The 261,803-nt window shown below is 42.7% G+C and overlaps 2 protein-coding genes across 2 annotated transcripts; one reads left to right on the top strand and one right to left on the bottom strand.

Annotated features, from left to right (window-relative positions):
- The first annotated feature begins 69,733 nt into the window (after positions 1–69,733).
- Positions 69,734–118,984, top strand: LOC117521396 (dual specificity protein phosphatase CDC14AB-like). Its single transcript, XM_034182692.1, has 13 exons — positions 69,734–69,912; positions 76,730–76,820; positions 87,232–87,307; positions 87,406–87,498; positions 87,581–87,660; positions 91,825–91,891; positions 96,355–96,417; positions 97,239–97,326; positions 97,989–98,219; positions 103,961–104,099; positions 114,569–114,782; positions 115,003–115,091; positions 118,663–118,984. The coding sequence occupies exons 1-13, from the start codon at positions 69,867–69,869 to the stop codon at positions 118,802–118,804; spliced, it is 1,419 nt and encodes a 472-aa protein (XP_034038583.1). The 5' UTR covers positions 69,734–69,866; the 3' UTR covers positions 118,805–118,984.
- Positions 118,985–126,328: 7,344 nt separating this feature from the next.
- On the bottom strand, positions 126,329–243,273 carry wdr78 (WD repeat domain 78). The gene is made up of 17 exons (XM_034182684.1): positions 243,217–243,273; positions 231,908–232,058; positions 208,996–209,159; positions 198,124–198,239; positions 197,594–197,750; positions 195,277–195,416; positions 193,248–193,409; positions 191,399–191,575; positions 188,992–189,134; positions 181,134–181,217; positions 169,110–169,261; positions 148,812–148,972; positions 145,594–145,715; positions 145,337–145,438; positions 132,746–132,972; positions 132,486–132,639; positions 126,329–126,965 (listed from the first exon to the last, which is right to left on the bottom strand). Exons 1-17 carry the CDS (start codon positions 243,270–243,272, stop codon positions 126,915–126,917), a joined length of 2,319 nt encoding a protein of 772 aa, XP_034038575.1. The 5' UTR covers position 243,273; the 3' UTR covers positions 126,329–126,914.
- Positions 243,274–261,803: the final 18,530 nt, after the last annotated feature.

Raw genomic sequence — 261,803 nt, forward strand, 5'->3', positions numbered from 1 at the left:
CACACAGCACAATGCCACAGATGTCACAAGATTTGAGGTAGCGTGCAATTGGCATGCTGACAGCAGGAATGTCAACCAGAGCTGTTGCTTGTGTATTGAATGTTCATTTCTCTACCATAAGCTGTCTCCAAAGGCGTTTCAGAGAATTTGGCAGTACATCCAACCAGCTTCACAACTGCAGACCACGTGTAACCACACCAGCCCAGGACCTCCACATCCAGCATGTTCACCTCCAAGATCGTCTGAGACCAGCCACTCGGACAGCTGCTGAAACAATCGGTTTGCATAACCAAAGAATTTCCGCACAAACTGTCAGAAACCGTCTCAGGGAAGCTCATCTGCATGCTCATCGTCCTCATTGGGGTCTCGACCTGACTCCAGTTCGTCGTCGCAACTTCGCACAGCCATTGAAGAGGAGTGGACCAACATTCCACAGGCCACAATTGACAACCTGATTAACTCTAGAAGGAGATGTGTTGCACTGCATGAGGCAAATGGTGGTCACACCAGATACTGACTGGTATCCCCCCCAATAAAACAAAACTGCACCTTTCAGAGTGGCCTTTTATTGTGGACAGTCTAAGGCACACCTGTGCACTAATCATGGTGTCTAATCAGCATCTTGATATGGCACACCTGTGAGGTGGGATGGATTATCTCAGCAAAGGAGAAGTGCTCACTATCACAAATTTAGACTGGTTTGTGAAAAATATTTGAGGGAAATGATGATATTGTGTATGTGGAAAAAGTTTTAGATCTTTGAGTTCATCTCATACAAAATGGGAGCAAAACCAAAAGTGTTGCGTTTATATTTTTGTTGAGTATATATAGTGGTGTTCAGAATAATAGTAGTGCTGTGTGACTAAAAAAATGAATCCAGGTTTTGAGTATATTTCTTATTGTTACATGGGAAACAAGGTACCAGTAGATTCAATAGATTCTCACAAATCCAACAAGACCAAGCATTCATAATATGCACACTCTTAAGGCTATGAAATTGGGCTATTAGTTAAAAAAAAGTAGAAAAGGGGGTGTTCACAATAATAGTAGCATCTGCTGTTGACACTACAAACTCAAAACTATTATGTTCAAACTGCTTTTTTAGCAATCCTGTGAATCACTAAACTAGTATTTAGTTGTATAACCACAGTTTTTCATGATTTCTTCACATCTGCAAGGCATTAATTTTGTATGTCGGGTGTACATGGTGCCGGTGCAATGGTTCATGCACGCGGGCGAGTGCGAACAGTAGTGCGATGTGTAACCACACTGCACAGCTCCTGTGAAAATTAAAAAAATTAAAAATACATGTCACTCATGGGATTCAAACCCGCGCTTTCCAAAAGTTCTGATTGCCAGTCAGAAACTTTACCACCGAGCTACCATCACTGTCCTGTCAAAGGTGCAGGAAAATGCCTGATATCAGGAAGGACATGGGCGTGTTTAAAAAAAATAAAGCCACATAGCATATAAAAATACTGCATTATGTTGAATCCATCTTATGACGCGGACAATACAAATATGATCCGTCTGTTCCTCTGTAGATGACCCATGGTCACAGACATACAGTCATGAAATCTTCACGTGCCTTAACTAAAGCACTCCCTCTGCTGAATCACCTCTAAATTATTTACACATTATTCACTTTGTGTGTTTTTAGGAATCCGCTAGCTTAGCGCAGCTACTAGCTCTTAGCCGGTTTAGCATGGCGGCTTCTCCTGTCTCTCCTGCACTTTTCTGCTCTGGGTGTGAAATGTTTAGTTATTCCTCGGCCTCCTTTAGCAGTAATGGTACTTGTAATAAGTGTAGCTTATTCGTAGCTTTGGAGGCCAGGCTGGGCGAATTGGAGACTCGGCTCCGCACCGTGGAAAATTCTACAACTAGCCAGGCCCCTGTAGTCGGTGCGGACCAAGGTAGCTTAGCCGCCATTAGTTTCCCTCTGGCAGATCCCGAGCAGCCGGGAAAGCAGGCCGACTGGGTGACTGTGAGGAGGAAGCGTAGTCCTAAACAGAAGCCCCGTGTACACCGCCAACTTGTTCACATTTCTAACTGTTTTTCCCCACTTGACGACACACCCGCCGAGGAACAAACTCTGGTTATTGGCGACTCTGTTTTGAGAAATGTGAAGTTAGCGACACCAGCAACCATAGTCAATTGTCTTCCGGGGGCCAGAGCAGGCGACATTGAAGGAAATTTGAAATTTGCTGGCTAAGGCTAAGCGTAAATTTGGTAAGATTGTAATTCACGTCGGCAGTAATGACACCCGGTTACGCCAATCGGAGGTCACTAAAATTAACATTGAATCGGTGTGTAACTTTGCAAAAACAATGTTGGACTCTGTAGTTTTCTCTGGGCCCCTCCCCAATCGGACCGGGAGTGACATGTTTAGCCGCATGTTCTCCCTGAATTGCTGGCTGTCGGAGTGGTGTCCAAAAAATGAGGTGGGCTTCATAGATAATTGGCAAAGCTTCTGGGGAAAACCTGGTCTTGTTAGGAGAGATGGCATCCATCCCACTTTGGATGGAGCAGCTCTCATTTCTAGAAATCTGGCCAATTTTCTTAAATCCTCCAAACCGTGACTATCCAGGGTTGGGACCAGGAAGCAGAGTTGTAGTCTTACACACCTCTCTGCAGCTTCTCTCCCCCTGCCATCCCCTCATTACCCCATCCCCGTAGAGACAGTGCCTGCTCCCAGACCACCAATAACCAGCAAAAATCTATTTAAGCATAAAAATTCAAAAAGAAAAAATAATATAGCACCTTCAACTGCACCTCAGACTAAAACAGTTAAATGTGGTCTATTAAACATTAGGTCTATCTCTTCTAAGTCCCTGTTAGTAAATTATATAATAATTGATCAACATATTTGTTATTATCTATCGTCCACCTGGTCGTTACTGTGAATTTCTCTGTGAATTTTCAGACCTTTTGTCTGACTTAGTGCTTAGCTCAGATAAGATAATTATAGTGGGCGATTTTAAGATCCACACAGATGCTGAGAATGACAGCCTCAACACTGCATTTAATCTATTATTAGACTCAATTGGCTTTGCTCAAAATGTAAATGAGTCCACCCACCACTTTAATCATATCTTAGATCTTGTTCTGACTTATGGTATGGAAATTGAAGACTTAACAGTATTCCCTGAAAACTCCCTTCTGTCTGATCATTTCTTAATAACATTTACATTTACTCTGATGGACTACCCAGCAGTGGGGAATAAGTTTCATTACACTAGAAGTCTTTCAGAAAGCGCTGTAACTAGGTTTAAGGATATGATTCCTTCTTTATGTTCTCTAATGCCATATACCAACACAGTGCAGAGTAGCTACCTAAACTCTGTAAGTGAGATAGAGTATCTCGTCAATAGTTTTACATACTCACTGAAGACAACTTTGGATGCTGTAGCTCCTCTGAAAAAGAGAGCTTTAAATCAGAAGTGCCTGACTCCGTGGTATAACTCACAAACTCGCAGCTTAAAGCAACAACAACAACAACAACAACTTTTTTTATATATAGCGCCAAATCACAACAAACAGTTGCCCCAAGGCGCTTCACATTGTAAGGCAAGGCCATACAAAGCAGATAACCCGTAAGTTGGAGAGGAAATGGCATCTCACTAATTTAGAAGACCTTCACTTAGCCTGGAAAAAGAGTCTGTTGCTCTATAAAAAAGCCCCCCGTAAAGCTAGGACATCTTACTACTCATCACTAATTGAAGAAAATAAGAACAACCCCAGGTTTCTTTTCAGCACTGTAGCCAGGCTGACAAAGAGTCAGAGCTCTATTGAGCCGAGTATTCCTTTAACTTTAACTAGTAATGACGTCATGACTTTCTTTGCTAATAAAATTTTAACTATTAGAGAAAAAATTACTCATAACCATCCCAAAGACGTATCGTTATCTTTGGCTGCTTTCAGTGATGCCGGTATTTGGTTAGACTCTTTCTCTCAGATTGTTCTGTCTGAGTTATTTTCATTAGTTACTTCATCCAAACCATCAACATGTCTATTAGACCCCATTCCTACCAGGCTGCTCAAGGAAGCCCTACCATTATTTAATGCTTCGATCTTAAATATGATCAATCTATCTTTATTAGTTGGCTATGTACCACAGGCTTTTAAGCTGGCAGTAATTAAACCATTACTTAAAAAGCCATCACTTGACCCAGCTATCTTAGCTAATTATAGGCCAATCTCCAACCTTCCTTTTCTCTAACAAATTCTTGAAAGGGTAGTTGTAAAACAGCTAACTGATCATCTGCAGAGGAATGGTCTATTTGAAGAGTTTCAGTCAGGTTTTAGAATTCATCATAGTACAGAAACAGCATTAATGAAGGTTACAAATGATCTTCTTATGGCCTCAGACAGTGGACTCATCTCTGTGCTTGTTCTGTTAGACCTCAGTGCTGCTTTTGATACTGTTGACCATAACATTTTATTACAGAGTTTAGAGCATGCCATAGGTATTAAAGGCACTGCGCTGCGGTGGTTTGAATCATATTTATCTAATAGATTACAATTTGTTCATGTAAATGGGGAATCTTCTTCACAGACTAAGGTTAATTATGGAGTTCCACAAGGTTCTGTGCTAGGACCAATTTTATTCACTTTATACATGCTTCCCTTAGGCAGTATTATTAGACGGCATTGCTTAAATTTTCATTGTTACGCAGATGATACCCAGCTTTATCTATCCATGAAGCCAGAGGACACACCAATTAGCTAAACTGCAAAATTGTCTTACAGACATAAAGACATGGATGACCTCTAATTTCCTGCTTTTAAACTCAGATAAAACTGAAGTTATTGTACTTGGCCCCACAAATCTTAGAAACATGGTGTCTAACCAGATCCTTACTCTGGATGGCATTACCCTGACCTCTAGTAATACTGTGAGAAATCTTGGAGTCATTTTTGATCAGGATATGTCATTCAAAGCACATATTAAACAAATATGTAGGACTGCTTTTTTGCATTTACGCAATATCTCTAAATTAGAAAGGTCTTGTCTCAGAGTGATGCTGAAAAACTAATTCATGCATTTATTTCCTCTAGGCTGGACTATTGTAATTCATTATTATCAGGTTGTCCTAAACGTTCCCTGAAAAGCCTTCAGTTAATTCAAAATGCTGCAGCTAGAGTACTAACGGGGACTAGAAGGAGAGAGCATATCTCACCCATATTGGCCTCTCTTCATTGGCTTCCTGTTAATTCGAGAATAGAATTTAAAATTCTTCTTCTTACTTATAAGGTTTTGAATAATCAGGTCCCATCTTATCTTAGGGACCTCATAGTACCATATCACCCCAATAGAGCGCTTCGCTCTCAGACTGCAGGCTTACTTGTAGTTCCTAGGGTTTGTAAGAGTAGAATGGGAGGCAGAACCTTCAGCTAACTAGGACTGCAAGCAGTCATATACGGGCCCTCTCCTGTGGAACCAGCTCCCAATTGAGATCAGGGAGACAGACACCCTCTCTACTTTTAAGATTAGGCTTAAAACTTTCCTTTTTGCTAAAGCTTATAGTTAGGGCTGGATCAGGTGACCCTGAACCATCCCTTAGTTATGCTGCTATAGACTTAGACTGCTGGGGGGGTTCCCATGATGCACTGAGTGTTTCTTTCTCTTTTTGCTCTGTATGCACCACTCTGCATTTAATCATTAGTGATTGATCTCTGCTCCCCTCCACAGCATGTCTTTTTCCTGGTTCTCTCCCTCAGCCCCAACCAGTCCCAGCAGAAGACTGCCTCTCCCTGAGCCTGGTTCTGCTGGAGGTTTCTTCCTGTTAAAAGGGAGTTTTCCTTCCCACTGTCGCCAAGTGCTTGCTCACAGGGGGTTGTTTTGGCCGTTGGGGTTTTTACGTAATTATTGTATGGCCTTGCCTTACAATATAAAGCGCCTTGGGGCAACTGTTTGTTGTGATTTGGCGCTATATAAATAAAATTGATTGAATTGATTGATTGATATTGATTTATTCTGCCTTACAGAAACCTGGTTACAGCAGGATGAATATGTTAGTTTAAATGAGTCAACACCAGTGAGTCACACTAACTGCCAGAATGCTCGTAGCACGGGCCGAGGCGGAGGATTAGCAGCAATCTTCCATTCCAGCTTATTAATTAATCAAAAACCCAGACAGAGCTTTAATTCATTTGAAAGCTTGACTCTTAGTCTTGTCCATCCAAATTGGAAGTCCCAAAAACCAGTTTTATTTGTTATTATCTATCGTCCACCTGGTCGTTACTGTGAGTTTCTCTGTGAATTTTCAGACCTTTTGTCTGACTTAGTGCTTAGCTCAGATAAGATAATTATAGTGGGCGATTTTAACATCCACACAGATGCTGAGAATGACAGCCTCAACACTGCATTTAATCTATTATTAGACTCAATTGGCTTTGCTCAAAATGTAAATGAGTCCACCCACCACTTTAATCATATCTTAGATCTTGTTCTGACTTATGGTATGGAAATTGAAGACTTAACAGTATTCCCTGAAAACTCCCTTCTGTCTGATCATTTCTTAATAACATTTACATTTACTCTGATGGACTACCCAGCAGTGGGGAATAAGTTTCATTACACTAGAAGTCTTTCAGAAAGCGCTGTAACTAGGTTTAAGGATATGATTCCTTCTTTATGTTCTCTAATGCCACATACCAACACAGTGCAGAGTAGCTACCTAAACTCTGTAAGTGAGATAGAGTATCTCGTCAATAGTTTTACATCCTCATTGAAGACAACTTTGGATGCTGTTGCTCCTCTGAAAAAGAGAGCTTTAAATCAGAAGTGCCTGACTCCGTGGTATACCTCACAATCTCGCAGCTTAAAGCAGATAACCCATAAGTTGGAGAGGAAATGGCGTCTCACTAATTTAGAAGATCTTCACTTAGCCTGGAAAAAGAGTCTGTTGCTCTATAAAAAAGCCCTCCGTAAAGCTAGGACATCTTACTACTCATCACTAATTGAAGAAAATAAGAACAACCCCAGGTTTCTTTTCAGCACTGTAGCCAGGCTGACAAAGAGTCAGAGCTCTATTGAGCCAAGTATTCCTTTAACTTTAACTAGTAATGACTTCATGACTTTCTTTGCTAATAAAATTTTAACTATTAGAGAAAAAATTACTCATAACCATCCCAAAGACGTATTGTTATCTTTGGCTGCTTTCAGTGATGCCGGTATTTGGTTAGACTCTTTCTCTCAGATTGTTCTGTCTGAGTTATTTTCATTAGTTACTTCATCCAAACCATCAACATGTCTATTAGACCCCATTCCTACCAGGCTGCTCAAGGAAGCCCTACCATTATTTAATGCTTCGATCTTAAATATGATCAATCTATCTTTATTAGTTGGCTATGTACCACAGGCTTTTAAGGTGGCAGTAATTAAACCATCACTTAAAAAGCCATCACTTGACCCAGCTATCTTAGCTAATTATAGGCCAATCTCCAACCTTCCTTTTCTCTCAAAAATTCTTGAAAGGGTAGTTGTAAAACAGCTAACTGATCATCTGCAGAGGAATGGTCTATTTGAAGAGTTTCAGTCAGGTTTTAGAATTCATCATAGTACAGAAACAGCATTAGTGAAGGTTACAAATGATCTTCTTATGGCCTCGGACAGTGGATTCATCTCTGTGCTTGTTCTGTTAGACCTCAGTGCTGCTTTTGATACTGTTGACCATAACATTTTATTACAGAGTTTAGAGCATGCCATAGGTATTAAAGGCACTGCGCTGTGGTGGTTTGAATCATATTTATCTAATAGAGTACAATTTGTTCATGTAAATGGGGAATCTTCTTCACAGACTAAGGTTAATTATGGAGTTCCACAAGGTTCTGTGCTAGGACCAATTTTATTCACTTTATACATGCTTCCCTTAGGCAGTATTATTAGACGGCATTGCTTAAATTTTCATTGTTACGCAGATGATACCCAGCTTTATCTATCCATGAAGCCAGAGGACACACACCAATTAGCTAAACTGCAGGATTGTCTTACAGACATAAAGACATGGATGACCTCTAATTTCCTGCTTTTAAACTCAGATAAAACTGAAGTTATTGTACTTGGCCCCACAAATCTTAGAAACATGGTGTCTAACCAGATCCTTACTCTGGATGGCATTACCCTGACCTCTAGTAATACTGTGAGAAATCTTGGAGTCATTTTTGATATGGATATGTCATTCAATGCACATATTAAACAAATATGTAGGACTGCTTTTTTTGCATTTACGCAATATCTCTAAAATTAGAAAGGTCTTGTCTCAGAGTGATGCTGAAAAACTAATTCATGCATTTATTTCCTCTAGGCTGGACTATTGTAATTCATTATTATCAGGTTGTCCTAAAAGTTCCCTGAAAAGCCTTCAGTTAATTCAAAATGCTGCAGCTAGAGTACTAACGGGGACTAGAAGGAGAGAGCATATCTCACCCATATTGGCCTCTCTTCATTGGCTTCCTGTTAATTCTAGAATAGAATTTAAAATTCTTCTTCTTACTTATAAGGTTTTGAATAATCAGGTCCCATCTTATCTTAGGGACCTCATAGTACCATATCACCCCAATAGAGCGCTTCGCTCTCAGACTGCAGGCTTACTTGTAGTTCCTAGGGTTTGTAAGAGTAGAATGGGAGGCAGAGCCTTCAGCTTTCAGGCTCCTCTCCTGTGGAACCAGCTCCCAATTCGGATCAGGGAGACAGACACCCTCTCTACTTTTAAGATTAGGCTTAAAACTTTCCTTTTTGCTAAAGCTTATAGTTAGGGCTGGATCAGGTGACCCTGAACCATCCCTTAGTTATGCTGCTATAGACTTAGACTGCTGGGGGGGTTCCCATGATGCACTGAGTGTTTCTTTCTCTTTTTGCTCTGTATGCACCACTCTGCATTTAATCATTAGTGATTGATCTCTGCTCCCCTCCACAGCATGTCTTTTTCCTGATTCTCTCCCTCAGCCCCAACCAGTCCTAGCAGAAGACTGCCCCTCCCTGAGCCTGGTTCTGCTGGAGGTTTCTTCCTGTTAAAAGGGAGTTTTTCCTTCCCACTGTCACCAAGTGCTTGCTCACAGGGGGTCGTTTTGACCGTTGGGGTTTTTACGTAATTATTGTATGGTCTTGCCTTACAATATAAAGCGCCTTGGGGAAACTGTTTGTTGTGATTTGGCGTTATATAAATAAAATTGATTGATTGATTGATTGATTGATTTTACCATAAAATTTTAGAAAAGGTATTTGCAAAGAGGCTAAAATCATATACTCAGTGAACAACAATATGGACTCAGAAATAATCAAACTCCCGCATTGGCTTTAATAGATTTTGCTGTATAAATAACAGATTCAATTGAGAATAAGCAATACACAGTAAGTTTTTTTTTTTTTTTTTTAAAGAAAGCTTTTAATACCATCGACCATACCTTACTATTGGATAAATTGCAAAAGTATAGTGTCAGGGGACTGGCACATGATTGGATAGGCAGCTATTGGCTAAACAGATATCAGTGTGTCCATGTCGGTGGGATAAAGTAAGAATTTTTGAAGATTACATGTGGGGTGCCTCAGGTTTCAGTCCTTGGTCGATTGATTTTTCTTTTATATGTTAACATTATATGTTTGGTTTTTAAGTCCTTGAATTGTGTTTTATTTGCTGATGACACGCTGGTGATCTGTAGTGGGGATCATGTGGGGCAGCTTTTGGACATTAAATTAAATTCTGTCAAATCCAAAATGTCAAAAGCCATTTTAATTCTGTATAAAGCCCAAGATTTCCACCCTAAGTATTCTGTAATCACTTTATATTATTCATGAATAGCTCCATATATGACATATGGTATTGAGGTTCGGGGAAACACAAATAAAACAAACACTAATTCAAAATTTTTATTGGAAAAAAAAAAGCCATAGGAATTATCAGTATTAAATCTCATGCCCCCGTCACACATAGCAAGAATTTGCCAAAAGCATGCCCAACACGGCAAATATTGCCATACTCTGATGCAGTTAGGAAGAAAAGAGGCATGGTGTGCAGTGTCGGAGCGCAGAGAGACTGCCTCGTCCACACCTGTCAGATCGCATCCAGAGTATGTTGATGACACAGACTGCTGTCAGATGGCCATAAAATGCGCTGCAGACTGCCCGTTCTGTAAATGTCTGGATGGCAAACGCACACCGGAGTGCTGTGTTCCTCATGCGCACTTGCGCACAAGTGCGCAGTGTGCATGTGTGCACATGGATGGGGCTGCAACTATCAGTCAGCCACGCGCGTGTGTGTGTATGCATAATGCTGCATGGGCCACTAAGTGTGCGCGCGGGGTGCACATGTGCACGCCTGCCACTGGACAGCTTCGCTCAAAGTTTGCTGGCATTGCGCCATGCAGTCCCTTAGCCTTTCCGGGGAACTTTCTTTTTTCTTGTTTGCCAACTTCATGAGTTCAATGCAGCTCTGTACACTGCCATGGTTGGACTATCACATGGAATTAATGTTTTTCTTTTGGGTGAGGGGATTTTCACCACAAGCTGCATCCGGGCTTCATGTCCACCTGTGCGCTGTGAAACACTCCTGGACTGCTGTTGGAGGTGAGATTCATGTTTATTAATGGTGTAATGGCCTGGCACAAGTTCCATTTTATATCTCCTACAGAGTTAGAAGGTAATCATTTATTACAGCGTGAGATCTGTTCAGTTCCGAGCCTGACGCTTGCCATGATGCGTTACTAAGAGAGAGATGCAGCTGCCTGTGTTTAGATGGAGACAATAGTTCACATTATTTACATTGCCCATGGGAAGGAATGGACAAATATCTGTACTGTCAGGTCTATTGTGGATATAACAGGCTGCTCTGTTTTGACAAACTGTGGACTTCTGCAGATGGATGTCAGAACATTTTAGAACTGAAATCTGACACTTTTCAGATGTGCGCCAATTCATAAGTTCGACACCATGCTGCATGATTCTGGCTATGTGTGAGGGGGGTCTTACCATGAGCCAACTAACTCATTATTTATTTGTTTAAATATTCTGAAATTCAAGGACTGAGTTGATTATATTACAAAACAAACCATGTATAAAGGAAATGATAAATTAAAGGCCCCACTACTGTTAAAAAAAAAAAAAAATCACTGTGTTTATGTAAAATGTGTAAATATTTGGAACATTTGTTCCTGAACATATTAAATTATGTGTTACTCTAATCTGGTTTAAAAGACTTTATGAAATTAATATAATCTCTTGATACAGTATGGGCAATTAAGTATATTGGTTTGGTATTATTTCTTTAGGATTGTGCATTGTGCACTATTACTTATTTTATTGTGATGAGAAATTTCAGTTAATTGATTAATCTCAAATGTCTGCTTTGTTCCTTTTACCAACAACTTTTCAGCCACATGTGCTAACATGTGCTAACTGTAAAATATTTTTTTGTGTGTGTGACAAGGAGTTCATTCATTATGTAACAGTTAGTATTTCCAGTCCATTTAAATGGCAGGAAAAGTCACATTTCACAATGAAAATAATGTACTGAAACAATGTTACAGGAATAGCAATATCACGTACAGTTGTATGCAAAAGTCTGGGTTCCCCTGATAATTTTCATGATTTTCCTTAAATCCATAAATCATTGGTTGTCTGGATCAGAAATTTCAGTTAAGTTAAATAGTTAAATATATCATATAGCAGACGAACACACTGGTATTTGAGAAGTGAAATGAAGTTTCTAGTATTTAAAGAAAGTGTGCAATAATTATTTAAACAAAAATAGGCAGTTCCATCAATTTGGGCACGCTTGTCATTTTATTGATTTGAATACATTTCACACTAATTACTGGAGCACAAAATTGGTTTGGTAAACTCATTGATCCTTGACCTCCTTACACAGGTGAATTCAGTCATGAGAAAGGATATTTAAGGTGGCCATTTGTGAAAGTTTCCCCTCTTTGCATCTCTTCTAATGAGTGGCAACATGGGAGCCTCTAAACAACTCTCAAATGACCTGAAAACAAAGATTGTTCAACATCATGGTTTAGGGGAAGGATACAAAAAGCTATATTAGAGATTAGATTAGAGATTTCAGCTGTCAGTTTGCACTGTGAAGAACATAGTGAGGAAATGGAAGACCAAGGGCACAGTACTAGTTAAAGCCCGAAGTGGCAGGCCAGGAAAAATCTCAGATAAACTGAAGCAAATGATGGTGAGAACAGTCATAGTCAACCAACAGACTTGCTCCAAAGACCTATATCATGATCTTGCTGCAGATAGTGTCTCTGTGCATCGTTCAACTATACAGCGCACTTTGCATGTAGAGATGCTGTATGATGCTGTAATGCAAAAGAAGCCTTTTCTGCATACACGCCACAATCAGAGTTACTTGAGGTATGCTAAAGCACATTTAGACAAGCCAGCTTCATTTTGGAATAAGGTGCTGTGGACTGATGAAACTAAAATTGAGTTATTTGGACATAACAGGGGGTGTGTATGCATGTCTGAAAAGGAACACAGCATTCCAGGAAAAAACACTTACTACCAACAGTAAAATTTGGAGGTGGTTCCATCACGCTGTGTGGCTGTGTGGCCAGTGCAGGTACTGGGAATCTTCTTAAAGTTGAGGGTCACATGGATTCAAGTCAGTATCAAAAATATTCATGAATTCGTGACAAAGCTGAAGTTGTGGATCTTTCAACAAGACAACCCTAAACACTGCTCAAAATCTACTAAGGCATTCATGCAGAGGATGTTGTAGTTTGCACTGGTCTGCTGGTTTTGTCTTTGTGTTTTCAGGTGAAGCTGAGGTGGGGCTGCTGGATGAAGTGGCTGGGTGCATCTGCTGCCAAGCTGCACGTGGGCCCCACCCCTTCTGTCAGGACAGCGCAAGGGATTGACAGAGCGGCATCTCACAGCTGATCTGCATTTCCCTTGAGTGAGGGCTCACAGCTGACAATCATCACCATCCCAGATTTAACCCAGAACCTGTTATGGATTCGTGGCCAGAATCTTCCACTGCAACAACAGCTGACATCTGCTGCAGTCCGTCCCAAGAACCTCCGTGTCCTCTGGGTTGGAACCGGGTTGCCACGGGTTTTCAGCTGTGCTCTCCATCGCACCCAGCCGGTAACCCAAATTTATGTGTTCTTTATTTGACGTTCCGTCGTCACGCTGGGAGCTAATGTCACTCATCTGTTTTTCCTGTCGTGAGCCTCTGAGCTGATTAACGTTCTGTTTGAGTTTTTTTCCAGAGTGAAGTCTCTGTGCTTCTGTCGCAACTCCTCCACTGTGGGCTCCAATGTCCACGAAGGTTTCTAATGTGGAAGTTATTATCATGTTTTTCCCTGTAGTACGAGCGCCTGCTCTTAATGTATTACATCAGTTATGTAGAGTGAATCACACGGGGTTTTTCACATCACGCTTTTCTGTTTCTCACTTTAACCTTGACGTTTTTCTGTCTGATGCGCAATCACACGCAGTGTTTCACTCAGCCGTTACTTATCAGAGTCTGTTCATTTCCACGCTACTCAGTGTTCAGCAGGTATTTTGCTCTCAGTCCGTTCCTCACGGAGTTCTGTAGACATCAATGGTTATCTGTAGTTTGGGTTTGTGTGCTTCTGCGCTGTTCAGGAATAGTTTGCAGTCACCTGGTTAATTATGATCAATTCTGCTGACAGTCTGGAGTGATTAAAACACAGCAGCTAAGTTCTGAGTTAATGTAACTGAAGTTCTGAGTATGAGCAGCTAAATTGCTGCATGCATCTAAGCCTGGAGCTATCATCTGACTCTGCCAGTCTTCCACATGTGCCCACCTTTTGGGTGTGTCCTGTAGAACTAAAATCCTGAATGAACAGAGACTTTGAACTGAACTGCACTCCTGAATGAACTGCATCTTTTATCTGAACTCCAATCTGAAATGAACTGAGACTTTTACTTCTGAACTGAAAACCTGAAAGAACTGCACCTCTGAACTATTTAGTTTAGCTTAGACTCATTTTTAGTTCCAGACATGTGCCCAAATGCACCTTTATTATTCTCACCTGCCCTCTCCTTTTCCCCTGCAGTCCCAGCAGCGCCGCAGGCTCACTTCCCTAATTCCAGTCCCTGTCTTGTGGCCCTGTCAGTCCAGTCCTCGTGGTCCATCCTCCGTTGTCCCTCCACTGTGCAGTCCTTGTTTAATAAACTCTTGTTTAAACCTCTCTGTTTGCCTTACTGCTTCTGCACTTGGGTCAACCACCAAACCCGGTTCCCCAACCGTGACACAGGAACAAGTACAACATTCTGGAATGGCTACCTCAGTCCCCAGACCTGAATATTATTGAAAATCTTTGGTGTGATTTTAAGCGGGCTATCCATGCTCAGAACAACAAACCTGAGATGTTTTGCAAAGAAGAATGGTTCAAAGTACCTTCAACCAGAATCCAGACTCTCATTGGAAGCTATAGGATGAGTTTATTTCTCTAATAGGAGGATGTACTAAGTATTGATGTATTTTTTTTTCTGTTGTGTGTGGCAACACTTCTGTCTGCTACTCAGCAGTCCTCTGAGAATAAAATGTTTCTTCAGCCTTTATCTCCTCATCAGCCTGTTGATTAACTGAGAAGTTGAACCCTGGAAAATTAAAAGCACAATTTTGCAACATGTAATGCATACGTGTGTGTGTGTGTGTGTGTGCGTACGTGCATTGGAGAAATTGTGCTTTGTGCAAGTTTTGAATTTTGTATCACCAGTTATACAGCTTCATGATGAAGTGACGTTGGAGATCTCCCCAGAGCGGCTCAGTGATTGAGGTCATTAGACTGAGATGTCCACTCCAGAACCTTCACTTTATTCTGCTGTAGCCAATGGCATGTTGACTTGGCCTTGTTTTTTGGAATGTTCATATGTATCATATTGGAGCATCCAAGTACATTCCACACGTAGGTTCCGGGCTAATGAGTGCAACTTTTTCTCCAATATTTTCTGATAACATGATGCATTCATCCTGCCATCAATTTTCAAAGTTTCCTGTGCCTTTGTAGTGCATGCATCCCCAAAACACCAACAATCCACCTCTGTGCTTCATAGTGGGAAGGGTGTACCTTACAACCCCAATTCCAATGAAGTTGGGATGTTGTGTGAAATGTAAATTTAAAACAGAATACAATGATTTGCAAATCCTCTTCAACATATATTCAATTGAATTCACCACAAAGACAAGATAGTTAATGTTCAAACTGATAAGCCTTTTTGTTTTTTGTGCAAACATTTGCTCATTTTGAAATGGATGCCTGCAACACATTTCAAAAAAGCAGGGACAGTGGTGTGTTTACCAATGTGTTACATCACCTTTACTTCTAACAACACTCAATAAGCATTTGGGAACTTACACATACACTCATTGCCTGCAACACATTTCAAAAAAGCTGGTACGGGGCAATAAAAGATTGGGAAAGTTGATGAATACTCAAAGAACACCTGTTTGGAACATTCCACAGGTTAATTGGAAACAGGTGAGTGCTGTGATTGGCTATAAAAGGAGCATCCCCAAAAGGCTCAGCTGTTCACAAGCAAAGATGAGCCAATGATCATCACTTTGCGAACAACTGCTTGAAAAAAAAAGTCCAACAGTTTCAGAACAATGTTTCTCAACGTTCAATTGCAAGGAATTTAGGGATTCCATCATCTATAGTCCATAATATAATCAGAAGATTCAGAGAATCTGGAGAACTTTCTTTATGTAAGCAGCAAGACTGAAAATCAACACTGAATGCCTGTGACCTTCAATCCCTCAGGCGGCACTGCATTAAAATCAGCATCATTGTGTAAAGGCTCTTACCGCGTGGGCTCAGGAACACTTCAGAAAACCACTGTCAGTTTACACAGTTCGTCGCTACATCTGCAAATGCAAGTTAAATCTCTACCATACAAAGCAAAAGCCATACATCAACAACTTCTCTGGGCCTGAGCTCATTTGAAATGGACAGACGCAAAGTGGAAAAGTGTGCTGTGGTCTGCTGAATCCACATTTAAAATTGTTTTTGGAAATCATGGACGTTGTGTCCTCCAGAGAAAAAGGAAAAAGACCATCCAGATTGTTACCAGCGCAAAGTTCAAAAGCCAGCATCTGTGATGGCATGGGGTTGTGTCAGTGCCCATGTCATGAGCAACTTACACATCTGTGATGGCACCATCAATGCAGAAAGGTACATCCAGGTTTTGGAGCAACACATGCTGCCATCCAAGCAACATCTTTTTTCAGGGACGTCCCTGCTTATTTCAGTAAAACAATGCCAAGCCACATTCTGCACGTGTTACAACAGTGTATGTGGATTTGTAGTAAAAGAATGCAGGTACAAGACTGGCCTGCCTGCAGTCCAGACCTGTCACCCATTGAAAATGTGTGGCACATTTTGAAGAGCAAAATACAACAACGGAGACCCCGGACTGTTGAACAACTGAAGTCGTAAATCAAGCAAGAATGGGAAAGATTTCCACCTACAAAGCTTAAACAATTAGTGTCCTCAGTTCCTAAACATGGGCAGCATGGTGGCTTAGTGGTTAGCACTGTTGCCTCACAGCGAGAAGGTCATGGGTTCAATTCCCACCTGTGGCCTTTCTGTGTGGAGTTTTCATGTTCTCCCCGTGTTTGTGTGGGTTTCCTCCAGGTGCTCCAGTTTCCTCCCACATCCAAAGACATGCGGGTTCCGTGGATTGGAATCTTTAAATTGTCCGTATGTGTGCAAGTGGGTGTGAATGTGTTTGATTGTCTGTGTGTGGCCCTGTGACAGACTGGCGTGCTGTCCTGGATGTACCCTGCCTTGCGCTCTATGACTGCTGGGATTGGCTCCAGCCTCCCGCAACCCTTAATTGGACTAAGTGGTTGAAGATGAGTGTGTGTGTGAGTTCCCAAATGCTTATTGAGTATTGTTAGAAGGAAAGGTGATGTAACACATTAGTCGCTTTTTTGAAATGTGTTGCAGGCATCCATTTCAAAATGAGAAAATATTTGCACAAAAACATTAAAGATGATCAGTTTGAACATTAAATATGTTGTCTTTGTGGTGTATTCAATTGCATAAGTTGAAGAAGATTTGCAAATCATTGTATTCTGTTTTATTTACATTTTACACAATGTCCCAACTTCATTGGAATTAGGGTTGTACATCATAGGCTTTGTTGACTGCTCTCCAAATGTAACATTTTTAGTTGCGGCTAAAAAGTTCAATTTTGTTCTCACCACTCCACATTACTTTGTTCTCTGTGCTGTTTGGCACATTCTAAGTGGGATACTTTGTTCTATTTGCATAGTAATGCTTTCTGCTGGTGACTTGACCATGCAGCCCATTTTCCTTCAAGTTCCTCTTTGTTGTGAAACTTGAAACAGCGACACCATTTTTTTTTTCAGAGAGTCCCATGTTTCAGTTGAAGTTATTTGTGGGTTTTCTTTTGTATCCCCAACAAGAAACATCAGTACAGCACTGGATGACAAAAGCAAGGGTCTGTCAGGAGCCCTGAAACTCACTGACCTTTTATACACACACACACACACACACACACACACACACACACACACACACACACACACACACACACACACACACACACACACTGATTACAAGAAAACAGATTACAGATGAGGATGGTTACCTTTTGTAGCCATTCTAACCCATTTCTGTCAACTTGTTTGCATGTTATCAGGCCAAAATCACCAGGGTATGTAAACTTTTGATCAAGGTCATTTGGTCTGTTTCTGTTGTCATTATGTTTAAGAAAGAGTAAACACAGTTGTTTGATAATAAATATCTTCACCCAAACACTAACCATGAATGAAAAAAAGTCTTTGTGTTATCATTCATATTCTCTGAAAAATGGCCAAAAATAAATTAATTAATTAATTAATAAATTCTACCAGGGTATTTAAACTTTTAGAGCACAACTGTATATTAGTGCTGTCAGGTGATTAAAAAAAATGTATCTAATTAATTACAATGTTTGTCATTAATTAAAGTAAATTAACTACATGTGTATTTTTTTAAATACCACCCCTCAAATTGCAAAATGCATACAAACGCTGTCAGATATCAGCTTTGGTTCTGACGGTCTGACTGTTTGTTCCTGTCCATTCAGAAATCAATTTCTGACCGTCTCTTTGGTATGTTGGGTCACATCAGTGGAGGTCTTTATGTCTAGTTCTTGTTCAGTGAAGCAACTTTCTTCACTGAACTCAATCCAGGTAACAAAATTTAACCTCTAAAATGTAATGCTCTTTAAACATACACACACACACATACATACACACACAAACTATTAAATATTTCAAATTACCACATTTTTGTATGGATGTACTCGAAAATTCAATGATTACTGTCCAGAAAAGACTCTGAAGTTATGTCTATAAGAAGTTTCATATTGGGTGTTTGATTTAAGTTTGCAGCAAGGCAAATTTAGGGGAGGTGATGATCTAGAGGGGAGGTGATGGTCGAGGGGTTAAGTACTGGGCTTGAGACCAGAGCATCCTCAGTTCAAATCCCAGCCTGATCTGAAAATCACTAAGGGCCCTTGGGCAAGGTCCTTCATCCCCTAGTTGCTCCCGGTGTGTAGTGAGTACCTCGTATGGCAGCACCCTCACATCGGGGTGAATGTGAGGCATTAGTGTGTGAAGCGCTTTGAGCATCTGATGCAGATAGAAACGCGCTAAATAAATACAGTCCATTTACCATTTTAGGGCAAAAGAACAAATGAGTTGAAAACCTCAAAAGCTAATTCAACTCCAGAATCTGGATTTGCTTAAATCATTATTGTTTCGATTTTTTTTTTTCATTCTTAAAAAAATAATTATAATCTGACCGGGCACTGATGTTGAAAAACTACCATGCACAGAAATCTGACCTGCCCCTTTCTATGTGGCGTTTGCATGTTCTCCTTGTGTTTTCGTGGGTTCCCTCCAGGTGCTCTGGTGTCCTCCCACTTGTAAAGACATGTAGGTTTGGCAAAATGGTAACCCTACATTGACTGCAAGTAAAAGCGTGATTGTGACACTCTGTTGGAATAATTGGGAATAGAAAATGAACGAGTGTGTTGCCCATGGGGCTCTAGATGGGGTAGTGCTTATAACATAGGTAGCTGATATTTTTCAAGGTTGGTGATAAATTAAGAAAAGTTTGTATATTGAGTTGGGATGATATGTGAGTCCAGAATGTTTTTAGAAAATTTGTCCTGAACAATTTTTAGAATAAGAACTCAACCCTTTTATTTCCTGCAAATTATGTAATGGTAATTTACTGTCTGTATGTATTTATAAATCATTTAGGTACTTGTTATCATATACACACTATTATTAATATCATTATTATTATTTTCAGTTTTATTCATTTTATGTTATTTTATTATTACTTCTACGAGGGCTGTCAATAAAGTATAGGTCCTTTTTATTTTTTTCAAAAACTATATCGATTTCATTCATATGTTTTTACATCAGCCGTTAAAATTTTCACCGAAAACCAGCTTAATTTTTCGAACCGTGTCCACTTCAATGTGTCTCACAGGTTTAGAAAAAATTTTGATCAAACAAAGCGCCAGTCTCTCAGCAACTTCTCAGACAAAGGAATTCCGACGAGGGGCTGGACGACTCCTCCCACAAGGAGTGCTCACAGGCGAATGACATCACCGACAGGCGTAGAAAAACTCACGCATGCGCACGAGGGTTCAAGCATGTCTGACATAAAACATATGAATGAAATCCATATAGTTTTTGAAAAAAATAAAAAGGACCTATACTTTATTGACAGCCCTCGTATTTTGTAATTTGATTTTTAAATGGCCCACAGTGGAAATAAGTGTTTTCACTTTCTTGTGTCTTCCATGTATTTTTAACATATTTGTAATTATATTATGTACTTACATTGAACTTAATAAATAAAATCACACACACACACACTCATACTTTTAATATAAAGATGATTTACCGCCCCCTGCTTGAATCGCATGTGAGTCCAGAATATAGTGAGCAACATCCATTTGCTCAGTGTTGTTATCTAATATCTGTAGCTTGTCCAAAAATATTAGTCCGAGCAACGTTTTGCATAATTCATTCTTGACCCAAAATATATAAGTGTACCAAACTGTAAATGTCAGCTCTCCCCAGTTTGTCTGTGAAAGTTACACGCATGCACGCACGCACCTTTTTGGGGTTTGTTCACACAGCTTTTGTTAAAAGCCAGTGGCCTCACAGAGTATATTCAAACAACAAAGGAACACAGGAAGAAAAAATGTAAATCTCTCAAAGATTTAACTGTTTAAACACAGTAATAGAGCAAACAAAATAGAATGATCTCATTGAAGTTCTCCTCCTTTATTTTTTTAACATTATAAAGAGTTACTTTTACACAGTTGACACAGGAGTTTTATAAATTCAATTTTAGTTTGAACAATAAAGCCACTTTTTCACTTTTGTGTTGAAAGTTCTCAATCTGGGTCACAAATACTCCAATTATTATTATTAGTAGTAGTATTATTATTAACATTAGTATTATTATTATTATCATTATTATTAATAATAATAATAATAATAACAATAATAATAATAATAATAACAATAATAATAATAATAATAATACTTTTTTTTTTTTTACTGTGTACAAATTGTTCAAAAATAATGAAATAATTGGAACCACCATATATTTACTTCTAAAGTAAGTTTTAAATTTCTTATATCTTGTAAAATTTAATGATAACTATTGCATAACTCACCACCACACTGCATGATAATTCTTTGATTACTTTCATGCATTCCAGGAATAAACTTACAATTTAAATTCAAACAACTCTTTGGTTGAGGTAGTTAGGACTTGATGTTTAAAAAAAAATTTTTTTTTACAGTGTATTTTGTAGCTTTCATGTGTTTAAAACCAGAATCCTACCTGAGTTCCACAGAAACACCAGCAGCATCAGTGTGTGACCCATGTCCAGGACGACTGTGTGCTGCTCAGCAGTCCTCTGAAAACATCTCTTCATCCCTTATCTCCTCATCAGTCTGTTGATGAACTTACTGAGAAGAAGCTGAACCCCAGAAAAAGTAAAAGCACAATTGCGCAACATGAAATGCATACATACATTCTTCTTTACAAAACATCTCCAGTTTAGTCAGGTTTGTTGGTTTCTGAGCATGGACAGCTGCTTAAAATCACACCACAGATTTTCAGTAATATTCAGATCTGGGGACTGAGATGGCCATGTTGTGTGTTGGGGGGTTTGGCTGGATGTTTTTGTGTTGTTTTCTTTTCTTTGCTCTCCAGGTGGTATGCAAACTGTTTTTTGTCTGTGGAGAAGGTGCTGGCAGAAGAGTCCTTCACCCTCATCAGCATTATTAGCTGCACCTGTGGAGGATGCTCACGTGTAAACTTAAAGACTTTCAGCTGAAGCAGATAATGAGATGGCGTTCTGCATTTAAGCCATGAGTGGTTCAAGCAGAATTGCCGGGAACTCGACCTTGTGACGTTCGTTTGTGAGACGCTGAGGACCGCGCCAGGGTTTGACACATCGTGCCTGTGAAGGAGGACGGGTGAGGGACACATGCTGTCAGCACACATCAGAGGTGATTATTGTCTGAAAGATCGTTAATAGTAATTTGGCATTTTGTTACGCAGTATATTTGAACATTGATGAGAATTGTGCAGTTTGCTTCTCACTGCCGTGGCGTACGGACTGATGATCCTCCACTTGTTGTGAGAAGCTGCTCATTTACATAAAGCTTAAATTCAGACCTGAATGTGTTGCTGATAGTGTGTGCCTCTGAAAGATATTTGCTGTAGCTCTGTTGACTTACCTCACCTTTTCCATCCTTCACAGAGTCAGTTTGTCGTGTCCACCTGGCGGGTGTTTGGCGGTGAATCTGAGTCCAGAAGCGCCGAGGCTTCGATCCTTTTGGGCGCTGGAGAGCGCGCCGTCCTTCACTCCGCCAGACAAACCACATATTTATGTTGTACACTAATTATTGCACTGGAGGGGAAATAAAATCGTTTTGTTTGTGGAACCGCTTTCTGGTTATTTAGCGCTGGGTTCGGTCAGACGTTGGTCCACTCCTCAACCTGCATCTGCACATAACAGTAGTTCCCGGCCATTCCAAAATGGACCCAGCGGCAGAAGCAGTTCCGTTTGCCGAAAGAGTTCAAGAACACTTGGAGAAAATATGGGAGCAATTACAGTATCTCCCAAACCAAATTAAACAAACAGATGCCCGCGCTATGGAGCTTGCAGCGCAAGCCGTTCCGCTTTCTGCTGCTCCAGCTGCGGCACCATCGATACCGGTGCAGATACCTCCGTCACCGAGATTCGGCTTCCGAACCAATCATTTGTCATCCGGAGCCTTATGCGGGAAACGTTGAAGCCTGTGCTTCGTTTTTGATGCAATGTTCTCTGGTTTTTGCTCAGCGACCGGCTTCCTTCTCTTCTGATGGTAGTCGTGTCTCATATGTGACAAATTTGCTCCGAGGTGACGCGTTAGCTTGGGTCACTGCGTTGTGGAGTAATAACTCTCCATTGTTAGGATCCTTTAAGGATTTCTCTCGGGAGTTCCGCTTGGTTTTTGACCATCCGGTGAAAACAAATACCGTTGCCCAACGGTTGCTGAATCTCAGGCAGGGGAAGCGGAGTGCGGCGGATTATTTCGTGGATCTCCGAATTTTTTCTGCTCAGTCCGTTTGGAATGCCGCAGCTTTAAGAGGAGTGTTTGTAGATGGTTTGAACGATCCATTAAAAGACGAGCTAGCAGTTCGTGACGAACCAAAAGATTTAGATGAACTAATATCTTTGGTTATTCATCTAGATGATCGGATAAAGGAGCATGGACGCGAGAGAGGACGGACATCAGAGAGGGTTTTTTTCGTCTCGGGGCTTTCCCCGACACAGATCTGGGCTGCCTCTTCTTCGCCCCACTGAGACTCCTCCGACGGGACCTCTGGCTCCTCTTGCGGATGAGCCCATGCAGCTCGGACGAGCTGAAGCCACCATATTGCCCCGGTCACATAAGTGTCAAGAAAGATAGTGATGACGTATCTCCAGGTGTTCTGGGACAGGCATAAAAATGGACACATAAAAAAAAAAAAAACTTTTGGTTGTTTAGTTATTTGGGCTATTTTTGTTTTTTTTGTAAGGGGTTATAAATTGTTTGGGGATTTAGAGGCGGTTCCAGAGGAGTGAACGACTGGCAGTTCGGAGCTCGGCTGGACTCAGGTAATCGTTTGTTTTCATTATTTGGACTTAGGTATTTTCTGTTTGAGGATTGGGTCGTTTTGTTTTGTTGTTTTTTATTTCCCTGCTTCCCTAACCCCAACCTCACATTGCTCTGAGACCGTTTTGTCTTTTGGGTTGTGGGGTGGTGCAGGTTGGTCATGCTAAGCGTTTCTCAGAAGACCTCTGCACCTGGGGGGGGGATTGTCAGGGGCGTTTTTTTTTTGGGTTTGGTTAGGGCCCGGTTCCTCTCCAGCCCCGGTGGGCCTTTGACCATTCGTCATTGGTGTTACCGGGGTGTGGTGCAGCGGGAACATACCTCAGTCGGAGTGGTGGGCCGATCTGTTGCCGTTCGCCATTTCGGTAGTTCCACCCCTCCCGATAGGCTGGTGGTATGGTCAGGTTGGGGCACCGGATGTCATTCCGGTTTTCCGCTGCGCTTCGGGGATGGGACCGGGTTAGTTTTTCCTGTTTCCTTCCCCAGCTTAGCAGTTTTGTGCCGTTCGCCAAAATTGTGCTAACGATAGGCTCTGGGAGTGATCTGGGTCTTTCGGGGTGCTGGGGGGGGGGTAAGAGGGTTTGACAGTTGTTTTATTTTGCCCCCGGGGTGTTTTAATGAAGTCTGCCGGGGGTTGGATTTTTGTGTTGTTATGTTTCCTTCCAGGTTCCACCTCCAGGGTCGATGAGACGGTCCTCTGGGGGGGAATTGATTGTGGGGCCAATTAACCAAGTGTGGCCGGGTCTGGGGTTCCTGGGTTGTGGGGAGGGTACCTCCTGGGGTTGATGGTATGGTCCTCTGGGGGGCGCTGTTCCTCTGTGTAAACCTGGGGAACTCTGTAAGATTCCGGTTTTGGTTGTTCTCTCCTGGAAGTGGCGGTAAAGGTCTTCGGGGGGGCTCTGCATATCGTTCTGGGGGGGGTTGTTTGTTATTTTTCTTTGTGAATTTATGTTTGTCTTGTGTTGTTGGGGCTGTGTTGGGTTATTGCATTTGGGAGTTTTTCTTTTCTTCCCGGGGTTGGATGGGACGGTCCCCTGGGGAGGGTTTGGGTGGGTTTTGTGTTTTTCTTCTATGTTGGGTTGTATATGGGACTTGTTTGGGGTTTTTGTTGATGCCAGCCGGCCTTCCAGACGCGGTGCCCTGTCCTGCCGTCTGCTTTCTGTCATGGACCCCGGAGGGAGGTGTTGTTCTCAGGCCTGGTCTGTTCGGTCGCCGGGAGGCTTCCCGTTGATGGGGGGGTACTGTTGTGTGTTGGGGGGTTTGGCTGGATGTTTTTGTGTTGTTTTCTTTTCTTTGCTCTCCAGGTGGTATGCAAACTGGTTTTTGTCTGTGGAGAAGGTGCTAGCAGAAGAGTCCTTCACCCTCATCAGCATTATTAGCTGCACCTGTGGAGGATGCTCACGTGTAAACTTAAAGACTTTCAGCTGAAGCAGATAATAAGATGGCGTTCTGCATTTAAGCCATGAGTGGTTCAAGCAGAATTGCCGGGAACTCGACCTTGTGACGTTCGTTTATGAGATGCTGAGGACCGCGCCAGGGTTTGACACATCGTGCCTGTGAAGGAGGACGGGTGAGGGACACATGCTGTCAGCACACATCAGAGGTGATTATTGTCTGAATGATCGTTAATAGTAATTTGGCATTTTGTTACGCAGTATATTTGAACATTGATGAGAATTGTGCAGTTTGCTTCTCACTGCTGTGACGTACGGACTGATGATCCTCCACTTTTTGTGAGAAGCTGCTCATTTACATAAAGCTTAAATTCAGAACTGAATGTGTTGCTGATAGTGTGTGCCTCTGAAAGATATTTGCTGTAGCTCTGTTGACTTACCTCACCTTTTCCATCCTTCACAGAGTCAGTTTATCGTGTCCACCTAGGGGGTGTTTGGCAGTGAATCTGAGTCCAGAAGCGCCGAGGCTTCGATCCTTTTGGGCACTGGAGAGCGCGCCGTCCTTCACTCCGCCAGACAAACCACATATTTATGTTGTACACTAATTATTGCACTGGAGGGGAAATAAAATCGTTTTGTTTGTGGAACCGCTTTCTGGTTATTTAGCGCTGGGTTCGGTCAGACGTTGGTCCGCTCCTCAACCTGCGTCTGCACATAACAGGCCATTCCAGAACATTGTACTTGTTCCTCTGCATGAATGCCTTAGCAGATTTAGCAGTGTTTAGGGTCGTTGTCTTGTTAAAAAAATACAGCTCCGGCAGAACTTCAACTTTGTCACTGATTCATGAACGTTGTTCTCAAGAATCTGCTGATATTGACTGGAATCCATGTGATCCTCAACTTTAACAAGATTCCCAGTACCTGCACACAGCCACACAGCATGACTGAACCACCTCCAAATTTTACTGTAGGAAACAAGTGTTTTTCTTGGAATGCTGTGTTCTTTTTCGGACATGCATACCACCCCTTGTTATTTCCAAATAACTAAATTTTAGTTTCATCAGTCCACAGCACCTTATTCCAAAATGAAGGTAGCTTGTCCAAATGTGCTTTAGCATACCTCAACCAACTCTGTTCGTGGCATGTACACAGAAAAGGCTTCCTCTGCATTATTCTCCCATACAGCATCTCCTTGTGCAAAGTGTGCTGTATAGCTGACCGATGCACCGAGACACTATCTGCAGCAAGATCATGTTGTAGGTCTTTAGAGCAGGTCTGTGGGTTGACTATGACTGTTTTCACCATCCTTCGCTTCAGCTTATCTTAGATTTCTCTTGGCCTGCCACTTTGGGCCTTAACTTGTACTGTGCCTGCGGTCTTCCATCTCCTCACTATGTTCCTCACAGTGGAAACCGACAGCTGAAATCTCTGAGATAGCTTTTTGTATCCTTCCCCTAAACCAGTGGTGTCCAAACTATTCCAGAAAGGGCCAAGATGGTGCAGGTTTTCCTTGCAGCCACTGATTCCAGCAGGTGATTTCACTGATGAACTCATTCCACCTGTTCAAAGGGATGTTAATCAGTGAAATCACCTGATGAAGTCAGTGGCTGCAAGGAAAGACTGCACCCTCTCGGCCCTTTCTGGAATAGTTTGGACACCACTGCCCTAAACCATGATGTTGAACAGTCTTTGTTTTCAGGTCATTTGAGAGTTGTTTAGAGGCTGCCATGTTGCCACTCATTAGAAGAGAGGCAAAGAGGGGAAACATTTGTAAATGTCCACCTTAAATACCCTTTCTCATGATTGGATTCACCTGTGTAACGAGGTCAAGTGTCAATGAGCTTACCAAACCAATTTTGTGTTCCAATATTTATTGCTAAATGTATTCAAATCCCAAAAAAATTACCTCTCCATTCTTTGTAGGTAGGAAAACTTGCAAAATTGACTATGGATGAAATACTTATTTCAATCATTTTATTAGATTTCAGTTGAAGTCAGACAGATCTGGGTCCTTAACAGACAGAGCTCATGCAGGAACACATATTATGGTAATGTTTTGTAGACAGTTGGAGACTGCTCTCATTACAATGGGTGGACCCAGATTTCGATTGGTTCACAGCAACTGAGTGGCAGTGCTTTCATGTTGTGTACTTAGCACATGATCAAAAGCAAAGGGTTATGTTAGGCCATGAAGCCAAATATATCAAAAATGGAAGGATGTAAAAACAAGAACTTGGGTTAGTGACTCAACTGGTGAACCACTGCCTGTTATCATGTCTCTCACTTGATAGCAAGATAAGAAAAGACACTAGCTTTTACAAGATGTACTTTCTGTGCAGATAAAAATATTTCAGCAGGAGCACAGTGAGTGCAGAGAATGCAGTGACCCCACAAAACTCATCTTGACATAACCTTATTGTGAATGCAGGCCTGAAACTTGGTCTGTGTGTGGTCTTCCAGTAAAAATATGTTACAGTATTTCTTCAAAACAAAGTGTGCTTTTTGTTTGTTTTTTTTGTTTGTTTTTTTTTTTTTTTTTTTTTTTTGCTTGTTTTTCTTTCATGATTGTATTCTTTTGGTGCTGAGGTCCCCTACCTGAAGCAAGGCATTTTGGGACAAATTAACACCACACCGTAACTGTAGGCGAGAAGCGGGGCTAATAAGCTTGCTCACAGCAGCATTAATCCATTTCCTGTTCACGTTGCAGTGGAAATTAACATATTGTTTGCACCACAACAACAACACACACACAGACATGTACATCTGTTCGTTTGTGCTGTAAAAGTGCAACATACACACATGAATGTCTGTTCGTTTGCACTGTAACAGCACACCATACAAGCACACACAGACATGAATGTCTGCGTATTTCCGGTGCAGTTTTTAGACACTCTTTTGTAGTTGAGTAAGACATTTATTCATATATATTTGCTTGAAGTGAGCATGGCTGCTAATTGTATTTTAACTGTAACCGACATGAGGCAAAGTTTAAAATAGTCACACCAAGCCAATCGCTACTTTAAAGAATGCTTTAAGTGTGATGTGACTCGATTTTAAATATATGCTGAAAGTAATCAAGCCCTGTTAGGAAGTTTCTACCTCTCTCATTTTTTTTTAAATCAAAACACAGTTTAATGGTGTTTCTCATTGCAGGTGTGTTAAGCAAATTTGTGGTAGTGAAGCGTGATTTTTTTCTTTATATAATTTTCACCGGATTATAACTTGCAAGACCTCTCAAACTTAAAAAAACAAACAAACAAACAAACAAAAAAAAACACAACTTATACTCTGGAAAATACAGTAATGTGCATACTTACACCAGTCTGAGACTAAGTCAAGACAGAGTACAACTGCTCTCCACCCAGAGACAAGACTGAATCAGTGAAAAGGACGACAAAATGAAAATCAAGATGTGACACAATGGGATCTTGACACACACACACACACACACACACACACACACACACACACACACACACACACACACACACACACACACACACACACACACACACACACACACACACACACACACACACACACACACGTGTCACTGGTGGTGTGTTTCAGGCCTTGTCCTTGTTGATGATTTTGTTTTTGTTGTCATTTGTTGTTTGTCCCTGTTATTATGACTGTTATTGTCATGGTTACTGCATATATTAATGAGAGAAAAAGACACAGTAATGTCATGGTTCCCCCTGACCCATGGTTTTTAGTCTGTTTTTAACATTGTTGTCATATGTGAGTTTTTCCCCCAGATGTTGCCCTCGGGTTAGTTCCGCACCTGATACACCTCATCACTCATCTCAGCCGCACACCTGCTGGGAATAAGCGACTGATGAGTGGCAGACTATTTAAACTCAGACTTTCAGATCAGTGGTTGCCAGATTCTTCTTCCCAGAGATTCCAGGTGCTTCCATGATCCTGTGGACCAAGTCCAATTCCTCTCGGTGACCTTCACCGCGTCTTCCTACTGCTCTCATGCATCTAAAACGTCAGAGCTTCCCGCAGCTAAACTCAAGGTAACCTGGCCAACTCTCCAATTCCCTTATTAGAGTGAACTGTCTTTCCTGGTGTTCCAGACACCTTCCTGAGTGGCTCCCATGCTACCCAGGTTCCTGGCTCCATGCTACCTGCACAGCAATGTAACTTTGGAACTTTACAGCTCTCAGCTCAGAGAGTGGCTCTGCTTCACGCCAGTTAAGTTCCCTCTCATCTCACTGGGATTCTGTTTTCACTTGTCCCTGTCTGTGACTGTGCTATGATAAAGAACTGTTCCAAGAACTCTTCCTAAGAACTGTATGAACTCTGACATTGAATCATAAAGAGCCCAGCTGTCCAAGTCCTGCTTAATTGGAACTGCGTCACAAACATGCAGTACTTGACCTCTGACCTCTGGAGTCAATTTATGAACTGTGAACTCTTTCTGAACAGTAAACCTTATTTTGTAAGAGGAGAACATTATTTCCAGAACTGTGAACAATTCTATTTTAAGCCTTCTGAGAGCTGTGAATCATTTAATGTTTCCAGTGTTACGAGTGCAGTCACTCACCATCTGTGTCTTCGTTCCCCCAGTTCCTGGTCTTGGATCTGAGCATCCCACCTGGTCCTGGTCCCTGAATCCCAGCCCTCAGTTCTCCTTCAAGACTGGCTTGGGAAAATACAGCTTCTTATTTTCACAACATGGAGGAGGCTAACTCCCCATTCTACAGGCATTCCCAGGGCACCACTTTTATTTGTCCTTATAAATAAATATCTTTTCTTTTGCAAACCACTCTGTGTCTTGCTACTTAGCATTTGGGTCCATTGCCTGAATCGGTCCGGTCCCATCCGGAACTCTAACTTTAACAAGTGAATTGCTACTGTAATATTATGATCAGGGTTTGCATTAGAATTTTTGGTGACAATACCTGCTGCAAGTTGTTCAGTGGCATTAACGTCAGTTCCTGGAGGCAAAGAAAATTGTAACCAAATGCCACTCCCCATGACTGTTTGTAGTCACCAAATAGGTGGACAGTGACATGTAAAACTTTTTATCTCACTTGTATGATCAGTTAAAAGAGAAAGGATTGTTGTTTCAATTTGTATTTCATTTGTGAACAGGTACATTACTGGTTTGCATTAATATGCTCAAGCGTTGCAATTTCACCATGCATGCAGTAGTGGTTAGAGTAGATGTATCAAAATGAAATTTTGCACAAAACAATTTCTTATCAAGATGAACAATTTTGTCAGGAAGCACCTTAAGAAAGTAACTTTTTTTTTGCATACTGTAGAGGACCACCCTAATGTTACAGCCTTATTCCAAATGGATAATTTTTTTTCTTCAAAATTCTACACACAATATATCATAGTGACAATGTGGAAAAAAACATTTTTTAATATATTTTTGCAAATTTAATGAAAATAAAACAACTAAGACATCACATGTACATAAGTATTCAGAGCCTTTTCCATATAGTGCAAAACTGAGCTCAGGTGCATCCTGTTTCCACTCATCATACTTGAGCTGTTTCAACAGCTTAGCTGGAGACCACCTGTGGTAAATTCAGCTGATTGGACATGATTTGGAAAGACACATGCCTGTTTACATATAAGGCCTGACAGTACATGTCAGAGCACAAACCAAGTATGAAGTCAAAGGAATTGTCTGTAGATCTGAGACAGGATTGTCTCAAGGCACAAATCCGGGGAAGGATACAAAAACATTTCTGCTGCTTCGAAGATCCCAGTGAGCACAGTGGCCACCATCATCTGTAAATGGATGAAATTTGGATCCACCAAGACTCCTCCTACAGCTGGCCGCCTGTCTAAACTTAGCGATTGGGGAAGTAGAGACTTAGTCAGGGAGGTGTCAAGAACTCAATGGTCACTCTGTCAGAGCGCAGCATTCCTCTGTGAATAGAAGAGAACCTTCCAGAAGGACACTCATCTCTGTAGCAATCCACCAATCAGGCCTGTATGGTAGAGTGGCCAGACGGAAGCCACTGCTTCATAAATGGCACATGGCAGCCCGCCTGGAATTGGCCAAAAGGCAGCTGAAGGACTCTGTCCATGAGAAACAAAATCCTCTCATCTGATGAAACAAAGATTGATCTCGTGAATGCCAGGCATCATGTTTGGAGGAAAACAGACACAATCCCTATAGTGAAGCGCGGTGTTGGCAGCATCATGCTGTGGGGATGTTTTTCAGTGGCAAGAACTGGAAGACTAGTCAGGACTGAGTGAAAGATCAATGCAGAAATGTACAGAGACATCCTGGATGAAAACCTGCTCCAGAGCATCCTTGACCTCAGATTGGAGCAAATAAAAGGTTCAGCTTTCAGCAGGACAATGACTCTGTGCACACAGCAAAGATATTAAAGGAGTGGCTTCAGCAGAACTCTGTGAATGTCCTTGGGTGGCCCAGCCAGAGTCCAGACCTGAATCTGATTGAACATCTCTGGAGAGTGGCTGTGCACCGACACTCCCCATCCAAGCTGAAGGAGCTTGAGAGGTGCTGCAAAGAGGAATGGGCAAAACTACCTGAAGGTAGGTGCACCAAGCTTGTGTCAGGGTTTGAGGTTTTGGTTGTTTATCTGTTTTATTTTTTGTTTTGTTTTTTGTTTTATTTTTGTCTGGTCTGTTATTATTGTCATTGGTTCATTGGTTTTCTGTGTGTTATTCTCTTGCTGGGTTTTTCTGCTTGGGTCCATCGGTCTCTATTTCTCTTGTCTGTCCCTGGGTTCTTGGTGGTGGGCGTTTCTCTCTCTCTGGCACACTTTTGTTCTGGTGCATTCCACGCACACCTGTTCCTGATTTGCAGCTCATCACCTGGGGTTATATAAGCTCACTGCGTGTGTTTGCTCCTCACCAGATTGATGAGCCTGGTGCCTTCTCCCCAGCTCTTGTTCTCATGTTCCATAGTCCTGCTTGCCTCAGTGTGTTTTTTGACCTCCTGCCTGTTCTTTTGACCTCACCTCAGCCTGATTATTCTTGTACTTCTGCTGTGTATTTTGGACTGCCTTTCTGTGTACCGACCATTGCTATCCACCTCACTAAAGTCTTTTACTAACCAGAGCTGTTTGTGTGAGCCTTGGAATTGTGTCCTAACATCTTTGACAAACCTGCCTGTCAGCTTGTGGCATCATATTCAAAAAGACTTGAGGCTAGAATTGCTGCCAAAGATGCATCAACCGAGTATTGAGCAAAAGGTCGGAGGTTTCTTCCTCAGAGGGAGTTTTTCCTTACCACTGTCTTCTGTGTGCTTGCTCTGGGGGTTGGTAAGGTTAGACCTTACTTACGATTACTTATGAGATTACGAGATCCTGATCTCGTAATCAGTGGTCTTTTTTTTTTTAATCCAGTGAATGCAATACGCTTCTGTATAAACGTGCTGTGACTCAGAGTGACATACACAGACACGGGAATTATTGAAGTGGACTTACATGTCACTGTTACTCTTGACAATTGATGTTTGGAGTTGTCTTAAATGCGTCATTTGGTCTTTGATCAGAATTCAAAGATACTTGGAGCACAGTGACTGGACAGATGTGAAGCTGCAGCTTGGATGAAGAAAAGTTTGAGAGTCATCAGCAGATAACTAACCATCACACCTGGACTAAAAGAAGCTCTGGGTCCACAACCACCATGAATGATGGACAGTTCACAGCAGCTCAGAACCCTCCATTCCTGTTCAAGCTTTAGTCTTAAAAGGTCAAAGTCAAACCACATGGAGCTGATGACCAGATAACGCAAGGAAACATCAGAACACAGCTTGGGTCTTAGAAGGTCAAAAACAAACCACATGAAGCTGATGACCAGATAACAGAAGGAATCATGAGAACATGGATGAGTCACACAACACTTCCTGAACTGACACGAAAGCCAGATTAAGTTTTTGATAAACTGTGACACCACAGTTTCCTGTTGAATGTAACTGACATTAATGTTTAAATAAAGCCACAGTTTCTAAAAAATTATTGATTGCAACTTACATTAAAATAAATAAATGAATAAAATCAGTTTCTAATTATCTGTTTTAATTACAGATACACTGTCAGGCTGTTCATGTTATATACCGAAAAAAAAAAGTTGTGAGAGACTTCGGGCCACATGTTGTTTTTTGTTCCACTTGGGGGTTTATAGGTACAAACCAAATTTGAACTCAATCAGATAAGATTTAGAGGTCCCCCAGAGTGACACGTTTCGGGGACTTTTTGCTTGGTTGGGTGAAAATTGTTGCTTTGTGGGGGGGCCCTAAACAACGTCTGATTACAATAAAATTTGGCACAAATGTTTTTTTTTTATTAGTGAAACAAGAACAACATGTGACCCAAAAGATTTTGTAACGTTTTCAACAGGTCTATTATAAATAAAATTCCTAAATTCCTAGGCAGCTGAAATGTTTTTTATTACACAGTTCTTAAAATTATTTTTAATAATATTCAGCAAAAATATAGTTTATAAAAAAACAGGAACTAAATAGGAATAAAAGTGATTGTGTATGTGTGGGGGGGGGGGGGGGGGGGGCAGTGCACCTGTCAATCGCTGTCAGGTGATCAAATGCCTGAGAGAACCACTAACATGTTGGTTTATTTACAACATTTCCAGTCGGTTGTACTGAAGTGCTCAATAGAAAACTTTAACAAATTATAACAGTCACTGGAGCAGCAGACAGTAGGATATAAATCTCCTTAGGATTGGTCATTTACTCAGACAGAGGTGAGGAACATGTGAGATCAGTTCAACAGGCAACCATGCCTTTAAAGGAAGCAGCAGAAGATTTGTCCAAAAACACGTCGTGGTTATATGAACAGAGATCTGTCATAACAGGTAACTAAATCTGGAATTGCCAGGCAAGGCTCAGGAAACACAGAATGTCAGCGTGACAATGAGTCAAACACAAGAAAACAAGGCGGCAGTCTGGACAATCTGATGGGGAGGTAACACATTGTGAGAGTTTATGAAGGCTAAGAGACAATTAACTGTGTAACTGCAGAGTCACCAACCATAGACTATATGAATACTGGACAATGTCTGCATGACGTCATAAAAATGCAGAACAGCCGAAATCACACCTGTGTCTGGGCGTCTCTATTCTGAGAGCCCCACCCACACTGATTCACGATTGTGTGGTGGTTCTAAAGATTTACTTTGGTGTGGACATTAAAAATTATGAGCTCCTTATTTTCTCAGTAATTGTGCATAAAGTGGACTGAACGGATCAGGCTACTGACAGCTGCTAACAGTGCTAACATCGTTAGCATACAACATTAAATGAGAGTTTCGCTCTGTGCGAATTTTGTCACAGAGGCGTCTTAAATGATCTGTTGGGACGTTTCACCACACAAGACAGATTATTCCAGGTGTTTGTAATTATGTACTCCAAACTAAACAGAGTCTCCACAACATCGAGTGGTCGCTGCTAGCGGACTCTGAGTTACACACAGAGATGATGCTATGAGAGGAGTCGTCAGTGGGCTGAGCTGAGCCACTGTCACTCAAAGCAACCATGATCACAATTACACAGAAGTTTTGGGCTTAAAAAGTTTTAAACTAAGAAGTAGAGCTGTCATGGAGGAGGAAACTATGGAGACCAAAACCATTTCTTGGAAAAGGCTTTGAACATCTTTATTTGTGGCCTAAAGTTGGACATTTTAACTTTGAGTCCTATGAGAATGTGCTGTGTTTTGGAGCCAGACCCAAGCAGCCAGTAAAGACACTATAATAAGTCTGACTTCCAGGAAGGTGTCTAAATACAGCAGTGAAGTTTAATCCTTGAGAGACACGTGAACCCAGAGAACAATACATGGAAGAGACGTCAGAGAAAAACACAGGAGATAATTTAACACGTAGGAGATTATCACAAGAGAATATGGAGATAATGAACAGGTTGGAGAATCAAAATCAATCATGAGATCTAATTCGTCGGAGAAAATGACGAGGCAGTAGTGCAACCACATGGAATCATCTACATGGGATTGAACCATGAGAATGAAGTTTATAACACGAGACAATCAGATGTTTTATTTTTAAAAAACCTGAGCTGCTGGGAAGATACCCACAAACACTGAATAAAAAGATACAGACAAAAATATGACGTCAACGATTGCAGTTTGATATTGGAGTGCACATTTCTGTTCAAGCACAAAATATCTGACGTTACAAATTAAAAAGACCCAAAAGACACGTGTCACATATACTCATGTCGATTGTGTCAGATAAACCAACCTGGTCTCATGGCAAGTCATGATTCAGCAGCACAAACTATACATTAATCTATTGGTTCGTGATATTGTGATGAAAAGCACCTCATTTTCGTCATGGCAGCACAAATTTATTTTAATTCATTCCATGATGGCTGCACGAAATTAAAAGTGAAGCAGGGGGCTGGGATGGTTATAGTGGCGGGAAAGAGTAAGATTTGGTTATGGTTAAGGTTAGGGTTGGGGGTAGGAGTAGGTTTAGTAATAGTGAGTTAAAAAACACCCCATCACGAAAATTTGACTCATTTTGTCACGGGAGCAAGGAAAAAAAATGTGAGACTGGGCTGGATAAGCATATGATTACAGGTTTAGAAAATGGTTGGATGACATCCTCTGTTCTGCATTTTTCATCTCATCAAGGGATTTTAATTTTCTGGCTTCAGACTTCAGACTTCTTCAGACTTCAGGCAACTTTACTGATCCCAAAAGTGAGCTCACGCGATCCTCGTTTACACTCCAATTACCTCAGACAAGATACAGCAATTAATCCACAATTATTACTTGTTTACCGTAATAATGGCACACATCAAAATTAAGGACAACACATATAAATTTGACATTGTTTATGTGCACTGAGCTTGAAGTAGTCCGTCGTCCGAGTTGAGGCAAAGTGGGTGAAGGCCGCAGCAGGAGGGGCCTGCGCCGCCCAGCCTGAGGGTTGAAGGCTGCAGCAGTAAAGACCGCGCTGCCTTCGAGGTGGCAAGGAGGAAGCCAGGCTGAGGGGAGTGGAGAGACATGGGGGGGGGGGGGGGTAATAAGGATGGAGGGAGGGAGACATGCATCATGCAGATGAGTTAAATTTCTGTCAATTTCTGTCCGTGTGTGTGTAAAGTCTGACAGTTTCTGTCCTTGTGTGTGTAAAGTCTGCTGTTGCTAGGCAACAGCAGGCTGGGGGGGGAATAGATGAGAAGGGGGAGCCAAATTCCTTCACCAAGGCCATAGATCCTTCTGGGGGAAGAGCAGGGAATTTGGCCTTCAGGAGCCGGTAAGACTGCCATGTTGATGTTTGGCGGAGAGATACAGAATTCTATTTACTGCACCCCTGAGTGTCAAGTGTCCAAATTTATGAAGAATATTCTCTGGTCCTCGGCAGTACAATCCTTTGCAATGCAGTGATTTGCTCCGAGATTGAATCCATTTTGCGTTTGAGTTCAAGAGTTCACGCAGTCTGAGATTACACAGCATTGCCCAACTCATTAATCATGACGGACTGATGAGGGGACAAAATTCTGGAAGCAGCCAACTTGCTAATATTCCTGTGGGTCAGGGCAGCGCACAAACCAATCAGCACCAAACCTCCCACCATAAAAGCGAATACGAATGAATCCTCAACGTCTTCCACAGAGAGTGGAGCCACATGTCACACTCCATTCTCTCAGGCGTCGAGAGCATAACCCGCTGGGTAGGTTCCATCAGGGCACGCAGGGTCCCCCAACCCTGATCTCCTTGTCAAAAACAAATGTGTCAATGGCGTTGAAAGACCAGCTGATCAATTCCATAGTTAATCCAAATCATAATTTGAAGAATTCACAGTCTGGTGAAGCTGGGACTTTGAAGGTCGGAGCAGAGATAGAGAGCAGAAAGGAGGAGAGGCGAGGAATGCGACCATCCTTGCCGGAGTCCCAAGCTGAACCTCTCTCAAGATTCTTTTGACATCCAGCAATTTTCAGACAATCACATTGTGAAATCTTAAAAATCAAGATAACATTTTGGTGCATATGGCTGGCACAGTGACTTTGTGGTGAGCACTTTTGCCTCTCAGCAACAAGGTCCTGGGGCCACTTCCTACCAGGTCCTTTCTGTGTGGAGTTTACATGTTCTTTCTGTGTTTGCGTGGGTTCCCTCTGGGTGTTCCAGTTTCCTCCCACCTCAAAGGCATGCAGGTTAATTGAATTGGTATCGATTTGTCACCCGTTCAATGTTCTATATCTTATGATTGGTGTTTTATCCTTTAGTTGGCCTTATGATCTCCGTCTGTGAGTTTATTATTTATCATGCGGTGGTATTTTCATATCTTTTCATACAAACAAAAGCAGGGAGCAGAGAAAGGTACGTTAGAAAATGGATTTAATAACAAGGAGCTTAAGTAGAGAAGATAAAATGAGCAAATATGTGTGGATATCTAGCTGTGTGGAGACTGGCCCGCTCAGCAGTGGAACCATGGGAACCGCAGCCCAGATGTCTTCAGTTCAGGTGGCTGCCTGCAAGCTGTCGACGTGGCTGGGGAGGAGAGATAGATGGGTGAGTGCTGAGCCGGTCACTTCCAGAAGTGATTATTCACAGTCAATCAGTAGTTAATTATCTCAGCTGGGTCCAGAAATGCTGACAGTTATTTCAGAATGAATCAGCTTGGGTTCTCCGGCAGTTCAGTTTAAGAATGCTCAAATTCAACTACATTTAGATTATTCCAGGCTGTGTTCTGTGAGAGGAAGCTCACAGGAGCAAAAGATGAGCAGCACACTTAGCTGGTAGATGCAGAGCGTGAGAGCTCCGTGCACAGGCTGTGGGTGAAGCTGGTCTTGGTGCGGAAGCAATTAGGAAGATATCGGCTCTGAGCAGAGGCTCAGACAGAAAGGTGTGTGGAAACACCAAAAAGTCAACAATATTCTATTTTAGAAAATAGAGAGGCCAAGCTTACCATGGAAGATTAGCTGAATTTCTGGCGAAGATGGAATGAGGAGCTGGGGTTCATATGCAGGTGCTGATTAGATGGAGATCAGGTGTGTCGATCAGCTTGAGGCATGCCACCTGTGCAGAAGAGAGAGCAGGAGGAACAGAGCAGGCAGCCCACAACAGCACCCCCTCCATCAATGGGAGCCCCCAGGGCGACCTACCAGGACGACCAGGGCAATCAGGATGGTCCCGGTAGAAGTCCCGGATGAGGGAAGGGTCCAGGATAAGCCCCCACCTGACCCAGGAGTGTTCTTCAGGGCCACAGCCCTCCCAGTCCACCAGGAACTGGAAGCCCCGCACCCGACGGTGCACGTCCAAGATCTTCAGGATGGTCCAGGCGGATCACCGTCCACCATCCAGGCAGGGGGTGGTGGAGGAGCCGGAGGACACAGAGGACTAGAATGGACCGGCTTCAATCTGGAAACATGGAAGACTGGGTGGATCCACAGGGAGCGAGGAAGACGGAGCCGGATGGCTACCAGATTAACCCCTTAACGCCCGAATTTATATAGCTGTATATAAAAAAATGTTTTGTGTGTGTTTTTGGCTTTAAGTAGATGGTAAATAATGTTGAGATTATTAATTTCACTTTTGCACAAAAACTAGATAGTAATATTGGGTATTCTGGTAATGACTTTATGTGATAATGTTATAATAATAATGATGGTATGTTGCAAATTTGCGACAACGTTGCGATATTTGCGACAACGACAAAGTTGCATATTTGAGTCAGAGATTGTAGCATGTATGCGACGATGGGCGTTAAGGGGTTAACCATCCGGTCCACAACAAAAGGTCCGATGTAATGGGGAGCCATCTTTGGGGAGTCCGTCGCAAAGGGTATGTCCCGAGATGAGAGCCACACCTCAGACGTCACTAGAAATACACGCACGGATGTACCCGATTGTCCTTTTCTGATCTTTGGGATAACACTGCTCCTAACTCAGAGTCCGAGGCGTCTACCTCTACGATGTGCTGATGATCTGGGTCTGGCTGTGTGAGAATTGGTACGGTGGCGAATCATTCTTTTAAGAAGGAAAAAGCGGCGTCAGCCTGAGGTGTCCACTGAAAAATGTTTTTAGAAGACATGACTGCGGACAGGGGGGCTGTGATCTGACTAAAACCGCGAATGAAGCATCGGTACAAATTTGCGAATCCCAGGAATTACTGCAACTGCTTTACACAAGACGGAACTGGCCAATCCATGACTGCTTTGACCTTGGCCGGGTCAGGTTTGACCTGATTGTGGGAAATAGTGAAGCCCAAAAAAGACACCGTGTCGAGGTTAAACTCGCATTTTTCTGCCTTGACGAATAATTGATTCTCTAACAGCTGCTGGAGAACGAGACAAACGTGTTTATTGTGGGCTCGAAGGTTCGGTGTATATATCATCATATATCAGTATATCGTCTAGGTAGACAAAAACAAACTGGTTCAGAAACTCACACACAACGTCGTTGACTAGTGCTTGGAAAGTGGCTGGCACATTGGTAAGGCCGAAGGGCATGACCAGGTACTCATAATGTCCTAATGGTGTATTAAAGGCTGTTTTCCACTCGTCCCCCTCTCTGACATGCACCAGGTGGTAAGCATTGCGGAGGTCCAATTTGGTAAATATAGTCACCCCATGCAAGGAACTAAACGCCGAATCAAGAAGTGGTAGTGGGTACCGGTTGCGGACCGTGATGGTGTTTAACCCCCGGAAATCGATGCAGGGGTGAAGGGAACCATCCTTCTTACCAACAAAAAAGAAGCCTGCTCCTAGGGGGGAGGAAGAAGGCCGGATCAGCCCAGCGGCCAAGGAGTCCTGGATGTTGGTCCCCATTGACTCATGTTCCAAGCGGGAGCGATTATACAGCCTACCCGAACATAGCAGAGCACAAGGAAGCAAGTCAATGGTGCAGTCATGTGATCGGTGAGGAAGAAGTGAGAGAGCATGATCCTTACTGAAAACTTCACCAAGGTCGTGGTACTCAGGGGGAACTAATGACAATTCAGGAGGTGAATGGACCTTGTCCTTGACATCAATGCTGGGGGGAACCGAGGAACTAAGACACCGCTTGTAGCAGGCTTCGCTCCATCGAGTGATAACCCCAGACTGCCAATCTATCCCGGGATTGTGTTTGAAAAGCTTACCGTGGAAGATTATTTGAGTTTCTGGTGAAGATGGAATGAGGAGCCGGGGTTCAGATGGAGATCAGGTGTGTTGATCAGCTTGAGGGGCATCACCTGTGCAGAAGAGAGAGAGGAGCAGCAGCAGGAGGAACAGAGCAGGCAGCCCACAACAATATCTCATGTTTATTCAGTCCTCACATGTTCTGGCCACTTCTGTTCTGTTGTTAGCCTGCAGTTGTGTCTCATTTAGATTTGTGTATTTAAGCCACTCCTGTTTTGTTTGTCACAGCTGATCGATTACATTCACTACCTGATTCCTGTCACATGTTCCATTCATATCCACCCATTAGTCTGAGTCGTAAGTGTTACTCATTGCTGTGATTTTTTTTGACAGTTGTTTTTTGTCATCTCATTGTTTGTTGTTCACCCTATCAGTTGTGATTTGTTTGGGTTAATATCAAAGGGGTTTGCCATGTCACCTCAGTCATTCACTGTCACACTGGATTAATAAACACCTTGGTTTTTGCCCTCACCTCTGTGTCCTAGCTGTCCTGCATCTTGGGTCCCAATCTTGAGTCTGGTGGGGGGATTGGAATTGACTCCAGATTGAAATCAGACAAAAGTACCAGAAGGGCACAAGTGGGCAGTGTTGTCCAAATGATCAGGTCATCACAGTCCTTCATAGGTACAATCAGAAAAATCATATCAGATCAAAACCATGTAAAACAAAGTCCATGTGGAACATAAGATAGTTAAGGAAGGCAAGAGAAAAAAGTAATCTACAACTGCTGTAAATTCACAACAGGGAATATCAGATTAATGACACTGAGTGCAAAACTAAATGACAGAGCTGAGTGGAGGCGAGGCACAGACAGAGGCTTGACACAAATGCAGACTCACAACAGGACGTATGATTAAAGGATGGTTTAATTCAGTCCTGGGTTCGGTAACAGGAAGGCAGTCCACGGAGCAAAAGTACCGGGCAGGTACAAGACAGAGGACATGGTCAGAAACAAGCAGAGTCAGTACACAAGCAAATAGAGTTATCAGGGCTGAGGCAAAAAGCAGGATACACAGAGCAGAGTAAAAAACACGGCTTGGCAAAATCAGGACGAGACAAAGTGCTGGTAAGTGAATGAATCAACAAACAAGCAGGGAGGAAGTGAACTGAAGCAGTTTAAATAAGAACAGGTGGTAATAGGATAATGAGATGCACGTGGTGGGGGAAGGGCCTGGAAGGGGGCGTGGTCAGGTGAAAACTAAGAGGCAAAAGAGATGCAGAAAGGCAGTGACAAATGGGCAAGTAAACGACAGATGAATGGGGCGTGGCCAACAGTGATGAGAAAGTGCAGGTGCGGAAAGAGAGTGCCATGATCAGAAAAAAGACTGATAAAAATGAAGCTGGGTGTGAACACGTGAGACTGAGATGAGTGCAGACAGAGCGGATGAGGACAGGTTGAGACAGACAGGTGAGCAGTGAAGAGAATTACACACAAGACAACTAAAGATCATACAAAGAAAACATGAACAGGAATCTAAACTTGAACAGGACTTAAAAGCAAACCAGAAGATGATATACAGAATAATAGGAAATTAAACACTGACAAAACTAAGCCGGAACAGACAGACAAAACTATAAGAAAAACAGAAACTAAGTGATAACAAAACCTGGCATAACAGAACTACATAACAGAAATAAGAACAGCAAAAATAGGCAAACATTAACTAAATGATAAACCATGAAAACACAGACTGATAGAACAAAACAAGAACGGAACTGAGACATGGCCAAAGTATAAAAGTAACAAAGAAAGAAAGTGACAAAGCAAAAATAGAACATAGAATAAACACATGATGAAAGTAACAATTAATAAAACAAGGCTGGGGCAGAAGGAGCAGAACCAAATCAAGGGAGAAAATAAGGATTGAAGCCTGGAACTGTACTAAAGTACAAGTAACAAAGGAAGGCGCATAGGACATAAACAGACTCGCCAATGAATGCAGAGGAGTGAACTAAAGATCTAAAGCTAAAACAGTGCATCCAGGAAGTATTTGCAGCACTTCACTTTTTCCACATTTTCTTATGTTACAGCCTTATACCAAAATGTATGAAAATCATTTTTTTCTACACAGAATATTCCATAAAGACTATGCTTTTTTTTTCAAATTTATTTAAAAAAAACAACAAACAAACTAAAAACTAAGAAACCACATGTACATACGTTTTCACAGCCTGTGCCATGAAGCTCAAAATTGAGCTCAGATGCATCCTGTTTCCACTGATAATCCTTGAGATGTTGCTACAGCTTCATTGGAGTCCACCTGGCATAAATTCAGTTGATTGGACAAGATTTGGAAAGACACACACAGTCTACAGATAAGGCTCCACTGTTGACAGTGCATGTCAGAGCACAAACCAAGCATGAAGTCAAAGGAATTGTCTATAGACCTCCGAGACAGGATTGCTTTCAAGGCACAAATCTGGAGAAGGGTACATAAACATTTCTGCTGTTTTGAAGGTCCCAATGAGCACAGTGGCCTCCATCATCCATAAATTGAAGAAGTTTGGATCCACCAGGACTCTTCCTAGAGCTGGCCACCCGTCTAAACTGAGTCATTGGTGGAGAAGGGCCATAGTCAGGGACATGACCAAGAACCCGATGGTCACCCTTTCAGAGCTCCAGCATTCCTCTGTGGAGAGAGGAGAACCTTCCAGAAGGACAACCATCTCTGCAGCAATCCACCAATCAAGCCTATATGGTAGAGTGGCCAAATGGAAGCCACTCCTTAGTAAAAGACACATGGCAGCCTGTCTGGAGTTTGCCAAAAGGCACCTGAAGGACTCTCAGACCATGAGAAAGAAAATCCTCTTGTCTGATGAGACAAAGATTGAATTCACTGGCATGAATGCCAGGCATCATGTTTTTTCATATTGTCATTAATGGGGTGTTAAGAGTAGACGTTTGAGGGAAAAAAATGAATTTACTCCATTTTGGAATAAGGCTGTAAAAAACAAAATATGGAAAAAGTGAAGTTCTATGAATACTTTCCGGATACACGACACAAGTGAAGGGACACCCCAAAGGTTAACAAACACAATATGGTCACTGGGATAAAGTATAATTAAGACCAATTAAAGACAACTGCAAAAACATAAGCATAGAAGCCATTAAAGGTTGTGCTTAGGAGCTATTAGACATAATCAAGACAAACCTGTTGGGAAAGTGTAGTGACACGGACCCACAACAGGGGGCGTAAATGAGCGGACAATAGATGAGCCAAAAATACAACACTTTACTGTTGTGAAAAATGCACAACGAGAATACAGACAAATGCAGAATTTGGATCACAATCAAACTATACAAGGTGATGTGTGGGTAGGCTCGAGGATAGAAGACGTCCGTCCCGAGAAGAACCGGATCCCACACGATTTCCACTGCCACCGAACCCGAAGGATACTGGAGCCGCCAAGTTCCGAGTCCCCAGGTGATCACCGTCTCCGACTGTCGGATCTGGTACTGCTGGCAGAAGAACAGATGTGATGAGTGTGTGACAATACACTCAGTAAACAGTCAGCAAGTCGTTATTCCAGGTGGGAAACAACACCTCCACCTTTAACACAGAACACTGTTAAGCAGAGCCAAAGAGCTACTTAGCGTTTTGGCGTGAGGGTGAAGAACGTCACTCTGTCACGGAACCACAAAACGCCGCACCCAGCTGACAGCAGCTACAGCAACCCCTGCAAACACTCAGAAAAGGAATCACGTGCGTAACGGCACAGTCAAACGGCTGAGAGTTTACCGTATAGGTAGATGATATCTCGGCGATGAGGTGGAGATGTCGTCCGGCTTTTGTATGTGTGTTGAAGACCTGGTGATTGGTGACAGCTGTCATAGTTGATGAGTGACAGCTGTCACCCTGGCTGTTCCTGTGAGGCGGCAGCGCCCTCTCGTGCCTGAAGCCCTCACTTCAGGCAGGGCGCTCTTTGGTAGTGGGCCAGCAGTACCTCCTCTTCAGCGGCCCACACAACAAAACCTAAGAATTATTCATGACACTATCAATGAAAGTAAGATCAACTAAGGGCAAGCAGAGATCATAGCCAGACACAGCTGATTACTCGGAATTAAATGTGTTGGTAAGGCTTATTTGAACACAGGTATACTCAATGATAAACTGATGAGTTGGTAAGGCTTATTTGAACACAGGTATACTCAATGATAAACTGATTATGAGACTATCACACACTAGGAATTTGGACGTACACACTCAGGAACGCAGAATCTTTGTGAGGGCAGGGTATTAAGGACCGGTGTTCTGTTGAGATGAGCTCCCCCTGCTGAGTTGATATCCCCATAGCGCAAATCGACAGTTACAGTTGTATGTAAAAGTTTGGGCATGCCTGATGATTTCCAAGATTTTCCTTTATAAATCACTGGTTGTTTGGGTCAGCAATTTCAGTTAAATATATCATATAGCAGATAAACACAGTGATATTTGAGAAGTGAAATTAAGTTTATAGGATTTACAGAAAGTGTGCAATAATTCTTTAAACAAAATTAGGCAGGTGCATAAATTTGGGCACCCCAACAGAAAAAATACATCAATATTTAGTAGATCGTCTTTTTGCAGAAATAACAGCCTCTAAACACTTCCTATAGCTTCCGATGAGAGTCTGGATTCTGGTTGAAGGTATTTTGGACCATTCTTCTTTACAAAATATCTCAGGTTTGTTGGTTTCTGAGTATGGACAGTCCGCTTAAAATCACACCACAGATTTTCAATAATATTCAGGTCTGGGGACTGAGATGGCCATTCCAGAACACTGTACTTGTTCCTCTGCATAAATACCTTAGTAGATTTTGAGCAGTGTTTAGGGTCGTTGTCTTGTTGAAAGATCCAGCCCCGGCACAACTTCAACTTTGTCACTGATTCTTGAACATTGTTCTCAAGAATCTGCTGATACTGACTGGAATCCATGTGACCCTCAACTTTAACAAGTTGAGGGTACCTGAACTGGCCACACTGCCCCACAGCATGATGTAATCACCTCCATCATGCTGGAGGTGGAGGTGGAGATTTTTTTTTGGAATGCTGTGTTCTTTGTCTGCCATGCATACCCCCCCTCCCCCCCGTTATGTCCAAATAACTCGATTTTAGTTTCATCAGTCCACAGCACCTTATTCCAAAATGAAGCTGGCTTGTCCAAATGTGCTTTAGCATACATCAAGTGACACTGTTTGTAGCATGTACGCAGAAAAGGCTTCCTCTGCATTTACAGCATCAGCATTATCAGCTCTTTGTGCAAAGTGCGCTGTATAGTTGACCGATGCACAGACACACTATCTGTAGCAAGATCATGTTGTAGGTCTTTGGAGCAGGTCTGTGGGTTGACTATGACTGTTCTCACCATCCTTCGCTTCAGCTTATCTGAGATGTTTCTTGGCCTGTCACTTTGGGCCTTAAGTAGTACTGTGTCTGTGTCTGTGTCAAGTGACAGCTGAAATCTCTGAGATACCTCTTGGTATCCTTCCCCTAAACTATGATGTTGAACAATCTTTGTTTTCAGGCCATTTGAGAGTTGTTTAGAGGCTCCCATGTTGCCACTTATTAGAAGAGATGCAAAGAGGGGAATCATTTAAAAAATGGACACCTTAAATACCCTTTCTCATGATTGGATTCACCTATGTAAGGAGGTCAAGGGTCAATGAGCTTACTAAACCAATTTTGTGTTCCAATAATTAGTGCTAAATGTATTCAAATCAATAAAATGACAAGGGTGCCCAAATTGATGGAACTGCCTAATTTTGTTTAAATAATTATTGCACACTTTCTACAAATACTCGAAACTTCATTTCACTTCTCAAATATCAGTGTGTTCGTCTGCTATATGATATATTTAACTGAAATTTCTGCTCCAGACAAGCAGTGATTTATAAAGGAAAATCATGAAAATTATCAGGGGTGCCCAAACTTTTACATACAACTGTAGATAAACTCAAACAGGGGAGGTGTTAAAGTCCAGGATAGAGAAAACTGCGCATGCGCAGTTACCGGTGGAAATCCTCTCGACAGGTACATCGTCTCATTGGGACACCGGTCAGAATCAGCTTGTTCTCTGGCAGTGAATGCTGATAAATAAGCCTCTTTTAAGGATGTGTTTTGCCAGACAGAATACATTCACACTGTCATTCAAGTTCACCTAATCTGCATATCTATGGAAGTGGGAGGAAGCCAGAGCACAAAGAGGGACTGAACAAACAAGGAGAACATGCAAATCCCTCAAAGGACCAGCAGTAGGTAGGGCACACATAAATAACTAAAGCCTACCAAAACTGACTCATTAAAGTTTTAATGTAGGTCAAACAGATCTGTAGATGATGCTGTCTCACTGGTTTTACATACTGCGTTAAAGGATCTGGAGTGCAAAAACACGTTAGAATGTTATTTGTTAATTGCAGAAGTGTTTTTAATTTAATCAGACGATTCTGATATCTAAACTGACGAACTTTGGCCTCTGTTTTTCCATCTGCAGGTTGTGACAGGATTTTCTGACAGGCTGACCCCAAGACACTAATGGCACTTTTCCACTTCACAAACGTAGCACTACTCGGCACTACTTGGCTCGACTCTACTTGTTTTTTTTGCTTTTCCATTAGGGTATTATCTGATACCGGGTCCTTTTTTTTAGTACCTGCTCGGGAGCGGTTCCAAGCGAGCCGAGCCGATACTAAAATGTGACGTCAACAGGCTGCCGGCCACTGATTGGTCAGAGAACGTCGTCACTGGATGAGTCATGAGTGCGCCGTCCGAGAGGAAAATCAAAACCCGCCATTTTTAAATAGTCACAGCGGCGTTACAGCGACCGTTGTTTTCTTTCGTTTCACGGCGTTTTTTTTTTTACTCGCACAAAACCACACCATGTTATGTGGATGAGCTGCGGACGTTTATGTTTGGTGGCGGAGGAGAGAATACGGAGAGGTGGATGAAGCGATCCGAAATGAGGCCGCACTCGGCTCACCAGACATTACAGCAACTCAGAACAGCTGAAAAAGCTCAAAAGTGATTAAAGGACCACAATGACCGGAGTAGGTCAGACCGCAAGGGCTGGAAACTGTTCGACCACAGGAATGCTATTTACGGACACCGACCGGCGAGCAACGGGAGGCAGGATGACCGCGACTGGGCCACGGCTTTGTTGGAAGCAACGGATGGTAAGTGTTTTTGTGACTGTAGTCTGCTTGAAAGCACCGTTTAACGTTCCTTATCCCATTGGTGGGAAGCACACTTTAACAAACGAAGATTGTGAGTCTGAACTTGTGTTAAAGTAACATCGTTGTCTCATGTACGCGGACACAGTGAGCTAGCTGACTGCTAACTTGTGAGCTAGCTAACTCCGTGCTCCGCTTTAAAGTATTAACTTCTGACAGAAAAACACCTCAAGTCAGCAAGACAACAAACGTGTACATTTGACTCATTTAGTGCCATTACGGTTTTTTTTTTTTTTTTTTTACATGTCGCCATTTTGTGTTTTTGTTGAAGAATCCAGTTCCATAAGCGAGGAGGGTTCGAACACCAGCTTCAACATCTGTATCCACGTCCAGCACCACACAGGAACGTGTCATCACAGGTAAGAATAACGTGTCTCACATCACCTTAACTTTCCCAAATACGATATATATACAGGGTGACCCCCCCCCCCCCCCCCATTCACCAAAAAACAAAAATCCAGAACCCATAAATATTGTCATAAATCCCTCAAAGGTCCAGCAGTTTCAGTTATCTTGATCGCTTTGCATAAAAGTCATGTTCTTTCAAAATGATGCTCCAAATGATCTGAATTGTTGGAGGATAATTTTGAAAGAACATAATTTTTATGCAAAGTGACCAAGATAACTGAAACTCTGGGGAATGATCATACAGAGACTGAAGTTTTTCATTTTTTATTTTTAACTTTCTTTCCCATTTCTACCTTCATTATTGTCCAGGCAAGAGATAAAGGGAGCCTGTTCCAGCAGGAGAATCTCACCATCTTGAGTGACCTTGAGGCTGAAGCTGAACTGGGTTCAGTGTGATCGACACATCCGGCTGATCCTTGAGGAAGCAACGGTGGTGGAAGCTGTATTTAATCAGGCATATCTTGGCATGCTGGGTGACCTTGTGCACGTGATGCATGACCGGGGCATGTGACCTGTGCCCCCAACCCAGACTACAGACACATGAAACTTTTGTGTAGTTTGTGTTGCTTTTTTTATGTGTGTGTATTTGCTCTTTTTTGTTGCAGTAAACAATTTGGCTCATGTGACTGTATCATAATTTGTCATTTCATTCTGAGTCAACAGTAAAAAAACATTTTGGTTCATTTCTAAGAATTTTTAATTTGGGTTTTTGCTGCTCCAGAAGACACTGCACACTACACCTGGCTGAATCTTTACACAGATGCTGGAATAATCATGTCTAAACTGAGATTTTACCAAATGGTATTTAACATAAACAAAAAGGTTTAGTCACTTCAGTGAAGGCACCATTACATCAAGGAATTTTGAACAACCCGTTTTACGGTCTGTTACATTTACATTTATGACCCCATTAAATGTAAAACTTATTTTACTACTGGATTATGCTTAAACAGCTTTTCAAACTGTTAGCCTTTAAATCAGTAAACCTTGGTAACTTTTACAAATCAAAATGTTACACAAAAGTGGAGACATTTTAGCAAAAAGTACAAAAATGTATTAAAAATTTACAGTGAAACATAACTGGTGTATAACATGATGATAAAGGTGTCCCATTCCGTGGCATGAACCTCCGCAGCGGTGACTGAGAAAACCATCTGAAACACACACATACAGCATACATATTTTAATTAGTGCTGTCAGGTTATTAAAAAATAATGTAAGTGATCACAGGGTTTGTGATTAGTTAATCTAAATGAATCATTTAATTGCGGGTATATTAAAAAAACTCAGATCTGTGTGTGTTTGGGGCATTTAATAATCAGGTAAAAAAGGATCAGGGTTATTTTTGTTACATATCAAGGAGGTATTAAGCTGTAAATTGGTCTTAAATTGGGAGAACTGTCTAAGTGTAATTTGGATGGGTTAAATGCAGGCAAATTTCATTGTATTTATGTGTACAATGACAATAAAAGGATATAAAGAATGTCTATAAAAACAGAATTGTGGGAGTTTGGAGGCTGATTCTTTCTGCACAATATGACTCCTTTAATAATTAGATTATTAGATTTCATATTTTAAATTTGTCCATTGAACATTAAAATCTGGATGAAAAACGTTTTTAATGTTTTAAGCCTGTTCGAGTTCAGTGACGACGTTAATTAACGGTCATTAAACCGAATCAACATTTTGTGCGTGAACGTCATTAAATGCACAAACTCCCACATTTGAGATTTAACAATAAGTTATTAAAGCAAGTTACGTTGGTAAAAAAAAAAAAAAGTATTGACATTAACACGTTTATTGCTCAGAAACGCGTCTTTATTTACAGACCAATAAGTCACTGACGTCAAAACAAAATGGAACAAAGTGTGACTGAAGGCCTGATAGGTATTGTAATTAATTTAAATTAAAGCTTTATTTTGACAGCCACAATTTTAATAGTTAATAGCGACAGCCTGCAGTTATTAATTATTTACGAGCTTAGGAAGCTAACGATTAGCTTACCGTCATGCTTTGCCTCTTCATCTCTAGCAGCTTGTATCTTCTCGTCTTCATATGAATTCCCAAAGTCTTCTGTAGGCCTCAAGCGTGTTTTTCTCACCGCCAGCAACTTTCTCTTAAAAACTCACAGCAGTAAACACACGGAGTTCGCCATAGTTTATGTTTGTGTCGCGTATAAAACTACGTCACTGCAGTTTGCTCTGCTGACCCCGCCCACGTTGAAGAGGTACTATTTGCAGTAGAAAAGCTCGCGCTTGGAACCAAACCGAGTAGAGCCGAGTAGTGCTGGAGCTTTGTAGTGGAAAAGTGGCTTAATAACCCTGTCACACATTGGAAGAATGCGCAGGAACCAGGCCAACATGGCAAAAACAGCTATAATGCGGATGCAGTTGGGAGGGAAAGAGGTGTGTAGACTGTGGGCAGATCTCATCCAGACTGCCTCATTCACATCTGCATGATCGCATCCAAAGCGTATTTAGACAACAGGTAGATAACACAGACTGCTGTCAGACGGCCATAAAAAGCGCTGAAGACTGCCCAAAGTCCAAACATCTGGATGGCAAACACGGGACAGGAGTGGGAACCAGCGCTGTGTCCTCCCTCTGCACAGGACCTGCCGGTACTGGACATCAGAGTACATCCAACGTATGGACCGGACTCACACCACATGTGTCAAAAGCCAGCACTGGTGCTGGCACTCACTCACTCCCATGCAATCACATCTTTGCTCATCCTCTCTTTTCCAGCTCTCACTGACCTCACAGCAGGAGACGGCACATGCATGTGCATGTATAGAACAGGTGATAAAATGATCGCTCAGCTGTGTGTGTGTGTGTATATCTGTGTGTTCATAACGGCTGAACAAGCCTCTATGTGTGCACACGTGTGTGCTGCTTTCAGTGCTGTCAGCCCCTGGACACCTTTTGCTGCTAAACATTGCTGCCAGTGGGTCAAGCTTCCCCATGTGCACAACATTCATCAGACGCAGCCATTCCAGCAAACTTTAATTTATTTTTTTTTCCACTCCAGCATAAGCAGCACAATGCAACTCCGTACACCGCAATGTCCAGTTGGATTATCAGTACGTGGAATGTCACATGGGATTTATTTATGCCGTAGTTGTTTGCAGCGCACAGCTGGGTGTGAGGGTTTCGCAGGCTGTGTCCTTGGCTCCTGTCCGTCCTGCACTGTGAAACCTCCTGGGGCCATGCTGGAGGTGAGATTCATATTTAATAATGTTGTCTTTGGCTTGTGAAACAGTTCCACATACCTCCTACAGAGTTAGATGGTGATCAAGTAATAATATGTATATTATAGTGGTGAGATCCGTTCAGCTGCGAGCCTCTGACGCATGCAGTGATGCATTTATGCGCATTAGGCAGCGGTGGGACACGCCTGCCTGTGGTGTCACAGAAATGATGGACACAATATTTCACATTATTTATGTCACCCATGAGAAGGAATGGAAATGTAACTGTACTGCAAGATCTATTATGATATAACAGCCTGTTCAGATCTGCAGCAGCGTGCGCTACATGTGAGCACTGACATGTAGTGGCACACGATGCTTTCGGTTTGATTGGGCGCTGTTCACTTCCACTGCACATGATGAATGCATGCCACATACATGTTATTATATATCAGCATTTCCTTGCCTTCTCTGGCCGGGGTCCAGTGGAGGTGGACATACGTGGCACAAAGGAGACAACATATAGAGATGAAGTGAGGAACAAGTCTATATGATGTCAAAATCTGCCTCTAAACAATAAAATAATTGACTTTAGGATGAATGAATCAGGTTGTTCTTCTGTTTGCATACAACACCCTTATTGTAATTGTTCACAGCCTCAACTTCTTTGGACATCCATATTATGTAGCAGCTTGTACTATTTTCTGCATTGTGTTGTGTTTGACTTCCCACTTGCTCTCCTCAGGAAACAAGCCCACAATGGTGTGTGCTATTGCACACAGTGAATTTTGAAACGTTCAAAAAAATCTTTCACGCACAAATGTTGTGTTATGTGGTGCAATCTAATCTCCAACAATATGTGCAGCTCGTCAAGTGGAGTAAACAAGAAGTGAACAGAGCGAGTGGCGATGTCAGCAGATCACATCAGAGCACAGCTCGTCTGAAGGATAATAACAAGTTAAATCTGATATAAACATACTTTAACAGCTGCATGCAAGAAGGAAAGAACACACAACTGTTTTATCAAGCCATGACAATGTAAACAAGATGAATAATGACCTTTTTAGACAGCTCAAAATGCTTTCTGCAGCCTCCTCTGTGATTCAGGAAGTGATTAGAGCCATTTTCAATGGCCAATTTGCAGAAAAAAATTATTCATCTGCCACAAAATAATTATTTTATATATGCAGCATCCAGTGCAGAGCACATGGCAGCCGGTAGAACAAAGAACGGCGTCCAGCTGTGAACACAGCGGGTGGGATCGTCACAAAGACATTCGTGCTATTGCGTGAAGCAAAGGCATGCTCGTGTCAGTGCACCTTTAGACTATAAGCATGCATTACTGGCTACAAACCGGACTTATTACTCTGATTTGATGAACAAAAACAAGCATAACTCAAAGTTCTTGTTCGACATGGTGGCAACACTTATACATGGACAACCACCTGTAGTTTGCTTTCCTTTTACAGCACAAGATTTCCTGGATTACTTTGAAAATAAAATAAAAGGCATTAGGTTAAACATATCCCAGCATGCCTTAATCCAGCCACTACACCCTACTATTGAGGTGGGTACCATTACTGAGGTATTACCTAGATTTACAGAATTTGAGAGTATCTCTCCCCTCAGTCCCAACCAGTCTCAGCAGAAGACTACCCCTCTCTGAGGCTGGTTCTGCTGGAGGTTTCTTCCTGTTAAAAGGGAGTTTTCCTTCCCACTGTCGCCAAGTGCTTGCTCATAGGGGGTCGTTTTGACCATTGGGGTTTTTCTGTAATTATTGTATGGCTTACAATATAAAGCGCCTTGGGGCGACTGTTTGTTGTGATTTGGCGCTATATAAATAAAATTGATTTGATTTGATCTCTCTGGGCATGCTGATGAGATTCATAACATCAATAAAAAGCACAACCTGTTTATTTGATCCTATACCAAAAAAAAAAAAACTTTAAGGATCTGTGGCCCACTCTTGGGCCAACTGTGCTGGAAATTATTAATCTTTCTTAACTTCTGGAACTGTTCATAAATATTTCAAATCTGCAGTGATTAAACCATTGCTTAAGAAAACTAATCTTGACCCTAGTTTATTAAAAAACTATCAGCCAATATCAAATATATCATTTGCTCTAAAAATCTGGAAAAAGTGGTTTTATGGTAGCTTGTGGACTATCTTACTGAGAATAATCTCTTTGAGCTACTGCAGTCTGCTTTTAAAAAATATCATTCCACAGAGACGGCTCTCACTGAAGTGGTGAATGATCTTCTGCTTACAATGGATTGAGACACCACTACGGTTCTTGTGCTGTTAGATCTCAGTGTGGTATTTGATACCGTGGATCATCATATTCTACTAGATAGGTTGTAAAATCATTTTGGGATTACTGGGAGTGCCCTTGCATGGTTGACGTCATACTTGACCAGTCATTCTCACTGTGTTTTGTATGGTAACACTACGAGGACTGCTTTCTTCCACCTGCGAAATATTGCAAAGATTCGTCTCATCCTGTCTATGGCTGATGCTGAGAACCTGATCCATACATTTATCTCTTCTAGAATGGACTACTGCAGTGTTCTATTTTCTGGTTTACCGCAGTCCAACATTAGGGCCTCCAATTGGTTCAAAATGCTGCAGCCAGACTTTTGACATGAAGCAGAAAGTTCGACCACATTACACCCATTTTGGCATCTCTTCACTGGCTTCCTGTCCCAATGAGATCAGATTTTAAGGTTCTGCTACTTGCCTATAAAATTGTTCACGGACTGGCACCTCCTTACCAAGCTGACCTAATTAAACCTTACGTACCGACCCGGGCTTTGCGTTCTCAGGCTGCAGGACTACTTTGTGTCCCTAGGGTGAATAAAAAGTCTGCGGGTCACAGAGCTTTCTCTTATCATGCCCCTGTTCTGTGGAATGATCTCCCTGCGTCAATAAAACAGTCAGATTCTGTGGAGACTTTCAAGTCCAGACTTAAGATGTACTTATTTTCCTTTTCGTATGCTAGCATACTGGCATAGTATGTTACTACGCTTTTTACTCTTTTAATTCATTTTATTCAGACAAAAAGTTCTCGCACACTGCAAGATATTACATTCTAAATGGATATTTTTTTTTACCGCTGTGGGGGTGCTGGAAAAAAGTAGTTTCATCAGTATTATTACACTGTGCACAATTCCCACACTGGCAATTTCCATTGGGAATAGGCGCCAGTAAAGTCTGAAAAGATGTGATCTTGTTCGTGCCAATGTTACCCCCAAAGTCATATTTGTCCAACACCTTCCAGGCGAGCTGCAATCAAAAGCTAGGCAGTCGAATTGTTCCACGCCACAGAGGGTTTTCAAAGAAGTGGTGAAGAAAGGCAACACCAAGGAGCTGCACTTGTTGCTGCAGAACATGACTAACTGAAGCAAATTCAAAGGTGAGTCAAAGCCTTTACATGGTGTGCCACTTACGCCCATAATGTGCATGATATCACAGATCCATTGTCAGTCCACCTAATATGTCCGAGGATGTATCTGTTTTATCATATTATCATATTTGTCATATTATCAGCTGTTAGACCCCGTCCAGGCAGCCGCAGTGCGCGTAACGGAGATGCGCTGTCTCGCTGTGACACAAGGTGTATTCTGTGTGATTACACAATGTTCATATCTTGTGCACATGATGATTGCGTGCCACAGACTTTGCACATTACAATATTTCCTTTGAACACCCCAAACAGGATGTGGTGGGGGGAGGGGCTGGCTCATCCGGGGAACAATCGGATGTGCTGAAGTGATCAGACTGCTCCGAATGCTGGTGGGTTGCCATTTCAGATGCCAGTTCATAAGTCAGTTCCAATGCCATTCAAGCTAGCAGTCACACATCAGTACAACCTCCGTATGATTATTCCCCCAGTTTGAATGCAGCACAACAGTTGTGTGCCTGTTCTCTACATTCTTGCATGTCAGTTAGGGAATAGCCCTGTTGTGTCTGATGATTTGCGGATGTTCATGCTGGTTATATGGTCGCAAATTGAGCTTTACCGGAGACCTGTAAGCGAAGCTGGTAAAAAGGAGTTTTAAGGCAACGCATCCCGACAATACTAATCGCCAGTTCCGCATCCTGACAATACTCCGCATGCGTGCACAGTTGCGTGGAGGACACATGATATTCGAGAGGAATAACATCTCATCAGAACTCCGGACAGGGCACGGAGTAATACATCCAAATGTGAAATCGTCGAATATTCTGACACTGTTACCCCAATATTATACGGTCTGAAATCTCCCATGATTAACCAATCAGATTTGCGGAAAAAATGTAACTGGATTAGAATTTGATGTATTTTCCTTTGTTCCACATTAATGTTGTCCGAGGAATTTGAATGCAGCTCAAATGCAGTTTGACTGCAGGTCAAATTGCAAGAATTATGTTCGAATGTCCATTCCTATGGCAGTATGTATGCGATATGACTGCAGCTCATCCGCTATTCATATGTTTTCCAGCATGAGTGACTCACGGATGTGCAAAGTGCTGTAGGAATGCTATACGAGGCGTTCAAATGCAGTTCGAATGCAGCATGAATTGGATGATTGTTGTTCGAATGTCAGTTCGCACGGCATTTGTGCAGTTTGTGTTGTAGTGTGATGGGGGTATGACTTTGATATTCGTAATTGTATGAATGTTATAGAATTTACATGCAATTTACATTTTTCCCATAGTCAGGTATCGCAATGTTGTGATGACCTTTATCTCAGGCATTATTACGTTACTACGCTGGGTGGGAAAAGTAAGATCATTCCTGATGAGGTCAGCCACAAACATAATCCCTGTAACATCAAGCCAGTAGCGTGTTACTGAATCACTGCCATTTAACATACTGTTGTGGACTTGCCCTGTTAGTCCCGGTTTCAGTTTTTGTCCCCTGCGTGTTTGTGTGTCTTGTAAGTCACCTCCGTTCAGTCTGTCTCTGTTGATCTGTTGTTGTCATTTCTGTAGGATTTGGGATTTTGATTATGATCTTGGTTTTGTTGGTGATCATTTTGCATTATTGATTTCTTTGATGTTTTGTTCTTTGTGTCTTATTTATTCACCTCCGGGTTTGTCTCTTATTTCCGTTTCTTATTTCTGTGCATCCAACACATACAGCGAATATCTCTCCTTCCTCTCTGTCTTTCTGCCATCTTGTCTGATTAAGACACTCAGACTTCTTAAAAGTCTTCCTCCCTACTCTTAACAGTGTTGCATCTTAGGAGCTCTCTTAAAGCTTAAGATGCTTTAAGATTTAAGATTTTTCTTAGAATGATGTCACTAAGAGCTACTTTTAGCCATGGGATGCTTCATGGATACGGGCCCTGGTCTTCAACAATCCTAACACCTCAGTGCTGTTTTCAGTGGACAGACGAGAAGGGCTCATCTTAGCAAGGATTCCATTTTTGGCCTTTACATTATTAAGCCCTTCCCTGATAAACTGATGCAGGATCAGTTTTTGGCTGCTAAAAGGAGACATCATGTGAATATAGACAAGCTTGACAGATAATTGACGGCCACGGACAATTCACCGAAACCACAAAACAAACAAATGAGGAAAACCTCCCTTCTCAGAGCATGATGGTGGTTTAAAGGGGTCGGGTTTTTATTCTTCATTGTTTCAAATGCTCATACAACTGTAAGATATCAGTGTAGTATTAGAGTATGGTGTTTGTGTGTGTGTGTGTGGTGTGTGTGTGTGTGTGTGTGTGTGTGTGTGTGTGTGTGTGTGTGTGTGTGTGTGTGTGTGTGTGTGTGTGTGTGTGTGTGTGTGGACAATCCAGAGCTCAGATATGTGGCACCCAGAGCACGTCCTGGTTCCACACCCTGAGGTGGCAGCATCGTGTCACATTCCTCAAGAATAACCAGTCTGCAATTTTTGAATTGTGACAAGCTACAGAGTGAATGAGAAATGAAACTCAGACAATAACTAGCAGCATGAGATTACATGGATACGTGATATATATATATATATATATATATATATATATATATATATATATATATATATATATATATATATATATATATATATATAGATAGATAGATAGATAGATAGATAGATAGATAGATAGATAGATAGATAGATAGATAGATAGATATAGATACTTGTGTCCATAACCTTATTCTTTTGGTCATTACCCAAAGTTCATGACCACAGGTGAGGAATCAACTGGTAAATTGAGAGTCTCGCATTCTGGCTCAGCTCCTTTTTTACCATGACAGTCTGGTACATCAGACGCTGGCCCAATCCAGCTATTAGTCTTCTGTTCGAACTTACCCCAATTCATGAGATACGAGGTCTGTTAGAACAGTATCCGACCTTTTATTTTTTTCAAAAACCATATGGATTTGAATCACGTGTGATTGCATCAGCCAAGCTTGAACCTTCGTGCGCATGCGTGAGTTTTTTCACGCCTGTCGGTTGCGTCATTCGCTGTGAACAGGCTTTGTGTGAGCAGTGGTCCACCCCTCTCATCGGATTTTTATTGCGAATAAATGTCTGAATGATTTGGAGCTTTGCTGCATGAATTTTTTCCAGAAACTGTGAGAGACCTCCAGGTGGACACCATTCGGAAAATTCAGATGGCTTTCAGGGACGATTTTATGGGAATTACACAGATTAAGGAGTGCTCCAGCCGGTTTAAAGACCGCCCACAGCTGCTGAGAGCGCGCCGCGCTCCGAGCGCTGATCGACAGGCTGAATCAACCAGATCATTTCCAACGTGAAGGCTTTGTTGATCCGGGACGTCGTCTGACTTACACAAAAATAGCAGGAGACGTGGACATTAGTACTTTTTCGGCACATTCCACTGTTACAGGAGTTTTTTTCATGGAAAGAGAAGCGGAGGGATGCGCCACGGAACCGTTCATGGCGCGGCACAAAACCACCTCCGTGTTGGTCTCACAGGACGGCTTTGAGATGGCTTTCAGTGGATTTTCAGTCGTGTGACTATCTGAGAAATTGTGGATGAGCCTGGACATGCCAGAACATGTCCTGTGAGGCTTCATCACGGCGTTGCTTTGCGCCATGCGGCACCGCCTCGACACGCGGAATTCCTCCGCACGTCTGTCTCAATGTGCCGAAAAAGTGCTGATGTCCACGTCTTCTGCAATTCCTGTGCTAGTAAGACGACGTCCCAGATAAACACAGCGTCCAGTTGGAAATGAACGGCACATTCCACTGTTACAGGAGTTTTTGTCATGGAAAGAGGAGTGACGAATTCCGCGCATCGCGGCGGTACCGCATGGCGCAAAGCACGCCATGATGAGCCTCACATGCATGTTCTGGCATGTCCAGGCTCATCGACAATTTCTCAGATAGTCACACGACTGAAAAACCACCGAAAGCCGTCTGAAAGCCATCTCAAAGCCGTCCTGTGAGACCAACACGGAAGTGGTTTTGTGCCGCGCCATGAACGGTTCCGTGGCGCATCCCTCCACTTCTCTTTCCATGAAAAAAACTCCTGTAACAGTGGAATGTGGCAAAAAAGTACTGATGTACATGCCTCCTGCCATTTTTGTGTAAGTCAGATGGCGTCCCAGATCAACAAAGCCTTCACGTTGGAAATGATCTGGTTGATTCAGCCTCTCGATCGGCGCTCAGAGCACGGCGCGCTCTCAGCAGCTGTGGGCGGTCTTTAAACCGGCTGGAGCACTCCTTAATCTGTGTAATGCCCATAAAATCATCCCTGAAAGCCATCTGAATTTTCCGAATGGTGTCCACCTGGAGGTCTCTCACAGTTTCTGGAAAAAAATTGATGCAGCAAAGCTCCAAATCGTTCAGACATTTATTCGCAATAAAAATCCAACAAGAGGGGTAGACCACTGCTCACACAAAGCCTGCTCACAGGTGAATGACGCAACCGACAGGCGTGAAAAAACTCACGCATGCGCACAAAGGTTCAAGCTTGGCTGATGCAATCACACGTGATTCAAATCCATATGGTTTTTGAAAAAAAATAAAAAGGTCGGATACTTTTCTAACAGACCGCGTACTTAAACTCCTCCACTTGGAGCAATAACTCTCTCCTGACACAGAGTGGACAATCCACCGTTTTCTGACAGAGGACCATGGTCTCAGAACTGGAGGTGTTGATTCTCATCACAAAGACTGGATCGTATGTTGCAGTGGTTCTATTAACCCATACTCTTGCAGCGCCCCACAGGACATAATAATATTAATTAATAATTAAGTTGCTAAAGTAGGTTTTACAGTCATAACACAAAGGTTCAATCATTATTCAACAAAGTCATTCTTTTAGAAGTGCTGCATGATTGTGCTATCAAACTTGCTGATTCCTAATAGTGTTGAGGTATTTTGTTATGTTTTAATAATTTTTCATTTTAATGTTTTATGTTCTGCATTGTATTGACTGAATAAATAATGCCATGATTCCATAAACTCCTCTAAAGCTGGTTTACGATCCACCGATAAGAACAAGATGAAGTTTAATTTTTACCCGAAGCCATCAAATATGGCCATGGGGTATTGCGAAGCCTTTTCGTCCATCTGTCTGTGCTCAGTATAAGTGTAGTCCTGTTACTGCCAGAGTCTTCAACTTTACAAGAAACCTTCTTGGGACACAGACGTTGGACAAGTTCAAAGATGGCTAACCTTGACCTATTTTAAGAGGTATTTTAAGAGGTTAAAATGTTACATTCTGTTTCAATCTGTTCAGTTCTGTGTTCTGTGGCTGGTCTCTCCAAAATCGCTTTGCTTTGTGTCTTTATATACATGTTTCTCATATATTTTGTAAAAGCATGTAATAAACACTTCTAAAACTGAAAATGCTGCTTTTAGAACCTAATAACAGCTCTGGACTTATTTACAAGCTATTTTGTGGATCTTAGCATGGTGACAGCATAGGCTGGTAGCTAGCAGCAAAACTCTGTTTTGTTTTTGTGTAAATATAACCTCTGTATCATATATTATGTAAAAGCTAGCAAGAAATAAACACTTCTAAAGTTGAAATGGCTGTTTATGTACAACCCCAATTCCAATGAAGTTGGGACGTTGTGTGAAATATAAATAAAAACAGAATACAATGATTTGCAAATCCTCTTCAACCTATATTCAACTGAATACACCATAAACACAAGATATTTAATGTTCAAACTGATAGCCTTGTTTGTTTAGTGTAAATATTTGCTCATTTTGAAATGGATGCCTGCAACACATTTCAAAAAAGCTGGGACGGGGCAACAAAAGACTGGGAAAGTTGATGAATGCTCAGAGAACACCTGTTTGGAACATTCTACAGGTGAACAGGTTAATTGGAAACAGGTGAGTGTTGTGATTGGGTATAAAAGGAACATCTCTAAAAGGCTCAGCCATTCACAAGCAAAGATGGGGCAAGGATCACCACTTAGTGAACAACTGTGTGAAAAAATAGTCCAACAGTTTAAGAACAATGTTTAGCTGTTCAATTGCAAGGAATTTGGGGATTCCATCATCTACAGCCCATAATATAATTAGAGGATTCAGAGAATCTGGAGAACTTTCTACATGTAAGCGGCAAGGCCTGAGCTCATTTGAAATGGATGGACACAAAGTAGAAAAGTGTGCTGTGGTATGATGAGTCCACATTTCAAATTGTTTTTGGAAGTCATGGGCGTCGTGTCCTCCGGACAAAAGAGGAACAGTCCAGATTGTTACCAGCGCAAAGTTCAAAAGCCAGCATCTGTGATGGTATGGGTTGTGTTAGTGCCCATGGTATGGCAACTTACACATCTGCAATGGCACCATCAATGCTTAAAGGTACATCCAGGTCTTGGAGCAGCACATGCTGCCATCCAAGCAAAGTCTTTTTTCAGGTACGTCCCTGCTTATTTCAGCAAGACAATACCAAGCCACATTCTGCACGTGTTACAACAGTGTGGCTTCATAGTAAAAGAGTGCGGGTACTCGACTGGCCTGCCTGCAGTCCAGACATGTCTCCCACTGAAAATGTGTAGTGCATTATGAAGCACAAAATATGACAACGGAGACACTGGACTGTTGAACAACTGAAGTCATACATCAAGCAAGAATGGGAAAGAATTCCACCTACAAAGCTTCAAGAATTAGTGTCCTCAGTTCCCAAATGCTTATTGAGTGTTGTTAGAAGGAAAGGTGATGTAACACAGTGGTAAACATACCACTGTCCCAGCTTTTTTGAAACACGTTGCAGGCATCCATTTTAAAATGAGCAAATATTTGCAAAAAAACAAATAAAGTTTATCAGTTTTTAACATTAAATATCTTGTCTTTGTGGGCATTCAATTGAATATAGGTTGAAGAGGATTTGCAAATCATTGTATTCTGTTTTTATTTACATTTTAAACTTCATTGAAACTTCATTGGAATTGGGGTTGTATCTGATAACACCTCTGGAGTGATTTACAAGACATTTTGCAGACGTGAGTGTGCATACTAACTCAAAGCTAACTTTCTGTGGAGTTATATTTGTCTCATTAATACATGCAGATGTACAGAGTGTGATCCAGAAATATTCCTTGATTTGCACAACTTCCCCTCTTAAAACGTAAATATTATTATTGATTGATTGAGAGCAGGGCTTTGATGAACATGTACAAACTGTATGTAAGACAATAGGATCCTCATAATTAATTAAACAATTGCAAATTCTAAAGAACACAATGTTCATACGGCCAAGGGTATTTTAGCATTGTTTATTTAGAAATTTTATGTCCAGACTGTGGCTGATGACCTGAGTGCAGGACAGTGTTGTATAAAGTACTGGAAAATCACACTTAAGTAAAAGTACAAGTAAAAGTACCCATTGAAAAAATGACTTTGGTAGAAGTTCAAGTCACCGATTGAAATGCTACTCAAGTAAAAGTCTTAAAGTATGTAGTATTTATTGTACTTAAGTATGACAAGTAATGTACAACTAAATGTACTCAAGTATTGAAAGTAAAAGTACAAGTAATGTTAATAATCAAAAACAGACTGATTTTATTTATATCACAAAGTTTATCTAGGCTAGAAATTGGTAGTATTCATCAAAATACTAAAAATTGTGCACATCACACAAAAACAATTCAGAAACAAGGTTTCAAAAGCTAAACGAGAGTAGGCTACACACTACGTGTTCGCAGGAAACAGTTATTTTATTTCTATATGTATTTACTTTATCTTTTCTGTTGTGTTTTGTTTCATTAGGTTCTTTTTGTCTCGTTCTCTAAAACTACATTGTAAAATTATTAGTCTATTATTATTGACTATTATTGTCTATTATGTAGATTATTATTGTTGTTGCTATTATTAATATATGAATAAAAATAAATTTAAAAAAATTACAATTTGACTCTTTTACGACAACAAAGGCTGAGCCATTAATTATACAGAAAACAAATCAACACAAACATGCTGAGATGCGAACAGCTTAATCAATCAATCAATCAATTTTATTTATATAGCGCCAAATCACAACAAACAGTTGCCCCAAGGTGCTTTATATTGTAAGGCAAGGCCATACAAGAATTACGTAAAAACCCCAACAGTCAAAACGACCCCCTGTGAGCAAGCACTTGGCGACAGTGGAAAGGAAAAACTCCCTTTTAACAGGAAGAAACCTCCAGCAGAACCAGGCTCAGGGAGGGCAGTCTTCTGCTGGGACTGGTTTGGGGCTGAGGGAGAGAACCAGGAAAAAGACATGCTGTGGAGGGAGCAGAGATCAATCACTAATGATTAAACTGCAGAGTGGTGCATACAGAGCAAAAGAGAGAAGAAACACTCAGTGCATCATGGGAACCCCCCAGCAGTCTAAGTCTATAGCAGCATATCTAAGGGATGGTTCAGGGTCACCTGATCCAGCCCTAACTATAAGCTTTAGCAAAAAGGAAAGTTTTAAGCCTAATCTTAAAAGTAGAGAGGGTGTCTGTCTCCCTGATCTGAATTGGGAGCTGGTTCCACAGGAGAGGAGCCTGAAAGCTGAAGGCTCTGCCTCCCATTCTACTCTTACAAACCCTAGTAACTACAAGTAAGCCTGCACTGTGAGAGCGAAGCGCTCTATTGGGGTGATATGGTACTATGAGGTCCCTAAGATAAGATGGGACCTGATTATTCAAAACCTTATAAGTAAGAAGAAGAATTTTAAATTCTATTCTAGATTAACAGGAAGCCAATGAAGAGAGGCCAATATGGGGTGAATATGCTCTCTCCTTCTAGTCCCGTCATACTCTAGCTGCAGCATTTTGATTAACTGAAGGCTTTCAGGGAACTTTAGGACAACCTGATAATAATGATTACAATAGTCAGCCTAGAGGAAATAAATGCATGAATTAGTTTTTCAGCATCACTCTGAGACAAGAACTTTATAGTTTTAGAGATATTGCGTAAATGCAAAAAAGCAGTCCTACAAATTTGTTTAATATGCACATTGAATGACATATCCTGATCAAAAATGACTCCAAGATTTCTCACAGTATTAATAGAGGTCAGGGTAATGCCATCCAGAGTAAGGATCTGGTTAGACACCATGTTTCTAAGATTTGTGGGGCCAAGTACAATAACTTCAGTTTTATCTGAGTTTAAAAGCAGGAAATTAGAGGTCATCTAAATTAGAGGTCTTTATGTCTGTAAGACAATCCTGCAGTTTAGCTAATTGGTGTGTGTCCTCTGGGTTCATGGATAGATAAAGCTGGGTATCATCTGCGTAACAATGAAAATTTAAGCAATGCCGTCTAATAATACTGCCTAAGGGAAGCATGTATAAAGTGAATAAAATTGGTCCTAGCACAGAACCTTGTGGAACTCCATAATTAACCTTAGTCTGTGAAGAAGATTCCCCATTTACATGAACAAATTGTAATCTATTAGGTAAATATGATTCAAACCACCACAGCGCAGTGCCTTTAATACCTATGGCATACTCTAATCTCTGTAATAAAATTTTATGGTCAACAGTATCAAAAGCAGCACTGAGGTCTAACAGAACTATGATGAATACTAAAACCTGACTGAAACTCTCAAATAGACCATTCCTCTGCAGATGATCAGTTAGCTGTTTTACAACTACCCTTTCAAGAATTTTTGATAGAAAAGGAAGGTTGGAGATTGGCCTATAATTAGCTAAGATAGCTGGGTCAAGTGATGGCTTTTTAAGTAATGGTTTAATTACTGCCACCTTAAAAGCCTGTGGTACATAGCCAACTAATAAAGATAGATTGATCATATTTAAGATCGAAGCATTAAATAATGGTAGGGCTTCCTTGAGCAGCCTGGTAGGAATGGGGTCTAATAGACATGTTGATGGTTTGGATGAAGTAACTAATGAAAATAACTCAGACAGAACAATCTGAGAGAAAGAGTCTAACCAAATACCAGCATCACTGAAAGCAGCCAAAGATAACGATACATCTTTGGGATGGTTATGAGTAATTTTTTCTCTAATAGTTAAAATTTTATTAGCAAAGAAAGTCATGAAGTCATTACTAGTTAAAGTTAAAGGAATACTCGGCTCAATAGAGCTCTGACTCTTTGTCAGCCTGGCTACAGTGAAAAGAAACCTGGGGTTGTTCTTATTTTCTTCAATTAGTGATGAGTAGAAAGATGTCCTAGCTTTACGGAGGGCTTTTTTATAGAGCAACAGACTCTTTTTCCAGGCTAAGTGAATATCTTCTAAATTAGTGAGACGCCATTTCCTCTCCAACTTACGGGTTATCTGCTTTAAGCTGCGAGTTTGTGAGTTATGCCACGGAGTCAGGCACTTCTCATTTAAAGCTCTCTTTTTCAGAGGAGCTACAGCATCCAAAGTTGTCTTCAATGAGGATGTAAAACTATTGACGAGATACTCTATCTCACTTACAGAGTTTAGGTAGCTACTCTGCACTGTGTTGGTATATGGCATTAGAGAACATAAAGAAAGAATCATATCCTTAAACCTAGTTACAGTGCTTTCTGAAAGACTTTTAGTGTAATGAAACTTATTCCCTACTGCTGGGTAGTCCATCAGAGTAAATGTAAATGTTATTAAGAAATGATCAGACAGAAGGGAGTTTTCAGGGAATACTGTTAAGTCTTCAATTTCCATACCATAAGTCAGAACAAGAATCTAAGATATGATTAAAGTGGTGGGTGGACTCATTTACATTTTGAGCAAAGCCAGTTGAGTCTAATAATAGATTAAATGCAGTGTTGAGGCTGTCATTCTCAGCATCTGTGTGGATGTTAAAATCGCGCACTATAATTATCTTATCGGAGCTAAGCACTAAGTCAGACAAAAGGTCTGAAAATTCACAGAGAAACTCACAGTAACGACCAGGTGGACGGTAGATAATAACAAATAAAACTGGTTTTTGGGACTTCCAATTTGGATGGACAAGACTACGAGTCAAGCTTTCAAATGAATTAAAGCTCTGTCTGGGTTTTGATTAATTAATAAGCTGGAATGGAAAATTGCTGCTAATCCTCCGCCTCAGGCCGTGCTACGAGCATTCTGGCAGTTAGTGTGACTCGGGGGTGTTGACTCATTTAAACTAACATATTCATCCTGCTGTAACCAGGTTTCTGTAAGGCAGAATAAATCAATATGTTGATCAATTATTATATCATTTACTAACAGGGACTTAGAAGAGAGAGACCTAATGTTTAATAGACCACATTTAACTGTTTTAGTCTGTGGTGCAGTTGAAGGTGCTATATTATTTTCTTTTTTAATTTTTATGCTTAAATAGATTTTTGCTGGTTATTGGTGGTCTGGGAGCAGGCACCGTCTCTACGGGGATGGGGTAATGAGGGGATGGCAGGGAGAGAGAAGCTGCAGAGAGGTGTGTAAGACTACAACTCTGCTTCCTGGTCCCAACCCTGGATAGTCACGGTTTGGAGGATTTAAGAAAATTGGCCAGATTTCTAGAAATGAGAGCTGCTCCATCCAAAGTGGGATGGATGCCGTCTCTCCTAACAAGACCAGGTTTTCCCCAGAAGCTTTGCCAATTATCTATGAAGCCCACCTCATTTTTTGGACACCACTCAGACAGCCAGCAATTCAAGGAGAACATGCGGCTAAACTGTCACTCCCGGTCTGATTGGGGAGGGGCCCAGAGAAAACTACAGAGTCCGACATTGTTTTTGCAAAGTTACACACCGATTCAATGTTAATTTTAGTGACCTCCGATTGGCGTAACCGGGTGTCATTACTGCCGACGTGAATTACAATCTTACCAAATTTACGCTTAGCCTTAGCCAGCAGTTTCAAATTTCCTTCAATGTCGCCTGCTCTGGCCCCCGGAAGACAATTGACTATGGTTGCCGGTGTCGCTAACTTCACATTTCTCAAAACAGAGTCGCCAATAACCAGAGTTTGATCCTCAGCGGGTGTGTCATCGAGTGGGGAAAAACGGTTAGAAATGTGAACGGGTTGGCGGTGTACACAGGGCTTCTGTTTAGGACTACGCTTCCTCCTCACAGTCACCCAGTCGGCCTGCTTTCCTGGCTGCTTGGGATCTGCCAGAGGGAAACTAACGGCGGCTAAGCTACCTTTGTCCGCACCGACTACAGGGGCCTGGCTAGCTGTAGAATTTTCCACGGTGCTTAGCCGAGTCTCCAATTCACCCAGCCTGGCCTCCAAAGCTATGAATAAGCTACACTTATTACAAGTACCATTACTGCTAAAGGAGGCCGAGGAATAACTAAACATTTCACACCCAGAGCAGAAAAGTGCGGGAGAGACAGGAGAAGCCGCCATGCTAAACCGGCTAAGAGCTAGTAGCTGCGCTAAGCTAGCGGATTCCTAAAAACACACAAAGTGAATAATGTGTAAATAATTTAGAGGTGATTCAGCAGAGGGAGTGCTTTAGTTAAGGGACGTAAAGATTACACTGGGAAACAAATCGTTATCTAGTTAACTAGATCAATCTAACTGCGCAGATTAAACAGCTAACAGATACAGCAAAACACCGCTGTGCTCCGGAACAGGAAGTGATACAATACCACAATGAGAGCCAACCACCAGTAATGCTACCTTTAACATTGAAAATGCCATAGACATGCTAACGCATTAGCATCGGTCCCGTTTTTAAGTTATAAAATACATCTATCAACTGTTTCAGAAGACCATAACAGGTCGGTTTAACATAAAAATATTAAACATTACTCACAGACATATGCTCTTCAGGGTTTTAGCGGGGAAAAATTAGGATAAAGCGACAATGAATCCACGAATTGTAGATCGAAGCACTGCTTCGCTCTGCGAATCACTGCTTCGAATGGTTCAAGGTTCAAAGCAAAGCCGCGCTGCAGAAAAGTTGATTACAAACCCACTGCAGGTCTGTAATCAATGTAGAGAAATGATCATTTTCCTGACAAACAAGTGCGCAACTGCAAAAAAGCCTATCAGACATGCCTCATGACAAATCGGCCTGACTTTGTTGCAGTCACTAGTAATCAGTGGTGTCTCTGGCTGAAAACACGACTTTTTTCGTGTGTGTGTGTGTGTTTTGTAACGAGTAAAGGCATGGCGCATAGAAAATGTATCGGAGTAGAAGTATGCAATTAAGGTCGCAAATGTAGTGAAGTAAAAGTGAAAGTAAGCTGAATTTAAAAAACTCAAGTAAAGTACAAAGTCTCCCAAAACATACTTAAGTACAGTAGTGAAGTATTTTTACTTCGTTACAATACAACACTGGTGCAGGACCCACTATAAAGCAGTGATTCTGGATTGAGTTAATTATTCACGCATCTTGAAAATAACATCATCTTTTAGAAGTTGCTACCATTGCATGTGATGCTAAGCTAAGGTTTGCATGAACAAGTGTGTGCATTTCAGTTGAGTGAAATTTTCTTATGTTATTGATGTAAACGTGTTAGCAGGTGTAATAGCTGAGCTGATCTTAGCTACACTCCATAATAACCAGACAATTCACCATTACAGAGGCAATAATCTGGTCCTAATTTTTAATAAACCACAGAGGCACCCCTATCAAATAAAACCACCAGTCAAAAATACACTTTAAAACCGAACCAGCGCTATGTTGGCCATTGAGCTGTTTATAAAGGCAGCAGGCTGCTGAAAAATCAACAGTGCAAAAGAACAAATGTGAATATTCTGTTAAATGTGCAATAAACCAGATTTTAAATATGGCCACAAGAGGCCCATGCAGTGACCCAAGATATTAGCACACCCAACGTAGTGTAGATACTGTTGTATGCAAAAGTTTGGGCACCCCTGATAATTTTCATGATTTTCATTTATAAATCATTGGTTGTCTGGATCAGAAATTTCAGTTAAATATATCATATAACAGACAAACACACTGATATTTGAAAAGTGATATGAAGTTTCTAGTATTTACAGAAAGTGTGCAATAAGTATTTCAACAAAATTGAGCAGGTGCATAAATTTGGGCAACCTTGTAATTTTATTGATTTGAATACATTTAGAACTAATTATTGGAACACAAAATTGGTTTGGTAAGCTCATTGACCCTTGACCTTCTTACACAGGTGAATCCAATCATGAGAAAGGGTATTTAAGATGGCCATTTGCAAATGTTTCCCCTCTTTGCATTTCTTCTGATGAGTGGCAACATGGGAGCCTCTAAACAACTCTCAAATTACCTGAAAACAAAGATTGTTCAACATCATGGTTTAGGGGAAGGATACAAAAAGCTATCTCAGAGATTTCAGCTGTCAGTTTCCACTGTGAGGAACATAGTGAGGAAATTGAAGACCACAGGCACAGTACAAGTTAAGGCCCAAAGTGGCAGGCCAAGAAAAATCTCAGATAAGCTGAAGTGAAGGATAGTGAGTTCCGCGCGTCACGGTGGAGCTGCATGGCGCAAAGCAACGCTGTGATGAAGCCTCACAGGACATGTTGGGGCATGTCCAGCTCATGCTCAATTTCTCGGATAATCACACGACTGAAAAGTAACCGACAGCCGTCTGAAATCCACCTGAAAGCCGTCCTGTGAGACCAACACGGAGGTGGTTTTGTGCCACGTAATGAATGGCTCCGTGGCGCGTTCCTCCGCTTTTCTTTCCATGAAAAAAACTCCTGTAACAGTGGAATGTGCCGAAAAAGTGCTGATGTCCATGCCTTCTGCCTTTTTGTGAAAGTCAGATGACGTCCCAGATCAACAAAGCCTTCACATTGGAAATGATCTGGTTGTTTCAGCGGGGTTTGAGCCTGTTGATCGGCACTCGGAGCGCGCTCTCAGCAGTTGTGGGTGGTCTTTAAACCGTCTGGATCACTCCTTAATCTGTGTAATCCCCATAAAATCATCCCTGAAAGCCATATTAATTTTCCGAACGGTGTCCACCTGGAGGTCTCTCACAGTTTCTGGAAAAAAATTGATGCAGCAAAGCTCCAAATCGTTCAGACATTTATTCGCAATAAAAATCCAACGAGAGGGGTGGACCACTGCTCACACAAAGCCTGCTCACAGGCGAATGACACAACCGACAGGCGTGAAAAAACTCACGCATGCGCACGAAGGTTCAAGCTTGGCTGATGCAATCACACGTGATTCAAATCCATATGGTTTTTGAAAAAAATAAAAAGGTCGGATACTGTTCTAACAGACCTCGTATCTCATGAATTGGGGTAAGTTCGAACAGAAGACTAATAGCTGGATTGGGCCAGCGTCTGATGTAGGTTGGATACTTTTCTAACAGACCTCGTATTTAACTGAAATTGCTGATCTAAACAACCAATGATTTATAAAGGAAAATCGTGGAAATCATCGGGGTGACGAAATCTTTACATACAACTGTCGGATCAAATGGTAGATTTCCACAAGCATCTCACACATAAACACACACACACACATTTTAAAAATTAAAAAACAAAAACAGTTCTGATCACCTACACTCTGTAGGTCAACAAAAATACAGGCATAGAAAAGCTGTGCAAATAGTTTAAGGTCAGAAAATGTGTGTGTGTGTGTGTGTGTGTGTGTGTGTGTGTGTGTGTGTGTGTGTGTGTGTGTGTGTGTGTGTGTGTGTGTGTGTGTGTGTGTGTGTGTGTGTGTGTGTGTGTGTGAGCAGTAGAGATTATGTTTCCCTCAGACTGCAGCTTCCGTCACTCACAGTGTCTCTGGCTGTTGACGGATTATTGCAAGAAAAGTAGCGACACAGTGAATAGGTCTGAAGGAGATCAGCTGACTTTGTCAGATTTTAATTGACTTGCTAAACTGTTGCTGAGCAGTTTACCAACGTGAACGATGGGACCTTAAGATTTGCATTTTTGATGCTTTAGTGTGTGTGGAGGGTCACCAAAGATACAAAGGACTTCTTGCTTCATTCACACAGATTCTGGATTTATGACTTGACAGGAAACTTATTCTCTTCTTACCCTTTTTTTTTTTTAAGTATACCTCAGTTTTCTACCTGGAAAAATTCTTTTTTTTCCCCCAAAGAAATCCAGAGAGTGTCTGTGAGACAATGGCAGAGGACTACACACACACCGGCATGTCAGAGTTTATCAAAGGTACGTTTATTAATGAATTCTATAGCACCTGATTGACGTATTGACTATATGTCAATCAGGTGCTGCTTTTTTAAGTTGTTTGTCACGGAATGTTGAGAAAATACTTCGGACACATGTAAATACAGTCCAACATGAGAACACAGAAGTAAAAATAAAATAATGGAACACTCTAACTGAATATACCCTTACTAATTATAATGCATGTGGGTGTGAATGAGTTTGTTTGTCTCCATGTGGCCCTGCAATAGACTGGCATCCTGTCCAGGGTGTACCCCCCCACACACACACACAAACACCCTATGAGTGAAACGATAGGCTCTAGCTGCACCCCCCCATTACCTTTGTGTGGAGTAAGTGGGTATGGCAAATGAATGAATGAATACATCATATATACATATCATTTATACATATGATATATACAACCTACCATCCCTGGTTCTCAAGACCAGGCACCTAAGTGGCTCTACTGTACTCTTTTCTACTCTTCTGTTTTACTCTTCCTTTTAGATATTTAGATATACCTTAGTATACTAGCATAGTTCCACCTTAGAAATGAAATATAATATATAAGATATACCTTAATGAATTTTCTTATATATATAGCTGTCCTGTGAGACCAAAACGGAGGTGTTCCTTTGTCTCGCTCCATCAGCAAATCGGTTGTGATGCGCGAAGCCTCCGCTCGGCTTTCCATGACAAAATCTCTTGTTAAAAGTGAAATCTGCCGGAAAATGGCTGATGTCCAGCTCTTGTGATAACCAGAGAAAGTGCACACGGCGGTCTTGTATCCACAGAGCCATCCGTTTAGAAATGATCTGGTGGTTTGTGGCTCTCGATGGCGGCACGGAGCACGGCACGCCGAGCGTCCTTAAAGCTGTAGTAACACTCCTTATTCTCTGTGAAGCCTGTAAATTTTTCACTGAAAGCCAGATAAATTTTTCTAATGGTTTCCAGCTGCCAGTCTCTAACAGTTTCTGAAAAAATTCTGATGGAAAAAAAGCCCAAATCATTCCGCCATTTCCTGACAATGAAAATCCGCCGAGGGGCTGGACCACTCCTCACTCAAAGCCTGCTCACAGGCGAATGATGCAACCGACAGGCGTGGAAAAACTCACGCATGCGCACGAGGGTTCAAGCTTGTCTGACGCAATCACACGTGATTCAAATCCATATGGGTTTTGAAAAAAATAATAAGGTCGGATACTTTTCTAATAGACCTCGTATATTCAGATGTACATTTTCTTCACATACAGACACACTTCTGCTGGCCAACTCCAGGAATTCACTGATCTTACAACTACTCCAGGACCATCGCAAACACAGACACACAGATTCCTCACTCTGCTCCTCAAGGTGCAATCAGGGTATCCACTGATTCCGCAGAGATCACCATCATCAACAAAGTGAAGGTCCATCAACTTTTCACACCAACAAAGGTGGCTAAGCCTTGAATAGTGAAGGAGCTAGAATTAACATCCCTAAACATCATTATTTCTTGGTAAAAACTTATACCCCTGTCACAATAGAAGCTGAATGAGCCAGAATGCTATCCGAATGAAAATTAGACGTACATTCCGGAGCAGTCGAGGTGCATTCTAAAACTCCAGCTGCATTCTGAGTGCATTCCAAACAGTCAGACCCATTCCTGTGGCCAGCACAAATGTTTGGGTCATGTTCAAAACATTTGAGGTGTAGTTGAGGTGGAAAAATATTGAACAGCAGTTGAGGTGGACTCTGATTGCATTCTGACTGCGTTCTAAATACTCTCACTGCATCTAAACAGCATTTGAAACAATTTGATTACATTCGAGGGGATGTCAAAATGTTCAGGGCACATCAAATCCTGCCGGCATGTACGGAATGTGGCACAGAGCTGTCAAACAGCACCTCCAGTGTGATCTGATTGGGGTGCAAGGACTTGCCCAAACTGAGTCAGATTGACCCACACTGTCTCTGGTTATGTGTACTGTATCTTAAGTATGTATATATGTCATGGTGGTGTTTTGTGGCATCCTGGACAATATGGACATGTGCACTCCCCAGAATGGCACATGAAAAGCAAATTGCACTGTGGGGCTGTGATGTCACATTGCACCACTGCCCTGTGGGGCTGTGATGTGAGATCGCACCGCTGCCCTGTGAGGCTGTGATGTCCGATCACACCACTGCCCTGTGAGGCTGTGATGTCAGATCGCAACCGCTGCCCTTGATGCTGTGATGTCAGACTCGCACCGCTGCCCTATGAGGCTGTGATGTCCGATCACACCACTGCCCTATGAGGCTGTGATGTCAGATCGCACCGCTGCCCTATGAGGCTGTGATGTCTGATCACACCACTGCCCTGTGAGGCTGTGATGTCAGATCGCACCGCTGCCCTATGAGGCCTGTGATGTCCCGATCGCACCACTGCCCTATGAGGCTATGATGTCCGATCACAACCACTGCCCTGTGGGCTGTGATGTCAGATCAACACCGCTGCCCTATGAGGATCTGATGTCAGATCGCACCGCTGCCCTATGAGGCTGTGATGTCAGATCGCACCGCTGCCCTATGAGGCTGTGATGTCAGATCACACCGCTGCCCTATGAGGCTGTGATGTCCGATCACACCACTGCCCTGTGAGGCTGTGATGTCAGATCGCACCGCTGCCCTATGAGGCTGTGATGTCAGATCGCACCATTGTCCTGTGAGGCTGTGATGTCAGATCGCACCTCTGCCCTGTGAGGCTGCGATGTCAGATCGCACCGCTGCCCTGTAGACATGTGCGTGCACTGGAAATGACAGCTGCACATGGAGGTGATCTGATGACTGTGACAAACTGATCTCTCGCCTTCACATGCACCACAATGATGCAGACATCAGGGGAACCTGCATTACATGATTACAGTCATACGTTGGATGTCTTTCAAAATCCACTAGAGAGACACGTCAGATCTTGGAGGGGCAGACGACAATGCTGCTCTTCCCCTCCTCTACCCATGTTGCATTTCAGACCTTCAGACTTCAGGCAATCAGACCGTACACATACGGCATTCAAAGTGCATTCTTCATATTCTTACTGTATTCGAACAGCATTCTAGGTATTCCTACTGTGTTCCAACCACATTTGGACTACATTCAGAGGCTTACACATTTTTGAGGAGGGTTTCGCCACATTCTAATACCCCCATCACACATACGTCGGTTGAGGCCGAATTGCATCAGAATGACACATCAGGCCACAATCGGGAAATACTGAATTTCAGACTGAAGACAAATGGACGGCAGTCTGTGAGCATCTACATATTTGGTCCCATTCCGCTCGGACTGTAACGAGTGTTTGGCGCCATCGAGGATGGAATGTACATCTGACTGCGGTCTATATGCAGATTTTGCATCATCTGATCACAGTCTACATATTCTCATGGCATCAAATCAACATCTGAAATGATCTGATCACGGCTGATTGAGCTCTGAGATCGATCGTTCACAGCAAGCCTGTCGGCATGTTGTGGGATGTCCCCTCCACTGGACCCTGCAGGCATTCATCATATACAGTGAATGTGAACAGCGCACAATCAACCCGAAAGTACCGTGTGCCACTGCGCCTCTCCGTGGTCTCATGTGCAGTAATGCATCATAGCGCACGTCAGGCACGGAGCTGAACGGATCTCACCCTTAATAATACGCATGTTATTACCTGATCACCATCTAAACTCTGTCGGAGATGTGATGTGGAACTGTATCCCAGGCCGTGACAATGTTATTAAACATGAAACTCACTGCACAGAACCAGGACAGCGCAGAGTGCATAGGAACCAAACCACAGCCTATGGTGAAAAGCCTCTCACCAGGCGCTGTGTGCTGCAAATAACCACACAAAAATTAAATTCCATGTGATAATCCAACCGACATCATGGTGTACAGACTTGCGTTGTGCTCCTGAAGTGAGCAAAAAAGAAAAAAGAAATTAAAGTCCGCTGGAAAGGCTGCATCTGATGCATGGTGTGACTGCTTGGCCCACTACCAGCAAACTTTTAGCAAAGGTGTCCAGTGCGCCCTGCGTGCATGCACATTTAGTGGCTCATGCAGCCCTTATGAACACACACACATACACACACACATACACACAGACACACAGCTGAGTGATAATTTCAGCCCCACGCATGTCACAATAATTTATAAACATTGTAGTGGTGATCAGTGTAGTTCTGATGGTGATCATGTAATAACATGCATATTATTAAGGGTGAGATCCGTTCAGCCGTTCACTAGTTTAAAAGGGCTTTAAAATTGCTGGAATCACAACAGTGCATTTTATTGGTTAAATATGCTTATCTTTTACGAGCGAGTACATTTTACACGTTACTGTGTTCGGATAAAAAATTTATACACTTATTTCCTAAGCTAACTTGGTCAAGAATCATTCATTGAATAAAACTGAAAGTGAAGTGCAACAGGGCTCACAACTTGGCGGGGTTAAGTCATCCCCACCCACGGAACTGTCGCTTTATGTGACGAGGCTCACAATTAAACAAGACCGCACATCTCGACAGAGCACCGGCATTCTTACACAGCTGTTGGAATATCTGTCACTCCCAAATGTGTCTTGAATTTTGGCTTTTTTGTTTCCATGCTGGCTGATTCTGCTTGATTCCTGCTCATTCCTACTAAGTGATTCTGCCTCCACTCAAGACAGCGTTCCATATCGTTACATAAGCTGGCTTTGATATCCAGCAACTTGTTGGGGAGCCAGCAAATTCTCTTTTTCCGGTGAAGTGAATCAAATGCTTTATGAAAATCAACATACGTAAGAAGCATTGGTAATATTTGTGCTTGTGTTAAAATTAAATTTAAAGAGCTATGATCCAGTTGATGTCTGACCTGTTACTTACTTATGGTTGCTGAGTGGCAAGTAATTGAGACTGAATCCTGTTAAGAATAATCCTCACAAACACCTTTCCCGTCACAGAGGGCAGCGTAATACCCCTATAAATATTCCAATCCATGGGATCACCTTTTCCTTTTCAGACTTGGACAACAACTGCTTTCTTCCAGTCCACAGAGATTCATCTGTCTCCCAGATTGAAACAAGGATTGTTTGCAATGGCAAGAGAACAGCATCACCACCTGCCAATATCACACATCCTTGGATCTTTCCCACCCACAGCTGCTTCACAATTTTTGGAATTTTACTAACATTTGGTGGTTTACAGCACACTGGAATATTTGCCAGAGGAACACTTGAAAGGGAGGGAGGTGTCAAAAAATAAAAAAATATATAAAGGAGGATCAGCCTTATACAGCTGTTCAAAGTATCTACCCAACATGACAGCACACCAGAGGCATCTCTCAGGACTGAACCGTCACCCACCATGACTGGTGGGATGAGCTACAGGTTTGTGTGGAAAAAAAAGTCCTTTGATTCCTCTGTATGCAGGCCAAGGGTCACTAGACCAAACCAAAGAGGGTGAGTCACCTGAATACAGATACCTCCAACAGGCATCTCCTTATCTGATCTTGGGGCCATCGCAGTCCACGTTTTCAGCCTCCGGTACTGCCTGGAATTTCCATGAAGACACAACCAGCCTGTCAGCAGACATTTTCACATTATGCAAAATGAAAAAAAATTCCCAAGAGAAGGAGAAAGAGAGAGAGAGACAGAGAGAGGGAGGGAGAGAGAGAGAATTCAGCGTATAAAATACAGTATGAAACAATGATCTTAAAAAATACATTAAAAATGTATCCCAAATGTGTGATGACATCACCCCCCATGTTCTTAAATTCTTAAATGGTAAATGGACTGCATTTATATAGAGCTTTTCCATCTGCACCAGAAGCTCAAAGGGCTTTACAATTATGCCTCACATTCACCCAAACACACTCACACATAGGGATGGGTATTGATAAGATTTTATTGATATCGTTACTATTATCAATTCTGCTTTATCAATGCAATTCCTTCTCGATTCCCTTATCGATACCTCTCGTGAATTTTTTTGTGTACTAAAACTAGGCTTTACAGGTTTTCTATGTCAACAAGATTTTATTGATTCTTAAAGTAAATAAATGTGAAATTGGTCACTGGATCCTTAAACTCTGGACATAATAAACTCTACATGGTGGATCCTTGATCTGTGGACATAAATAAAAATCTGTAGTTTTTGTCAAAAGCATTTCCTTTCAGACATTATTGGCATGAATGTCTTTCCATACATCTGAGTTAAGCTTTTTCAGCTGGCTGTGCTGCATGGATGTAATTCATAAAGAATGCAGGACGTCTCATTTTGCAAGGAAAAAACGTTTTAGCTGATTGTAGTTTATTGTCATTATTACAGCATTTGGAAAGAGGTGTCATTTTATTTAAAGCGGCAGTTCACTTTGAATCTATTAATTTCGCCTGGACTCTGTCTTGGCAGAGAGCCACACAGGGTCTGCAATCAACATAGAGAAATGATCATTTTCCTGACAAACACCTCAAAAACAATGGCTGCTCTCAAGGAACGATAAGGGAATTGTTAAGTAAAAACACTATTGATATCGGTGTATCAAATCATTTCTTAACAATATACCCGAAAAGAACCGGTTCTCGATACCGAACCTTACTCACACACCAAGGTGCTGCCATGCAAGGCGCCCACTACACACCAGGAGCAACTCAGGGGGCACCTCCACCAGACTCTTCATGACTGCCACTTTGCACGAGCCACGTGTGCACCATGTTGAGTTCAAAAATTTTTTAGAGAGTGTTTGTGACACCTGGCTTAAAAAAAATGTCTCTGATTAACTCCTCAACCTGAAAATGGATAATTAATGTGCGTGCGTGTGTGTGTTACAGACCGGCTGTACTTTGTCACTCTCCAAGTCAAACCAAAGAACACCAGTGACACAAGCTACTTCAGCACAGACGATGAGTTCATATACGAGAGGTAAGTTTGTGTCATCAAACACAAACACGACTTCTCTAAGAAGGAGAAATGTGAGCCATAAGAAATAAAATCACTTTTGTGTGTGTGTGTGTTCAGCTGAAAGCAGCTGGTTCACCAGCTCACAGTAAACCAGTGTTTGTGATCCGACACTGAGAAATGGGTCAAGATGAGCTCAGTGGATTCATGATGCACAGGGATTTAGGTCAAACATTGGATAATGTCAATCTAGGGAACACGTCATTGTCTCAGCCCACCAATAGACACTCAGTAAAGCCCAAACAAAATCACATTCTACAAAATTATGCAATGTAATTTGTAATAAACACACATATGTTCACAACAACTGGCTTTTCAATTTAGGTGCAACTCCAAAAATAAAAAATAAAACGCAATGCTAAAATCCCCTCGGCCGTATGAGTCTAATTTGGAATTTGCAGTTGCTTAATTGGTATCACAGTGCAATATATATATATACACTCAACAAAAATATAAACGCAACACTTTTGGTTTTGCTCCCATTTTGTATGAGATGAACTCAAAGATCTAAAACTTTTTCCACATACACAATATCACCATTTCCCTCAAATATTGTTCACAAACCAGTCTAAATCTGTGATAGTGAGCACTTCTCCTTTGCTGAGATAATCCATCCCACCTCACAGGTGTGCCATATCAAGATGCTGATTAGACACCATGATTAGTGCACAGGTGTGCCTTAGACTGCCCACAATAAAAGGCCACTCTGAAAGTTGCAGTTTTATCACACAGCACAATGCCACAGATGTTGCAAGATTTGAGGGAGCGTGCAATTGGCATGCTGACAGCAGGAATGTCAACCAGAGCTGTTGCTCGTGTATTGAATGTTCATTTCTCTACCATAAGCCATCTCCAAAGGTGTTTCAGAGAATTTGGCAGTACATCCAACCAGCCTCACAACTGCAGACCACGTGTAACCACACCAGCCCAGGACCTCGACATCCAGCATGTTCACCTCCAAGATCGTCTGAGACCAGCCACTCGGACAGCTGCTGAAACAATCGGTTTGCATAACCAAAGAATTTCTGCACAAACTGTCAGAAACCGTCTCAGGGAAGCTCATCTGCATGCTCGTCGTCCTCATCGGGGTTTCGACCTGACGCCAGTTCGTCGTCGTAACCGACTTGAGTGGGCAAATGCTCACATTCGCTGGCATTTGACACGTTGGAGAGGTGTTCTCTTCACGGATGATGCGAAGGAGATGTGTTGCACTGCATGAGGCAAATGGTGGTCACACCAGATACTGACTGGTATCCCCCCAATAAAACAAAACTGCACCTTTCAGAGTGGCCTTTTATTGTGGGCAGTCTAAGGCACACCTGTGCACTAATCATGGTGTCTAATCAGCATCTTGGTATGGCACACCTGTGAGGTGGGTTGGATTATCTCAGCAAAGGAGAAGTGCTCACTATCACAGATTTAGACTGGTTTGTGAACAATATTTGAGGGAAATGGTGATATTGTGTATGTGGAAAAAGTTTTAGATCTTTGAGTTCATCTCATACAAAATGGGAGCAAAACCAAAAGTGTTGCGTTTATATTTTTGTTGAGTATATATATATATATATATAAATACTCAACAAAAAAAACGCAACACTTTTGGTTTTGCTCCCATTTTGTATGAGATGAACTCAAAGATCTAAAACTTTTTCCACATACACAATATCAACATTTCCCTCAAATATTGTTCACAAACCAGTCTAAATCTGTGATAGTGAGCACTTCTCCTTTGCTGAGATAATTCATCCCACCTCACAGGTGTGCCATATAAAGATGCTGATTAGACACCATGATTAGTGCACAGGTGTGCTTTAGACTGCCCACAATAAAAGGCCACTCTGAAAGGTGCAGTTTTGTTTTATTGGGGGGGGATACCAGTCAGTATCTGGTGTGACCACCATTTGCCTCATGCAGTGCAACACATCTCCTTCGCATAGAGTTGATCAGGTTGTCAATCGTGGCCTGTGGAATGTTGGTCCACTCCTCTTCAATGGCTGTGCAAAGTTACTGGATATTGGCAGGAACTGGTACACGCTGTCGTATACGCCGGTCCAGAGCATCCCAAACATGTTCAATGGGTGACATGTCCGATGAGTATGCCGGCCATGCAAGAACTGGGACATTTTCAGCTTCCAAGAATTGTGTACAGATCCTTGCAACATGGGGCCGTGCATTATCCTGCTGCAACATAAGGTGATGTTCTTGGATGTATGGCACAACAATGGGCCTCAGGATCTCATCATGGTATCTTTGTGCATTCAAAACGCCATCAATAAAATGCACCTGTGTTCTTCGTCCATAACAGACGCCTGCCCATACCATAACCCCACCGCCACCATGGGCCACTTGATCCACAACATTGACATCAGAAAACCGCTCACCCACACAACGCCACACACGCTGTCTGCCATCTGCCCTGGACAGTGTGAACCGGGATTCATCCGTGAAGAGAACACCTCTCCAACATGCCAAACGCCAGCGAATGTGAGCATGTACCCACTCAAGTCGGTTACGACGACGAACTGGAGTCAGGTTGAGACCCCGATGAGGATGACGAGCATGCAGATGAGCTTCCCTGAGACGGTTTCTGACAGTTTGTGCAGAAATTCTTTGGTTATGCAAACCGATTGTTTCAGCAGCTGTCTGAGTGGCTGGTCTCAGACGATCTTGGAGGTGAACATGCTGGATGTGGAGGTCCTGGGCTGGTGTGGTTACACGTGGTCTGCGGTTGTGAGGCTTGTTGGATGTACTGCCAAATTCTCTGAAACGCCTTTGGAGACGGCTTATGGTAGAGAAATGAACATTCAATACATGAGCAACAGCTCTGGTTGACATTCCTGCTGTCAGCATGCCAATTGCACGCTCCCTCAAATCTTGCGACATCTGTGGCATTGTGCTGTGTGATAAAACTGCACCTTTCAGAGTGGCCTTTTATTGTGGGCAGTCTAAGGCACACCTGTGCACTAATCATGGTGTCTAATCAGCATCTTGATATGGCACACCTGTGAGGTGGGATGGATTATCTCAGCAAAGGAGAAGTGCTCACTATCACAGATTTAGACTGGTTTGTGAACAATATTTGAGGGAAATGGTGATATTGTGTATGTGGAAAAAGTTTTAGATCGTTGAGTTCATCTCATACGAGGTCTGTCCGTAAAGTATCGTACCTTTTTATTTCTTTCAAAAACTATATGGATTTCATTCATATGTTTTTACGTCAGACATGCTTGAACCCTCGTGCGCATGCGTGAGTTTTTCCATGCCTGTCGGTGACGTCATTCGCCTGTGAGCACGCCTTGTGGAAGGAGTGGTCCCGCCCCCTCGTCGGATTTTCATTGTCTGGAAATGGCGGAATGAAAAGGACTTTTTTTCCATCAGAATTTTTTCAGAAGCTGTTAGAGACTGGCACCTGGAAACCATTCGAAAAATTTATCTGGCTTTCAGTGAAAATTTTACGGGCTTCACAGAGAATAAGGACTTTAACTACAGGTTTAAGGACCCCTTTAAAGGACGGTCGGTGCGCCGCGACTGTGGGCTGCGACGATAGCGGCACAAACCACTGATCATTTCTAAGCTGATGGCTCGGTGGATACGAGACCGTCGTGTGCTCTTTCTCTGGTTATCACAAGACCTGGACATCAGCCATTTTCCGGCAGATTTCACTTTTAACAAGAGATTTGTCAGGGAAAGCCGCGCGGAGGCTTCGCGCGTCACGACCGATTCGCTGATGAAACGAGACAAAGGAACACCTCCGTTTCGGAGTGTTAGAGGACAAGTTGGGACATGTCCAGCTCTCCACAAGTTCTTTTATACTCACTGGGCTGGTAAGCACTGAAAGCCGAGATAGACATGTCCCAACTTGTTCTCTAACACTCCGAAACGGAGGTGTTCCTTTGATGGAAAAAAAGTCCTTTTCATTCCGCCATTTCCAGACAATGAAAATCCGACGAGGGGGCGGGACCACTCCTTCCACAAGGCGTGCTCACAGGCGAATGACGTCACCGACAGGCGTGGAAAAACTCACGCATGCGCACGAGGGTTCAAGCATGTCTGACGTAAAAACATATGAATGAAATCCATATAGTTTTTGAAAAAAATAAAAAGGCACGATACTTTACGGACAGACCTCGTACAAAATGGGAGCAAAACCAAAAGTGTTGCGTTTATATTTTTGTTGAGTGAATTCAATAATTTTTTATTTCAAATATCAAGGCACAAAATAAATAATAATAATAATAATAATATACAATAATATACACTATAAAGAAAACATAAACAAATGAATATTTGAAAAGGAGTGAGAAGTAAAAGTTATTTACTCCCACCCCTTGTCCCTAAGTAAATAACATAATCAACTTCCTTCCATCTCTTACATACATAGATACATACATGCCTGCATACAAGGTTTATAATATTAACTGTAAATACTGGGAGATGGTTACTAATGTCGTTCATTAATAATTCATTAATTGCCTTATTATCAATGTCATTTGTGAATATGATGTTAATGAGAGTAGCAGAAATAGATGTAATCCAACTGGGTCTGGTGATTCTGGGAAAAAAGCACATACTGTACATTGTATTGATAAATTCATTTGTAGGTTTATGGTTGCTGGCATTTACATATACAGTGTATTTGTACAGTGTAAGTATTTGATCCACTGTCGGTTTTACAGGTTTCCCCATCTACAAAGAATGGAGAGGTCTATAATTTTTATCGTAGGTACACTTCAACTGTGACAGACAGAATAAAAAAAATAATAAAAATAAATAAATAAAAATAAAATCCAGAAAATCACATTGTATCATTTTTAAATAATTAATTTGCATTTATTACTACAATGTTTCTTCTGACTTTACACTGTATATGTTTGATATGTGGTTTCCAGCTACTTTTGTCATCTATAATTATCCCCAAAATTTAATTTCATGAACTCTCTCAATTTCTACCCACTCTACTTTTATCTTTACCTGTGCATTCATTCTACAATTTCCAAATAACATTTTTTGTCTTACCTAAATTAATGATAATCTATTACTCTCAAACCATATTTTTAATTTGTTCATCTCTGTAGTTATTTCCTCCTGTAATTGTACTATGTTATCCCAAGTGAAAAATATTAGTATAATTGACAAATACCACGAAATACAGTAGCTTAGAGACCTTATACATATCATTGATATACAAACTAAAGTATTTGGGGCCCAATACTGACCCCTGGGGGATACCACAAACAATGTCCAGGCATGATGAGGAACAATTACCCAACTTTACAAACTGCTGTCTCCCACTTAAATAGCTTTTGACTCAATCAAGCACAATTCCCGTAATACCACTTCTTTCTAGTTTACTGATTAATATGTCATAGTTGCGTGTGTCAAATGCTTTCAAGTCTATAAACACCCCTGCAGCATATTTCTTGTGGTCTACAGCATTTGTGATTAGTTCTATTGCTTCTGTTATTGCCAGTGTTGTTGATCTATTTGACCTAAATCCATACTGATTCTCTGCAAGTATGTTGTTTTTTTTTTCTAAGAATGAGTCCAAACTGTTGATAAAAAGTTTTTTCCAATATTTTTGAGAATTGTGTTAATAATGAGACCAGTCTATAGTTAGTGAAATTATGCTTGTTCCCAGTTTTGTATAGAGGTATGGCCTTGGCTATTTTCATTTTATTTAGAAATGAACCAGTTTGAAATGAAACATTACATATGTATGTTAATGGCTTGGAGATGCCATCAATTATCTTTTTCACTAGTGACGTATCAATTTCATTACAATCTGTAGATTTTTTTATTCTTGCTTTTTCTAACAATATCCAATATTCCTGTTCTGTCACAGCTTTAACAAATAAAGAACAAGGATTTCTCTCTGGTATATACTCTCTATATTTCCCAGTATCAGGGATTTGTTTTGCTAATTCAGGCCCAACTTTTACAAAGAATTCATTAAATCTATTAGCTACTTCATCCATGTTATAATTTTCTATATCCTTATCAATAAAATACTTAGGCAAACTATTGTGCATATTGCTGTTCCTTATAATATTATATAGTATCTTCCATGTTCCTTTAATGTTATTTTTATTATCCTCTAATATACTCTTATAATAATCTTTCTTACTTGCTCTTATAATATGAGTTAACTTATTTTTATATTTTTTATATTTATGTTCTGCCTCTTTAGTTCTCTGTCTAATGAAATCTCTGTAAAGTGTATTCTTCTTTTTACATGCATTTCATAACCCTATTGTCATCCATGGATAAATATTATATGCTTTTTTTTGTATTTCTTAACTGGACTGTGGTTATCATATAATAAAGCATGAACAACATTGTTATCATTATATACTGTATCCCAATTCTGTTCCAACAGTTCTTTTCTTAATGCATTTATGGATTCCTCTGTCTTTAATCGTCTGTATTCAGGTTTTACTGTCAATTTTTTTTTCCAAGGTTAATATTATTAACTGTAAATACTGTGAGATGGTTACTAATGTTGTTCATTAATAATCCACTAATTGCCTTATTATCAATGTCATTTGTGAATATGTTGTCAATGAGAGTAGCAGAAATAGATGTAATCCAACTGGGTCTGGTTATTCTGGGAAAAAAGCACATACTGTACATTGTATTGATAAATTCATTTGTCGGTTTATGGTTGTTGGCATTTACATATACAGTGCGGAAAATAAGTATTTGATCCACTGTCGGTTTTGCAAGTTTTCCCACTTACAAAGAATGGAGAGGTCTATAATGTTTATTGTACGTACACTTCAACTGTGACTGACAGATTTAAAATAATTAACTTGCATTTTATTGCTTGAAATAAGTAGTTGATACAACAGAAAAACAGAACTTAAAGAGTAGGTGGCACCAAAAAATGTGCACAAATAATCACCAAAAATGAGGAAATGTTGATCATTTTAAAAATCCTGAAAATTAAAAGTCGATGATAAGTGCGCAGGTGAAGGATAAACAAGAGCTGTCTGAAGCCTGCACTGTATTTCAGCCCTCAGCCGTGGCCATATTGTTGTGACATCATCGGGAGAACAGGACCTGCTGATTCAAGCCCAAATTAATTGCAAACATGGCTGAGGTCGAGCTGTTTTAGGACATTTTTTTTCTCATGAGGAGTGAGAAAATGACGGAGAACCGACCAGCGTTTGAAGGACCCAGTATAAAATAAGCAGAGCACGGTACAAAGGATAACTAAATTTAATGACATAACAGTGATGTGAAAAAAGACAACAAATGAGTGCGCGGTCTGGCGTGGTGGATTACGGTGCGCTCCTAGCAGCACAAACGGTCCGGAGCCAGAAACTGTTCGGACCCAAGGACCCCGCCGACACCCCCCAGGTGGCCGTGACAAACCGAGTCTGTGAAAGAAGAAATCATTATGTGAGTCCACACTCCACACACAGAGAGACCACTCAAAGGTGTACATAAACAGCAAACACTTCCTGGCTTAATCACTAATCAGCTTCCCTCCCTGCAGGCATGGAACAGTCAGTTCACATAACTCAACTGCAGTGGAAGCTGATTAAACAACTAACATAACAGCTCAATATAATAAGGTGTGAGGGACACCACATCTACTGACTGTTAGTCACAAAACCTAACGTACCTCAGGAAGTGTGCTGACGAGCGTGAGACCTCACCCCCTCCTCTTTCACAGACCATGCATCAAACCTGGACGTTCTCTGCATCCACTGATGATGAGATGGCTCTCGAGACGACGATCTCACCCGTCTGGTCACAAGGTCGAGTCTCTGGCAAATACACACTGTGTACTCCAGACTTAAATGCCACCATGTTCCAATCCGTGTAGATGCACCACAGCTGTGAGTCCTGACGAGCCGCACCTGATCAGCCTCAGGTGATCAGGGTGAGGTCCTGGTAACTCAGCCACATAGCCACTCAGTCCCAAATGCGCACCACCTGGAAGGAAAACCAAAAGACAGAAACAGAAGACAAACAAAAGCCAGCCAGGCACGCCAGCCACAACAAGGAGCTTTTTTTAAGTCCAGTCTGAAGGTGATTCTGAAGAAGCTGTGGGGGATACAGCTTTATGATTTTGAGCCTTATTTAGATGGCAATGAGGGAGACAAAACCTTGGAGGGAGACCTTCAGTCTGACAACAGTGATGATATTATCAGAATTCAGAACACAGAATGGTGATTATAAAAAAAAAAAGAAATAATGCAGGTGATTTCAGCATGTGGGCGGAGATGATAAACTGTTTTATTATTTTTTTCCCCAGCTCTGTGATCATAATCGGCTGATAAAAATTTCAAAAATTGACTGTCCTTGACATCAGAAAAAAGTGATGAGGAAGTGTAGATATTTTTTATTTGTTTTTGTTTTTTTCTTAGAAACAGGTACATACATTTCAAATCTGGAAAATGATACGAGGGACTGAAAATATCGGGCAAATAAGTATTTGATCCACTGTCGATTTTTTTGCAAGTATTCCCACTTACATAGAAAGGACAGGTATGTAATTTTTATCATAGGTAATCTTCAACTGTGAGAGACAGAATCGAAGAAAAAAAATCAGAAAATCACACTGTATGATTTTTAATTAATTAATTAGCATTTTATTGCATGAAGTATTTGATACAATAGAAAAACAGACCTTAATATTTGGTACAGAAACCTTTGTTTGCAGATACAGAGGTCAGATGTTTCCTGTAGTTCTTGACCAGCTTTGCACACACTGCAACAGGGATTTTGGTCCACACTTCCATAAAGATCTTCTCCAGATCTTTCAGGTTTAAAGTTTCAGCTCCCTCCAAAGATTTTCTATTGAGTTCAGGTCTGGAGACTGGCTCAGCCACTCCAGAACCTTGAAATGCTTCTTACGGAGCCCCTCCTTAGTTGCCCTGGCTGTGTGTTTGGGGTCATTGTCATGCTGGAAGACCCAGCCATGACCCATCTTCAATGCTCTTACTGAGGGAAGGAGGTTGTTTGCCAAAATCTCACAATACATGACCCCATCCATCCTCCCTTCAATACGGTGCAGTCATCCTGAAGCACCCCAAAAGTGATGTTTCCACCCCCATTCTTCACAGTTGGAATGGTGTCCTTGGGTTTGTTTTCATCCTTCAAACATGGCAAGTGGAGATGATGCCAAAAAGCTCTATTTTGGTCTCATCTGACCACATGACCTTCTCCTTTGCCTCCTCTGGATCATCCATATGGTCACTGGTGAACTTCAAACAGGCCTGGACATGTGCTGGCTTGAGCAGGGGGCCTTGCTGCCCTGCAGGATTTTAAACCATGACGGCATTGTGTGTTACTTAATGTAATCTATGTGACTGTGGTCCCAGCTCTCTTCAGGTCATTGACCAGGTCCCCCTGTGTTGTTCTGGACTTTCTCAGAATCATCCTTACCCCACGAGGTGAGATCTTGCATGGAGCCCAAAACCAGGGAAGATTGACAGTCATCATGTGTTGTTTCCTTCTCACCAAGCTACTTGCCTGTTCTCCTGTAGTCCATCTCAGCCTTGTGCAGGTCTACAGTTTTGTCCCTGGTGTGGTGTCCTTAGACAACACTTTGGTCTTGGCCATGGTGGACAGGTTGGCATGTGATTGATTGACTGTGTGGACAGGTGTCTTCTATACAGGTAACAAGTTCAAACAGGTGCAATTAGTACAGGTAAAGAGTGCAGAATAGGAGAGCTTCTTAAAGAAGAACTAACACATCTATGACAGCCAGAATTCTTGCTGGTTGGTAGGTGATAAAACATTTATTTCATGCAATAAAATGCAAACGAATTATTTAAAATCAAACAATGTAATTTTTCTGATTTTTCTTCTTTTTTCTTTTCTTTTGATTTTTGTCTCTCACAGTTGAAGTGTACCTATGATAAAAATTACAGACCTCTCCATTCTTTGTTGGTGGGAAAACTTGCATAATCGACAGTGGATCAAATACTTATTTTCCCCACTGTACGCATCATATTTTACCCCTTTAGCGCCTGCCTACAAACGAGACTGTGGTGCCCAATACTGACATTTGGAACCCCCACAGCTTAAACTTCATACCCAATCCAAACAAAACCTATGGATGATGTCATCGAGGGTTTGTCCAGGATATATGTGATCTTTGCACCAGACCTGACCTTTGCCTCATTTCTGCACTGATATAACCAAACACACTCAGTCCGTCCATCCAGTTTCTAATCTGTTTTTCATGTTAGGTGTCGCTGGGATTTGGATCATTGTTTAACTGGGGGGTGACGTACACCCCGCGGTCTGGCACAGTGTATCACTCACTGCTGTGCAGTGATTTGTGTTTCCAGAATGCACGCTGTTCTTTCACAGTGACGATGATGCTATGTCGCTGACTATAAGTGTCTTTGTGTTTCAGTTTCTATACAGACTTTGGTCCGCTCAGCTTGGCCGTGTTGTACAGGTACTGCTCCAAAGTCAACAGAAAGCTCAGGGTAAAAACTATACCTTCATACCTCATACACACATCTAAACATTAACATGTCTTATTAATCTCATAAAGTTACTGATTATTATTTCATTCTCACTTAAGTCCACCATGATGTCCAAAAAGAAATTGGTCCACTACACCAGTTACGACCAGAGGAAGAGGGCCAACGCTGCTGTTCTCATCGGTGCCTACGCTGTAAATATCAGCCAATCATTCACGCATTCATTCATTCATGCGCATGATCAGATTGTCATTCACGTATCTTCCTTCCTGCCAGGTAATCTATTTGCAAAGGAGTCCAGAAGATGCTTACAGGACTTTGATCTCAGAAAACAAAGCTGCTTACCTGTCCTTCAGGTACATCGTGCACAGACTGGCTGGTTTTGTCTTTTCAAGAGAGTCAGCTTTGACTAAACCACTCCTATGTTAACACCCACAAGGTATAAAAAGTGTTGTATGACTCATTTTAGGGGCCTTTTCACAAGATGGACACTGTCTGTGAGGGTCCCAGGCCTGGTTTCTAACGTGACCTTGAATAAACTCAAAATGAAGAATACAATGGTTTGGTTTTTGGTAAGGGGCAGAATTTTACATAAAAAGAACCAGGTAGAAATAACACTTAGCATTAATACGCACCGTCAGGCACTGGATTAAATAGAAATCAATGATTCGCTGACTTAAACTTGAGTTAAAGTGATCTGAAAATGCTGTTTTGTGCAGCATTCAGGTGCTGTGACAAGCTGACAAACGATTGGCAGCTTGTTAAATAAATAATAATAAATTGTGGCGTGAGCTTTCATAAATGTGTATTTTATGTAATATTAAAGCTGTGGGGAAAATTACTAAAATTGCTGAATAAAGGTGAGAAAATTATTTATTTTTTTGTGTCTCTGTATTCTGTAAAGAGTGACTTCAGTTTTACTGCCCGCTTTGTCGTGATAAATATCGCACCATTTAGCGATTCAGTTAGAAGTCTCACTTTCATAAGTCTTAATTTATCCTTTTTAATTAGCCTCAAGTTTTTTCTTCAAATCAGGTTTTCCATCCTGAGATATTCTGTCAGAGCAAATTCATAGAATGGAAATGTTTTTTCTCTCAATTTGGTGGGTCACATGACAGTCGCTTTGACATTGTATATTCTACTAATATAAGAATATATACTTATGAGATTAATTTATATATGATAGACTCCATATTCCAGTGTAGTGTTTTCAGATTTCTTTCAACTTGTTCCAGAAATTATTGAATAATCTTACTTTCACCCTGGACAATGTGGCTGTTTCATGTTATGTATTTTACAGTATTTGAAATTTTCGCAGAGAAGCCCTGTGTAAAAGCGATGCTGCAGCTGGGTTAAGAGCAGTCTTTAATGTTAATATCTTTAATAATATGCAAGCGTGCAAAGCTCTTACTTTTACCCCTGATTATTTCCAATCTTTAACTTAACTTCATCATGAAATTAATTAAGGATCAGACTAGTATCTTGTGTGTTGTGGCAGACATAGTGTGTTTGACAAACTGATGGTATTATTTTCTATCTTGCTTTATAACATCTAGACTGGGACCAACAAATTCATTCAAGTCTATGATATAAGTAGTCTGATCTTCTTCTGTATTTGTTTTGACAAATAGTGGCTGTACAAATGTGGGACAGAGTTTGAATAAATGTAACAGCACAGTAACAGCATGGAAAATGCAGATTTGATGAAACTCTCTTGAAAACATTGATCATGCCCATTGATTTCTATTTATGTCTGGTTGTTAGACGCCAACCAAGATGGCAGCCCTCTGGCAACAGCCAGCCAATGAGCGGATCCCCGTGGTCCTCCATCTAGTGATTCTAGTGATCAATGGCTTTCAAGAAAAGTGACTTGCCCCTAACCTGAACCTTTACCAGAAACTACCACATCTAATCCTTCAGACTAAGACAGTCACTGCTCCACTAGTGCTGGGAAACACCAACCTTAAAAAAAAAAACAAGGGTGATGAGAGCAAGTAAACTTGGAAAGATGTTGGACAGGTGTTCTCCAGGAACAGGGCTGGATAACACTGCATAAATGTAACCTACACCTAACCACATACCACAAGCAGTGACTGGTCAGGGCAAGCCTGTTAGCATGCGCTGGTGCTGGGCATCACCACATCCAACACACGATGGAACTATCCTGGGTTCTGGATGCTCCAAAGCAGGCTGTCAAGCAATCAACACCATTTTACAAAGTAACCATCTATCTACCAGAGTCAGGTGATACACAGGTGTCCCCGAGGCCTTTTACAGCTGCTGGGGTCCTGAATAATGAAGCACCAGTGATCTGGTGGGGCAAATAAAATATCACTACAAATCTGCAATTTTATTGTAAAAGATATCATGACAAGCTCAAATATTTTTTTAATCATGTATTTGTGGTTAGAATAAATTCAGCATGTAACAAAACACAGAAAGTGACACTGTGTGACATATAGTGGAGCAGAGATGTGTATAAATCACTATGATTGTGCAGTTTATGGTAAAATAATTAATTTATTTTTGCACACACATTGTTTGGTATTTAATAATAGCAATAATTTTAATAATAATAATTCCACCTTAGATTTTTCTCCCCAGGATAATAAACAACAATTCAAAACAGCCAAGTCATCCCATAGTACCATCAAAATGCTTTATTACAATATGTGACAGTGCATACACATGTGAAGCGATGTTTTCTATGTTTTCTCTATGTTCTCCATGTTTTCTCGATTCCAACCATAATTACATTGATAAACCAAGCAGCTCATCCCATACTTCCCTTTCCTCGGCCAAGTCCTCTAACTCTTCCTGGGGGATCTGGAGGCCTTGCCAAGACAGCTGGGAAACACAATCCCTCCAGCGTGTCCTGGGTCATCACTTGGGCCTCCTCCCTGGAAGGCCTCCCTAGGGAGATGACCAGGAGAAGGGTTCTAGCCATAGTTGGCGGCACCGGGCAGCCCGACCCGGTACTGCAAATTTCCACTCAGCTCTCGGGTTCAAATTGGCTGTGCAACCCAGCACAGAATATCTGAAAAATGAACTGAAATGTTGCTGAAAATGTACCAATTCAATCATATTTCAAGCTTATAGAGTCATAGTTTTACCAATTTAAACCAATAATTAAAGTAATATGAAATATATTTCTCATTTTCTTCATATCAAATCGCAAACAGCAGAGATCAGAGAGTCAGCGCGTTTTGTGGCCACAGAGCTGTGAAGGGCAGCAGCTGAAAACAGCATCTCTGCTCCACTCTGAACTGAAAAAAGCTATGAAAATCCTAAATTAAATAATCCAGAGGTCCTTCTGTATCTAATGATACATCCAGAAAGTTTATTTTACAGTTGAAAGGCGTTGTGCTTCCAACAAGCTCTGCATTTCAAAAACAACAGATGCATGAGTGATCAGAGAGAGGTGAGGAGAGGGAGGGAGAGAGACACAGATAGAGAGAGAGAAAGAGAGAGAGAGAGGAGGAGGAGGGGTGGAGAGGAGGAGGGGCACAGCATCAGTGAAAGAGATGGAAAACTGATTCATAAAATTTTTCATTTAAAAGAGCAGGTTTGACAAATCACTCCAGGTTCAGCTCTTGTTCAAACAAGGCAGGTGTTATAGTGTTTAAAAAGAAAAAGTAATGCAATCCAACTCAAATTGTTGGGAAAAAACTGTCAGGATGATAGAAAAACTGTCTGCTTCACTGGATTAAAAGCTACTGTCTGTCATTTTTGAAGAAGACAGAAAATGCTATGTCCATTAACTTAGACTTTGACAGAAACATGCAAAAAACAACTTTCATCTTGCTAATATTACAACATAAATGTATTTTTTTCTTTATTAATCTTGCTTTCAATGTGTCTAAAACCACCCAAAATTAGCTAAAATAGGGCTTGCCAATAATGTTTTAGTGGGCCCACAGGCTACGGCCCCTCGAAGCTATGAGCTGCGATCACATGATTTAACCGGCACCAAAATCATCCTAGCTAGAACTCTGACCAGGAGGCATCCTCACCAGATGCCCAAACCACCTTGGCTGCCTCCTTATGATACGAAGAAGCAGTGGCTCTCCTTCCTCTTGGAACAGAGCCACTGCTCTACTGCAATCACAAAATTTTGTGATTTTACAATAAAATGCACAGTTGCTTCACATATTCGCCCTGCTATGTGAATCATACCCACAGAAGTGTATGACACAGGCAAAATGTCATAGATGATGTGCCTTCACAGTGCAACTGATACTCCTCTACCTGAGTAACGGTTCATTTTACTCAAAGTCATTTTTTCCCCATTCTGAAACACCCTGACAACAATCTCATGTCAGAGTTTAAAATTTCCACCACACGCTGTCTAGCAGCTATGTGACAAGTCATGTGACGGTTGACGGGACAGCGACATCACTCTGATTTACAGACGACGTGCTCCTCATGTGTTTATCCCATTAAACTTTTTTTGTCTTGTTCCCAGCTCCAAGAACTAAATTGTGTATCTTATGCACCTTGTTTCTGTGTTTGTCCTGCAGAGATGCCGCAGTCGGAGATTCCTTCTTCAACCTCACTGTATTCAACTGTTTACAGGGTATATATAAGGTAAGATTAGCTAATATAAGAGGAGAAGTACCTCATCAATCCCCTGTCAGGGAAATTCAACTCACTTTGTCACAGCAGTACAGAAGAGTATACAATCAGAAAAAGAATTCAAATAATTGCCCCACGTGTATTAAAGTTAAAGGGGAGCTCTGGAATGTTCCACCCTGGGCTCCTTTCTTTTGATGATTTTTGATTTAAGATTACATTCCATACAAAAATGATGATAATCAGTTCTGAATTGAGTTCAAAAAGAAACACCATCATGGGTTAAACACCTATACAACATAAGCCTGTGTGGCAAGTTGTAAGCCTTACAATAAACTGCTTCTTGTTGCTGCTGAAGAGGGGAAAAATATCATTTTGTTACATTACAGCCTTATTCCAAAATGGATGAAATTCATTTTTTTTCCTCGAAATTCGACACACAATACCCCATAATGACAATGTGAAAAGATTTTTTTTTTAATTTTTGCCAATTTATTTAAAAACATAACAACTAAGAAATCACATGTAATAAGTATTCACAGCCTTTGCCATGAAGCTCAAAATTAAGCTCAGGTGCATCTTGTTTCCACTGATTATCCTTAAGATGAGTCCACCTGGGGTAAATTCAGTTGATTTGGAAAGGTACACACCTGTCAACATATAAGGTCACACAGTTGATAGTAGATGTCAGAGCACAAACCAAACATGAAGTAAAAGGATTTGTCTGTAGATCTCTGAGACAGGACTGTCTTGAGGCATAAATCTTGGGAAGGGCACAGAAACATTTCTGCTGCTTTGAAGGTCCCAATGAGCACGGTGGCCTCCATCATCCATAAATGGAAAAAGTTCAGATCCACCAGGACTCTTCCTAGAGCTAGTCGCCCTTCCAAACTGAGTGATCTGGGAGAAGGGCCTTAGACAGGGAGGTGACCAAGAACCCGATAGTCACTCTGTCAGAGCTCCAGCAGTCCTCTGTGGAGAGACTCACTTCAGAAGGATAATCATCTGTGTAGCAATCCACCAGTCAGGCCTTTATGGTAGAGTGACCAGATGGAAGCTATTCCTTAGTAAAAGGCACCTGAATGACTCTCAGACCATGAGAAACAAAAAGATTGAACTCTTTGGCGTGAAGATTGAACTCTTTGATGTGAATGCCAGGCCTCACGTTTGAAGAAAACCAGGTACCATCTCTACAGTGAAGCATGGTGGTGGCAGCATCATGCTGTGGGGATGTTTTTCAATGTCAGGAACTGGGAGACTAATCAGGATTGAGGGAAAGATTAATGTAGCAATGTACAGAGACATCCTGGATGAAAATCTGCTCCAGAGCGCTCTTGACCTCAGAATGGGTTGATGGTTCATCTTTCAACAGTACAATGACCTTAGGCGCACAGCCAAGCTATCAATGGAGTAGCTTCAGGACAACTCTGCGAATGTCCTTGAGTGGCCCAGCCACAGCCCAGACCTGAATCTGATTGAACATCTCTGGAGACATCTGAAAATGTCTGTGCACCGACGCTCCCCATCTAATCTGATGGAGCTTGAAAGGTGCTGCAAAGAGGAATGGACAAAACTGCCCAAAGATATGCGCACCAAGCTTGTGGCATCATATTCAAGAAGTCTTGAGGCTGTAATTGCTGCCAAAGTTGCATCAACAAAGTACTGAGCAAAGGGTGTGAATGTGATTTCTAAGTTTATTTTATTTTTTTATAAATTTGCGAAAATTAAAAAAAAATGTTTTCATATTGTCATTATGGGGTGTTGTGAGTAGAATTTTGAGGGGAAAAAAACAAAACATATTTACTCCATTTTGGAATAAGGCTGGAGCATAACAAAATGGAAAAAGTGAAGCGCTGTGGATACTTTGTGGATGCACCGTACGTAACAACTCACAGCAAGTAAAGCTCAGTGGCAGCAACCTGAAAATTTCAGAGTGAGTTCATATCAGGGGGAAAATAAAACCCAACATGAAAAACCAGATGCTTTGATCAGGAGCTGGCTGTTGTGTGTTGGGGGGTTTGGCTGGACATTTTGGTGTTGTTTTCTTTTCTTTGCTCTCCAGGTGGTATGCAAACTGGTTTTTGTCTGTGGAGAAGGTGCTGGCAGAAGAGTCCTTCACCCTCATCAGCATTATTGGCTGCACTTGTGGAGGATGTTCACGTGCAGGCCTACTGACTCGCAGCACCTGTGGATGATGCTCACGTGCAAACTTAAAGACTTTCAGCTGAAGCAGATAATGAGATGGCGTTCTGCATTTAAGCCATGAGTGATTCGAGCAGAATTGCCGGGAACTCGACCTTGTGACGTTCGTTTGTGAGACGCTGTGTCAGGACTGGACGAGGGCAGGACACAAATGCAGGCTCGACAAAAGGAAATATACTTAAAGGGTGGTTTATTCAGGCTTGGGATCGATAACAGCAAGGCAGTCCACGGAGCAAAAATACTTGACAAGGATTAAGCTGAAGACGTGGTCCAAAGAACAAGCAAGGTCAAAACATGAGCAAACAGGTATGTCAGAGCAGAGGCAAAAAACAGGATCCAGAACACAAAACAGAGTCCAAAAACAAGGCTTGGCAAAACAAGAACGAAACAAGAGGCTGATACGTGAGTGAATCAACGAACGAGCGGGGAAGAAGTGAACAGACGCAGGTTAAATAGGGACAGGTGTTAATCAGGAAATGAGGTGCACATGGAGGAGGAAAGGCCTGGAAAGGGGGGTGTGGTCAGGTGACAGCTAAGAGGCCAATGATGCAGAAGGGCGGTGACAAATGGGCAAGAGAATGACAGATGAAGGGGCGTGGCTGACTGAGAGGACAAAGTGCAGGTGCGGAACTGAGAGTGCAGTGATCCGGAAAAGACTGTGGAAACAATGAGAGACTGACAAGCAGGAGCAAGAGAAAGGTGATCAGATACAAACATGACAATAAGAGATAGTACAAAGAAAACCATGAACACCACCCTAACTTGATCAAAACTGAAAAGCATACAAGAACGTGATAAGTAGAATCATGGGAAATAATACAATAAACCTACTAAGAACAGACAGAAGAAACTACAAGAAAACAAAACTGAAAACCAAAACCAGAAATACCCAAATACTCAACAGAAGAGAGAACAGTAACATAAGCAAACAAACACTAAATGCTGAAACATAAAAACAGACTGTGAATAAACTAGAATGGAACTAAAACATAGCTGTAAAGTAACAAAGAAAGAAAGTGACAAAGCAATATGAGAACATTGAATAAACGTGAAGAAAGAGGCAATAACAAAACAAGACTAAAACATAACTGAGGTGAAAAGTAACAAAGGAAGAAAGTGACAAAGCAAAAATCAGAACATGGAAAAAAAACCCCACATGAAGAAAAAGGTAATTAACAAAACGAGGCTGATGCCAAAGGAACAGAACTAAATGAAGAAGGGACATACGGGCTGAAGCCTGGAAACGGCCGGGACATGACACGCTGAGGACCGCGCCTGGGTTTGACACATCGTGCCTGTGAAGGAGGACGGGTGAGGGACACATGCTGTCAGCACACATCAGAGGTGATGATTGTCTGAATAAGTGTTAACAGTAATTTGGTATTTTGTTACGCAGTATATTTGAACATTGATGAGAATTGTGCAGCTCGCTTCTCACTGCCGTGGCGTACGGAATGATGATCCTCCACCTGTTGTGAGAAGCTGCTCATTTACATAAAGCTTAAATTCAGACCTGAATGTGTTGCTGATAGTGTATGCCTTTGAAGGATATTTGTTGTAGCTGTTGACTTACCTCACCTTTTCCATCCTTCACAGAGTCAGTTTGTCGTGTCCACCTGGGGGGTGTTCGGTGGTGAGTCTGGGTCCAGAAGCGTCGGGCTTCGATCCATTTGGGCGCTGGAGAGCGCGCCGTCCTTCACCTCGCCAGACAACCGCATATTTATGTTGTACACAATTATTGCACTGAAGGGAAATAAATTTGTTTTGTTTTTGGAACCGCTTTCTGGTTATTTAGCGCTGGGTTCAGTCAGACGCTGCTCCGCTCCTCAACTCGCGTCTGCACATAACACTGGCAGTTTGAAATCTTTTTCTGATGGAGTTTCATGGTTTGCACAACAGCGCCATCAAAGGTCTCTGTGGTGCACTGCAGACTTTGTGTATGGTGTTGAAGGAACATAGGACCTGAGGGTTCCAGGAAAGTTCCTGTGTGAAATAAATCCCAAGCCACGCTAAATGTTTGGAACGTGTGAGGTTGGTCCTTTATCTCACCCGTTGTGACAGTTTAGCAGTAATCAGGTGGCATCTGAAGGAAAACATTTATCAAGCCATCAGATTGTGATTGGCATTATGTGGGTAGCAGTCAAAAGGTTTTGAATCATTCTTAAATACCAGCATTTGTTCCCATTTGAGGTCAGAGTTCCTCTATTATTTTGTACATCACATGATTTTTTGTTAATGTTTACTTTAACAAGCCGTTGTCTCTTCTTGCTGTCTAGGCCTTACAGCACGGTTTCTTTGACTTTGACCGCTTTAACGTCGATGAATACGAACATTATGAGGTGAGGACACCTACACTAACAATTACCACTTGTTTGTGTAACCACAAAAAGTTTGGGTCAATAAACGAGGGCAGTCTGAACTTAGAACATCACTAAAGTCCTAAAGTACTTAAAAACTATAACTGTACACAAACTAATGCTACAAAATAGTTAATGTGATATTTTTGTTCAACCCTTTGAATTAAAAGTAATAGTCTATGGGCCACATGCAAACCCAACTCCTCCCACCCCACCACAATGTGACCTCACTGTGTTTTTTTGAGCCCTTAACGTGTCTGGAACATGAATCATAGGGGTAACGGTGAATTAACTGTGATAAACAGGGTGTTCTGACTCTATCGCTCTCAACCGATAGCAGCCCGATTTTTCACAATATGCCAATATTACTTATTTAATTGCCAACTTATATCGGTGGTCAGTCCTGACAAGTAAGGTGTCATCTGAAAGTGAATTTATTGTACAATACTGAAAACATTTAGAGACATTTACGTATAGGTGTTGTATGGCAAGGGTTCAGAAATATATGGTGAAATCAAGTTGTTGGGGGGGACAGACACGTGGCCCCTTTCTAGCCCAAAAACAAGAACAATCGACACTAAAAGCACCATATCATTAAAACTCCTTGGTGATAGTGTACAGAGGCAACATCATAGAAGTATATGTCACTGTGCAAATACTTATGGATTTGAATAACGCAGAACAAAATTATAAAGCTACCAAAGAAAATACACCCCCACCCTTTTTTTTCTTGGTTTCTGAAATAAGGTATAAAATGGTTGATCTGGATTGTTGATCAGTTTTGGGTTTTTCTGTGTTTTCAGCGTGTAGAAAATGGAGATATGACCTGGATCATTCCAGGGAAAGTTCTGGCATTCAGCAGCCCTCACTCTCGCAGTAAGACAGAAAATGGTACGTCCACTTTCACCAAATCAATAAATGATACATCACCAGGGCTTCCAGAAGGCCTGCAACATGTTAGTAGGATCACAGATATATGGCTGCACCAGGCATCTTCTCATATCTTAACGTAGCCATTGATGAGAACAAACACATAGTCCCTCGTAAAGAAACAGAAATGAATTATATCCACTTCTGATCAGCTTCAAGTGGCATAAACTGACTCAGTGTCACCAGAAACTGTTGACATTAACTTTAAATCCTGAAAAATTAACCATGATTAGATGTAAACACAATATTGATTATTATTGTACAGAAAATAAAATAAAAAACTTGAGAACATCTACTCCTGGTCCCTTCGAACGTGCCATAAATGGACACAGCATAATCAAAAACCATTATTCATTGTTAGCAGAAATATGCACAAGAACAGTTTTGTTTTTCGGTTTGGGGTTTTTTTTTGGTGGGGGGGGGGGGGGGGGTGAACTTTGGTATAAAAGGGGGTCTCTAAAGGAGGGTTTAGGCCTTGAAAAATTTGCACCTCATTATATTTCACTGGTTTGACTTGAAATGACACCAATGAAACAAAAAAAAAATTATTTTAGTAAACAAATCCTATGGGATTACTTCATACCATAGTATAAAAACTCAGAGTGCTGATTTGTTGTCTTCAGGTTATCCTGTCCATGCCCCCGAGGTTTACTTTTCATACTTCCGTGAAAATAATGTGAAGGTAGTGGTTCGTCTGAACAGGAAGTTATACGACAGCAAGCGGTTCCAGGATGCTGGGTTTGAGCATCACGAGCTTTTCTTCCTGGACGGGACCACGCCCTCTGACCTCATCATCAGGCGCTTCCTGCATATCTGTGAAAGTACAGACAGAGCCGTCGCCGTACACTGTAAAGGTACAGCACGTAAACCTCTGTATACTTTGACTGACCATTCACAAGACTGATGACATCATAAACAAAACGATACAACATGATTTTAGAAAAGTAACATTAATGGCTACGCACCTGTCTCCTTACTAAGATCTCTTATCACTTAACTGTGTGGGCTGTTCAAACCCATGTTCATCAATGCAAACTCATATGTAAAGCATGAAATATATTAATTTATATAAATAAATATTAATATTTTCAGAACATGAACTTTGCCTGAGTTCAAAGAAAGACTTTTTTTCTTGACCAAAACAGACATGTGACAGTAGTCCTGCACTGAGTTGGGGTATATAACCTGAGAATAAACATAAGTTGTGTGTTGCTGGTAATCATCTGCATCACCGTGAAGTTAGACAAGATGCAGCATTCTCACTGAGACTTGCAAATGTTCAAAAAATGGTAATAAACTGAAAACTAGGTGGTATATTGAGGGCTTGCCTCTACTGGTGGTTGGCTCTCACTGCGGTATTGTATCACTTCCTGTTCCGGAGCACAGCGGTGTTTTTCTGTATCTGTTAGCTGTTTAATCTGCGCAGTTAGATTGATCTAGTTACCTAGATAACGATTTGCTTCACAGTGTAATCTTCACGTGCCTTAACTAAAGCACTCCCTCTGCTGAATCACCTCTAAATTATTTACACATTATTCCCTCTGTGTTTTTAGGAATTCGCTAGCTTAGCGCAGCTACTAGCTCTTAGCCAGTTTAGCATGGCAGCTTCTCCTGTCTCTCCTGCACTTTTCTGCTCTGGGTGTGAAATGTTTAGTTATTCCTCGGCCTCATTTAGCGGTAATGGTACTTGTAATAAGTGTAGCTTATTCGTAGCTTTGGAGGCCAGGCTGGGCGAATTGGAGACTCGGCTCCGCACCGTTGAAAATTCTACAGCTAGCCAGGCCCCTTTAGTCAGTGCGGACCAATGTAGCTTAGCCGCTGTTAGTTTCCCTCTTGCAGATCCCGAGCAGCCGGGAAAGCAGGCCGACTGGGTGACTGTGAGGAGGAAGCGTAGCCCTAAACAGAAGCCCCGTGTACACCGCCAGCCCGTTCACATTTCTAACCGTTTTTCCCCACTCGGCGACACACCCGCCAAGGATCAAACTCTGGTTATTGGCTACTCTGTTTTGAGAAATGTGACACCAGCAACCATAGTCAATTGTCTTCCGGGGGCCAGAGCAGGCGACATTGAAGGAAATTTGAAACTGCTGACTAAGGCTAAGCGTAAATTTGGTAAGATTGTAATTCACGTCGGCAGTAATGACACCCGGTTACGCCAATCGGAGGTCACTAAAATTAACATTGAATCAGTGTGTAACTTTGCAAAAACAATGTCGGACTCTGTAGTTTTCTCTGGGCCCCTCCCCAATCGGACCGGGAGTGACATGACATGTTTAGCCGCATGTTCTCCTTGAATTGCTGGCTGTCTGAGTGGTGTCCAAAAAATGAGGTGGGCTTCATAGATAATTGGCAAAGCTTCTGGGGAAAACCTGGTGTTGTTAGGAGAGACGGCATCCATCCCACTTTGGATGGAGCAGCTCTCATTTCTAGAAATCTGGCCAATTTTCTTAAATCCTCCAAACCATGACTATCCAGGGTTGGGACCAGGAAGCAGAGTTGTAGTCTTACACACCTCTCTGCAGCTTCTCTCCCCCTGCCATCCCCTCATTACCCCATCCCCGTAGAGACGGTGTCTGCTCCCAGACCACCAATAACCAGCAAAAATCTATTTAAGCATAAAAATTCAAAAAGAAAAAATAATATAGCACCTTCAACTGCACCACAGACTAAAACAGTTAAATGTGGTCTATTAAACATTAGGTCTCTCTCTTCTAAGTCCCTGTTAGTAAATGATATAATAATTGATCAACATATTGATTTATTCTGCCTTACAGAAACCTGGTTACAGCAGGATGAATATGTTAGTTTAAATGAGTCAACACCCCCGAGTCACACTAACTGCCAGAACGCTCATAGCACGGGCCGAGGCGGAGGATTAGCAGCAATCTTCCATTCCAGCTAATTAATTAATCAAAAACCCAGACAGAGCTTTAATTCATTTGAAAGCTTGACTCTTAGTCTTGTCCATCTAAACTGGAAGTCCCAAAAAACAGTTTTATTTGTTGTTATCTATCGTCCTCCTGGTCATTACTGTGAGTTTCTCTGTGAATTTTCAGACCTTTTGTCTGACTTAGTGCTTAGCTCAGATAAGATAATTATAATGGGCAATTTTAACATCCACACAGATGCTGAGAATGACAGCCTCAACACTGCATTTAATCTATTATTAGACTCAATTGGCTTTGCTCAAAATGTAAATGAGTCCACCCACCACTTTAATCATATCTTAGATCTTGTTCTGACTTATGATTCCTTCTTTATGTTCTCTAATGCCATATACCAACACAGTGCAGAGTAGCTACCTAAACTCTGTAAGTGAGATAGAGTATCTCGTCAATAGTTTTACATCCTCATTGAAGACAACTTTGGATGCTGTAGCTCCTCTGAAAAAGAGAGCTTTAAATCAGAGGTGCCTGACTCCGTGGTATAACTCACAAACTCGCAGCTTAAAGCAGATAACCCGTAAGTTGGAGAGGAAATGGCATCTCACTAATTTAGAAGAGCTTCACTTAGCCTGGAAAAAGAGTCTGTTGCTCTATAAAAAAGCCCTCCGTAAAGCTAGGACATCTTACTACTCATCACTAATTGAAGAAAATAAGAACAACCCCAGGTTTCTTTTCAGCACTGTAGCCAGGCTGACAAAGAGTCAGAGCTCTATTGAGCTGAGTATTCCTTTAACTTTAACTAGTAATGACTTCATGACTTTCTTTGCTAATAAAATTTTAACTATTAGAGGAAAAAATTACTCATAACCATCCCAAAGACGTATCGTTATCTTTGGCTGCTTTCAGTGATGCCGGTATTTGGTTAGACTCTTTCTCTCAGATTGTTCTGTCTGAGTTATTTTCATTAGTTACTTCATCCAAACCATCAACATGTCTATTAGACCCCATTCCTACCAGGCTGCTCAAGGAAGCCCTACCATTATTTAATGCTTCGATCTTAAATATGATCAATCTATCTTTATTAGTTGGCTATGTACCACAGGCTTTTAAGGTGGCAGTAATTAAACCATTACTTAAAAAGCCATCACTTGACCCAGCTATCTTAGCTAATTATAGGCCAATCTCCAACCTTCCTTTTCTCTCAAAAATTCTTGAAAGGGTAGTTGTAAAACAGCTAACTGATCATCTGCAGAGGAATGGTCTATTTGAAGAGTTTCAGTCAGGTTTTAGAATTCATCATAGTACAGAAACAGCATTACTGAAGGTTACAAATGATCTTCTTATGGCCTCAGACAGTGGACTAATCTCTGTGCTTGTTCTGTTAGACCTCAGTGCTGCTTTTGATACTGTTGACCATAACATTTTATTACAGAGTTTAGAGCATGCCATAGGTATTAAAGGCACTGCGCTGCGGTGGTTTGAATCATATTTATCTAATAGATTACAATTTGTTCATGTAAATCAGGAATCTTCTTCACAGACTAAGGTTAATTATGGAGTTCCACAAGGTTCTGTGCTAGGACCAATTTTATTCACTTTATACATGCTTCCCTTAGGCAGTATTATTAGACGACATTGCTTAAATTTTCATTGTTACGCAGATGATACCCAGCTTTATCTATCCATGAAGCCAGAGGACACACACCAATTAGCTAAACTGCAGAATTGTCTTACAGACATAAAGACATGGATGACCTCTAATTTCCTGCTTTTAAACTCAGATAAAACTGAAGTTATTGTACTTGGCCCCACAAATCTTAGAAACATGGTGTCTAACCAGATCCTTACTCTGGATGGCATTACCCTGACCTCTAGTAATACTGTGAGAAATCTTGGAGTCATTTTCCCTGAAAAGCCTTCAGTTAATTCAAAATGCTGCAGCTAGAGTACTAGCGGGGACTAGAAGGAGAGAGCATATCTCACCCATATTGGCCTCTCTTCATTGGCTTCCTATTAATTCTAGAATAGAATATAAATTCTTCTTCTTACTTATAAGGTTTTAAATAATCAGGTCCCATCTTATCTTAGGGACCTCATAGTACCATATCACCCCAATAGAGCGCTTCGCTCTCAGACTGCAGGCTTACTTGTAGTTCCTAGGGTTTGTAAGAGTAGAATGGGACGCAGAGCCTTCAGCTTTCAGGCTCCTCTCCTGTGGAACCAGCTCCCAGTTCGGATCAGGGAGACAGACACCCTCTCTACTTTTAAGATTAGGCTTAAAACTTTCCTTTTTGCTAAAGCTTATAGTTAGGGCTGGATCAGGCGACCCTGAACCATCCCTTAGTTATGCTGCTATAGACTTAGACTGCTGGGGGGTTCCCATGATGCACTGAGTGTTTCTTTCTCTTTTTGCTCTGTATGCACCACTCTGCATTTAATCATTAGTGATTGATCTCTGCTCCCCTCCACAGCATGTCTTTTTCCTGGTTCTCTCCCTCAGCCCCAACCAGTCCCAGCAGAAGACTGCCCCTCCCTGAGCCTGGTTCTGCTGGAGGTTTCTTCCTGTTAAAAGGGAGTTTTCCTTCCCACTGTCGCCAAGTGCTTGCTCACAGGGGGTCGTTTTGACCGTTGGGGTTTTTACGTAATTATTGTATGGCCTTGCCTTACAATATAAAGTGCCTTGGGGCAACTGTTTGTTGTGATTTGGCGCTATATAAATAAAATTGATTGATTGATTGATATTGGCTTAGTGGTTAGCACTGTTGCCTCATAGTGATATCTCAGCTTCACGTCCAACCAGGTCCTACCTGCATGGAGTTTGTGGGTGATTCTTTAACTACGGGCACTATTGGCCTTGTAAATGTAATTTCCACCACACCATTGCCTTACAATATAAAGCGCCTTGGGGCAACTGTTTGTTGTGATTTGGCGCTATATACATGTGCTCTGATGCCACTGTTTATCTCCATAGAAACTACCCAAACAATCTTTCATACAAACTGTTTAAAGGGACATTACAGTGTTGTGGTGGAAATTACGGCAATAGTGTGGGACAACTACATTTTGTTTAAAAAAAATCACAACAGTTGTATGACATTGAATACCCCAATTATGTTTTGATTATTTTACTGATATTTTATTCAGAGATATTTTAAAAGATTAGAAAAAACGTTTCTTTACCATTCATTTTTATCATTGAAGATCAAAAGTCTGGGTGTGGGACAAGCACAAAATGGCAATATTTGCATATAATGATGCTGAAAAAAGGTGAAAAGTCATCATAGACTACTAGAACAAATTTCTTAACACACTTTCATTGTAAAGATAACTATAAAAGTGTGAAATTTCCCCTTTTTTCTGTTTCTCATACAATATGATCAAAGGACATAATAAGTGCCCGTAGTCTAAGAATCACCCTTGTATCTTCTCCCCGTTTGTTCTCTTCCACTTCCAGAGACATAGAAGTTAGGTGAGTCGGTGACGACCTTACCTCCGTTTACTTAAGAGTTTCTCCTGATAGAGTTTGTCAAACTGATGAAACAGTTACACGAAGGCCATCTGCATGTCAGGTTTCTCTGGGAAATCTCCAAAACTGTCTTCACTGTCACATACTGGATCTAATTCAGTTAGCAAAGTAGTAGTAGAGAAATCAGGGGAACGAGGACTCATCTTCTCTCTCTGTCTCTCTCTAACATTACCTCCAATCACAGCCGGCCTGGGTCGAACTGGCACGCTGATTGGCTGCTACTTGATGAAGCACTTTTGGTTCACTGCGGCTGAGGCCATCGCTTGGATCCGGATCTGCCGGCCTGGATCCATCATCGGGCCCCAGCAGAACTTCTTGGTGGAGTAAGTCTGAGTTTCACACTTGGTTGCTCTTTTCTGCAGTGTGACAACTTTAGCGATCAAACTAACACTGAAGCTTCATGGAAAACATGGAATAATCCTGCACAAGTGTAGAAACAACCTTTTGGAATATAAAATAAAATTGGCATTTTGTATGAATTTAAATTAATGTGTGTAATTAATTTCAACAACTAGAATAAAAAGATCAGAAGTTTTTCCAAACTTTCTTTTTTATGTGACTGAATTAAATGTTTTTACTGTGAGATGATTTTTTTTTTTTCTTCATGTCATTAAACTCAAACTGAAGCACTGAGCAAAATATTCAGGTGATTTACATTTCAATATTGTCCAGTAGATGGCAGTAATTGTCATTCATCCATCCATTTTCAATACCTGCTTACTCCAATTAAAGGTCACGGGGTGTTGGAGCCTATCCCAGCAGTCACAGGGCGAGGTGTGGTGCACCCTGAACAGGAAACCAGTCTGTCACAGGGCCACATACAGACAAACAAACACATTCACGCTCAGTAATTGTAATTTCATTTGAAAAAGTACTGAAACATCATGTGATTATTTTCCACTAAAGCTAACATGTAGGTGACACGATATGTTTGAATTTTTTTGAGTATTTAAGACTAAAATTAAACAATAGTTTGAAATTTATCCTTTCCTGGTGCTCAGTTACTGAAGAGATAAATAATCTGATATTGAACTGCGCACTACTAAATATCAGGAACTTCAAGTCCCGACAATGGAGAAGGAGGAGGAAATGGCATCAGCATCAGAACCATTATCCATTATCTTAATAGCCCCATTAATTTATGTATTAATTTATGGATTTTTACAGGCTACTGACAGCCCCATTTCCACTGAGTGGTTCGGGTTGGTGCTGCTCAGTATTATAAGTGTCAGAACTGTTAAGTCTGGCCGGCAGATCATTTTTGATTGGCAGATGGAACACGTATATTGATGAGCGCGCATGCATGGTGTGGTGCAGCTTCTCCACTCGACACGGAGGCAAATCTGAGTATTTACACATTATTTTATTTTATTGTTTTGTGGATCATGGGATAATGAGCAGATTAGGGGATGTGAGTCTTTGAACATGTGGCGCAAAGCGGTCCGCGGTGAAAGAAGTGGAGGCTCCGTTCACAACAGAGACTCGAAACATCAGCCGTAGACACAATTAATGGATTACAGCTGTGCTGGCACTGTAACTTGGCACCAAACTGCCAGTGTAACAAAGGAACTTTTCTTCAGCCAGGACAAGGAATTAAACTATTTTCAGACGTCATTTTGCAAAGGTGGATAACTTTTCCTCAGACTGATGATGATCTCACTGAAATGGACAGGTAAGACTATATTTACTCCTTGTGAGAATGGTTTTAATATTTAATAATAACATGTTGCACTACTAATGTTAGTACACTAACTGTATTCAAGAAGGAAACAAGATTTATTTTAAAAATGATATTTTCAATCGCCGGTGTCATTTTTCAGATTTGAAATGTATGTACCTCTTTCTAAGAAAAAAAAAATCAAATAAAAAATCCATGCATCCTCATCACTTTTTTTCTGATGTCACAGATAGTAAAACAAACTTTTTTTAATCAGTTGATTATGACCAAAGAGCTTACAAAAAAAAGAAAAAAACAAAACAACAATTTGTCATGTCTACCTGCATGCCGAAATTGTCTGCATTATTTATTTTGTAATCACCATTCTGCATTCTGAACTCTGCCAATTTTATCACTGTTGTCAGACTGAAGGTTTTCCTCAAAGGTTTCTTCTCCCTCATTGTGGTCTAAATAAGGCTCAAAACCATAAGGCTGTCCCCCCCACAGCTTCTTCATTATCACCTCCAGACTGGACTTAAAAAAAGCTCCACACTAGAAAATAAAGCGTCCGAAAACAGCTCAACCTCCGCTGTGTTTACACTTGATTTTGGCTTGAACCGTTCTTGTGATGATGTCACAACAATATGGCTGAAGCTGAGGGCTGAAACAGAGCACAGGCTTTAGACAGCTGTTGTCTATTCTTCACCCACGCACTTATAGTAGACTTTTATTGTTCAGGATATTTTAAAATATCAATATTTCATCATTTTTAGTGATTATTTGTGCACATTTTTTGGTGTCACCTACACTAAATTTCATGTGTGACTTTAACGTCTGGACACCAGAAAGTGGGACAGACTTGATTCCACATTGTGATGAACTGTTGCGTTACCATCATTTAAGTTCTGAGTCAAACTCCCAGAGTTGTCTGTAATTAGCAAATCTAAAAGTTTACTTTGGAGGAAGTGGACTTGTCGTTGATCTTCAGTGCATTTTGCAGCTCATTAAGCAGCTTTATTATTTCAACATGCTGCACCTGGACAAACTCATACTGTCATCACCAGAGCATCTGTGTCCGTGGAGGTGACAGCTCCGTCCTCACTGAGAGGAGGCTGAGGCAGACAGGCTTCTGCTTTTCATCCTTTTGTTTCCTTTTGGGACTGTTTCAAGTGATGAATGAGACCTCCAGGTGCTTCTCTCACGACACTGGTTCTCATCTGCTGCTGCTTTTGAATGTTGCTTTAACCCTGCTTTAACCCTGAATGTTGCAGGGAGTGCTGTTAACAGCAATAATAAAACATTTATGCCAGGCAAGTGAACTGTCCAAAAAATGCCCTCGGACCCCAGAGGGTTAAGGATGTTTTCCTGCAGCGCCATCTTCAGAAAATATGATAATGATCCTCACACAATATCAGTGAAGGAATCTTTAATTAGACAATCAAATTCCAACTGACATGCATAATCCCTAATAAATCAAACATCATAGTTTTGAACATTTACAACTACTACATTCCATTTTTGAATTATAGCCTTGAAGAGACACTGGAATGCAAATGTCAAGATTCTAGGTGCCCAGAAAAATCTTGCCTAAACAACTTTAAAACTGAATTTTCTCCTGATGCTGATGTTCCATTTTATGAAATAATAGTGAGTTTGTAACGATTCCGTTCAGAGACCCCAGTGCAGAAAACACACAGCTGGTAAAGTTATTTTGCTCACTTTCAGGGACAATCAGAGGTCACAACCAAGTATCAGTGTATATTTATCAAAAGTGTCCATAGCAAAGACAGTTAAAATAATCAAGCCACAGGTCAGCACAGCGGCAGCAATGAAGAGAGCAAGAAGAGGCAAAAATCCAAAGAAGAACACAAAGTTCAAGCAAGGTTAGACTATTAAACACTGGAAGAATAAGTCCAAGGCAGTGGCAGTCAGGCACAAGAGAGGTGAATAAAGTTATGGCCAGTAACTAAGAATTGCAAGGACATTAATAATAATGTCCGCAATCTCTGTAAAATGGATGGCAAACTACTGCAGAAAGTGTGGAACTTACCTTTTTGTACTTCTACTTCGGAATGTGTGTAAATACACACTCTGCTCGACCAAGCATACACACTGCATCTAGTGGTAGTATCTCAAGTTACAAACAGATGTTTAGCCTCATTGGTATAAAAACCTACAAGACACCTGTGTGAACTAAACAGCTGCTTTTGACCTCAGCAACAGTGCCTCAGTCTGTGCAGGTTACATGGATGCTTAGGATGAGAAAAAAAAAGACAGCAATCCAAAGTCTTGGTAAATTAAAAGACAGCAACTATTTGCGGGGAAATTTTAAGAATTTAAGTGCCCTGTGGTGCATTTTGGTGCATTATTTGGATTAAATTTGGACTTGAAACAGCTGTTAAATTTCTCTTGTGATCTCATGCAGTATGGCATGTTGTACCATCCTGTAGGAGTATATACAGAATATAACAACACAATAGTTTACAAATATAGCTAACTAATGCAAAAAACTTTATTTAGTTTGAAATTTAGTTTCAAAGACTAGGCAATTAAAATCTCAACATTCAAAGAACTATTTAGCTTCATAATGCTTTCAGACTAGAGACTAGATAATTGCTTTCAGACTAGATAAAGATACATAATACTGATGAGATTCTGCTTAGGATCAATTCACTTTTGTATGCCATCACAGATGACATTACCATGTATACATACTATTATAGTAAATACATATACAGTCGGCCTATTTGTCTGCTCTGAACACTGACATGGCATCTAATCAGTCATTCTATACATAGAGTGTCACATTTTCTTCTTACAGAACGACATAAACACAGTATAAACACATCAACCAATGTTCCACATCCTGGTTTCTCTCGTGTAAAATCATATTTGAATATCACACTGACTAAATTAATATGGATGTACAAAACATGAATATCAATTTAAAATATCTACTATACTTTAAGTCAAGCCTTAAAGCCTATTTTTATTCTCTTTCTTATGAATAGTTTTTATTTTTTATCTGTTTTACTCTTTTACTTTTGTTTTTAATTATGTATTAGACTTTTTTATTTATTTATTTTAATTTTTTTATGTTGAACTGTTCTGTGTGAGGCACATTGAGGCTTTTATAAGCTGATTAAATTGAAACTGAACAACATTTTATTGAGTCTTAAAGTAAATAAATATGAAATTGGTTACTGGATCCTTAAACTCTGGACATAATAAACTCTACATGGTGGATCCTTGATCTCTGGACATAAACAGAAATAACATCTGTTAGTTTTTGTCAAAAACATTTCCTTTCAGACATTATTATTGGCATGAATGTCTTTCCATACCTATGAGCTGCAGCTCTTGCAGCTGTGCTGCAGGTCAGGTTTATAAAGAATGCAAGACGTCTCATTTTGGGAGGAAAAAACGTTTTAGTTGATTGTAGTTTATTGTATGTATTGCAACGTTTGTAAGAGGTGTCATTTTATTTATAGCGGCGATTCGTTTTGAAGTTATTAATTCCGAGCTGAGTCAGAGAGCCGCCCAGCGTTTGAAGCTCGTACTGCAACAAGAGTCCCAGTTAGTGACTTTAATCCACACAAAAATGACTCATGATATTTTAATGGCTTTCAGAGGGGTTAAGAAGCAGACTTACCGCTTCTGAAGAGCAGGGAATCAAAGAGCCACGAGCCATTGACTCGAAGCATTGCTTCGATTCACGCTTCAAACTGGAGTCGCGCTGCAGAAACGGTTAGCTAGCTAGAACCCTGAACACACCACTATTTTATGATAAATTTCTCAGCGATTTGGAGTTTTTCTGCTAAAATGCCATTTCAAGGATTTGAGGAAATAAAAATGAATGTTTTGCTAGTTCTTTTAGACGGCGAGATTTTGCAAAAAGACAGAAATCCAAAGACGATGAATAAGCATCCATGATGTTTCTACAAGACATGAATCAAATAGTTTCCCTCCTGGAATTTTATATTAAAAATGCCCTCACATTATTTTCACTGTTTAAAATTCATGAGGAAAGATTTCATCTTAATAAAGAAAGCAACACAGTGAAGGTCACAGGGTTATGCAAGATTCTGGGACAACTAACAATAAATAATTGTTTATTCTGTTAAGTGAATTGTTTTACGCTGGTTCTTGTGGTGAGTTTGTTAAAGCTTCTTAAAATCATGCCCATAAGTGACTGTGATGTCTCAATTAAGAAGCAACATGTGACACCATAAGTGAAAGGATGTCATGAATTGTTGTGTTCAAAATTATTTGTGGATTTATTGTTGCCTCCTGAGGGTGTTTCTGAGTGCAAATGCCAATGAACATGCACAGGCATGTGGTTTAGAGCATGTGCAATTCATCAGCAGCTGGTACTTAGTGATGTGCAAATGACAGGCATGAATCTGTTTGATGAATACAGATTGTTTTTTGTACTTACACACTTAAACATAATAAATTTTGTTCATATGTCAGAATTCAGAACTTTACTACGTGCAGTTTGATTGACAAGGAGCACAGATTATGAGAGGGTGAAGTCAGTTAAATGTAAGCGTGAATATCAGCATTGCTTCATTGGCAGCCTCATAGTTTTGCAAAGCATTTGAATCAATTCTTCAGGCTTCCCAGGAAATTAAAGGATTCCGAATATGTTGCCGGACACCATAGCCAGACCAGACACAGGTAGTGTGAGTGGAATCACAGTCTCTGACTCCTTCACTGGCTCTTACTCTGTGGAGTACTTAGATGAACTGGGTGTGGGGTTGTTTGGAGTCCAGCAGCACAGGTATCTTTGTCAGCTAGTAACATTTTACTGACCTTGACTTCATGGATGATGCTGTGAGCTTTTGTGGAATCACAAACATCTTGATTGCAGCATTGTGAAGGTGAGTTAAGTGTTGGGAATTTTTTTACAAACAAGGGTTTTTGTAAAAGTCCTGAATCAAGACCAAGATCCCGTTTTCACTGACTTCCTGGACCCAACCATCACAGAATATCTGCAGGCAGTGAAAGTGTCAAACCTGTTTCGAGATTCACTTATTTCTGTGGGACCTCAGCCCTTGAGATCAGGAAGCTGCTGGGGACCTTGTACAGTGTTGGCAACTTTCTCTCTAAATCTGGCAAATTTCCAAACCCTCGAGTTATTTTCTGAAAAGCGACTAACGACAGATCTAGCTAGTTTTCCTGGCGTCACTGGAGACTTTTCTGGTATTTGGGAACTCAAAAGTGAAAGTCTCTGTTGTCACCGAGCTGCAGCGCCCCCCTGCTGCAGCTGACTTTAAAGCGCTGAGCGCAGGAATATCTACAATCCCCCGCATTCAAACACTCACACGCGATGCCTCCGTGGCTGTTCCTGCAGTGAATGTCGAACCTCACTCGGACTGAGTCAGCCTACTTACCTCCTTTGCTGCGCTGTGACTAATTAGTCCCCAGACTTTGAAAAGCCCTGTCCTTGAGTATTTATTTTATTTTAAGAAGTGATGGCCAATTTTAATGGCAAAATACATAAACAAACCAAGAATCAGGTTCATTTGTAGTTGTAAATATTTTAAGGTGGTTTTACTCACTTTTTTGTCTCTTCCACATTTTTTTCAAAACTTGTATTTCCACAAGTGCATTAACAAACAGTAAACAAACAATTAAGGCCACAATAACATTCACAGTATTATCATTATAAATAGACAGAGATAGAAAATAAAATAAATTGTACAGTAACAAAAGTAAAGGGATTATTTAACATTAATTCTCTTTAATAAGTTCCTAATAGAGCGTGACAGTTTTGTGACATTTGGGAGAGTCTACTTATATATTGTTCAAATTCAGCCAGACATCTGTGTTCATTCTGCTGGAGGTTTCTTCCTGTTAAAAGGGAGTTTTTCCTTCCCACTGTAGCCAAGTGCTTGCTCACAGGGGGTCGTTTTGACCGTTGGGGTTTTACATAATTATTGTATGGCCTTGCCTTACAATATAAAGCGCCTTGGGGCAGCTGTTTGTTGTGATTTGGCGCTATATAAAAAAATTGATTGATTGATTCCTTTCAATGCTCTTCATTTATGAATGTGGTATTTACCAAACAATATTAAAATGTTGATAATGTATTCAATGGTCTCTCCCATGTTTTGTTTTCCCTACAGCATCTGTTATCACATCATACTCTGCAAATTAGATGATGGCGTCATTTAGCGACTTCTAGCGACTTTTTGGACAGCCAATAACTACTTTTCTTACTGAGGAGTTGGGAACACTGACCTTGTGGAGTGATGTGGTTGCCTGGGAAGAGGTGTTTGTTAATGCTGATACATGTGATGTGCTCACAGAACTGACCTGACCTGGGTAGCTCTCTGATTTTTTACATTACTGCTACACTCAGACTTAGTCCACATGTACATGGGCATTTTTAAATACAGAGATTTTCTTAGTTCGTTTTTGAAAATAACTCTTCTTACAAGATTAAAACAAAAAAAATCCTCGTCCACATGTATCTTAACGAACAGTCGAGTGCTGTCGTGACCACACCAAACCAATAGGCGGTAATGTAACTGAATAGCCATGCCAGCAAATCAGAATCCTCATCGCTGGAGTTGAAGTTGGAGTGAAAATTTCACTGACCACCTATAAGACTCTCGTTCACCACCGCTCCTCTAAATGGTGTGTGACATGTGTAAGTGCAAGCAGTCAAAAAGTTTCTGTAAGAACGTGAAAAAGCACTGACAGCATCCATCGTCACAAATTAAACAAAGGTCAGAAACCTGTCATCAAGCAATGCATTTCCTGTTGCTTCACTGTGACATTGCAAAACCCAAAACTCTGGTTTCTCTGTTCAAAGGCTTCTGCTTGGCCAAAGATTTACAAAAGCTCCATTTTTGGTGAGCTAAAAATTTAGTTTTGGTGTAATGTTAAAATGCATGAAAAAAAAAAACTGTACAGTATTTGGAAATACCCCTGTATGTTTGGATTAGGCATCAGCAGCTGGGCTTCCATTACAGATCTAGGTAAAAGTTCAATATTTTGAGAATGTCAACAAAACTCTAAAGCGAAATGACAGTACTGACTGATGAAATGGGGCTGTCGGGTTTTGTCCTCTGGCAATAACTATCATTTGAGAGAGGATCTCACAAATACTTAATTCCAACAGTCATTGTGACAGAGGCCCCCTTTACATAAGACAACAGCAGTTGTGAGTCTGTCATTCATGTGACCGCAGGACTTTTGTGGCCGGTCACGGCGATGGGATCGAACCCAGACGGCTCGCGCTAAAGACCATTCCTCTACCAGGTCAGCCAAAGGGGAATTCCCCGTTAGTCAAGCTAGCGGGAACGTCTTTTGAATCAAGACCCAGGACATTCATCCCACTACATATCTTCCCACCATTTTTGACTTCGTCCTGAAGTCACAGGTGCATTTAAGCATGTACTGTGACTACCCACATCCTGTTCGTGACGCCAAATTGTGACCGCAGGACTTTTGTGGCCGGCCAAAAGGGAATTCCCCGTTAGCCAAGCTAGCGGGAATGTCTTTTGAATCAGGACCCCGGACCTTCATCCCGCTACATTCAGCTTAAAACACACCCGATCCCCAGAGGTGATGTAAAAACACCTTTCTGTGTCACTGCTTCAGCGGTATTTGTGCGTGTTGGTGTCTCACGTGGAGTTTGTGCACTACAGATGACGTCACATTTTCACAGAGATCTGCCACTTTTTTGACATGTAAGCTGTGTTTTGAGCAGTTTGCCATCATATTTCCTCACTGTGCATACACGCTCCAAAAAAGAGACTGAGAAAGAGAGAGTGCACAAAAATATTAAATGGTTAATTTTTCACACTCGTCAGTTTGGATTTATGTTGTGTGCATGTGAAACATGTTAGCGTATTCTTTTCTCCGAAATTCAGGGGCATGTCAGCTAAATCTGCAGAAAAATGACATTATTGGATAATTAACACTTTTCACTGGACATTTTATAGCTGAAAAACAACTGAGCCATGGAAAAACATAAACAGATATTTTAAAAACCATTGCAAGAATTGAAAAAAGTCACGTGACTGTTGTCCTGTACTTTTACAGGACAACTCTGGAGTAACACTGGAATATACAATTCATGGAAAAAAAGACAAAACTGTAGTGAGTCCACAATGAACCTAATGTACCTACTTATATATTAAAAGGTGGGGCCACACACACACACACACACACACATGCACATATAATCCAAACTGAATGTGCACGTACAGAAACATGGAAGGGGGATTCATTTAATATTTATCTTCCATGGTGACAGGTTTTTAGCTAGTTAGTGCTGCAGGTTGTCAACAGTAATCGGGACACAGATTACTTGTCTGATGTGATGCATGCTTTCGGTGACAGTCGAGCTGCAGGTCCGCTTGTGCTGAATTGTGCAAACAGTGCTCAAGGAAAAAGACTGCATCATTCAAGAAGGCCATGATTTTTATTCAGGACAATGCTCCATCACATGCATCCAAGTACTGCACTGTGTGGCTAGCCAGCAAAGGCCTCAGAGATGACACGGCCCCTTCCTCACCAAACTTAAACCCTACTGAGGACTTGTGGGTCCTTCTTAAACTTGAGATTTACACTGAGGAAAACACCTCTTTAAACAGCATGTGGAAGACTGTGGTTGCTGTTGCGCGAAAAGTTGATCAACAAATCAAGAAGTTGAGACTACAAGGATGGAAGACGTATGACAGTTATTGAAAAAAGAGTTTCTATATTGGTCACTGAATATTTCTGCAATGCTAAAAGTGTTTGTTAATTTTAAGTTTATTTCTTTTTGGGGTTTTTTTTTTTTTTTGAAAAATGTAGTATTTCTTTTAGTTGCTTAATAATTTTGGATACATACATTCCCGAGAAAGCCAAAACTGACCTTTGCTTTGTTAAACATTAAGTCTGAAGTTTATTCATATTTTGGATTGACTGAGGGCTCTGTATGTGTTCCACTGTATAATTAATCCTCAGAAAAACAACTTACCTAGTAATAATGCGGGCGTGTAGGAGGTGGGTAATTTTGGAGATCAGTGATATCCGGAAGACAGCATAAGAAGAGATGTAGGTCACGCAGCAGTTAGAGAGATCTGATAATGTTAGCACACAGGACCCCTCACTCATTATTTGATCTGTTTTCAGGAAACAGCACAGTTTGTGGGTCCAGGGCGATGTCCATCGCACCAAACACAAACTGCTTCAGCAGCGACTGAGTCACGCCCAGAAGCAACGCCAACAACAGCGTGACGGCTCGATGCCTGCCGGCAGCAAACATGACGATATGTCACGTCTGCTTTCCAGTATGTGCGACCTGTCAGTCAACACCACCCTCTACAAGTCATGCAGCTCCGACGAGGTGAGGCTTCAGTGTCTGATTCCACCTTTGACCACAGTTTCCTTTACTTTCACTGATTTAATTACTTTAGTTCATGTTTAAAAAGTCAGTCTGCCAGTGCCGAATGTCACATCTTCTTTGTCATTTTGTGAATGACAGAGGACGTTATATAGATGGTGATGTGAACTCCGTGAAGGTCAACACAACCTCATGAAAGTATTTGTTAAATGTGTTTGTTTAGAACGACTGGAGAGAAACAACTCAGGGAGACAATCTGAGAGCTCTAAAGGGAAACAGGAGACTGAGATCAGCGTCACCTTCCTCCCCAAGGTACACAGCTGTGTTTTTGCCCTTTCTTTACGCCATCAAAAGTTTCATTTTTAAGACAGTGTTTGCTGTGAAACAGTTGAAATAGTCCTTTTTGTTTACTACACAGAAGCTGTATTTTACACCCTTGTGTATGCTGTTTAGTTAAAAAAAATCATTTAACCTAATTTCAAATACCTTTTCCAGAATTTTGGAAAATTGTGGTAAGAGGGAGATTGGCCTATAATTGCAAAAGACATGCTTGTCACCAGATTTGAACAATGGGATCACTTTAGCTATTTTCATTTTGAAAGGAAATTTCCCAGTCATTAATGACAAATTACAGATATATGTTAAAGGCTTAACAATGCAATCAATAATATTTTTTAACCAAAAACATATCAAAACGGTCACTATCAGTTGATTTTTTTTTCCCTTTAAGTTTGTGAACTATATCAGTAATTTCTTTTTCATCCGTTCCTCTAACAAACATTGAATCACGAACTGTTTCTATTGTTTTGCTGTGATTCGAGGAGCACGTTTTGGAAGGAACAATTGAATTTGCTAAGTTTTTACCCACGTTAACAATATAATCATTAAAATGATCTGCAATAGCTTTGTTTTCTTTAACAATTGTGTCAGTATTTGTATAAAAATAGGCAGGACATTCTTTGACATCTTTTTTCTTATTTATGATTTCATTTAAGAACCTCCAAGTACCCTTTATATTCGTTTTATTTTTTTCCAAGAAATCACTATAATACTGCCTTTTACATGATCGCATAATGTGTTAGTTTGTTTTTATATGACTTATATCTTATCTCAGCTTCAATTGTTCTAGATTTTAAAAACTGCTTATACTAAAAAATTTTCTTTTTACATGCATTCTGAAGTCCCTTAGTGATCTAAGGTTTATCTTTGCTTAGCTTTTTTCCATTTTTTTAACACATAAGGGCAATGTCTATCATATAAACTGGAACTAATAGAAATGAATAATTCTTAAGATTGATCAACATCTTCAATGTAAATGTCACTCCAATTTTGCTGTCTTAAATCCGTCCTAAGCTTTTCCATTGTTTCCTTTGTTATTTTCCTTGTGAAGTTTGTAATATTAATATGGTCAATTTTATCAACTAATGAATTGAAAACAACAAAAACAGGCAGATGGTCACTGATATCACTAATGAGGAGTCCACCCATTATGTTTCCCATAGTAATGTTTGTCAATATATGGTCAATAAGTGTTGATGAATTCCTAGTTATCCTAGTTGGATGAGTAATTAAATGCAAACCAAGCCAGACGTAACCGTTCCGACATGTATCAAACCATGCAGTACCGTCCCAAACCACTCGGTGGAAATGGGGCAGTCAGCATGCACTGGCTAAATCGATAAGGTGCGACAGCTGCAAAATTTATTAGACGTACGCCCGTGTATGCCAGTGATTTTATTATGGTCGGCACACGCTGGCTAATGCTGCATTTACACATAGGCAGGACGTGTTACGAATGTCATATTTCTGTCATTTGTGGCACATTCCTGACATTGTTAACGTGACTTAGCGCATCTGAATGTCAAAAAAATCTTCCCCGAATATCACGCACCAGTCTCGTTTCACCTCATGTCGTGGAGTTCGCAACTGAGCGTGTTGATACGTCTTGAATAGTGGTGATCCTAATAGAACGTGACAGTATTCATAGTTTTTCCTGTGATGGTTCTTGGAGCTCACACTGTCACGCATTGTTACAAATTGACACGGAAACTATCCAGTTTTGACGCGAATTGTAACGCGGTGTCACATTTCACTGCGTGCCACTATGTATCACTTCTCTCATGTGCTCACAATTAAATCCTGCTGCACCGTGTTCAGTTTTCGTTGCTGCAGTATACTGAAGAAGGACAGTGACACCAAGTCGGCTAAGTCTCGTTCCAATGCTTCTCAGCGCACTCCTGCAGGTGTTCCACCTGCTGTTGTGCTTAATGTTCGGGAGAATAAGTCTGAGCCAGAGGACAGCAACGTGCTGACAGACATCTGTCTCTCTCCGTCTCCTCCTCCTCCTTTCTGTGCAGTCCACGGCACAGAGCCCCACTAAGCATGCAATCACAAAGTTCTTCTTCTGCTGTGAATTTATTCATCTGGATGTTGAGGAGCAATCTGGAATGATGTGAACTGTTCAGCAGCTGATGGTAGGATGAATACTGGGGGTGTATGGAGGCAAGTCACCTGATTCACAACATTCCCGACATTGCGCGTAACAGTGCACAACATTATTATTGACCGTGCGTAATGGTTTGTGATAATTCGCCAGTGACACATGCCATTAATCGTAATACGTGGTAACAGGCTGCAAGCGTTCCTGAGGACTCCTGATGCCTCTGCCCCAAATCATCACATTCGTGATCAGCAGCCAAGAATGTATACTTCGTGTCATTTGTGAATTGTCATCGCTATGTGGAAACGCAGCTTAAATCCTCAAGGTGTGACATGTCCCTTAGTTGGAACTACAATACAGATGACATATCTGTGGGCCATGACTTTTTGAGTGTGTCAATGATTCACCAGTGGTTTAAAGAAGACAGTTTCTCAAACTCTTAGGTCAAGGCAATTATTTCTTTGCCTCCTTTTCTTTTCCCACTTCATAACTTAACAATGTACAATCAACAAATACTCAAAACTTGTCAACACAACCAATGTAAGTTTAAATTTCTAAAAGTTCAACAATTGAGTTCAAAATCCAAAACTTGTCACAGCTCTTTGAGTCAGAGAAGTGGGGCTGTGAAGTTTTACACTGTATCTACGATTTACATGAATGCCATGAATGAAGACGTAACATAAATGAAGTACACATGAAGAGTATCACTTGCATAGTGGGAGAATGTTAACATTTGAGCCAAGTGGTCCAGGACACAGGTGCATCAGTGCTGGTGACCCTAACAAGTGGAACAAACCTAGCTGCAACAGATAGCTGGTGTTTTGACTGGTGGGGATGGACTGGTTCTGGAGGAGGTTCCATAGTGTGGTGCAGGGGTCGCCAACCCTGTTCCTGGAGGGCACCTGCCCTGCATGTTTTCCACGTCTACCTACTCCATCACACCTGATTTTTTAAAAGTGGTGTTTTCCAGCTCTTGATTGGCTGAGCACACCTGATAAAGTTAATTGCCTGGAAGCAGAACAGGGAGAGTTAGAAAACATGCAGGGCAGGTACCCTCCAGGAACAGGGTTGGTGATCCCTGACGTGGTGGATGCAGCGAGGTGTGACACCAACACATGTTCCCAGACATGACCTAATCTAAAGACTGCCCAACATCAGTAAAACACACCATGTCAACTTTCCATTAATTAGTATCATCGGTGGTTAACTCTATACCCAGAAATACAGGCATTTCAGGTAAACTTTGTGGATGAGAAAATTGTTGCATTCAAGAAAATAAACAGAATTTATTACTTAGAATGGAATTTGATTCAGAGGGTGTGAACTGATGTTGTAGCTCAACCGCCTTCTCATTCTCTGGTTACTACACATTATTTTTAAGTAAAAACAGCCTATCTAACCCTTTCAAACACTTCTGATGACTTGTTTATGTGTCTCGTTCAGAATACAGCTGTCCAAGGCATCACGTGGCACCATCCTTCCACCTCACAAATCAGCAAAAGCTGCCCTCTCCTTGTCATCGTCCTCCTCTTCAGAGGACCTGGAAATAAAATCTGCTTCATCCACCATATGCAAAAAGAGGTAGATGTTTCCATTTTGTAAGCAATTTTCAAATGTTACAATGCTAACAAACAGAAAAGGCTCAACAACAAATACTAACATTCTGAAGACATTAACAGAATTATTGATACTGAAGAATAAATTTGCAGTAGATGGATTAGTAAAATTCATTCATTCATTCATTCATTCATTTTCAACCACTTATCTGGGTCTGGATCGCTGTGACAGCAGAGCAAGCAGCTCATCCCACACTTCCCTATCCTTGGCCAAGTCCTGTAACTCTTCCCAGGGGATCCCAAGGCATTCCCAAGCCAGCTGGAAAATATAATCTCTACAGCGTATCCTAAGTCTTCCCAGGGACCTCCTCCCAGTTGGACGTGCCTGGAAGACGAACAGGGGGCATCCACAGCAGGTGCACGAACCATCTAAAGTAGCTCCTTTTGATGCAAAGAAGCAGCTGCTCTACTCTGAGTCCCTTCTGGATAGTCAAGCTTCTCACCCTGTCCTGGGAGTGTAAGCCTAGATACCCAACAGAGGAATCTAATTTCTGCCACTTGTATCTGCATATTCTTCCAGTTATTACCCAACACTCATGATCATTGCCAACACGGTGGGGTAGTGGTTAGCACTGTTGCCTCACAGCAAGAAGGTCATGGGTTAGATTCCCACCTGTGGCTTTTCTTTGTGGAGTTTGCATGTTCTCCCCATATTTGTGTGGGTTTCCTCTGGTGCTCTGGTTTTCTCCCACATTTAAAGACATACAGGTTTGGTGAATTGGAAACTTTATAAATGTCCAAGTCTCCCTTGCAAAAAAGGTCTCGATCTCAATGGGACTAACATGGTTAAATTAAAATGGCCCATTTAACTAGGTTATAATCAACACTGCTTAATCATAGGTGAGAATAGGAGCATAAATCAACTGGTAAATTGAGAGCATTGCCTTTTGGCTCAGCTCCTTTTTTACCATGATAGCCCAGAACAGCATCCACAAGATTTCAGACGCTTTCTCAGTCTATCTATTGATCTCACGCTCCAACTTACCCCCACTCATGAACAAGACCAGGAGATATGTAAGCTCCTCCACTTGGGGCAGTAACTCTCCTATAACCGGGGGGACAATCCACCATTGTCAGACCGAGGACCATGGTCTAAGATTTGGAGGTGCTGATTCTCATCCCATTCGCTTCACACTCTGTCTGACCTGCTCAGTGTACACCAGAGGTCGTCGTCTGATGAAGCCAACAGAATCACATCATCTGCAAAAAGAAGAGATGCAACTCTGAGGTCAGCAAGCTAGACACCCTCCGATCCCCGACTGTGCTTTGAAATCCCATCCATGAATATCACAAACAGGATTGGTTACAAGGGGCAGCCCTGGCGGAGTCCAACACCCACCGGAAACAGATCTAATGTAATGCAGGGAATGCAGACACAGCTCTTACGTTGATCATATAGAAGCTGGATCACACGTTGCAGTGAATCCGGTACCCCATATTCCTGCAGCACCCCCCACAGGATACCCAAATGCGCCTTTTTCCATGTGCACAAAACACACGTAGACTAGTTAGTCATATTCTCTTTGACTAATGGTATAAGTCTCCTCTCTAGTACCCTGGCATAGGCTTTCCCAGGGAGGCCGAGAAGTGTGATTCCCCTATAATTGGAACACATGTACTTATATCAAGATCAATCAACTTCAATCAATCAACTTTTTTTTTATATAGCGCCAAATCACAACAAACAGTTGCCCCAAGGCGCTTTATATTGTAAGGCAAGGCCATACAATAATTATGAAAAACCCCAACGGTCAAAACGACCCCCTGTGAGCAAGCACTTGGCAACAGTGGGAAGGAAAAACTCCCTCTTAACAGGAAGAAACCTCCAGCAGAACCAGGCTCAGGGAGGGGCAGTCTTCTGCTGAGACTGGTTGGGGCTGAGGGAAAGAACCAGGAAAAAGACATGCTGTGGAGGGGGGCAGAGATCGATCACCAATGATTAAATGCGGAGTGATGCATACAGAGCAAAAAGAGAAAGAAACAGTGCATCATGGGAACCCCCCCACAGTCTACGTCTAAAGCAGCATAACCAAGGGATAGTCCAGGGTCACCCGATCCAGCCCTAACTATAAGCCTTAGCGAAAAGGAAAGTTTTAAGCCTAATCTTAAAAGTAGAGAGGGTATCTGTCTCCCTGATCTGAATTGGGAGCTGGTTCCACAGGAGAGGAGCCTGAAAGCTGAAGGCTCTGCCTCCCATTCTACTCTTACAAACCCTAGGAACTACAAGTAAGCCTGCAGTCTGAGAGCGAAGCGCTCTATTAGGGTGATATGGTACTACGAGGTCCCTAAGATAAGATGGGACCTGATTATTCAAAACCTTATAAGTAAGAAGAAGAATTTTAAATTCTATTCTAGAATTAACAGGAAGCCAATGAAGAGAGGCCAACACGGGTGAGATATGCTCTCTCCTGCTAGTCCCCGTCAGTACTCTAGCTGCAGCATTTTGAATTAACTGAAGGCTTTTTAGGGAACTTTTAGGACAACCTGATAATAAAGAATTACAATAGTCCAGCCTAGAGGAAATAAATGCATGAATTAGTTTTTCAGCATCACTCTGAGACAAGACCTTTCTGATTTTAGAGATATTGCGTAAATGCAAAAAGGCAGTCCTACATATTTGTTTAATATGCGCTTTGAATGACATATCCTGATCAAAAATGACTCCAAGATTTCTCACAGTATTACTAGAGGTCAGGGAAATGCCATCCAGAGTAAAGATCTGGTTAGACACCATGCTTCTAAGATTTGTGGGGCCAAGTACAATAACTTCAGTTTTATCTGAGTTTAAAAGCAGGAAATTAGAGGTCATCCATGTCTTTATGTCTGTAAGACAATCCTGCAGTTTAGCTAATTGGTGTGTGTCCTCTGGCTTCATGGATAGATAAAGCTGGGTATCATCTGCGTAACAATGAAAATTTAAGCAATACTGTCTAATAATACTGCCTAAGGGAAGCATGTATAAAGTGAATAAAATTGGTCCTAGCACAGAACCTTGTGGAACTCCATAATTAACTTTAGTCTGTGAAGAAGATTCCCCATTTACATGAACAAACAAGATGGCGACCACCACCCCAGTTTCCCAATCCAGAGGCATTGTCCCTGACTTCCATGCAACGCTGCATAATCGTGTCAGCCATGACAGCCCAACAGCATCCAGAGACTTCAGAAACTCAGGATGAATCTCATCCGGCCCCAGCGACTTCCCACCGAGGCGTTTCTGACTACTTCTGTGACTTCTGCTCGGATAATGGCACCAGATTCACCTGAGTCTTCCATCCCTGCCTCGTCGATGGGGGGTATGTCAGTAGGGTTAAGGAGAGCCTCAAAGTGCTCTCTCCACTCTCTGATGATATCCTCAGTCCAGTTTAGCAGCTCTCCTCCCCTGCTGAACACAGCCTGGGCTAAGAATTGCCTCCCTTTCCTGAGGCACCTGACAGTTTGCCAGATTCACTTTGAGGCTGACTGAAAGTCATTTTCCATGGCCTCTCCAAACTCCTTCCATGCCCACGTTTTTGCCTCAGCAACCACTGAGACTGTAGTCTTTCTGTTCTTCCAGTACCTATCCGTTGATTCTGGAGACCTTTGTATTAACCAAGCATGAAAAGCCTCCTTCTTCAGCCTTACAGCTTCCCTTGCCGCTGGAGTCCACCATTGGTTTTCTTTGGTTGCTGCAACAAGCACCTACAACCTTATGCCCACAGCTCAAAGCAGCCGCTTCAGCAATGGAGGCCTTGAACATGGACAACTCTGCTTCCATGTCCCCAACCTCCCACGGGATCTGGGAGAAGGTTCTTTGGAGTTTAGGTCTTCCAGGACACCTAGGTGACTTATGCCACCATCTGAGCCTACTCTTAACCAGATGGTGATCAGTTGACAGCTCCGCTCCTCTCTTCACCTGAGTGTCCAAGACACATGGTCGTAGCTCTGATGACATGACTACAAAATCCATCATCGATCTTTGACCTAGGGTGCTGTGGTACCACATGTACTTATGAACACCCTTGTGCTCAAATAAGGTGTTTGTTAAGCACAATACCAGCACAAAAGTCCAATAACAAAACACCACTCAGATTCATATCAGGGGAGCATTCCTCCCAATCACTCCCCTCCAAGTTTTTCCATTGTTGCCCACGTGAACATTGAATTCACCCAGTAGAGCTAAGGAGTCTCCAGCAGGAACCTTTTCCAGGATCCCACTCAGAATCTTCAAGAAGGCTGCATATTCTGAACTGCTGTTTGGTGCATATGCACAAACAACAGTCAGATTCCTCTCTGCAAAACAAAGTTGCATAGATGTAGCCTTTTTGTTCACTGGGGAAAGTTCCAAAAGAATGACACTCAGCCAGGGACCTGTGAGTATCCCCACACCCACCTGGTGCCTCTTACTCAGGAAACTCCGGAAAAACAGAGAGTCCAGCCCCTCTACAGGTGTATGGTTCCAGAACCCGTGCTATGTGTGGAGGTGGGCCCAGCTATTTCTAGTTGGTATCTCTTGACCTCCCACACAAGCTCATACTCTTTCCCCACCCGAGAGGTAATTTTCCATGTTCCAAGCGTTAAGTTCCATAACTGAGTGTCAGTCTGTGTGGGCATTTGCCCCTGTCCACTGCAAGAAAAGAAGCAGTGCACCAGACCTTCTCCAGACTCCCTGCAGGTGGTGAGCCCGCATGGAGATGACACCATATCATTTCTTTGAGCTGAGCCCAATTGAATCCCACTACCCAGCCACCAGTCCTGTCACCAGGAAGAGGCCCTGGCCTTCCTAATCCAGGCGGGGTGACTCCATCCCTAACTGTGACAATCATAAAGCGTCATAAAGATTGCCTTTTATCTGTCTCCTCACCTGGGACCAATTTGTTAAAGGTACGTAGCTGTAACAGGAGCTACTGCTCCAGGGAGGGGCAGTAAAATTCTACTATTACAAAGCAATGATCTTGTTAATGCTTATACACAAATAATTACTGTTGTCAGGCAGGCAGTACTGCAGGCTGGTACTTTTTACCTTCAAAAGTACCAGTGACAACCTCTGCTGGCAACAGCACCAATACTGACTTTAACCAATGCCCCTCTGAACACTTCCTGCTAGCACTGTCACACAGAGCTGCCTGGGACCAATTTGGTGCCCTAAACTACATTTTTATCTGGTGCCCTGACATCGCAGCTAATCAACCAACAATTATTGTGTCCATACACTTGCACAGAAACAGCATAGCTTGTGTTGTTTCCATTATTTTAGAAACAAAGCCTGAAAAGAGCAATAAAATGGCCATACAGTAACACAAAGTATAGATACAATAATTGTTTTTATAATTTGTACAATGACATATTTACACGAAGATTTTACAGTTGTTAAAGGTTAAGTTTTTAAAAAATCAAATGTACGTATACTTTTTTGTTACTGTGTTGTTAAACTATGTGTCATTGTCTTTTGTCATCAGTCACCATGTCATTATTTCTATATTTTTCCATTTTTCTTCCTCTTCAATTCTTTTTCTATCCTGTGTGTCAGAGTGTTTTGGTTTTATTGATATCATGGCATATAACCTATTACAGTACAGGACCATGTATAAGATGGCCATGAAATACTTTTTTCTTTTTTTAATCTGTAGCTTGGTGACAAAAAAAAAAAAAAATTACATGCCACCCACAGGAATCGAACCCACACTTTCTAAAAGCTCTGACTGCCAGTCAGAAACCACTGAGCTACCATCGCTGTCCTGTGAGAAGTGTGGGAAACTGTCTGATATCAGGAAGGGCATGGACATATTAAAAAAAAAAACACACACACACCATATAAAAACATCACATTGTATTGAATCCTTCTTATCAAGGATACAAGTATGATCCGTCTGTTTCCCTGTAGATGACCCATGGTCACAGACCATGGATCATCTGTTTTGGTATTTATTTATTTATGAATCCATACTCCATCTGGTGCCCTTTTACTTGTCATGTTATTTTATACTCAGGACAAATTATTGTAGTCTTCGCTCCCAGGACTTTATTTCTTTTAATGTCCCTGCAGTGCACACAGAGCTGGGGAAAAAGGCTTGGCCCCCTCTTGGACAACAGCACCATGAAGCATACTTTTTTATTTTTCTCACTAGTGTATTGATTTAATATCCATACAGAATGAATAATTTAACAATGAACCAAACTCAGTTATAAACTAAAAAGTAATGTGCCTGTTACTGTGTGCTTTCACCCAGTCTTCACTTTAATTAGTGAAGAGATTGTAAAGTGTTTATTGTTCAACAGGAGTTTCACACTAATGCTCTCTCTCTCCCCCGCAGACCCTTCAGACTGAACCTGTCATTTACTGACGTGACAGTGACATTCGGACATCTATAGTCTGCTGCCACTTCAAACAAACATTTAAACAAACAAAATGATGCAACACTCAGAACTCTGATGTTGTGCTTTTCTATACAGTGCAGGAATCAGACATTAATTAGACATTTTTTAGTCAGACTGAAGTTAAATTTGGCAAAAGGAATTGCGCACACACTTCACGCACGTGTGCGCTTTTCCTCAGCAAGTCAGACAGTGAACACATTAATCTGACAAATACGCTGCATCTAGAAAATATTCACAGCACTTCAATATCTCCACATTTTATGTTTTAGCCTTTTTCCAAAATGGATGAAATTCACTTTTTTCCCCTCAAAATTGTACACACAATACCCCATAATGACAATGTAAAAAATGTGGGTTTTTTTGGTGTTTTTTTTTTTTTTTTTTTAGATTTTTGCAAATTTATTAAAAATAAAAACCAAGAAATCACATGTACACAAGTATGCACAGCCTTTGCCATGAAGCTCAAAACTGAGCTCAGGTGCATCCTGTTTCCACTGATCATCCTTGAGATGTTTCTACAGCTTAACTGGAGTCCCCCTGGGATAAATTCAGTTGATTGGGCATGATTTGAAAAGGCACTCTTGACCTCAGACTGGGGCGACAGTTCATCTTTCAGCAGGACAATGAACCTAAACACACAGCCAAGATATCAAGGGATTATCTTCAGGACAACTCTGAATGACCTTGAGTGGTCCAGCCAGAGCCCAGACCTGAATCCAATTGAATGTCTCTGGAGAGACCTGAAAATGGCTGTACACCAACGCTCCCCATCCAACCTGATGAAGCTTGAGAGGTGCTGCAAAGAGGAATGGGCAAAACCTCCCAAAGATAGGTGTGCCAAGGTTGTGGCATCATATTCAAGAAGACTTGAGGCTGTAATTGTTGCAAAAGGTGCATCAGCAAAGTACTGACCAAAGGGTGTGAATATTTATGTGATTTCTTAGTTAGTTAGTTTTTTTTTTTCATAAATTTGCAAAAAAGTTTTTCAAGTTGTCATTATGGGTTGCTGTGAGAAGAATTTTAAGGGAAAAAATGAACTTACTCCATTTTGTAATAAGGCTGTAACATAACAAAATGTGGAAAAATTGAGCACTGTGAATACTTTTCAGATGCACTGTATTTGGTGATGTGATGTGACAACTCCCCGTGTCAATACAGATAGGTCGACAGTGACAGAGGTTGTTTTTTTCTCATTTATCTATCGATCACAGCACTAAAAGGAAAGAATGAACACGAGCTCATAGTGCAGACCTCAGCTTTAATTGGGAGATATCGACTGATCCACACAGTGAACAATGCATAAATGAGGACTCTTGTGTGCAGTCCTCCATTTTAAGAGACCACAAGTTACTGCACAGCTGGCTCCTGAGCTTCTTCATGGCCAGCTGTGTTTTATTTTCTTCTTATTTCACAGACAAATCAGGCAATTAAAAGTTTGAGAGCTGATTTCAAGTGTATATTACAAATAACTGACTCCAAACAGTCTAGATGTGGAAGCTGACCACTCACTTACTGGCACAGTTATGTGCATACTTCTCTTAACAAAGGACTAAATGCCTTCTTTGGACATTTACTAATGATTGTGCGAACTTCAGCGAACAGGAACAATTAAAATCACAACTATGAAATAAACCAAAAATATACTACACTTGCATTGAAGGTATTAGTCATCATCCAAGACAAAAGCATACCACATTGTATCTCTGTCAGGCCATGTGGGCTCTAAAGCTGTCTGGAAACTGCAGATTGGATTATTCCCTCCAGAATATCCACCTGAAAAGAAAATGTTCAGTGACACACTGAGCTGTTTGTGGGCCAGTTTTCAGCATCGTACAGAACAGTACAGTGCAGCAGCATTTCTTTTGGCCAATGCAAGAAAAACAATGCTAAAACTCAAAATGCATGCAGACACACAACCGCCAGCGTTCCAGGATGAGAGGATGACAGTCTGTCGCACGGCCACGAATAGACAAACACATTCACACCCGCATGCACACCCATGCACAATTTAAAGTTTTAAATCCCCTTAACCTACATGTCTTTGAATATGGGAGGAAGCCTTGGTTTCAAAGGCAATGTGGTTCAAACTACATCACTTTATTCTTAAAGTGGATATCACTAGGAAATAAAATGTCAAATGAGCTGACTATTCTAAATAAATAAAGAATTATGAAAATATCAATGTATTTTGTTTTATTTTTGGTGCTATATGCCAAGAGATATTAACTCATAAATGGGGAAATTGGCATGATTGCACTGCCTCTGATAAACACTCAGAAACCTCAAGCTGTATAAATTTTGGTGACATCAACTCAAGTCGTGCCCATAAAATGAATGGGGGAAAGCTTATGCTGTGTGAAATTAGTGTTTTTTGCAGATTTTGACTGTAAATACTGACATAAAATATGCATTTTGCAAGGATGTAGTCACATGATGAGTATTGCTTATTAGGTGGACAGACTTTCCAAAGATAATGTTTTGAGAAGGAAAGTGAGAGGTCTTTTTATGGTGCATCTTGTACAAACAGCAGCAGACGTATGTGATGTTGTTGTTTTGTTTTTTCTGAATACAGTGCAGGTTACAAAGATACGAGACAGGTACCTTTTGATCACAAAATAAAATAATTTGATACGAAAGCTAAATTAAAACCATATTAAAGCCATATTACATTTGGAGACAAAAAACAGATTAGACTGAAGTGTGTACTGGAGTGAGTCATGATGTGGACTGCAGCTGAACACAGGTGGAGCGACCTTCAGACAGGTAATTGTTAACTTAGGTTACATCACTTTTATGGCTAAAATAGCTCTGAATCTGTTTGCATTTTTCAGATGGTGTATGGCTAATTTTATTTTTATTAGCAACATCAGGACTTATACAAGTTAAAAAGTTGGAAATAATGATTCACTCACTGACTCATCTTCAACCGCTTATCTGGGATCAGGTCGCGGGGGCAACAGCTCCAGCATGGGACCTCAGACGTCCCTTTCGCGTGCCACATTAATGACCTCTGACTGGGGGATACTGAGGCGTTCCCAGGCCAGTGTGGAGATATAATCTCTTCACATAGTCCTGGGTCTTCCACGGGGTCTCCTACCAAGTGGATGCGCTTGGAACACCTCCTTAGGGAGGTGCCCAGGGGGCATCCTTACCAGATGCCCAAACCACCTCAGCTGGCTCCTTTCAACATGAAGGAGCAGTGGCAGTACTTCAAGCTCCTCACAGATGACTGAGCTTCTCACCCTATCTCTAAGGGACACACCAGCCACCCTCCTAATGAAACCCATTTTGGCCGCTTGTACCTGCGATCTAGTTCTTTCGGCCATGGCCCAACCCTCATGATCATAGGTGAGAGCAGGAGAGAAGACTGACCAGTTAGGGGTGCTGGAAAAAAATCGATTCATGTCCGAATCGCGATTCTTATTTATTAAGATTCTGAAATTGTCCAAAATGTCCAAGAATAGATTTTTAAAAAGCATTTTTTTAAACATTTTTTTGCTTACTCGCTGTGTGTACTGTTTGTCAGGCAATGGCTTCTGTATTGCAGCGTGCCCGCGAGGGGAGGGTCCGATGTGCTTCAAACATTCGTGAGCTGCAGCTTAGCATGGCAGACGAAGAGCTAATTCAGCCAGCACCATCTTTGCTGAAGGCAAATGTTTGGGTGCATTTTGGATTTTATTATTTGCTGCGTTAAGAAGCTTGACATGACATATGCAGTGTGCAAAATCTGCAAAATGAAAGTTAAGTACTTTGGAAACACTTCAAATCCTCGAGCCCACATGCGACGCCATCACCCGGAGCTACAAGAAGCGGAGCAGCGGTCTCTGCCGACTACTGACCAGCGCACACTCCATCACTTCACTAAACTGCCAGCCAACTCTGAACGAGTAAAGCAGATAAGTAAATTTACATCTTTAGAATCACTTGATTAACCTTGTAATTGCATTTTCTTAAACATAAACATTTTTTGAGTAATATAACTATTTCTCAGAGCTCTTTCAATCGAAAATTCATTCTGAGTAGAATCGTCACCCCAAGAATCGGAATCGAATTGAATCGTGAGTTGTTGTAAGATTCACATCCCTATGACCAGTAGATCGAGAGCTTTGCCTTTTGGCTCAGCTCCATTTTTGTCACAACAGTACAGCAGAGCAAATGCCATACTGCCCTGCTGTGCCTATTTTCGGCCAATCTTACACTCCATTGTCCCCTCACTTGTGAACAGTAATGATTCATAATCTGGTATATACGAGGTCTGTGATAAAACTAACGTACTTTTTTATTTTTTTCAAAAAATATATGGATTTCAATCACGTGCGATTACATCAGACAACCTTGAACCCTCGTGTGCATGCGTGAGTTTTTTCACACCTGTCGGTTACGTCATTCGCCTGTGGGCTGGCTTTGAGTGAGGAATGGTCCACCCCTCCCGTCGGAATCTCTTTGTCTGAGAACTTCCTGAGAGACTGACGCTTTGCTTGATCAAACTTTTTTCCAAAACTGTGAGGCACATCGAAGTGGACATCATTCGAGAAATTCAGCTGGTTTTCTGTGAAAATTTTAACGGCTGATGAGAGATTATGGACTGTTGCTGTCGCTTTAAGGACTGCCCACGGAGTGGGACGTCGCGACGCGCCTTGAGCCACCGCTGTCTGCCTGTTTCGAGCTGAAAGCTTCCAAATTTAAGCCTCTGTTGACCCAGGACGTCGTGAGAGAACAGAGAACTTTCAGAAGAGGTCGGGATCAGCAGTTTATCCGGACATTCCACTGTTAAAGGAGATTTTATTAATGAAAGGCACCTCCGTGTTGATAACCATTTGTAAAAACCAGGCGGCTTTTGATGGCTTTCAGTTGAGTGAGTTATCTGAGAAATTGTTTAACAGCTGGACATGTTCCAACTGGTCCTTAAGGCTTCCAACGGAGGTGTTTTTAATGTGGCTGCGTCCCAACGCGCGGACCCGTCCGCACTTTCTTTCATTACAAAATCTCCTTTAACAGTGGAATGTCCGGAAAAACTGCTGATCCCGACCTCTTCTGAAAGTTCTCTGTTCTCTCACGACGTCCTGGGTCAACAGAGGCTTAAATTTGGAAGCTTTCTGTTGTGTGGGCCGCCAGAAGAGGAGGTACTGCTGGCCCACCACCAGAGGGCGCCCTGCCTGAAGTGAGGGCTTCAAGCACGAGAGGGCGCTGCCGCCACGGACACAGCCGGGGGTGACAGCTGTCACTCATTATCTCTTGACAGCTGTCACCCATCTACACTTCATCATCTCACTCCATAAAGACCGGACGTCATCTCCACCTCGTTGCCGAGATATCATCTACCTGTGAAGGTAATTTCTCTGCTGACTTAAAACTGAGTAATAGTCTGAACCCTTTTGCAGCCGTTTTCCTGTGGTGTGCCTTATCTGCTGGACTGGCGTTTGGTGCGAACAGCGACGGCTTCGCTTCACACCCAAACCAGATAAGTGGTTTAACAGGAGCTGCACGAGTGTGTGATTAGAGGTGGAGGTGACTTTCCACCTTCTGACTGTTTTTGTTACTGGGTGTGCACACACCCACATCTCACTGTTTGTGCTCCTCGCCAGCAGTACCAGATCCGACAGTCGGGGACGGTGATCACCTGGGAATTTGGGACTTGGCGGCTCCAGTATTCACCGGGTTCTGTGGCGGTGGAAATCGTGTGGTCCCGGCTCTTCTCAGGACAAATGGCTTCTATCCTCGAGCCTGCCCACACGTCACCTTGGTGTATTGACTGCTATCAGATTCTGTGATTGTCTGTATTATCGTTGTGCACATTCACAACATTAAATTGTTACCTTTTGGCTCATCTATTGACCGTTCATTTGCGCCCCCTGTTGTGGGTCCGTGTCACTACACTTTCCCCAACACTTTCAGCTCGAAACAAGCAGACAGCGGCCGCTCAGGGCGCATCGCGACGTCCCGCTCCGTGGGCAGTCCTTAAAGCGACAGCAACAGTCCATAATCTCTCATCAGCCGTTAAAATTTTCACAGAAAACCAGCTGAATTTCTCGAATGATGTCCACTTCGATGTGCCTCACAGTTTTTGAAAAAATTTTGATCAAGCAAAGCATCAGTCTCTCAGGAAGTTCTCAAAGAGATTCCGACGGGAGGGGACTACTCCTCATTCAAAGCCAGCCCACAGGCGAATGACGTAACCGACAGGCGTGAAAAAACTCTTGCATGCCCACGAGGGTTCAAGCTTGTCTGATGTAAACGCACGTGATTCAAATCCATATAGTTTTTGAAAAAAATAAAAAGGTCCGATACTTTTCTAACAGACCTCGTATATATATATATATATTTTTTTTTTTTTTAAGACAGAATACGACTTGCAAATCCTCTTCAACCTATATTCAATTGAATACACCACAAAGACAAGATATTTAATGTTCAAACTGATAAACTTTATTGTTTTGTGCAAAATAAGCAAATATTTGCAGAAAAACAATAAAGTTTATCAGTCTGAACATTAAATATCTTGTCTTTGTGGTGTATTCAATTGAATATAGGTTGAAGAGGATTTGCAAATCATTGTATTCTGTTTTTATTTACATTGTACACAACGCCCCAACTTCACTGGAATTGGGGCTGGAGCAAGGCACCCACAATATCCACTATGACAGCATTCTACACCTTTGAAAACATGTTTATTTATTTATTTCTTGAAGAAATGACTTTTAAAATGTTTTCAAAAGTGAACCTCTACTGTGAGGGGTCTGGAGGCATTCACACCCCTCGCACCTCTGGCTATGCACCTGCATAGTCTGTATGAACAGCAGGAAAGTGGGTTCACTGGCTGTTGCAGTTGGCATGCTATGCATCTCGCTGTGCTTTGACAAATCAACTTATTTGTGTTTAAGGTGCAGGAGTGTGTTAATGTACTTTTAAATGTTTTTTAATTTAATGCATTGCACACTGTCAGCATCAGCACAGACTGGCTGCTCACTTTACTGATTAACACCACACATATGAAAAGAAGCGAGAAGAAATGTGCAGTGATTTAGTGAGTCTGATTTCATTTATCCCATACTGACCAATCAAAAATGCATTTATTGAGCCAATTCTAATCAGATTTGATCAGAACAGGACATGCCTAGTTTAATTTTATGGTCATTTCTGATCTACATGTCCACGGGGCTCATAGCGGATTTATCGATATGTCTTTTGAGGAAAAACCACACTTCACACTCACTGGAATATCACTGCATCTGTTTAGTATAAAGCTGTTTTACAATAATGGTTATTTTAAAGAAAAATAGCACTGCAGTGTACCTGGCTGTTCTCTCCAACATTGAGGTTCTTCAGATGGTACACAGTCACTTGTCCTTCACTGTCTCCAATCAGGACACATTCTGTCGCTGTGGCAAACAATAGGGTCTTCAGTGCCACACCAGGGTCAGCAATGTGCACAATGGCTGGATCCAAACTGGAGGACAGAACACAGGATTACTGCTGACTTCAGCATAGCAAATGAGGAGAAATTGAGGGAAGCACAGCCCAATACAGACATGTTCTCCACCATACTGACTCACACACTGGAATTCAGGTCCCAGATTTCCACGTGTCCTCCATTAACAGCCCCAAACACTGTTGCACACTTAGGGGACCACTGGACACTGTACACAGCCTTCTGGTTGGAGGTAAATTCTAATATGGGCCTGTGGTGGTCCTGGTTCCACAGCTGGATGGTCCAGTCAGAGGAGCAGGTCAGAAACACATCAGGATTCAGTGGACACCATGCAATCTGGTTTACACAGCACTGCAAACAAGCAGAACATCAATGTCATATCATGAAACTGTTGATTTATATAAATCTTTGAAATGAGATTGTAATCATTGCTTTCATTTGATATAACTGCCAATCATAAAAATAAATGTGACACTATCAGGGCAAGTAGGAAACCAGTGAGATGTCCTTAAAAAGAAGATGATTTCACTTCTGTTTAAAAAGAAAGTCTGAAATTTTAGCTGCAGTTTGCCAAAATGCACGCTGGAATATTAAGCCCCCTGTTTTCATGTATTGAGATCCTTCTCTTTTCCACTCCACTTACCTCAGTGACACAAGAGGCCAAATTTGCACTAAAGACAGTTTCTCCATTCACATCCACAGAAGCCTATATAACTCATTCAGAGCAGTCATGGGTGCTGTGGTGGCCTCCTTCACAAGCTTCCTTCTTGCACAGTCATATGTTTTTTGAGAACTATCTACTCCAGGCAGAGTTACGCTACAGTACCACATGTTTCTGAATGATTCTGGTAAATTAAGTCCAAGACAGGTTCACTGGCTAGGAAATGTTCATGTTTTCATTTCAATTATAATTTCAATTTCAAGACCTTTGAGCTGAATTTACACTACTGAGACAGTTCTAATTTAAGTTTGCAGATGACACCACCATAACTGGACTCATCCAGGATGGTGATGAGACTGCATACAGACAGGAGGAGGAACAGTTGGTCCTCTGGTGTGGTCAGAACAACCTGGAGCTGAACCCGCTCAAAACTATAGCGATGATAGTAGACTTCAGGAGGAACCCACCATCACTACCCCCCTCTCCATCCTCAATAACATTGTGCCTACTGTGGACACTTTCCAGTTCCTGGGATCCACCATCTCCCAAGATCTGAAGTGGACCTCCCACATAGACTCAGGAAAAATGGGCAGCAGAGGATTTACTTCCTCAGACAGCTCAGGAAGTTCAACCTGCCCCAGGAACTGCTCATTATCATCTACACATCTGTCATCCAGTCTGTCCTGTGCAACTCTGTCTCTGGTTTCCCTATGCCTCTAAACATAACAGGCACAGACTTCAACGAACTGTCAGGTCTGCAGAAAAAAATAATCAGAGCCAGCCTGCCCTCCATCCAGGACATATACCGGTAGAGGACCAGGAAGCAAGCTGGTAACCCCTCTGCAGACCCCTCACACCCTGGACACACACTATCTAAACTCCTCCCCTCTGGTCAATGTTACAGAGCTCTGTACATCAAAACAACCAGACACAGGAACAGTTTCTTTCCACAGGCCATCACACTGATGAACAATTTAACCTGCCAAAAAAACTCACTAATTCATCTACTTCATGTACAACTTCAATCTGTTTGTCTGTTTCACACGTGTTTCTCTTATTGCACACTTTATAGTTGCACATTTCATTTGCACATTTTTTTTACTGTGAATTATTCAGTGTTTGGTGTATAATTATACATGCCGTACAGAGAGTGTGCAGCTCAAACCAAAGCCACATTCCTTGTATCTTTGTGGATACTTGGCGAATAAAGGCTGGTCTGATTCTGAGTCTGAGAGTAACACATGGCCATGAAGTGATGACTGACATTCCCTCACAATGGAAGTACTGCATCTCATCTACACTCAACAAAAATATAAATGCAACAATTTTGGTTTTGCTCCCATTTTGTATGAGATGAACTCAAAGATCTAAAACTTTTTCCACATACACAATATCACCATTTCCCTCAAATATTGTTCACAAACCAGTCTAAATCTGTGATAGTGAGCACTTCTCCTTTGCTGAGATAATCCATCCCACCTCACAGGTGTGCCATATCAAGATGCTGATTAGACACCATGATTAGTGCACAGGTGTGCCTTAGACTGCCCACAATAAAAGGCCACTCTGAAAGGTGCAGTTTTATTACACAGCACAATACCACAGATGTCGCAAGATTTGAGGGAGCGTGCAATTGGCATGCTGACAGCAGGAATGTCAACCAGAGCTTCATAGTAAAAGAGAGTGGGTACTCGACTGGCCTGCCTGCAGTCCAGACCTGTCGTCCATTGAAAATGTGTGGCGCATTATGAAGTGCAAAATACGACAACGGAGACCCCGGAGTGTTGAACAACTGAAGTTGTACATCAAGGAAGAATGGGAAAGAATTCCACCTACAAAGCTTCAACAATTAGTGTCCTCAGTTCCCAAACTCTTATTGAGTGTTGTTAGAAGGAAAGGTGATGTCACACCGTGGTAAACATACTACTGTCCCAGCTTTTTCGAAATGTGTTGCAGGCATCCATTTCAAAATGAGAAAATATTTGCACAAAAACAATAAAGTTTATCAGTTTGAACATTAAACATCTTGTCTTTGTGGTGTATTCAATTGAATATAGGTTGAAGAGGATTTGCAAATCATTGTATTCTGTTTTATTTACATTTTACACAATGTTCCAATTTCACTGGAATTGGAGTTGTATGTAGAAAGCAAAAAACGTCTGTGTGAGTGTGAGTATGTGGCTCGCATAGGGGAAGCCTGAGCACAGTGGATCAGAAATGTTTTATGACAGCATAAACACATTATGCAAAGGTTTAGGTCATTCTATTGTGGATTTAATACAGCAAGTTATTGATTATAAGGCTGTGTTATTTATGTTACCCCAAGTGTAATTTACAGGTGTTTAAAATCGATTTAAAAATTTTTGATTCACTGTGGCCCGGACACTAATTCACGGGGCACAGTGAATCAACCACAAGTTGGTTGACTCCATGTCTCGCAGATGTGAAGAAATCATGACAAATTGTGGTTATACAACTAAATAATAGTTTAGTGATTCACAGGATTGCTAAAAAAGCAGTTTGAACATAACAGTTTTGAGTTTTTAGCGTCAACAGCAGATGCTACTATTATTGTGAACACCCCCTTTTCTACTTTTTTTTACTAATAGCCCAATTTCATAGCCTTAAGAGTGTGCATATCATGAATGCTTTGTCTTGTTGGATTTGTGAGAATCTACTGAATCTACTGGTACCTTGTTTCCCATGTAACAATAAGAAATATACTCAAAACCTGGATTAATCTTATTAGTTACATAGCACTACTATTATTCTGAACACTACTGTATGCTGATGCATATACTAATTATAATCCAGCAAGCCAGCTATGTAATGTGAGTGTCTTATATAGTGATATAAATCCTTTAGAAACTATTTTTTTCTGTTCAAATGTGCAAACAGTTGTTTATATACACAAATTATAGAAATAATTCATGGAAAAATAAATGTATAAGCTTCAACAAGTACTATTTGTCATCCACTTGACACTTTCTAGACTGATTCACTGTGCATTCACAATATACTATGTATATTGTGTTCACTGTGCCCCAGGTGCATGTGACACATGAGTAAAAGTCCCTTCGGCTGCTCCCTTGTTTGCACTTGGGGTCGCCACAGCAAATCCGAGGTGGATCTGCATGTTGAATTGGCATAGGTTTTACACCGGATGCCCTTCCTGATGCAACTCCACATTACATGGAGAAATGTGCCAGGGGTAGGATTCGAACCCGGAACCTTCTGCATTGAAACCAAGCGCATTAACCACTGGCCCTGCTATGTGACACACAAGTCATGCTGTCAAATAGCTGATAGTCTGGAGAAGACATAACACATGCTCATCAGTTGGATGGGGTAGTCTTCTAACTAATGACAATTTTCTGGGCCACCTTAACTCTGTTGTGAGAAATAAATACAAAGACACTGATATCCACAAAATCTACTTTTGACAAGAAAAAAATGACTTCACTTCCCACTTAGTTTTACACTTAATGTATCCAAAAATAAAACACTAATTTATAAGGAGGATGTCTTTATGCATATAAATATTGCATAAGTGCTGCAATTAAATATACGAGGTCTGTCAATAAAGTATAGGTCCTTTTTATTTTTTTCAAAAACTATATGGATTTCATTCATATGTTTTTACGTCAGACATGCTTGAACCCTCGTGCGCATGCGTGAGTTTTCCACGCCTGTCGGTGACGTCATTCGCCTGTGAGCACTCCTTGTGGGAGGAGTCGTCCAGCCCCTCGTCGGAATTCCTTTGTCTGAGAAGTTGCTGAGAGACTGGCGCTTTGTTTGATCAAAATTTTTTCTAAACCTGTGAGACACATCGAAGTGGACACGGTTCGAAAAATTAAGCTGGTTTTCAGTGAAAATTTTAACGGCTGATGAGAGATTTTGAGGTGATACTGTCGCTTTAAGGACTTCCCACGGTGCGAGACGTCGTGCAGCGCTATCAGGCGCCGTCGTCAGCCTGTTTCAAGCTGAAAACCTCCACATTTCAGGCTCTATTGATCCAGGACGTCGTGAGAGAACAGAGAAGTTTCAGAAGAAGTCGGTTTCAGCATTTTATCCGGATATTCCACTGTTAAAGGAGATTTTTTTAATGAAAGACGTGCGGGCGGATTGCAACGTCGGCTCGCAGCCGCCGCGACGCTCCGCCACAGGAAAAACACCTCCGTTGGAAGCCTTAAGGACAAGTTGGAACATGTCCAGCTGTTAAACAATTTCTCATATACTCACTCCACTGAAAGCCATCAAAAGTCGCCTGGATTTTACAAATAGTTATCAACACGGAGGTGTTTTTCCTGTGCCGCCGCACCACGCCAACTGCGTCCCGACGCGCGGACCCGTCCGCACATCTTTCATTTAAAAAATCTCCTTTAACAGTGGAATATCCGGATAAAATGCTGAAACCGACTTCTTCTGAAACCTCTCTGTTCTCTCACGACGTCCTGGATCAATAGAGCCTGAAATGTGGAGGTTCTCAGCTTGAAACAGGCTGACGACGGCGCCTGGGAGCGCTGCACGACGTCTCGCTCCATGGGAAGTCCTTAAAGCGACAGTATCACCTCAAAATCTCTCATCTGCCGTTAAAATTTTCACCGAAAACCAGCTTAATTTTTCGAACTGTGTCCACTTTGATGTGTCTCACAGGTTTAGAAAAAATTTTGATCAAACAAAGCGCCAGTCTCTTAGCAACTTCTCAGACAAAGGAATTCCGACGAGGGGCTGGATGACTCCTCCCACAAGGAGTGCTCACAGGCGAATGACGTTACGGACAGGCGTGGAAAAACACGCATGCGCACGAGGGTTCAAGCATGTCTGACGTAAAAACATATGAATGAATTCCATATAGTTTTTGAAAAAAATAAAAAGGACCTATACTTTATTGACAGCCCTCGTATTTTGACCTTCATTCTCCTACAAAGATATCAGCATCACAACACACCTCTATCCAGCAACTCCATGACTCCATAAGCTCTTCCGAGACATCTCTCAACCTCATACACCAACCTCCTGGAGATGTGAATGTCACTGCTGAGAAAAGTATATCTATGACATGTTTGACCCTTTACCCACATACACACTATATATATATATATAATCACATATTATTATTATTAAGACATCACATGTACCATGTATACACACACACACATACATATATATATATATATATATATACGAGGTCTCTTAGAAAACTATCCTACCTTTTTATTTAAAAAAAAAACTATATGGATTTGAATGACGTGCGATTACACCAATCATGCTTGAACCCTCGTGCGCATGTGTGAGTTTTTTCACGCATGTCGGTGACGTCATTTCCCTGTGGGCAGGCCTTGAGTGAGATGTGGTTCAGCCCTCTCGGCTGAATTCCTTTGTTTCACATGCTGCTCGAGACGGCGCGCGTTGCGTTATCAACATTTTTTCTGGACCTGTGAGGAATATCCGAGTGGACACTATTCGAGAAATTAAGCTGGTTTTCGGTGAAAAGTTTAACGGCTGATGAGAGATTATGGGGTGTTTCTGTTGCTGTAAGGACTTCCCACGGAGCAGGACGTCCTGCAGCGCTTCCAGGCGCCGTCGTCGGCCTGTTTCGACCTGAAAACATCCCAATTTAAGGCTTAATTCACCCAGGACGTCGGTAGAGAACAGAGAAGATTCAGAAGAGGCCGGCATGAGGACTTTATGCGGACATTCCACTGTTTAAGGACATTTTTTAATGAAAGACGTGCGTCACGGAAACGACGTGGCGAATGTGTGTGCGCCGCGACAGGAAGAACACCTCCGTGTTGAAAACCATTTGTAAAATTCAGGCAGCTTTTGATGGCTTTCAACAAGTGAGTAACTGAGAAATTGTTTAACAGCTTGGGCATGTTCCAACTTGCCCGTTAAGGTTTCCAACTGAGGTGTTTTTCCTGTCGCGACCCCCCGTGGTCGGGTCCGGCCCGACATGTGACTCTGCCCGCACGTTCTTTCATTACAAAATGTTCGTTAACAATGGAATGTCCGAATAAACTCCTCATGCCAACTTCTTCTGAAAGTTCTCTGTTCTCTGAGGACTTACTGGGTCAACAGAGCCTGAAATGTGGAAGTTTTCCACTTGAAACGGCGAGACGCTGCCGCCTTGAAGAGTAGATCGCCGTCAGGCGCCGTGGGCCGTCCTTAAAGTGACACTTACAGACCAAAATCTCTCATCAGCCGTTAAAATTTTTACAGAAAACCAGCTGAATTTATCGAATGGTGTCCACTCAGTTGTGCCTTATAAGGGAGGAGAAGAAAATACCCCCCTCAAACACCACCAGCAGGAGCCTCCTGCAGGCAGCTAATTTGTGGGAGATCAGGGTGGACCTGGAAAGAATGCTCCACTTCTTCCAGGTTGTCCAAATGTCCCTGAGGCCTGATATGATCACATGGTCTGAGGAGGAGAAGATCGTCCTAAATGAGGTGATGGTCCCGTGTGAAGCTGCATGTGAAGAGGCCTCAGAGATGAAGAATCTTAAGTACCTTAACCTAGTCCAAGAAAGTAGGGATAAAAGGTGGCAGTCCTGGTTAGTCCCAGCGGAGGTTGGCTACAGGGGTTTTCCAATCCAGTCTGTGTGGAAGACTCTTACAGCTCTGCAAATGTTAGGGAGGGAGAGGAAGTCAGCGAGTCTTAGGTTGTGGGATGCTGCAGAGACAGCCTCTTACTCCAGAACACGCAAGAAGAGTTGAGCTGTAAGCCAGGGAAAGATGGATAGTGACTGGCCATCACTGTTGACCCACCAACTGGAGGATATTGTGTAGTAGCTGGGCTGCATCTGAACATTTGCTCATCTCCATTTTACTGTATTGATGTTTTTATTGTAAATTCGGCAGATGATTTAAAATTATGATACTGATACTTTTTGGTGTCTGGTGGTACTATTGGTAGGGAGCTTACCTCTGACAACCCACTTGTGTCCTGATTTCCATATACATATTGCGTTGTGTCAGGAAGGGTATCCGGTATGAAACCTGTGCCAAATTAAAATGCAAAAGAAAACCAAGATCTGACAGAATTTAGCATCAGCCAACCAAGACGCTATCATACATTCATTATATGTTAACGATGGCTCTTTGCAGTGGCCTGAGCGAGTCTTCCATTGTGACAGTCCTGTGACTTCGCTGGATTTCTTAGCCAACAACCCCAGCCAGCTGGCTGTGGGGATGCATGAGAGCACCATCGCTGTCTTCAATGTGCAGAGTCAAGACAACGCATTTGTCATCAGCAGCAAGTAAGGACTGTGCGTGTTGTTGCATCACACTTCAAGAAGAGAATAAAATAATCACATAAACAGCAGTCAGAGATTTCTGATGTCCACCAATCTGAATCTGAATCACCTCCAAAATTCGAGTCTTCCATTGCTTAATATGTATCTGTGGTGAAAATTTGGTGAGAATTGGTGAAGTAGTTTTTATGTAATCCTTCAAAGCCTATATAAAGTGAAACTTAATCAAGAAGCTGGATCCGGATCACCTCCAACATGCAGTGGAGTGTTCCATGCCCTAATATCTATCTGTGGTGCAAATTTGGTGAGAATCCATGAAGTAGTTTTGACGTAATCCTTCAAAGCGTATATAAAGTGAAATCTTGATCCAGAATTTGGATTCGGATCTGGATCACCTTCACAATTTAATGGAGTCTTCCATGGCCTAATATGTATCTGTGGTGAAACATTCGTCAAAATCTGTGCAGTAGTTTTGACATAATACTGCTAGGACACAGAGAGACATACAGACAAATAAATAAATGCAGATGATTTAATTACATCCTTGGTGGATGTAATTAAAACAACCCCCATTTGCCAAATTCTTAAAATTAAAATTGGAAATACAAATTAGAATTATTTTAGACAACATCACTCTGGTCTCAGTGACAGTCCATAACATACAAATAATGATGAGTGCAATGTAAGAATATTTTCATTTATTAAAAGATCAACTCAAATCAATTTTATTTATATAGCGCCAAATCACAACAAACAGTTGCCCCAAGGTGCTTTATATTGTAAGGCAAAGCCATACAATAATTACGGAAAAACCCCAACGGTCAAAACGACCCCCTGTGAGCAAGCATTTGGCGACAGTGGGAAGGAAAAACTCCCTTTTAACAGGAAGAAACCTCCAGCAGAACCAGGCTCAGGGAGGGGCAGTCTTCTGCTGGGACTGGTTGGGGCTGAGGGAGAGAACCAGGAAAAAGACATGCTGTGGAGGGGAGCAGAGATCAATCACTAATGATTAAATGCAGAGTGGTGCATACAGAGCAAAAAGAGAAAGAAACACTCAGTGCATCATGGGAACCCCCCAGCAGTCTAAGTCTATAGCAGCATAACTAAGGGATGGTTCAGGGTCACCTGATCCAGCCCTAACTATAAGCTTTAGCAATTGGATGGAAAAGATGGAATGTTTCATTCAGTGAGCGAAACCTTCAATTGCACGAATGGAAAACATTCATATTTTGTTCTTTATGACATCTAAACAGATCATTGTCATTTGATATTTGACCTAAAATTAGACAGGTGTTTCTTCTCAGAGCAGCAAGCTGAAAGCAGCAGGGCAGAGGCAGCCCTGTCTTTATACAGTAATTCACTCCGACTCGCAGACGAGCCGCCGACACACTGAGCTCAGCGAGAGCTGCTGAAGACCAGAGCAGACTGTGGAAACATGTCTGCTTTCCTCAGACATGCTTGAACCCTCGTGCGCATGCATGAGTTTTTCCACGCCTGTCGGTGACGTCATTCGCCTGTGAGCACTCCTTGTGGGAGGAGTCGTCCAGCCCCTCGACAGAATTCCTTTGTCTGAGAAGCTGCTGAGAGACTGGTGCTTTGTTTGATCAAAATTTTTTCTAAACCTGTGAGACACATCGAAGTGGACACGGTTCGAAAAATTAAGGTGGTTTTCGGTGAAAATTTTAACGGCTGATGAGAGATTTTGAGGTGATACTGTCGCTTTAAGGACTTCCCACGGTGCGAGACGTCGCGCAGCGCTCTCAGGTGCCATCGTCAGCCTGTTTCAAGCTGAAAACCTCCACATTTCAGGCTCTATTGATCCAGGACGTCGCGATAGAACAGAGAAGTTTCAGAAGAAGTCGGTTTCAGCATTTTATCCGGATATTCCACTGTTAAAGGAGATTTTTTAATGAAAGACGTGCGGACGGATTGCAGTGTCGGCTCGCAGCCGCTGCGACGCTCCGCCACAGGAGAAACACCTCTGTTGGAAGCCTTAAGGACAAGTTGGAACATGTCCAGCTGTTAAACAATTTCTCATATACTCACTCCACTGAAAGCCATCAAAAGCCGCCTGGATTTTACAAATGGTTATCAACACGGAGGTGTTTTTCCTGTGCCGCCGCACCACGCCGGCTGCGTCCCGACGCGCGGACCCGTCCGCACATCTTTCATTTAAAAAAATCTCCTTTAACAGTGGAATATCCGGATCTCAGCAACTTCTCAGACAAAGGAATTCTGACGAGGGGCTGGACAACTCCTCCCACAAGGAGTGCTCACAGGTGAATGACGTCACCGACAGGCGTGGAAAAACTCACGCATGCGCATGAGGGTTCAAGCATGTCTGACGTAAAAACATATGAATGAACACCACATGTCTTCACACAAAGGCTGCTTACCAAAAAATTATGCAATACACACGCGTGAAAAAGTTCACACATGCGCACGAAGGTTCAAGGTTTGCTCATGCAAGCACACGTGATTCAAATCCATCAGGTTTTTGCAAAAAATAAAAAGGTCCGATACTCTTCTAACAGACCTCATATCTATCTATCTATCTATGTGTATATGTGTGTATACATGGTACATGTGATGTTTTAGTTTTTATCTTTAAAAATTTTTCAAAAAATACTTTTTTCATGTTGTCATTATGGGGTGCTGTGAGTAGAATTTTGAGGGAAAAAATTAATTTATCACCATCTCCCATCACCACCACTGCTGAGGATGTGAGAAGAGAATTTCATCGCCTGTGTCCAGGAAAGGCTGCGAGTCCTGATAGCCTCAGCCCCAGAGTGCTGAATGGAAGTGCTATCCAGCTGTGTGGGATTTTCCAGCACATCTTCAACTTGAACCTAAGCCTGAGCCTGACTGTTCCTGAGTGGTGGAAAACCTTATGCCTGGTCCCTGTGCCCAGGAAGAAGAACCCCAACACACTTAATGACGACAGAATACCAAACATGTTATGAAGTCACTTGAGAGGCTGGTCCTGAGGCCCCTCTGCACAGACGTCGAATCACTGCTGGACCCCTTGCAGTTCGCATACCAGCCCAACAGGGGAGTGAGGGATGCCATCATCTTCATGCTACACAGAGCTTATTCTCACCTGGAGGAGGCAGGCAGCACTGTGAGAGTCACGTTCTTTGACTTCTCCAGTGCATTTAACACCAAGCTATGTGATATGAAGGTGGAGGCTCCACTGGTGGCCTGGATTACCAACTACCTCACGGGCCGCTCACAGTATGTGACGCTTCGGGCCATTACATCCGACACCATCAAGAGCAGTACAGGGGCACTAGAGGGGATGGTCATGTCTGCCTTTCTGTTCACACTCTACACCTCAGACTTCAGGTTCTGGTCACAGTCCTGCCACCTGCTGAGGTTTTTGGATGACTGCAAATGTGGGCTGCATCAGCAGTGACCAGGAGGCTGAGTGTGGTGGACAGGTTTGTAGAGTGATGTAGACTCAATCACCTGCAGCTCAACGTATCTAAGACGAAGGAGCTGGTGGTGGACTTCAGAAGATGAAAGATCTGTCCAAACCCAGTTACCATCAACGGAACTGAGGTGGACATTGTGTACTACTACAAGTATCTGGGTGTCCACATTGACAACAAACTGGACTGGACTGTAAGCACATGCGCTGTGTATCAGAAGGGTCAGAGCCGACCGTACTTCTTCAGGAGGCTGAGCTCTTTCAATGTATGCAGAAATATGTTGCAGATGTTTTATTACTCAGTGGTGTCCAGCATCATCTTCTATGCTGTAGTGTGCTGAGCCAGCAGGCTGAAGTCAGCTGACATGAACAGACTCAAACTCATCAGGAGAGCTGGCTCTGTCCTGGGGGTTGAGCTGGAGTCCGTGGCGGAGGTGTCAGAGAGGAGGATGCTGAGGAAGCTGCTCCTCAGCAGCTTCCTCAGCATCCTGGACAACCCTCCCACCACCTGCATGCCACACTGACGTCCTGTCAGAGCACCTTCAGCCATAAACTGAGAACACAGAGGTGCACCACAGAACACCACATGAGGTCTTTCCTACCTCTGGCAATCAGACTGTAATTCCTCCCCCTTCTGCAGGATGAATACACAATGAGCAGAGCTATTCAGAGTAAATTTGTTGTAGCTATTGTAAAAAAAAAAAAAAAAAAACCACACAGTTCACTGTTTCGCTACTGTGGTGAAATAATTTCCTTGGGGATAAATAAAGTTAATCTTATTTTATCTTATATTAACATGGCTAAGGTCAAAGTTTACCACCCCCCTGAGCAAGCACACAGGCGACAGTGGTAAGGAAAAATTCCCTCTGGCATTTACAAGGAAGAAACCTCAAGAAAGACCAGACACAGGGGGTGAGCCACTGCTTGGGCCATTCTAACAGTTGCAAGGTTTTTACAAACAATGTAGGAAAAAAAAAAACAGTAGAAACAGAAAAAAACAGAGAAGCAACAAAAACAGAGTCTGCGAAGGATCTATGCCTGCTGACTTTTGTTTAACATTAGGAACAGGAAAGTAGTCCTGCTTCCTCAGAATGCAGGTCAGGGGCCAGTACACAGGGTGTAATTAGGTCAGCAAGGTAGGGAGGTGCTAGTCCATGAATAATCTTATAAATTAGCAACAGAACCTTAAAATGAGACCTCACAGAGACAGAAAGTCAATGAAGTGAGGCCAAAATCAGTGTAATGTGGTCAATTTTTTTGCTTCTTGTCAAAATTCTGGCAGCATGATGTATGAGTCAAGGTTAAGCATTAGCTGGTCAAACTGATGCTGATGTCTCTTTGAACCAAGGATCTTATTCAGAAATTACTTACAAAGTGTTTCATAAAAGTCTCCAGATACTGCTCAGTGTTGCACTGAATTGAACATTTGTAGATGAGACCCTCCCATGTGCCCACCAAGTAGATGCTGGTATCCTATGGGAACGAGACATGTGAGCTGTTATAAGCCATATGAAAATCAGACTCACAAGAAAACACTTTTCTTAAAAAGAAAAAAAAAACAGAGGAAGATGCTGTCACTTAGACCAGTTAAAGCCAATATATGATGAACATTTCTTGGTTCAACCCACCTTTGGATGGAAATCAAAACAAAGGCCAGGTGATAATGATGATAGAAAAGAATCTGTGTTTTCTTTGTTGGTTTCAGCAGCCTTCTTCAGAGATTTAGGCATCTTCTTGAGCTTCAACAGGTCTGAGCCAAAAGACAGGCAAAAGATTTGAAAAGTACAGAAGTATAGTATTCAATTGAGGGGGGAAACCCTTTTTTCTTTATCTTGGTAATTCAGAAAAAAGACATCAGAAAAACTGTCATTTTGAATTTCTGAATTAACAAAACACTCACTAAGTCCAAAAACTACCTTTTTTCAAGTGAATGCATCACATTTCTGTAGAAAGATGCTTCATAGATAAAAAATAATTACAATAACAACAACAACTCAATAAATTTGAGCAAATCTATCACTGTTGGGAAGATGTCGTAGCACGGACCCACAACAGGGGGCGCAAATGAACGTACAATGAGTAAGCCAAAAGGTAACAATTTAATGTTGTGATAATACACAACGAAACGTGCAGTAATCTTCACAGTCAATAAACACCAGGGGACGTGTGGGCAGGCTCGAAGATAGAAGACCCCTGAGGAGAGAGAAGTCGCGCTCCACACGGCCTCCACCCCCAACGGCCTGAAGATCACCAGAGCCGCCAAGTCCCGAGTCCCCAGGTGGCCTCTGTCTTCGGCTGTCGACCCTGGTACTGCTGGCAGAAAGCAGAGATATGATGTGTGAGTGTGAGTCTGCACACTCAGTAATTCACAGTCTAAACACAGTTAGGAGGGAGCACCTCCACCTCCAAATCACACACACTCGTGCAGCTCCTGGTCAACCACTTATCTGAGATGGGGTTTGAGGCGAAGCCGTCGCTGTCACACCAAACGCCAATCCTCCAGATATAAGGCAACACTCCAGGAAAACGGCTGCAATAGAAGTTCAAGTTATTACACACACAGTGTTAGTCAGCAGAGAAATTACCTTGGTACTGGTAGTCGATTTCTCGGCGAGGAGGTGGAGTTGCAGTCCGGCTTTTATGGTGGTGATGATGATGAACGAGTGACAGCTGGTGCAGGGGATGAGTGACAGCTGTCACTTCTTCTAGGTCTGGCGCCCTCTCCTGCTTGGAGCCCGCACTCCAAGCAGGGCGCCCTCTGGTGGTGGTAGGCCAGCAGTACCTCCTCTTCAGCGGCCCACACAACAATCACACTGTATGTGTAATTGACTTTCTGAAAAGTCAGTTTGAACTTTAAGTAACAGATCAATAGTTGTAATAGTTGTACTGTATGTATTTGTTCATACTACAGCATTAAATATGAACATTTAAGTCCTTGAACAGGATACAGCATTGAATCAGATCTGTTAATAGACATACACATGACAGCATCATCTCCAAGCATTGATTTTTAATTATATTTTTACAAGGAGGAGGGTTTGAGTGTAGAGCACCTGATTAAGAGGCAGTGTTTCGCAAGTGTTTGATCTCTGTTACGCTCACTCAGTTATTCTCTGTGTTCTCCAGTTATCTTTCCCATGTTAGATTATCGCTGATGCTCTTGTCTTCTGGGTTCTCCCGTCTCCACACTTCCACATTTGATTGTTTGCTGCCTTTATAAGCACTGTCAGAATGTTGCCTTATTATCGGATTACCTCGGCTCATACCTGCACTCTTGTGTTATAATTTCCAGGGCATTCTCCTGTTTGCCTCCCTGTTACAGACCCAAACTGAGATCCCATGCTAGTTGCGTTTTGCCTGCGAATTCTGGATTTGATTGCCTGGTAAGTTTGAACTTACCTGGTAAGTTTGAACTTGCATTGACCTTCTGCTTGTATTTTGAATAAGTCTTCTGCTGCTTCCTCTGGAAGACTGTTGCCTGTTGGACTGATCTCCTGTGTGCCTGACCTCAGCCTGTGTAGCAACAAAGCATTATGCCTACTGTTTACTAACTGTTGCCTTGACATGCATGTGCATCAATAAACCAGCTTTCACCTACCAGCATTGTTGTTCTCTACTTTGAGGTCCTCTGTATAGCTGCTGCATCACTTGTGCTACACCATATATAATGATATCCAAAATGGATGACTCCAAAGTTTTGTTCTTATTTTTGAAAATGACACCATACCCATTTCCACATAAGAATGATTGCACTGACTAAGTATGATCAGCAATCTTTGTCAGTTTGATCTGTTAAAATGTTACTGGTCGATTCCTCTGAAGGTTCTTCTGACTGTATTGATGATGTGATCATCTTTAGTGGTGACAGGGAGGTCCAAAGATGCATTTGAATTCACCTTTTAAACAGTTGGCTGCTGCACATCTCACAAACCAATCTGGTAAAATGTGAGTTAGCCAGAGTGACTGTGACTGATCTTGTACACACTACTGGGACAGGAATGACTGAAGTGTCCAAAAAATAAAAAAAAAACAAAAGTATTCGCTACCTACCACTAACAGAGAACGCATGCGCTTCTTGGCTCCGATGGGTACATAGGCGCAATTTGGTGAGGGATAGGGGGGACATGTCCCCCCCACCTTTTCAACCAGGGGGGACAGAATATGGTATGCCCCCCCCACCTTCTGACATATATGTGTGTACTTGAAACATGCCAGTCTTATGTGCAAACCATGTCAGTCTAATGTGCAAAACCACATCAGAATAGTATCTTTGTTTCTGCAAGTTTGTATTTTTAGCAGCATTGACTTGTTTGCATCTTGTCTTTGTGGTGTGTTCAATTGAATATAGGTTGAAGAGGATTTGCAAATTCTTATTCTGTTTTTATTGACATTTTACACAACATCCCAACTTCACTGAAATTGGGGTTGTATGTATATTATGCCATCATGCCAACATCCAGAATGACACTTTTTAGCTTCCAAATAGCTCTTCGCAGTCACTTCACAAAACCTATGGGTAACATGAGAGAAGATTTGTCCAGTATATACTGTATGTAGTTTATGTTTCAGCTACAGAGGATGAGCTGCTGCCTGTGAGAATCTGAGAATCTCCATTGCTCACTCTTTGTTTTAATTTTGCATTTTAGGTTCAAGTAAATGTTTTGTTAAATGCTTTAGCTTGCTTTTTTTTTACTTGTCATTTCTAGCTGGACCTAACAATATTTGACCACAATAACATCAGTGTGCCTTTGTGATGAATGGAATGAAATGGAATTTGGGTTACTTGTGAATCTGTGCATGATCTAAAATGACAATGACAGCACAGCCTGTTGCAGAGTTCAGTTACCTGTGCATGTCAGACCACTGTTGCAGACAATCCATTTGCAAACTCTGCCATCTGCACCCACAGAAAATAGAGCTTCTTCCTTGTCATCTCCATTTAAGCTTACACCTTCTTGAGTCCATCTGACTTGCCACACAGGACCAAAGTGCTTGTCGGGACATTCACTGAAGAAGAAAAGTTACATGACAATCATAATTGATGTGAGTGCAGAGCAGAGGCCTCAAACTGGCTCAGAGGGTGCACATTTTCATGCCAGTTTCAAGAATCCCATGCATGACTGTGATACTGTGCAACACTAAGTCAAGAAAAAACATTTATCAGCGACATTGCCTGCAGACAGCAGAAATCAAAACCTGCACTGGCTCTTCCCTTTCTGTGCATTGTTTGACATCAGTGCTGTTATGTAGAGAGTTGACAACTAAGGGCCCTGTCCCACTGGCGTTTAGGAGGATTTGCGCATGAAATGAGGAGACAAAAGCTGAGCGTCCGCAACAAAGGTGGGCGGAAATGACAAATGTCCCGGGGTGGATCAGCGAATACATGAGGAAGAAAAGCGGATATAACAGGGAACAGAAGCGAAGGCGCCCCCATGAGGGGCACAGCCGTGATGCACTCGCTTCATCCGTGCCCACTCTGTCTGCATGCGCGACATACCATTTGCGACCGTGATGTGGCCGTGCTGGGCACGCGTCATATCTGTTATGCACGCTGTTCTGGTCTGCCGCCAAGCCGCGCCAACCCGTCGGTTGCGGATATCAGCGGATGACAAGGGATATGCGGTGCGTTGGTTGTGTATGTCCTGCAGTGATGCGGATCTCATCGGCAGCAGGATTTTTAAGCCGCTCAAAAATCCTGTCTGCGGACATGCGTGCCTCTGCGGATGATCACGGACGTGTTCGGATGGCGGCCGACTCATACAGGAATGTTACACGGTTATTGCGGTTGTTTGGCGGATGTGGGCCACTTTTGTGCACATTCCATCCGCAAATCCTCCTAAACGCCAGTGGGACAGGGCCCTAACACTGGGCCAACTACTTTGAGAAGATAAATAGATAGAGATTTTACTTGCCATTTGTACTCGCACACAAGGTTTGAGAACACTAGAATTCTTGGGCAGAGCTCTTGAGTAAATAAATACAAAGGTATAACAGTATAAAAAGGATACCTGGTGCACCTAATAAAAGCGGTATAAAGCTGTTCTTTCTGATGGGATATTAACCATATCCAGTGCCAATGTTCTTGTGGCTGATTCTCCACTGAACTGCAAAACCAGCAAATACTTTTGACCTCACAAAGGTTGTGAAACAGGTGAGAGTAAGGAAAGTTTCAGGATTCTATTGCATTGAAGCTGAGCTCCTCAAGGCGGGTGGAGAAGCTGTCCTCCTGGCATTGTAAACAATCATTGTTTCACTCTGGGAGATGTCTATCACCTGTATGAACTGGAAGAAAGGGCTTGTCCCACTCTGTAAAGGTGATGGCTGTATGCCCTTGGTATAAGAATCCTTGGGTACCTTTGGAATGACTGTGACAAATGATTAGTTATATAAATGAGACCCAGACTCTTGCATTGTGATGGAACATCATACATCCATGCATCCTCAATCCTCTTATCCGGGATTAGATCACAGAGGAAACAGCTCCAGCAGGGGACCCCAAACTTTCCTTTCCTGGGCCACATTAACCACCTCTGACTGGGGAATACAGAAGTGTTCCCAGGCCAGTGTGGAGATATAATCTCTTCACCTAGTCCTAGGTCTTCCCCGGGGTCTCTTCCCAGCTGGATGTGCCTAGAACACCTCCCTAGACAGGTGCCCAGGGGGCATCCTTACCAGATGCCCAAACCATCTCATCTTGATACACTCAATGCGAAGGAAGCTCCACATGATTGGCCGAGCTTCTCACCCTATCTCTAAGGGAGACACCAGCCACTCTCCTGAGTAAACCCATTTTGTCCGCTTATACCCACAATCTAGTTCTTTAGTCATAACCCAACCCTCAAGCCCATAGGTGAGAGTAGGAACAAAGACTGACCTGTAGATTGAGGGCAAATGCAATACTGGCCCTGCTGCGCCAATTTTCTAGTCAATCTCATGCACCATTGTCCCCTCACTCGTGAACAAGACCTCGGGGTATTTGAAATACTTCAGTTGGCGCAAGAGTTAATTCCCTACCTGGAGTAGGCAATCCATCATTTTCCTGCTGAGAACCATGTCCTCAGATTTAGTGGCGCTGATACTCATCCCAGCTGCTTCAGACTCGGCTGCAAATTGAGAGGTCACAGACAGGAATATCACAAACAAGACTGGTGACCAGGCACAGCCCTGGCGGAGGCACAGCCCTGGCGGAGGCCAACCCACACCGGAAATGAGTCAGACTTACTGCCAAGATACCGAACATAGCTCTAGCTTTGTGAGGACAAAGATTTGATAGCCCTGAGAAGGGACCCCCTCATGCCATACTCCTGCAGCACTTCCAACAGTATCTCCCAGGGTACCTAATTATACACCAAGTCCACAAAACACATGTAGAGTGGACGGGCATACTCCCAGGCCCCCTCCAGGATCCTTGTGAGAGGAAAGGATCCACCAGAAGCACCATGGTGCCGACAGAAAGTCCTTCTCCATGGTTGCCCTGAACTCCTCCCACACCCGTTGCTTTGCCTCCACAGCAGAGGCTGCCACCCTTTTGGCCTGTCGGTACCTTGCAACTGTCTCTGTAGTCCTCCAAGATAACATACCCCAGAGGGACATCTTCTTCAGTCAGACAGCTTCCCTGACCACAGGGGTCCACCACTGTGTTCGAGGGTTGCTACCCCTTGAGTCACCTAAGACCTTCAGGCCATAGCTCCCTCCTGCAGTTTCAGCAATGGAAGCTTTGAACATTGCCCATTCTGGTTCATTGCCCCCAATCTCCACAGGGATGCCAGAAGAGCTCCACTACAGGTGTAAGTTGAAGATCTTTCAGACAGTGGGCTCCACCAGACATTCCCTGTTCACCTGTACTATCTGTGTGGACTTACCAGCTCTGTCCAAAATCTTCCCTCACCCTCTGATCCAACTCAGCACCAGATGGTGATCAGTTCACAACTCTGCTCCTCTCTTCACCCGAGTGTCCAGGACATGTGGCCTCAGATCAGATGATATAATCACAAAATCAATCATCATCAATCATCTAGGGTGCTCTGGTATCATGCACACTTATGAGCATCCTTATGTTCAAACATGGTGTTTTTTATGGACAACCCATGACAAGCACAGAAGTCCATTGACAAATGACCGCTCTTGTTTAGATCAGCGAAGCCGTTCCTCCCATTCACGCCTCTCCAGGTGTCTTTGTCATTGCCTACGTGTGTATTCAAGTCCCCCAGCAGAACAATGGAGTCCTCCACCGAAGGCCCATGTAGTACTCCAATCAGCAACTCCAATAAGCAGGAATGCTCCAAACTGCTGTTTAGTGCATAGCCCAAACACCAGTCACAGCTTAAGTCTCCTCTATAGTACCCTTGTACAGGCTTTCCCAGTGAGGCTGGGAAGTGTGATTCCTCTATAACTGGAACACACACTCCAGTCCCCTTTTGTAATGATGGGGGCTGCCACCTCCGTCTGCCAATCTACAGATATTGTCCCCGACTTCCATGCAACATTATGTAGGCATGATGTTTGTTTGTTTGTACTGTTTGTATTTACTGTACTGTTTGAAATACTGTTTGTATTTCTTCATAATTGATCTAAATAAAGTCCAAGACATAGTCAGTGGCAGCTTTACCATCAGAGAGCCTCTGCTACAACTACAACCCCTGGCAAAAATTATGGAATCACCGGCCTCGGAGGATGTTCATTCAGTTGTTTAATTTTGTAGAAAAAAAGCAGATCACAGACATGACACAAAACTAAAGTAATTTCAAATGGCAACTTTCTGGCTTTAAGAAACACTATAAGAAATCAAGAAAAAAGATTGTGGCAGTCAGTAATGGTTACTTTTTTAGACCAAGCAGAGGAAAAAAATATGGAATCACTCAATTCTGAGGAAAAAATTATGTCATCACCCTGTAAATTTTCATCCCCAAAACTAACACCTGCATCAAATCAGATCTGCTCGTTAGTCTGCATCTAAAAAGGAGTGAACACACCTTGGAGAGCTGTTGCACCAAGTGGACTGACATGAATCATGGCTCCAACACGAGATATGTCAATTGAAACAAAGGAGAGGATTATCAAACTCTTAAAAGAGAGTAAATCATCATGCAATGCTGCAAAAGATGTTGGTTGTTCACAGTCAGCTGTGTCTAAACTCTGGACCAAATACAAACAACATGAGAAGGTTGTTAAAGGCAAACATACTGGTAGACCAAGGAAGACATCAAAGCCTCAAGACAGAAAACTTAAAGCAATATGTCTCAAAAATCGAAAAATGCACAACAAAACAAATGAGGAACGAATGGGAGGAAACTGGAGTCAACGTCTGTGACCGAACTGTAAGAAACTGTCTAATGGAAATGGGATTTACATACAGAAAAGCTAAACGAAAGGCATCATTAACACCTAAACAGAAAAAAAACAAGGTTACAATGGGCTAAGGAAAAGCAATCGTGGACTGTGGATGACTGGATGAAAGTCATATTCAGTGATGAATCTCGAATCTGCACTGGGCAAGGTGATGATGCTGGAACTTTTGTTTGGTGCCGTTCCAATGAGATTTATAAAGATGACTGCCTGAAGAGAACATGTAAATTTCCACAGTCATTGATGATATGGGGTTGCATGTCAGGTAAAGGCACTGGGGAGATGGCTGTCATTACATCATCAATAAATGCACAAGTTTACGTTGATATTTTGGACAATTGAAAGGATGTTTGGGGATGATGAAATCATTTTTCAAGATGATAATGCATCTTGCCATAGAGCAAAAACTGCGAAAACATTCCTTGCAAGAAGACACGTAGGGTCAATGTCATGGCACAGGGTCAATGTCAACGAGCAGATCTGATTTGATGCAGGTGTTAGTTTTGAGGATGAAAATTTACAGGGTGATTCCATAATTTTTTCCTCAGAATTGAGTGATTCCATATTTTTTTCCTCTGCTTGGTCTAAAAAAGTAACTGTTACTGACTGCCATAATATTTTTTTCTTGATTTCTTACAGTGTTTCTTAAAGCCAGAAAGTTGCCATTTAAAATGACTTTAGTTTTGTGTCATGTCTGTGATCTGCTTTTTTTCTACAAAATTAAACAACTGAATGAACATCCTCTGAGGCCGGTGATTCCATAATTTTTGCCAGGGGTTGTACCACAAAAGACTCCAAGCTGTCATTGCTGTTAAACGTGGCAATACACTCATTATCTACAACTCCAATTCCAATGAAGTTGTTGTGAAAGTGTAGGAACACAGACCCACAACAGGGGGCGCAATGAACGGACAATGGAGGAAGGTGAATAATAAGGCAGAGCGGGTGGCACGCCACACCCGACGGCACTTCCGTAGGTGGGCCTGGACCGAGGGCACACCGACCTCTCCCTCAACCACCGGAAACAAGGGGGGCTGGTACCCCAAGCACACCTCAAACGGGGAGAGGCCGGTGGCAGATGACACTTGGCTGTTATGGGCGTACTCGATCCAGGCCAGGTGGGTACTCCAGGCCGTCGGGTGCGCGGCTGTCACACAGCGAAGTGTCTGCTCCAGTTCCTGATTCACCCGCTCTGCCTGCCCGTTGGTCTGGGGGTGGTACCCAGACGAGAGGCTGACCGTGGCCCCCAGTTCCCGGCAGAAGCTCCTCCAGACGTGCGAGGTGAACTGGGGACCGCGATCGGAGACGATGTCTGATGGTATGCCATGCAGACGGACGACGTGGTGGACCAGGAGGTCCGCTGTCTCCTGGGCCGTTGGGAGCTTCGGGAGGGCCACGAAGTGGGCCGCCTTGGAGAAACGGTCCACTATCGTGAAGTGGGACGGCGGGAGACCCGTGACAAAAGTCCAGGCCGATGTGGGACCAGGGGCGATGAGGCACGGGCAGTGGCTGTAGCTGCCCTGAGGTCTTTCTATGGTCGGCCTTGCCCCTGGCGCAGGTGGTACAGGCCTGGACGTAGTCCCGGACGTCGGCCTCCAGGGATGCCCACCAGAAGCGTTGCCGGACGACTGTCACGGTCCTTCGCACCCCAGGGTGACAGGAGAGTTTAGAACCGTGACAGAAGTCCAGGACTGCAGCCCTAGCCTCTGGTGGGACGTATAGTCTGTCCTTTGGTCCGTTTCCGGGGTCCGGGTCACGGGTCAGGGCCTCCCGGACGGTCTTCTCTACGTCCCAGGTGAGGGCGGCCACGATAGCGGACTCCGGGATGATGGGATCCGGGGGATCCGACGGTTCCGTTTTGACTTCGTCTTCGTGCACCCGGGACAATGCATCCGATCTTTGATTCTTGGTCCCGGGACGGTAGGTGATCCGGAAGTCAAAACGGCCAAAGAACAGTGACCAGCGGGCTTGCCTGGGGTTCAGCCGCTTGGCGGTCCTGATGTACTCCAGGTTCCGATGGTCAGTGAAAACCGTGAATGGCACGGCTGTTCCCTCCAACAGATGTCTCCACTCTTCGAGGGCCTCTTTCACAGCAAGGAGTTCCCGATTGCCGACGTCATAGTTCCGTTCAGCGGGGGTCAACCTGCGGGAAAAATAGGCACACGGGTGAAGGACCTTATCGGTCTTCCCGCTCTGGGAGAGCACCGCTCCTATCCCTGAGTCCGAGGCATCCACTTCAACCACTAACTGGCGGCTAGGATCGGGCTGCACCAGAACTGGTGCAGACGAGAAGCGCCGTTTCAACTCCTTGAACGCGGCTTCGCACCGATCCGACCAGGTGAAGGGGACTTTTGGGGAGGTCAGGGCTGTCAGGGGGCTAACTACCTGACTGTAGCCCTTAATAAACCTCCTGTAGAAATTAGCAAAGCCGAGGAACTGTTGCAGCTTCCTACGGCTTGTTGGTTGGGGCCAGTCTCTCACCGCCGCAACCTTGGCCGGATCAGGGGCGACGGAGTTGGAGGAGATGATGAACCCCAGGAAGGACAAAGAAGTGCGGTGGAATTCACACTTCTCGCCCTTCACAAACAGGCGGTTCTCCAACAACCGCTGCAGGACCTGACGGACATGCCGGACATGTGTCTCAGGATCCGGGGAAAAGATGAGTATATCGTCTAGATATACGAAGACGAACCGGTGCAGGAAGTCCCGCAAGACATCGTTTACCAATGCTTGGAAAGTCGCGGGAGCATTAGTGAGACCGAACGGCATGACCAGGTACTCAAAATGACCTAAGGGGGTGTTGAATGCCGTCTTCCATTCGTCTCCCTTCCGGACCCGAACCAAATGATACGCATTCCTAAGATCCAGCTTGGTGAAAATTTTGGCTCCATGCAAGGGGGTGAACACCGAATCCAACAAGGGCAACGGGTATCGGTTGCGAACCGTGATTTCGTTCAACCCCCTGTAATCAATGCATGGACGAAGCCCGCCGTCTTTTTTACCCACAAAAAAGAAACCAGCACCCATCGGAGAGGTGGAATTCCGGATCAACCCGGCAGCTAATGAGTCCCGGATGTAGGTCTCCATTGATTCACGCTCCGGCCGTGAGAGGTTGTACAGCCTACTGGACGGGTACTCACAGCCTGGAACCAAATCAATGGCACAATCATAAGGACGGTGGGGAGGAAGCGTGAGAGCCAGATCCTTGCTGAACACGTCAGCGAGGTCATGGTACTCCGCCGGCACCGCCTTCAGATTGGGCGGGACTCGGACCTCCTCCTTAGCTTGGGAGCCGGGAGGAACCGAGGAACCTAGACACTCCCGATGGCAGGTTTCGCTCCACTGAACCACTACCCCGGACGGCCAATCGATCCGGGGATTGTGCTTTAGCATCCAGGGAAAACCCAAAACCACACGGGAGGTGGCCTGAGTCACAAAGAACTCGATCACCTCCCGGTGGTTACCTGACACCACCAGAGTTACTGGAGGTGTCTTATGCGTGATTGGTGGGAGTAGGGAGCCATCTAGCGCCCGAACCTGCACAGGCGAGGTAAGAGCCACCAGAGGGAGCCCTATCTCCCTGGCCCATCTACTGTCAAGCAGATTCCCCTCAGAGCCCGTGTCCACCAGTGCTGGGGCCTTCAGGGTTGAATCCTCAAACAGGATCGTGACTGGGAGTCGTGTAGCAATGTGGGTGTGTCCCACGTGAATGTTTTGGCCCACCCCTGGCCCAGTCACTAGGGGCGGGCGTTTGGCGTTTGGCCGCTCGGGGCAGTCTCTCACATGGTGCTCTATGGAACCACAAACAAGACACGCTCCGTGGGTCCATCTCCTCTGTGCATCTGGTGCCCTAAATGTTGCCCTACTCGTGTCCCTAGCTTCGTCAGTAGGGGGAGCTGTGACCCCACGGAGCGCAGGGGCTGTGGAGCGTGGGGAAGGCGGAGCTCGATCGGAACCGGAAGGGAGAGGGACGACGCGTGCCTGGCCACGCCCTTCGCCTCGTTCCCGACGGCGTTCTTCTAACCGGTTGTCGAGTCGTATGACCAGATCGATGAGCCCGTCTAAGTCCCGCGGTTCGTCCTTCGCCACCAGGTGCTCTTTTAGGACCAATGACAGTCCGTTTACAAAGGCGGCGCGGAGGGCAGTGCTATTCCAGCCGGATCTCGCCGCCGCGATGCGGAAGGCGACTGCATAGGCAGCTGCGCTCCGACGCCCCTGTCTGATTGACAGTAGCGCGGTTGAAGCGGACTCTCCTCTGTTGGGATGGTCGAACACCGTTCTGAGCTCCCGTACAAACCCAACGTATGTATGAAGGAGCCGTGAGTTCTGCTCCCAGAGCGCTGTAGCCCAAGCGCGTGCCTCCCCGCGAAGCAGATTTATTACATAAGCTACTTTGCTAGCATCAGTCGCGTACATCACGGGACGCTGTGCGAAGACGAGCGAACACTGCATCAGAAAATCCGCGCACGTCTCCACACAGCCTGCGTACGGTTCTGGAGGGCTTATGTATGCTTCTGGGGACGGAGGAAGGGACCGTTGAACGACCAGTGGAACGTCACTTTCACGCGCAGGGTCCTCGGGAGGTAGAGCCGCAGCGGCGCCCGAAGGGCGCGCCTCCACTTGTGCGGCGAAAGCCTCCACCCTGCGGTTTAGGAGAACGTGCTGCTCGGTCATTAAATCGATCCGAGAGGTGAAAGCGGTGAGGATCCGCTGCAACTCACCGATTACCCCTCCCGAAGTCGCCGACGCGCCTTGGTCTTCCATTGGCCGTTCAACAGCCGGTTGACGCCCCTCGGGGTCCATGACGCTGGCCGAGATATCCTGTTGTGAAAGTGTAGGAACACGGACCCACAACAGGGGGCGCAATGAACGGACAATGGAGGAAGGTAAATAACAAGGTTTACTATTGTGAAACGAGCACAATGAATACAACAATCACAATTTGGGGTCGAATCCGCTGGTGTCGTGTGGGCAGGCTCGAAGGTAGGAGACGTCCGTCTCAGTCGAACCGAAACCACCCAGATCTCCTCTGCCACCGAACCCTGGAAATACTGGAACCGCCAAGTCCCGAATTCCCAGGTGGCCACTGCCTCCGCTCGTCGGATCCGGTACTGCTGGCGGGAGAGAGCAACAACACAGGCGTGGATGCGACAGCACCCAGCAACGGAGAGGGGAGAAGCCGCCTCCACCTCCAGTTACAGTATGACAGGCAGGTGAGTACTTATCTAAGCAATTCAGCTGTCCTGAAAAGGTTTAACAAATCTGTTAGCTATGTAGTCAGAATATAAATGCAGAGAACGTTACCTTCGTCTAAAGGCGATATCTCGGCACTGAGGTGGAGACGCCGTCCTCCTGATATACCTCTGTGCTGAGTGGAACAGCTGTGTCCGGTGATGGGTGACAGCTGTCACCCAGGCTGCTCCCATAAGGCGGCAGCGCCCTCTGGTGCCTGGAGCCCGCACTCCAGGCAGGGCGCCCTCTGATGGTGGTGGGCCAGCAGTACCTCCTCTTCAGCGGCCCACACAACAGAAGTTGGGACATTGTGTGAAATGTAAATAAAAACAGAATACAATGATTTGCAAATCCTCGTCAACCTATATTCAACTGAATACACCACAAAGACAAGATATGAAGAGTTCAGATGCAAAACCCAGTATCTCCAAAACCATAAATTTTTAGTTGAGTCCAACATGTACTTGGCTGTCGAGGGGACCATTTCCACATATGGTTTCCTTTAAATCTCCATTTTCAGCTGCATTTTTCTCTATTAAAAAAAAAAGTACTTACTGGGTTTTGCATCTGAACTCTTCATATTTAATGTTCAAACTGATAGAGGTTTTTGTTTGTTTTTGTGCAAATATTTGCTCATTCTGAAATGGATTCCTGCAACACACTTAAAAAAAAGCTTGGACAGGGCAACAAAAGACTGGGAAAGTTGATGAATGCTCAAAGAACACCTTTTTGGAACACTCCACAGGTGAACAGGTTAACTGGAAACAGGTGAGTGTCATGACTGGGTATAAAAGGCGCATCCCCAAAAGGCTCAGCCATTCACAAGCAAAAAGGATCACCACTTTGTGAACAACTGCATGAAAAAAATAGTCAACAACATACCGCGTGCGCTCAGGAACACTTCAGAAAACCATTGTCAGTTAACACAGTTCGTTGCTACATCTACAAAAGCAAGTTAAAACTGTACCATGCAAAGCAAAAGCCATACATCAACAACATCCAGAAAGTCTGCCGCCTTCTCTGGGCCCAAGCTCATTTGAAATGGACAGACGCAAAGTGGAAAAGTGTGCTGTGGTCTGATGAGTCCACATTTCAAATTGTTTTTGGAAATCATGGACGTCATGTCCTACGAACAAAAGAGGAAAAAGACCATCCAGATTGTTACCAGCGCAAAGTTCAAAAGCCAGCATCTGTGATGGTATGGGGGTGTGTTAGTGCCCATGGCATGGGCAACTTACACATCTGTGATGGCACCATCAATGCTGAAAGGTCCATCCAGGTTTTTGGAGCAACACATGCTGCCATCCTGTCTTTTTCAGGGACGTCCCTGCTTATTTCAGCAAGACAATGCCAAGCCACATTCTGCACGTGTTACAACAGCATGGCTTCATAGTAAAAGAGTGCAGGTACTCGACTGGCCTGCCTGCAGTCCAGACCTGGCGTCCATTGAAAATGTGTGGCGCATTATGAAGTGCAAAATACGACAACGGAGACCCCGGAGTGTTGAACAACTGAAGTTGTACATCAAGGAAGAATGGGAAAGAATTCCACCTACAAAGCTTCAACAATTAGTGTCCTCAGTTCCCAAACTCTTATTGAGTGTTGTTAGAAGGAAAGGTGATGTCACACCGTGGTAAACATACTACTGTCCCAGCTTTTTCGAAATGTGTTGCAGGCATCCATTTCAAAATGAGAAAATATTTGCACAAAAACAATAAAGTTTATCAGTTTGAACATTAAACATCTTGTCTTTGTGGTGTATTCAATTGAATATAGGTTGAAGAGGATTTGCAAATCATTGTATTCTGTTTTATTTACATTTTACACAATGTTCCAATTTCACTGGAATTGGAGTTGTATGTAGAAAGCAAAAAAAGTCTGTGTGAGTGTGAGTATGTGGCTCGCATAGGGGAAGCCTGAGCACAGCGGATCAGAAATGTTTTATGACAGCATAAACACATTATGCAAAGGTTTAGGTCATTCTATTGTGGATTTAATACAGCAAGTTATTGATTATAAGGCTGTGTTATTTATGTTACCCCAAGTGTAATTTACAGGTGTTTAAAATCGATTTAAAAATTTTTGATTCACTGTGGCCCGGACACTAATTCACGGGGCACAGTGAATCAACCACAAGTTGGTTGACTCCATGTCTCGCAGATGTGAAGAAATCATGACAAATTGTGGTTATACAACTAAATAATAGTTTAGTGATTCACAGGATTGCTAAAAAAGCAGTTTGAACATAACAGTTTTGAGTTTTTAGCGTCAACAGCAGATGCTACTATTATTGTGAACACCCCCTTTTCTACTTTTTTTTACTAATAGCCCAATTTCATAGCCTTAAGAGTGTGCATATCATGAATGCTTTGTCTTGTTGGATTTGTGAGAATCTACTGAATCTACTGGTACCTTGTTTCCCATGTAACAATAAGAAATATACTCAAAACCTGGATTAATCTTATTAGTTACATAGCACTACTATTATTCTGAACACTACTGTATGCTGATGCATATACTAATTATAATCCAGCAAGCCAGCTATGTAATGTGAGTGTCTTATATAGTGATATAAATCCTTTAGAAACTATTTTTTTTCTGTTCAAATGTGCAAACAGTTGTTTATATACACAAATTATAGAAATAATTCATGGAAAAATAAATGTATAAGCTTCAACAAGTACTATTTGTCATCCACTTGACACTTTCTAGACTGATTCACTGTGCATTCACAATATACTATGTATATTGTGTTCACTGTGCCCCAGGTGCATGTGACACATGAGTAAAAGTCCCTTCGGCTGCTCCCTTGTTTGCACTTGGGGTCGCCACAGCAAATCCGAGGTGGATCTGCATGTTGAATTGGCATAGGTTTTACACCGGATGCCCTTCCCGATGCAACTCCACATTACATGGAGAAATGTGCCAGGGGTGGGATTTGAACCCGGAACCTTCTGCATTGAAACCAAGCGCATTAACCACTGGCCCTGCTATGTGACACACAAGTCATGCTGTCAAATAGCTGATAGTCTGGAGAAGACATAACACATGCTCATCAGTTGGATGGGGTAGTCTTCTAACTAATGACAATTTTCTGGGCCACCTTAACTCTGTTGTGAGAAATAAATACAAAGACACTGATATCCACAAAATCTACTTTTGACAAGAGAAAACTGACTTCACTTCCCACTTAGTTTTACCCTTAATGTATCCAAAAACAAAACACTAATTTATAAGGAGGATGTCTTTATGCATATAAATATTGCATAAGTGCTGCAATTAAATATACGAGGTCTGTCAATAAAGTATAGGTCCTTTTTATTTTTTTCAAAAACTATATGGATTTCATTCATATGTTTTTACGTCAGACATGCTTGAACCCTCGTGCGCATGCGTGAGTTTTTCCACGCCTGTCGGTGACGTCATTCGCCTGTGAGCACTCCTTGTGGGAGGAGTCGTCCAGCCCCTCGTCGGAATTCCTTTGTCTGAGAAGTTGCTGAGAGACTGGCGCTTTGTTTGATCAAAATTTTTTCTAAACCTGTGAGACACATCGAAGTGGACACGGTTCGAAAAATTAAGCTGGTTTTCAGTGAAAATTTTAACGGCTGATGAGAGATTTTGAGGTGATACTGTCGCTTTAAGGACTTCCCACGGTGCGAGACGTCGTGCAGCGCTATCAGGCGCCGTCGTCAGCCTGTTTCAAGCTGAAAACCTCCACATTTCAGGCTCTATTGATCCAGGACGTCGTGAGAGAACAGAGAAGTTTCAGAAGAAGTCGGTTTCAGCATTTTATCCGGATATTCCACTGTTAAAGGAGATTTTTTTAATGAAAAACGTGCGGACGGGTCCGCGCGTCGGGACGCAGCCGGCGCGGTGCGGCGGCACAGGAAAAACACCTCCGTGTTGATAACCATTTGTAAAATCCAGGCGGCTTTTGATGGCTTTCAGTGGAGTGAGTATATGAGAAATTGTTTAACAGCTGGACATGTTCCAACTTGTCCTTAAGGCTTCCAACAGAGGTGTTTTTCCTGTGGCGGAGAGTCGCGGCGGCTGCGAGCCGATGCTGCAATCCGTCCGCACATCTTTCATTAAAAAAATCTCCTTTAACAGTGGAATATCAATCAATCAATCAATTTTTTTATATAGCGCCAAATCACAACAAACAGTTGCCCCAAGGCGCTTTATATTGTAAGGCAAGGCCATACAATAATTATGTAAAACCCCAACGGTCAAAACGACCCCCTGTGAGCAAGCACTTGGCTACAGTGGGAAGGAAAAACTCCCTTTTAACAGGAAGAAACCTCCAGCAGAACCAGGCTCAGGGAGGGGCAGTCTTCTGCTGGGACTGGTTGGGGCTGAGGGAGAGAACCAGGAAAAAGACATGCTGTGGAGGGGAGCAGAGATCGATCACTAATGATTAAATGCAGAGTGGTGCATACAGAGCAAAAAGAGAAAGAAACAGTGCATCATGGGAACCCCCCAGCAGTCTACGTCTATAGCAGCATAACTAAGGGATGGTTCAGGGTCACCTGATCCAGCCCTAACTATAAGCTTTAGCAAAAAGGAAAGTTTTAAGCCTAATCTTAAAAGTAGAGAGGGTGTCTGTCTCCCTGATCTGAATTGGGAGCTGGTTCCACAGGAGAGGAGCCTGAAAGCTGAAGGCTCTGCCTCCCATTCTACTCTTACAAACCCTAGGAACTACAAGTAAGCCTGCAGTCTGAGAGCGAAGCGCTCTATTGGGGTGATATGGTACTACGAGGTCCCTAAGATAAGATGGGACCTGATTATTCAAAACCTTATAAGTAAGAAGAAGAATTTTAAATTCTATTCTAGAATTAACAGGAAGCCAATGAAGAGAGGCCAATATGGGTGAGATATGCTCTCTCCTTCTAGTCCCCGTCAGTACTCTAGCTGCAGCATTTTGAATTAACTGAAGGCTTTTTAGGGAACTTTTAGGACAACCTGATAATAATGAATTACAATAGTCCAGCCTAGAGGAAATAAGTGCATGAATTAGTTTTTCAGCATCACTCTGAGACAAGACCTTTCTGATTTTAGAGATATTGCATAAATGCAAAAAAGCAGTCCTACATATTTGTTTAATATGCGCTTTGAATGACATATCCTGATCAAAAATGACTCCAAGATTTCTCACAGTATTACTAGAGGTCAGGGTAATGCCATCCAGAGTAAGGATCTGGTTAGACACCATGTTTCTAAGATTTGTGGGGCCAAGTACAATAACTTCAGTTTTATCTGAGTTTAAAAGCAGGAAATTAGAGGTCATCCATGTCTTTATGTCTGTAAGACAATCCTGCAGTTTAGCTAATTGGTGTGTGTCCTCTGGCTTCATGGATAGATAAAGCTGGGTATCATCTGCGTAACAATGAAAATTTAAGCAATACCATCTAATAATACTACCTAAGGGAAGCATGTATAAAGTGAATAAAATTGGTCCTAGCACAGAACCTTGTGGAACTCCATAATTAACTTTAGTCTGTGAAGAAGATTCCCCATTTACATGAACAAATTGTAATCTATTAGACAAATATGATTCAAACCACCGCAGCGCAGTGCCTTTAATACCTATGGCATGCTCTAATCTCTGTAATAAAATTTTATGGTCAACAGTATCAAAAGCAGCACTGAGGTCTAACAGAACAAGCACAGAGATGAGTCCACTGTCCGAGGCCATAAGAAGATCATTTGTAACCTTCACTAATGCTGTTTCTGTACTATGATGAATTCTAAAACCTGACTGAAACTCTTCAAATAGACCATTCCTCTGCAGATATCAGTTAGCTGTTTTACAACTACCCTTTCAAGAATTTTTGAGAGAAAAGGAAGGTTGGAGATTGGCCTATAATTAGCTAAGATAGCTGGGTCAAGTGATGGCTTTTTAAGTAATAGTTTAATTACTGCCACCTTAAAAGTCTGTGGTACATAGCCAACTAACAAAGATAGATTGATGATATTTAAGATCGAAGCATTAAATAATGGCAGGGCTTCCTTGAGCAGCCTGGTAGGAATGGGGTCTAATAAACATGTTGATGGTTTGGATGAAGTAACTAATGAAAATAACTCAGACAGAACAATTGGAGAGAAAGAGTCTAACCAAATACCGGCATCACTGAAAGCAGCCAAAGATAACAATACGTCTTTGGGATGGTTATGAGTAATTTTTCTCTAATAGTTAAAATTTTGTTAGCAAAGAAAGTCATGAAGTCATTACTAGTTAAAGTTAATGGAATACTCAGCTCAATAGAGCTCTGACTCTTTGTCAGCCTGGCTACAGTGCTGAAAAGAAACCTGGGGTTGTTCTTATTTTCTTCAATTAGTGATGAGTAGAAAGATGTCCTAGCTTTACGGAGGGCTTTTTTATAGAGCAACAGACTCTTTTTCCAGGCTAAGTGAAGATCTTCTAAATTAGTGAGACGCCATTTCCTCTCCAACTTACGGGTTATCTGCTTTAAGCTACGAGTTTGTGAGTTATACCACGGAGTCAGGCACTTCTGATTTAAAGCTCTCTTTTTCAGAGGAGCTACAGCATCCAAAGTTGTCTTCAATGAGGATGTAAAACTATTGACAAGATACTCTATCTCACTTACAGAGTTTAGGTAGCTACTCTGCACTGTGTTGGTATATGGCATTAGAGAACATAAAGAAGGAATCATATCCTTAAACCTAGTTACAGCGCTTTCTGAAAGACTTCTAGTGTAATGAAACTTATTCCCCACTGCTGGGTAGTCCATCAGAGTAAATGTAAATGTTATTAAGAAATGATCAGACAGAAGGGAGTTTTCAGGGAATACTGTTAAGTCTTCTATTTCCATACCATAAGTCAGAACAAGATCTAAGATATGATTAAAGTGGTGGGTGGACTCATTTACTTTTTGAGCAAAGCCAATAGAGTCTAATAATAGATTAAATGCAGTGTTGAGGCTGTCATTCTCAGCATCTGTGTGGATGTTAAAATCGCCCAATATCCGGATAAAATGCTGAAACCGACTTCTTCTGAAACTTCTGTTCTCTCACGACGTCCTGGATCAATAGAGCCTGAAATGTGGAGGTTTTCAGCTTGAAACAGGCTGATGACGGCACCTGAGAGCGCTGCGCGAAGTCTCGCACCGTGGGAAGTCCTTAAAGCGACAGTATCACCTCAAAATCTCTCATCAGCCGTTAAAATTTTCACTGAAAACCAGCTTAATTTTTCGAACTGTGTCCACTTCGATGTGTCTCACAGGTTTAGAAAAAATTTTGATCAAACAAAGCGCCAGTCTCTCAGCAACTTCTCAGACAAAGGAATTCCGACAAGGGGCTGGACGACTCCTCCCACAAGGAGTGCTCACAGGCGAATGACGTCACCGACAGGCGTGGAAAAACTCACGCATGCGCACGAGGGTTCAAGCATGTCTGACGTAAAAACATATGAATGAAATCCATATAGTTTTTGAAAAAAATAAAAAGGACCTACACTTTATTGACACTCCTCGTATAGTTTTGCAGATATAGCTACTGATTCACTGTGCCCCGTGATTCACAGTGCCCTGGTTTCCCCTACATGTTATTACATAACAACATTTCCTTCGCCCTCCCTGACCAGGGTCCAGTGGAGGTGGACATACGTGGCAAAACATGTCAGCAGTGACTGTGACTGTTTGAGCTCAGAGCTCAATCAATCGTGATCAGAGCATTTCAGATGCTGTTTTGATGCCGTCAGAATATGTAAATTGTGGTCAGATGGTCCTCGAATTACACATGGACCGCCATCAGATAGGTATCCCATCTTGACGGTGCTCGGAGGGTTTTGAACATGTGCATCACACTTGGGGCCGCTGGCCGATTTTGACCAACTCTGCACCCATTCATAATTCTGACACCATTCTGTGTGGTTCCAGGTATGTGTGATGGGGGTATAAATGTCCCTGACTCACATTATCAATAACTACTGTATTCACATCCATATTTGTGCTTCATGTACACTAACTGTTTATGTCTTCCTATATCTCTATGTGTGTATATATGTCTGACCATGTTGGATGAATGCCGATCTTTTTCTTAAAATAACTGTATTTGCATGTCTTTTTGTATCTCAATGGCAACCATGTCTTAATTAACCCCTTAACGCCCATCGTCGCATATCTGCTACAATCTCTGACTCAAATATGCAACTTACCAAATTGACCTGTATGCCTGTTGTTGCAAATTTGCAACATACCATCATTATTATTATAACATAAAGTCATTACCAGAATACCCAATATTACTATCTAGTTTTTGTGCAAAAGTGAAATTAATAATCTCAACATTATTTACCATCTACTTAAAGGCAAAAACACACACAAAACATTTTTTTTATATACAGCTATATAAATTCGGGCATTAAGGGGTTAACATACACTTTGTCTGTTAAAACTATATAAGAGCAAGTACACCTCCTTGTACATCCCACCTTCAAGCATAGCCTCATACGACCATCCATGAAAAATCTACTTAAGCTCCCAATTTTCTATAGGAATACAAATTTCCCATGGGGACTGCACTAGGGATTTAATAAGCAACTCACTTGTTTGTCAATAAATAGCTTCACACGACCACTAACCATGAGTGAAAAAAAGGTTTTGTGTTGTCATTCATATTCTCTGAAAAATGACCAAAAAAGAGAGAAACAAAATCTGCCAGGGTATGTAAACATTTGAGCACAACTGTATGTCATTGTCCTCTTGTATATAGCAATAGTGCACTGTATGACTGATGTAATTTACTGTGCATTTCTGTCCGATAAATTTCACTTTACTGAACGACTCATCTACTTTTTCGTAAAAATGCACCCATGATTCAATGAAGCTAAAGTTAGTACACCATAAGCCGGTTACAGGCTTACGCAGTGTTCACAGGGACATCTTTAGTGGGCACTGAAGTACTGTTACATGAAGAACTTAACAAGTTCCTATCATGATTTTTAAGTGCCTTGAGGAAAGCAGACATGTTTCCACAGTCTGCTCTGGTCTTCAGCAGCTCTCGCTGAGCTCAGTGTGTCGGCGGCTCGTCTGCGAGTCGGAGTGAATTACTGTATAAAAACAGGGCTGCCTCTGCCCTGCTGCTTTCAGCTTGCTGCTCTGAGAAGAAACACCTGTCTAATTTTAGGTCAAATATCAAATGACAATGATCTGTTTAGATGTCATAAAGAACAAAATATGAATGTTTTCCATTCGTGCAATTGAAGGTTTCGCTCACTGAATGAAACATTCCATCTTTTCCATCCAATTGCTAAAGCTTATAGTTAGGGCTGGATCAGGTGACCCTGAACCATCCCTTAGTTATGCTGCTATAGACTTAGACTGCTGGGGGGTTCCCATGATGCACTGAGTGTTTCTTTCTCTTTTTGCTCTGTATGCACCACTCTGCATTTAATCATTAGTGATTGATCTCTGCTCCCCTCCACAGCATGTCTTTTTCCTGGTTCTCTCCCTCAGCCCCAACCAGTCCCAGCAGAAGACTGCCCCTCCCTGAGCCTGGTTCTGCTGGAGGTTTTTTCCTGTTAAAAGGGAGTTTTTCCTTCCCACTGTCGCCAAATGCTTGCTCACAGGGGGTCGTTTTGACCGTTGGGGTTTTTCCGTAATTATTGTATTGCTTTGCCTTACAATATAAAGCACCTTGGGGCAACTGTTTGTTGTGATTTGGCGCTATATAAATAAAATTGATTTGAGTTGATCTTTTAATAAATGAAAATATTCTTACATTGCACTCATCATTATTTGTATATTATGGACTGTCACTGAGACCAGAGTGATGTTGTCTAAAATAATTCTAATTTGTATTTCCAATTTTAATTTTAAGAATTTGGCAAATGGGGGTTGTTTTAATTACATCCACCAAGGATGTAATTAAATCATCTGCATTTATTTATTTGTCTGTATGTCTCTCTGTCTCTTAGCAGTATTATGTCAAAACTACCGCACAGATTTTGACGAACGTTTCACCACAGATACATATTAGGCCATGGATGAACCCATTAAATTTTGGAGGTGATCTCGATCTGGATCCGAATTCTGGATCAAGTTTCACTTTATATAGGCTTAGAAGGATTGCATCAAAAATACTTCATGGATTCTCACCAAATTTTCAACATAGATACATATTAGGCCATGGAAGACTCCATTAAATTGTGAAGGTGATCCAGATCCGAATCCAAATTCTGGATCAAGATTTCACTTTATATACGCTTTGAAGGATTACGTCAAAACTACTTCATGGATTCTCACCAAATTTGCACCACAGATAGATATTAGGGCATGGAACACTCCACTGCATGTTGGAGGTGATCCGGATCCAGCTTCTTGATTAAGTTTCACTTTATATAGGCTTTGAAGGATTACATAAAAACTACTTCACCAATTCTCATCAAATTTTCACCACAGATACATATTAAGCAATGGAAGACTCTAATGAATTTTGGAGGTGATTCAGATTCGGATTGGTGGACATCAGAAATCTCTGACTGCTGTTTATGTGATTATTTTGTTCTCTTCTTGAAGTGTGATGCAACAACACGCACAGTCCTTACTTGCTGCTGATGACAAATGCGTTGTCTTGACTCTGCACACTGAAGACAGTGATGGTGCCCTCATGCATCCCCACAGCCAGCTGGCTGGGGTTGTTGGCTGAGAAATCCAGCGAAGACACAGGACTGGCACAATGGAAGACTCGCTCAGGCCACTGCAAAGAGCCATCGTTAACATATAATGAATGTATGATAGCGTCTTGGTTGGCTGATGCTAAATTCTGTCAGATCTTGGTTTTCTTTTGCATTTTAATTTGGCACAGGTTTCATACCGGATACCCTTCCTGACACAACGCAATATGTATATGGAAATCAGGACACAAGTGGGTTGTCAGAGGTAAGCTCCCTACCAATAGTACCACCAGACACCAAAAAGTATCAGTATCATAATTTTAAATCATCTGCCGAATTTACAATAAAAACATCAATACAGTAAAATGGAGATGAGCAAATGTTCAGATGCAGTCCAGCTACTACACAATATCCTCCAGTTGGTGGGTCGACAGTGATGGCCAGTCACTATCCATCTTTCCCTGGCTTACAGCTCAACTCTTCTTGCGTGTTCTGGAGTAAGAGGCTGTCTCTGCAGCATCCCACAACCTAAGACTCGCTGACTTCCTCTCCCTCCCTAACATTTGCAGAGCTGTAAGAGTCTTCCACACAGACTGGATTGGAAAACCCCTGTAGCCAACCTCCGCTGGGACTAACCAGGACTGCCACCTTTTATCCCTACTTTCTTGGACTAGGTTAAGGTACTTAAGATTCTTCATCTCTGAGGCCTCTTCACATGCAGCTTCACACGGGACCATCACCTCATTTAGGACGATCTTCTCCTCCTCAGACCATGTGATCATATCAGGCCTCAGGGACATTTGGACAACCTGGAAGAAGTGGAGCATTCTTTCCAGGTCCACCCTGATCTCCCACAAATTAGCTGCCTGCAGGAGGCTCCTGCTGGTGGTGTTTGAGGGGGGTATTTTCTTCTCCTCCCTTATAAACTGAATAAATGGAACTGGTTTCTCATGGGTTTGACATGTTTTTAGTCTCTCCTACTCCAACATGCAAGCCAATGCCCTGAGGACCTCATCATGATGCCATCTGTAACTCCCCTGGCCAAGTGCAATCCTGCACCCAGGCAGTATGTGTGCCATTGTGCCTCTCTACATAATTTGCACACTGCAAAAACAGAAACCAAAAAACTAACTAACCAAAAAACAATGGTTGCTGTGCTGCAGTGCACCATGGGATTTCGGGGTTTGGAGGTTTTAAATGTTATGTTAGTTTAACAGTGTTAGTGTTATTGATTTAATGTGTTTTATAGCTCCACTGGGTTAGTCAGTTTAGATAAGTCTCATTTTGCTATTACCATGAGTGACTTGTTTCATGTTGGTACCATGAGTGAAATGTTTAGTGGTTTTAATGCCACAAAGCCACTGTCTTTGTTTGTCGATTTAAAACCAACTGCTTAAAGCAGCTGTGCGTGCGTGACTGCAACTTCGATCAGGGACAGAGCACAGCTGACATTTGCTGTGTGGCATGCTTAGGGCCCTGTCCCACTGGCGTTTAGGAGGATTTGCATATGGATTGCGCACAAAATTGGCCCATATTCGCCAAACATCCGCAATATCTGTGTAACATGCCTGTATGAGTCGGTCGTCATCCGAACACGCCCGTGATCATCCGCAGAGGCACGCATGTCCGCAGCCAGGATTTTTGAGCTGTTCAAAAATCTGAATGCGGATGACATCCGCCTTACATACTCCATACATACTCAATTCATACACAATATATACTCACTCTATGTATACCTGCCATTAACCGCTGATATCCGCAACTGACAGGGATTTGCGGCTTGGCAGCGGACTGGGACAGTGTGTAAAACAGATACGAGGTCTGTTAGAAAAGTATCGGACCTTTTTATTTTTTCAAAAACCTGATGGATTTGAATCACGTGTGCTTGCATGAGCAAACCTTGAACCTTTGTGCGCATGCGTGAACCTTTTCACGCCTGTCAATTGCATCATTTCTTGGTAAGCAGCCTTTGTGTGAGGTGTGTGTCATGCGCTCGGCGTTTTTTCATTCCAAGGAAAAAGACGGAACGACTGGAGCAGCGCCGCATCAAATTTTGCCAGAAAGTGGACGACAGCCAGGTGGAAACCTTTCGGATGATTCAGATGGCTTTCGGTGACGATCCTATGAGCATCACACAGATTAAGGAGCGGTACAACCAGTTTAAAGACGTCCACACAACGACAGCCGCACTCCGGTCAGCCATCAACATGCTGAAATGACCAGATCATTTCCAAAGTGAACACTGTGGTGATGCGGGACCGTCATGTGACTATCCGAAAATTGCGGAAGAGGGGGACATCAGCACTTTTTCGGTACATTCCACTGTGAAAGAAGATTTTGCCATGAAAAGAGTGGCGGCGAAATTCTTTCCTGAAGCTTCTGATGGCGGAGCAGAAGCGCCTCCATGTTGAAGTCTCACAGGACATGCTGTGACATGCTCACCTCTTCCACAATTTCTCAGATAGTCACACAACTGAAAAGTCACCGAAAGCTGTCCGAATCATCCGAATGGTTTCCACCTGGCTGTCGCCCAGTTTCTGGCAAAATTTGATGCGGCACTGCTCCAGTCGTTCCGTCTTTTTCCTTGGAATGAAAAAACTGTGTAAATCCACAAAGACGTAGCTGCTGCAATCCAGGACTTTTATTTAACACCAACAAAAGTAAGAGTTGCTGTTTAGCCACAACTCACATCTGTTTTCTATGACACTCTCAAAAAAAAAAAAAAAAACACCGTCTCACACCCCGAGCAGCTTCCCCCCTCCCGCTCCCCAAACTCATGAACCCTCATTAACCCTCGCATGACAACTTGTCCAAGTCCAGCAAATGCTCCAGAGGCTGTATTGTTGGTGTGAAAAGTGATGCCGAAAGGAGCGAGTGTGCTTATTTTATGACCGCAATGCAGATGCCGTGTACGCGCAACACGTGCGCGATGCATTCATAATATACCCGGAATACTGCCGTGATAATCTCAATGTGTCAGATCAGTTTCCTCACTACATGCGTTATATAACCGTGATTGTTCATCATATATTCGCTATATATTATTAATATATCTGTAATTAATACTGGGACATTTGTCATTTTTGGCCAATTTTTTTGCGGATGACAACGAATGCCTGCAATTTGTTTACTCAGTTCATGCGCAATTAATCCTCTCCCCAGTGGGACAGGGCCCTTATGTATTTTGTGTCAAGGATGAACAGCACCAAAACAGAACACTGATAGGAGTAATAGTTTTGGAGAAGCTATGAATATTAGCTAACAATGCTAATTACATTTTGGACTCACGCCTTTCCAGCAGGGGGCAATAAATCATCTTTATATTAAAAGCGTAAGTGTAAGTTCATATAATTGTAAATACATTAGAGTAGACCTGCACTGAAATAAATGTGGTCAGATCTCAGAAAGAAATAGCTGATATGTATTTATAAGACCCTTATGAATGCAGTAAAGTAAATCTGCAAGCCCAAATTTGTAATTCAGCGGAGAAATCTTCATTTAAAAATGACAAATTTGCAGCTAAAACTTGGCCCTCAGCAAAAACTGTTTGTACATCTGGGACATTGCAGTGACGTCCCGCCTTCAGTCCGATCCCGCATTGAAATTGATTTTATCTGTTAGTAATGTTACTGTTATACACATCCTGGTTTCAGCATCCAAAAGTTAGCTCAATGAATGTGAGATACAGCTCTGCATGCTCAGATCAGCGGCGACATCGACAGCGGGCGACGTTCTTCCCCGACGCCTCGCTCTCTGCACTTACTGAGTCTGCGTGCTCGGTCAACACCAAAGCGGGCCACTCAAATCACCTCCGTGTCTGCTGTGCAGCTGGCACCACGTCCCTGTCTACTGAATGGAGGTGCAGCCAACTTGGCAAAAGTCCAGAGACTACGCTCGCTGTTTTGATGCGGAGCGGCCGGTGACACCTGTTGCTGCAAGGACAGACTTTCCGCAGCGCCGCACGTCTCGGTAATCGGAGCCGCAGAGCTCCGTGGCCACTGAGAGAGGTTTATATCTTTTAATGACTTGGATTCTTTGCGGGTCCCGCCTCCGTACCCCACGATGGTAACACCGAAGGCGAAAGACAGTAGATTTTCAATGCGACACCACTCAATCAAACAGGCGTATGAAAAAGTCCCACAAAATAATTTTCAAGCACAAATAAAAGAAATGTGTACTCACCAAACGTGCCGCAAGACAATATGAAGTTTTAAAAAAAGTACATCCTTCCGTATAAGACAAGAAAAAGGTGCAGATGCAAACTGACATAAATCCACAAATTACAGTTGGCGCGCGCAATGCATGCTGGGATAGGGTCTTTTCCCTGATGTCTCGGCAGCGTCCCGGATGTGATGACAGTTTTGCAGAGGGCTAAATTTTAGCTGTAAATTTGTCATTTTTAAATGAAGATTTCTCCGTTGAATGACAGATCTGGGCTTGCAGATTTACTTTACTACATTCAGAAGGATCTTATGTGTAAATATAAGTCATTTTTTGGTCTAAAGATCTGACTGCATTTATTTCAGTGCAGGTCTACTTTAAAAATACATGGATGACACAAGAAAGTGAAAACACTTATTTCCATTGTGTTCAATTTAAAATTCAAATGACAAAACAGAGATAATAATAAAATATAATAATAATAATAATAACAGTATATATATGATAGCAAAAACCTAAACATTTTATAAATACATTAAGACAGTACATTAACATTAACATGAAATAAAAGTGTTGACTTCCTCTTCTATAAATTGTTGAGGTCTAAGGTTCTAAAAACATTCTGGCCTCACTTGCCATTCCAACTCATTGCTTAATTCATTGCACCCTTGAAAAATGTTAGCTACCTATTTCATAAACACCCAATCCAAAGCCTGTGGATCCCCACGGGCAACATGCTAGAACATCTTTAGTATGGAAAGGTATTGATTACCGTTATTAATGACATAAACTGGAGATGAGCTTTATTTGTCTTCAAAACAAAGGTTGTTTATACTGATGTACAGCTTAATTTTAAAGAAACTGTACCTCATTCAAGGTTATTTACATCTTTAAAGTAGACCTGCATTGAAATAAATGTGGTCAGATTTCAGAAAGAAATAGTTGATATGTATTTATAAGACCCTTGTGAATGCAGTAAAGTAAATGTTGTGTGGGCCGCTGAAGAGGAGGTACTGCTGGCCCACCACCACCAGATGGCACCCTGCTTGGAGTGCGGGCTCCAAGCACGAGAGGGCGTCGGAGCCGCTGGAGGTGACAGCTGTCATCTATCAACACCAGCTGTCACCCATCACCACCACTACAAAGACCGGACTGCAACTCCACCTCCTCGCCGAGAAATCAGCTACCATTCAGGTAACTTTCTCTGCTGACTCAAAACATTGAGTAGTAATCTGTGCTTCTTTGCAGCCATTTTCCTGTGGTGTGTCCTTGTCTGTGGGATTGGCGTTTGGTGTGGTCGGCGACGGCTTCGCTTCACACTCCAACCCGATGAGTGGTTAGACAGGAGCTGCACGGGTGTGTGATTGGAGGTGGAGGTGCTCCCTCCTAGCTAAACACTGACTGTGGGATTACTGAGTGTGCAAACTCCCACTCATCAGGACTGTCTCTGTTTTCTGCCAGCAGTACCAGGTCTGACTGCTGAAGACAGCGGCCACCTGGGGCGCAGGGCTTGGCAGCTCCAGTGTTCTTCAGCTCCGTTGGTGGTGAAAGCTGTGTGGGGATCCGGCTCTTCTCTCGCCAGGCATCTTCTTTCGTCGAGCCTGCCCACACGTCACCTGGTGTATGATTGACAGTCCACCATATTGTTATTGTCTGTACGTCGTTGTGCGATTCACAACATTAAATTGTTACTTTTGGCTTATCCATTGTCCGTTCATTAACGCCCCCTGTTGTGGGTCCGTGTCACGACACTTTCACAACAGGATTTCTCGGCCAGCGTCATGGATCCCGAGGGGCGTCAACCATCGCTTGAACAGCCAATGGAAGAGCGAGGTGCACAGGCGCCAGCAGGAGGCGTGTTGGGTGAGCTGCAGCACATCTTAACCGCCTTTACCGCTCGGTTGGACTTAGTTACCGAGCAGAGCAGTGTTCTCAATCGTAGGATGGAGGCTCTCACCGCCCAGGTGGAAGCGCGTGCTCAGGGCGCTGCTGCAGCACCTCCTCCTGCTGACCGTGTGCCAGAAACAGACATTCCGCTGGTCGTTCAACGAACCCCCCCACCTTCCCCTGAAGCATACATAAGCCCTCCGGAGCCGTACGGAGGCTGTGTGGAGACGTGCGCGGACTTCTTGATGCAGTGCTCGCTCGTCTTTTCACAGCGTCCCGTCATGTACGCAGCAGACGCCAGCTGGGTGGCTTATGTAATCAATTTGCTTCGAGGAGAGGCACGCGCCTGGGCTACGGCGCTTTGGGAGCAGAATTCACGGCTCCTAACGGTTTATACTGAGTTTGTGAGGGAGTTCCGACAGGTGTTCGACCACCCTCATAGAGGCGAGACCGCTTCAAGTGTGCTGCTGTCGATACGGCAGGGGCGTTGGAGTGCAGCGAAGTATGCAGTCGACTTCCGCATCGCGGCAGTGCAAGCCGGCTGGAATGCTGTTGCGCTCCGCGCCGCCTTTGTAAACGGACTGTCTCTGGTCCTTAAGGAGCACCTGGTGGCGAAGGACGAGCCGCGGGATTTAGACGGGCTTATCGACCTGGTTATACGGTTAGACAACTGATTAACGGAACACCGACGGGGATCTAACCCTTCATGCCCCAGCACTGGTGGACATGGGGTCAGAGGGGAATCTGCTGGATAGCAGATGGGCAAAGGAGGTTGGGCTCCCTCTAGTGGCCTTACCGTCACCACTGTCGGTGCGGGCACTAGATGGCACCCTTCTTCCACTGATCACACACCAGACACAGCCAGTGACATTGGTGGTGTCTGGGAATCACAGGGAGGAGATTGTGTTTTATGTAACACCTTCTACCTCCCGAGTAATTTTGGGTTTTCCATGGGTACTAAAACACAATCCCCGGATTGATTGGCCGTCTGGGGCTGTGGTTCAGTGGAGCGAAACCTGCCACCGGGAGTGTTTAGGATCCTTGGTTCCACCCGGTGTGACAGCTAAGGAGGAGGTTTTAGTCCCCCCCAATCTGGCAGCGGTGCCAGCCGAGTACCATGACCTTGCTGACGTCTTCAGCAAGGATCTGGCACTCACGCTGCCCCCGCACCGTCCGTACGATTGTGCCATTGATTTGATACCGGGCACTGAGTACCCGTCCAGCAGGCTGTACAACCTCTCACGTCCGGAATGCGAATCAATGGAGACCTACATCCGGGACTTGTTAGCTGCCGGGTTGATCCGGAACTCCACCTCCCCGATGGGTGCTGGTTTCTTTTTTGTGGGCAAGAAGGACGGCGGACTCCGTCCATGCATTGATTACAGAGGGCTGAACGAGATCACGGTTCGCAACCGATACCCATTACCTCTGTTGGATTCAGTGTTCACGCCCCTGCATGGAGCCCAAATTTTCACGAAATTGGATCTTAGGAATGCTATCACCTGGTTCGGATCCGGGAGGGAGACGAGTGGAAGACGGCATTTAACACCCCGTTAGGTCACTTTGAGTACCTGGTCATGCCGTTCGGCCTCACCAATGCGCCCGCGACGTTCCAAGCGTTGGTTAATGACGTCTTGCGGGACTTCCTGCATCGGTTTGTCTTCGTATATCTAGACGATATACTCATCTTTTCTCCGGATCCTGAGACCCATGTCAAGCATGTACGTCAGGTCCTACAGCGGTTGTTGGAGAACCGGCTGTTTGTGAAGGGCGAGAAGTGTGAGTTCCACCGCACTTCTTTGTCTTTCCTGGAGTTCATAATCTCCTCCAACTCTGTCACCCCTGATCCGGCCAAGGTTGCGGCAGTGAGAGATTGGCCCCAACCAAGGAACCGTAGGAAACTACAACAGTTCCTCGGTTTTGCAAATTTCTACCGGAGGTTCATCAAGGGCTACAGTCAGGTAGTTAGCCCCCTGACAGCCCTGACCTCCACAAAAGTCCCCTTCACCTGGTCGGATCGGTGCGAAGCCGCGTTTAGGGAGTTGAAACGCCAGTTCTCGACTGCACCAGTTCTGGTGCAGCCCGATCCCAAGTGCCAGTTCGTAGCTGAAGTGTACACCTCTGACTCAGGGATAGGAGCCGTGCTATCCCAGAGCGGGGAGTCCGACAAGGTTCTCCATCCATGTGCCTACTTTTCCCGCAGGTTGACCCCAGCTGATCGGAACTATGACGTCGGCAATCAGGAACTTCTTGCGGTGAAGGAGGCTCTTGAGGAGTGGAGACACCTGTTGGAGGGAGCATCGGTACCATTTACGGTTTTCACGGACCATCGGAACCTGGAGTACCTCCAGACCGCGAAGCGTCTGAACCCCAGGCAAGCCCGCTGGTCACTGTTCTTCGGGCGCTTTGACTTCCAGATTACGTACCGTCCCGGGGCCAAGAACCAACGGTCGGATGCACTGTCCCGGGTGCATGAAGAGGAAGCCAAGGCCGAGCTGTCAGACCCCCCAGAGACCATCATCCCCGAGTCCACTGTCGTGGCCACCCTCACCTGGGACGTGGAGAAGACCGTCCGGGAGGCCCTGACACGGAACCCGGACCCGGGGACCGGCCCGAAGAACAAGATGTACGTCCCACCAGAGGCCAGAGGTGCGGTTTTGGACTTCTGCCATGGGTCCAAACTCTCCTGTCATCCCGGAGTGCGCAGGACCATGGCAGTAGTCCAACAGCGCTTCTGGTGGGCGTCATCGCCCCTGGTCCCACATCGGCCTGGACTTTGTCACAGGCCTCCCGCCGTCCCAGGGCCACACCACCATCTTGATGATAGTGGACCGGTTCTCCAAGGCGGCTCACTTCGTGGCCCTCCCGAAGCTCCCTACGGCCCAGGAAACAGCAGACCTCCTGGTCCACCACGTCGTGCGTCTGCATGGGATACCAGCGGACATCGTCTCAGACCGTGGCCCTCAGTTCTCCTCTCAGGTCTGGAGGAGTTTTTGCAAGGAACTGGGGGCCACCGTGAGTCTCTCGTCCGGGTATCACCCCCAGACGAACGGACAGGCAGAGCGGGCGAACCAGGAGTTGGAGCAGGCCCTCCGTTGCGTTACCTCCGCGCACCCAATGGCCTGGAGCACCCATCTGGCCTGGATCGAGTACGCCCACAACAGCCAAGTGTCGTCTGCCACCGGCCTCTCCCCGTTCGAGGCATGTTTGGGGTACCAGCCCCCATTGTTCCCGCTTGTGGAGGGTGAGGTCGGTGTGCCCTCGGTCCAGGCCCAACTCAGGAGGTGCCGCCGGGTGTGGCGGACCGCCCGTTCTGCCCTGTTGAAGGCCTGGACGAGGGCCAAGGCCCATGCAGACCGCCAGCGTTCCCCGGCCCCTGCATACCAGCCCGGGCAGGAGGTATGGTTGTCGACGAAGGACATCCCACTTCAAGTAGAATCACAGAAACTGAAAGACAGATATATCGGACCCTTTCCCATCACCAAAGTCCTCAGCCCGGCCGCAGTGAAGCTACGGCTGCCAGCTTCACTGCGGATCCATCCTGTTTTTCACGTTTCTCGTATCAAACCATACCACACCTCACCGCTCTGCACCCTTGGACCTGCACCACCTCCTGCCCGGATCATCGACGGGGAGCCGGCGTGGACCGTGCGTCGGCTTCTGGACGTCCGTCGCAAGGGTCGGGGCTTCCACTATCTGGTGGACTGGGAGGGGTATGGTCCCGAGGAACGCTCCTGGGTGAAAAGGATCTTCATCCTGGACCCGGCCCTCCTGGCCGACTTCTACGCCCGGCACCCGGATAAACCTGGTCGGGCGCCAGGAGGCGCCCGTTGAGGGGGGGGTCCTGTTGTGTGGGCCGCTGAAGAGGAGGTACTGCTGGCCCACCACCACCAGATGGCGCCCTGCTTGGAGTGCGGGCTCCAAGCACGAGAGGGCGTCGGAGCCGCTGGAGGTGACAGCTGTCATCTATCAACACCAGCTGTCACCCATCACCACCACTACAAAGACCGGACTGCAACTCCACCTCCTCGCCGAGAAATCAGCTACCATTCAGGTAACTTTCTCTGCTGACTCAAAACATTGAGTAGTAATCTGTGCTTCTTTGCAGCCGTTTTCCTGTGGTGTGTCCTTGTCTGTGGGATTGGCGTTTGGTGTGGTCGGCGACGGCTTCGCTTCACACTCCAACCAGATGAGTGGTTAGACAGGAGCTGCACGGGTGTGTGATTGGAGGTGGAGGTGCTCCCTCCTAGCTAAACACTGACTGTGGGATTACTGAGTGTGCGAACTCCCACTCATCAGGACTGTCTCTGTTTTCTGCCAGCAGTACCGGGTCTGACTGCTGAAGATAGCGGCCACCTGGGGCACAGGGCTTGGCGGCTCCGGTGTTCTTCAGCTCCGTTGGTGGTGAAAGCTGTGTGGGGATCCGGCTCTTCTCTCGCCAGGCGTCTTCTATCGTCAAGCCTGCCCACACGTCACCTGGTGTATGATTGACAGTCCACCATATTGTTATTGTCTGTACTTCGTTGTGCGATTCACAACATTAAATTGTTACTTTTGGCTTATCCATTGTCCGTTCATTAACGCCCCCTGTTGTGGGTCCGTGTCACGACACTTTCACAACAGGATTTCTCGGCCAGCGTCATGGATCCCGAGGGGCGTCAACCATCGCTTGAACAGCCAATGGAAGAGCGAGGTGCACAGGCGCCAGCAGGAGGCGTGTTGGGTGAGCTGCAGCACATCTTAACCGCCTTTACCGCTCGGTTGGACTTAGTTACCGAGCAGAGCAGTGTTCTCAATCGTAGGATGGAGACTCTCACCGCCCAGGTGGAAGCGCGTGCTCAGGGCGCTGCTGCAGCACCTCCTCCTGCTGACCGTGTGCCAGAAACAGACATTCCGCTGGTCGTTCAACGAACCCCCCCACCTTCCCCTGAAGCATACATAAGCCCTCCGGAGCCGTACGGAGGCTGTGTGGAGACGTGCGCGGACTTCTTGATGCAGTGCTCGCTCGTCTTTTCACAGCGTCCCGTCATGTACGCAGCAGACGCCAGCCGGGTGGCTTATGTAATCAATTTGCTTCGAGGAGAGGCACTCGCCTGGGCTACGGCGCTTTGGGAGCAGAATTCACGGCTCCTAACGGTTTATACTGAGTTTGTGAGGGAGCTCCGACAGGTGTTCGACCACCCTCATAGAGGCGAGACCGCTTCAAGTGTGCTGCTGTCGATACGGCAGGGGCGTCGGTCTCACCTCCGTACCCCGCGACGGTACACCGGAGGCGAAAGACAGTAGATTTTCAATGCGACACCACTCAATCAAACGGGCGTATGAAAAAGTCCCCCAAAATAATTTTCAAGCACAAATAAAAGAAATGTGTACTCACCAAGCGTACCGCAAGACAAGATGAAGTTTAAAAAAAAGTAGATCTTTCCGTATAAGACAAGAAAAAGGTGCAGATGCAAACTGACGTAAATCCACAAATTACAGTTGGCGCGCACAATGCATGCTAGGATAGGGTCTTCTCCGTGACGTCTCAGCAGCGTCCATGATGAGATGACCGTTTTGCAGAGGGCTAAATGTTAGCTGTAAATTTGTCATTTTTAAATGAAGATTTCTCCGTTGAATGACAGATCTGGGCTTGAAGATTTACTTTACTACATTCAGAAGATCCTTCTTATGTGTAAATATAAGTCATTTTTTGGTCCAAAGATCTGACTGCATTTATTTCAATGCAGGTCTACTTTAAATGCAACACACCAACACATTCAATGCACGAGTTTGGATTTAGAGAAAATGTGTATGCAGGTTTGTTGTATGGAAGGAAGTACGTCATTGATAAATTACCAAAAGTAGGGAATGACATGCAATTTTGAAACAATCAATAAAAGACAAAACAAAAAGGTACAGCCCTACCATGGGATTTTTAAGGGACCAGCAGCAGACCAATCCTGATTTGTTGTCTGAGTCTTTACCACCATAGCCCACTGCCAGAAGGTCCTAACAAAACAAATAGAAATATGTTTGATGTGTCAATGCAAGAGGTAAACATTCACTCTGCACAATTTTACAGCATGAGTCATTAGAGTATAGGTCTTAATTGTAACTCAAATAACATTACTGGACAGGTAATTTTAGCTTCAGGGAACCACCTGAACTTGCCTCACAGCAAGAAGGTCATGGGATGTTTTGCATGTTCTCCCTGTGTTTGCATGGGTTCCCTCTGGGTGCTCCGGCTTCTTCCCACGTCCAAAGACATGCAGGTTAGGTGGACTGGAATCTTTAAATTGTCCATATTCCTGACGCAACTCCAGAGTACATGGAGAAATGTGGCGGGATGGGGTTTGAACCAGGAACCATCTGCACTGAAGCCAAGCGCACTAACCACTTGGCCACCACAGCTGCCAATAGATGATAGATAATTAAACTAAAGTGTCCAGCTATCTGTGTTGAAATTAATCCTTCCTCTAGGTTTACATCACTTATTATTTTCTAAATTCACTGTGACAGTTGTGTGTTCTGCTCAGTCAGTTGAGTCCCTCCCATTTCTCACCCTGTTATTGGTGTAAGCTCAGATACCCTCTGGACCTTCATTCAGTCAAAGTAACTCCTCCATTTGGGTGCAATAACTCTCTCCTGACCAGAAGGGACAATCTACCATTTTGTGACAGAGGACCATGGTCTCAGAATAGGAGGTGCTGTCTTCACACGCTGCTTCAAACCTGCCCAGTGTGCATCGGAGGTCACTGCTAACACAACCACATCATCCACAAAAAGCAGAGATGCAACTCTGAAGTCATCAAACTGGATTCTTGACAGTAGCACAAACTAGCTCATCAAATTTGTGGATGACATCACTCTAATGGGGGTGATCAGCAGTGATGACGAAACATCTAACAGAGCGGCGTTGGAACAGCTGGTTGCCTGGTATAGAGATAACAACTTGTCTCTTAATGTTGAAAAGACCAAAGAGATTATCACGGACTTCTGGTAAAAGCTCAAGCATTCCACTTTGTACATCAGTGGCTCCACTGTGCAGAGGGTTAGTACCAATACATTCCTTGGCAGCCACATCACTGAGCATCTTTCCTGGGCACTAAATGCCGCACAGTGCTTAGCAGAGGTTATGCTTCCTGCAGAGGCTGAAATAGGTGAGAATTCCCTCCCCCATCCTACTCACTTTATGTGAGTGCACTATGGAGAGTATCCTTATGAGCTGCATTGCATCTTGGCTGGAAGTTGCTGACTGTCCAAAAGGAAGCCTTTGCAACATACAGGACGCCATCCTACAACGTGTGAGGATGACTTTAAAGGTCACTGGGGTTTCACTCTCCTTGATGGAGGACATACAGTGCCCTCCAAAAGTATTGGACCCCTTGGATTTTCACATATTTTAATTTGTTTATGCCATTTCAAATAAATCGTAAACTGACTGCATTTATATAGCACTTTACCATCTGCATCAGACGCTCAAAGCACTTTACAATCATGCCTCACATTCATGAATGCAGTCTCACACACCGATATCAGGGTGCTGCCATGCAAGGCTCTCATTACACACCGGAAGCAAGGGGATTAAGGACCTTGAGCAAGGGCTCTTAGTGATTTTCCAGTCAGGCTGGGGTTTGAACAGAAGAACCTTTGGTCTCAAGCCCAACACCTTAACCATTAGACCATCACCTCCCCATGAATACAAAAAGTAAATCAGGCTTCTCAAGATAAAAATTTCTAAAATTATCTTCTTTAAATGCAAACTCAAAGCAAATCTCTACAACTTGATATAAATTAGAATTAGAAATTAAAAATTGTGCACAGTGCATGTTTTGCATTTTGTGTGTCAGTTACACAGCTTCATGATGAAATGGAGCAGAGAAGGATTTTCTTTCACCAAAACATCAAACCTAAGCTTGCATCGCTGATGTACCTTCTGGCAAATTATAGCTGAATTTTCAGGTCTTCATTTTAATAAAACCCTTGTTATGTTTCGGACGCGGTCGGAGTACCGACCCAGCGTTTGAAAGGACCCAGCATAAAATAAGCAGAGCACGGTTCAAAGGATAACAGAATTTAATAAACATAACAGTGAGTGACGTGCTAAACAACTAAAAAGTCCGCGGTCTGGTGAGGTGGAAACACGGCGCGCTCTCAACAGCGCAAACGGTCCGGAGCCACAGCAGTTCGGACCCAGGGACCCCGCCGACACCCCCCAGGTGGCCGCGACAAACCAAGTCTGTGAAGAAAGAAAACATGGAGGTGAGTCCAACTCCACACAGAGAGACACAACTCAAAGGTGCACGCAATCAGCAAACACTTCCTGGCTTAAATCTATACATTAGCTTCTCACCCTGCAGGCACGGAACAACTCAGTTCAAATCTCCACTGCAGCAGAAGCTGATTAGACAATTAGCATAACGTGACAGCTCAATAACACAAGGTGTGAGGGACACCAAATCCACTGTCATTACTTCATAAAAGTCACCAAAACCAAATTACCTCAGGAAGTGTGCTGAAGAGCGTGAGACCTCACCCAATCCTCCTTCACAGACTGTGGCGTCAAACCTGGAGCGGTCTCTGCGTCCGTGATGGTGAGATTGTTCTCCTGACGTCGATCTCACACGTCTGCTCACAAGGTTCGAGTCTCTGGCAATCACACACTGTGCATTCAAGGTTTAAATGCAGCAATCTCTGATCAAGACAAAATACACCACAGCTGTGAGTCCTGATGACCTGCACGTGAAAACAAGCCTCAGGTGTTCCGTGTGAGGTCCTAATGCTCAGCCACTCAGTCCTGAATGCATACCACCTGGTGGGAGAAACAGAAAACAAAAACCAAGCCAGCCAAACACTCCAGCCCACAACAGTACCCCACCCTCACGGGAAGCCTCCCGGCGACCACACGGACCTGGGCCAGAAAAACAAAGCCCCCCTCCAGGGACCATGGCTGGAATGTTGGCTGGGAACAAAAAAACACCTCCTGCAGCTTCAGTTTCAGCTCCTTGTGCTGACGATCCAGCTGGGAAAGGCCCGTCTCCAGGAGCTGTGCGTTACTGTGCTCTGACGACAGCTCCATCATCAGCTGCTCCACCTGCAATGTTAATTTCTTCATGCAGTCATTGATCATCTCAATGTTGAGCTTCTCTAGTTCTTCCTTCAGCTGGATAATGCACGCTTCCAGCCGCCTCTTCTGTCAACAGGGAACTTTGTGCCGAGACTATCACTCTCATCCTGGAGCTCATCCTTTCTCACCCTGAGCCTGTCTGCAGTAGACTGCTCCGCAGCTGACACTCCAGTGCAGAGATATCCTTTGTTGACTTTAATGGTCTTGCCCTCTGTTTCATTTAGCAAACCTGTTAGAGTCTCCACCTCTGACTGCATTTTTGCGTTCATTCCTGTCGACTCTTGCTTTAGTTGTTCACTTTGCATAATTTTGGCCAGGAGTTCTTGAACCTGTGCACTCAGCCTTCTTCCGACTGTGTGTTAAAGTCTGCTTAGTCATAAGACAAAAAAAAAGAAAAAAAAGACAAACACAAACAACCATACCAACCCCCCCTCCCTAGAGGACCGTCCCATCAAACCCCGGGAAGAGGAGAAAAGAAAAAACACAACCCAAACTTAAGCTTTCCGGAAAAAAAAACTCTTACACCCCCCCCCCCCCGGACGACATGTAGGGACCAACACCCCCCAGAGGACATCCCGCCAGCTCCAGGAGTAATAACCACAGCCGAGGTCCCTCTGGGATCCAAAGTCACCCACGGGGACTCCCAGAGGACCGTTCCATCAAACCCCAGGAGACGCCCCACCTCATGACTAACAGACCCAGCCCCGGCCGTCTACGGCTAGATGGACCCACAGCCCTTTCCTCCCCAGAGGACACCACAGTCACAACCTGAGGGCGGAAACTGGGGAAAAAAAAAACCAACATACAAACAAAACAACCCCAACCCCACCCCCTCAGTGCAGTGGAAACTGGAAGTACGTCCAGTGTCACCAACCACGACTATACCCCAAAAGTCAACCGGGAGGAGTGGAACAGCGGTAATGGCGTACGGCACAAGACGGCGCCACCCCTCCGACTTTTAAACCAGCCACCAGCTGCGGGTATATTGCACTGCCCCAAACCTCAGCTACGCCGATGGCGTACGGCTCAAAGACGCGCTGAAGCCGGAGGTGGAACAGGGAATCAACAAAAAAACAACACCCCGAACCCCCCCCCGGATGCACACGGCTGGGGCCAGAGGAGAAGACAGGGAAGTAAAGAAAATAAAAAAAATACCCCAAACCCCCCCGGGTGCAGAGGTTACCTGGGAAACGCCCAGCATAACCAAACTGCACCACTCCAGCAACGCCGACAACGTACGGCTCACACGGCTGGAGCCAGAGGAGAAGAGAGGGAACAACAAAAACAAAAACAAAAAAAGAAAAAAGAAAAAACAACCCAATCACCCCCCCATCACCCCCTAGAGGACCATCCCATCAAACCCTGGGAGGTGAAACCAAAAGAAATAAAAAAGACCAACAGACAAACATAAAGTCACCTGGGTCAAACTATGCTCCAGACAGCCTGCATTTTCAACTCCACCAGACCACAGACAGTGCTTTAAAACCCACAAAAACAACAAATTAACCCCTGATAAAAACAGCTCATACTAAAACAAGAAACAGATAATAGACCAATAAAAAAAAACAGTGGCCTACGTTGTCAAGTGCAAAGAATGGAAAAACATTGTGTTTTCCATCCTTTGAACCTGAACGGTAATGTGACTGTCACCAACAGAGGGAGCCAAAGTGCCAAATAAGAAAATCCCTGTGGTAACAGAGTAAAAACCAATTCACACTGCTGTAAATGACAGCAGGTTATACCAAACAGCTTAAAGTGCAAACTAAATACCACCGGGGCTGCTACAACAGGCGTCAGAGCCAGCTGCATGGGAGGAGACGGGGCTACAGCCGTAACAGCGGGGTGCGACACGACCCAAGCTGTAAACTCCGCCATGCGCGCACCAACGCGCACAACCCGGGCGGAGAGCACCCGCAACTGATCCCGGATCAACTCCAACATCTGCTGCAGCCTTCCCGGCAAGAATACCGTCTCTGCTTCCGCTGGTCCATTGTTAAATGGCCAGAGACTACTGTTATTTTTCGGACGCGATCAGAGCACCGACCCAGCGTTTGAAAGGACCCAGCATAAAATAAGCAGAGCACGGTTCAAAGGATAACAGAATTTAATAAACATAACAGTGAGTGACGTGCTAAACAACTAAAAAGTCCGCGGTCTGGTGAGGTGGAAACACGGCGCGCTCTCAACAGCGCAAACGGTCTGGAGCCACAGCAGTTTGGACCCAGGGACCCCGCCAATACCCCCCAGGTGGCCGCGACAAACCAAGTCTGTGAAGAAAGAAAACATCCCTCCTCTTTCCCACTTCATCATGAAGCTGTATAACTGGGGATACAAAATGCAAAACATGCACTATGCACCATTTCTCCAATCACAGCCACAGAAGACTAGAACTTCTTCTGAATTGTCTGGGTGTCTTGGTGGCTTTCCTCACTCTTCTCCTTCTTGCACAGTTACTCAGTTTTTGAGAACTGTCTACTCCACACAGATTTTCAATAGAGTGCCATACTGCTTGTATTTCTTCATAACTGATATAAATAAAGTTCAACACATATCCAGTGACTTGGAAATGTTCATGTATCCATCCCCTGGCTTGTCTGAAGGAAACTGGTACTAAAACCTATTATTTATGGGTTTTGTAGTTTTAATTAATTTATATCAAGTTGTAGAGATTTGCTTTGAGTATGAGTTTAAGAAAGATAATTTTAGAATTTTTTATATTGACAAGGCTGATTTACTTTTTGCATTTGAAATGACATAAACAAATTAAAATGGAAATACCAAGGGGCCCAATACTTTTGGTGGGCACTGTATACGGGAGCAGATGCAGAAAGAAAGCCCTCTGCACTGTAAAAGACATTTCTTATCCTTTTCACATCCTGTTATCTTCAGGAGATATTGCTCTGAAAAAACAAGGACTGTCAGGCTGTTATAGTTTCTTTCCTCAGGTCGTAAGACTGCTTAATACTATGTAGCCTGCATAGTCAAGCAATTTATTTTCACTATTATGAGGTCTGTTAGAAAACTATCCGTCCTTTTTATTTAAAAAAAAAACTATATGGATTTGAATCATGTGCGCTTGCATCAGCCAAGCTTGAACCTTGGTGCGCATGCATGAGTTTTTTCATGCCTGTCGGTTGCGTCATTCGCCTGTGGGCAGGCTTTGAGTGAGCACTGGTCCAGCCCCCTCGTCGGATTTTCATTGTCAGGAAAATGGCTGAGCGATTGGAGCAGCGCTGAATCAAATTTTTCCAGAAACTGTGAGAGACAGCCAGGTGGAAACCATTCAGAAGATTCAGACGGCTTTCGGTGAAGATACTCTGGACGTCACACAGATTAAGGATCATTACAACTGGATTAAAGACGGCCCACAGCGGCGCAGGGCGCACCGCGCTCCGAGCGGCCATCGACAGGCTGAAACGACCAGATCATTTCCAAAGTGAAGGCTGTGTTGATCCGGGACGTCGTCTGACTACCAGAGAAATTGTGGAAGAGGTGGACATCAGCACTTTTGCGGCACATTCCACTGTTACAGGAGATTTTGTAATGAAAGACGTGCGGAGGAATTCGTGCGTCGGCACGGAGCCGCAATGGCGCACAACAAAACACACGTCCATGTTGGAAGTCTCACAGGACAAGTTGTGACATGCCCAGCTGTTACACAATTTCTCGGATACTCACTCGACTGAAAAGCCACCAAAAGCCGTCTAAATCTTCCGAATGGTTTCCAACACGGACGTGTTTTTTGTTGTGCGCCATTGCAGGTCCGTGCCGACGCGTGAATTCCTCCGCACGTCTTTCATTACAAAATCTCCTGTAACAGTGGAATGTGCCGCAAAAGTGCTGATGTACACCTCTTCTGCAATTTCTCTGGTAGTCAGACGACGTCACGGATCAACACAGCCTTCACTTTGGAAATGATCTGGCCGTTTCAGCCTGTCGATGGCCGCTCAGAGCGCGGTGCGCCCTGCGCCGCTGTGGGCCGTCTTTAATCCGGTTGTAATGATCCTTAATCTGTGTAGCGCCTAGAGTATCTTCACCGAAAGCCATCTGAATCTTCCGAATGGTTTCCACCTGGCTGTCTCTCACAGTTTCTGGAAAAATTTGATTCAGCGCTGCTCCAATCGCTCAGCCATCTTCCTGACAATGAAAATCCGACGAGGGGGCTGGACCAGTGCTCACTCAAAGCCTGCCCACAGGCAAATGACGCAACCGACAGGTGTGAAAAAACTCACGCATGCGCACGAAGGTTCAAGCTTGGCTGATGCAAGCGCACATGATTCAAATCCATATAGTTTTTTAAAAAATAAAAAGGTCAGATACTTTTCTAACAGACCTCGTATTATGACCATTATCTTATTTTTTGTCTTCAAAGATTTTGTTTTTGTTTGTTCAACTTGACTGCACATTAAATATATCCATTTTTCTTCTCATAGTGTATTTTAACTGTATTTTTAACTGTTTGTGTGTGTTGTTTTTGTTCCACTGTATGTGGTTGTTATGGATATGGTTGGAATGAGAAATAAATGAACCAACCATGAAGAATTCAAAATCAGTAAGTGACTAATAACTGACTAAAAGTATTAGTATGAGATCACAGCTCATATTTTTATTTAAAGTTTCACATTATGAATGACTAGTGGTGTGTCGTAGTTTTACCAGGTTCCTCTTGTTCCAGGCCATGCTGCTCACACTGTGTCCTCTACTGAGCTCACAACTGAAAGTCCAGAGATGCTCCAGTTCTGGAGTCAGAGAGGTTTCCACATCCATCTTAGTGCCAGGCCTCACTGTAAAGTCTGGGTCTGGCACAATCAATGCATTCATATCAATCTTAATTTCAAAAATAAGACAGCAGGTGAAATGCAAACATGAACAGTTTTCAGTGAAATATTACATTTCAACTTGATCATGCCAAGCCACATAGTATGGCTACATAATAACAGATGACAGGAGCCAGAATGGCCAATCTGGAAACCTGATGCAGCCAACATCTAAGTAATTATGGTCAAATATTATGGCTTTATTCTTAACAGTATAATTTAAACAAAGGCCAAGCTACATTTGAAATGATATTTGCTTCAACTATTTGCATTTCACACATTCAAAGTCTTTTCAGAGTACAACCCCTGGCAAAAATTATGGAATCACCGGCCTCGGAGGATGTTCATTCAGTTGTTTAATTTTGTAGAAAAAAAGCAGATCACAGACACGACACAAAACTAAAGTCATTTCAAATGGCAACTTTCTGGCTTTAAGAAACACTATAAGAAATCAAGAAAAAAAATTGTGGCAGTCAGTAACGGTTACTTTTTTAGACCAAGCAAAGGGAAAAAAATATGGAATCACTCAATTCTGAGGAAAAAATTATGGAATCATGAAAAACAAAAGAACGCTCCAACACATCACTAGTATTTTGTTGCATCACCGCTGGCTTTTATAACAGCTTGCAGTCTCTGAGGCATGGACTTAATGAGTGACAAACAGTACTCTTCATCAATCTGGCTCCAACTTTCTCTGATTGCTGTTGCCAGATCAGCTTTGCAGGTTGGAGCCTTGTCATGGACCATTTTCTTCAACTTACACCAAAGATTTTCAATTGGATTAAGATCCGGACTATTTGCAGGCGATGACATTGACCCTATGTGTCTTTTTGCAAAGAATGTTTTCACAGTTTTTGCTCTATGGCAAGATGCATTATCATCTTGAAAAATGATTTCATCATCCCCAAACATCCTTTCAATTGATGGGATAAGAAAAGTGTCCAAAATATCAACGTAAACTTGTGCATTTATTGATGACGTAATGACAGCCATCTCCCCAGTGCCTTTACCTGACATGCAGCCCCATATCATCAATGACTGTGGAAATTTACATGTTCTCTTCAGGCAGTCATCTTTATAAATCTCATTGGAACGGCACCAAACAAAAGTTCCAGCATCATCACCTTGCCCAATGCAGATTTGAGATTCATCACTGAATATGACTTTCATCCAGTCATCCACAGTCCACGATTGCTTTTCCTTAGCCCACTGTAACCTTTTTTTTTCTGTTTAGGTGTTAATGATGGCTTTTGTTTAGCTTTTCTGTATGTAAATCCCATTTCCTTTAGGCGGTTTCTTACAGTTCGGTCACAGACGTTGACTCCAATTTCCTCCCATTCATTCGTCATTTGTTTTGTTGTGCATTTTCGATTTTTGAGAGATATTGCTTTAAATTTTCTGTCTTGACGCTTTGATGTCTTTCTTGGTCTACCAGTATGTTTGCCTTTAACAACCTTCCCACGTTGTTTGTCTTTGGTCCAGAGTTTAGACACAGCTGAATGTGAACAACCAACATCTTTTGCAACATTGTGTGATGATTTACCCTCTTTTAAGAGTTTGATAATCCTCTCCTTTGTTTCAATTGACAGCTCTCGTGTTGGAGTCATGATTCATGTCAGTCCACTTGGTGCAACAGCTCTCCAAGGTGTGATCACTCCTTTTTAGATGCAGACTAACGAGCAGATCTGATTTGATGCAGGTGTTAGTTTTGGGGATGAAAATTGACAGGGTGATTCCATAATTTATTCCTCAGAATTGAGTGAGTCCATATTTTTTTCCCTCTGCTTGGTCTAGAAAAGTAACCATTACTGACTGCCACAATTTTTTTTCTTGATTTCTTATAGTGTTTCTTAAAGCCAGAAAGTTGCCATTTGAAATGACTTTGGTTTTGTGTCATGTCTGTGATCTGCTTTTTTTCTACGAAATTAAACAACTGAATGAACACCCTCCGAGGCCGGTGATTCCATAATTATTGCAAGGGGTTGTAATGGCTTGTGCTTACAAAACTTCAACCAAATTTCCATTTGGAGGAATAACAGCATTTAATGATCAATTATCTTTTAAGAAAATATAAATAACAAATCGCACATTTTAGAACATAAATGTGTTGTAATGTCTGATGTAATTGGTGCATAAGATCACTGGCTCTCTTACATTGTGTGGGCATGAGGAGAGGATAAAATTATGCCTACCCATCACTTCTTTTGCATCTGTGCTTCTGAATGTAATTAATGCAATAAATTTACCTTCTGTTATGGGCAGATTTCTATAAACAGCCAGCTTAGGGTGGAAAATGTTTCCCAGGATGCATCTCTCCATTATTAAAAGGCTGTGTCGGAATGTTTTTGACCGTTGGAGCTCTGACTCAGCATTTAAGAATTCCCCAAATGTGTCCATTTGTTTTAGTGAACTGGTGCCACTGCCTGAAACAACATATTTTGAAAACAGCACATATAGTAACTTTAATATCACAAGAAACAACTGACCTAGAATTATCTAATTTTTAGTGTGTCACAGTCATCTTCAAATTGACACTGTAAAATCTGAAAATCCTGTGTTCATGTGTTCACTGTGGCAAACAAACAGTAAGGGAAGAAACTAATTTGGATGAGAAATGCATCTAATTAAACACACCGAGACACTCCACACAGAAAGGCCCCAGCTGGGAAGCAATCCCATGGCCTTCTTGTTGTGGGGCAACAGTGCTAACCACTAAGTCAACGGCTGCTCTACTGTCATTCAGGTAAAAGGAAATTTTGAGACAGCCACTGCTTTATATCACCAATACAATTAAAGAATTATTTCAATGCATCACTTCCATTAGTCCTCATAGGCAGATAAATTTGCAGATCATACGCATAACAATGAAAGAACAGATTATGCTTGGTTATGACTGACCCTAATGGCACCATGGAGAATAAAAATAGAATAGGGCCTAGAATAGCACCCTGTGGCATGTCACAAGAAAGAGGAGCATTTGATGAGGAAAGGTCACCCATCATAACTGAAAAACTCTCTGCCAAATAGGTTTTAAACCACTTGTGCGGTGTTGTGAATGCCAACAAAATGATCTAAATGGGAAACAAGTACTGTGTGGTTCACAGTATCAAAGGCTGCTGTGAGATTCAACAGTATCAGCACAGCAGGATTCTTAGTCAGCAACAAGCAGAGGTGCCTGCATGGAACAGACGGTGCCCACTCCCCGCACTGTGAAGTAATACGGATCGACTTGTCTTGCAAATCAATGACTGAAAACTGTTTATGCAAATGAAAGCCTCTGTTTTGTGAGTGCTCCTGCTCCAAGTTGTGATCCTGGGCAAGTGATCATATCACCTTTATTAATATCTGTCTCTGGCATTTTCATTTGTTCAGTTTGACAAGAACCAGTTTATACTGAGTTCTTTTTGTTTTGTACAATATTAGCAATTAGCACCGTTAGCCCCTGCTTGCTAACACTGTGCTAAAATATAACTATTATAATGTGAGTGAAACAATGCACGGCCGATCTGCTTTGTGTAAGCCTGATCCCGTCAGATCTCAGAAGCTAAGCAGTGCGGGACCTGGTTAGTACTTGGATGGGAGATCTCTTTGGAACACCAGCGGCTGTGTGTGTTTCTCCAAGTAAAACTGGAGTTGCGTCAGGAAGGGCATCCATCGTAAAACTTGCTGATCTGGCTGTATCCACTGTGGCGACCGCTGTGGCGACCCTGACCACAAAACGGGAGCAGCCGAATGGACAACATCAATGTGAGTAAAAAGATGATTCCCAAAACTGTCAGGATTTGGATTTTTCTCTTTGTTTAGTATGCTCTGTTTTAGTTGATTTGTTTTATTGTTTTTTGTCTGGTGTTAGTTCTCTTGTTGTTTTTTTACTGCTTGGGTTTTTCTGTCCCTATCTCTCTTGTCTGTCTCTTGGTGCTTGGTGGTGGGCCTTTCTCTCTGTCTAGCCAAACCCTTGTTCTGGTGCTTTCTATGCACACCTGTTTCTAATCTGCAGCTCATCACCTAGGGTTATTTAAGGCTCACTGTATGTTCTTGTCCCTCGCCAGACTGATGCGCCTTGTGACTTCCACTATATTCCCAAGGTACTGTTACCTGTAGTGGTTATGCTGCCCACTGACGTGCTGCCATCTGGATCACTGCTCCCATTCAGAATAGGAATTACATCCGTCTTCTCTGATTCATGGCCGGGAACCATCTCAGTCTGCTCAAGACCGTACAATCTGTCATTTATGTCCCATTCTATACAATTTGTGGCTGTGGAAAAATTAGAAAGTTCTTCAGGGGTAATACTGGGTTTACTATAAACTGTCAGGATTAAAAGAATTTTGAGCCCAGATACAGAATGCAAACACAGGGTTTTGCAGATGAAAAGTGATTTTTTTTTCCTCACAATACAGATAAACAGATGGTACAAGGGAGATGATTTACAGATAGTGTGCAGACAGGTAGGCTGTTGAACAGATGAGCAAGGAAGATTGACAGAGACAAACAGAACTGAGGACAGAGGTTATGGGTAACCATGACATATGTTGGTAACAAAGAGATGAAGTAGTGTGTGAAGACTTCATATAAGCAAACAGGTCTAAAACCTCAAACATGAATAGATGCGACCAAACAGTAGCAAGAAGCTCCAACAAAGTTCAAAGAAGAGAAGTGTGTGAAAACCAGGGACTGAAGAACGGAGAAGGTAATGAGTGGAACTGGGAACAGAAGCAGGTCCATAGTTGAATGAATGACACACAGGTGTAGAGACAGACCAGGGATCAAGACTGAATGATGCGCCATGTGCAACCACACAGACATAGTCAATGACAGACAGACTCAGACAACAAAACTAAAGCATACTTCAATCACAACAACAACCCAACCTGATAGAACTACAATGAACAGTCTTTTACTATCCATCATTAATTTCATTTATGCCATTGTTTGTAGTAAAGTAACCCTCCTGGGGGGGGGGGCATGCCAGGACAAGCACTCATCAGAACACCTGCCGTGTCCCACATTACATGTCAGTAAAAGGGCTGGATGCCCACCCCCGTTGCATGCGCACCCTCTGTCTCTCCCTCTCTCTCTTCTCTGTCTCCCCCCTCTCTCTCGAAATGAGTACATGTCAACCAGGGTCCCATGATGAACGCGTAACTGTAGTGGATGCGATCACATGTGATCATATTAATACGGACATCACATCACCGACGTGGACACCCACAGCCGTTATTACCGGCAAACCAGTCTGTGGTGCATCGCAGACAGTCAACCAAGGATCATGAGACCATGGTTCACATACATCAGCCCATATAGTGGATCAAAGACATAATCCAGAAGCCAGGTAAAGCAGATTCTGTAATCAACACACCCCCCAACACGCTCGTGCTCTCGCCCTCTCTCCGTGTCACTCCTTCTCTCTTTCCTCTTTGTTTTTCATGTTACACTATTTTTAACTCCTTCAGTCCTTTCTCTTTGCTTCCTATTGTGCACCTTTTTTCACTCTCACTCAGCCTCCAGGATATCAGCTGTCCAGTGGTCAGTGACACGCCCCTCTGTCCAGACCAGCAAAGCGATCACACTAATGAGCTCACATCTTTCCCCTTTGCAGGATGCGGGGCCAATGAGCCGGCCACACTGTGGTACCTGCGTGTGTCCTGGCTGTCAGTTAATATTCCACATGACGGACAGACTGTCTGGACGTTGCGATCGCGTGGTACATGCCATGACACGCGACGAGCTGTCACACTGTCTGGTGGAATGGTGCGCTGGCCGCGGAATGCCGTGTCATATGGGATTATATGTCGTGGTGGGCGATGCTTTTGTGAGGTTGGGAGCTGACTGCGGGATTGGAGGGTGTTCAGCACAGGCTGCTGCTTGCCATACGATTGTTGCAACTGCAGTCACATAGTGGTACGATGGCCGTTTGATTGGGTTTCCAATGTGAGCATGACGCGAATGTGGTGTGCATGTGCTGTAGCCGAACAGATATGCCAACTGCTGTTAGACTGCTGTACGAGGCATTCAAGTGCAGTTCAAATTTGCACAACTGTCACCCGAATCCTCCTCCGTGTGCCATTCGCCCTCATTTGTGCTATGTGTGAAGGGGCCTTAAAAAATGTTCCTTAAGTCTCACCTGTATTCACCATGACAGCCTTGTCAGTCTGGATGAGTTTGTTTTTAACTGCACCATTGAATGTCTGCATAGATCGCGCTACATACTCTTCACTGTCCTTACTTTTCTTGCAAACCTCATCATAGCAATGGTTTCTTCTTCTGAAACATAAAGGTTGAAACACTGTTACCACCATTTATGAAAATGTGTTCCTTAACAAGAAGAAATTTCTGCATGTTATAAATTGGCACTGAAACATTAAATGTTAATGCCGTTGGACTGCTGTTAGATTGCTGAACCCAGTAGTCAACATTAACCAAAATTCACAATAGGTCTGCCAACAACACTGACACAAATCCTTAGCATAAGAAATAACTTCATCAAAAAGAACTGTGCAAAACTCAGTTAAACAACAAAAAACTTAATATAACCTACTTCAGTATGCACAATCAATGATTTATGTCAGAGTACAATGATCTCAAATGTGAAGGCACTTGTCCTCTAATTAAGCCCTCCCAGTGTGCAATGGAGGTCACAATCTGAAGACGATGTCAGTATAATGTAATCCTGAGGCACTGACATTCTTATGAGAGATGGTCCATCAAAAATCATTGAGAATGTGAATATGTTTGACTTTTTTTTTTTTGCAAGGTGGTGAATCACTGTGGTCATTCAAGGAGCAGATAACCCATAAACAGGTTCAGCAATTCCTGTAAAAATTGAAATTTTGCCCCGCTGAGGATGGTCTCTCTGGCAAAAAGGAGTAAGGCTTTAAGAGGAGCGGTGGTGAGCGCAACCCAAGCTCAATTTATTTGTACAGCAACAAATGACATGACAACATAAGTTACAAAGGTATTGGCCTTACCCATAAGCAAGCAATGTGGCAATGTAGTGGAAGAATTTTACATATATCAGGATATTCACTGTTATTTGATAGCAGGGACATTCATAACTTAGAGCAACTCTAACCCAATTAAATGTTCTTTTTCCTCGGTTTCATCTAGTTGATCTGGTCTCATGTTGACCAGGCTTGAAAAGATTTCATCTTACCTGAATGTGAAATGTCTGATGTAAGCACAGGTCATTCCACCTGCTTGGTATTTCTACATACCGTATCTCCGACGGTGTCATTTGCCCAAGTGATGGTCCTATTTGTCAATGCCTCCCAAGTAATCCATTTCAAGTGATGGTGCTGACTTTCAGCTTTGATCCTGAAATTTTACTCTCCCATTTTGACAAGGTGATGCTGAGAACCGTTAATAGTGTGAAAACAAGAAGTCACCAGAGTGATGTGCACATCAGTGACACAGTGATGAGCATTTAACACACCCACATGTTTGCAATTATGGGGGTGGATATAAGAGCATGCGCAAAATTATGTGTAAAATGGCACTAACAATGGCTGCATTAGTGTCAGAGGACCTTGCAAATGGTGCAATGTGATGTGAGCGTGTATTCAGGGAATGCAAGGATTTTCTTGCAAATGACAATAACTGACTCATAAAATGATTCCGTTTATCAAGGCCACTGATACTGGAGATGCACGCCAGGCAGTTGTCTGTGCCCACACAAGTGCTGACCATGCTGCACTTCCTGGCAAGAGGGGCATTCCAGCATGAGCTGGCCGATCAGTCAGGAGTGTGCCAGTCAACGCTGAGCTGAGCCGAGCCAGCTGCGTGGAACACAATCATCTGAGTGCCATCCAGGTACATCACATTACAACTTCAAAGTGCCATTTGCAAAAAAAAAAAAAAAAAATGGAAATTTGAAAAAAATATGTTCAGTGTGATTCAGCATGCATAGCAAATGTGTGTCAACTGGTATTCACACTGCCATAAACACTGCCATCTACTGGATTGCCTTTTTTTGAATGAAAAATAAATGATCTTTTTTTCTTCTCTTCCTTTCTCTCTGGTAGCCAGGTCTCCTCTGCTGGCAGAGGATTGAGCTCTATCTCTCATAGCTGTCTGTCTGCTACAAAACACATAACAGGCAGGAACTAAAATGTATTATTTCAGGCTTTACAAATGTTTTAACTGTGAAGCTTTGTCCACTATGGCTGCAAAAAGATAGTCGTGGTCTAAAAGTTATTGGAACTAAATTTAGCGGAAGTTAACTGGTCCGCTCATGATTTTCAAAGTTAGCTGAAAAGCTAATCAGCTAACAAAAAAGGTAGCTTTGCTAATTAGCGGTTAACGGATTAGCGGAGCTGTGCCCACCACTGACGCAGAGAAACCTGTAAACCTCTGTCATCTGTTACATACCTGATCTTGCCAGATATTTCATAAAATAATAATAATAATAATAATAATATTAATAAATGTGAGACTTTACTTACATAATATGTTCTGCATCCTCAGCTTCCACAGACACAAAGGTATTGGGTATGTCCAACAGTGAAATGTTATCTGTCTCAGATATATGGATGTCTATGATTTCTTCTAATATGTCTTCTGTCAAGTGCACTGTTAGAATGTCTTTTTTCATCTGCACATCTAGTAAGGAAAGAAAGTCATGAAGAATGTCAATTAATAATCAAAAAAGATGTAAAATGTCACAGCTATGTGCTACAGAAATGTAACATTTCAAAACATTATCAGTGTTATACATACAGTATATAGTGTGCTGTATATGTCAATATTTACATCCAGTAAATTACACTGTAACAACTGTCAAGTAATTAAAATTAAAATGCAGTTAAATAAAAATTAAAGTGTAAAGTATTGTTAAGAAATACCTTAGGTATTTCTAAGGTATTTATTAACAGTATAATGAGGGATACTTTCACCAGCATGCATAAATAGAACTAAAAATGACTATTGAAAAAAAAAACAGCTTCAAATGAAAGACTGAAGAAAAAAATCCAACTTTGTGTAACTGGTACGTTGATGGACGTGTCCCGTTTAGTCAGTGTATCTTCAACATCTTCTTTTGGTGATTCTGTAGTGGAATGGTTGGATATTCTGCTGCTACCCAGTACTGATCTGGAAAACAATGGTAACAGTGGGCCACAGCACAGTTTTAACTCCACAGCGTGGGCCCTGTATTGTAAAACATACATATTGTACATTATTATATGGCTACCATAGTACACATGCTCTGATTGGCTAATTTCTGGTCTGAGATTTTCCCATCTCAGACTGTTACACTGACAATTGGTCCGCATGGCGCATCAAATTTGTGACTTTGTTTACAGTTTTCACTGCGCAAAATTTGACATTTTCCTCATTAAATAATAAATCTAAAAGCAAAATAAAACAAAAAGTGAACAATGAAATTATGAGCAATGAAGAGGACTATTCTCCGAGCTTATTTTATTACACTTACGCGTTTGAATTGGAGGAATTAACTGCAAACGATCTTGAAGTGGACATGCAAAATGAGGACCAACAAGATGAAAACACAGCTCCAAACAATCAAGAACAGATTGAAATCTTTGTTACAAACCAAAAAGCTAAAAACACAATTAGAAAAACCAAGTTGGACATGAACATACTCCATAAATATCTAGTCAATTTTGTCAATGCAGCTAAAAAAAAAAAACAGTCATATAATAAATGACTTATTTATTATATGACTTAAGACTTAACAGTATTCCCTGAAAACTCCCTTCTGTCTGATCATTTCTTAATAACATTTACATTTACTCTGATGGACTACCCAGCAGTAGGGAATAAGTTTCATTACACTAGAAGTCTTTCAGAAAGCGCTGTAACTAGGTTTAAGGATATGATTCCTTCTTTATGTTCTCTAATGCCATATACCAACACAGTGCAGAGTAGCTACCTAAACTCTGTAAGGGAGATAGAGTATCTCGTCAATAGTTTTACATCCTCATTGAAGACAACTTTGGATGCTGTAGCTCCTCTGAAAAAGAGAGCTTTAAATCAGAAGTGTCTGACTCCGTGGTATAACTCGCAAACTCGTAGCTTAAAGCAGATAACCCGTAAGTTGGAGAGGAAATGGCGTCTCACTCATTTAGAAGATCTTCACTTAGCCTGGAAAAAGAGTCTGTTGCTCTATAAAAAAGCCCTCCGTAAAGCTAGGACATCTTTCTACTCATCACTAATTGAAGAAAATAAGAACAACCCCAGGTTTCTTTTCAGCACTGTAGCCAGGCTGACAAAGAGTCAGAGCTCTATTGAGCTGAGTATTCCATTAACTTTAACTAGTAATGACTTCATGACTTTCTTTGCTAACAAAATTTTAACTATTAGAGAAAAAATTACTCATAACCATCCCAAAGACGTATCGTTATCTTTGGCTGCTTTCAGTGATGCCGGTATTTGGTTAGACTCTTTCTCTCCGATTGTTCTGTCTGAGTTATTTTCATTAGTTACTTCATCCAAACCATCAACATGTTTATTAGACCCCATTCCTACCAGGCTGCTCAAGGAAGCCCTACCATTATTTAATGCTTCGATCTTAAATATGATCAATCTATCTTTGTTAGTTGGCTATGTACCACAGGCTTTTAAGGTGGCAGTAATTAAACCATTACTTAAAAAGCCATCACTTGACCCAGCTATCTTAGCTAATTATAGGCCAATCTCCAACCTTCCTTTTCTCTCAAAAATTCTTGAAAGGGTAGTTGTAAAACAGCTAACTGATCATCTGCAGAGGAATGGTCTATTTGAAGAGTTTCAGTCAGGATTTAGAATTCATCATAGTACAGAAACAGCATTAGTGAAGGTTACAAATGATCTTCTTATGGCCTCGGACAGTGGACTCATCTCTGTGCTTGTTCTGTTAGACCTCAGTGCTGCTTTTGATACTGTTGACCATAAAATTTTATTACAGAGATTAAAGCATGCCATAGGTATTAAAGGCACTGCGCTGCGGTGGTTTGAATCATATTTGTCTAATAGATTACAATTTGTTCATGTAAATGGGGAATCTTCTTCACAGACTAAAGTTAATTATGGAGTTCCACAAGGTTCTGTGCTAGGACCAATTTTATTCACTTTATACATGCTTCCCTTAGGCAGTATTATTAGACGGTATTGCTTAAATTTTCATTGTTACGCAGATGATACCCAGCTTTATCTATCCATGAAGCCAGAGGACACACACCAATTAGCTAAACTGCATCATTGTCTTACAGACATAAAGACATGGATGACCTCTAATTTCCTGCTTTTAAACTCAGATAAAACTGAAGTTATTGTACTTGGCCCCACAAATCTTAGAAACATGGTGTCTAACCAGATCCTTACTCTGGATGGCATTACCCTGACCTCTAGTAATACTGTGAGAAATCTTGGAGTCATTTTTGATCAGGATATGTCATTCAAAGCGCATATTAAACAAATATGTAGGACTGCTTTTTTGCATTTACGCAATATCTCTAAAATCAGAAAGGTCTTGTCTCAGAGTGATGCTGAAAAACTAATTCATGCATTTATTTCCTCTAGGCTGGACTATTGTAATTCATTATTATCAGGTTGTCCTAAACGTTCCCTAAAAAGCCTTCAGTTAATTCAAAATGCTGCAGCTAGAGTACTGACGGGGACTAGAAGGAGAGAGCATATCTCACCCATATTGGCCTCTCTTCATTGGCTTCCTGTTAATTCTAGAATAGAATTTAAAATTCTTCTTCTTACTTATAAGGTTTTGAATAATCAGGTCCCATCTTATCTTAGGGACCTCGTAGTACCATATCACCCCAATAGAGCGCTTCGCTCTCAGACTGCAGGCTTACTTGTAGTTCCTAGGGTTTGTAAGAGTAGAATGGGAGGCAGAGCCTTCAGCTTTCAGGCTCCTCTCCTGTGGAACCAGCTCCCAATTCAGATCAGGGAGACAGACACCCTCTCTACTTTTAAGATTAGGCTTAAAACTTTCCTTTTTGCTAAAGCTTATAGTTAGGGCTGGATCAGGTGACCCTGAACCATCCCTTAGTTATGCTGCTATAGACGTAGACTGCTGGGGGGTTCCCATGATGCACTGTTTCTTTCTCTTTTTGCTCTGTATGCACCACTCTGCATTTAATCATTAGTGATCAATCTCTGCTCCCCTCCACAGCATGTCTTTTTCCTGGTTCTCTCCCTCAGCCCCAACCAGTCCCAGCAGAAGACTGCCCCTCCCTGAGCCTGGTTCTGCTGGAGGTTTCTTCCTGTTAAAAGGGAGTTTTTCCTTCCCACTGTAGCCAATTGCTTGCTCACAGGAGGTCGTTTTGACCGTTGGGGTTTTACATAATTATTGTATGGCCTTGCCTTACAATATAAAGCGCCTTGGGGCAACTGTTTGTTGTGATTTGGCGCTATATAAAAAAATTGATTGATTGATTGATTATTAACCTCGCATGCTTTGTCTGTATGAGAAAATATCAGACCTCGGTATGTTTTGTATGGACCGAACGCAGTCATGCTAAGCTAAGCAGCGAGGTCTGTCAAGACCTTGGTCTGATATTTTCCCGTACAGATCTCACGCTCGGTTAATAACCCTTTAATATCGGCTGATATGAGGCTTTCATGAACATCATTTGGATGTTATTTTTGCAGATATGAAAACTTTTATTTTACCAAATAAACTATTCCAAAAAACACTTTGGCTGTTGCAAATGGTATCATTATGTAGTGTTTCCAAAGGCATCATTTACAATGCTGTCAAGCATGGCTGGGACTGCATCACCACTTGGTCACACTGATTGAAAATGAAAGGCAGCTGATCACTTTGCCTCTTTCCCTTGTATTCTTGTGTCCACTTTGTGTTTTTTTTATCTTGATGACATCCTCATTTATGCCAAAACACCTACCAAGCACATCTCATGTCCACAGAGTACTTTCTTAAAGAAGATAAATTAATTTCATCTATACTTTCTGTCATTTTTATGGTTCATTTTTAGGAAGAGACAAATGAAGGCAGATCCAGAAAAGATCAGAGCAGTTACTGAATGGCCTGTTTCTATGGTATTGATACAGAACAGAACTACAGTTAAGTTCCAGCCACACTCTCCTGATTCACTTTACCAATGTCACCCTTTTGTTAGCTCCCCTCCTTCACCCAGTTAACAACTATTCACCTCTGCCCCAGTCTTTATCAAGCCCAATCCAACCCACCAGTTCATGGACAATGGTGACACCTCTGACAATGGCACAGGAGCTGCTCTCTCTCAGAGAGATGCATATGGATGTGGTCACTGATGTGAGGGAGAGCGTTCTCCTTGCCTGTCTCCCACAAAATATGACCACAATATTGTAAATTGCAAATTGCTGGCAGTCAAAATGGCACTGGAGAAATTGAGGCACTGGTTCGAAGGAGCTAAACTGTCTTTCCTAGCATGGAAAAATCACAAAAATATTTTATACACACACAGGACTGTAAATGATTAAATTCTCACCATGGCAGGTAAGCATTATTTTTTGGAACATGGAACAAAGTGCATATCACCAGTAAATAAAATGTCAAATGAGCTGACTATTCTATAAATATATGAAGAATTATCAAAATATTGATGTATTGCTCTTTATTTTTGGTGCCAGATGCCCTGAGAAATTAAGTCATAAACATGGGGAAATTAGCCTGATTTCACCTCCTGCTGATAAATGCTCAGAAATGTGAAGCTATGAGGAATGTGGACTTTGATGACATCATATATGTTAACGGCCCCTCAAGAGCCTCTGTTGAAATGAATGGGAAAAACTGAATTTTTTTACAGTGTGAAATCTGTGTTTGTTTGTTTGATTGATTTTGTGGACTCTGATGGTGAATACATCATCGCCGTGCTTGCTGAGACATGGCTGTGGAACATCCAAAGGTGATATCATTTGTTTTTATTTTCCACGTCGTCACTGTTCGCACACACTCATACACCACTGTGCCCTGCACGTTGGAGCACATTTCACAATATGTGTACCCCAGCATTGCGTTGCGCTGATGTGGCGGGTAGCTGGAGCGGCGCAAACAGCTGAGGAAAGCATTCACTGGCCGTGGGCAGTGATCAGCTCCCTCCCTACTTGATTTTAAATGTGATCATGTCAGTACAGACATCACATCACTGACGAGTTCACATGAATGAGTAAGGGGGGGCATGTCAGAGGGAGCGCTGTGGTCCTCTCCCTCTTCTGCCTTTGATTATCTATTTATACGATTATTTATTTATTTATTTATTTATTTATGATTTATGTTATTTGTACTTTATTTATCAAGTTCATTTCCTTATTGTCTATATTTGTTTGTTATTCATTTATTGATTTAATTATTGTTTTATTTTAGTTATGTATATGTTATGTAATTATGTATTTAATTATTGTATCATTTTATGCTGTCAGTGTCAGCTCAGAGATTAAGTCTGAGCTGGACACGCCCCCATGTCCGGAGTGTGAAGCAAAGCCAACACACATGAATGAGCTCACGCCGTTCTCCTTATTGTATGTATGTATTTATTTACCACCACTTTTTCTTTTAATTGAACACTCCACTGTCACTCGCACTCTCGCCTGCGTGTTATCATCTGACAGCTTCGGTGCTCCTACACTGACATGATCTGCGCGACACATCCCCTTTGGCTCACGGCTGACTGTCATTCAATGCTCCACATGACAGACGGACGTTGCGATCACGTGTCACATGGCTGTCCGTTCGGATGCCACACCAGCTGCGCCATATGGGGTTTATATGGGACACATTTGAAGTGAATTACAGCAGACAGCCAGCAGAAGGCAGAAAAGTGCTTCAAAAATTTTTTTTTTTCGGCATTTTTTGTTACAAGCAGGCATCTATGCTAGATCAAGTCCTTACGTAGTAAGGTTTTACATCAGGGGCAATGCCAAAAATAAAAATCATTTCTTGGCCATTTTTGGGCCAAAAACCCCCATTCTTGGGTCAAAATTCAAAAATGGGCCAATCCTTTTGATATGCATATCAAATTACTCGTCTTGACGAGTAGAGTTCAAAAATATATAGTTTGACCTATTTCTGACCTTGCGTTATGTCACAATGACCGAAAATGTGGAAAGGTCAACGTACTTTTTGTGAAGGGTCAAATTCATAAAATCTGTTATGATGGTCCGATTATGACAATTTTGGTGTCTAATTATATGTTTTCTTGCACAAGAAAACCAATAAGACAACTTACATAGACCATTATGCCAGTCTTAGCTATGAAAATACAATTATGTCAGATAAGATGGGTCTATTGATTAACTTTATCCAACTTCAAAATGGTTATGACATCAAAATTGATCATAACTGGCCTATTTTACATCAAGCACATTAATTAAATATAAAAATTGCATAAGTATGTTTTTTGTGAATATAAAGAAAATCATAATACAAAAGCAAAGAAGACAGAGACATTTTACAGTACACTATGGCTAATTTATTAAAATCATTTTTATGATTCATTGTTTCCATTACACAACATACACTTCATACCTCAAGTATCAGAAACAGTCAAAATAAGTTCAATACACCCACTGACATTATTTTTTTTTTTTCTGTTATTAGTACCAAATTGACAAATTTTAGGTACCTTAAAGGGGCATTCCATAAAACAATTAAACTGATTACCACCCATGTTATGGAAAAACATATACACTCAACAAAAATATAAATGCAACACTTTTGGTTTTGCTCCCATTTTGTATGAGATGAACTCAAAGATCTAAAACTTTTTCCACATACACAATATCACCATTTCCCTCAAATACTGTTCACAAACCAGTCTAAATCTGTGATAGTGAGCACTTCTCCTTTGCTGAGATAATCCATCCCACCTCACAGGTGTGCCATATCAAGATGCTGATTAGACACCATGATTAGTGCACAGGTGTGCCTTAGACTGTCCACAATAAAAGGCCACTCTGAAAGGTGCAGTTTTGTTTTATTGGGGGGATACCAGTCAGTATCTGGTGTGACCACCATTTGCCTCATGCAGTGCAACACATCTCCTTCGCATAGAGTTGATCAGGTTGTCAATTGTGGCCTGTGGAATGTTGGTCCACTCCTCTTCAATGGCTGTGCGAAGTTGCTGGATATTGGCAGGAACTGGTACATGCTGTCGTATACGCCGGTCCAGAGCATCCCAAACATGCTCAATGGGTGACATGTCCGGTGAGTATGCCGGCCATGCAAGAACTAGGACATTTTCAGCTTCCAAGAATTGTGTACAGATCCTTGCAACATGGGGCCGTGCATTATCCTGCTGCAACATGAGGTGATGTTCTTGGATGTGTATGGCACAACAATGCAGCTGTGTTCTTTGTCCATAAAAGACGCCTGCCCATACCATAACCCCACCGCCACCATGGGCCACTCGATCCACAACATTGACATCAGAAAATCGCTCACCCACACGAGGCCACACACGCTGTCTACCATCTGCCCTGGACAGTGTGAACCGGGATTCATCCGTGAAGAGAACACCTCTCCAATGTGCCAAACGCCAGCGAATGTGAGCATTTGCATACTCAAGTCGGTTACGACGATGAACTGGAGTCAGGTCGAGACCCCGATGAGGACGACGAGCATGCAGATGAGCTTCCCTGAGACGGTTTCTGACAGTTTGTGCAGAAATTCTTTGGTTATGCAAACCGATTGTTTCAGCAGCTGTCCGAGTGGCTGGTCTCAGACGATCGTGGAGATGAACATGCTGGATGTGGAGGTCCTGGGCTGGTGTGGTTACACGTGGTCTGCGGTTGTGAGGCTGGTTGGATGTACTGCCAAATTCTCTGAAACGCCTTTGGAGATGGCTTATGGTAGAGAAATTAACATTCAATACACAAGCAACAGCTCTGGTTGACATTCCTGCTGTCAGCATGCCAATTGCACGCTCCCTCAAATCTTGCGACATCTGTGGCATTGTGCTGTGTGATAAAACTGCACCTTTCAGAGTGGCCTTTTATTGTGGGCAGTCTAAGGCACACCTGTGCACACAAACTCACAATCTCGTAGCTTAAAGCAGATAACCCGTAAGTTGGAGAGGAAATGGCGTCTCACTAATTTAGAAGATCTTCACTTAGCCTGGAAAAAGAGTCTGTTGCTCTATAAAAAAAGCCCTCCGTAAAGCTAGGACATCTTTCTACTCATCACTAATTGAAGAAAATAAGAACAACCCCAGGTTTCTTTTCAGCACTGTAGCCAGGCTGACAAAGAGTCAGAGCTCTATTGAGCTGAGTATTCCATTAATTTTAACTAGTAATGACTTCATGACTTTCTTTGCTAACAAAATTTTAACTATTAGAGAAAAAATTACTCATAACCATCCCAAAGACGTATCGTTATCTTTGGCTGCTTTCAGTGATGCCGGTATTTGGTTAGACTCTTTCTCTCCGATTGTTCTGTCTGAGTTATTTTCATTAGTTACTTCATCCAAACCATCAACATGTTTATTAGACCCCATTCCTACCAGGCTGCTCAAGGAAGCCCTACCATTATTTAATGCTTCGATCTTAAATATGATCAATCTATTTTTGTTAGTTGGCTATGTACCACAGGTTTTTAAGGTGGCAGTAATTAAACCATTACTTAAAAAGCCATCACTTGACCCAGCTATCTTAGCTAATTATAGGCCAATCTCCAACCTTCCTTTTCTCTCAAAAATTCTTGAAAGGGTAGTTGTAAAACAGCTAACTGATCATCTGCAGAGGAATGGTCTATTTGAAGAGTTTCAGTCAGGATTTAGAATTCATCATAGTACAGAAACTGCATTAGTGAAGGTTACAAATGATCTTCTTATGGCCTCGGACAGTGGACTCATCTCTGTGCTTGTTCTGTTAGACCTCAGTGCTGATTTTGATACTGTTGACCATAACATTTTATTACAGAGATTAGAGCATGCCATAGGTATTAAAGGCACTGCGCTGCGGTGGTTTGAATCATATTTGTCTAATAGATTACAATTTGTTCATGTAAATGGGGAATCTTCTTCACAGACTAAAGTTAATTATGGAGTTCCACAAGGTTCTGTGCTAGGACCAATTTTATTCACTTTATACATGCTTCCCTTAGGCAGTATTATTAGACGGTATTGCTTAAATTTTCATTGTTACGCAGATGATACCCAGCTTTATCTATCCATGAAGCCAGAGGACACACACCAATTAGCTAAACTGCAGGATTGTCTTACAGACATAAAGACATGGATGACCTCTAATTTCCTGCTTTTAAACTCAGATAAAACTGAAGTTATTGTACTTGGCCCCACAAATCTTAGAAACATGGTGTCTAACCAGATCCTTACTCTGGATGGCATTACCCTGACCTCTAGTAATACTGTGAGAAATCTTGGAGTCATTTTTGATCAGGATATGTCATTCAAAGCGCATATTAAACAAATATGTAGGACTGCTTTTTTGCATTTACGCAATATCTCTAAAATTAGAAAGGTCTTGTCTCAGAGTGATGCTGAAAAACTAATTCATGCATTTATTTCCTCTAGGCTGGACTATTGTAATTCATTATTATCAGGTTGTCCTAAAAGTTCCCTAAAAAGCCTTCAGTTAATTCAAAATGCTGCAGCTAGAGTACTAACGGGGACTAGAAGGAGAGAGCATATCTCACCCATATTGGCCTCTCTTCATTGGCTTCCTGTTAATTCTAGAATAGAATTTAAAATTCTTCTTCTTACTTATAAGATTTGAATAATCAGGTCCCATCTTATCTTAGGGACCTCGTAGTACCACATCACCCCAATAGAGCGCTTCGCTCTCAGACTGCAGGCTTACTTATAGTTCCTAGGGTTTGTAAGAGTAGAATGGGAGGCAGAGCCTTCAGCTTTCAGGCTCCTCTCATGTGGAACCAGCTCCCAATTCAGATCAGGGAGACAGACACCCTCTCTACTTTTAAGATTAGGCTTAAAACTTTCCTTTTTGCTAAAGCTTATAGTTAGGGCTGGATCAGGTGACCCTGAACCATCCCTTTAGTTATGCTGCTATAGACGTAGACTGCTGGGGGGTTCCCATGATGCACTGTTTCTTTCTCTTTTTGCTCTGTATGCACCACTCTGCATTTAATCACTAGTGATCGATCTCTGCTCCCCTCCACAGCATGTCTTTTTCCTGGTTCTCTCCCTCAGCCCCAACCAGTCCCAGCAGAAGACTGCCCCTCCCTGAGCCTGGTTCTGCTGGAGGTTTCTTCCTGTTAAAAGGGAGTTTTTCCTTCCCACTGTAGCCAAGTGCTTGCTCACAGGGGGTCGTTTTGACCGTTGGGGTTTTACATAATTATTGTATGGCCTTGCATTACAATATAAAGCGCCTTGGGGCAACTGTTTGTTGTGATTTGGCGCTATATATAAAAAAAAAAAATTAATTAATTGATTGATTAATTAAATTGAATTAATCATGGTGTCTAATCAGCATCTTGATATGGCACACCTGTGAGGTGGGATGGATTATCTCAGCAAAGCAGAAGTGCTCACTATCACAGATTTAGACTGGTTTGTGAACAATATTTGAGGGAAATGGTGATATTGTGTATGTGGAAAAAGTTTTAGATCTTTGAGTTCATCTCATACAAAATGGGAGCAAAACCAAAAGTGTTGCATTTATATTTTTGTTGAGTATATTAATATGATTTTGGTAAAACTATGTTTTGATGTGATTTGACATCATTTGAAGTATATTTGGGTGTAAACTGACATTATAATGATAATTATTCTGTTGAAACTAAATTTTGTCAGTTTAGTGAAATTTGGTTGGCCCGATAGCTTTAAGCCTTGATGGTTACACAGCACACCCCATCCTACCTCTCACCAGCTAAACCTGTTTAATCACTGGATCAAGACGTGTGAGTGGATAATACCTGGACAAGGACACTGTGAAGCTCCTCATGGAACTTGTCTGCTCTGATGCTGGACCAACAGAGAGTTCATCCATTAAGAACTTGTTGGTTTTGCCCTGAACCACTCCCGGTTCTGATTTGTACAATGACTGAGGAGTGACATCATTGCCATCTTCATCAAACACCTGCCAAGAGGACAAGAAAAACTAAGTTATGTCTGTTAAACTTATACACAATTAGAGCTCTGAAAAAAATCAAAGAAAGAAACATTAAAAAATTAATTCAGATGTTGACAGTTGCTCATTTACAGCATTTTTAGTAATGCCTTATCATTAAATAACTATGTCAGGAACACAGGTACGTACAGTGTATCTGTAAAGTATTCACAATGCTTCACTTTTTCCACATTTTGTTATGTTACAGCCTTATTCTAAAAAGGATGAAATTCATTTTTTTCCTCAAAATTTGACACACAGCACCCCAATGTTATTAAAATAAAAAACTAAGCAATCACATGTACTTAAGAATTCAAAGCCTTTGCCATGAAGCTCAGGTGCATCCTCTTTCCACTGATCATCACTGAGATGTTTCTACAGCATAATTAGAGTCCACCTTGGGTAAATTCAGTTGATTGGGCATGGTTTATAACTGAAAAGTTAACTTTTATAAAGCTAAACCAATAAACTCCTAAACAATTACAATTAAGGTTACAGCTAAAAGCTAAACCAATAAGTTTTAGTATTGACTCCAGTACACTCGCAGCTACTGACACAACAACAAGCAAGCGCTTCTGTCTCAAATCAGCCTTCTCTCAGCAAAAGAGACCTGGTGACCAGAGAGAAAGGAAGGGGAGCAAAAAAAAAATCATTTATTTTCACAGCCATACAGACTTGCAGATGTATCACAGGAGACATACACAGCAAGACAGTTTTGACCTATGGTTACAATTTTAGACAAACTAATTCCGGACAAGTTATTTGTTGTGGGCTGGGGTGTTTGGATGGCTTGGTTTTTGTTTTCTGTTTCTCCCACCAGGTGGTATGCATTCAGGACTGAGTGGCTGAGCATTAGGACCTCACCCTGAACACCTGAGGCTTGTTTTCACGTGCAGGTCATCAGGACTCACAGCTGTGGTGTATTTTGTCTTGATCAGAGATTGCTGCATTTAAACCTTGAATGCACAGTGTGTGATTGCCAGAGACTCGACCTTGTGAGCAGACGTGTGAGATCGACGTCAGGAGAACAATCTCACCATCACGGACGCAGAGACCGCTCCAGGTTTGACGCCACAGTCTGTGAAAGAGGATTGGGTGAGGTCTCACACTCTTCAGCACACTTCCTGAGGTAATTTGGTTTTGGTGACGTTTATGAAGTAATGACAGTGGATTTGGTGTCCCTCACACCTTGTGTTATTGAGCTGTCACGTTATGCTAATTGTCTAATCAGCTTCTGCTGCAGTGGAGATTTGAACTGAGTTGTTCCGTGCCTGCAGGGTGAGAAGCTGATGTATAGATTTAAGCCAGGAAGTGTTTGCTGATTGTGTGCACCTTTGAGTTGTGTCTCTCTGTGTGGAGTTGGACTCACCTCCATGTTTTCTTTCTTCACAGACTTGGTTTGTCGCGGCCACCTGGGGGGTGTCGGCGGGGTCCCTGGGTCCGAACTGCTGTGGCTCCGGACCGTTTGCGCTGTTGAGAGCGCGCCGTGTTTCCACCTCACCAGACCGCGGACTTTTTAGTTGTTTAGCACATCACTCACTGTTATGTTTATTAAATTCTGTTATCCTTTGAACCATGCTCTGCTTATTTTATGCTGGGTCCTTTCAAATGCTGGGTCGGTGCTCCGACCGCGTCCGAAACATAACAGTAGTCTCTGGCCATTTAACAATGGACCAGCGGAAGCAGAGACAGTATTTTTGCCGGGAAGGCTGCAGCAGATGTTGGAGTTGATCCGGGATCAGTTGCAGGTGCTCTCCGCCCGGGTTGTGCGCATTGGTGCGCGCATGGCAGAGTTTACAGCTTGGGTCGTGTCGCACCCCGCTGTTACGGCTGTAGCCCCGTCTCCTCCCATGCAGCTGTCTCCGACGCCTGTTGTAGCAGCCCCGGTGGTATTTAGTTTGCACTTTAAGCTGTTTGTTATAACCTGCTGTCGTTTACAGCAGTGTGTATTGGTTTTTACTCTGCTACCACAGGGATTTTCTTATTTGGCACTTTGGCTCCCTCTGTTGGTGACAGAGTCACATTACCGTCTAGGTTCAAAGGATGGAAAATACGTTTTTCCATTCTTTGCACTTGACGATGTAGGCCAATGTTAGTTTTTTTTATTGGTCTATTATCTGTTTCTTGTTTTAGTATGTGGTGTTTTTATCAGGGGTTAATTTGTTGTTTTTGTGGATTATAGCACTGTCAGTGGTCTGGTGGAGTTGAAATACAGGCTGTCTGGAGCATGGCATGGACCCAGGTGACTTTATGTTTGTCTGTTGGTCTTTCTTTTTTATTTCTTTTGGTTTCACCTCCCAGGGTTTGATGGGACGGCCCTCTGGGGGGTGATGGGGGGGTAATTGGGTTGTTTTTTCTTTTTTTTTTTTGTTCCCTCTCTTCTCCTCTGGCTCCAGCCGTGTGAGCCGTACGTTGTCGGCGTTGCTGGAGTGGTGCAGTTTGGTTATGCTGGGCGTTTCCCAGGTAACCTCTGCACCCGGGAGGGGGGGGGGGGGGTATTTTTTTTTATTTTCTTTACTTCCCTGTCTTCTCCTCTGGCCCCAGCCGTGTGAGCCGTATGTTGTCGGCGTTGCTGGAGTGGTGCAGTTTGGTTGTGCTGGGCGTTTCCCAGATAACCTCTGCATCCGGGGGGTGTTTGGGGTGTTGCTTTTTTGTTGATTCCCTGTTCCACCTCCGGCTTCAGCGCGCCTTTGAGCCGTATGCCATCGGCGTAGCTGAGGTTTGGGGCAGTGGAATATACCCGCAGCTGGTGGCTGGTTTAAAAGTCGGAGGGGTGGCGCCGTCTTGTGCCGTACACCATTACCGCTGTTCCACTCCTCCCAGTTGACTTTTGGGGTATAGTCGTGGTTGGTGACACTGGACGTACTTCCAGTTTCCACTGCGCTGAGGGGGTGGGGTTGGGGTTGTTGTTTTGTTTGTATGTTTTTTTTTTTCCCCCAGTTTCCGCCCTCAGGGTGTGACTGTGGTGTCCTCTGGGGGGGAAAGGACTGTGGGTCCATCTAGCCATAGACGGCCGGGGCTGGGTCTGTTAGTCATGGGGGGGGCGTCTCCTGGAGTTTGATGGAACGGTCCTCTGGGAGGCGCTGGGAGTCCCCGTGGGTGACTTTGGATCCCAGAGGGACCTCGGCTGTGGTTATTATTCCTGGAGCTGGCGGGATGTCCTCTGGGGGGTGTTGGTCCCTACATGTGAACAACTAAAGTAAGAGTCGACAGGAATGAACGCAAAGATGCAGTCAGAGGTGGAGACTCTAACAGGTTTGCTAAATGAAACAGAGGGCAAGACCATTAAAGTCAACAAAGGATATCTCTGCACTGGAGCGTCAGCTGCGGAGCAGTCTACTGCAGACAGGCTCAGCGTGAGAAAGGATGAGCTCCAGGATGAGAGTGATAGTCTCGGCACAAAGTTCCCTGTTGACAGAGAAGAGGCGGCTGGAAGCGTGCATTATCCAGCTGAAGGAAGAACTAGAGAAGCTCAACATTGAGATGATCAATGACTGCATGAAGAAATTAACATTGCAGGTTGAGCAGCTGATGATGGAGCTGTCGTCAGAGCACAGTAACGCACAGCTCCTGGAGACGGGCCTTTCCCAGCTGGATCGTCAGCACAAGGAGCTGAAACTGAAGCTGCAGGAGGTGTTTTTTGATCCCAGCCAACATTCCAGCCATGGTCCCTAGAGGGGGGCTTTGTTTTTTCTGGCCCAGGTCCGTGTGGTCGCCAGGAGGCTTCCTGTGAGGGTGGGGTACTGTTGTGGGCTGTGGTGTTTGGCTGGCTTGGTTTTTGTTTTCTGTTTCTCCCACCAGGTGGTATGCATTCAGGACTGAGTGGCTGAGCATTAGGACCTCACCCTGAACACCTGAGGCTTGTTTTCACGTGCAGGTCATCAGGACTCACAGCTGTGGTGTATTTTGTCTTGATCAGAGATTGCTGCATTTAAACCTTGAATGCACAGTGTGTGATTGCCAGAGACTCGACCTTGTGAGCAGACGTGTGAGATCGACGTCAGGAGAACAATCTCACCATCACGGACGCAGAGACCGCTCCAGGTTTGACGCCACAGTCTGTGAAGGAGGATTGGGTGAGGTCTCACGCTCTTCAGCACACTTCCTGAGGTAATTTGGTTTTGGTGACGTTTATGAAGTAATGACAGTGGATTTGGTGTCCCTCACACCTTGTGTTATTGAGCTGTCACGTTATGCTAATTGTCTAATCAGCTTCTGCTGCAGTGGAGATTTGAACTGAGTTGTTCCGTGCCTGCAGGGTGAGAAGCTGATGTATAGATTTAAGCCAGGAAGTGTTTGCTGATTGTGTGCACCTTTGAGTTGTGTCTCTCTGTGTGGAGTTGGACTCACCTCCATGTTTTCTTTCTTCACAGACTTGGTTTGTCGCGGCCACCTGGGGGGTGTCGGCGGGGTCCCTGGGTCCGAACTGCTGTGGCTCCGGACCGTTTGCACTGTTGAGAGCGCGCCGTGTTTCCACCTCACCAGACCGCGGACTTTTTAGTTGTTTAGCACATCACTCACTGTTATGTTTATTAAATTCTGTTATCCTTTGAACCGTGCTCTGCTTATTTTATGCTGGCTCCTTTCAAACGCTGGGTCGGTGCTCCGACCGCATCCGAAACATAACAGTTATTAACATTATTAATTAACATCACCTCTGTCATTTTACAAAGTGAAAATATCAGCTATATGTTTTAGTTTTAAAGTAATGCGCTAATTGTGAAGGTTTGAGCATTTACAGACAAACATGCCAAAAGGCATTATGGGAAAATGAGCTTCCTGTCATCAGTGATTGGTCAGTTTATTTATATGTAAAAACCAACACATGTTACTGTAATGTGTGTTTTGTTTTGTTTTTTACAAATAAATCTGTATTTATAAATCTGTCATATTCTTTCATATGTAAAAAAGGCAATTTGAAAACTGAAAATTCTGTTTGTTCAGTGTGATTCAGGCTGTATAGCAAATGTGTGGCAATTGGTATTCACATTGTCATGAACATTGACATCTACTGGACTGCCACAAACAGACATTAGGCCATGGAAGACTACATTAAATTTTGGAGTTGATATGGATCTGGATACGGATTCTGGATCAAGATTTCACCTTATATAGACTATGAAGGATTACGTCAAAACTATGTCACAGATTCTCATCAAATTTGCACCACAGATAGATATTAGGGCATGGAAGACTCCACTGAATGTTGGAGGTGATCTGGATCTGGAATGGCGGATGTCAGAAATCTGATTGCTCTTGTTAAATATGTAGAGAAAGAAGAAAAACAATCGCCATGCATTCCCAGATATTTATATGTGTACATACACACATACGTAATTTAGGAGATCCTGTGATCACTGTGTGATCCAGTGCAACTTATGTACTGGAAAATCATCCATTTATTATTATTATTAGTGTTATGTGTCGACGCGGGTTGAGAAGCGGACCTGCGTCAGACGGAACCCAGCGCTAAAAATAACCAGAAAGCGGTTCCAATAACAAAAACAATTTATTTATTTCACCCGCTGGTGCACAACAAAGTGTAAAAACCAAAATAGCGTCCCTCTGGTGGAGTGAAGGCTGGCACGCTCTCCAGCGCCCAAAAGGATCGAAGCCCGGCGCTCCTGGACCCACTACCACCGCCAAACACCCCCCAGGTGGACACGACAAACCGACTCTCTGCGAAGCATAGAAGAGGTGAGGTAAGTCAGCAGTTACAACTAATATCCTTCAAAAGACACACACTATCAGCAACACATTCAGGTCTGTATTTTAAGCTTTATGCAAATGAGCAGCTTCTCACAACAGGTGGAGGATCACTTGTCCGCACGCCACAGCAGTGAGAAGCAAGCTGCACAATTCTCATCACAATTCAAGTATACTGCGCAACAAAACACCAAGTCACTATCAACAACCAGTCAAACACTCAATCACCTCCGATGTGTGCCGACAGCATGTGTCCCTCACCCCCCCTGCCTCACAGGCTCGATGTGTCAAACCCAGGCGCGGTCCTCAGCGTCTCACAAACGAACATCACAAGGTCGAGCCCCCGGCAGTTCCGCCTGAATCACACATGACTCAAATGCAGAACGCCATCCAACCATCTGCTTCAGCTGAAAGTCTTCAAGGCCGCACGTGAGCACCACCCACAGGCGCTACACACGATGTTGACGAGGGTGAAGAACTCCTCAGCCAGCACCCTCTCCACAGACAAATCAGTTTTCATGCCACCTGGAGAGCAAAGAAAAGAAAAGAACACCAAAATGTCCAGCCACACTCCCCAACACACAACAATTAGTAGTAGTAGCAGTAGTAGTAGTAGTAGCAGTAAATAATACTACTACTAATACAACCCCTGGCAAAAATTATGGAATCACCGGCCTCGGAGGATGTTCATTCAGTTGTTTAATTTTGTAGAAAAAAAAGCAGATTACAGACATGACACAAAACTAAAGTCATTTCAAATGGCAACTTTCTGGCTTTAAGAAACACTATAAGAAATCAGGGAAAAAAAGTGTGGCAGTCAGTAACGGTTACTTTTTTAGACCAAGCAGAGGGGAAAAAAATATGGACTCACTCAATTCTGAGGAAAAAATTATGGAATCACCCTGTCAATTTTCATCCCCAAAACTAACACCTGCATCAAATCAGATCTGCTCGTTAGTCTGCATCTAAAAAGGAGTGATCACACCTTGGAGAGCTGTTGCACCAAGTGGACTGACATGAATCATGGCTCCAACACGAGAGATGTCAAATGAAACAAAGGAGAGGATTATCAAACTCTTAAAAGAGGGTAAATCATCACGCAATGTTGCAAAAAATGTTAGTTGTTCACAGTCAGCTGTGTCTAAACTCTGGACCAAATACAAACAACATGGGAAGGTTGTTAAAGGTAAACATACTGGTAGACCACGGAAGACATCAAAGCGTCAAGACAGAAAACTTAAAGCAATATGTCTCAAAAATTGAAAATGCACAACAAAACAAATGAGGAACGAATGGGAGGAAACTGGAGTCAACGTCTGTGACCGAACTGTAAGAAACCGCCTAAAGGAAATGGGATTTACATACAGAAAAGCTAAAAAAAAGCCATCATTAACACCTAAACAGAAAAAAACAAGGTTACAATGGGCTAAGGAAAAGCAATCGTGGACTGTGGATGACTGGATGAAAGTCATATTCAGTGATGAATCTCGAATCTGCATTGGGCAAAGTGATGATGCTGGAACTTTTGTTTGGTGCCGTTCCAATGAGATTTATAAAGATGACTGCCTGAAGAGAACATGTAAATTTCCACAGTCATTTCATCATTTTTCAAGATGATAATGCATCTTGTCATAGAGCAAAAACTGTGAAAACATTCCTTGCAAAAAGACACATAGGGTCAATGTCATGGCCTGCAAATAGTCCAGATCTTAATCCAATTGAAAATCTTTGGTGGAAGTTTAAGAAAATGGTCCATGACAAGGCTCCAACCTGCAAAGCTGATCTGGCAACAACAATCAGAGAAAGTTGGAGCCAGATTGATGAAGAGTACTGTTTGTCACTCATCACGTCCATGTCTCAGAGACTGCAAGCTGTTATAAAAGCCAGAGGTGATGCAACAAAATACTAGTGATGTGTTGGAGCGTTCTTTTGTTTTTCATGATTCCATAATTTTTTCCTCAGAATCGAGTGAGTCCATATTTTTTCCCTCTGCTTGGTCTAAAAAAGTAACCGTTACTGACTGCCACAATTTTTTTTCCTGATTTCTTATAGTGTTTCTTAAAGCCAGAAAGTTGCCATTTGAAATTACTTTAGTTTTGTGTCATGTCTGTGATCTGCTTGTTTTCTACAAAATTAAACAACTGAATGAACATCCTCCGAGGCCGGTGATTCCATAATTTTTGCCAGGGGTTGTACTACTACTACTACTACTAATAATAATAATAATAATAATAATAATATTATTATTATTATTATTATTATTATTAGTAGTAGTAGTAGTAGTAGTAGTAGAAGTATTACAAATGGCTTCCTTTTGTCAGTTGTAGGGTGGTGATTTCAAATTTTTCAGAACTCTATCTGACCTCTGGTGACTTCTACAGGTAACTGATTTTTACAACCAAAAATGGCAAACTGAATACAGTTTCTTGTCTTCATAAAGCCATTACATATGTGCTAAAATGATATTTAAGTTGGCAAATAGTTTCATGGTGAGAATTTTGGGTAGTATTTACATTTATTTATTTATTTATTTCAGTTCCAACCACACAACCAACAATCATTCTAAAAGAAAACATAACAAACGTAACAATACGTTTGAATGAAAGGGGGTAGAAAGAAGCGAACTTATATTATCTACCCCCTTTTACAGAAGATTACTTTACAAATTAAATAATAATCACATTATTAACATTACAATCAGAATGTCTATAAAAGGAAAAGAAAAAATATACAGTAAAAGTATACATGCGGTTTCATTGTTACAACATCAGGTTGTATTTCTGAATCATATTAATTTTAACTGCCTTTTTAAATATATTGCTTGATTTAGCTTCTTTAATTTCCTTGTTCAGATCATTCCATAAACTGCCTCCCTTGATAGAAATGCAATGTCCCTTCAATTTGGTTCTGAATCTTGGTTTGTTAAATATCTCTGTTCCTTTTAAGTTGTACTGGCTTTCTCTTTTTTCAAATTTGTTCTGGATGTTAGTTGGTAGTATTTTTTTGTGAGCCTTAAACATTGTCTGGAGAATAGCGTAATCAACCAGGTCATGAAATTTCAACAAATGTAACTGCAGGAATCTTGGACTCGTGTGTTCTCTATAATGCCTCCGACTAATTATCCTTATTGCTCCTTTCTGTAAAATGAAAAATGAATGTGTGAATGTTTTGCAGGCATTTCCCCATATTTCAATACAGTAGGACAGATGTGGAACAATCATAGAACAGTATAATATATATATATATATATATATATATATATATATATATATATATATATATATATATATATATATATATATATATATATATATATATATAGTCCTTTCTCATCTAACATCTCTTTTACTTTACTTTACTTTACTCATAACCATCCCAAAGATGTATCGTTATCTTTGGCTGCTTTCAGTGATGCCGGTATTTGGTTAGACTCTTTCTCTCCGATTGTTCTGTCTGAGTTATTTTCATTAGTTACTTCATCCAAACCATCAACATGCTTATTAGACCCCATTCCTGCCAGGCTGCTCAAGGAAGTCCTACCATTATTTAATGCTTCAATCTTAAATATGATCAATCTATCTTTGTTAGTTGGTTATGTACCACAGGCCTTTAAGGTGGCAGTAATTAAACCATTACTTAAAAAGCCATCACTTGACCCAGCTATCTTAGCTAATTATAGGCCAATCTCCAACCTTCCTTTTCTCTCAAAGATTCTTGAGAGGGTAGTTGTAAAACAGCTAACTGATCACCTGCAGAGGAATGGTCTATTTGAAGAGTTTCAGTCAGGTTTTAGAATTCATCATAGTACAGAAACAGCATTAGTGAAGGTTACAAATGATCTTCTTATGGCTTCGGACAGTGGACTTATCTCTGTGCTTGTTCTGTTGGACCTCAGTGCTGCTTTTGATACTGTTGACCATAAAATTTTATTACAGAGATTAGAGCATGTCATAGGTATTAAAGGCATTGCGCTGCGGTGGTTTGAATCATATTTGTCTAATAGATTACAGTTTGTTCATGTAAATGGGGAATCTTCTTCACAGACTAAAGTTAATTATGGAGTTCCACAAGGTTCTGTGCTAGGACCAATTTTATTCACTTTATACATGCTTCCCTTGGGCAGTATTATTAGACGGTATTGCTTAAATTTTCATTGTTACGCAGATGATACCCAGCTTTATCTATCCATGAAGCCAGAGGATACGCACCAATTAGCTAAACTGCAGGATTGTCTTACAGACATAAAGACATGGATGACCTCTAATTTCCTGCTTTTAAACTCAGATAAAACTGAAGTTATTGTACTTGGCCCCACAAATCTTAGAAGCATGGTGTCTAACCGGATCGTTACTCTGGATGGCATTTCCCTGATCTCTAGTAATACTGTGAGAAATCTTGGAGTTATTTTTGATCAGGATATGTCATTCAAAGCGCATATTAAACAAATATGTAGGACTGCCTTTTTGCATTTACGCAATATCTCTAAAATCAGAAAGGTCTTGTCTCAGAGTGATGCTGAAAAACTAATTCATGCATTTATTTCCTCTAGGCTGGACTATTGTAATTCATTATTATCAGGTTGTCCTAAAAGTTCCCTAAAAAGCCTTCAGTTGGCTCAGAATGCTGCAGCTAGAGTACTGACGGGGACTAGCAGGAGAGAGCATATCTCACCCGTGTTGGCCTCCCTTCATTGGCTTCCTGTTAATGCTAGAATAGAATTTAAAATTCTTCTTCTTACTTATAAGGTTTTGAATAATCAGGTCCCATCTTATCTTAGGGACCTCGTAGTACCATATTACCCCATTAGAGCGCTTCGCTCTCAGACTGCGGGCTTACTTGTAGTTCCTAGGGTTTGTAAGAGTAGAATGGGAGGCAGAGCCTTCAGCTTTCAGGCTCCTCTCCTGTGGAACCAGCTCCCAATTCAGATCAGGGAGACAGATACCCTCTCTACTTTTAAGATTAGGCTTAAAACTTTCCTTTTCGCTAAGGCTTATAGTTAGGGCTGGATCGGGTGACCCTGGACCATCCCTTGGTTATGTTGCTTTAGACGTAGACTGTGTTTCATAATTATTGTATGGCCTTGCCTTGCAATGTGGAGCGCCTTGGGGCAACTGTTTGTTGTGATTTGGCGCTATACAAGAAAAAAGTTGATTGATTGATTGATTGACTTTGTGTAGTATAGCAATCATTTTTAATAATTTCCAATTTCCAATTTTCTTAATAATTTCCAACTCAAGTTCTCATCAATCATGACACCCAGAAATTTTGTTTCCATCACTCTTTTAATTTCTACACCATCTATAATAATTGGGGTATTCATACTTTTTTCTCTATTACTAAATATCATGAAATTAGTTTTGTCAAAGTTAAGCAATAATTTATTAATGTTAAGCCAAGTTTTTATTCCCATGAATTATTTTTTGACTACTCTCAACACATGTTGTAAATTTTTACCAGAATAGAAAAATGTGGTATCGTCAGCAAACAGAATACAAGTAACATCTTAGATACATTAACAATGTCATTGACATACAGTGTAAAAAGTTTTGGTCCAAGGACCGACCCCTGAGGTACCCCACAGGTAACACTTAATAATCCAGATCTTACATCATTTACCTGTACAAACTGTTTTCTGTTGACTAGATAGCTTGATACCCATTTGTGAGCAACCCCTCTGATTCCATATTTGTTTAATTTTTGAAGAAGTATAGTATGGTCAATGGTATCAAAAGCTTTTTTGAAGTCCACAAAAATGCTCACAAAAAACTCCTTATTGTCTATTGCAGTGCATATTTGTTCAGTTAGTTCCATAATTGCCATGGCTGTAGAGTGACTAGTTCGAAAACCATACTGACTATTACTTAGAATGTTATATTTATCAAGGAACTTATCCATTCGATTTACAAATAATTTCTCTAATATCTTGGAAAATTGTGGAAGCAAGGAAACTGGTCTGTAATTAGAAAAACATTTATCCCCGTTTTTATACAGTGGAATTACCTTAGCTGTTTTCATTCTATCAGGAAAAGCTCCCATTGAAAATGACAGATTACAAATATAAGTAAATGGTACAATGACTGATTCAATAATGTTCTTAATTAGAAACATGTCTAGATCATGACAATCTGTTGATCTCTTGCTTACACAACCTCCTACAATGTTCAGTATTTCTTCCTTTTCAACCTAAAACTCTCAACTGCAAAAACCTGGATGACCTCTAGCGACCTCTGGACGTAACTGACCTTCCAGTTAATGTTTCTGTTTAGTTCCCATTATTTCATGATATTATTTGTACTTATATTCTCTTCAGAAGCTCTGTTTTGTTTTATCACTTATCTTCCTGAAGCTCAAATTCTGATAACACAAAATCCGCATGTTTCACTGAAGACATGATTATCTCAGCCCTGTTGAGCACAAAACACATATCTGAGTTATAATTACTTATGCAGCTATCTGAACATACCACAATAAATCAAGACCTAAAAATATCAATCCTATGAGGACTAATTAACAGACATGGAAACCGCTTTTTAAACCTGTTGTTTATGAATTTATGCAGAACCCTGTACTGTGGCCTAGCTTGACCTAATTTTAGTCAACCTGGATGAGGAGGCCAGCCACTGCTAGTGTCGACTCTGCAGCAGAGAGACCACGTGCATGCTCCAAGATTCATCTGTCATGCAAGCTGGGGAACCTTTCAAGTACATACACATTGTGTTTGATAGATACTATGACCTGTGAATAAAGTCTGGCACTCACACTAAACATGCCAAGAAGACAGTCCCAGTTCAGCAGGAGATCAGACGTAGGGATGTACCACTGCCTCTGAAGTGGGAGAATTTCATGGCCAGTGAGGAAAACAAGGCAGACCTTTCTCGATTTCTCTCTCAACAACAGATTCTTCAGGCTCCACCAAACAAAACCATTGTTTTTGCTGGTGGATTCACTGATGAAGAGCATGTGGAGGCTTCAACGTCTGATGTTAATGTAGAAGAACTTGGACTTTTGGATGATGAAACCAGGATCTGCCGGTTCACCACACACTTCGGTGCCTGGATCAGTGGCTTCCCACCCCTCACGGCTCGGGTTCGTGCTGATAGGGTATTAGCTGTGTGTCTGCCAGCCTTGCTGCTTCTCCACCCTGATCTCCACCGTCATTTTCCTCATCAAATTCTCCGATATCACCATCATCTTGGTCACTATTTGAGCTATCTGAGCTACTGCTAAGATCATCAGGATCCTCTACGTCGACTTCCATGTCGAGATCGATCTCATTGTCCGACAATTCGGCGGTCATTTTCAAGCGTTCGAATTGAGAAATAGCTAGTATTGCATTCACTCAACACGGACTGGACTGAAGGCGCTAGTGCTCTGTCTTCTCTCTTTCGTCACGGCAATGTCCCAGATGTACAAACAGTTTTCGCGGAGGGCCAAATTTTAGCTGCAAATTTGTCATTTTTAAACAAAGATTTCTCCGTTGAATTACAAATTTGGGCTTGCACATTTACTTTACTGCATTCATAAGGGTCTTAGAAATATATATCAACTATTTCTTTCTGAGATCTGACCACATTTATTTCAAAGCAGGTCTACTTTAAACAGGTGTGATTCTTTGACATAAGTATAAAATGGACTGCTTTTTCATGCAGCACTTTTCCATCTGCATCAGAAGCTAAAAGTGCTTTACAATTATGCCTCACATTCACCCATTCACACAGACACACTCACACACCGATGCCAGGGTACTGCCATGCAAGGCGCCCACTACACACCAGGAGCACCTTGGGGATGAAGGACCTTTTCCAAGAAGGCTGGGGTTTGAACCGAGGATCCTCTGGGCTCAAGTCCAATGCCTAACCACTAGACCATCACCTCCTCAACAACAATCAGTTTCACTTAATTATGCAGAGCAGACATATGTGCTGCCATACACCTAGAGTATATGTAGTGCTTGTTGTGTGGGCCGCTGAAGAGGAGGTACTGCTGGCCCACCACCACCAGAGGGCGCCCTGCCTGGAGTGCGGGCTCCAGGCACCAGAGGGCGCTGCCGCCTCACAGGAGCAGCCAAGATGACAGCCGTCACCTATCAACTGAGACAGCTGACATCCATCAGCGGAGGGGTATATCAGCTGGACGGCATCTCCACCTCATTGCCGAGATATCGCTCTACCAAGGAGGTAACGAACTCAGCCAGCCATACGGATTAATACCTTGTTGCTTGTGTGTAAAACAACTGAAGACTGAGAAGGACGTATTTGGATAAGTACTCTTATTCCTACATTACAGTGTTGTGTCTGATTAGAGGTGGAGGTGGTGTTTTCCACCCCACGTTTTGTTGGGTGCAGCCGCACCCACATCTGACTGTTTCTGTTCCTCGCCAGCAGTACCGGATCCGACGAGCGGAGGCAGTGACCACCTGGGAGTTGGGGACTTGGCGGCTCCAGTATTCCCGGGGTTCGGTGGTGGAGGAAATCGGGTGGTTCCGGTTCGACTTGGACAGACGTCTCCTATCGTCGAGCCTGCCCACACGACACCGTTGGAATTTGACTTGTGACCGAAATTGTAATTTGTTGTGTTTGTTGTGCGTGTTCACAACAGTAAAGCTTTGTTATTTGACTTTCTTCATTGTCCGTTCATTTGCGCCCCCTGTTGTGGGTCCGTGTACTTACACTTTCCCAACAGGATATCTCGGCCAGCGTCATGGATCCCGAGGGGCGTCAACCGGCTGTTGAACGGCCAATGGAAGAACAGGGCGCACAGGCGTCTGCAGGAGGGGTGATCGGTGAGTTGCAGCGGATCCTCACCGCTTTCATGACTCGGTTGGATTTGATGACCGAGCAGAACGTCCTCCTGAACCGCAGGGTGGAGGCTCTCGCCGCGCAGGTGGAAGCGCGCCCTCCGGGGCCGCTGCGGCTCTCCCTCCCGTCAACCCTGTGCGTAACAGTGACGTTCCACTGGTCGTTCAACGACCCCTCCCACCTTCCCCTGAAGCATACATAAGCACCCCAGAGCCGTACGGAGGCTGTGTGGAGACGTGCGCGGATTTCCTTATGCAGTGTTCGCTCGTCTTCGCACAGCGTCCCGTCATGTACGCGACCGACGCTAGCAAAGTAGCTTATGTGATAAATCTGCTTCGTGGTGAGGCACGTGCTTGGGCTACAGCGCTCTGGGAGCAAAATTCACGGCTCCTTCAGACATATGATGGGTTTGTGAGGGAGTTCAGAACAGTGTTCGATCACCCTAATAGAGGAGAAACCGCTTCAGCCGTGCTGCTGTCAATGAGACAGGGGCGCCGGAGCGCAGCTGCCTATCAATCAATCAATCAACTTTTTTCTTATATAGCGCCAAATCACAACAAACAGTTGCCCCAAGGCGCTCAATGCAGTCGACTTTCGCATCGCGGCTGCGAGGTCCGGCTGGAATAGCACTGCCCTCCGCGCCGCCTTTGTAAACGGACTGTCGTTGGTCCTCAAGGAGCACCTGGTGGCTAAGGACGAACCGCGGGATTTAGATGGGCTCATCGATCTTGTCATACGATTAGACAATCGGTTAGAAGAGCGCCGTCGGGAACGAGACGAAGGGCGTGGCCGGGCACGCGTCGTCCCTCTCCCTTCCGGTTCCGACCGCGTTCCGCCCTCCCCACGCTCCACTGCCCCTGTGCTCCGTGCGGTTACAGCCCCCCCTGCTGACGAAGCTATGGACACGAGTAGGGCAACATTTAGGGCACCGGTTACACAAAGGAGGCTGGCCCACGGGGCGTGTTTTGTTTGTGGCTCGATTGAGCATCAATTAAGAGACTGCCCCGAGCGGTTAAACACCAACGCCCGCCCCTAGAAACTGGGCTAGGGGTGGGCCGAGACATTCACGTGGGACACACCCACATCGCCACACGACTCCCAGTTACCATCCTGTATGAGGATTTAACCCTGAAGGCCCCAGCACTGGTGGACACGGGCTCAGAAGGGAATTTGCTAGACAGCAAATGGGCCAGGGAGATAGGGTTCCCTCTGGTGGCGCTTACCTTGCCTGTGCAGGTACGGGCGCTAGATGGCTCCCTACTCCCTCCAATCACTCACAAGACACCACCAGTAACTCTGGTGGTGTCGGGGAATCACCGGGAGGAGATCGAGTTTTTTGTGACTCCGGCCACCTCCCGTGTGATTTTAGGGTTCCCTTGGATGTTAAAACACAATCCCCGGATCGATTGGCCGTCCGGGGTAGTGGTTCAGTGGAGCGAGACCTGCCATCGGGTATGTTTAGGTTCCTCGGTTCCTCCCGGTTCCCAGGCCAGGGAGGAGGTCAGAGCCCCGCCCAATCTAGGGACGGTTCCGGTGCAGTACCATGACCTTGCGGAGGTGTTTAGCAAGGATCTGGCGCTCACCCTTCCCCCGCACCGCCCGTATGATTGTGCCATTGATTTGGTTCCAGGTGTTGAGTTCCCGTCCAGTAGGCTGTACAACCTCTCACGACCTGAACGCGAATCAATAGAGACCTACATCCGGGACTCTTTGGCTGCCGGGTTGATCCGGAATTCCACCTCCCCGATGGGTGCGGGTTTCTTTTTTGTGGGGAAAAAGGATGGCGGATTACGTCCATGCATCGATTACAGGGGGCTGAACGAAATCACGGTTCGTAACCGATACCCCTTACCCTTGTTGGATTCGGTGTTCACGCCCCTGCATGGAGCTAAGATATTCACCAAGCTTGATCTTAGGAATGCGTATCACCTGGTTCGGATCCGGAAGGGAGACGAGTGGAAGACGGCATTTAACACCCCGTTAGGTCATTTTGAGTACCTGGTCATGCCGTTCGGTCTTACAAACGCTCCCGCGACGTTCCAAGCGTTGGTTAATGATGTCTTGCGGGACTTCCTGCACCGATTCGTCTTCGTATATCTTGACGACATACTCATCTTTTCTCCGGATCCTGAGACCCATGTTCGACATGTACGTCAGGTCCTGCAGCGGTTATTGGAGAACCGGCTGTTTGTTAAGGGCGAGAAGTGTGAGTTTCACCGCACCTCTTTGTCCTTCCTGGGGTTCATCATCTCCCCCAACTCCGTCGCTCCTGATCCGGCCAAGGTTGCGGCGGTGAGAGACTGGCCCCAACCCACAAGCCGTAGGAAGCTGCAACAGTTCCTAGGCTTTGCTAATTTCTATAGGAGGTTCATTAAGGGCTACAGTCAGGTAGTTAGCCCCCTGACAGCCCTGACCTCGCCAAAAGTTCTCTTCACCTGGTCGGATCGTTGCGATGCTGCGTTCAAGGAGTTGAAACGGCGCTTCTCGTCTGCACCCGTTCTGGTGCAGCCCGATCCTAGTCGCCAGTTAGTGGTTGAAGTGGACGCCTCGGACTCAGGGATAGGAGCCGTGCTGTCCCAGAGCGGGAAGACCGATAAGGTCCTTCACCCGTGTGCCTATTTTTCCCGCAGGTTGACCCCGGCCGAACGGAACTATGACGTCGGCAATCGAGAACTCCTTGCGGTGAAAGAGGCTCTTGAGGAGTGGAGACATCTGTTGGAGGGAACGTCCGTGCCATTTTCACTGACCACCGGAACCTGAAGTATATCAGGACCGCCAAGCGGCTGAATCCCAGGCAAGCCCGCTGGTCACTGTTCTTCGGCCGTTTTGACTTCCGGATCACCTACCGTCCCGGGACCAAAAATCAAAGATCGGATGCTTTGTCCCGGGTACATGAAGACGAAGTCAGAACGGAGTCGTCGGATCCCCCGGATGCCATCATCCCGGAGTCCACTATCATGGCCACCCTCACCTGGGACGTGGAGAAGACCGTCCGGGAGGCCCTGGCACGAAACCCGGATCCCGGAACCGGGCCGAAGAATAGGTTCTACGTCCCACCAGAAGCAAGGGCTGCGGTCCTGGACTTCTGTCACGGTTCTAAGCTCTCCTGTCATCCTGGGGTGCGAAGAACTGTGGCAGTCGTCCGGCAGCGCTTCTGGTGGGCATCCCTGGAGACCGACGTCCGGGATTATATCCAGGCCTGTACCACCTGCGCCAGGGGCAAAGCCGACCACCGCAAGTCCTCAGGATTACTACAGCCGCTGCCCGTACCTCATCGCCCCTGGTCTCACATCGGCCTGGATTTTGTCACGGGCCTCCCGCTGTCCCAGGGAAACACCGTCATCCTCACAATAGTGGACCGATTCTCCAAGGCGGCCCACTTCGTGGCCCTCCCGAAGCTCCCAACGGCCCAGGAGACAGCGGACCTCCTGGTCCACCACGTCGTCCGGCTGCATGGGATACCATCAGACATCGTCTCCGATCGCGGTCCGCAGTTCTCCTCGCACGTCTGGAGGAGCTTTTGCCGGGAACTGGGGGCCACGGTCAGTCTCTCGTCCGGGTATCACCCCCAAACCAACGGGCAAGCAGAACGGGCCAATCAAGAGATGGAGCAGACACTACGTTGTGTGACAGCCGCGCACCCGGCGGCCTGGAGTACTCATCTGGCCTGGATCGAGTACGCCCACAACAGTCAAGTGTCGTCAGCCACCGGCCTCTCCCCTTTTGAGGTGTGTTTGGGGTATCAGCCCCCATTGTTTCCAGTGGTTGAGGGAGAGGTCGGTGTGCCCTCGGTCCAGGCCCACCTGCGGAAGTGCCGTCGGGTGTGGCGTGCCGCCCGTTCTGCTTTGTTGAGGGCCCGGACGAGGGCGAAGACCCATGCAGACCGGCGGCGGACCCCGGCCCCTACGTATCGCCCCGGGCAGGAAGTGTGGTTGTCCACCAAGGACATTCCACTGCAAGTGGCCTCCCCAAAATTAAAAGACCGATACATAGGACCGTACAAGATCCTCAAAATCCTCAATCCCGCCGCAGTGAGGCTTCAGCTTCCGGCCTCACTGCGGATCCATCCCGTGTTCCATGTGTCAAAACTCAAACCACATTACACCTCGCCCCTCTGTACTCCCGGTCCAGCGCCACCTCCTGCCCGGATCATCGATGGCGAGCCGGCTTGGACTGTGCGCCGGCTTCTGGATGTCCGATGGATGGGCCGGGGCTTTCAATACCTGGTGGACTGGGAGGGGTACGGCCCCGAAGAACGCTCCTGGGTGAAGAAGAGCTTCATCCTGGACCCGGCCCTCCTGGCCGACTTCTACCGCCGCCACCCGGACAAGCCCGGTCGGGCGCCAGGAGGCGCCCGTTGAGGGGGGGGTCCTGTTGTGTGGGCCGCTGAAGAGGAGGTACTGCTGGCCCACCACCACCAGAGGGCGCCCTGCCTGGAGTGCGGGCTCCAGGCACCAGAGGGCGCTGCCGCCTCACAGGAGCAGCCAAGATGACAGCCGTCACCTATCAACTAAGACAGCTGACATCCATCAGCGGAGGGGTATATCAGCTGGACGGCATCTCCACCTCATTGCCGAGATATCGCTCTACCAAGGAGGTAACGAACTCAGCCAGCCATACGGATTAATACCTTGTTGCTTGTGCGTAAAACAACTGAAGACTGAGAAGGACGTATTTGGATAAGTACTCTTATTCCTACATTACAGTGTTGTGTCTGATTAGAGGTGGAGGTGGTGTTTTCCACCCCACGTTTTGTTGGGTGCAGCCGCACCCACATCTGACTGTTTCTGTTCCTCGCCAGCAGTACCGGATCCAACGAGCGGAGGCAGTGACCACCTGGGAGTTCGGGACTTGGCGGCTCCAGTATTCCCGGGGTTCGGTGGCGGAGGAAATCGGGTGGTTCCGTTTCGACTTGGACAGACGTCTCCTATCGTCGAGCCTGCCCACACGACACCGTTGGAATTCGACTTGTGACCGAAATTGTAATTTGTTGTGTTTGTTGTGCGTGTTCACAACAGTAAAGCTTTGTTATTTGACTTTCTTCATTGTCCGTTCATTTGCGCCCCCTGTTGTGGGTCCGTGTACTTACACTTTCCCAACAGTGCTGTTATCATCAATTAGGATTACAATTTTCAAGTGGTGATTTCTGAAATCATACTGGTAGTAGATCAGATTGGAATCTTAGTAATTATGATCTGATTGGATTAGCTCTATAAAAAGGGTTTAATAAAATATTCTAAAACAAGTGTTACAAATCATTTTGCATGTTATTAATACTGTGCCAATTTGGCCCCTCCCCAGAACACAAATTCCCCACCTTTTGCAACATTATAAATACCCTGTAAACCAAAATTATTAAACAAAAGGAAATTGATGTCCAGATAGTACACTGAAAAAGGGTTATTAACGGAGTAGATTACATTTAAATGTAAGTTTATACCAGGACTTTGTAGGTTTTCACCAGTTGCTGCCAGTTTTAGGTATGCAAAACTGGATAAACCTGGTTTTAGACAGATTATTGCTGATGTCCTGGTAAAAACAGCTTTTAGACTGTCTAAAACCCAACCTTGCATAGCCCTGACCTAACCTCTAAAATTCCAGTTTTCTTCCAGCACTAAAAACCATGCACATTAGGTTCTTTCTCCATGTATATAGTGTTGCATTATAGAGCGTTGTATGAATCCAAGGATGAGTTGAAAGAAGAAAATATAAACAAACACACAATAATCCATCATCAATATATTACTCATTCCAAAAATTTAAACAGGGCGGCCTCACAAAAAGAAGGTGGTGGGATCACTTCCCACCTGGTGCTTTCTGTGTGGAATTCACGTGGGTTCCCCCTGGATGCTCCGGCTTCTCCCCACTTCCAAAGACATACATGTTAGGTGACTGGTGACTCCAAATTAACTGTGTAATTAACTGAGATTGTCTGTATACATGCAGCCCTGTGACAGACTGGCATTCTGTCCAGGGTGTACTCTGCCTCCTGGGGTGCTGCCAGGGATTTTGAGCCCCATGAAAAGAAATCTTACTGGGCCCCCCATACTTGGCTGCTGGAAAAATTTGACAGTTATACATAAAACTATGCATTTTAATAATAAGAAGAAGCTCTTCTGTCCTCCACCTGTTACCTGTATTAATGGCACTTGTTTGAACTTGTTATCTGTATAAAAGACACCTATCCACAGCCTCAAACAGTCAGACTCCAAACTCAACCATGGCCAAGACCAAAGAGCTGTCGAAGGATGCCAGGAAGAAAATTGTAGCCCTGCACCGGGCTGGGAAGAGTGAATCTACAATAGTCAAGCAGGTTGGAGTAAATAAATCAACTGTGGGAGCAATTGTAAGAAAATGGAAGACATACAAGACTATTGATGATCTCCTTCGATCTGGGGCTCCACGCAAGATGTCATCCCGTGGGGTCAAAATGATTATGAGAACGGTGAAAAAAAATCCCAGAACTACACGGAGGGACCTGATGAATGACCTGCAGAGAGCTGGGACCAAAGTAACAAAGGCTACACACTACACAGAGAGGGACTCAAATCCTGCAGTGCCAGGTGTGTCCCCCTGCTTAAGCCAGTACATGTCCAGGCCCATCTGAAGTTTGCCAGAGAGCATATGGATGATCCAGAAGAGGATTGGGAGAATATCATGTGATCAGATGAAACCAAAATAGAACTTTTTGGTAAAAACTCAACTCATTGTGTTTGGAGGAAGACGAATGCTGAGTTGCATTCCAAGAACACCATATCTACTGTGAAGCATGGGGGTGGAAACATCATGCTTTGGGGCTGTTTTTCTGCAAAGGGGACAGGAAGACTGATCCGTGTTAAGGGAAGAATGAACGTGGCCACGTATCGTGAGATTTTAAGCCAAAACCTCCTTCCATCAGTGAGAGCACTGAAGATGCAATGTGGCTGAGTCTTCCAGCATGACAATGATCCCAAACACACCGCTCAGGCAACAAAGGAGTGGCTCCGTAAAAAGCATTTCAAGGTCCTGGAGTGGCCAAGCCAGTCTCCAGACCTCAACCCCATAGAAAATTTGTTGAGGGAGTTGAAACTCCGTGTTGCCCAGCAACAGCCCCAAAACATCACTGCTCTAGAGGAGATCTGCATGGAGGAATGGGCCAAAATACCAGCTATAGTGTCTGCAAACCTGGTGAAGACTTACAGGAAACGTTTAACCTCTGTCATTGCCAACAAAGATTATTTTACAAAGTATTGAGTTGAACTTTTATTATTGACCAAATACTTATTTTTCACCATAATTTACAAATAAATTCTTTAAAAATCCTACAATGTGATTTCCTGGATTTTTTTTTCTCATTTTGTCTCTCATAGTTGAAGTGTACCTATGATGAAAATTACAGACCTCTCTCCTCTTTCTAAGTAGGAGAACTTGCACAATTAGGGACTGACTAAATACTTTCTTGCCCCACTGTACATACATTGACATGATTACCCCAATTAGTTATGTTTATCACCACACAGATGATGAGCCAGTTCTATTTCAATGTATTATTATTTGCAGTAACACCTTTGGTTATTTCTTTTATGAAGACTGCATCAGATACAAACTACACAGAAAATGTAAATTTTGGTTATTGTTGCCGCTGTATATTATTTGTATAATGGCCACATTAATTAAAATTTGTTCAGTTTTTACTGGTATGGAACCTATATTAGTGAGTAATGTTGATTTTTACAAGTTCAAGCTGTGTGATTTGCAAATAAAGTGCGTTTATCATCTGTATGTATTCACGTTCAGTTTCTTTCGGTGGCCATTTTGAAAACCGCATGTCACGCCCACTTCACTGATGTCAACCCCTAAAACTGTTAATTATAACCCAAAGATTGAATGGGAGAAGGTTCATGCTTTCTTCAAAATGTGAACAATTGGCCCATTTGTGGCACCTTAGAGCCTGTACTACGACAGGCCCCAGGCCCCCATGACCCTTCACCAGAGTAATGGGGAAAAGAAAATAAATGAATGGATGAAAATTTAAATGCATCCTGTACCACAATCTAAACACAAATAATTTGGGACAAAGTTTTTTTTTCATAACCTTCCTCTTCAAGGTAGTCATTCAACCAAAGCATCTCCATGAAGGAGCAACTGGACTAACAATGTTGACAATCACCAAAATAGAGTAAGAAACAGAGTTGAGTGAGGCCAAGAACACTGTTCACTGGTTTAAAAAATTACCCGAAATCCTTGCTTTGGGATTTGAGTGACGGTCTTATCCACAAGTTTGCTTCCAGCACCCATGCTGATGCTTCTTCGGTTTGCTGTGAGTCTCGTACTTTGGTTGCCTCCATGTACTCCTGATACGGAGTTATGTACTGTTTGAGATGATCTAACAACAGAGAAAAACAAGTTGCCGTTAAACTCACTGATTTTACTGCAGATCCAATGCACGCACACGTGCACACACACACACACACACACACACAGGGGTGCAAATCATGATGTCGATAATTTCCTAATTCCATTCCAGGGGTTTCAGTAGCTACCATGGGCCATCATTATCAAGTTACTTTACAAAATGTAACTTTTAGTACCGTTACAGATCATAACTGATCCGTGATCCATACCAATCAGGGTTTGTTTTGTTTTTTAAACAAGTCACCATGGCAAAGTAATGCCATGCAAACCTTATAGAAGTGTAATACACTCAGTTGAGAGGAAAAAATTAAATATTCCATTTTTCTGAATTAATGACATGGTTAACTCATTAAATCAGAAAAATTGGTTCTGTTTTTTTTCTGAATAAGCATTTTTATTATCTGTTTAATTTTAAAAAGAGCCCTGATGTTCCAAATTAACCAGATAACTCAAAACTATGGCGGAAGCAACCAACCTGTGATGCAACTAAACACCAATCCAAGCAAACAGGAGCAATTAAGGAGGCCTAAAATACAGTGTTTTGCTCAAACTAAACAAAAGACCCCTTTGGAATTCAAAGTCTTCCTTGTATAGTTCAACATGTGCCATTTTCATATCTGTGAATGCATGTAAAATTGGTTTTGATAGTGACTGTTGCACAAGAGGGCAGATTTGCATATATCCACTAGATGGCAACAACATTTTTCTTCTAACACTACTAACTTTACGAACACCTTGTTCAATTTATTAAAATATTGATACGCATAAACACATGATGTTTGCTCATCCTATGACACCTTGGACCATCATTTCCTCAGGATTTTTAAAACACTTCACAGATTGTGAAATTATTTCAATGTTACACAATGTGTATAACCTGTGTGCAATCTTCTCACATTTTGGGATTTAAGCAGAAAAGTTACCACGACAGGTCATCCGGAAAGTATCCGCAGGGCTGCACTTTCCACATTTTATGTTACAGCTTGATTTCAAAGTGGAATAAAATTCTTTTTTTTTTTTTTCTCAAAATTCTATACACAATACCCCATAATGACAATGTGATAAAAGGGGTTTTGTTTTGTTTTGGATTTTTTTGTAAATGTATTTAAAAAATTCATGCACATACTGTAAGTGGCCATAGCCTTTGCTATGGAGCTCAAAACTGAGCTCAGGTGCATCCAGTTTCCACTGATCATCCTTGAGATGTTTTTAGAGCTTAACTGGAGTCCACCTGGGGTACATTCAGTTGATTGGACATGATTTAAGATTAAGATTAGGTTTAAAACTTTCCTTTTTGCTAAAGCTTATAGTTAGGGCTGGATCAGGTGACCCTGAACCATCCCTTAGTTATGCTGCTATAGACTTAGACTGCTGGGGGATTCCCATGACGCACTGAGTGTTTCTTTGTCTTTTTGCTCTGTATGCACCACTCTGCATTTAATCATTAGTGATTGATCTCTGCTCTCTTCCACAGCATGTCTTTTTCCTGATTCTCTCCCCTCAGCCCCAACCAGTCCCAGCAGAAGACTGCCCCTCCCTGAGCCTGGTTTTGCTGGAGGTTTCTTCCTGTTAAAAGGGAGTTTATCCTTCCCACTGTCGCCAAGTGCTTGCTCACAGGGAGTCGTTTTGACCATTGGGGTTTTTCTGTAATTATTGTATGGCTTTTGCCTTACAATATAAAGCGCCTTGGGGCAACTGTTTGTTGTGATTTGGTGCTATATAAATAAAATTGATTTGATTTGATTTGGAAAGGCACAAACCTGTCTACACATGAGGTCCCACAGTTGACAGTGCATGTCAGAGCACAAACCAAGCATGAAGTCAAAGGAATTGTCTGCAGACTCTGGGACTGTTTCGAGGCACAAATCGGGGGAAGGGTACAGAAACATTTCTGCTGCTTTGAAGGTCCCAATGAGCACAGTGGCCTCCATCATCCATAATTCTATTCCAATTACATTTTTACGGCAAATCTGATTGGTTAATCTTGTGAGATTTCAAACTGTATAATATTGGGGTAACAGTGGCAAAATATTCAGCCATTTCACATTTAGATGTGTACTGATGTATTACTCTGCACCCTGACCGGTGTTCTGACGAGATGTCATTCCTGTCGACAGGCCAGCCCTGCGCATAATATTGTCGGGACGCGGAACAGTCGATTTATGCGACGAGACACACAATTCAACAGAACACCAGCTGTGCACACTGCTTTGCAGATGTCATAATGGTGTTGTTAGCTGAGAGCGAAAGAAAGTTGCGTACCACCCCGCTGCTGAAATGGGTGAATTTAAGCTACCATACGAAAGTATTGATGTGGATTCTGACACAGAATTACCGTTTCACATTTGATGGATTTTCACATTTGATGGATTACTCCGCGCCCTGACCGCCGTTGGAGTGACGCGGTAAGCCTCACCGACAGAGTTACCTACAGAAAAATACAGTGAGGAAAATAAGTATTTGAACACCCTGCGATTTTGTAAGTTCTCCCACTTAGAAATCATGGAGGGGTCTGAAATTTTCAAACTTAGGTGCATGTCCACTGTGAGAGACATAATCTAAAACAAAAAAATCCGGAAATCACAATGTATGATTTTTTAATAATTTATTTGTATTTTACTGCTGCAAATAAGTATTTCAACACCTGTGAAAATCAATGTTAATATTTGGTACAGTAGCCTTTGTTTGCAATTACAGAGGTCAAATGTTTCCTGTAGTTTTTCACCAGGTTTGCACACACTGCAGCAGGGATTTTGGCCCATTCCTCCACACAGATCTTCTCTAGATCAGCCAGGTTACTGGGCTGTCACTGAGAAACACGGAGTTTGAGCTCCCTCCAAAGATTTTCAATTGGGTTTAGGTCTGGAGACTGGCTAGGCCACTCCAGAACCTTGATATGCGTCTTACAGAGCCACTCCTTGGTTATCCTGGCTGTATGCTTGGGTCATTGTCATGTTGGAAGACCCATCCACAACCCATCTTCAATGCTCTACCTGAGGGAAGGAGGTTGTACCCCAAAATCTCGCAATACATGGCCCCGGTCATCCTCTCCTTAATACAGTGCAGTCATTCTGTCCCATGTACAGAAAAACACCCCCAAAGCATGATGCTTCCACCCCCATGCTTCACAGTAGGGACGGTGTTTTTGGGATGGTACTCAGCATTCTTCTTCCTCCAAACACGGCGAGTGGAATTAAGACCAAAAAGTTCTGTTTTGGTCTCATCTGACCACATAACTTTCTCCCATGACTCCTCTGGATCATCCAAATGGTCATGGGCAAACTTAAGACGGGCCTGGACGTGTGCTGATTTAAGCAGGAGAACCTTCCGTGCCATGCTTGATTTTAACCCATGACGTCTTAGTGTATTACCCACAGTAACCTTGGAAACAGTAGTGCCAGCTCTCTTCAGGTCATTGACCAGCTTCTCCTGTGCAGTTCTGGGCTGATTCCTCACCTTTCTTAGGATCACTGATATGCCACGAGGTGGGATCTTACATGGAGCCCCAGTCCAATTGAGACTGACAGTCATGTTTAGCTTCTTCCAATTTCTAATAATTGCTCCAACAATTGAACTTTTTTCACCAGCCTGCTTGGCAATTGCCCCGTAGCCCTTTCCAGCCTTGTGGAGGTCTACAATTTTCTCTCTGGTGTCTTTGGACAGCTCTTTGGTCTTAGCCATGTTAGTAGTTGGAGTCTTACTGATTGTGTGGGGTGGACAGGTGTCTTTATGCAGCTAACGACCTCAAATAGGTGCTTCTAAAGTGGAATAATAAGTGGAGTGGAGGTGGACTTTTTAGAGGTGGACTAACAGGTCTTTGAGGGCCAGAATTTCTGCTGATTGGCAGGTGTTGAAATACTTATTTGCAGCAGTAACATACAAATAAATTATAAAAAAAAATCATACATTGTGATTTCCGAATTATTTTTTTTTTTAGATTATGTCTCTCAGTGGACATGCACCTAAGATGAAAATTTCAGACCCCTCCATGATTTCTAAGTGGGAGAACTTGCAAAATCACAGGGTGTTCAAATACTTATTTTCCTCACTGTAAAATCATGCAAATAATGTTATTGGATTAGAATGGAAATAGCTCCCTTTGTGTCTGATGATTTGTGGATGTTCATGCTGTTATACGGTCGCAAATATTCACTAATGCATCTCCATTACTACTGCTATTTATCAGCTCCGCTAGCGCGTCACTGGTAAAGCCCTATTTGTGACCGTATAACCAGCATGAACATCCGCAAATCATCAGACACAACAGGGTTATTCCCTAAATGGAAGAAGTTTGGATCCACCAGGACTCTTCCTAGACCTGGCCGCCCGTCTAAACTGAGCGATCGGGCAGAAGAACCTTAGTCATGGAGGTGACCAAGAACCTGATAATCATTCAGTCAGAACTCCACCATTCCTCTGTGGAGAGGAGAAACTTCCAGAAGGACAACTGTCTCTGCAGCAATCAGGCCTGTATGGTAGAGTGGCCAGACGGAAGCCACTACGTGGCACATGGCAGCCGTGTGGAGTTTGCCAAAAGGCACCTGAAGGACTCTCAGGCCATGACAAACAAAATTCTCTGGTCTGATGAGACAAAGACTGAACCCTTTAGTGTGAATGCCAGGCATCATGTTTGGAGGAAACCAGGTATCATCCCTACAATGAAGCATGGTGGCAGCATCATGCTGTGGGGATGTTTTTCAGCAGCAGGAACTGGGAGACTAGTCAGGGTTGAGGGATGAATGCCGCCATGTATAGAGACATCCTGGATGAAAACCAGCTCCAGAGCGCTCTTGACCTCAGACTGGGGCGACGGTTCATCTTTCAGCAGGACAATGACCATAAACACACACCTGAGATATCAAAGGAGTGGCTTCAGGAGAACTCTGTAAATGTCCATGAGTGGCCCAGCCAGAGCCCAGACCTGAATCCGACTGAACATCTCTGGAGAGATATGAAAATGGCTGTGCACCAACGCACCCCATCCAACCTGATGGAGCTTTAGAGGTGCTGCAAAGAGGAATGGGCAAAACTGTCCAATGTGGCATCATATTCAAGAAGACTTGAGGCTGTAATTGCTGCCAAAGGTGCATCAACAAAGTATTGAGCAAAGGCTGTGGATACTTATGTACATGTGATTTCTTAGTTTTTTGTTTTTTTTTAATAAATTTGCAAAAAAAAATCAAAACAATCTTTTTTCATGTTGTCATTACAGGGTGTTGTGAGTAGAATTTTGAAGGGAAAAATGAAATTATTCCATTTTGGAATAAGGATATAACATAACAAAATATGGAAAAGGTGAAGCTCTGTGAATATTTTCCGGATGCAGTGTATGTCCACTAGTTTCCCCATGATTGTGCCAAATAGCATTGTGCTACATCTGTGAGTCTGTCCTTTTCTGGATTATGAGTGTGAAATATACATGAACGCTTCAGTTAATATCAGTGGAGGATGTTCAACAGTGAGGTGTTTAGTCACATAGCAGGTTTTTGGCAGCCAGGCTTAAAATAGTAGGGGTGAGTGGTATCGGTGACTGCAGCCCCTGGTCATGTGAAGCTGTATAGCCATGGAGACACACAGACAGTTGTCTCCCCACAGGTACAAATCGCTGCACAAATTTGTGGATCTTCCGCAACAGGAGTGTAGTAAAAGTCACATGTAAGAACATATCCAACACAGATTTTTTTTTTTTTTTACACATTTGTGGATCTGGTTACACACAGAGATTGAAATATATACACACACACACACACACAGATTTTTTTTTACCCATTTGTGGATCTGATTACACATGCACAGACTGAAATCCACACAGATGGATTTTTTTTTACACATTTGTGGATCTGGTTACACACAGATCAAAATACACATTTGCAAATACTTTTGCTACAATGGCCAGATTGAGGCTTCAAATCCTGCAAAATCTCAGAGAGTTCACCGCTCTGCGAGATTTCAACAACATTGACTACTGCACTGAGGTGTTCAGATAACGCGTTGCAATTCAACCGCTGCAAACAGAAAACAGCATATTGTGCCTAAAATTAGAGGCCGACCGATATGGATTTTTTGAGGTCGATGACGATAACGATATCTGGATGAAAAAAATGCAGATAATTGATAAATCGGCTGATTTGCCGATAGCCGATAAATCAAATGATATTATTTAAATTTTTTAATGAATAAAATGTTCTTTTTTGGACCGTTAAAAAAAAGGTATGAAATAAAAGCTGACGCTTTGTCCTCATACTGATTAACTTTATAAAAGAGAAGAATTTTCAAGTTCAAAAAATGCAACCAAGAATTAAACCTTTGTGAAATTAGCAAATTTACAATTACATATCCTTAAAAAGAGTTGTGAAATACATCTTATCTTGTACCTCTTGTTGCTGCAACTTAGATACAGGTTCAGGATAAGGATATAGATCCTTATAAACTTATCTGTATGCTTTTGTCAGCCGATCAGTGCAGCGTGACGGCGATGAACACATTTAAGCTGGGGTGTAAGCAGCTCTCAGTTGAATGGAGTCAGAGCTCCATCTACTGGACAAACGGTGCAAGGACATTTTACATTGCTGACACAAACATTATTTCAGTAACTGTTCTGTTTATGAGAAATTATGGGCGTTCTATCGGCAAGATTTCGGCCGATAGTGAGTAATTTGAAAAGGGCTTATATCGGCCGATAATATCGGCCGGCTGATACGAGGTCTGTCCATAAAGTATCGTACCTTTTTATTTTTTTTTAAACTATATGGATTTGATTCATATGTTTTCACGTCAGAAAAGCTTGAACCCTTGTGCGCATGCGTGAGTTTTTCCATGCCTGTCGGTGACGTCATTCGCCTGTGAGCACGCCTTGTGGAAGGAGTGGTCCCGCCCCGTCGTCGGATTTTCATTGTCTGGAAATGGCGGAATGATTTGGGGTTTTTTTCCATCAAAATTTTTTCAGAAGCTGTTAGAGACTGGCACCTGGAAACTATTAGAAAAATTTATCTGGCTTTTGGTGAAAATTTTACGGGCTTCACAGAGAATAAGGTCTGTTAGTACAGCTTTATGGACCCCTTTAAGGATGCTCAGCGCGCCGCGCTCCGACGACACAGCACAAGCCACTGGACCATTTCTGAGCTGATGGCTCTGTGGATACGAGACCGTCGTGTGCTCTTTCTCTGGTTATCACAAGAGCTAGACATCAGCCATTTTCCGGCAGATTTCACTTTTAACAAGAGATTTTGTCATGGAAAGCCGGGCGGAGGCTTCGCGCGTCACGAACGATTCGCTTTGGAAGCGAGACAAAGGAACACATCCGTTTCGGCGTGTAAAGGGGTCCATAAAGCTGTACTAACAGACCTTATTCTCTGTGAAGCCTGTAAAATTTTCACTGAAAGCCAGATAAATTTTTCGAATAGTTTCCAGGTGCCAGTCTCTAACAGCTTCTGAAAAAATTCTGATGGAAAAAAAACCCAAATCATTCCGCCATTTCCAGACAATGAAAATCCAACGACGGGGTGGGACCACTCCTTCCACAAGGCGTGCTCACAGGCGAATGACATCACCGACAGGCGTGGAAAAACTCACGCATGCGCACAAGGGTTCAAGCTTGTCTGATGTGAAAACATATGAATCAAATCCATATAGTTTAAAAAAAAATAAAAAGGTACGATACTTTATGGACAGACCTCGTATATCAGTCGGGCTTTACCTAACTCTTGTGAAAAATATTTTCTAGGTTTTTAGATGGTGTTATTATGACTGTTTTGTGAAGCTAAACGTGAGAATCTCAATTGATTTTACCATTATTTACAATGGGAATTGCTGTGAGCCGCGATCGCTTCCTGTTCATGTCGTTCTGGTGGAAAGTGAAGTTTACTCTTTAACGCCCTGCTTATTGTCCTTTACAACACTGTTTGTGCTGTTTGTTCTAGAGTAATACAGATGTCTGAAATTCGGTTTGCATTCATGAAGTTCCACACAGGTTGAAGGAAGCAGACATGGAATATTTAGAATATTTGTTTTAGCAAGTGTTCAGGGGTCTCATGCATGCTGTCTCTTATAAATGTGATGAAAGGCATAACAATTTACATTTTGGTAATATAATGTTCATTTGCAATTATTATGTGGTGGTCAAGTGGTTAGTGCACTTGGATTCAGTGTGGAAGGTTCCCGGCTCAAACCCCGCCCCTGCTACATATCTCCATGTAACGTGGAACTGCGTCAGGAAGAGCATCCGGCATAAAATTTGTGCCAATTCAACATGCAGATCCACCTTGGATTTGCTGTGAAGGTGTGGTTTCTCCATGTTTTTGTGACTGCAGCACCTTTCCAGCGCGCAAAGAGATGATGGGATATCTTAATAGGGCAAATACAGGAACCTCTGAGGTGAGCAGCTGTGTTGAATGAATCAATTATTATGGACAAAAAAATTAGAGACTAAAAAAAATCATTCTGAAATAAATTTATCAGGGCTGCGGCTAGCCAATATTTTTGGAATTGAGAATTCTATTGATTATTTTATCAATTAATCGAGTAATCAGAAGTCAAATGTCAGTAGTGGCAGGACTCTCCCTAAGCAATGGCACAATGTGCCATCATGTAGATTTTTTAAGTTTAGGGTGTTCCCTCTCTCTCTGTTTTCCCAGGTTATTATTTATTTTTTCACATTGTTAAGAGTTTTAGAGCTCTGCCAAACCATAAGCCAGGCAGTCTGTGAAATCTTCAGTCTGCGGACAGGACATTCTTTCTTTTTCTCTTTTTGCACATTTCATTTGCACTTTTTATTACCGTAATTTATTCAGTGTTTAGTGTGTATTTCTACATGCCATACAGAGTGCAGCTCAAACCGAAGTGGATACTTGGCGAATAGCACAGCCTTTGAAAAACGGCTGTGGAGTGCAACATTTCCACAAAAGCTACCTGTTGATAAAAACTCTTACCAAATCTGAATAAAGGCTTTTTTTATCATTAAACATGGCTCATTTAATGTGCGCGTCCTTTCTTTTCATCTGCGGAGGTGGAGAACGGCCACTGGAGCAAACCATATTTTTTAAAAATTATATACAAACACCCTGCTTCACTTAAATTGCACAATAAGTCCGTGTCAGACAATCCGCATGGACCCTTTCTCTTAAAAGGCTTTATTTTACTCAGTGTGTGGCTTTGTAAACTTGTAGCCATGGCAATAGAGACCTGGAATAGACGTCACGTGACTAGCGGTGTGCCGCACTGCAGCTATTACTAACGGTGGAGAGAGCACCTTGAGCCTGTTAAACAGAAGCGAAAAGGCTCACCATATGCTAAACCGTTATATTACACCTGAGGTACTTCACGAATGTGTTTATTAAATATGGATTGTTGAATATAAATGTTTGTTATTGTTAACACTAATGTAACTAATGTATATATAGTATGCATAATTTGAGTGTATTTTGTTGCTCGTAAAATAAAGAAAAATTGAAAAGAAGTTTGGAAAATCCACTTTTTTCATCACATATTATAACATGACTGGACACGATTTTCCATAATGGAAAAGTGAAATTTTTAAAGTTAATAGTTAATGAATTATCTTGAGCTTTGTGGTTTATGAAAGAAATATATGTGTACTACAATTTCAAACTAGTTTGCAATAAAAACATGTAACTTGAAAAACTGACCTTTGTGTTACACTTTCATAACAGTTTAGCATATTGTGAGCCAAATGAGGGGAAAAAAGGCAGCCAGTGCTTCACCATCAACTGCTCCAACTACAAAAAAAAATTCACCAATACTAAAATGAACTGTACACTAGCCTTAATGTAATTATGTAAAACAAATGTCTATTTTAAAATCATTATGTCGCAATTTAATATTGATATAGTGAGACTATAACTCAACGCCATAAGTTCTTTTCATTAAGCGGTGTTCACATGCATACAAATATGGAAACAAAAATGTTTACATATATATATATATATATATATATATATATATATATATATATATATATATATATATATATATATATATATATATATATATATATATATACTTGCAGTTGTTGTTTAATATGATATGAAAATTCAGTAAGGTATATTTTATATATTATATTCCAATTCTAAGGTGCAACTATGCTAGTATATAAAGGTATATCTAAATATCTAAAAAGGTTAGAGTAAAATAGGAGAGTAGAAAAGAGTAGAGCAGAGGTGGTGCCCGGTCTTGAGAACCAGGGATGGTGAATGGCTTTATATTTACTTGTAATAAAATGCTAATGCTAGTAAAAATCATATATATATATATATATATATATATATGTTGTTGTCATTAAAAGACAACAACATATTAAGGCGCATTCCTGTCCTGAGCAACGCTAATACACTGAGGCACGCACGTCCATTTCAGGTCTATATTTCCATGCTTGCAGCATCACCTGCTATATTGATTAGTGCTATGGTCTTCTTCCCTGCTTTTTGTGGGAGCATTACAGTGCCACATACAGGGCTGGCATATGTACTACAACTTTAAACGAAGCCTCGAGGCAAAGAATTTGCCTTGAACATTTTTTGGCAATTCGAATTACTTGATGAATCGTTTCAGCCCTAGTATTTATTTCAGAATGGTTTTAATGGTTTATAAAACATCAGCTATCACTGAAATATAATGTTTGGGACTCTCATCCCCCTGCTTTGCAGTAGGAACAGAGAAAATTTCTAGTGCATGCAGACTGGGTGACTGCACTCAATCCAATCACAGAAATATTTACATTTTCTGGAAATCAGAATATTAAATACAACAATCAGCTTCATTATATATATATATATATCAGTCTTGCAGCAAATAATTGAATCTAAATTAATTACATTGTATTTTTAGTGCTTCTCCTACCAAGAAACTGTCAAATCACAATTATGGTAATGATAGTCAAAAATATCATTAAAATGCATAGTTTTCCGCCAGCACTGCGACCGGCTACGGGGGAAAGGAGGCCATAAGAGTTCTTTTCATGGGGCCCAAAATCTCTGGCGGCGCCCCTGCCTAATTGCTGACTTGTCGGCATAAACTTGAATGACGGCGGGTTTACTGTTTATTACACTAAATTGTGAAAAAGACGACCGCGGGCAAAGACTTAAAAAAACGAACACCATCTAAAAAAAACTTACAGCGTAAGCATCCGACTGTGTTTCTTCTTTACTTTTTTGACTGCCGATGGAAACATGTTTTCGTCTTCCTATGTTTTCTTCAGGTGCCATAGCAACCCACGGGGGCTGGCCATCTTCTTAGTCAGGATTGGTTAAAAAATACGTCCAAATGAGTGTGCATAGAGAATAAAGAAAACCAGAGAGGACATGAGCATGTGTCCGCCGTAAGTTAGTCCGCCATGTTGGGAGAGGAATCGTCACAAGTTTTTGATTCCACCATAGAGCTCAATAGCTGTCAGGTAAAGTTCTTGCATAAAAATCGCCATCTGGTGGCTGTGGCATACAGGTGCTGGTCATATAATTAGAATATCGTGAAAAAGTTGATTTCAGTAATCCCATTCCAAAAATGAAACTTGTATATTATATTCAATCATTACACACAGACTGATATATTTCAAGTGTTTATTTCTATAATTTTGATGATTAGAACTGACAACTAATAAAAATCCCAAATTCAGCATCTCAGAAAATTAGAATATTGTGAAAAGGTTGAATATTGAAGACACCTGGTGGCACACTCTAATCAGCTAATTAACTCAAAACAACAGCAAAGGCCTTTAACTGGTCTCTCAGTCTAGTTGTGTAGGCTACACAGTCATGGGGAAGACTGCTGACTTGATGTCTTTCCTGGGCTAAAGACAAAAAGGACTGGACTGTTGCTGAGTGCTCCAAAGTTATGTTCTCTGATGAAAGTAAATTTTGCATTTCCTTTAGAAATCAAGGTTCCGGAGTCTGGAAGAGGAGAGGAGAGGCATAGAATCCACGTTGGTTGAGGTCCAGTGTAAAGTTTCCACAGTTAGTGATGGTTTGGGGTGCCATGTCATCTGCTGGGGTTGGTCCACTGTGTTTTCTGAGGTCCAAGGCTACTAGCTTAGCTTATGGCAAGCTAAAAGTGGATGCTCTTGTTTTGGTCGAACATCTAGCCAGTTTCTGGGTATTCTGTGTTAGTACTCACCTTGGCCAAAGTGCTTGATGAATTCTTGCGCAAAAAGTCATTCTCAGATAGTTGTGATATATTCCTGTGAGATAATGAGATAAAGGTTTAGATCAATTCTAAAACTTACCAGTAATAAAATTATGACGATAACTGAAGTTTTAAGAGTGGCCGAAATAAATATTTAAGAAACTTAAAGTTTATGAGCACCTTCACCTGTTATTGCTCAAGCACATTGTAAACTTTGACACGATGGAGTTTGATGCAGAAGAGTTCAGAAAGATACAATTGGTATGTTTTGATTACCATTTAGAGTTGGCGATGAAAGACTTGGGTGTTAACTTTGTGTTAAAGTCAGAACAAGAAGCTGCACTGAAAGAGATCTATCTGGGAAGAGACACATTCTGTGTTGTTACTCCAATGAGAGCAGCACACTGAGCAGGGTGGTGAAAGTAGTCCGGCAAGCTCAACCTGTGGGCGCCAGCTATCCCACAAGTCCAAAATAGCAGAGATGTTGGCCCAGTGAGAGCGGCACTCTGAGCAGGGTAGTCCAAGTCAACGAAGTTGTCTACCAGGACATTGTAGAGCACTTCATGCTGCTGAACAACTTTATGGAGATGCAGATTTCATTTTCCAACAGGACTTGGCACCTGCACACAGTGCCAAAGCTATCACTACCTGGTTTAAGGACCATATATCCCTGTTCTTAATTGGCCAGCAAACTCGCCTGAACTTAACCCCATAGAAAATATATGGGGTATTGTGAAGAGGAAGATGCGACACGCCAGACCCAACAATGCAAAAGAGCTGAAGGCCACTATGAGAGCAACCTGGGCTCTCATACCACCTGAGCAGTGCCACAGACTGATCAACTCCATGCCACGCCACATCACTGCAGTAATTCAGGCAAAAGGAGCCCCAACTACGTATTGAGTGCTGTACATGCTCATACTTTTCAGTTGGCCAACATTTCTAGAAATCCTTTTTTTTGTATTGGTCTTAAGTTATATTCAAATTTTCTGAGATATTGAATTTGGGATTTTCATTAGTTCTCAGTTATAATCATCAAAATCAAAAGAAATAAACATTTGAAATATATCAGTCTGTGTGTAATGAATGAATATAATATACAAGTTTCACTTTTTGAATGGAATTACTGAAATAAATCAACTTTTTCATATTCTAATTGTATGACCAGCACCTGTATGTGTTGCTGATATGACTACTTGTTCTGTAATTTTTATTCTGGTAATTTATGTTGATGTGATTGTACGTACTAATAAATAGTCTAGCTTTTTCAGATGTGTTTGGATGGATTGGTGATGAGGAATATTGATGAATTACATGGACTGGTGGTGGTGCTAAATAGTGAACCTGCTTAAGATATCTGTACTGATTCATAATACTGTGTCAACAATGGATAATATCAACTGGGAACTGTGCTGTCTTTGTCATAAAAATGAACAGAGAGGAAGGACTTCTGACACGAGAGACCTGAATGACTTTAAGGTAATCAGTACTGTTCCTTCTGGTATTACAGTCCCCTTCGATTATGTGAATGACGGGTTAGATATTGGGAAAGTGTAGTGACACGGACCCACAACAGGGGGCGTAAATGAATGGACAATGAATGAGCCGAAAATAGAACACTTTACTGTTGTGAATGTGCACAACGAAATACAGACGATTACAGAATCTTATATGTAGTCAATCTACAAAAGTGACGTGTGGGCAGGCTCGAGGATAGAAGACGTCTGTCCAGAGAGGAGCCGGAACCCACACGATTTCCACCGCCACCGAAACCAGAGAATACTGGAGCTGCCAAGTTCCGAGTCCCCAGGTGGTCACCGTCTCCAGCTGTCGGATCTGGTACTGCTGGCAGGAAGCAGAAACAATCAAGGGTGGGTGTGAGCATACACCCAGCAAACAGTCAGCAAAACCAGCAGTTCTTCTCCAGGTGGGAAAAAACCTCCACCTCAAACACGGTAACACAGTTGTGCAGAGACTAAGAGCTACTTATCCGTTTTGGCGTGAGGGGTGAAGAGCGTCACTCCTACACAGTCCACAAAACCCAGCACTCAGCTGAAAGCAGTCAACAGGATCTCCTGCAAAAACTCAGAGAAAAAGATCACGTGCGTACGGCACAGTCAAACGGCTGAGAGTTTACCTTCTTGGCTTGAAGATATCTCGGCAGGGAGGTGGAGTTGCTGCCCGGCTTTTATGAAGATGATAATGAGGTGGTGATGAGTGACAGCTGTCAGGTGGTGATGAGAGACAGCTGTCACTCCCGGCTGCTCACGTGAGGCGGCTGCGCCCTCTCCTGCCTGAAGCCCGCACTTCAGGCAGGGCGCCCTCTGGTGGTGGGCCAGCAGTACCTCCTCTTCAGCGGCCCACACAACATTAGAGTTAGGGATGACAGCACACGGATCCCAAAGCATGATTGGAGCAGTGCATTCCTCAAAAATCAGGAAAACAAAAAGGAGCTATTCTCCTCTTTATTGAGGTGTCAGGAAAGATATGGATGGGAGACTCTTCCTCAAACAAAATTTGAGAATGTGCTCTCCAACAGACCCTGTGATGTGTCAGCTCTCCAACCTTGTAACCACTGAGGCAGATACAATATGCCTTCATCTGGCACATGCTGCAGCACAGGGTCACAGGACAGCCTTATGTCCGTATCGTTGACTGCAATGTGGTGGTCTTTCACAGCTGTGGGTGGGCTTCGGTAGTGAGAAAAAAGTTTGTGATATTGCCATCCATTACATCTGCTCTCATCTTGGACCCTCCAAGTCTCTGGCATTGCCACTCTTCCATGCCCTCACAGTATGTGACATGACATCACGGTTCATTGGATGTGGCAACAAGACTGCCTGGGCATCTTGGCAAAGCACCCCAGGACTCATTGAAACACTGGTGGCCGTCACCCATGAGTCAAAACTCTTCAGCCTTGAGTCTCTTCACATGCATATGCTGGAACGAATTGGTAATCATGTAAAGTAAGGGATGTGGTTCAGCCAAGGCCAATAAAGCCAGGTAATGGTGAACATACTCAAGCACGCTGTTTCAGCACATAAATAGGGCACTGCTTCAGGAAAACATTTACTGGACTCAAGCAACCTCAGTTTGCCAGGAAATCCCTGATTTCAGTGAATGGGGCTGGTAAAAGGATGACAATGGTATCTGGTTACCGTACTGGACATCACTCACAGATGCTCGTAAGATACCAGGCTGCTCAAGGAAGCCCTACCATTATTTAATGCTTCGATCTTAAATATGATCAATCTGTCTTTGTTAGTTGGCTATGTACCACAGGCTTTTAAGGTGGCAGTAATTAAACCATTACTTAAAAAGCCATCACTTGACCCAGCTATCTTAGCTAATTATAGGCCAATCTCCAACCTTCCTTTTCTCTCAAAAATTCTTGAAAGGGTAGTTGTAAAACAGCTAACTGATCATCTGCAGAGGAATGGTCTATTTGAAGAGTTTCAGTCAGGTTTTAGAATTCATCATAGTACAGAAACAGCATTAGTGAAGGTTACAAATGATCTTCTTATGGCCTCGGACAGTGGACTCATCTCTGTGCTTGTTCTGTTAGACCTCAGTGCTGCTTTTGATACTGTTGACCATAAAATTTTATTACAGAGATTAGAGCATGCCATAGGTATTAAAGGCACTGCGCTGCGGTGGTTTGAATCATATTTATCTAATAGATTACAATTTGTTCATGTAAATGGGGAATCTTCTTCACAGACTAAAGTTAATTATGGAGTTCCACAAGGTTCTGTGCTAGGACCAATTTTATTCACTTTATACATGCTTCCCTTAGGCAGTATTATTAGACGGTATTGCTTAAATTTTCATTGTTACGCAGATGATACCCAGCTTTATCTATCCATGAAGCCAGAGGACACACACCAATTAGCTAAACTGCAGGATTGTCTTACAGACATAAAGACATGGATGACCTCTAATTTCCTGCTTTTAAACTCAGATAAAACTGAAGTTATTGTACTTGGCCCCACAAATCTTAGAAACATGGTGTCTAACCAGATCCTTACTCTGGATGGCATTACCCTGACCTCTAGTAATACTGTGAGAAATCTTGGAGTCATTTTTGATCAGGATATGTCATTCAAAGCGCATATTAAACAAATATGTAGGACTGCTTTTTTGCATTTACGCAATATCTCTAAAATCAGAAAGGTCTTGTCTCAGAGTGATGCTGAAAATGTTGTGTGGGCCGCTGAAGAGGAGGTACTGCTGGCCCACCACCACCAGAGGGCGCCCTGCCTGGAGTGCGGGCTCCAGGCACCAGAGGGCGCTGCCGCCTAATGGGAGTAGCCTGGGTGACAGCTGTCACCCATCACCAGACTCAGCTGTTCCACTCAGCACAGAGGTATATCAGGAGGACGGCGTCTCCACCTCAGTGCCGAGATATCGCCTTACGTTAAAGGTAACGTTCTCTGCATTAATATTCTGATTAACTGGCTAAAAGATTTGTTAAACCTTTGCAGGACAGCTGATTATTGTGAGCTAAATTGCTTGGAGAAGTACTCACCTTTCTGCAGTATTGACGTGAGGTGGAGTCAGCTTCTTCCCTCTCTGTGTACTGGGTGCAGCCGCATCCACACCTGTGTGTTTGTTCTCTTGCCAGCAGTACCGGATCCGACGAGCGGAGGCAGTGGCCACCTGGGAATTCGGGACTTGGCGGTTCCAGTATTTCCAGGGTTCGGTGGCAGGGGAAATCTGGGTGGTTCCGGCTCGACTTGGACGGACGTCTCCTACCTTCGAGCCTGCCCACACGACACCAGTGGAATTCGGTGTAAACCCAAATTGTCAATTGTTGTATTGGTTGTGCATTTTCACAACAGTAAAACTTGTTATTTACTTTCTCCATTGTCCGTTCATTGCGCCCCCTGTTGTGGGTCCGTGTTCCAACACTTTCACAACAGAAAAACTAATTCATGCATTTATTTCCTCTAGGCTGGACTATTGTAATTCATTATTATCAGGTTGTCCTAAAAGTTCCCTAAAAAGCCTTCAGTTAATTCAAAATGCTGCAGCTAGAGTACTGACGGGGACTAGAAGGAGAGAGCATATCTCACCCATATTGGCCTCTCTTCATTGGCTTCCTGTTAATTCTAGAATAGAATTTAAAATTCTTCTTCTTACTTATAAGGTTTTGAATAATCAGGTCCCATCTTATCTTAGGGACCTCGTAGTACCATATCACCCCAATAGAGCGCTTCGCTCTCAGACTGCAGGCTTACTTGTAGTTCCTAGGGTTTGTAAGAGTAGAATGGGAGGCAGAGCCTTCAGCTTTCAGGCTCCTCTCCTGTGGAACCAGCTCCCAATTCAGATCAGGGAGACAGACACCCTCTCTACTTTTAAGATTAGGCTTAAAACTTTCCTTTTTGCTAAAGCTTATAGTTAGGGCTGGATCAGGTGACCCTGAACCATCCCTTAGTTATGCTGCTATAGACGTAGACTGCTGGGGGGTTCCCATGATGCACTGTTTCTTTCTCTTTTTGCTCTGTATGCACCACTCTGCATTTAATCATTAGTGATTGATCTCTGCTCCCCTCCACAGCATGTCTTTTTCCTGGTTCTCTCCCTCAGCCCCAACCAGTCCCAGCAGAAGACTGCCCCTCCCTGAGCCTGGTTCTGCTGGAGGTTTCTTCCTGTTAAAAGGGAGTTTTTCCTTCCCACTGTAGCCAAGTGCTTGCTCACAGGGGGTCGTTTTGACCGTTGGGGTTTTACATAATTATTGTATGGCCTTGCCTTACAATATAAAGCGCCTTGGGGCAACTGTTTGTTGTGATTTGGCGCTATATAAAGAAATTGATTGAATTGATTGATTGAATGTTCCATCCACCTGCTCTATGGCTCCGAGAGCTCTTGCACAGGAAACTGCAAATGCAGTAGAGATGGAGTCCACTGCACAGGGTTGTGCAAGTGTGAAGGTGGATGTGTGAACAATGATGACACCTAGATTAGATCTTGCGGTAGTGAGGTTTTCTTATAGTTGCTATGTGATTGGTGCTCAGCACCCTTGTGAGGTAGTATTCTCACATGTGGCTACATTTACGGTGTTCACACCAAAACTTCCAAAACTGAAATTAGTCTGGTCTACATCTGGGCCAAATTTCATGCTTGTAGACAAATCTGCATTATAATTTGATCCCTAAGGGGGGATCAAATTATAAACAGTTTTTTTTTGTTGTTTTTTTAAACTGCCCTTGCTTGGCTTAGTTTTCATCTCAATTATCAACTCTCTTATGATCTAAAATGATGTGAAAAATAAATTTGATATGGAAATGGCACTCGTTTAACCATTAATCAGCCAAATGGTGTTTTATATGCCCTTGGGGGTTAATCTGACTATGTGCACTCATTAAATGAAAGACAAGTACACTCATCTGATTTCTGTTCTATTTTATTAAATGGATTCAGAACATTTTGGATCTTTGCAGCTGGGTTTTGTTCATTCCAGTTGCATGCTTGAAGTTAAAGTTTTGTTTAGTCTAACAAGGTGAGATAGTGAGATATACACTTCATTTATCATGAGCAGGTCCATCTTATCAGTCAGATTGCTGCGATCTTTGCTCTGTAGATAATCCAAATAATTTGTCTCAGTCTCTTTGCTCTCTGTTCAGAATGCTCTTCCATAATTCACAGTAGATTTGGGTGGCAAGTACCCAGCAGAGGCAGAGGGTGCAAAAGAATGGCAGACAATGAGGACACTCGGAGACAGAGGTTTGACACAGAGGAGCGGCCACACAGGTAACTTACTTGTTCTATCAATTGAAATTTAATTGAATACCAATTTAAAACACACACACACATACACACAGAACAGTTGTATGAGTGGCTGCTATGCTGAGCAAAACCTCCAGCTGTCAGAAATATGCCAAAATAATGGGTAAGCCATTAGGTTGGTTCCTTATGTAGTGATTCATAGGTTCATTAAAATATTTTTGAGATTTGGTAAATTATACATTTTTATGTCAGAGGGAATTTTTTCATTCTCACTATGTGCTTGCTCAGGGGACCTTACTCATGTGAAGTGCCTTGGGATGATTTTGTTGTGATTTGGTGCTTTATAAATAAATTGAACTGAATTTGACAAAGCTTATAAAATGGGGAATACAAAAAAGTTTCCATTTTTTCCAAAGTTTTAGGATTTCTATTGCATGTGGCTGATGTCACAAAGTGGACTGCAGTGTTTTTGAGGCAGACCTATCGACTACATCATCGTTATCCAATATTGGCTGAACTAATAGGATTAATAAATGGAATAGTTTTGACTGTGTTGAATGTTTTAAAGGTCAAACAAGGTCAGTGTCCATGGGATTGTATGACATATGACACATGTGACCCCATAACATGAAAACTAAGCATGACATATTGTGCAAACTATTCCTTTTTGAAACTATTAAATGAACCAAAAATTTGCATCACTTTTTACCAAAATTGGACCCTTGTACAAACTGAAACTGACCTTTGCCATCCATTTTGCTGTTTTTACCTCTTAAATCATTAACATTCAGGTAATCCAAGTTATATACTCCAAAATATACCTTTTTAGAATCTTTATGATCTGACGTGTTTTTTTTTTTCCAATATGTTTGGAGAATTTTAACATTTATAAAAAATGTTGACATACTGAACATTCTTGATGGCTCAATATCCTATTTTATTTTGAATACCTTTGGCTATACAGTATGTGTACCAAATTCTATGCTTTCATTACAGAATTCAGAATTGTTATAGAAATTTTAGCACCACTAAGACAGCAGAGATGGAGATGGATTTCATAAGCAAGGATTCAGAGATGACAAGAATATCAGGATTTCCTGTGTGAACATATGCAGTAAGCTCAGCAACTTTAGAGAGGGGGCGACGTGTTTAAGTGCATTAGACCAAGGCTTTTACGATTACAGAAACACTCAAAAGTTAATGAGGGTACATCAGAACGTATAGATTTGCTTGTAGGACAACTATTGAAGTATGAGCAGTCGAATGGGCCAGGATTGCATTGAATATTACCTGATATCAACAGTAAAAGGATCAATCAATCAATCAATCAATCAATTTTTTTATATAGCGCCAAATCACAACAAACAGTTGCCCCAAGGCGCTTTATATTGTAAGGCAAGGCCATACAATAATTATGTAAAACCCCAACGGTCAAAACGACCCCCTGTGAGCAAGCACTTGGCTACAGTGGGAAGGAAAAACTCCCTTTTAACATGATAATGCATTTCCATCTGAGCAATCTGATGGTGAAGTCCTTGGTAGTGCTCCTTCTATGATGGAGGGGGACAGAAAAGTTGTCCTGTAGGCAGTGTTGTAATGTAACGAAGTAGAAATACTTCTTTACTGTACTTAAGTAGAATTTTGACGTATTTGTATTTTATTTCATTATTTACAATTCTGGCAAATTTCACTTTTACTCCACTACATTTCCTCAATAAAATGTATACTTTTACTCTGATACATTTCCCTTAAACATCTTGATTACTCATTACTACAATATAAAAGTAGAATAAATTTGATTGGGCAATGCCTGTTTGCAGAGGTGAAAGTAGCGGTGCGCCATACCAGGAAGAGATGTCCTCTTCAGTCGCAGCGGAGGGGTCCGCCTTTCAGCCTGCAGCATCAAGTGCCGTGTTTGACATAAAACAAGTTTAAAAGACAACCCCCCCCAATAAACCCCAAATAATAATGATAGTAATAAAAGATGACAGGTTGAATCTGCCTCTCTGGGAACCATCACCTTATCGTAGTGGAGAGGTGTGTGTACCGCTATAGACCCGAGAGCTGTGCTGTCTGGAGCCTTTGTGCTCTTGGTAGGGTTTACCATGGCAAATTGGTCCAGACCCAGGCGGCAAGGGCTGGCTCTGGGGGTGTGGAATGTCACCTTGCTGTGGGGGAAGGAGCCAGAGCTTGTGCAGGAGGTGGAGCAATACCAGTTAGATCTGGTGGGCCTCGCCTCCACGCACAGCCTCAGCTCCGGAGCCACTCTCCTTGATAGGGGTTGGACCTTATTCCTCTCTGGAGTTGCCCAGGGTGTGAGGCGCCGGGGGGATGTGGGGATATTCACAAGTCCCCGGCTGAGCGCCGCTATGTTGGAGTTTACTCCAGTAGACGAGAGGGTCACCTCCCTGCATCTTCGGGTGGCGGGGGTAGGGGGGACTCTGACTGTTGTTTGAGCGCATGCACCGAACAGCATTTTGGAGTATTCAGCCTTCTTGGAGACCCTGAATGGAGTTCTGTATGGGGCTCCAGTGAGGGACTGCATTGTTCTGCTGGGGGACTTCAACGCACACGTGTGCAATGACAGAGACAGCTGGAGAGGTGTGATTGGGAGGAACGGCCTCCCTGATCTAAACCTGAATGGTCATTTGTTATTGGACTTCTGTGCTAGTCACGGATGTGTTTTGTGGACTTGGAGAAGGTGTATGATTGCGTACCCCAGGAGAGACTGTGGGAGGTGCTGCGGGAGTATGGAGTGAGGGGGTCCCTTCTCAGGGCCATCTAATCTCTGTACTTACAAAGCGAGAGCTATGTCCAGGTGCTCGGCAGTAAATCAGGCTCGCTTCCAGTGTAGGATGACCTCCAAGAGGGATGCACCTTGTCACCAATCTTGTTTGTGACATTCACGGACAGGATATCAAGGTGTAGTCAGGGGGAGGAGGGTTTCTGGTTTGGTGGGCTCAGGGTCTCATCACTGCTTTTTGCAGATGATGTGGTCCTGTTGGCATTATCAGCTAGTGAACTCCAACACTCACTGAATCGGTTTGCAGCCTAGTGTGAAGCGGCTGGGATGAGGATCAGCACCTCTAAATCTGAGGCCATGGTTCTCAGCAGGAAACCGATAGATTGCCTACTCCGGGTAGGGAATATGGCCTTGCCCCAAGTGAAGGAGTTCAAGTACCTCAGGGTCTTGTGGACAAGTGAGGGGGTGATGGAGCATGAGATTGGCTGGAGAATCTGTGCAGCAGGGGTGGTATTACATTCGCTCTACCATACTGTTGTGATGAAAAGGGAGCTGAGCCAAAAGGCGCAGCTCTCGATCTACTGGTCAATCTTCGTTCCTACTCTCACCTATGGTCATGAGAGCTGGGTCATGACTGAAAGAACTAGATTGCGGGTAGAAGCAGCCAAAATGGGCTTCCTCAGGAGGGTGGCTGGTTTCTCCCTTAGAGATAGGGTGAGATGTTCGGTCATCCGTGGGGAGCTCAGAGTAGAGTCGCTGCTCTTTCTCGTTGAAAGGAGCCAGCTGAGGTATCTATTTAATGACTTAATATTATTAAGTAATTAATAATAGAGTATTTTCATTAGTTACTTCATCCAAACCATCAACATGTTTATTAGACCCCATTCCTACCAGGCTGCTCAAGGAAGTCCTACCATTATTTAATGCTTCGATCTTAAATATGATCAATCTATCTTTGTTAGTTGGCTATGTACCACAGGCTTTTAAGGTGGCAGTAATTAAACCATTACTTAAAAAGCCATCACTTGACCCAGCTATCTTAGCTAATTATAGGCCAATCTCCAACCTTCCTTTTCTCTCAAAAATTCTTGAAAGGGTAGTTGTAAAACAGCTAACTGATCATCTGCAGAGGAATGGTCTATTTGAAGAGTTTCAGTCAGGTTTTAGAATTCATCATAGTACAGAAACAGCATTAGTGAAGGTTACAAATGATCTTCTTATGGCCTCGGACAGTGGACTCATCTCTGTGCTTGTTCTGTTAGACCTCAGTGCTGCTTTTGATACTGTTGACCATAAAATTTTATTACAGAGATTAGAGCATGCCATAGGTATTAAAGGCACTGTGCTGCGGTGGTTTGAATCATATTTGTCTAATAGATTACAATTTGTTCATGTAAATGGGGAATCTTCTTCACAGACTAAAGTTAATTATGGAGTTCCACAAGGTTCTGTGCTAGGACCAATTTTATTCACTTTATACATGCTTCCCTTAGGCAGTATTATTAGATGGTATTGCTTAAATTTTCATTGTTATGCAGATGATACCCAGCTTTATCTATCCATGAAGCCAGAGGACACACACCAATTAGCTAAACTGCAGGATTGTCTTACAGACATAAAGACATGGATGACCTCTAATTTCCTGCTTTTAAACTCAGATAAAACTGAAGTTATTGTACTTGGCCCCACAAATCTTAGAAACATGGTGTCTAACCAGATCCTTACTCTGGATGGCATTACCCTGACCTCTAGTAATACTGTGAGAAATCTCAGAGTCATTTTTGATCAGGATATGTCATTCAAAGCTCATATTAAACAAATATGTAGGACTGCTTTTTTGCATTTACGCAATATCTCTAAAATTAGAAAGGTCTTGTCTCAGAGTGATGCTGAAAAACTAATTCATGCATTTATTTCCTCTAGGCTGGACTATTGTAATTCATTATTATCAGGTTGTCCTAAAAGTTCCCTAAAAAACCTTCAGTTAATTCAAAATGCTGCAGCTAGAGTACTAACGGGGACTAGAAGGAGAGAGCATATCTCACCCATATTGGCCTCTCTTCATTGGCTTCCTGTTAATTCTAGAATAGAATTTAAAATTCTTCTTCTTACTTATAAGGTTTTGAATAATCAGGTCCCATCTTATCTTAGGGACCTCGTAGTACCATATCACCCCAATAGAGCGCTTTGCTCTCAGACTGCAGGCTTACTTGTAGTTTCTAGGGTTTGTAAGAGTAGAATGGGAGGCAGAGCCTTCAGCTTTCAGGCTCCTCTCCTGTGGAACCAGCTCCCAATTCAGATCAGGGAGACAGACACCCTCTCTACTTTTAAGATTAGGCTTAAAACTTTCCTTTTTGCTAAAGCTTATAGTTAGGGCTGGATCAGGTGACCCTGAACCATCCCTTAGTTATGCTGCTATAGACGTAGACTGCTGGGGGGTTCCCATGATGCACTGTTTCTTTCTCTTTTTGCTCTGTATGCACCACTCTGCATTTAATCATTAGTGATCGATCTCTGCTCCCCTCCACAGCATGTCTTTTTCCTGTTTCTCTCCCTCAGCCCCAACCAGTCCCAGCAGAAGACTGCCCCTCCCTGAGCCTGGTTCTGCTGGAGGTTTCTTCCTGTTAAAAGGGAGTTTTTCCTTCCCACTGTAGCCAAGTGCTTGCTCACAGGGGGTCGTTTTTGACCGTTGGGGTTTTACATAATTATTGTATGGCCTTGCCTTACAATATAAAGCGCCTTGGGGCAACTGTTTGTTGTGATTTGGCGCTATATAAAAAAAATTGATTGATTGATTGATTAATGACTTAATGAACAACTGAATGGGCATACAAGTAAATTAAGAAGTAACAAAATCCTCATTGATCAGTTAAGTGCAACTATTAACATAATAAACAAATAAATTGTCCCTCATTAACAATAATTAATGTGAATAATGCTCCTCTACTTTCTGTACACTAAATCTGCATGTATGAGAAGTCATAATTAATTATAACAAGAACAGTTTCAAACACAGAGCAGGTTGATTTAAATGACCAGAATTCACGTACTGCACAACCCAGCATTGTTGTTTGTTTATGGACATTTTTAGCTTAAAGACATGAACAAAATCATAGAGAGCAACTTTGAATACATAGGGGTTTACTGTGTTAGTCAAAGCTGATGGCTTCTCTAATTTAATTTGACCAGGTTAGTCCCATTGAGATCAAGACCTCTTTTGCAAGGGAGACCTGGACAGTTATTAAGTTTCCAATTCACCTAACCTACATGTCTTTAACTGATACAAAAGGCCTTATACATCTGTATTTGCAGGTCATTGAATACCATTTACATACAATCCCACTTCCAGTGAAGTTGGGCCGTTGTGTAAAATGTAAATAAAAACAGAATACAACGATTTGCAATTCCTCTTTAACCTATATTCAGTTGAATACACCACAAAGACAAGATATTTAATGTTCAAACTGATAAACTTTATTGTTTTTTTTGCAAATATTTGCTCATTTTGAAATGGATGCCTGCAAGACATTTCCAAAACGTTGGGACGGGGCAACAAAAGACTGGGAAAGTTGATGAATGCTCAAAGAACACCTAATTGAAAACAGGTCAGTGTCACGATTGGATATAAAAGGAGCATCCCCAAAAGGCTGGTTCAAAGGTTCACAAGCAAAGATGGGGTGAGGATCACCACTTTGTGAACAACTGTGTGGAAAAAATAGTCCAAAAGTTTAAGAACAATATTTCTCAATGTTCAATTGCAAGGAATTTAGGGATTCCATCATCTACAGTCCATAATATAATCAGAAGATTCAGAGAATCTGGAGAACGTTCTACATGTAAGCGCTAAAGCTGAAAACCAACATTGAATGCCCATGACCTTCGATCCCTCAGGCAACACTGCATTAAAAACTGACATCATTGTGTAAAGGATCTTACCGCGTTGGCTCAGGAACACTTCAGAAAACCATTGTCAGTTAACACAGTTTGTCGCTACATCTACAAGTGCAAGTTAAAACTCTACCATGCAAAATGAAAACCATACATCAACAATATCCTGAAACGCCACCGCCTTCTCTGGGCCTGAGCTCATTTAAAATGGACAGTTGCAAAGTGGAAAAGTGTGCTGTGGTCTGATGAGTCCACATTTCAAATTGTTTTTGGAAATCATGGACGTTGTGTCCTCCAGACAAAAGAGAAAAAACCATCCAGATTGTTACCAGCGCAATGTTCAAAAGCCACCATCTGTGATGGTATGGGGGTGTGTTAGTGCCCATGGCATGGGCAACTTACACATCTGTGATGGCACCATCAATGCTGAAAGGTACATCCAGGTTTTGGAGCAACACATGCTGCCACCCAAGCAACGCCTTTTTCAGGGACATCCCTGCTTATTTCAGCAAGACAATGCCAAGCCACATTCTGCACGTGTTACAACAGTGTGACTTTGTACACTCAACAAAACTATAAACGCAACACTTTTGGTTTTGCTCCCATTTTGTATGAGATGAACTCAAAGATCTAAAACTTTTTCCACATACACAATATCACCATTTCCCTCAAATATTGTTCACAAACCAGTCTAAATCTGTGATAGTGAGCACTTCTCCTTTGCTGAGATAATCCATCCCACCTCACAGGTGTGCCATATCAAGATGCTGATTAGACACCATAATTAGTGCACAGGTGTGCCTTAGACTGTCCACAATAAAAGGCCACTCTGAAAGGTGCAGTTTTATCACACAGCACAATGCCACAGATGTCGCAAGATTTGAGGGAGCGTGCAATTGGCATGCTGACAGCAGGAATGTCAACCAGAGCTGTTGCTCGTGTATTGAATGTTCATTTCTCTACCATAAGCCGTCTCCAAAGGCGTTTCAGAGAATTTGGCAGTACATCCAACCAGCCTCACAACCGCAGACCACGTGTAACCACACCAGTCCGGGACCTCCACATCCAGCATGTTCACCTCCAAGATCGTCTGAGACCAGCCACTTGGACAGCTGCTGAAACAATCGGTTTGCATAACCAAAGAATTTCTGCACAAACTGTCAGAAACCGTCTCAGGGAAGCTCATCTGCATGCTCGTCGTCCTCATCGGGGTCTCGACCTGACTCCAGTTCGTTGTCGTAACCGACTTGAGTGGGCAAATGCTCACATTCGCTGGCGTTTGGCACGTTGGAGAGGTGTTCTCTTCACAGATGAATCCCTGTTCACACTGTCCAGGGCAGATGGCAGACAGCGTGTGTGGCGTCGTGTGGGTGAACGGTTTTCTGATGTCAATATTGTGGATCGAGTGACCCATGCTGGCGGTGGGGTTATGGTATGGGCAGGCGTCTGTTATGGACGAGGAACACAGGTGCATTTTATTGATGGCATTTTGAATGCACAGAGATACCGTGACGAGATCCTGAGGCCCATTGTTGTGCCATACATCTAAGAACATCACCTCATGTTGCAGCAGGATAATGCACGGCCCCATGTTGCAAGGATCTACACAAAAACAATAAAGTTTATCAGTTTGAACATTAAATATCTTGTCTTTGTGGTGAATTCAATTGAATATAGGTCGAGGAGGATTTACAAATCATTGTATTCTGTTTTTATTTACATTTTACACAACGTCCCAACTTCATTGGAATTGGGATTGTACAAAATCGAAGAGAACACCCTTGAATACATATTTTTGACTCTTAAATCATCAAATCGGCCAAGAAATAAGAGTTGGAAGACAATTTAAATCGTGTCACCACATCATCATTATAGTTTGGTTTGTGTTATGCCCCGGCCTAGGGGTGAACCACGGCATAACATAAAGGTGACTCCCCTTGGACTGCTTTCCAAAGCAAGTGGTTACAATATTTACAAAAGGAAAAAAAAAGACAAGTTTCCTCAGACACACACACAACATCGGTGGTTGCAAGAAGAAGGTGGAGCATTTGATGTTGGATTCAGCCTGTTACGGTTTAGACCCCAAAGAAGGAAGGTTTGGACTCCAAATGCAGGTAGCCAAAAACACAAGAGGTGTTTATTTAACACAGAATAATAGTGAGCATCAAATCCAAAACCTCAAAAAGGACAAACACCAAAAACACAAAGTGATCATCAAAATATCAAAAACCCAAAAATGACCGAGATCCAAAAGAAAGCTGAGACATGAGGAACAACACAAGGCGACTGTCAAAAAGGAAAAAATAAAACTCTCCTGAGAGACAAAATCCAAACGGTCGAAAAGAACAGACCACGTGACAACAGATAACAAAAGTCAACTGTCAAAAAAAGACAGAGTGGAAGACTTACAAACAGTTGAAGTTCAAAGGTGAATGACCAGGACATTCAATTGACCAGCAGTGAGAGAGCAAACTGGAAAGCATTAAATCCCAAACATAACTAACCGTAACAAGGTACAGGTGTGCAGAACAATCGGAACAGAGGAGACGCGTAGGAGGAGACAGAAAAGTGTACAACAAAGAAAATAAATTTACAACCTGAGGAGGACAACAAAAAACCTGATCACAAAGCAAAAGAGAACAGACTAACAAAATGCTGATAAGAAAATCAAAGACAGTAAACATTTGACAAAACTCCACACTGTGAACGAGGGGACAGAGCCCTCAAAGAAATGCTGTCAGAATCCCACACCGAGCTGGCTGTCGTGCTTACTCTCCTGACACTCAGCACGGCCGTCCAACCTCTTCTAATAATAACAACCGATAGGACTAACAGAGACCCCAACAAGGATGAACATGAGCTGGATCGTGAGGGGGCGGGACCCCTAACGACCCGGGGGAAGAACGACCGGCACCGCGCACGGCAGACCAAACCAAGGACACGCTACATGATGAGGAAAGGATACGAAGCAGGAACACACACAGCACACAGGATGAACAGCACCTCACCTAGGTGGAGAGGGTAAACACACCTATACGCTACAAAAATACTAAATATGACGCCAGGGTCATAACAATTGTTTACAATTATAGTTCCCAATTTCGCCTCCAGGGCATTGCCTTGCTTATAGCATATTGAATTTAGCCACAAGGCTGTCTTGCAAATAGAATCAGCCAGTTACTTAATAGTCACAGTATAAGTTGGAGAGACAAGAATCCGATAGCTATCAGATAGATATCAGGACAGCCAACGGGTTACATGGAACGAACAGTTCACACACCGTACGGAGACTCATTCCAGAGGAAGGCGCAGATCAGCGCTGGCACCATGATGGAGCAACAGACAACCCAGAGACACTCGATCTGTGTTTACAATCCCAGGATTAACATAGATACAGTTGGTAAAATAAGTACTGAAGACAGTAAATATATTTCTAAAGGTTCTACCAACATGAAATTTTCACCAGATGTCAGTAACATCTCAAGTAATCCACACATGCAAAAAAAACAACAAAATAAATAAGTACATAAATTATGTGTAATAAAATGGAGTGACACCGGGAAAAAGTATTGAACACACTTACTGAAATGTATTTAATACTTTTTACAAAAGCTTTTGTTGGTAATGACACCTTCAAGACGCCTCCTGTATGTAGAATCTAGTGTCATGCATTGCTCAGGTGTAATTTTGGGCCATTCTCCCACACAAACAGTCTTCAAATCTTCAAGGTTCAGTTGATGTCTTTTTTTGAACTCTGAAATTTAGTTCTTTCATTTGGTTTCAGAGAATGAATACAAAGCTGCTAGAATGGCGCAGTTTCCTTGGCTGTGTGTTTGGCATCATTGTCTTGCTGAAATGTCCACCCTTGTTTCATCTTCATCATCCTGGTAGATGGCAGCAGATTTTATCAAGAATATCCCAGTACATTTTTCCATTCATTTTTTCTTCAATGATGTGATGGTTGCCAGTGCCATCTGCTGAAAAACAGCCCCACACCATGATGTTCCCAAATCTAAACTTGTTTTTGGGGCTGCTGATGAAGAAGAATAGAGATTTCTCCTCATCTTGTGTACTGTGCTTCACGGAGACGTGGTTAAATGCACAGACACCAGACTGCGTGCTCCAACTAGAGGGATTCCAACTCCTCCGCGCAGACAGAGACCGAGCACTCTCCGGTGGAAAAACAAGAGGTGGAGGACTCTGCTTCTATATCAACAACGCCTG

The sequence above is a fragment of the Thalassophryne amazonica genome, chromosome 12 (genome assembly GCF_902500255.1).
Source record: "Thalassophryne amazonica chromosome 12, fThaAma1.1, whole genome shotgun sequence".
Classification (NCBI taxonomy): Eukaryota; Metazoa; Chordata; class Actinopteri; order Batrachoidiformes; family Batrachoididae; genus Thalassophryne; species Thalassophryne amazonica.

What these genes read in the sequence shown, in the direction of transcription:
- LOC117521396 (XM_034182692.1), top strand. Translation starts at nt 69,867, where the DNA reads ATGGCAGAGGACTACACACACACCGGCATGTCAGAGTTTATCAAAG. An exon ending in GTTTACAGGGTATATATAAG is followed by an intron (nt 91,892 to 96,354) that starts GTAAGATTAGCT and finishes CTTGCTGTCTAG; the next exon opens with GCCTTACAGCACGGTTTCTT. An exon ending in AGTCATGCAGCTCCGACGAG is followed by an intron (nt 114,783 to 115,002) that starts GTGAGGCTTCAG and finishes GTGTTTGTTTAG; the next exon opens with AACGACTGGAGAGAAACAAC.
- wdr78 (XM_034182684.1), bottom strand. Translation starts at nt 243,272, where the DNA reads ATGTTTCCATCGGCAGTCAAAAAAGTAAAGAAGAAACACAGTCGGATG. An exon ending in CACAGTCGGATGCTTACGCT is followed by an intron (nt 232,059 to 243,216) that starts GTAAGTTTTTTT and finishes CTCTGTTGTTAG; the next exon opens with ATCATCTCAAACAGTACATA. An exon ending in ATGTTGGAGAGAACAGCCAG is followed by an intron (nt 126,966 to 132,485) that starts GTACACTGCAGT and finishes TTTTCTTTTCAG; the next exon opens with GTGGATATTCTGGAGGGAAT.